Here is a 288,358-nt window from a genome sequence, read left to right on the forward strand (position 1 = left end):
CCTCGGATCTTCGACCCCTGCCCTCTTTGCCTCCGCCTACCTGGTGCTAAAAGTCTTCTCAAACTTTTTAAAAAAATAATAGTGCAGTGATCAGCATATCTGACTAGTAAGCAGGAGGTCCAGGTTCGAAGCCCAGTCGGTCACAAATATTCATCTGCCGTCTTAGCTGTATTTCAACACGCTGTGACAGTGTGGACGTCGGTCCCTCAATATTTAAGATGCAATTGTTTTTTGAGGCAATAGAGGTTATTTGCGAACATTTGTCTTGCCATCAGTGTAACGGGACTTCAACGGCATCCAACCCTCAGTCATTGCTTTGTGGCGGCGCTAACCCATGTCATATATATGCGAATCAGATTGTAGTTCATATTTAGTCAAATAACGAATGGTCAGTATACAAGTATGCCGGCCGTGGTGGCCGAGCGGTTCTAGGCGCTACAGCCTGGAACCTCGCGACCGCTGCGGTCGCGGGTTCGAATCCTGTCTCGGGCATGGATGTGTCTGATGTCATTAGGTTAGCTAGGTATAAGTAGTTCTAAGTTATAGTGGACTGATGACCTCAGAAGTTAAGTCCCATAGTGCTCAGAGCCATTTGAACCATTTATGAAGTATATAAGTATTTACGAACAGTAGAAGCAGGATTGCAGCGAACTGATCCCCTAACCAAGTGAAACATAGAGTACCTGTGTAATGAGTCATTCCAGCTGCATAGCTGAGGGTAAAATTTGTTAAGCAATTCATTGCAGAATTAATGTAATAGCCGCATGATGATCTCTGTAGTCATACTGTATCATTAGCAGCCCGCGAATGGAGTACTATGTTCGTTAAATCGGATTACTCCAGCTGAGGCCAAATAAAGAGAAGCGACAATGCCACAACACTATCTTTACTTAAGTAGGTAGTCAGCGCGAAATTATGTGGGCCACCATTAACGTTACTGTAAGCAGTATGACAGCATAACACCACCACAACTACTGACAACCTAAGCCATATCATCACGCAGTTGTAACTCGCAGTGATTACAAGTTACTGATGTTTGTCAAGAACAGCGGAATGCGCCTCTGAAGTTCCATTTGCATTACGTCTAGGACGGAGAGAATCCTAAATAACAGTAATAGGTCACCCAGCGAAGAGAAGAGTCCACGTATTGTCTCAAGTCCTTGCAGTTTTGATATTAATGCAGTTCCCGATAGTTTCACACTAACGGATTCTTTTGGCTATCGGAATACTCATATGTGAATTACAAAAGTGTAATTGCTAGAACGCTCAACTACCTTAATAACACCTCATTCTGGATTGAATACGACTCGGAAAGCGACGTTAATTTGACGTTTCCGTCATCTCCTGACGTCGTACTGAATGAAGTCTGAAGTGCACGCACAGTTGTGTTGCCTGCCGCATGGGTTCTGTGAAGTGTTGTGGTAGCTGGCAGTCATTGCTGAATACAGACATTTGCAAATATCCCCACTGCTTTAGGGGATATCGTCTTTGTTGCATTTTTTCCATACCGTAATTAGCACAACAACATAAGGCTTGTTCTGCTGAAGAACTTGGTGCCCACAAGTCCTTAAATAAGAATCTCCTAGCGGGAGTAATGCATGAAAGGAGACAGACTGTTGGACAAAAAAATGGACAGCACCCTGCTTTTTGCGTTTCCGATAGCGCCTACGATAAAAATCTGGTGTCATATTACGCTTCACAACCTTAAACTGTTTATTTTTTTACTTCATACTAAAGTAAAAGTTATGATATGAGAAGAGGAAATGACTGATATGCTTCTCAGGAACTTTAATTTTTCGTGTTTATTTTCTCACTTCATACTAAAACAAGGGCGTTAATATGAGAAGAGGAAATGAAATATACGCTTCCAAGACATAATATTTCCTTGTGTGCTACTACTGCATACATGAAAGCCCTGCCGTTAATTATTGTATGTTGGATAAATTTTGATAACACCTCACATTCCTTTGTGAGAAGGTTCCTATTTTCTTGCGATTCAAATACAGTGGTCATTTCATCACTGGTTAATATTCTGGTGACTAATGACATTATACCCGTTGCAATTGCTCCATGGCACCTGTGAGTAGAGTCTCACGTTGGTTACTATAAGAACACGCAGGCAGTGATATCCGCTCACTGCAGTCAGAGCCAAGGTGATTTCTTTTTGTTTATGGCGAAGCGTCTGCTGCAGTGTCCACGCTCAGCCAACATAAACAAATCGCGCGGCATTGGGCACTGCTAATCGCTGAACTTGTCGCGAGCCTCGACAACAAGAGCGCACTGTCTCTGCTAACGATACTATGGAGTTAATACATCTTACTTAACGTAATATGCAGGTCGTGGGATGGGTAAAAATTCAGTTTGTAACTTCCCATCGCATTAAAATACTTTACAGTCATATTTGATGCAATATTTATTGTTGGTTGTCTCTCTAATGTTAATAGTATTGATTCAGATTATGCGTGAACACGAAAACACACACACGCACACACACACACACACACACACACACACACACAAACAGTCATTGATTCCAGTGAGGGTGACAACTACTGTGTGTTGAACAACACATGCACCAGTCAATTCCTCAGTTGGCGTCGAGTGGGTGAGATTTTTCAATTACCTAGCATTGCAAGAATTGTAAGGAGGAGACTGAAAGCAAATGGACTTGTATCTAAAGAACTGCGACAAAGCAAAGCTTGACCGACTATCAGATAATTGTCCACATTCGTTTTGTGGACGAGTGTACTTTTAGTAACCAACCCACCCACGATCATCACGTAAGATTTCTCGAAGGCGTAGGGGCATTGATTTCATCAAGACGTCGACAGAGTAGCGTGATGGTTTACTTCCCACCATACGTTTTCTACATTCGTCCAAAAGTCGCTTGCATTTGTAGGTCCACATGGCAATGACCTTGTTACCTCTGCCCACATATTCTCTATCTGGTTGATGTTCGGTGATCGGGGAACAAACGACAACAGCTTTATCCTCTCTTGGCCCTGAAACCAATCTCGCGCTGCTTTGCTATGATGGATGGGGCTCTGCTCCTGTAAATAAACTGTTATCTCGTTCGTTCATATATTCATATTTAAATAACATATTAGTAATAAGCACATTGTATTATTATTTTCCACAGTGTTCAAGAATTCAGGCCCTGTGATAAATAAGTGATCTAGATTCAACTGTCCGATTAAGAATGTGGTTTACCCAGTCTATCAAATGATGAGAGTCGTATTCGGATATACACATTAAGCCTGACTGGCTGAATCCGATTAGAACGATCTGACATCGAAATGAAATTACAGAAATCGGATAATTTGAGCGTCTGTATTGCAACAATGCTGCGCACATAAATTCCTATGATGGAGTAACAGGTAGCAACTGCCTAAGAAAAAGTGAGAAATATGTCTACTAGCAGCAATGTAACGCAATTATAACCCATATTTATGTGACGGAAATACTGAATCGAACAATGCACTTCTATTTCAGTGGTGGGAAGATGCACCATATCGGATTTGCTGATGACTTCATGACAATAATAATAACAATAAAAATCCCATGGGGCCGATAGGGGAAACCCTCCCCCGTATGGGTGGTACCGAGGAAATCAAATACTTGGGGTGAACCAAGTACTAACACAATACTGAACGGCTACTCAATCCGTTGATCTCAAAATCCAGAGACGTCTGAGTGAAAACCACCGCTACTCTGGTCACCGTCTGTTAGCTCAATGAGGTCGGCTTCAACACCCTCTGGTTCTGTCCGGTCCTGGAATCACCCAGGCCAAACCAATGAAACACAAGCAAACATGAACTGTGCAAGCAAAGTCAACTATACCCCAGGTGGTACACAACCCGGCTGTCGACAGGCGGTAGTTGGAATTTCGGATTCTGGGCAGTCCACGTTAGCACGGCAGAGAATATTGAAGATCTCCTGTAAATTTCCCTACAAGCAGAAAACATGCATTTGAAAACTACACGCCGCGCGGGATTAGCCGAGCGGTCTGAGGCGCAGCAGTCATGGACTGTTCGGCTGGTCCCGGTGGAGGTTCGAATCCTCCCTCGGGCATGGGTGTGTGTGTTTAGGTTAAGTAGTGTGTAAGCTTAGGGACTGATGACCTTCGCAGTTAAGTCCCATAAGATTTCACACACATAAGAACATTTTTTTTAACTTAACATCGTTACATTGATCCAAATACGAAAACTAAATAATCTCACATAATAAATCGACCGACAAAAAATTCTCATCATTGCTCTTCAAAAACCACAACTTATTGACAATGAAACCTTGCATTACGGAAACCATTTCATCTTCAAGAGCAAAATACAACAAAAGGTAGCGAAAGGCGTACCAATCTACGGCATTGCTTTTCTCGAACACAGATCTATCAACAACTCTGTCAAAGAAATCACATCCATCAACAATCGACTTAGGACTATGCTCATTCAGAGCCCCAGTAAAAAATATACACTCATCAATGCACATGCCCCCACCAACATCGAAAATAAGAAAAACAGCAAAAATGTCGAAAAATTCTGGAACACACTCGAAAATACTATGAGCAAAATTCACCAAGATGACGTGAAAATACTAATGGGAGACTTCAACTCTCTATTTGGAACCGAAAAAACCTGTACAAAAATCATTGGTACAAATTCAACACACCGAAACGCTTAGACCAACGGCACACGTCTGACTGATATTTGCCAACAATTCAACCACAAAAGGATGTCTTCCCACTTTAGGAAAATACCATTTCTCAGGTAACATGCTTGGCTACCAGGTACAAGCTGCTGTCGTTCGCCTTTCTAGACTCGCTGAAAGCCAGATCTTTAATTCTTTTGTAGTAGAGCTACAAGCAGGCAAATACAAACTCAATAAGGGAATCGTGAGATAACGCTCGAGCAAAATTCGTCCTGCTACTTACAGTAACCCTTAGTGTCAGAGCGAAAACCTTACGGTACTGCCAATTTCATAATGCCACTTTTGTTTTCTGCCGACATATTTTTTGTTGTTGTTAACACATAATTTTATCTATGAAATGCCACATTTTCATAAGACTTGCGAATGATACAGGAAATGAAGTAAATACAGACCTTTCCGAAGTCAAAAGTCGGTAATATCCTACTAATTCGTGTTAAAATAGGATCAATCGTCTTACAGACACTTAATGCATCGCTACAGTCTGGAACCGCGCGACCACTACGGTTGCAGGTTCGAATCCTGCCTCGAGCATGGACGTGTGTGATGTCTTTAGGTTAGTTAGGTTTAACTGGTTCTAAGTTCTAGGGGACTGATGACCTCAGAAGTTAAGTCCCATAGTGCTCAGAGCCCTTTGAACCATTTTTGAACTTAATGCTTTATTAAGATAGACTGCTGGCGTGATGTTTCTGTAGTAAGCTGAATTTAATTTGTATTAGTAAAATGAATATTTTATTTGCATTTTCCATTACTTTTCTAAACGCAACAGTAATCATCAAAGAGAAAATAATCAGCAGCTGAATTTTCTTTCACGGTATCTAAAACAATCTGACAATCCTAAAGCTGTTTACAAATTCTACGCCCGTAGAAACCTACTTGTTTTAACGAGGTCGTTAAACCATAGTACTTTTAAGAGTATTTTCGTCAAGAAATGAATTGCCTTGACGGTTGATCGATCAAGAGCGGGGAAGGTAATATTTTACGAATACATTACGAGAGGGAAAGTGCTTGAGAGAGGACTTCCCTAACAATACAAGTGTCTGAGATACGACTTTCCTATCAATCTCCTGGATAGTTGTGTTTCTCAAATCAACAGAGTTATCATGCAGTAGCAAAGGTGATGTAGTTTTGTTGCTCGACTTTCTTACACTGCGACCGAAAGGTATCTCAATTGTTGACAACAAATTCCAGCTGTGTTGCACACACCCCTTGGGGCAGAATTTGTAGTCCAAAACACACTTTTGGAGCTATCAAATGTAAAACATTATGTTCACACTACTCTTGGCTCTAGTCTACGTCTTTTGGTGGGGCTCAGCCTTTCATTTCTTCTTAGGAAGTTAACGATAAAGGCATCATAACACGTCACCAGTAACAGTACTACAAAGGAATGCTCAATGTGCGACCTGATGACGTTCAATAATAGTCACTCCGTTGATTTTTGTTGTTTCGAATTAGAGCATGCGGTACTCCTACACCAGACTTCTGAACTTTGCCTGTTGAATGCAAATGTCACATGATTGTAAAATGGTAATCTCTCACATATATCAGTAGTCGAGACTTCCTTAATGTGGAAAATCATTCCTGCCAGAACGATCTTTGTTGAAACAAGAATATCTTTTTCTGGCGTATTTTTCCCAAAAGCACTCGCTCCAAACACAGTTCAAATCTTTCTAGCTGCCTCCTCTACATTCACCCCTCTGTTATACCAAAGTAAATATTGTGTTGCAGATGTTACACCTTTTTCCACTTGCGACTCAATTTTACAATGCTTAACTGTAGTTCATGATTTTCAGGTATGCAAAATCCAGTGCTTAACTGCAAGATACTAACTAGAACTTCAAATTCGAAAATGGCATTGATACATACACTGACAGCGTGGCGCCGTTTTCACATGGGCGGCGCCGGATTTCAGGCGGCGGGTGGCGTCTGGCCGGTGGCCGTTAGCTGCTGCAGTGCAAGGAAACACACGAGCGTAAGCTGTTATGATCGCGACGCAGCCACGAGCTGTCCTGCGGAATTGTTTCTGGAATACTTGTTACTGCGGGTAGGTAGAATGTTAAGCGAATTGTTTTCGGTGTTCAATCAGACTCATAACTTTAGACCGAAATGTGGTAAAAAAAAAAAAAAAAATACAGTCGGACGCGAACATGCGACTCTTAAGTTTAGACTGCACGACGATTACCGCAAGACCACAGGCTCTTTCCAACCATGTCATCTCGGAAGTAGACAACACTTCCTCCTAACACTTCCGCATTTTACAGTGTTGTCAGGTTGTGCAGATGGCCGGACTTAAAGTCGTCAGGGGCGGTCAGTTTTATTGGCCACCTTAAGTGAACGACTCGGACGTAGTTTCTGTGGCGGCCGGCCGGCGGTCAGTTTTTTTTGTCTAAGATTGTACCTATTGTGTAGTTTTAATGGATTATTCGGTAATGGTGGTATGGAATTCCACAACTTGATTCTCTACTTAAAAAAAAGACGATCAGGACCCATAGTGTTTATAAATCTGTGGGAATCGCTGTCACCAGATTGAGCATACAGTGTACATTTATGTTTATTCTGCGAGAGAAAAGAGAGAATGTTATTTATTCTTTTTCATGTTTGTGGTCTTTGTTTTTTGAAAAACTTTGCTCCTTGTGTGGAACTGATTTAGCTTGATATAGCTATCCTGAAACAGTATTTGTAGAAATTAATTACATGGAAACTGAGGAGCGCTATAAAACTATGCATGCATCTTTACAGTTTCAGCATGGAAATCTATTACACGAAACAGTGATATTGGGATCTGTGTGGAATCTGATCTAATTGTGGATTACTCTACCCAGTGACTGACTCATTACTTCCTAGAGCCAGACTAGGAAACGTACTTATTTATGCACAAGCAGCTAAGACTGGCATTCCCAGGTGTATAGCGGTCGTATTCCCCCTGTTTTTTTAATTTGTTGCAAAATCGTCAATTTAAATGATTTATGTACTGTATACGACTGCTTCCAAGTTTTTTTAGCCAAGAAATTGTGAGCTACATAGGTGAGTAATGTAATTGATATTATGAACACCTTTGCAATGATGACAGTGAAAAATCAAGACTGCGATGTTGGAAAAACACAAACAGTAACTATGTTTACTGTTACCTTGCTGTAAATTTTCTGATGGCGCAAGTGAGACAAAATGAAATAAACAGTTATTGGACCAATGATCAGGTACTGTGTACTCCAATGTTTGCGCAAATCATGCCGGGAGATAGATATCTTCTGTTACTTAGAATGTTACATTTTGCTGATAACAGTAAGGACTCTGGAGATGACAAAATCTGGTAATTATGTTGAATTGTGGATCACTTAAGAAAAGTATTTCCAGGTGCTTTCTATCCTTTTAAAAATTTGTGCATTAACGAAAGTTTAGTTCTCTTCAAAGGTCGTGTCTTCTTCAAGCAGTACATTCCTTCCAAACGCCACAGATTTGGTGTAAATTTTTTTGTGTTACGTGATTGTGAAACTGGTTGTATTCTTGACTTTATTATTTATGTGGATGCAGCAACAGACGTAAAAAAGAAACTGACTTTGGTGTAAATGTTGGAATACTTGGAAGCATTGTTCTGACTTTACTTGAACGTTACCTTGGTAAAGGTCACACATTATATGTTGACAATTAGTACACTAGCCCAACGTTATTTTCTTATTTGCATGACTGAGTGACTAATGCCTGTGGAACTGTGACAACAAACCGCAAAGGCATGCCTGCGTTATCAAAAAAACTTAGAAAATGCGGGATCGAGTTTATGTCAACAGATAAACTTCTTGCTCTGAAGTGGCAGGACAAGCGGGAAGTGAGGATGCTTTCAACTCTTCATACAAGCGAAATTACAGCGACTGAAAAAATTGACAGAACCACGAATGAACCAAAAACAAAACCAGCTTGCATCGTAAGCTACACTGAAAATATGGGGGCCGTCGACAGGAGCGACACGATGCTAAGTTCAGTAGAACGTGTACGAAAAACTGTAAAATGGTATAAAAAAGTATTTTTTCGTTTGGTGGATCTGTCTCTGCTCAATGCGCATGCATTCTATAAAAGTCAAACGAGACGGAATATTTCAGTATCTGATTTTCAACAGAAACTTATCAAGGAGATCCTAGAGATTCACCACCAACTACAAACAGAGGGACGTCGTGGAAGGAGATCGGTTGATGGTGACAATCCCTTACGCCTAACCGAGCCCCACTTTATCTCGCTAATCCCAGGAACTTCAAAGAAGGTCGCCCAGAGATAGTGTATTGTATGTGCAAAACATGATAAACGAAGTGACACAAGATACATTTGTGTAAAATGTTATGTGCCGTTATGTTTGAATTTTTGTTTCAAGAGATATCACACTTTGAAGTATTACTAATGTAATATGTTTTGTATTTTTTTCTCCCAATAAAGTACCTTTTTTGAACGAAATAAAACCTCCTGAACAAAGATTTAAAAAAAGGAAACGATTTACACCGACAATACTGAATTTTGTGTCTCATTTTTATCTCAATAATAACGGTAGACTGCTACAGCCGTATATATGCGCACCGGGTGAAAATAACGCGCACAAGGCGGGAGCCGCTGAGAGTAAATGCGCAGTGAAAGGGTTAACGTCCAACACCTTACCACTAATGATGTTCTTGTATCAAGTATCTTATATAGAGTTTTACTTCTAAATAATTCGTTTTTGTTAATAAAACTATATGGGTAAACCCAGCATTTCGCAGATGTATTATGAGACATACAAGAGCTGTGTGATCTCTTCTCTTCTTCTCTGGCTATATAAATTAAAGTCGCCCTTTTGTGCTCTTCTATATGTGCAGGCCAATCTCAGGTACTGCTGTAGGGCTTATGATTTAGTTTTCATTAATAGAAATACTGTTTCGTGAGGAAGGTTTTTATCATAATTTATAAATATTTCGTAGAAATTGTCTTAATTATGACGAATTAAAGTTGAGTCGTGAAAACGATTCCATTGCCATCTAGCGAACAGGTGCCATTACTCAAGAGAGGAGCAGTCCCTGAGAGTGCAGCAAGCATGGTGGACACATATAGTTTTGGTGGTCTAGTGCGCCTGCACGGTAGCTCAGCGTGTTAAATATAATAAATAATAAAGAAAATAATAAAAAAAACTAGGTGAAGGGATCAACAACGAACTACAACGGCCGGCCGGAGTGGCAGAACGGTTCTAGGCGCTACAGTCTGGAGCCGCGCGACCGCTACGGTCGCAGGTTCGAATCCTGCCTCGGACATGGATGTGTGTGATGTCCTTAGGTTAGTTAGGTTTAAGTAGTTCTAAGCTCTAGGGGACTGATGACCTCAGATGTTAAGTCCCATGAAAGTGTCTTGCAAATGAGACGTTGTGGGATCGAACCGTGGCTAAGTCACTTTTTTTCACTCTGCCTTTTAACCTAGCGCTTGCGTGTGAATGATGTGAAGATTCGCTAGAAACGAAACGTATCTCGGATTCCGTGTAACCTGTAGCTCCTCTTTTCCTGGTTGGATAACTGGTTAGGGATATGCAAGTCCCCTAAGTGACATCCAATTGACTGGAATTGTTTCAGCATAACTGCACAGCGAAAAAAAACTCACGAATCCATACCTGTGGTTTTCCGTTCTTTAGCCTACAGTAAAACATTTTCTGAAAATCTGCTTCAACCTGCGATGCAGTGTTCCTCGTTTTATATACAGAAAGTTTTGCGGCAGTGCAGCAGACTCAACTTTCAGCTTTCTGCTCTCCAGAAGTCAAACATAGGTGCAAACACGATTCTTTGCATGCTGCGGGGATAGATATTATATTTTAACACTTTCAGATTATACAGAAGTCTGGTAAACGAATCTCTACTGGCGAAAAAGAGCTTTAGGCCTTTTAAATATTATAAACACATGGGTTCGATCTTCTTGAATGCGACTTAGAAATTTCTATAGAATGAATTAACAAGATTTCGAAATATTTTTACAGACGATTGAAGGACGCATTTCGTGACTTCATAGTCACGATGTGATGTGAGACATACAGTTCGAAATAATCTAACTTTTTAACCAATAGTTTTTCTACCATTGTTTGAGAAATAACAAGCGATTCCAAAACACACTGTGTTTCATTTTTAATCCTACAAGTAAAACGTTTTCTGAAAAAGTACTTCAGCAACTTTCCTTCATTTACATACAGTATGTTCTTGGAGCACCGCAACAGACGAATCAACTTTTATCTTTCAGCTTCCTTGAATCAAACTTAGATGTGAGTAAGATACCAGGGTAGATAAAGGTGCAGATAACTATCTAATCAGATATAGTCTCATATTACACATCCAGTATTGGGTCACACACTTGGGCTCCTTGCTTCCCCCACTCACTCTCCTCTGGGGAGAAACCGCAATAGATTCAGATCCAGTAAAACTCAACATAAAAAAAAAATTGTTTATATTACAATTATCAGCTCTCTTGCTAATGAAGTGGTAAATCATTAGTTTACAATAAAATGAAGCACATATTTACTAAAGCTAGGAATCATGCTAGTAAGAATTTATATTCTGTATCTTATGAATAATCCATTAAAATGTAATATGTATTATTATAACTATGTATCTGACTATTATCATTCTGAATGAGACTCCTTCTCATTGAATTTAATATATTATCCAATGTAATTTTATTTTATGATTTATTCAGTGTCATTTAATGTACTGTTATCTGACAAAATTCATTGTAATTATTTAAATTTCTGTTTTAAATAGTTATGTCATTATAACAAAACCTGTATAAGGCCCATGTGGAGCCCTGCTGTATGCACAGGTTTGCTTGAACTATCGACATGCATCTGTGCAATTCATGACACACACTGTGCCAAATTTGTACAGATGTACTCCAAAATAAATAAAACTGAAGATTAAAACAACGTGTGGCACAAATTAATGTGGGCAATATAACTCATTTGGTCAGTATTTGTAGTTCCTGGACGTCGATTTATTCTCGTTTTCTTTATCAACTGCAGCACGATCAACTCTTCAAAGCTGACAACCAGGTTAAGTATTTGATACAGTGTGTAGCCTGACAGTGGATGTGTAATATGAGGCTGGACGAAATAAGATAGTTATCTGCAACTGTACCTGTTCTGGTATCATACTCAAATGCATAGTTCTCAAACAATAGCAGGGAAACTATTGGTTAAAAAATTAGATTATTTCCAATTGTAAGTCTCACATCACAGCCTGCTGATGAAGTGGTTATGTTTCAAATGGCTCTGAGCACTGTGGGACTTAACTGCTGAGCTCATCAGTCCCCTAGAACTTGGAACTACTTAAACCTAACTAACCTAGGACAGCACACACACCCATGCCCGAGGCAGGATTCGAAACTGCGACTGTAGTGGTCACGCGGTTCCAGACTGTAGTGCCTAGAACCACTCGCTACTCCCGCTGGCGAAGTGGTTATATTTTCATTGTTGGATGTGTTTAACACTATCTTCAAAGCTCATTTTAGTAAAACAATCTTCAAAGTTGAATCTAGCAAAAGGGATATGTTTTGTAATTTCATAGTTACACTTTTATTTTAACTGGATTCTGTTCTTTACTTTTTTAACTACATTAGTTTTAAACTAGACATCATCAGTAACGGTTATAACTGAATTTTTTCTGACTTCAACTACTTTCAAATTACTCCTGTTTCAAATGTGTTATCGACAATAATGACATCAGAAATATATAAATTTTAAGAGAACAGAATGGTTTAAATATTCCCACCAAGTACAATGTCTACTTGATGCACAAGGAAACCATTGTGCAGACTTATTTCTTGACAACAGCTCCCAAAGTCTATTATTCCTAATATAGCACATATTTGGCTACTCTTAGTAGTGGTGAGGACATGTTAAAAGCTTTTCAATTAATTAATGTGAGTTTTAAATTGCTGGTAACAAACTTAAGAAGAAGGGTAAAGGTCCTAGTATTAAGTTGCTCACCCCTCCCCCCCCCCCCCTCAAGAGGTTTGTACAGCCAAAGGCTGGACGAAACTCATGAAGCCTGAACAAGTAACAGCAGGTACATGTAGTTTTACATTTTTATAAGTTGCAATTGAAAATGACAATATGAATTTACATAATCAGAATATCACTGGTATAAATGTTTCTGTGAAACTTTACTGAATGAACCGAAGATGGTGTGTATGCTTCAAACCTAGAACATAATTGCAAAAGACAAAGGTATACAAAACATTAAGCATTACATCAGTTGTGTTTTTCTTAACTAATTTTGGTGATCAGTATAAGTCTCAGTATTTCAAGACGAAATTAAAAATCTTTTACAATTTCAGTGCATCAATATGATACAAAATTTAAAACAAAGTAAATACTTAAGTATAATTACTAGTACTGTTCTGTGTATTCATTTTTACAGGTAATAATGAAATTCATTTCTAAACAAGAAGTAATAAGCTTTACAAAACTAATATTACATATGCACTTCTAAACACATACCACTGTAGTTTAGGTGGTAATAAATACAAATAAATTATTTATAGAAATATAGTTTAAATATTATAACACAAGTAATTATCATTTACATATTGGTGTCAGAGGCAGTCCAATTTCTACAACTAAAGAATGTCTTATTGTTTTCTTTTTCTTTGGCATCTGAGAAGGTAGGAGGCAGAAATTTTAAGTTTCAAAAATGTGTCTGGTCATTTATAAGACAGTTAAGTGTTTTACTCATAGTTGCTAGTATTTTATTCTCTCTCTGTATATTGCCAAGAATCATAGCACATCACATAGTAATAGTAATCTTTCACAGTCCCAGGGAAAACTCAACTTCAAAATCACTTACCTTTTTATATTGCAACAATCAACTCTCTTGCTAATGAAGTGTCTAAGTCATTAGTTTACACATTTGTGAAGAATATTTCTCGTTTACAAAATGGCTCATAAGCAACCAAAAAAACAAGCAAACACACACATACACACAAACACACACACACACACACACACACACACACACAGATATATATATTTACTTATGAATTGGCCAGCTATGGACTACATACAACTTAAGACTTACAGTGTTTCTTTTTCTTCCTTTCTTCCCAGTACTTCTTAAATTTCTCTCTAACTACTTGTCTCTACTCATCTACCCACACTCTCTTGGGTCAAGATTATGGTGCATATTTTGTTGGCATTTTTCTTTACAGGTTCTATCCATCCACAGGTTTTTTTTTTCATTTTACTAATGTAACCAAAAGTTTTCTTTGTAAATTGTGTTTCCTCCATTGTTTTTAAACGTCCATAAAATTTTATCCATCTCTTCCTCATTGTATCTCTGATCTTTTCAGTATTTTTGTGTAAATCTTCATTTCTCCTTTTAATTCAAGTATTGTTTTTCTCACGACCTAGAATTTTTCTTCGTCTTTCTCTCTCTCTTTTTATACTTCTCTTAATTTGCCTTTCTTATTCAGTGTCAGGCACTCTGATCCATATGTTGCTTGTGTCCTAATAACTGAGTTATAATGTCTAATCTTCACTTGCATAGATATTAATTTCTTATTGTAATAGTATTGTGTTAATTTATATGTAAATTCTAACTTTCTTATTCTTTGTTTATTTGTTGTGTTGTCCAGTCCATTGGCTTGGAGCCACTCTGCCAGTTTTTTAATTTATCAACTCTTTCAATTTTTCCATATTCTATTTTCATAAACTTTTCTGTATTATGTTTATGTTCTATATACTCGGTTTTTTCATAGGATATTTTTAGCCTAGTCTGTTCAGCAATCTCGTGTAACAGATCAATCATAACTGTTGCATCTGTTCATATACATATACTTCAACAGGTATTTTGTGTCATTGGAGCCTAATATTTCCTTATTCAAAAGTGATACTGTTGCTATGTCAAATCTTTATTTTAAAATGCAACAACTTTTTCCTATCTTGTGCAAAATTGAAACATCTCCCTATTTCTCTCATTATGATTATTATTTTTATCAGAAACAGCTACAATCAAATGAAACTTTATTTCATTCAATATTGAACTTACATCACAGTTACTAGCTCAATCAACACTCGTGAAAACATTTAAAGTTTTTCCTTTTCCACTTAATGTTTGTAGACTTTCTTGGTGCAATGAAAATTGATACTTTTAAAAAATACGTGTGCAAATTATGTTGCAATTCCTCTATCTAATAGTTTCATTCTTTACTCATAATTGTTTAAAGTTACTAAATACAAATATCTTCCCTGGTATGATAACAATTTTTTCAGTGCAGTGTGGCAAGTAATTTCTTATTAAATTCTATACATCTTTATAGGAAATCATGAATGTATATGTTCATGTGTGTAATAATTCTTCACTCTCTCATGACAGTAAAAATATCTCAAGCTATAATAATAATAATCATAATGTGAACAAAAATATGTGTGCATGGTTCCACCTATCACCTCACATAATTATTAGTACAAAGTTTCTTCTTTTTGTCAAGCAATTGTGTCTTCAGCATTACAATGTTCATAGCATAATCTAAGTAAAATCTCATCACTTCAGCATATTGTTGCTTTTGACATCAGTATTATTAATTCTTTGTAGCTGATCATAGTAAGAAAATAAGTACATCATCGCATTTTATATTTCATCTACTGACAGCTGTTTGGACAATATATACAGCAATGTGTAAGACATAATATTCCTGTTTATGTGGTTACGTCAGAATTGCAATTTATATATACAGGATGGCCCATCTGAAGTTTTGGATGAATTACATCGAAAACTATACATCGGATAAAAATTGCGAGTAAGACAAGTTCGTAAACTCAAATGATACTACATGTGATCCCCAGCGCCCACCCACTTGGGTGGTGCCGTGGGAAACTGTTAAATCTTAAACGGAAACCTCCATTCTTATAGCATATTCGGATTCTCCATAAAAAAATAATCAAGTTTTGTCTGAAACATTTTTTAAACCATTGACAGATGGCGCTGCAATCGAGAAAAATTAAAATTGGGGAAGTACTCCAATTTATTTAGAGTGATCCGAAAAGGACGCATCCAGTCGATACAAAATGTGCACCAACTCTTTCAGTACGCAACATTAAGCTATTTACTTTTACAAAATGTGTCTTACCCGCCATAGTTTTTGATGGAGGGAGGCGGAATGGTATTAAAATCTCGTTATTCAACTCTTAACAATTTCATTACTCCCCGACTGTGGCGCTACCATGGCCAAACTACGAACTATGGCTCAGTATAAATGTCGGTGCAATGCGATCAGATATCATTTCACTTTCAGATTGTGAACCATAAATATCAACTGACGAAAGTAAATTATTCTTTTGTGAAACATGGCTCACTATCCTCCTACAGAGATTGTTGATATGACGTTAGTTTTAGGTGAATGCCATAATAATTATGTTGCAGCTGCGCAATTGTATGCGGCTCGTTTCCCAAACTGACGACATCCAAGCGAAAACATTATTCAAAATTGCACTCAACGATCTCGAAATGGATACATGCACAGTCCACCTCGTCATCGCGAATTCAATGAAAATGACGCTCGTAACCTTAATGTTTTCGTCTGTGTTCAGCTGGATCCTGAAATGAGTAGTTGTATGATTCAGAGACAAATGGGAATACCGAAATCAACTGTTTTGAGGATTTTGAAGGCACATAAATATCATGCATATAATATCACACTGACACAGGCATTAACGCAGAAAGATATGCAAGTATGTGTGCATATATGCCAATGTGCCTTGGAAATGATAAAAGGTGACAATGATTTTTTTAGATATGTTATGTTCACCAATGAAGCCACATGCAAAAATAATGGCGTATTAAATCGTCACGATTGTCATTATTGGTCCCCTGTCAATCCATACTTGCACAGACCTGTTGACAATCAACAGAAGTGGTCGTTATTGTCTGGTGTGGAATTTTAAATGGTTACTTGATAGGACCGTATTTTTTTGACCGAAATGTTACTGGGGAATCTTATTTACAACTTCTCCCTGATGATTTGTTGGTGCTAATAGAAGATGTTGATTTAGAAACTAGGCAATGAATGTGGTTCCAACAGGATGGAGCATCTCCCCATTATCCTAAAATGTCATTCCCCCCAGTCTCATCTTGTTCCCAATTTCCCTTAAGGTGTCCATATGTTCTTCCCAAGTTTTACTCAACAATAAAATACCATTTACATATATATAGCCAATTTTTCCAACAGTTCCCTTCCCAAAACAAAAAATAATCCCTTGATAAGTACTGGTGCAGAAAAATTTAAAACAAATGATACAACACAATACTAAAAGCTTTCACATCATATAAAAATGCTCTATAATTTCTGGGGTCAATTCTAGTCTAATCTGGTCGGAACTGGATGTTAAATCAAGACTAGTCATAAACTTTACATTTTCAAATTTATTTAGCAAGTCATCAATATTCTCTGGATGGTCCTTCAAGGTACTTATTTAAATGTCTACAGTCTAAAACAACTCTTATTCCTATGTCACATTAGATAGCACCACTAAAAGTTTGTTGACTTTTTTTGACTTCTACTTCCCTTTATTATCTTACACTTTTCATTTTTTGCAACTCTCTTTCTGCTTCCTTTCTTTTATGTATTGTTATGTCATAGGGTTTAATAAAAATGGATTATGAGATTTAAGTCTATACTTATAACATTTTACTCTTGCTGACTTAATATCAAAAATATCACTGTACTCCCAAAGAAAATTTTCTAGTTGCGCTCTGTACATTTTTATTAAAGCTAGGAAACATGCTAGGAAGAATTTACATTGTATATTTTACGAATAATCCACTACAATGTAATATGTATTCTTATAATTATGTGTCTGACTGTTTTTATTCTGAATGGGGTTGTTTGATACTGAATTTCATATATTATGTAATGTAGTTTATTTTACGATTTGTTCAGTGATATTTAATGTGTTGTTGTCTGTCAAAATTCATTGTAATTCTTTTATTTTGGTTTTTAACTAGCAAAACCTATATTAGGCCCATCTGGAATCAATGTTGTGTGACCAGTTTTGCTTGCAATATTGATGCGCCACCTGTGGCAATTGGTTACCATGTAATCGGTTCTAAATGTCGCACACTGTACCACCTTTGAGAGTTGTTCCCTAAGGTAATCAATGTCATTGTGGCATTAGGACATCTACAGACCAGGAGCTGTAGGTCACTGAATATTCCATACATTTTTCTCTGCTGTAGGACAGTGCTTCTAATTCTGTTTGCATAATTTTTCTGATTTACCATCTGTGCTTAGACAGTGCTCTCTTAGCAAACAACAAGAATGATTTTATGATTAACGGTGTTTCTGCAAGCATGCACAGACATGATGAAGGCTTTTAGTGGTGAAAACATGAGCAAACGTTTAACATGTCTGAGATGTATGTTGAAAGCAGGACATTATGATTTCCAGGATGGGTAACACATGACGGACGGGATGCTCATTAAGACCACTGAAAAGAATGCATTTGGTGTTAATCTGGGAGATTTTTGTAAACAGGTCCTGTTTGGACAAGAATTTCCATGCAGACAAGCTGAGACATCACGAAAACCCCCACAAAAAAAGCGACTATTAACTATTTGTGTGGCATTTTATGATTTCCAGGAAGGGTTAATACGTAATGGATGGGCTGTCGCATTAGGATCGCTAGGAAGAATGCATCCTGTTTATTCTGCGATATTTTCGTGAACAGTTTCTGAAAGCAATGCATAAGATTTATGTAGCACGTCCAGGGAGATACTTGGCTGTTATTTATATAGGCATGCGACATCAGTATAACACTGACAACCTTTTAGCTGGACCTGCGAGCGTGCAAGCATCTCGCTCGGAAATTAGGACGGGACTGGACCCGCAGGTATGAAGGCGATGCGTCGGCACGCCATCCATGGTGGGTAGGTAAACATATGCACGGCCAGAGGGGTCTCACGTGTGGGACGGGCTGGACCGGCGTGCGCGCCCAACACATCTGATCATCGTTCTGCCTTGGACCTCTGCGGGGAACACATTGCTGGTACTTCGCGGTTGAATTTCTTAACAATAGTTCAAAAGCGTTTTTACATGCAATGAGTGTTTGCTCACTGTTTTATTTGGCTGTTTAAGCGTTGTGAGTATGTTTGCAGAGCGTAATACATGCGTCATTTTCATAATTTTACGCGTAGTGAACTTTTTGTACATCGTTGTACTGGATTAATTTGTGAACTTGTCTGTATGCTGTGCAATGCATTATTTCGACAGTTTACAAGTAGTGAGTCTGTTTGCAGAGCGTTCTACATGCATTCCTTTGACAATATACGAGTTCTTCGCATGTTTGTACATCAGTGCACTGCATTATTTCGCTAATTAATGTGTAGTTTGCAGGTCTGTAGGCTATTTATCGTGGTCCCAAGCATGTCAGGGAGAGTGTTTTGTATCAGCATAATAAATAAACTACATGAAATCTGTCCCTATATAAATTGTTCCAATTTCCCACTGAAAATAAATAAAATACACTCCTTCCTCTCCAGCAGGTGGACGCAGACTGAGCCCTCTTATCGCCATTTTTCCCCAGACCGCCATCGTGAATTATGTCATGAGAGAGGAGAGGGGGAGAGACGACAGCGCCCTTTGGTGGCGGTACTGTGTACTCGGTCAGTTGGACTCTAGACCTCATAGTCAACACACTGGATATAGCTACTGCCTATTACAACACAAATTGTTTGAATATACAATGCATGCATAATAAAAAGTGCATCGTATTCAGCAGCTCACCACAGAATGAATCCTTTTCCCGCCAATTCCGAGGAAGAGGTGGTTGTTGTATTACTTAGATTAGTGGAGGTAGCCCAGTTGACTTATTTTCTAGCAAAAATTTGGACTTCTCGCAATGACGACATTGCGATGTTGCCATATCTATAGTCGCCAACTTGGATCCGCCATATTGAATAAATCTGGCAACAATGCAACATGGTGTGACACAAACTTTGTCCTATTACTTTCATTCCAAGAAAAATATTCAGATGAATGATTCTTCATAAAACGAGGGAGGCTTCACTTGTGAAGCAGAACGTGTAATTTGAGTCAGGATATTATTGCCTACGGAGGAAGAGCAGATATTAAGGAAAATTTGGCTGACATAAAGCTTAAATCAAACGTGCACTCTGGAACCACTTAAAGAAATGGACTGTTACTTTGTATCAAATTCTTCAAACAGGGTCAAATTGTAGCAATAGCAAAATTAGCAATGTGCTGTCATACCGTTAAACATTATCATATCTTTGACATCAGTGAAATATACTTTCACGCTAAGCTCCAAAAATTTTAATGTTTCCGAAGCCTCAAAAATATGTGACGTTGGGCATAACAAAATCAACAGCAATTCTGAAATATTTGTTAGCGAACAACACTGTCAAACTGTCGTTAACGCACTTTGCGGGAAAACGGAAATTTTTTATCTGGAGAGGTGTGAAGCACTCGGGTGCTGGACTTTGGTTTGGTGAGAAGTCTGATGGTCGAAGCTCTGGCATGTGTGGTTAGGGCTTGGGTCCCGTTCTAAGACTAACTTCAGTTGTAAGTAGTTAGACTGGAGAGCTGTGGTGAAATTCTTACTGTACCGACAGCGTGACTTCAAACATCTCAGACTACTCATTGCCGAGGGCACACTTATTCGTTTTTGGTTTACCAGTCTCGACGTTTGGTGTCCTTGTGTGCTCTGTTGTATAAGTGAGCCAGATTCGTCCTTAGTAAGACCAGTGAACGGGTGTTTCCCACACTGAAATCTACTGTGATTTCAGGGCTCTGGTAGAGAGTAAATTACGAACCGTCCACCTGATCGCTAGACCATGAGATTTTTGCATTTCTTTCGCGGCCACGATCGATTCAAAGGTGACGCCTTACGTCTCGCCTCCGCCGTCCACATCTCGCCAGCTGCAAGTTACATTGCTGCACGAAGCAAGCAGGATAACGTACTGCTTCTCTGGCCTTGTCAGGGCGTACAGATCTCAATCACCACTTGCTCTCAGCTGCACCTATATAAACTTCTGTAGATTATCGATAAAAGTCTGCTCCGCGTCAGTACAATTCAGATTGCATTACCCACATTTTTAGAGCCAGAGTAGTTGACTCACACTTGCCACCCAGGAACCTTGTCCATTGTGGTCTTAAACCACTCGTTAGTTGTTTACAATATTCAATCAATTCAATCATAACTTGTTTAGCATAATTTATGTCTGTCTTTGTTTTGGGAAATTAAATGTTGTCAGTAAACTAAATTTTGCATACATTTTCAATCTTTTTATGTAGTCAGCCCCACGGGTTAACTTTCATTGTGGCGTCCCATGCCAGGATTACTTTCAATTAAAAGCAGCATTTGCTCCAATCTTTCACTTTTTAGAGCTTGAGAGGAGTAGTCCACTTTACCCCAATTTCTCCTTCCCAAATTACGTCAATTTTTAGTCAGAAAACACTGTAGCTCAAATCACTACATTTGTGGAAAGCTGGCTTCAGCCGGACATCACTTCACCGAAATTTTTACAAAGGACTTAACCGTGTTCAGAAAGAATAGATTAAATACAGTTGGTGGTGGAGTGTTTATAGCTGTCGTAAGTTGTTTACCTTCTCGTGAAAATGAGGTAGATAGTTCGTTTGAGTTATTATGGGTGGGGGTACACGTGACAACCGAAATAAATTAATAATTGGTTCCTTTATCAAGCCCCCAACTGAGGTGATACAGTTGCTGAGCAATTCAAAGAAAACTTCATTCCCATTTCAGAGTTTTACCATACTTATACAACTATAGTTGGCGGGGGTTAAATCTACCCATGATATGTTGGCGAAAATAAAACGTTTAAAGTCGCTGGTAGACATAAAACTTGTCCAAAATCTTTCTGAATGCGTTCTCAGAAAATTATTTTGAATAATTTGTTCAAGAGCCTACTCGAAGTGTAAATGATTGCGAAAACATACTCTGTCTCTTAGCAGCAAATAATCCTGAGCAAACAGGAAGCATCACGGTGGATACATGGACTGGTGACGACAAGGTTGTTATAGCGAGACTGAATAGTGTATCATCCAATCCCACCAAAAATAAACGCAAAATACATCTATTTAAAAAAGTAGATACAAATTTTCTTGATGCCTTTCTAAGAGACAGTCTCCACTCTTTCCAGTCTGATTATTTAACCAGATTTGGTTTAAATTCCAATAAATAATATCGATGGCAGATGAGAGAAGTATACCAAATAAATTAATAAGAGATGGTACTGATACCCCACGGTACACAAACCAGGTCAGAACACTGTTGCATTTAGGTTTTTCGTCATTTCTGTAAACCGCTTCAGGCAAATGCCAGGATGATTTCTTTTACAGGGCATGGCCGAGTTCCTTCCCCATCCTTCTCTAATTCGATGGAACCGATGACCTCGCTGTTTGGTTCCGTCCCCCTAAATCAATCAACCAACCAACCGACACTGCTGCAGAAGCTACGAAAAAAGCATACCAAATTTAAAAGAGAGCAAAGTTTTACGGAAGCTCGAAATTTAGCGCGAACTTCAATGCGAGAAGCTTATAGTAGGTTCCACAACGAAACTCTGTCTTGAAAACTGGCAGAAAATCCAAAGAGACGCTGGTCATATATAAAGCGCACCAGTGGAAAGACACAATCAATACATTTACTGTGCGATAACAATAGTGATGCTAGTGATGACAGTGCCACTAAAACAGAGTTACTAAACACGCTTTTCTGAAACTCCTTCACCAAAGAAGACGAAGTAAATATTCCACAATTCGAATCTAGGACAACTGCCAGCACGAGCAACTTAGAGAGAGACATCCTCGGTGTAGTCATCATCATTGGGTTGTCTGTGTTGCGGCAGGTTTTGACTGTATAGCCCTCCACGCTTCTCTGCCTTCTGCATTCCCCTTCGTTCTTTGGTACCCTCCTTGTGGCCTGCTGACATCATCCAGCATCTGAGATCTTCTTCTGCCCTTCCCTCTCTTTCCCAGAACGAAACCTTCAATTGCCTCTACTGGAAGGCAATCTCTTCTTAAATTGTGGCCTATCCAGGTTAGTTTGCTGTTCTTCACCATCAGCAGCATCCTCTGTTCTTCTCCAGCTCTCTTCAGTACTTCTTCATTCCTGACTTTATCAGTTGAGCTGATCTTCTCCATTCTAGGCCATATCCACATTTGACAAGCTTCAATTCACCTCTCATCCTGCTTTCTCGAAGTCCACGTTTCTGCTCCATACAAGGCCACGCTCTATATTAAGCACTTAACCAGTCGCTTCCTTAATTCCTTGTTTAAACAACTAGTTAGGAGTCTTCTCTGCTTTTGAAATGCCTCTTTCGCTAGAGCCAGTCTCACTTTGATATTTTGTTGGAGATCCATGTCTTCTTTAATCCAGCTTCCCAAATACTTGAATGCTCTTACCTGTTCTATGATTTCTGATCCCAACATGATTTTCACTTTTGTTTTCTTTAGGCTTATGACCAAGCTTTTGGCTTTCTTTTACTAATTTTCATACCATACGCTGCACAGGCTTCATTCAGGTCATTTAGCATTTGAGTCAGCGTATCTTTATTTTCTGTGAGGATCGCCATGTCATCTGCAAATTTTATGCATTCAATTTTTCGCCCACCTATCCTGACGCCTCTTGTCCCATCCACCAGTGATTCAGTTCTGCTGTAGCACTCTTCAATCTCATAGTCACTGTGTTGGCTAGATGGCAAGTAGACCTGTATAAGAACTATATCTTTCTTGTGGCCTTTCAACCTCAGCATTAATAATGTGATGTTTATTTATTCCACCTTCATTATCATAATTTTTACCTTCTTCTTTACCGTGATAGCTACTCCATGCATTCCATTCTTTTCCTTGCTTGAATAAAATGGTTTGTAGTCATCACTCTGTAACGCACCATTGCCTGCCCATCTCACCTCGCACATTCCAAGAATATCTATATTGTTGTACTTCATCTCTTTTACGCTTTTTCCAGTTTGCCATATTGTAAGAGAGTGCGAACGTTCCATGTACCAATCCTTAGGTTTTCCTCTTTTCTTTTCTTTATCTTCACATTTTCAATTACCCTTAATCTACTCCCCTCCCATAGATCCGATTGAGGGGATGTTTTACCTCTAGAATCATTATTTTGCACATAGAAGAGGCGTCAAGCGCGCCTTGGGAATAGTAATGTGGAAGCTTCACATTGTTTTCCACATATGATACCAGCCGCCCACTTTTGGGTCAGTTGCTATTTGCAGTCGCTCGCCCTGAGTCAGACACTGCATCTGCCTGTTGGTTCGCAGGACGTATCTGATTTCCCTCCTACCACCCATATCTGGGAGGCGTCACCCGATCCACCACCTGGGGACGCGCCCTCTAGGGGTTTCAGGCTATCCCAGCTTAAATGCCTTAATAAATGCGAGGCCTCCGATTCAGATTGTATACCAGTCTGATTCCTTTCAGAGTTCGCTGATGCAATCGCTTCATCCTTAGTGATACACAACCGTTTGCTCTTCGAAAGATCGGTATTTAAAGAGTGGAAAGTTGCACAAGTCACACCAATACCCAAATAAGAAACAGGAGTAATCCGCTGAATCGGAGATCTGTATCACTAACGTCGATTCGCAGTAGGATTTTGGAACATATATTGTGTTCGAACATTATGAGTTATCTCGAAGGGAACGATTTACTGAAAACCAGTACGAATTCAGAAAATATCGTTCTTGAAAAACACATCCAGCTCTTTATTCTCACGAAGTAATGAGTACTATTGACAAGGGATGTCAAATTAATTTCATATTTTTAGATTCCCAGAACACTTTCCACACCATGCCTCACAAACGACATGCAGTCAAACTGATTGCCTGTGGAGTATCGTCTCAGTTGTATGACTGGGTCCATAATCTCCTATTAGAAAGGTCACAGATCGTAATAAATGACTAGCCGAGTAAAACAGAAGTAATACCTGGCGCTTTCCAAGGAAGGCCCTTTGCTGTACGATTTAGGAGACAATCTGAGCTGCCCTCATAGATTATTTGCAGGAGATGCTGTCAAATACAGCCTTACAAAGTAAGCAGATTATCAAAACAAATTGCAAAACGATTTAGACAAAATATCTGGATGTCGAGAAAAGTAGTTGGGCTCTTGATAACGAAAAGTGTGAAGTTTTCCACAGAAGTAGTGAAAGCAATCCGCTAAATTGCGGTTACATGGTAAATCACACAAATCTAAAAGCTCTAAACACAACCAAAAACTTGGAAGAAACTGACTTCAGTAAGAACAGCCAGAAAGCCTGGAAACTTCTCAGACGCCTTAATAATGATCCTGATTGCCCATCAACTATTATTAAATGGGAAATCGTATAACCGAAACATCAATCCTAAGTCTAATAAAATGGGTGCTTCTGTTACCGACTTGTCTAGATCTTTCTGCTCAGAAAAGCTGCGGAGGACGATTAGTAAGTGTAAAACAGGAAAGGCTGCTGGGTTGGATAAAATTAGGAATGAGCAAATAAAACGTTTTGGTCCTGCAACACTAAAAAGGATTCTAGATCTTTTTAACAACTGCTTATGCTCTGGTAGGATCCCCAAAGTCTGGCGGAAAGCTCATGTCATCGTTATCCTTAAACCCGGTAAAGAGAACAGTGAGCCTAAGAACTACTGTGCCATATCACTTCTTTACCATTTGTATAAAATCTTGGAGAGAATGATTCGGAACCGCTTGACAGAAGCAATCGACTCCGCATTCATACCTCAACAGGCTGGTTTTAGACCGGGTAAAATCTGCACATCACAGATCCTCAGTCTCACTCAGTACATGGAAGACGGTTTTGAATCATGCATGGTAACTGGTGTGGCTTTTGTTGACCTGCCTGCTGCGTACGACACTGTGAACCATAAACTACTCCTTAAAAAGTTTTATGACATCATTAGACTACTTTAACCATCTTAATAGCCAACTTCCTTAGCAACAGGAGATTTTTCGTGGAATTTCAAGGACGGTGCAGTAGATTGAAACTACAGAGGAACAGGCTACCCCAGGGCAGTGTTCTGGCCCCTATACTCTTTAATATGCGTACGAATGATGAACCAATCCCGCTGTACACCAGGAGTTTTCTGTATGCAGATGATCTCGCATTGGCCACCCAGGGAAAGGATTTCCATGATGTGGAAAATAAGCTGTCAGATGCACTGGAAGAACAAGGACGGTACTACAAAAATAATAAATTAAGGCCTAACCCTACGAAAACGAAAGTCTGTCTGTGCTTTCCACCTAAAAAATCAGTCAGGCCAACGAACAACTAAATATTTCATGGAATGGCACTCAACTTGAACATTCATTTTCCCCAAACTATCTTGGGGGACCTCAGATCGGACCCTAACGTTCAAAACACATTGTCAAAACACCAAAATGAAAGTGTCTGCAAGAAATAATATCATACAAAAACTAAGGGGATCTAACTGGGGTGCACAGCCAGTCACTATTCAGACTTCGGCTTTATCATTGTGCTTCTCCGTGGGCGAATATGCAGCACCTGTCTGGCATAACTCCTGCCATGTTAGGCACGTGGACACTGCTCTGAATGAAACGTGCCGCATAATCACTGGTTGCCTGAGACCCACTAAAGTGGAGCAGCTCTATCATCTAGCAGGTATAGCTCTGCCCAACATCAGGTGTGAAGCAGCTGCTCAAGCAGAAGGATGTAGACCCTTGACATCTGACACTCGCCCATTATTTGGCCATTCGCCAGCACTGTCTCGCTTGAAGTTCAGAAACAGTTTTGTGAGGGCCTATATAAACAGCAACAACAACACAGACCAAAGGCTAGACATGTGGAGAAAAAGAGTAGAGACTGCTCCTCTAGGCTGGAGACAACCTAAAGAAGAACTACCTTCCGGTGTTAATGAGAGCTGATGTACCTGGAAGTCCCTCGGCAGATTAAGAACTGGTGCTGGGCTGTGTAAAGAAACTCATGAAAAATGGGGATACGCCAGAGGACCCTAAACTTGTGTGTGGAGAGCAGCAGACGATGTCTCACCTGCACAACAGCTGTCTGTGCCCATCATCATGCACTGAAGAAAAGTTGAAGATGGCCAGTTCTAACGCATTGGACGTTGCCCGTTACTGGGCAAAGACAATTTAATTCAATGTCTGTTAGTCTATAGTTAACTGTATTTATGAATGTTCATTTATGTACAATTACTTCTAACTGTATGGTAATTTTAATGCTTTGAATGTAGTTCACTTTTGGGCAAAAGCAAGTTAATTATGGATTTCTTTGTCCTTTTTCATGTTTACATGTCAATGTCCATTGTCTACTTACATGTTTTATAACCGATAATTTCTGTTAATTCCCTTGTAATTGATGCCTTTGACACGAATAAAAAAACTTCAATTCCAAGTTCATTTTTTATGTAGAGTTTATAAGTTTGTTGCCCATTTTTGTTGTATGGTTTTACGTGAACTGTCATCAGACGTGAGTACATTCATAACAAAAAAACTGTTTCCAGAACTACATCAATGAGCGAATATGAACATTGCTTTCTCTCACAAGTACTTTGTCATTTATTGTGTTATTTTCGGATCGACACATCATTTGAGATGGTTTGCACTATTCAGTACTTTGAAAATTTAACTTCTGCTCCCCCATCCAGTCAAAGGTCACTGGGAAACAAAGGAATACCAGAATAGAGCCTTTGACTACCCCTTTTTCAATTTCACCTTAAAATGTTTGTGATAACAGCAAGTTAAACATAATTTATGAGATGCAATGTTAGTTTTGCATAAAGTAGTGTCCATAGTGAAATTCGAGCTACTGCTTATGTTTCACTTCGTATTACAGTTCGTAATACACTCGCCAAAGGTTCATATTATACATTTAGCTTTAAATCAGTTTTTCATACAATGTTTCAAAATAACGAAAGGTCATAATAGAGGTAAACTTATAACATTCTGTATTATACACATGTGGCCTCATTAAGTTCATTTATGTGAAAAAGATAAACATATTTTGATGTAAGTCGTTTCTTGTGACCGCTGTGGAAGATGTCGCACGTTACCGCCCTGCTTCGTGTCAGGAACACGCCGTTATCAGGTAGATAGCGCCCGGCTGGAACAAGAGTCGGGCGTCGTTCTCTTAGGTCCCAGCGCTGAGCCTGCGTGTCTGTAAGATCCTCTGCCCATCTCTGTCGGCGCCTCCTCATCTTCGGTTGTTCGGCTTGGCTGGACAGCTCCTCAGCAGTTACATGAAATTAATCCACAGCAGCATTACATTTTCATTCATTAGCAGAGAGTTTGGCAGCGGGGAGAAGTCGCTAAATGGTTAGTTTTTATTGTCAAGTGCAGAGTCATTTCTGTAGTGATTTATCATTTCATTTTGTAGGATCACTCTTGTTACACTTAATGTGACACAGCCTAGACAGTTCGTAATAGAGTTTGCATCCACCTGTCGATTATGAACAACTATGGCTATGTCACTAATAAGTACTTGGTGAGTGTCTATTAATCGGTGGCTGATCGTTGATACATGCCATTCTAATAACATTCCTTATGGCGTCTGTTGCGCATCCTTTGTATAGAGTCCAATACACATACGAAATTCAAATTGCTAATTGCACACACTTAGTATTCACACTAAAAATATTGAGTGTGGTATGTTGCCTTTTATGTCACTGTTCACGTAGGTTGTATCTGTTTCAAATTTGGTTCACACTTTTTAGTGTCCACACTATGCAAATGTTACTGCACATTCTCATAACATTTTCACTATAAACCTTTAAGCTCATACTGAAGTTATTGTTCAAAGTGATTTGTTACCTACAAATCGTTCAATAACCACACATGCGCTTCATTATTGTTCATAAACAGTCACAATTTTGTTCCTTCATTGTTTAACAGCTTGTTTACGAGTCCATAATAAAAGGTATTTACATTTTCAGTTGTACTTGTGTACAGATTGTCTTTATTTGCATCGACATTTTCATATATAGCTATATCCTGAGTATGAACACATTATATACATATTTATGATGGCTATACAGCCTTCTACGTCAAATTTTTCTCTCAAAGGGATCCTTATGACCTTCTGTGCAGATTGTGGTCTGTCATTAGAATAGTATTTACATTTTATATAATAAAAGAGATATCCTCTCGTAAATTTATTTCTCATCTACTTAGGACAGCAGTAAATGTGCTCTTCAAACAAAAACAACACACAAATATCGGTTCCAAAAATTTGGAAGAAACAGATCCAACAAATGCTTCAAATAAGAAGCAGGAACGCTACGAAACAATGAATTAGACTCTTATTATATTAGTGGCTTATACAACCTCTAAGAGCATACACCATAGCTTCTGGTGCCTCAAAACTCTGTTCTTATTACTTTATGGAACTGTTTTTCTATTGTAAGGTTTATTTCTAGCTTAACTTTTACTTTTTATGGATGAATCTATTACGTTATGGAAAAACATTAAAACATCATAAGATTCTATTCCCTGTATATAATATACTGACAGGTTTCTCTTTTAAACAAAATTATTCACTGACATCGTTTAGCGAAATAAATATTCAAGAATTTACATACATACTAGACATAAATACCACACACATGTTATTGTTGTTGTTATGGTCTTCAGTCCAGAGACTGGTTTGATGCAGCTCTCCATGTTACTCTATCCTGTGCAAGCTTCTTCATCTCCCAGTACCTACTGGAACCTACATCCTTCTGAATCTGTTTAGTGTATTCATCTCTTGGTCACCCTCTACGATTTTTACCCTCCACACTGCCCTCCAATACTAAATTGGTGATCCCTTGATGCCTCAGAATATTTCCTACCAGCCGATCCCTTCTTCTAGTCAAGTTGTACCACAAATTTCTCTTCTCTCCAATTCTATTCAATACCTCTTCATCAGTTATGTGATCCACCCATCTAATCTTCAGCATTCTTCTGTAGCACCACATTTCGAAAGCTTCTATTCTCTTTTTGTCTAAACTATTTATCTTCCACATTTCACTTCCATACACGGCTACACTCCATACAAATCTATACTCGATGTTAACTAATTTCTCTTCTTCAGAAACGCTTTCCTTGCCATTGCCCGTCTACATTTTATATCCTCTCTACTTCGACCATCATCAGTTACGTTGCTCCCCAGATAACAAAACTCATTTACTACTTTAACTGTCTCATTTCCTAATCTAATACCCTCAGCATCACCTGACTTAATTCGACTGCATTCCATTATCCTCGTTTTGCTTTTGTTGATGTTCATCTTATATCCTCCTTTCAAGGCACTGTCCATTCCGTTCAGCTGCTCCTCCAGGTCCTTTGCTGTCTCTGAGAGAATTACAATGTCATCGGCGAACCTCAAAATTTTTATTTCTTCTCCAGGGATTTTAATTCCTACTCCGAATTTTTCTTTTGTTTCCTTTACTGCTTGCTCAATATATAGATTGAATAACATCAGGGAGAGGCTACAACCCTGTCTCACTGCCTTCCCAACCACTGCTTCCCTTTCATGCCTCTCGACTCTTATGTAACTGCCATCTGGTTTCTGTACAAATTGTAAATAGCCTTTTGCTCTCTATATTTTAAAACTGTCACCTTCAGAATTTGAATGAGAGTATTCCAGTAAACATTGTAAAAACCTTTTTCTAAGTCTACAAATGCTAGAAATGTAGGTTTGCCTTTTCTTAATCTATTTTCTAAGATGAGTCGTAGGGTCAGTATTGCCTCACGTGTTCCAACATTTCTATGGAATCCAAACTGATCTTCCCCAAGGTCGGCTTCTACCAGATTTTCCATTCGTCTGTAAAGAATTCTCGTTAGTGTTTTGCAGCTGTGGCTTATTAAACTGATAGTTCGGTAATTATCACATCTGTCAACAACGGCTTCTGCTTTCTTTGGGATTGGAATTATTATATTCTTCTTGAAGTCTGAGGGTATTTCGCCTGTCTCATACATCTTGCTCACCAGATGATAGAGTTTTGTCAGGCCTGGCTCTCCCAAGGCTGTCAGTAGTTCTAACTGAATGTTGTCTACTCCCGGGGCCTTGTTTCGACTTAGGTCTTTCAGTGCTCTGTCAAACTCTTCATGTAGTACCATATCTCCCATTTCATCTTCATCTACATCCTCTTCCATTTCCATAATATTGTCCTCAAGAAATTCCCCCTTGTGTAGACCCTCTATATACTCCTTCCACCTTTCTGATTTCCCTTCTTTGTTTAGAACTGGTTTTCCATCTGTGCTCTTGATATTCATGCAAGTGGTTCTCTTTTCTCCAAAGGTCTCTTTAACTTCCCTTTAGGCAGTATCTACGTTACCCCTAGTGATATATGCCTCTACATCCTTGCGTTTGTCCTCTAGCCATCCCTGCTTAGCCATTTTGCACTTCCTGTTGATCTCATTTTTGGGTCGTTTGTATTTCTTTTTGCCTGCTTCATTAACTTAATATTTGTATTTTCTCCTTTCATCAATGAAATTCAGGATCTCTTCTGTTACCCAAGGATTTCTGATAGCCCTCGTCTTTTTACCTACTTGATCCTCTGCTGCCTTCACTGTTTCATCTCTCAAAGCTACCCATTATTCTTCTACTGTATTTCTTTCCCTCTTCTTTGTCAATCGTTCCCTAAAGCTCTCCATGAAACTCTCTACAACCTCTGGTTTAGTCAGTTTATCCAGGTGCCATCTCCTTAAATTCCCACCTTTTTGCAGTTCCTTTAGTTTTAATCTACAATTCATAACCAACAGGTTGTGGTCAGAGTCCACATCTGCCCCTGGAAATGTCTTACAATTTAAAACCTGGTTCCTAAATCTCTGTCTTACCATTGTATAATATATCTGAAACCTTTCAGTATCCCCAGGCTTCTTCCATGTATACAACCTTCTTTTATGATTCTTGATCCAAGTGTTAGCTATGATTAAGTTGTTCTACAAGGTGGTTTCCTCTTTCATTCCTTACCCACATTCGATATTCACCTACTACGTTTCCTTCTCTCCTCTTTCTACTAACGAATTCCACTCACCCATGACTATTGAATTTTCGTCTGCCTTCACTATCTGAATATTTTTTTTATCTCATCATACATTTCATCAATATCTTCGTCATCAGCGGAGCTAGTTGGCATATAAATTTGTACTACTGTGGTAGGCATGGGCTTCATATCTATCTTGGTCACAATAATGCGTTCACTATTCTGTTTGTAGTAGCTTACCCGCACTCCTATTTTTTTATTTATTATTAAACCTACTCCTGCATTACCTCTATTTGATTTTGTATTTATAACCCTGTATTCACCTGACCAAAAGCCTTGTTCCTCCTGCCACCAAACTTCACTAATTCCCAATATATCTCGCTTTAACCTATCAATTTCCCTTTTTAAATTTTCTAATCTACCTGCCTGATTAAGGAATGTGACATTCAACACTGCGACCTGTAGAACGCCAGTTTTCTTTCTCCTGATTACAACGTCCTCCTGAGTAGTCCCTGCCCCGAGATCCGAATGGGGGACTATTTTACCTCTGGAATATTTTACCCAAGAGGCGTTCACAGTACCAGAACAGCAAGGCCAGTTTGATTAGTGTTACAAGGCCAGATCAGTCAATCATCCAGACTGTTGCCCCTGCAACTACTGAAAAGGCTGCTGCCCCTCTTCAGGAACCACACATTTGTCTGGCCTCTCAACAGAGACCCCTCTGTTGTGGTCACATCTACAGTATGGCTATCTGTATCATTGAGGCATGATAGCCTCCCCACCAAGGGCAAGGTCCATGGTTCATGTGAGGGGGTGGGGGGGAGACCACTTATATAAGAAATGAAACACACTTGTGACTACTATATACAAATACTAACCTACTATTTACAAATAGTTCTCATTGGACACATTTTTTTTTAGATCCTTGTAAGGGTGGAGACCTTTTATTTTGCCAGTTTCCACATCAGCCAGTAGGCAGCTGCTTCCATGTGGAGTACGATATCTTATATGGTCTGACATAAATTAATTGCCACTGTTTGTTTCTCTTGTCTAACATTGAAGACTTGGTGTGTGTTTTCAGTAAAACAAATTATCCTTGTAGTAATTGTGTGTTATGCTTACTTACTTCCTTATTGTATTTCATTTTTCTAGTTTGGATACATTGTGTCAAGTTATCAAATACATCCTTTACTATCTCCTCTTTAGTTTTTAGTAATTGAGGTAGTTTAGGTAGTTGTACTGACCATTTGTAAAATCTCCTATACATGAAGTTGGTACACAGACAAACACACCATCTACCTGAATCCTTTACTATCTCCTCTTTAGTTTTTACTAATTGAGGTAGTTTAGGTAAATGCACTGACCATTCATAAAATCTCCTGTACGTGTATTTGGCACACACACACACACACACACACACACACACACACACACACACACACACACACACACACACACACACACACACACACACGCACGCACACACACGCACACACCATCTACCTGAAATTATATTTTTCATGTCAAATAAAATGTTATTTTCCACCTTGAATTGTTTATATTGTTCACAAGTGGGTTCTGATTTAAAGTTAATTTTATGTTACCCATGTCTGGGTCTGGTTCCTGCAAGTTTTTGATGTTTCTGCACATTTTTAGGAATTTCTGCTTACATGTTTATTCCTTAATTAACAGAACTTCACATTCCAGCGATTGACCCTTCAATTCTGTTAATTCTGGTAAGCCTCTGGGTAATCTAGATAATGTGTCTGCGACTATGTTATCCTTTCCCTTAACATATATTATTTGAAACTGGCATTCTTGCACTGCTGAAGCGCATGTGGCTGATGTGGCATGCAACAATTTACATGTTAATAAAAAGCTCAATACCTGATGGTCGCAAAGGACTAATTTGTCTTACATTGGTGTTGTGGTGGAATTTCCTCACAACACACTACAGATAAGGCTTCTGATTCTATCCCTGTATATGTCTGTTCTCAACTAGAAAGGACCCTGCTTGCAAAACCGATTACTCGCATCTCCTGTGTATCACTCATTTCTTCTATTTAAAACAACATCCCCCTAACCCACAAATGGTTCAAATGACTCTAAGCACTATGGGACTTAACACCTAATCCACAAGAGGATGCGTCTGTGGCAAGGCAAAAATCATTGTCCATGTTGAGGTGATACAAGGTTTCTGTATTTAACAACACTTGCCTCATTATCTCAAATTCTTGTCGGCACTCTGTTGACCAAACCCACGGTGTGTATTTCCATATCAGGTTTCATAGTGCATCGCTATTCATTTCTTGATCTGGCATAAATCGCCAGAATAATAAAACTAAGCGAATGAGAGCTTTTTAGTATGAGGTTGAAGAAATTCCTCTCCTGCAATCATTTTCTTTGGGTCAGGTACTATCCCAGTTGATGAAATAACGTGACATAAGAACTTGGATTTTTTCTAAGTTGGCAGTGATGCCAGCGTCAGTAATTTGTTTTTCTCAACACTTTTGTTAATGTGTCCATGCGTTCTTCCTTGAGTAGGTCTGAGTAGGAATATCATCCACATACAGTGTTAGTTTATATAAAAGCTCTGTACCCAGTACTGAGTCTAATGCAGTTATACATACTCCTGGGCTAATGTTCAACCCAAATGGCAACACTCAGACTTTACAGCTCCTACCACTGAAAATGACAGCAGCATATTTCTTTGAACATTCTGATAATGGGATCTGCCAATACGATGCTGAAGGTCCAGTGAGATTTAATATTTCACACTCGTCCAGGTTTTCTGGTCTAGTATGCACTGGACCTATGATTTTATTAATATCAAGAGAGTCTAAAATAAGCCTAATTTTGCCCCCTGGCTTAGATACAGCGACTAGAGGATTCCTATATGATGATAATGATGGTTCAATTTGCTCTGTGGTTAAATATTCAGGTTCCTTGAATTTGGAGCTAATCATTTGCAGCTTGGCAGTTAATTCCTGTTCTGTGTCTGAGTAACAATATTATCATTCATGCAGTTCATGTGTGATACGCAATACCATCAGCCATTCATGTTTTACTTGAATCCTCTGGCAATATTTACCATGGATTTCTTTTGTCTGAACCATTTCCAGGGCTACTCTCCTATCCCTATTCTCAGTCCCCAGTTGGGGGATCAATTTTTGCTTTCCTCTGCCACAAGACCTTTTACCACAAGAAAAGAGTATATAATTGCTTCTTCTCTTATTTTAATCTCCACCTGTACTTGGTGGTTTATAAGTTGTGACTGGATGCCAACAGCACTGGTCACTTTACAGTTGCTAACTGGAAATGTCGGTATTTTGTTACCTTGGCTTATCTTTTTGAAGAATCGCATATCCATAACATTCACTTAGGCTCCAGTATCAATAATTAATTATTGCATTTATGGTGTTCTGTGCCGACACCCTCCTTGTAGTGCAACATACTGTGTAACTGCTGGCGCTCTCACTCCATCTCACAGCCAACAATGGAGAGCAAATTATGGCTGTCTCTAGTTTGTTCGAAGCGAGGGTCACTAAAGCTTCATCCTTCTCAATTAGTTTAAGTTGCCTATTGTAGAGATGCCAGGGGTTACCAAATTTGTTATGAAAGTCAGTAAATTACTCAACGGACACTATTTTTCAGTACAGATATTTCGTTCATTCCAAGCAAGTGTCGATTCGTGATGTCGCTGTCCAGACATGAGTTGACTGTAATCTGAATCTGTTATAGCAAACTCATGATTTCTCTCAAGCGATAAATATTTAATGGGTTATGAAATACAAGTTCTTGAAGTTTATTCAGAATTGGAAATGTTTAATTAGTAATTATATGCCATAACTTATTTGTTTAATATAAAGGTGTTTTGAACTTTGCATGCATAAAAAAAGTGTGAATTTATGTGCAGCTTTTACTCTGAAACGAGTTATCACTTAGAGTGCTAAAAGTGCGCGTATATAGTTCGCTGACCTATGTGGTGAATTTTATTTTGTGATTTTGACCCAAATGGAGAGTAAATGCAGTTTCATTTAAACTTTACATGAAATAGACACATCATGTTATTACAAAAGAGTCGTTTAGCCCACTAGGGAAAACTGTAAACTGTACACTCGATTTGAAATACGTTATACACCAGTGCGTGGTCGAACTTTCCAGTAAATCGCGTATAATAGTTGAAAATGCGTTTGGACTTAATTCATGAAATTGTAAATTGATTTTGAGACAGGTGCTGGTTTTGACAAAAAATGAACCGAATGTTTATTCAAAATATCGAAGTCCTCTTTTAATTGAGACACGTATCACCTTGTTGATTATGTTGCCTAGCAACACTGTAAAGCAGCTTAATTAATTCATTAGAATGATTTGTCGCAATAAGATTGAAGGCGTTACACTATTATGCTCTTACAACTTGAGTGCAAGTTCTTTATCGCGTTCTTTACCACGCTCTTCTAGTTTGAGTGCAACATGCCTATTGTGTTCTTCTTGTTTAAGTGCGAGTTGTCTGTCGCTTTCTGCTTGCTTGCGGGCAAGCTGTCTATTTTTCTCTTCTTGTTTAAGTGTAAGCACCCAGCCACGTTGCTCTAATTTGCTTAAAAACTCTGCAAATTGTTCTGGGATTGGTGAACATGATGATAGTTTATCAACTCTCTCAGTACAGGGTTTTGTTTCTACCTAGTAGGTGTTGTCTGCTCTAAACTTCCTAATGCTTGATTACTGGGTCCCATTTCATGTGCTGTTGGACTAGAGCCCCCTACTTCGGGCTGTATATTTGCCATAACAGTTGCTATAGCATTACTTTCGTCAGTATCTACATCATGAACATTTTCTCTTTGAAATACAGTTGAACTATCTATGCTTTCCATTTTCCCTTCTATTTTTACCAAAATTGACTATGTCAGCGTGTATACAAACTCACTAAAAACCCACTGTTACACACAACATTACAGCAACACTCAAAATGCACAATAAAACTGCTAAAATTATTTTCAGGCTTCGTTCTCGCGTAATTTCAATCGTTCATCAAATCACTATGCACCACAAGTCATCAAGTGTGCTTTCTTCACTGTATGAAACGTGAAAGCAAGAGTCATGCACTGTGGACCTGACCTGATTCTCTTTAACCAGTATTTCGTTTCCTGATTGAGTATAGAATTTTCCTCATGGTCGGATTTTACATTAATTTCTTCCATCATGGTAAATATTTGTTGCCTTATTTCACACATATACATGTAAGAGAAATTATGGTTGTAATTTATACATGGAATAGATTTATTCATACACATGTATACAATAATTGCGTCTACAAATAGACAGAATTTTTTTGTTTCCAACTTGTTATATAGTTGGGCCTCATGCTATAGGGAGCCAGTTTATGCCGCCTCTCCATTTATATACTAATGTTTCTATAAAGTGAGATTTGAAAACTGTTAATTGTTGTCACAGATTATCTTTAAAAATAGTAATGAAATAACTTCTGTCTATTTTGTTTGACCACAATAATGCAGTTAATAATGGATATCATTGCTTGCCAGCTAAGCTCAGTTATATTACATTTAGAATATTACGTACTACAATTTTTACGTAAGGTGGAGAGAGGTGTAAAGATTCGCATTTTCTTGCATAGAACTTTTTTAGCATCTGTAGTAATATTGGCAGGGAGTGAAATATTTTACTCTCATATTAGCTAATGCTTTCATTGACTTCCTATAACACAATTCTTTACCATCGACAAAAATGTTGTGTGTGTCTGTGTTAGTCCATGTCAAGTCTCAAGTTGGGCTTTAAGTCAAAATTCAATAAGAAAATGTTTAGAAATTGTACTGCTCAGCTTTTTTGTTGCAGGGTGTGCGCCTTTTGCATGGTTAGCTCAAATTCATATTTGCCACATAATGGCTGTGGTTGCAGCTCGTTTGTCATGATGCTCGAAAAGCTAAAAACGCTAAATGATGAAAAATCTTGATGAATTCGACATCGATTGGTTATTTACAGTACTTAAATAATTCCAACAAATGCTCTATAATCATATATTGAACTATTTAAGAATTTACACGTGCCTGATTACTCAGACAGATAGTTTGACCATGAACATCGAAAGCAAATGGAAGAGAGAGCGAAACCTGTAATAGAGCTCATTTAATTGTGGAAAATTAGATGATCTCAGATATTATTATTATGTCACTCTAATATACATATTTTTAACATATAGTTATTCTTTGATAATTACATTAATTACAAAAGTAATGATTAATAAATAAAATACATATTACATTTTCAACACACAATGATTCTTAGCATTTCGTGAATGTTTGTTAGAATAAGGTTTATGTTATTATTTATTAGTCATCGTTTGTATGGGCATGTTGTAGTTTCAAAGCTTGTTCAACTTTTACAGGGATGACAGAAAGATGGCATCAGTCCCTAAATGTAGCTCTCATGTGCCACAGTGGGAAATGGACAGAGGTACTTTAGGTCAGACAGTAGAGCATCATTACCAAAAATGCTGTATGGGGAGCCATTACACATCCAGCAAACTTCCTCACACCTGCACCACTGCCATCTGCATAGTTAGTACAGCAGGTCTCCGAGTGCATCGCCAAGTTCCATTGCCCACTTCCTTTGCACCACAGTGAACACTCCATTTTCTTCCATAATGATTTGGACGACTGTACTCATATCATGCTCTAGGCACATCTCATCAGATCGCCACTCAAACCATCATACACGGATCCCTTTTCCAGTGCTGCAGCAAGTAGACTAAACCATCGAGATTTTATAAAACAACAGAACCGCATAGATCCCTATGGAGTGGTTCAAGCCAGTATGGGTACTACCTTCATCACTGCAAGACAGCACACCGACACTACAAGCCTCACCACGCCCAGACACACCTCTGCAGGCATCACCTATGGTTACCACACGTCTCCATTAACCAGCAGCCATCAGCAAAAACGACACTACAGACAGCAGGCGGCACAAGAGCTGGCTGGCAAATAAAAGTTAATTTTCTGAATGAATTTTCACTCTTGAATGGAATGTGTGTTTTTATGAAGCTTGGTCACAGATGAAACATGTGTGATGAACTGGGACTCGAACCTAGGACCTTTCCTTTTGCCAGCAAGTGGTCTACTAACTGTGCTCTACTAAATGAGCTAGCTGAGCACTGCTCATAGCTCATCCTCAAAGTTTCACTTGCACCAGTACCTAATCTCCTACCTTCCAAATTTCACCTGCAAAAGTAGCACTCCTGGAAGAAAGGAAATCATGGGTACATAACTTAGCTACAGCCTTGAAGGATTGTTTCCACAAGGAATTTTCATTGTGCTGCGGAGTGTGCACTGATATGGAACCTTCTGGCCTATTAAGCACAGCCCATCACCACTCCTCACAGCTCTACTTCCGCCAGTATTTCATCTCATACCTTTCCAGTTTCACAGAATTTTTCCTGAGAAATTGGCACTAGCACAAATAGAGGACAACTTGTAAGTCGTACTTTGATAGCTCAGTTTGCAAAAGTGCTCTGCAATATATTGGGGAGGGGGGCGGGAAGAGGGAGAAGTCGTGTAGAAATAATCCATCCAGCTACCAAGAGTAGTGCGTCTTGTCTCTGGTACAAGGGTTAACTTTGAAATTACTCTCAGTGTTGAGTTACAAGTGTTCATTTATGAATGTGTACTTGTGTGCCACGAACACAAAATAATTCTGTATGCTTAAATTCAGTGTACATTATTCTATGTGGTATGTAAGCGTTACATACGAAGATATAGTCTTGTAAAATTAAGAGAATCTCTTCGAACACCCTGTATACATTATTTGAGCAAAAATATCCAGACATCTGTTGTCCACATTAGTACATTGTGTGTCCACTTTTCACCTTTATGAGGCTTTAACTGCTGAGAACACTTTCAGTGAGTAGTGTGAATTTTTGTGGAGGCAAGGCAGCCCATTATTCCTCAAGAGTAGCTGGGTAGGGAGTGAAGATATGTCATAATGTTATTTTCATGTCTTACATTCACTCAAATACGTCTTTAATTTGGTGTATAACTTGTATTGCACATCTTCGCAGTATTCACGTATAACTACTAAAACCATAATGCTTCTCCTCGCCAAGCGCTATTTTATGGAGAAGAATATAATATATGAAGTTCTACAACAGAAAAATATAATTGACGTTATTGGCTGTCTAATATGGCTTTTTATTTCACTAGATGTATTGTGGACATCTTTCGATCTGTTCTATGCAAATTCTTGTTGATTTCTTCAATTCCTTTTCCATTTACTACCACTGGAGCTTTCCTGTTATTTTTATTTATATCCTACATCCAGATATTGTCCAACTCTGTAGCTGGGTGGTCAATGGATCTGCCTGCCAAGCTGATGGCAGTCATCATCATATTATCCTATTGGTCTGATCTCTGAGTGTTTAGTTGGCTATAGCATCTATGAAAACGTACTTGTGTGAATTACGCTATGAATTTACAGTCTGGCATCATATTCTAGGGTAATTCATCGTTGAGTAGAAAAGTATTCATTGCTCAAAAACGTGTAGCCAGAATAATTGCTGGAGCCCACCCATGGTCATCCTGCAGACATGTATTTAAGGATCTGGGGATCCTCACAGTAACATCACAGTATATATATTCACTTAAGAAATTTGTTGTTAATAATCCAACCCAGTTCAAAAGTAATAGCAGTGTTCATAGCTATAACACCAGGAGAAAGGATTATCTTCACTATGCAGGGTTAAATCTGACTTTGGCACAGAAAGGGGTAAATTATGCTGCCACAAAAGTCTTTGGTCACCTACCAAACAGCATCAAAAGCCTGACAGATAGCCAACTAACATTTAAAAATAAATTAAAAGAATTTCTATATGACAACTCCTTCTACTCATTGGCTGAATTTTTAGATATAAATTAAGGGAAAAAAACAACTTAAACATTAGTGTCATGCAATATCTTGTGTAATGTAATATCTTGTACAGACATCTTTTCTTAACCTGACACGTTCCACATCATTACGAAGTGTCGTATTCATGATCTATGGAACAAGTATTGATCCAATCTAATCTCAGTGCATCTATACAAATGTCATCAGACAATGTTGCTGGTTCTCATGGTTCTTGTTGCAAATTGTGTCGGGGCAGCTAGATTACATAAAATGGCAAATGAATCAAGTATAACTCTAAAATAACTTTGCTCCAAAAATTTAAATAAGTGTCTTTACCTCATAGCCAGCTGATAGTCAAGAAGTTTATCACAGTGTCAAATGGTTTCATAGATCATTCAGAATAGCCCTGTATGTTAAAAGAATCATAATGAATTTTCCATGGTTGGTTGATTTAAGGGGGGAGAGGACCAAACTGCTTGGCAACTACTCCTTTATCCATACATGACCCGCAGAAACTGGACATTAAATTATATCCATTCACACTTAGCATTCCCATATAAATGGTGAAATGATGTTCAGAAACATATATTTCATGTACATGATATATAGGCAGCAGATCATCTAAACCAGTTGGAGGTTCATTGATTTTATTTCTTAATCCTCTAATATTAAGATGTAATAATGTTACTTTAATGTCTTTTATATTTTCACATATTTAGACTAAAATTTTATATTTACATCCTTTAAAACTAATAGCCTGAAATCAGAATCTGCACTACAACAAATGCCATTTTCACACCTGTGACTGCAGTGTCCCCCTTAAAAAATTTTGTATCAACCAAGTCAATTTCCATTTTTGATTCCATTTGGGACTTAGACCATAACCTTGTAAAACACCATCTGCTAACAGCACCAAGAGAAACTGAACCTATGTTCGACCCCACACCTAACAGAAGTAGTTGATGCAGCACACTGATCTAGTCATAGTTCATTGGGATATTTTCAGTAAATTGCAGTAATGTTGAGGTTGACTACTTTAAATTGCTCCACTGGCCTGAGCTCAGACTGCACTCATGACAAAAATTGCTTGTTTCACATGTACAATTTCCATTGTCAGTCAAGAATGTTAAATGTCAGCCACATAGTTGATTGTATATGCACGAAGTCGTCAACACTATGTTTTTCCTATGCATATCAGACATTTGCTAATGTGGATAGTTTGAGTTGTTTATTGATAAAAAGATTTATTCTAATGATGTCACGTTCAACCAAAATCAAAGAGCTTGCACATTCATTCACAAAAGAAAATCGATTACTTCTTTACCCAGGTAGAGCACAAGTGTTTGTGTTTACTGGGCTGTGCAACTGTATCAGTTGAGAAGAAAGGGAATGTCGAACATCATTTCAAAACTATTCACTCAGGGACTGAAAGGGATTTCCCACTGGATTCGGCTCTAAGGAAATAAAAGATAAGGCACCTAAAATCCAAAGATAATGCTCAACAGATGTTTTAAGCCATTAGGCGACAACAAAGCAGCAACTAAATAGTCATTCTGAGTTTCAAATATTATTAAGTAACCATACGAAGACAGTGAATTACACAAAAATATATTTTTAAATCTCCAGATTCATTATTATACAGGGTGAGTCACCTAACATTACCGCTGGATATATTTCGTAAACCACATCAAATACTGACGAATCGATTCCACAGACCGAACGTGAGGAGAGGGGCTAGTGTAATTGGTTAATGCAAACCATAAAAAAATGCACAGAAGTATGTTTTTTAACACAATCCTACGTTTTTTAAATGGAACCCCGTTAGTTTTGGTAGCACATCTGAACATATAAACAAATACGTAATCAGTGGAGTTTGTTGCATTGTAAAATGTTAATTACATCCGGAGATATTGTAACCTAAAGTTGACGCTTGAAACCTCCGACGTTCAGTTGCGTGTTGTAACAAACAGCTGCAACATACATCGCGTTTCTACAGAATGATCTGCCAACGTTGCTCGAAAATGTCCCACTGGAAACGCGTCCACGTATGTGGTATTAGCATGATGGTGCACCTGCACATTCCGCAATTAACACTAGGTTGACCCTTGACAGGATGTTCGACAGGCGTTTCATAGGACGTGGAGGACGCATAAATTGGCCAGCCCGTTCTCCTGATCTTACACCTCTGGACTTCTTTCTGTGGGGTACGTTAAAGGAGAAGGTGTACCGTGATGTGCCTACAACCCCAGAGGATATGAAACAACGTATTGTGGCAGCCTGCGGCGACATTACACCAGATGTACTGCGGCCTGTACGACATTCATTACGCCAGAGATAGCAATTGTGTGCAGCAAATGATGACCACCACATTGAACATCTATTGGTCTGACATCTCGGGACACACTCTATTCCACTCCATAATTGAAAACGGAAACCACGTGTGTACGTGTACCTCACCCCTCATGGCAATGTACATGTGCGTCAGTGAAAAAGACCAATAAAAAGGTGTTAGCATGTGGTCGTAAGGTGCTGTTCCAGTCTCTTCTGTACCTAAGGTCCATCACCGTTCCCTTTGGATCCCTACGTAATTCGGTGCTCTCCGATACACACGATCGAACAGCGGAGGAGTGGTACTCAAGCGTCAACTTTAGATTACAGTATCTCCGGATGTAATTAACATTTTACAATGTAACAAACGGCGCTGATTACGTATTTGTTTATATGATCAGATGTGCTAACAAAACTAACGTGGTTCTATTTAAAAAAAACGTAGGTTTGTGTTAAAAAAACATACTTCCGTGCATTTTTATGTGGTTTACACTAGCCCCTCTCCTCACGTTCAGTCTGTGGAATCGGTTCGTCAGTATTTGATGTGGTTTACGAAATATATCCAGCGGTAACGTTAGGTGACTCACCCTGTATAGTTTCAAAAAGTGAGATAATGTCCACTATTAAACTGGTATATCTTTCTGAAAGTATAGTAAGAAGAGGGTTGAGGTTATAAGTTCTGATGTTATTTCACAATGTAAAATTGATTTTAATCAGTGCAGCTATTTTCCCTACAACTTGTTGAATCAACTGATACAGTCGACACAGCTCAGTTGGCCATTTTTGGAAGAATGGCTTTTGATTATTTCGAAATAAGAGAGGAGCTGGTAAGGATTAAACCACTAACAGGATGCTCTGAAGGACGGGACATATTTTTAACAGTCAAAGATCTTATCAACTCTATAAATATTCCTGTAAAGAATGTTGGTGAGTTTATCAAGTGATATAGGGAATATCATAACCACAGTTCCTTTCTGAAATTTCTGTCTTACCATTGTGTAACGCATCACCAGTCCCTGTGTGGAAAGTTTTTAGATATGAACAATGTAATGGAAACAGCCATAACAATATTGAACAAAGCTAGAGCACATATAATTCAGAGACGTTTGTACAGAGAAATGAGTAATTAACTAAGTTGCCACCACTATGATGATGTACTGCTTCATATGGAAGTTCATTGGTTTAGTAGAGTCAAGAGTTTTACAACGTCTTAAAGAGTTGCTTCCTGCCTTAATAGAATTTTTGAAAGAATGAGGCGAATCCTGTGAACTAGAGGATCCAGTTTGGTTACAGGATTTTGCTTTTCTTGTGGCCATCACAGAAAATTTAGATATCTCTAACTTGCAATTTCAAGGTAGGTAAAAAGATATTAATGGAACAATTTCAGATGTTGATTCATTCTCTAAAAAGCTGAAACTGTGGGACAAATCTCATTCAAGGGGAATACAAAGACTATGCTTATTTGAAACAAAACGTTGACAAACAAGGCTCTTCAGCACTTCCTTACAACAACAAATAATACGCAGTAGTTCTTGCACGTTTCAGAAATCAGTTCAACAAACTGTTCCAAGATTTCGAAAGAATTTCAGCTGTTGCACAGTGTGTTAAGTCACCTTGTTTACAGATTGAAGGAGAAAAATTCTCTGCTTCTGTCACTAAGCAGTTTTATTTTCATGAAGACACTGCTCGAGAGGTTTTGGAACCGTTGATTTTCAGAATGATTTGGTTTTAAAGTCGCTTTCTTCAAGCTCTGATGATATCTGGGTTTTTGTTCCTAGAGAATAATATTAAATTTTGGTCCACATTGTTCATAAAGTGAAGGTAATGTACAGCTCACTAGAGGTAAGATAGATACTGCCTACAGGAAAATTAAAGAGACCCTTGGAGATAAGAGAACCACGTGTATGAACATCAAGAGCTCAGATGGAAACCCAGTTCTAAGCAAAGAAGGGAAAGCAGAAAGGTGGAAGGAGTATATAGAGGGTCTATACAAGGGCGATGTACTTGAGGACAATATTATGGAAATGGAAGAGGATGTAGATGAAGATGAAATGGGAGACAAGATACTGCGTGAAGAGTTTCACAGAGCACTGAAAGACCTGAGTCGAAACAAGGCCCCCGGAGTAGACAACATTCCATTGGAACTACTGACGGCCTTGGGAGAGCCAGTCCTGACAAAACTCTACCATCTGGTGAGCAAGATGTATGAAACAGGCGAAATACCCTCAGACTTCAAGAAGAATATAATAATTCCAATCCTAAGGAAAGCAGGTGTTGACAGATGTGAAAATTACCGAATAATCAGTTTAATAAGCCACAGCTGCAAAATACTAACACGAATTCTTTACAGACGAATAGAAAAACTAGTAGAAGCTGACCTCGGGGAAGATCAGTTTGAATTCCGTAGAAATACTGGAACACGTGAGGCAATTCTGACCTTACGACTTATCTTAGAAGAAGGATTAAGGAAAGGCAAACCTACGTTTCTAGCATTTGTAGACTTAGAGAAAGCTTTTGACAGTGTTGACTGGAATACTCTCTTTCAAATTCTAAAGGTGGCAGGGGTGAAATACAGGGAGCGAAAGGCTATTTACAATTTGTACAGAAACCAGATGGCAGTTATAAGAGTCGAGGGGCATGAAAGGGAAGCAGTGGTTGGGAAGGGAGTGAGACAGGGTTGTAGCCTCTCCCCGATGTTATTCAATCTGTATATTGAGCAAGCAGTAAGGGAAACAAAAGAAAAATTCGGGGTAGGTATTAAAATCCATGGAGAAGAAATAAAAATATTAAGGTTCGCCGATGACATTGTAATTCTGTCAGATACAGCAAAGGACTTGGAAGAGCAGTTGAATGGAATGGATAGCGTCTTGAAAGGAGGATATAAGTTGAACATCAACAAAAGCAAAACAAGGATAATGGAATGTAGTCGAATTAAGTCGAGTGATGCTGAGGAAATTAGATTAGTAAATGAGACACTTGAAGTAGTAAAGGAGTTTTGCTATTTGGGAGCAAAATAACTGATGATGGTCGAAGTAGAGAGGATATAAAATGTAGACTGGCAATGGCAAGGAAAGCGTTTCTGAAGAAGAGAAATTTGTTAACATTGAGTATAGATTTAAGTGTCAGGAAGCCATTTCTGTAAGTATTTGTATGGAGTGTAGCCATGTATGGAAGTGAAACATGGACGATAAATAGTTTGGACAAGAAGAGAATAGAAGCTTTCGAAATGTGGTGCTACAGAAGAATGCTGAAGATTAGATGGGTAGATCACATAACTAATGAGGAGGTATTGAATAGAATTGGGGTGAAGAGAAGTTTGTGGCACAACTTGACCAGAAGAAGGGATCGGTTGGTAGGACATGTTCTGAGGCATCAAGGGATCACCAATTTAGTATTGGAGGGCAGCGTGGAGGGTAAAAATCGTAGAGGGAGACCAAGAAGTGAATACACTAAGCAGATTCAGAACGATTTAGTTTGCAGTAGGTACTGGGAGATGAAGAAGCTGGCGCAGGATAGAGTAGCATGGAGAGCTGCATCAAACGAGTCTCAGGACCGAAGACAACAACAGCAACAACAATGTACAGCTTGAAATGTCTATGTGAGGTTCCTACTCTAGTATGAAATCTGTATACACAAATAGGCACAGAAACAGACTGACTGATGAACACTTGGAATACTGTACACAAATGGCAGCTGCTATTAAAAACTTATTGATGGCAAAAAAGACGGCCATCATTTTCATTGAAGAGAAAACTACCTGTTCTTACATTTGTAATTTATTAGAAACTACATGTGAGTTTCTTTCTTATGTAGAGTTCAATTTCAATTTCTTTTTCTTGTACACAGTTTCAGCAACATTTGTTTCCTGTTGACTGGAAATGTAAGTTCACATATTAGTTAGTTAGTTGGTTGCGTGTTCCATTGATCAATCACACGGTATGGTATCCATTATGATGAAGAACGCGTCAAATGCGCAAGAAATGCACATATGAAACAAAATTTTTTGTTTAAGATTAATATTTGTATTATTTACCTCATTCCCTTAAATGGCACAAAATGCATATACTGTATTTATAGATTTATTTATTGCTATTCAAGAAGTCATCTATGGTACGGAAGGAGTTGTCAAGGAGATATGATTTCAGTTTATTGTTGAAACTATTACAGCTGTCTGTCAGACACCTTATTTCATCTGGTAATTTGACGAAAATTTTTATAGCAGCATATTTTACCCCTTCTGTGCCAAAGATATGTTGAGCAAAGGATAGCATAAGTCTTTCTTTTTTCTGGTATTATAATCATAAATATCTTTGTTGTTTTTAAAAATGCTCCATGTTGTTGACAACAAATTTCATTAGTGAGTAGATGTATTGTGAGGCTGATGTAAGAATTCCCAATCTTTAAAAAAGATGCCTACAAGGCGTGCGACTATGAACCCCACACATTATTCTAACCACTTTCTTTTGAGCAGGGAATACTTTTTGTCTAAATGTTGAGTTACCCCAAATTATTATTCTGTATGACTTCAGAGAGTGAAAGTATACAAAGAATGCTAGCTTACTAATTTCTATATCCTCAAAATTGGCAATTATTCTGATCGCAAAAGTTACTGAACGTAGTCGATTTAGGAGATCCAAAATGTGAATTTTTCAATTAAGATTCTCATCTACATATACACCCAAAAACTTAGTATGCTCTACCCTGTCTACAGACTTCTGTTGATGTGTTATATTTATTGAAGGAACTGAATTTTTTGCAGCAGAAAATTGGATGTACTGTGTTTTTTCAAAGTTTAGAGCAAGCCCATTTGCAGAAAACCAATTAATGACTTTTCCAAAGACCTTATTTATATCATTGTCAACTGGGCTTTCTTTTACTGGATTAATAATGATGCTTGTATCATCAGCAAACAGTGTCAGTTCAGCTTCCTGTTTCAGATAGGAAGGGAGGTCGTTCACATATATCAAGAACAGAAGGGGACCCATGATTGAACCCTGTGGAACACCTAATGTAATTTCACCCCAGTTACATGAAGTGGCAGAATTATTTAAATCACTTGACCCATATAGGGAAACTTTTTGCTTCCTGTTCTGTAGGTATGACTTAAACCACTCATATGCTATTCCATTTATACCATAGAATTGGAATTTCTGTAACATAATGTCATGGTTCACACAATCAAATCCTTTGGACATGTCACAGAAAATTCCTATTGGTGACATTTTACTATTTAAAGACTATTATGTGGACAGTCAAATTGTATATTGCTGTCTCAGTGGAACAGCATTTTTGAAATTCGAACTGTGGTTTACTAGGTATCCCATTATTGTTGAGATGGCTAACCACTCTTGAGTACATTACTTTCTCGAAGATTTTTGAGAATGCTGCAAGCAAGGATACTGGCCGATAATTATTAACATCTGTGGTGTCCCCCTTTTTGTAGAGAGGTCTGTCAATGGCATATTTTGACCTGTCTGGGAAAATACCTTGAGTTAGTGATGCATTACATATGTGACTCAGAACATCAGCTGTAAAAATTGCTCCACATTGTTGTAATATCTTATTAGAGATGTCATCTACTCCAACAGAACATTTATTTTTCAGAGATTTAATAATTATACTTATTTCACAAGAGGTTGTTAGGTGAAACTAAATCTGACTAAATTTTTTCAAAACAGACTCTTCCATGCACTGACTAGCTTTTTCTTTTGAACTGTTCCCACCAATTTTTTCTCCTACACTTAAGAAATGATGGTTAAATACATTAGCTACTTGTGTACTGTTGGTTTGGATGGTCTCGTTATTTTTAACAGTTATACTACCTACCCCAGTGGTTGCTTTTCCTGTCTGCCTTCTAACAACATTCCATATTGATTTGATTTTATTGCCAGAGTTGCTAATTTCTTCTCTAACATACATAATTCTTGATTTCCTCACTACTTCTCTCAGTATGCTACAATAATTTTTATAGTGTAAAACTACTTCTGGATCTTTACTAGTTCTTGCTCTCTTATACAGTTTTCTTTTTCTTTCTGAAGACACTTTAACACCTGTAGTAATCCAAGGTTTCGTTGAAAAGTTTTTGGTGTTACACTTAGTAATTTTTTTAGGAAAGAATGTTCAAAGAGGGATATAAATTTATCAAGAAATATTTTGCAATTATCATTAGCATTTGGCTCATTATATTCACATCCCCAATTAACACTTCTTAAGCTTTCTCTGCAGTGCTGTATAGATACCGGGTTGAGCGACCTCACACTTTTACTTAATGGTTTCTGGACTGTACACCCTGTTAGGTTTTGTAAGTTAATCAGTTGTGCATCATGGTCTGACAATCCATTTACCACAGGGAAAGCACATGTTTGTATTACATCCTCTTTCTGTACAAATACATGATCTATTCTACATCTATATCTACATTTATACTACGCAAGTAACCCAACGGTGTGTGGCGGAGGGCACTTTACGTGCCACTGTCATTACCTCCCTTTCCTGTTCCAGTCGCGTATGGTTCACGGGAAGAACGACTGCCGGAAAGGCTCCGTGCACGCTCGAATCTCTTTAATTTTACATTCGTGATCTCCTTGGGAGGTATAAGTAGGGGGAAGCAATATATTCAATACCTCATCCAGAAACGCACCCTCTTGAAACCTGGACAACAAGCTACACCGCGATGCAGAGCGCCTCTCTTGCAAAGTCTGCCACTTGAGTTTGCTGAACATGTCTGTATCGTTATCACGCAGACCAAATAACCTTGTGACGAAACGCGCCGCTCTTCTTTGAATCTTCTCTATCTCCTCTGTCACCCCGACCTGGTACCGATCCCACACTGACGAACAATACTCAAGTATAGGTCGAACGAGTGTTTTGTAAGCCACCTCCTTTGTTGATGGACTACGTTTATTAAGGACACTCCCAAGGAATCTCAACCTGGCACCTGCCTTACCAACAATTAATTTTATGTGATCATTCCGCTTCAAATCCTTCTGTACACATACTAACAGATATTTTACAGAAGTAACTGCTACCAGTGTTTGTTCCACTATCATATAATCATACAATAAAGGATCCTTCTTTCTACGTATTCGCAATACATTACATTTATCTATGTTAAGGGACAGTTGCCACTCCCTGCACCAAGTGCCTATCCGCTGCAGATCCAGCATCATCCATGAAAGGACGCGTGGAAATTCCGACACTATCTGCTAGGTCATTTATATATACTGTGAAAAGTGATGATCCCATAACACTCCCCTGTGGCATGCCAGAGGTTTCTTTAATGTCTGTAGATGTCTCTTCATTGGGAACAACATGCTGTGTTCTGTTTGCTAAAAACTCTTCAGTCCAGCTAAAAACTCTTCAGTCCAGCCTCACAGCTTGTCTGATATCCTGTAGTCTCTTACTTAGTTTATCAGGCAATAGTGCGGAACTGTATCGAACGCCTTTAAGAAGTCAAGGAAAATAACATCTACGTGCTAGCCTGTATCTAATATTTTATGGGTCTCATGAACAAATAAAGTGAGTTGGGTCTCACACGATCGCTGTTTCCATGTTGATTCCTACAGAGTAGATTCTGGGTTTCCAGAAATGACATGATACGCGAGCAAAAAACATGTTCTAAAATTCTACAACAGATCGATGTCAGAGATATAGGCCTATAGTTTCGTGCATCTGTTCGATGACCCTTCTTGAAAACTGGAACTACCTGTGCTCCTTTCCCATCATTTGGAACTTTCCTTTCCTTTAGAGACTTGCAGTACATGGCTATTAGAGGGGGGGCAAGGTCTTTCGCGTGGTGTAGAATCGAATTGGTATCCCATCAGGTCCAGTGGACTTTCCTCTGTTGAGTGATTTCAGTTGCTTTTCTATTCCTTGGATACTTATTTGGATGTCAGCCATTTTTTCGTTCGTGCGAGGATTTAGAGGAGGAACTGTAGTGCAGTCTTCCTCTGTGAAACTGCTTTGGAAAAAGGTGTTTAGTATTTCATCTTTACGCGTGTCATCCATTGTTTCAATGCCATTATTATCCCAGACTGTCTGAATATGTTGTTTCGATTCACTTACTGATTTAACGTAAGACTAGAACTTCCTAGGATTTTCTGTCAAGTTGGTACATAGAATTTTACTTTCAAATTCACTGAACGCTTCACGCATAGCCCTGCTTACACTAACTTTGACATCGTTTAGCTTCTGTTTGTCTGAGAGGTTTTGGCTGCGTTTATACTTGGAGTGAAGCTCTCTTTGCTTTCGCAGTAGTTTCCTAACTTTGTTGTTGTACCACGGTGGGTTTTTCCCGTCCCTCACAGTTTTACTCGGCACGTACCTATCTGAAACTCATTTTACGATTGCCTTGAACTTTTTCCATAAACACTCAACATTGTCAGTGTCGGAACAGAAATTTTCGTTTTGATCTGTTAGGTAGTCTGAAATCTGCCTCCTATCACTCTTGCGAAATAGATAAACCTCCCTCCCTTTTTTTGTATTCCTATTTACTTCCATTTCATGGATGCTGCAATGGCCTTATGATCACTGATTCCCTGTTCTGCACTTACAGAGTCGAAAAGTTCGGGTCTGTTTGTCATCAGTAGGTCCAAGATGTTATCTCCACGTGTCGGTCCTCTGTTTAATTGCTGAAGGTAATTTTCGGATAGTGCACTCAGTATAATGTCACTCGATGCTCTGTTCCTACCACCCGTCCTAAACATCTGAGTGTCCCAGTCTATATCTGGTAAATTGAAATCTCCACCTAAGACTATAGCATGCTGAGGAAATTTATGTGAAATGTATTCCAGATTTTCTCTCAGTTGTTCTGCCACTAATGCTGAGTCGGGAGGTCGGTAAACGGAACCAATTATTAACCTAGGTCGATAGTTGAGTATAACCTCCACCCATAATAATTCACAGGAAGTATCCACTTCTATTTTACTACAGGATAAAACTACTACTAACAGCGACAAACTCACCACCACCAGTTGTATGCAATCTATCCTTTCTAAACACCATCTGTGCCTTTATAAATATTTCGGCAGAATTTATCTCTGGCTTCAGCGAGCTTTCCATACCTATAATGATTTCAGCTTTGGTGCTTTCTATCAGCGCTTGAAGCTCCGGTACTTTACCAACGCAGCTTCAACAGTTTACAATTACAATACCGATTGCTGCTTGTTGAGTGGTACTTAAGTAAATAAATTAGTTAAATCAAAGTGAACTAGAAATTAGAATATAAATGGAAAACTTGGTTTAGTTTAGAGAGTTACATACTGGCATTCAGCGGGCAGAACAGAAGAGATAATGACCATGAAGTCAGCAAGTTCCACATAAGCGGGTGCTGTCGATTCAGCCATCAGGGCATCGCCCGACCGGCTCACGTGTTTCTCAGTTGTCGCATGTGAGCAAAGGCCCTCGCCTACATTCCAAGAGCCAATGACCGACGTGAAGAAGATTCTTCGAGAAGCTTTTCAACGTGACGAAAGAGGCAATGACCGGCTCACGTGTTTCTCAGTCGTCACATGCTATCAGAGGCCCCTGCCTACATTCCAAGAGCCAATGACCGAAGTCAAGAAGATTCTTCTAGAAGCTTTTCAACGTGACAGAAGAGGCAATGGCCGTGGAGTCGTTCACCTCCAGTGAACTGAAGTGAATAAATACACGAGACGCGGTGGGCCCGACAGATGAAGACAGATGAAGACGGGGACGAAGACGAAGACGGAGACAGGGACGGAGACGAAGACGAGAGACGAAGGAAGAAAAGAAGAGTAGCAGTAGTTTTCAGTCAGTTTCGGTGCTGAAGACCGTCATGCAAGAAGAGACTGCATCATGCACAGACGCACCAAGTCCGCCGCTGTAATGGAATAGCAAGCAGGAGCTGCGGCGCCAGAAGACAGAAGTTAAAAGGTATTTGAAGTCTGGTTTTTACATACTCGGGTGACTCGTGAGGACGGGAAGGAGACGGCCTCACATCAGTAGTCACCTGTGAGCTGGGATGAAGAGCTGACAGCCGAAGACTGGCAAGCGGGAGTCCGTGGTTCGAGTCCGCCACACTGGCCTTCTCCCGCCGCACCGCTCCGCTGGCCGACGCAGAACACACGCGGCCGCTTAGAGAAGAGAAACACTGGGACGCCACACCCAAGGTATCATCCGATGCACGACTTCGCTCGCAATAGTTAAACCGGCCACCTCGTGCTGCGCGTCTCCCGTCAGCTGGGCGAGACGGTGACACGAGAAACACAACGCAACGCGTAATCAGACGCCGCCGCCGCCGCCGCCGCCGCCGCCGCTGCCGCAGCAGAAGACTTCACAAACGACACAGCTGCCGCTCTCCGAACCAGAACATCCCGTAAGATACAGTTGTACAAATCTTCAATAAAAGTTATCTTATGTAAAAATTATGTTTCATTCGACCTCATACCCGAGCCAAGGAAGAACCCACCCTGCCCACATGTTGTTAAGAGAGAAAAGTTAATTTATTTAATATTTTCACCCTGACAGAATGCTTTAGAATGCTCATCCTGACAATTGACAGCATCCAAAGAGAAAACCCAGTTACATTGAGTGACAGAAGTGTCACATTTAGTAACACAACTGTTACATTTGGTGTCAAAAGCCGTTTTAGTTGTTACATTTGGTGTCAGAGAAAAAACCCTTGGCTCAATATGAGGTGTGAATGACAGTCACTAAAGGTCCCCAGTTAGTATTTTTTAATGTGTGAAGGGATAGAGGTTTGCATAGCAGTCGTAATATTTTCTTTATTTAGAAGTGTATTTTCTCTCATGATCTTAAGAGTTTGTCGGAAATATTTAAACATCTTTTAAATTCAGTATAGGAAGATTGTGTAACTAACAGTTTGTAAAATGATGACACGAAATTGTACAAAGTCAGAGTCAGCACCACAAGCGGTTTCTACTGATGAAGCTATTCAGAGCTTAGTTAATCAAATAGCACAGCTTAAAAATGATAATAATGCATTATTTAAACAGTTGAGTGAGGTTAGGCAAACCACTTTAATCCCTCCCACCCTAGATTCCTCAGCAGCAGCTTTAGTAAATCCTTTTTCAGGTAAACCTGGCGAGGACATAACAGCCTTTTTTGATGATTTAGTAGCAGCTGCAAAGTTAGGATCATGGTCAGATGAACAGCTCTTACAAATGACAAAGTTAAGATTGACAGGAGAGGCTAAAGCACACGTTTTATACCATGAAGAATTACGGAATGCTCCAACATTTGAGGAATTGAAGAAACGATTGCTTAAACGTTTTCAAAAACATAACAGCTGTAGATTTTATAGGGGACAGTTAAACACTATCACTCAGAGGCAAAACGAGTCGTTAGAAAGCTTTGTAGGTAGGCTTAGAAAAGTTAATATTAACACCTATCAGTTGACAACTAGTGATGAAGCAAATAAAGTTATTTTCAAGAGGCAGAAAATAGAGCTCTGGATACATTTTTACGTGGGTTACCTCCTGAAACGTCCTGTTGTGTCAGGGCAGAGTTTCCTAAAAATTTAGCAGAAGCTGTATCTGTGGCGACAGCTTTCGAAGAAATTGACATTGCCACCAGATACAAGGAGAAGCGAAATATATTTTCAGCAGGAGTACGATGTTTTAGGTGCGATCGACACGGACATATAGCAAAAAACTGCAGACAACCTCAATGCACTAATTGTCAAAGAATAGGTCACACATTCAAGGAATGCAGGTCTAAGAAAGTTTTTGGAAATAGAAATCAGTTAAACTCAAACGGGAATGTCGGAGCCGCCGCCAGGCGTTCCCAATAAAATTTCATGCCATTAAGGCGAATGTGAAGGCGTAATGCTGGTTATCCGCTACCATACAGGATAAAGAGGCAAGGATACTGGTGGATACAGGCGCAAACGTATCAATAGTAAGTAATGAATGTATTGGAGAAAAGAAATATGACCCTCCAAGGTATAGATTGAGTGGAGTAGGAGGAGGTACAGTTAAGTCATTAGGATGTACATCATTGATTTTCTATATTCACGGTGTACAATTTCAAGAAGATGTAGAAGTGGTAACAAAGGTAACTGACGGGTACGACGCGATCCTAGGGTTGGATTTCCTGAATAAACATCACGCTAAAATCGACCTCAGACAGCAAACTGTAGAACTTAGCGGGATAGTGTTTCAGCTAGGTGACACCGCTGCAAAGGGCCCTCTGCCGCAAGATTTCCCTAACCGGAAGGCGAAATCAACTATACTGCGCGCAACGTCCTTGAAGGTTGATTCGCGGGATCAGATACCATCTGGCTCAGGAAAACTTCACTGGATGACCGTTGACCACGAAGTACCTACAGATACAGTGTGTCTAATAGAGCCTTTAGAGGAAAATGAGGAATTAGATGTATCGCATTGTTTTGTACGTAGGAGTGTTGTACGGGTTCAAGACATTGAGGGAGAAAGTAAAGTACCGGTACATATTGACAATTTCGGAGTGGAGGACAAAGAGTTACATAAGGGAATATTAGTAGCTACAGTCAGTACTTTTGAAGAAGAAGATTTCATTTGGTCAGATATTAATGATGGTCAGAAACCAGACGCCTATAAAACCGCATTGCGCCAGAAGATTGAGCATTTGAAAGGAAAGGATAGAGACACGATAGAAGCAGTTTTAGTTGAGTTCCAAGATTTATTTAATGCAGAAGGTCCATTGCCAGCAACAGACATCACACAGCATAGGATCCCAACAGGAAATAGCCCCACAGTTTATAGGAAGCCTTATAGAGTTGCGCATCACTTACAGCCAGTACTGGATGAATTTATAGAACAGCATCTAAAAGATGGAATTATAGAATATTCTGATTCTCCTTATAATTCAAATATTGTAATTATTCCAAAGAAGTCTCCCGACGGTACGAAACGATATAGATTTTGTTGTGACTACAGACACCTTAACAAACAAACTATCTCAGATGTTTATCCTCTTCCAAACATTACAGATATCATTGACAGTTTGGGTAACAGTAAATACTTTTCAACAATCGATCTACATAGTGGATATCATCAATTGGAAGTTGCTCCTGAAGATAGGCATAAAACAGCATTTTCTACCCCTGGAGGCCACTGGCAATTTAAAAGAATGCCTTTCGGTTTGAAAAATGCACCAGCAACTTTTCAAAGACTACTCGATGCAGTATTGCGAGGACTCAAAACTCAGCAATGTTAAGTATATCTAGACGATATTATTATATTCTCCAGAGACATTAATGAACATGCTGTGCGTCTGTGTAATGTTTTTCAGAGACTTAGAAAAGCTAAATTAACATTAAGTATGGAAAAATGTACTTTTGCATTGACAGAGGTTACATACCTAGGGCATGTCATTAGTGAAAAAGGAATTATAACAGATCCTCGATTAATTTCGGCAGTTAAGGACTTCCCAACACCACAACGCGTTTAGGAGGTACAAAGTTTCATTGGTCTCGCATCGTATTACCGAAAATATGTTCAAAATTTTGCTGAAATTGCCCGACCCTTAACCCAATTGTTGAAAAAGGGTGCAAAATTTCATTGGTCTGAAGATTGTGAATCAGCATTTCAAACCCTTAAAGATAAGTTAACACACAGTCCAGTATTAGCCTACCCAGATTATAACAAAGAATTTATTTTATCCTGTGACGCAAGTGGTCATTCAGTAGGAGTTGTTTTGAGTCAAAATATTAATGGCGCGGAACACCCCATAGCCTACGCTTCGAGACAACTAACAACGGCAGAAAGAAATTATTCCACAATGGAGAAAGAATTGTTAAGTGTTATTTATGGTATCAAATACTTTAAATGCTACTTGTATGGTAGGAAGTTCAAGGTTATTACAGACCACGCAGCTTTAAAATGGTTGCTTGGATTAAAGGATCCATCTAGTCGTCTTACCCGTTGGGCCCTATGTCTTTCCGAAATGGATTTCGAAGTTATCCATAAACCAGGCAAAAAACACACGAATGCAGATTGCCTAAGTCGGAAAATAGCACTTTTGGAAGCAACAGGCCGAGATACTGAGGACTGGAGAAAGGCACAAGATGAGGATACAGAATGTAAAAAATACGCAACTCAAAAACAATTTTGCTTTGAAGATGGTGTATTATGCCGTAAAACAAAACTTGGACCGCGAATTGTTGTTCCCCAACACCTTAGACAAGAAATAATGGCAGAGGCCCACGATCATATCCTTGCAGGACACGGTGGACAGCAGACAACCGAAAGACGTGTAGCAGAGCGATTTTGGTGGCAAACCAGAAAGCAGGATGTTGCGCAGTACGTTCGTAATTGCATTGCGTGCACACAACGAGCTGAACTTTCTCGTTCAAAAATACCCTTACATAGGCTCCCCGAGGCTTCATGTCCATTTCAAATCTGCGGGATGGATCTCAACGGGCCATTTCATAAAACACCTGCTGGTAATAAGTATGTTCTTACAATCATCGATCACTTTTCACGCTATCTAGCTATGGTGAGTCTCCCAGATCAGCAAGCAAATACAGTTGCCCAAGCTTTAGTTAACAACTGGATACTTAAATTTGGAGTACCTGAAGCTATTATCACAGATCAGGGATCTAATTTTATGTCTGAATTAATGAAACAGCTATGCCACTTATTAAAAATACGCAAATTACGCACAACTCCGTTACACCCTCAGTGCAAAGGGCGCACAGAAAGAGTTCATCAGACAATTGGCAAGATGCTTAGTTATTATATTAACGAACAACATTCTAATTGGGATACGTATTTACCAATAATCGTGTCGGTATACAACGCCAAAACGCATGAAGCAACTGGCATGTCACCTTATGAAGTGGTCTATGGGAAAAAAATGCCATCCCCTTTTGATGTAATCAGGCAGAAAAACGAAAAAGTCGGAGAAACAGTAAGAGATTTCAGTCGAATGATGAAGGATGTATGGAAAAATGTTCAAAAATCTAATACAAAGGCTTTGGAACGACAGGAAAGATTAGGTAATACCCAAGCTAAATATCCAAATTACAAAATCGGTCAGTGGGTTATGCTTTCAACTCCTTATATAGCGAAAGGAAAAACGAAGAAATTTGTAACAAACTACAGAGGTCCTTATCAAATTATTGAGATCACGTCACCAGTCAACGTTAAATTGCAACTGCCCACCCGAACTACCATTGTCCATGCAAGTCGTTTAAAACCTTTTAAGGGCGCTCCAGATGTAATTCCTTCAACAATAGTGTCTGCTTTTCCGAAAGGTGGAGGAAGTTCCCGTAAAGGAAAAAGAGTGGCCACGCCAGCACAACATACAGACATGGCACCATACAATCTTCGTTCAAGGGTGCAAATGTCCTAGTTGAATCTTAGTAGACCGTAGTATACATATGTAAATAATTAATAAATGATAATGGTTTATTTTTTAAGAAAAAAAAGTTGAACATAGAAGCAGGTAGATCTTGTAGTTAACAATGTATTCCTTCTTTCCTTTGTTTTTGTTTTTACTAGGTTGGTAGGTTCATAACCATGTTGTTTGCTTTTTTCAGAAACCGCCATGCAAGCATTTCCTACACAAAACCTATCCTACCTCAATGACTCCCTTGACAGTTCCCTTCTAAAGTCATTAGATATGTTCATAAACTCACAGCAAGGCAAAATTGATGCCAATGTTATGATGCAACATGTCTTAAAATTAAAAGGTGAACGCAAAACTAAAATTATAATGCTAGGAACGGGTATATCTGGAACCTTTGTGTTGGTGTTTCTGCTTTGTACAGTTTTCTTGTATTTACGACGAAAAAATAAGACAAATAATAATATACCACTTCATCAAATCCCTGTTAACTGGATACCACACTCTTAACTGGTGTACTTCAGTAGTTACTTTTGAGCATTAGTGTATTAATTTTGTTTATTGTACTTCATTCTTTATTAAACAGTCTCTTGTTAAAATACACAATACTGTAGAATAGATATTCTTGCATTAGTATAGGGTAGATTAAACAGCTGTTGCTATGTAATTTTCTAAGTGCAAAATCTATTTTTTGTTTATTCATTGTCATCAAGATTTGTTACACTTATTACAACCATTTATGTAAGAACTATGTGATTCCTGACCGTACAGTGCTTTTGTAAAGTGATAAAGTATTTTCCACATACTTAATGTGAATCGTGTGTAATCTTCTAAGTCGAGAGTTTTCAGTGCTTGTGCTTTTTCCGTGTGAAGAGTGGAGGACTGTTGAGTGGTAAATTCGAGGGCGAATTTCTCCGAAGGGTGGAGGAATGTTGTGTGGTACTTAAGTAAATAAACAAGTGAAATCAAAGTGAACTATAAATTAGAATATAAATGGAAAACTTGGTTTAGTTTAGAGAGTTACATACTGGCATTCAGCGGGCAGAACAGAAGAGACAATGACCGTGAAGTCAGCAAGTTCCACATAAGCGGGCGCTGTCGATTCAGCCATCAGGGCATCGCCCGACCGGCTCACGTGTTTCTCAGTTGTCGCATGTGAGCAAAGGCCCTCGCCTACATTCCAAGAGCCAATGACCGACGTTAAGAAGATTCTTCGAGAAGCTTTTCAACGTGACGGAAGAGGCAATGACCGGCTCACGTGTTTCTCAGTCGTCACATGCGATCAGAGGCCCCCGCCTACATTCCAAGAGCCAATGACCGAGGTCAAGAAGATTCTTTGAGAAGCTTTTCAACGTGACAGAAGATGCAATGGCCGTGGAGTCGTTCACCTCCAGTGAACTGAAGTGAATAAATACGCGAGACGCGGTGGGCCCGACAGATGAAGACAGATGAAGACGGGGACGAAGATGAAGACGGAGACAGGGACGGAGACGAAGACGAGAGACGAAGGAAGAAAAGAAGAGTAGCAGTAGTTTTCAGTCAGTTTCGGTGCTGAAGACCGTCATGCAAGAAGAGACTGCATCATGCACAGACGCACCAAGTCCGCCGCTGTAATGGAATAGCAAGCAGGAGCTGCGGCGCCAGAAGACAGAAGTTAAAAGGTATTTGAAGTCTGGTTTTTACATACCCGGGTGACTCGTGAGGACGGGAAGGAGACGGCCTCACATCAGTAGTCACCTGTGAGCTGGGATGAAGAGCTGACAGCCGAAGACTGGCAAGCGAGAGTCCGTGGTTCGAGTCCGCCACACTGGCCTTCTCCCGCCGCACCGCTCCGCTGGCCGACACAGAACACACGCGGCCGCTTAGAGAAGAGAAACACTGGGACGCCACACCCAAGGTATCATCCGATGCACGACTTCGCTCGCAATAGTTAAACCGGCCACCTCGTGCTGCGCGTCTCCCGTCAGCTGGGCGAGACGGCGACACGAGATACACACCGCTACGCGTAATCAGACGCCGCCGCTGCCGCCGCCGCCGCCGCCGCCGCTGCCGCAGCAGAAGACTTCACAAACGACACAGCTGCCGCTCTCCGAACCAGAACATCCCGTAAGATACAGTTGTACAAATCTTCAATAAAAGTTATCTTATGTAAAAATTATGTTTCATTCGACCTCATACCCGAGCCAAGGAAGAACCCACCCTGCCCACATGTTGTTAAGAGAGAAAAGTTAATTTATTTAATATTTTCACCCTGACAGAATGCTTTAGAATGCTCATCCTGACAATTGACAGCATCCAGAGAGAAAACCGAGTTACATTGAGTGACAGAAGTGTCACATTTAGTAACACAACTGTTACATTTGGTGCCAAAAGCCGTTTTAGTTGTTACAGTCCCCGCATGTCCTGACTTTGCCCCGCACCCTTTGAGGCTGTTGCCCTTTCTGTACTTACCCGGGGCCATCTAAGCTAAAAAACCGCCCAGTCCACGCCACACAACTCCTGCTACCCATGTAGCCGCCTGCTGTGTGTAGTGGACTCCTGACCTATTGGGGCGGAACCCGAAACCACACCACCCTATGGTGCAAGTCGAGGAATCTGCAGCCCACACGGTCGCAGAAACGTCTCTGCCTCTGTTTCAGACTCTCCACTCAGCTCTGAACCAAAGTCCACAGTCAGTCCTGTCGACAATGCTGCAAATGGTGAGCTCTGCCTTCATCCCGTTAGCGAGACTGGCAGTCTTCACCAAATCAGATAACCACCGGAAGCCAGAGAAGATTTCCTCCGATCCACAGCGACACACATCATTGGTGCCGACATGAGCGACCACCTGCAGATGGGTGCACCCTGTACCCTTCATGGCATACAGAAGGACTCGTTCCACATCTGGAATGACTCCTCCCGGTATGCACACGGAGTGCACATTGGTTTTCTTCCCCTCCCTTGCAGCCATATCACTAAGGGCACCCATTACATGCCTGACGTTGGATCTCCCAACTCCCAGTAAGCCCACCCTCCAGGACTGCCCGGCTCTTGCAGACTGAGGGGCAACCTCTGGAACAGGACAAGCAGCCATGTCCGGCCGAAGATCAGTATCAGCCGAAGACAGAGCCTGAAACCAGTTCGTCAGACAAACTGGAGAGGCTTTCCATTCAGCCCTCCGGAATGTCTTTCGCTCCCTGCCACACCTTGAGACGAACTCCCACTCTACCACGGGTGAGGGGTCAGCCTCAATGTGGGAAGTATCCCAGGCAACCACAGGCGTAGTCTGTCGGGCGATGCGTGGGATGAGCTGGCCGTCCCCGACAAATCCCCATCCAGACCCCCACAGTGATGCCCATTGGCAACAGCTTCAAGCTGTGTGACTGAAGCCAACACTGCCTGAAGCTGGGAGTGAAGGGATGCCAACTCAGCCTCCATCCGAACACAGCAGTTGCAGTCCCTATCCATGCTAAATACTGCTACGCAAATAACGTCTGAACTAATCTACAGAGAGCACAAACAATTCGACATAAAATTCAAACGGTTATTAAATTACAAGACTGCCTAGTAAATGCAGTAATAATGCTACTTGCGCACTGCTGACACACTGCTCGGTGGCAGAAGGCTAACTTTACTGTCAGTAATGTAAAAGACTATTTGAAAGAAATGAACAAATGACAGACGACTATGCGACTTTACACGTCACAGATATTAAAATGCAAATCTGCCCCTGTTAATTACGAAACTACACAATGATTTGACGGATTTTAAGTAAACAAGTGCGCTTAGAACACTCAAATAAATTTTCAACTTGACTACTACACTTACATGAACGCTAAATAAGCCACTTGCTGCTACTTGCGCACAGCTGACACACTGCTCGGTGGCAGAAGGCTAACTGTACTGTCAGTAACGTACAAAGTCTATTTGGAAGAAACAAACAAATGACAGACGACTACGAGACTTTACACGTCACAGATTTTAAAACGCAAATCTGCCCCTACTAAATACGAAATTATTAGCGTGCTACTCTCCTGAGCTATAAATGTAGGGAAATTGATCACTGATTCAAAGTTATATGTTGTTAATAGCACTTCTAGTTCACTTTTCCTATCAGAATTACTTAGAAAGTTTACATTGAAATCACCACAGATTAAAAACTTCTTCCTTTTGTCTGACAGACAGCATAATAGGGAATCAAACTTTTTTATGAACATCTTCCAGTCTCCTAATGGGGACCTGTAGACTGTTGTTAATATCAACACTACATTATCTAGCAGAAGTTCACATGCACAAACCTCAAAGTGCTGATCAACACAAAACTTGCTTACTTCTACAGTTTTGCATGTATACCCTTGTTTCATGAAAATGGCAACATCTTCTTTATCCATCCTAGATCTACAAGTGTAAGATGCTAAATTATACCCACTTATACTGACACTATCAAGCAATAAAGAAATGTAAGATTTAAAAAAAAAAAGAAAGTTCTTGTTTCTGTCCTAGTTTTTCAAGCTTTCATTGGAGTTTAAAACAGTAGATTAGCTCACAAACTTCATAAGTTTGGTGACCATTGACCTAACCCCATATTGACTCTACCTACTGAGCTGATCAACAGAGACTGGTGACAGTGTCTAAAAACAGAAACGAACTCTAAATTTGTAGACATGTCTTAAGGCCCAACTAAACTTTTTATACAAAATCTTGTTTTGGCCCTTTAAGATGAGCCTATGCATGAGTACCAATCTTAACAGTTGGCATCATTCTCTTACAACATTTCAGCACACATTGCCTTACTCCTCGATTTTTAGATATATTTTTATATATCATCCACATCCTCTGTTTCACGATATTTTTTACCTTACATCTTTTTATTCTGATTCACTGTGTCATATTGGATTTTATGCCTTCTTGCCGAATATTTATATTTATACATTATCATATTTATTCTCATATTCGTAGTTCTATTTTGTATCGAGTTTACGTATCACACTTATGTAAGCAGCTCAGGTCGTCAGACCCTGTTTCCAACTCTTTTTTTTTGTTGTTGCCTGCTTTGGTTCCCTAACTCATTGCCTCCTAGGTCAGTTGCTTCTGATGCCACAGTCAACTGACTTCTGGGCATTCTGCACTAGTCACTGGTGTATTGTGCTCTCAGGTGGTCACTATGGTAGCTCGTCCTAAGTGTGAGTTCATTTACTTATTTATTTACATTATTAATGAGTTCATTTCCGTCCAAATCCCTCCCTCAATGTTATCCTCTTTGTTCCAGTACTATGCATTTGTTTGATGTGGGCGTAGCTCCTCCATGACTGACTGGCTCGACCACAGCCCATTTATGTTTTCATTATTATGTGAGTACACCACTTTTTAGAACTTTACCTTTCGTTTTGTATGTCAACCCATATCACTTGTACGCTAGTAGCCCCTTCTCTAGCTCACAGGTGGTGGCACCTGAAGATTAAGCTGGCTTCGAAACTGTCTTGAAATACATTAAGAAATTATTGGCAAACGAACCTACTCTCGATACTGTAACCCTGTTCTGTGTCAGTACAGGTTTCACTTTCAACCCTGTATCACAACATCATTATCCTTTCCAGAATCTTTGCACAAAGAACCTATGCCCCCTACCTCTTATTTGGAAGACATCTGTGACCTTTGGGTAACTTGTTTCCCAGTTCTTCCTGCAATCAGTCACTAATGAAATGCTAGTTAATTTCGTCCTTTTTCGTCTTCTAAATCATAGTGAAGATTGCATGAAAATGATGCCAAAGCACAGAAAACTATAAATGATACAGGTTTTATAATACCCGGACAAAGAAGAATTTGAAACGTTGCATTAATAAACGAGTTAGACATGTTCCTTAAAACTGGAGTTTTTAAATAGTGAAAGTCAACACTATTGAAGGAAAAAAATACAATATTGTGACGTTTTGTATCACTTAGAATAAAAATATGAGTTAAAGAATAAAGTAAAAACTCCTGTGTATGACCTTTTAAATTTTGTTTTATCTGTTTGTCTGTGAATATTTTCTCAATAAAACAAATACTGTTGTTTTGAAATTTTTGGGCTACACTTTCCCCACACTTTAAGTTCTCAGTTGATTAGAATAATCGCCAACTTTGAGGATACAGAAGTCAGTAAGGCAATATATTTTGCGTGCTTTCATTTAGTGATGTATTACAGGATAATATTCTTGAGTAACCTCTCACAAAAGAAAGTAATTAGAATCGTGTATGGGGTTCATGCTCACGTATCTTGCTGCCATCTCTTTAAACAGCTGTAAATACGAACAACACTCCCACAGTACCTTTATTCACTTACCAAATTTGTTATCAATAATCCATGTGGGTTTCAGAACAACGGAAATATTCATGAGTGCCACACTAGAAGGAATAATTATCTGCATTACCCTTTAGTGAATCTAACATTGCTACAGACAGGGATGAAATATGCAGCTATAAAGCATTTGACAATTTATCCATTGAAATAAAATATCTGATAGACGGAAGAAGTATTTTAAGTGTGGATAAAATACGTAATTTCTTAAGAGCTCCTTCTATACCACAAAGAAATTCTTGAATAGAAATAATTAGTCATGTATACATAATAAAATTGTAAATGGCTAGCTTATGCCATGTACACCCTAAATATGTCTGCATCCTTTCTTTAAAAGTTTGTTCAGCTGTCGCAATTCACATCGCAACATTTATCATGAATATGATATAAGGGACATACAACTAACTAACTATCTGGAAAATTTACTGTATAACCGCTGTCAAGAACATTTAATGGACTCTACTATCAATGCTAGCTTGTTAATTCTGAGAATATAGTCTGACATTTTATATCATAGATTGTAATACTCGCCGAATTTAAAATGCTATCATAATCTACTCATTAAGAGGTATAATGTTACGTTAAAAGTTTGAACATTAAGATAAGTATTCCATCTTGAAGCTGCACATTATTCTCGAGGCAACATAACTAATGAGACACATATGCCCATACCTTATTCATCCAGTAGTCGAGAATGAGAGCACTTAGTGACTTCCAACAAACCGTACACATTGCTTCAAACCTTTTCGAAGCTTTTTCCCTGTGACACCTCCAGAAAATGTGGCTTAGTACATTTTCACTGTTCATTCAGTAAAATGGCAGCATCAGTCATGACATTTTAATTTGTTCCTTCTTTACTACCCACCCTTATATCGTTTACAACATATAGTGTAAAAGAAATGATGTCATAAAAAATGATTTGTGATAAAGTAGCTTTTGCTTAAAATGCAGTGCACATTGCCTAGTTTATATTCATCCAGTGCTTCATAATGAGAGCTCTTAGCGACTTCTAAAAAACTTTAAGAAACATTCCAAACCTTTTGTAAACTTTTTCTCACTTACATGGTACTCAGATGTTTGAAGCTGTTTTATACATGGAAGTTAGGCTCTTTGGTGAATTGGGGTTTACTGGTTATAATAGAAAATAAAATCTAATGCATTTATGCTTCAACTTCAGTTTTCGATTTGTTTTGTTGCTATTATACATGAGCTGTCCTTAATGGCCTCAATTTCGTATTGATTTTCGGTATTTGTGGTTTTAATATATTTCTTAGAATTATCTAGTTTTACAACTGAGGTAGTCGGTATTTATTTGAAGGAGAGATTTTTTAAGTTAATATATTTACGCTGATTCTAGGAACAAGAGTAGTTAATATCTCTGACTATTCCCCTGACAACATTCATAATATTTGTGTACTGCAAAGAATGTGTTTTCAGGAACAATTCATTGTAAATAAGTATGCATTCTTGTATTCCCTGCATTCATTAGTTAATAATATAGTGCTAATGGGCAGACTACTAGAGGAGGCTAATTTCAATTTTCGCATTACACGCCATTTGTTAAATACTACTTTTGATGTAAACCACTAATGAACATACGCAAGTCCAAGATTGTGTACATACTTAGCATTCTTTTGTTTTTGTTGCTACTGTTGTATTGGTTCCGAAATTGCTTTTCCACTTCTTGTAAGTTGTTCTTTGAAACTAAGCAGCAATGGCTGAACTTCGAATAATGTGCTGGTATCAGACTTGATCTCTCCTAAATCTGTCATTACAAAACCACATGCAAATTTCGAGCCCAAGACAGTATCAATCACACATTGTAATGGCAGGACGACAAATTAAAATATTGTGCGGTGTTGAAGGTCCCAGAACTCCTACATAGTAGAAGGTATTTGACCTCTTGTTTCTATCCAAATGTCATTCAGTATTGAGTTTTCATAGCCTCTCCCCTTTTCTTGAACCATATATTCTGCATACTATGGCTTTTTGTGTATTTTTTAGGTGATTGTGACAATCATAATTTCTTAAAGTCTTCTGAAGGATGACCCAAAAACGTTGTGTTCGTTTCTGTCTGTTGACTCTAGTTTATAACTTATTTTATTCGTTCTTTCATGTGTCGAATAAGTGATGTGTATTTTACGCTGTAGAAGAATTTGTCTATTTCGTTTTTACGACATTTTATATGAAGATATTGACTCACAGTGCGATATTTGTACAGTTTCCTTTATTTAGACTGATTTAACTCACCTCCAGATTAATTGATTTCATTCTAGCACAATTGATATTCTCTGTACTAAGATACTGACTACATATCTCAGCCTAAATATCAGCGTTATTAAAAAAATCATTCTCACATTTTGAAGTTTAAAGTAACCCACAGAAATACAAATCGTATGCTTATGTGCGCAAAGTACGTCACATATCCTGTCAACCTGCTGCTAATAAGATACATACTTTTTGTCTAAATGATTCTGTTACCTGGTTGTATGTGCTGGTAACATTATATACTGCAGAAAATACTGAGTCAATATACACCCACTTATAACTACTTGCACATGTTTTGTAAAATATTTAGTAAGAACTAATTTTCGAGGGTCGTGTCATTGGCTTTATTTACGTCGGTCGAGAATGTCTCAGTGCACCGTTTGTACTTACAGGAATTGTATACTCCTCTCTTACTTCCCCATTCTTATTGCAAGCTAGCGCTTTGTTGGTTACATTCGGTTTTCGAATTTTTATGTCTATAATTGATAATCTCTGACGTTTGACGAAAGTTGCAGTGATGCGTCGATAATGACATTGACAAAAACGGGACTATCGATATATGCAAAGTTTCGCCGGGGAGGGTGAAGGATTAACTAAATTTGTTTTGGAAGGTTGTGCGAGAGTAGAGTGTTGTGACAATAGTTTTTGAATTGTGCTTTATAAACTGTATTTTCTTTAATGTGGTTTTACCCACTGAAGACCTTGCAGTTCTGCACGTTATGACATATTTAGCTACAGTTGTAGGTGTAGTGGTTTACTACAGCATTCAGTGTTGAATGTATTGCGTTAAGCCACGAAGAGAAGTTTTTCGAACGTTCCTTCACGTCTTCTAGTGTACGGTGGACAGAGTGAATCATCATGTCAAGTCATTGTATTAATAAGTTGTGACACTTTGGACGTCAAAGTATATTGTTGGCTTCATGAAAGCCTGTATAGGTGTTATCAGAATATCATGAGGACCACTCATTCTGAAGAAGGAAACAAAACATTACTTTACCCATTACATACTTCAAGAAGGAGAACTGTCTAGCAAACATTCCTATTGCAGAAGCTAACATGTGAGTATTAAGTGTTTGATAGAGGTCACTAATAACCGGGCCAGGGATAACAAACGCATGGATAAATAACTTACCTGATTTCAAAGTAAATAACACTTAATTGAATTTAGCGTATGAAAGTAACGTTAAAGTGAGATGGAGCTTTATACCCTTCCGCAATATCCATTCTTGGATGAGTTCGTAGTCATGGCGTGTATAACGCAGTCGGTAAGTAAACGCAAGGGCACACTGTTTAACAGTTCGGTAATTTGCGAAACATCAATGTAGACTGAAAGATTCATTCCAAAGATTTAAGGCGTTTGTTTTAAATAGTATCATAAACAGGAGTCGCGTCTTTCTGTGACATAGTGATTATTACTGAGCCTTCCGATACCAGACGTTGGCTCTTTGACTCCTGACGTCAGGCATGCAGAGAGAACACAAAACAGACTATTTATTTTGCTTTATTTTTTGTAATGTAGGTTCTGGTAACAAACTGTTCTGTAGCATACCAGTGTCTTGGCTTAGCTTGGGAGCTTATTCCACTATTCATATGGATAGCAATTTGTCCTTTCCTTATATAAGGTGTCCAGGTTCATGTGTGTAGCAATTTGCCCATTCCTTATGCAAGGTGTGTAGGCTCGAGGTATACAAAAGCACATTCTATATTTCAGTACCTATTAAGCCTTGTAAGTTTATTTTTCCAACATAGTACACAAGAGCTCAAACATTTTTATGCTTGTTGGTACAGTTCAATGTTGGGCTTGATTGTAGTTTGACAGGTATCAAAAAGGTACTCCACTTCTCGCCACATATTCATAAGCATTGCATGTGTCATGGTCTGTACTGCAGTATAGGTCTGTTGTCTTAAGTCTACCAGATCACAGAACCCTTGTTCTGTAAACAGTGCCCTTGATATACCTCCATTCACTAAATAAAATCGAGTGTCAGACCAGGATACCAAGAGGGCCAGGCAATAGGACCTCCTCCCCCCCCCCCCCCCACCCCCTCCCTTCTGATCCAGTGTTCAAGAAACGTCTTGTGGAGAAATCTGGTAACATCCTCATGAATGAGGGGGGGGGGGGGGTCCACCATTTTTCTGGAAAATGATGTCTGGAGGCATTTGTGGAACTGGCTAGTTTGCAAACATGTCAAGTGTCGACAGAAGCGTCCGATCCCACGCGTCGGCTTTGACTCGTGGCGTAAGGGTGTTGTCGTGTGTGACGTCATGACGGCGCGGAGTTTGGTTTGAGTGTGGCTGTCTCCAGTTCTGTTTTATCTTATTTTATTTACTTTTCGGATCTGTTCGTTCTATCTCGGGAGATTTTTTTTTTTTAATTTAAAAACACTTATTACTTATTTTAATTATCTGTTTCCTCCAATTTCTGTTTTAGTTTATTATATTTATCTTTCTGATCTGTTCGTTCTATCCCGTGAGATTTGTTTTTTAAAAAGACAAAAAACACTAATCAGCTACTGAAGCATCTTTATCTTCTATGGGTTGCAGGGGTTACGACCCCTGGGGAGGTGGGTGGGTATTCATGCATGGCTGTCTTCACTTACACGTTGTAGCTACGCAAGGCGTCTAAATTTGTTTACATTTAGTTTGCCCCCCACCCAGAACACCCCATTTCCCGCGCTTGTCCCGTTAGTGTCATTAGGCTTCTTGTGGAAAGTGTGTGTGTTTGTTTTTGTTTCCGCCATATTTGTGACGTCATGGGTCAAAGCAGACGGGCGGGATCGGATGCTTCCGTATTTCCCATGTCAAGGCAGGTATGCCCTACCACTAGTGTGCATGTGTCTCAGTGGTGCCCATGAAATCATGAGGATCAGATCTTGGAAGTATCCCTATCAGCTGTATGTTTACACAACAACATAAAATGTTGAGTTCTTTCGTTATAAGAATTTATTTGTGAATACATCTAGCCTGGACATCTTGTAATATGATCACAGTAATGGGTTTCAATTGTGTCCATTCAAAATTTGTGAATTCCAAATCATTTTCTGTTATGTGTACTACACCTGTAGAAATACATTTAGTTTCTTTAGTTTCCTGAGTAAGATAGACTATTTTTACTACAGTACCTACTTGTTCTGTCCTTGGACTGACACCTGTTGTCACATCACACACCATTCCTGTAAACAAATGATTAACACTTCTGCTGCTGATTTTTTTATCAGTAGGCTGATCAAATATGGCAGCACTTCAAAATCTCAATGATTTTTAGGGTGTCAAATGAATTATTTGCATGGTCTTGAAGAAATATTCTCAGTAAATATTATACCATTCTTTACAAAAAATTTATTTCAGTTTCTTAGAGATAATGTAGAAGACTAAGGGGCTTTAGTTTTTTTTCTGCTACAGACCTCAATGGTGGTGAAGTGGTTGTAGTCGTTAGTCCAGACATATCTGATTTACAGAATGAGATTTTCACTCTGCAGCGGAGTGTGTGCTGATATGAAACTTCCTGGCAGATTAAAACTGTGTGCAGGACAGAGACTCGAACTCGGGACCTTTGCCTTTTGCGGGCAACTGCTCTACCAACTGAGCTACCCAAGCACGACTCATGTCCCGTCCTCGCAGCTTTACTTCTGCCAGTACCTCGTCTCCTACCTTCCAAACTTTACAGAAGCTCTCCTGCGATCCTTGCAGAACTAGCACTCCTGAAAGAAAGGATATTGCAGAGACATGGCTTAGCCACAGCCTAGGGGATGTTTCTAGAATGAGATTTTTGCTCTGCAGCGGAGTGTGCGCTGATATGAAGGAAGTTTCATATTAGCGCACACTCTGCTGCAGAGTGTGCGCTTCTATTCTCTTCTTGTCCAAACTATTTATTGTCCACGTTTCACTTCCATACATGGCCACACTCCATAGATATACTTTCAGGAATGACTTCCTCACACTTAAATCTATACTCAATGTTAACAAATTTCTCTTCTTCAGAAACGCTTTCTTTGCCATTGCCAGTCTACATTTTATATCTCTCTACTTCAACCATCATCAGATATTTTGCTCCCCAAATAGCAAAACTCATTTACTACTTTAAGCGCCTCATTTGCTAATCTAATACCCTCAGCGTCACTTGATTTAATTCGACTACATTCCATTATCCTCATTTTGCTTTTGTTGATGTTCATCTTATATCCTCCTTTCAAGGCACTGTCCATTCCGTTTAGCTGCTCTTCCAGGTCCTTTGCTGTCTCTGACAGAATTACAATGTCATCGGTGAACCTCAAAGTTTTTATTTTTTCTCCATGGATTTTAATTCCAACTACGAATTTTTCTTTTGTTTCCTTTACTGCTTGCTCAATATGCAGATTGAATAACATCGGGGAGAGGCTACAACCCTGTCTCACTCCCTTCCCAACCACTGCTTCCCTTTCATGTCCCTCGACTCTTATAACTGCCATCTGGTTTCTGTACAAATTGTAAATAGCCTCTCGCTCCCTGTATTTTACCCCTGCCACCTTTGGAATTTGAAAGATAGTATTCCAGTCAACATTGTCAAAAGCTTTCTCTAAGTCTACAAATGCTAGAAATGTAGGTTTGCCTTTCCTTAATCTATCTTCTAAGGTAAGTCGTAGGGTCAGTATTGCCTCACATGTTCCAATATTACTACAGAATCCAAACTGATCTTCCCCGAGGTCAGCTTCTACCAGTTTTTCCATCCGTCTGTAAGGAATTCGCATTAGTATTTTGCAGCCGTGGCTTATTAAACTGAAAGTTCGGTAATTTTCACATCTGTCAACACCTGCTTTATTTGGAATTGTAATTATTATATTCTTCTTGAAGTCTGAGGGTATTTCGCCTGTCCATACATCTTGCTCACCAGATGGTGGAGTTTTGTCAGGACTGGCTCTCCCAAGGCTCAGTAGTTCTAATGGAATATTGTCTACTCCCGGGCTCTTGTTTCCACTTAGGTCTTTCAGTGCTCTGTGAAACTCTTCATGCAGTATCATATCTCCCATTTCATCTTCATCTACATCCTCTTCCATTTCCATAATATTGTCCTCAAGTACATCACCCTTGTATAGACCCTCTGTATACTCCTTTCACCTTTCTGCTTTCCCTTCTTTGCTTAGAACTGGGTTTCCAGCTGAGCTCTTGATATTCATACAAGTGGTTCTCCTTTCTCCAAAAGTATCTTTAATTTTCCTGTAGGCAGTATCTATCTTACCTGTAGTGAGATATGCCTCTACATCCTTACGTTTGTCGGGTCGACAGAAGCGTCCAATCACACACGTCGGCTTTGACCCGTGACGTAAGGATGTATTTTCAGGGTTTTCATTTGTGTGGTGTAATGGGCTCAGTTTGCTTTTGCTCATTTTCCAGAATTGTTCGAGTGTCAGCTGTGTTTGTAGCGGAATTCATTTCAGTGAGTTAACGATTTTGTGTGAAGGTTAATTTAGTGTTGTTCGCTGTACATCGTGTGGTAATTTTAGTAAAATTAATCGGTTGGTTTTTTTTTCTGGAATGGGTATGACGGATAAAATTAACAGTGCGTAGGTCAAGGGAAGTGTTCCATCTCAGTGTGTGGCTGTGTATGTTGATATTGGTATTGGGAGATGTTTTTGAGCTGTATTGGCCAAGGGAAGTGTTTGATCGTAATTTATTGGATCGGGAGCTGCTGTTGAGCTGTATATGTCAAGGGAAGTGTCCGATTCCAGATGATATTGTGTTTAATGGTATTTGGGGAATTTTGTGATGTCAGTTTTTTTTGTCGATTTGTGTGATTTTGTATGGGGGTGGGTGTCTAAATTTGTTTATATTTAGTTTGCCCCCACCCAAAAACGCCCCATTTCCCACATTTGTCCCGTTAGTGTCATTAGGTTTTTTGTGGAAAGTGTGTGTGTGTGTTTGTTTTTTGATGTATTTTCGTCCTCATAGTGTGTACGTACCAACTTTATATGCGCCATATTGGATTTGTGGTTTATGGTCGTTTCCGCCATATTTGTGACGTCATGGGTCAAAGCAGACGGGTGGGATCGGACGCTTCTGTATTTCCCATTTGTCCTCTAGCCATCCCTGCGTAGCCATTTTGCACTTCCTGTCGATCTCATTTTTGAGATGTTTGTATTCCTTTCTGCCTGCTTCATTTACTGCATTTCTATACTTTCTCCTTTCACCAATTAAATTCAATATATCTTCTGTTACCCAAGGATTTCTACTAGCCCTCATTGTTTTACCTAAGTGATCCTCTGCTGCCTTCACTATTTCATCCCTCAAAGCTATCCATTCTTCTTCTACTGTATTTCTTTCCCCCATACCTCTCAATTGTTCCCTAATGCTCTCCCGGAAACTGTCTACAACCTCTGGTTCTGTCAGTTTATCCAGCTCCCATCTCCTTAAATTCCCACCTTTATGCAGTTTCTTCAGTGAAAGTATGCAACATTAATTATTGTGCCATTAATAAATAACATGATGATCAGTCAAATAATACTTCACTCACACAAATATAGCTCACTTTGTATATGAAGGAAGACACACTTGCATTCACTCATGTGGAACTTGCTCACACATGGCCACTATCCTCTCCAGGCACTGTAGCCCAGCTGCTGGGGTGTGTAACAGTCTTGGTTGGGGTGGCTGTTAGGGTTACAGAAGAGGTGTGTAATGGAGAAGGGGAAGGATAGCAGACTAGAGGAGAAGGAAGATGATGTAGTGCTCCCTGTGGGAGTGTGTAGGTCATGGTTGAGACTGGATGGTGGTTTGTTAGGTGCGGCATCAGGAGACTATTCTGGGGTGGAAGGGGAGGGATAGAAGATAGGCAGAGAAAGATAAATGCCTATGCAGGGGATAGATGGTGTGTGCAAGGCTGAAGTGGGAGAAGGCAAGGGGATAGAGGTGGGAGGAGGACAGTGACTAACAAAGGGTGAACCCATAGGATGTATGAGAGTGAAGGATATGTTGCAGGGAAAGTTCCCACCAACACAGTTCAGAAAAGCTAGTGTTGGTGGGAAGAATCCACATTGACATGGGCTGTGAAGCAGCCAATTGAACTTGATCACACGGTGTTGTGTGGCATGCTCAGCAAGTGGGTGGGTCAGCAGTCTCTGGCCACAGTTCGCAGTGGCCATTCATATGGACAGCTTCTTAGTGGTTATGCACACACAGAATGCTGTGTAATGATTGCAGCGAAGTTGGCAGATTACATGGCTGCTTTCAAAGGTGGCTCTGTCGTTGAGAGGGTAGGAAATTCCTGTGACAGGATTAGAGTAGCTAGTAGTAGATGGATGTATGGGACAGGTTTTTAAACTAGGTCTTTTATAAGGACATGAGCAATAAGGCAAGGGGTAGGAAGCAAGGACAAAACAGGAATAGACAGGGATATTGCTTGGGTTGGGTGGGCAGTGGAATGCCACTGTGAGAGGAGTGGAGAGGACAGTTGTCATTTCAGGGCAGAGAGCATAACTCACTTGCTCCTGTCCTTTGTGTCCAGTCACTGGGTATCTGGAGAATTATAGCTGACATGTGAGAAAGGGACAAGATGGAGAGTGTAATTTCCATCTGCCAAGGCCTCAGTCAGAGCCTCAGCATTTATTCACTGCAGATGTGATGACCACTTGTAGCCGGACTGTTGGAAGGGACTTACCAATGTGGTATAGGTGGCAGATGTTGAAATGGAGTTGTTGTTGGTTGACAGGTTAGATGTGCTTGGGGGTACTGAATGAGCCGTATGTGAGGTGGAGACTGACACTGAGGGGGGTGGCTTGTTGGGTTTGAGGAGGACCAGGTGAACAAAATGGAAGAGAAGGTGTTGAGAATCTGAATGATTGTGCATAGGATGTTCTCACTCATAGTTTTGATCAAGATGATGTCACCAAAGAAACTGAAACAGGAAATTTTGGATTGTGGGTGGCTAGGAATAGGAAGGATTTCTCTATGTCGCATAATAGTATTTTGGTACAGCTTTGCACCATGCAACTGCCCATGGTTGTTCCACGGATTTGCTTGTCAGTGGTACCTTAAAAGGGAAGCAGTTACAGGTAAGGATATAGTTGGTCCTGGTGTCCAGGAAGTGTAATGGGAAGTGGCATCAACAGTAACAGGCAGGATGCTAGGTCTTTAAGATACAGGAATTGTGGAGAGGAGATAGATAAAATGATTAGTGTGTTTTTAATAGGGGGATAGGTCACTGGTAATAGGCTGAGGGTGTTGGCCCACAAGGGCCAAGATTCTCTCTGTGATGTTGCAGTATCCAGCCACAATGGGAGTCTTGAGTGGTTTGGTTTGTGTGTTTTAGGAGTCACATTCTTTGACAGGGTTTTGATCACCACTTGTCATGCTCTGAAGTTAGATACATCCTCCTCACAGTAATATCCCGCCACCCACCCTATACACACAAAATTTTTCTGATGAATTCTTCTTGGGTTATCAGCCGAGTGGTGGCGTCGTCTTGTCGCAATGTTTCAATGAGTTTCGTACCCACCATCTTCTGGCAAAGTGTGTGTGTGTGTGTGGGGGGGGGGGGGGGGGGGGAGTTGCACATGTGCATGCAATTGATTTCATTTGCTTTCTGAAGTTTCCTTGGTTCCAGTTCACGTAAATAAGATATTTACCCATGAATGAATGGACATTCAAGTATTCGTGATTAAATATGTTATTTGTGTGAATTGTAGCAACAGATGGACAGGCTGGAAATCAGAACGTCATATTCAGATCCAGTTTTACATTTGTGAACTACCACAACACCCAATATCATCTCGTCACTACAGAGGAAAAAAGCTAATTGCATATCACAGTGTGCACAGCAAAAGAACAGAACCAAAATGAGTCACAGTCCATGTTTACTGAGTGGAGAAAAATTGTTACGAAATTTTAACCCTCAATAGCTGATGCCAGTAGGAACCAAAATTATTAATATTGTGTAGGTCGACAACACACCATTTTTTAACTATGGAAACTATGCGCTCCGATTGGCTGTGGGATTGCCCTGTTGCTGTTTGTCGGTTGACGGGCAGTGCTATGGTTGTTGGTTCATGCATACAAACGTCCCTCACCCCCATCACTGCCCCAATGTGATATGCACACGTGTCGAATAGGTCTTGCTGTTTGTATCCACCTCATGTCGGAGGTATTCACACACAAGCTTTTCTTCAGAGCATGCACACGTCACCTGCGATTTAGTCATACAGTAAGCGTGGCAGCACAATATTCTTTTGAAGAACAACGAATTATGGTTTTGTTTATGGACTAGCCGGCAGTAATGCACATGAAGCTCGATGGTTGCATGAGGAACAGTATCCAGCAAGACACCACCTGCACCTGCAAATTTTTGCAGCAATTCACCAGTGACTTGGCGAAACAGGCTTGTTAGTGGGGTATCGTGGTGATGCCGGAAGACTTTGAACACAACGGGATCCTGCATTTGAAGAGGCTGTTCTTGAGCACTTCAAGGAAGCACCTATGACAAGTACTCGAGCGGTTGGACACGACATAGGGGTCACTCGTTGGTTAGTCTGGGAGGTTTTGAGGGATGACGGCCAGCATCTATTTAGTTTATACTCTGTTCAAGACCTAAATCCTGTGGCAGACTATGAACAGAGGCTAGTGTTTTGCTGGTGGTTTCTGTTATGTGTTGCAAGAGATCCCAACTTCCCTGCCATTGTGTTGTTTACCGACGAGTGCACCTTTCATCTGGATAGCCTTTACAACACTCGAAACGTTTATTCATGGGCAAGGGGAAATCCTCACATCACGTATGTCCACAGACACCAGGAACGATTTTCGCTCAACATTTTGGCAGGCATTGTGGGTGACCATCTAATTGGGCAGGTCCAACTTACCAGGGCAAATTACCTTCACTTTTTGCAAGAAACTCTACCCGGCCTGCTGGAAGATATGGACATACGGCTACACATGTGGTTACAGCATGATAGAGCGCCCGCACATAACAGTCATGCTGTGCATGGATATTCAAATGAACTCTTCAACGGCCAGGTAATTGGCAAAGGTGCTCGCAGGGCGTGGCCCCCAAGATCACCAGACTTCACGCCACAGGATTTTTTCCCTTGCGGATTCTTCAAGGTTCTAGTTCACCCACCCGGATGCAAACCACCTAGAAATGAAGAGGAATTAATGGATCGCGTTTATCGTGCCGCTAGTCACAACAGAGCAATGCCAGGAATCTTCGAAGTAGTTCGGCAAAACGCTGTTTGCATGTCAGAGGGTCGTCAGTTTGAGCACCTGCTTTAAGTAAACAATGACCTAACTACAAAAAAGGCCCTTTTCAGGGCCGACACAATTTGTAAAACACTTCCTGTATGCAAACTAACAGTTGTTGACGGCTTTGTTCCTGGTACGTTTTATCATGAAAGTACAATGGATGTGTCAGGACCCCAGCAGATTTGCCCCCAGAGTGGAAGGTTAGCGCACTACCACAGAGCGTGCGGGCCGCCTTGGGGCACATCGCGATCTCCGGCAGGCAAAGCATTTGTGGTCATGTGTTGCCTAGAGCATCCGGCAACAGGGCAATCCCACCGCCAATCGGAGTGCATTGTGCCAAGTTTCCGTAGTTTAAAAACTGTGCGTTGTGAACCTGTACAACATTAGTAATTTTGGTTCCTACTGGCATCAACCATCCAGGGTTAAAATTGGGTGGCACAGTTTTTCTCCACCCTGTATAAATGGTGCACAGTAAACATCGTTGTCATTAGAGAGAGAATACTAGCCAAAAATTTCATATAACTGAATTTCATATTGGGCGTGTAGTATCATACAGCATAATTCTCTTTCTGATGGCTCTTTGGATTCAAACATGACAGAATACACACATAAAAAAAAGTTTTGCGTCGCCTCGGTTCTGAGAGTTCTGGATCCTGTACAGAAAATTGGAATAGAGATCAACATAAACATCATTTCTGCCCTTTTTATTGCTCATGAAAACCACACATTGCATGTTGTACCACCATACAGTGAGAACTTCAGAGGTGGTGGCCCAGATTGATGCACACACCGGTACATCTAATACCCTGTAGCATGCCCTCTTGCATTGATGCATGCATGTTTATGTCTTGGCATACTACCCCCAAGTTCACCAAGGCACTATTGGTCCATATTTGTGTTCTCTCTCTAATTACCATGATGTTTATGGTGCACCATTTACATACATGGACTGTAATTCAGCATTCCAGGCAACTTGTTTGTATTTAATAAAAAAAAAAGACATTGAATATAATAGTTTTGGTTCTGTACTTTTGCTGCTGTATGCAGACTGTGACATGCAGTTAGAAGATGGATTGGTATGGGATGGTAGCTTATGCCCTCTGTAGTGAGGAGATGATGTTGGGTGTCGTGGATGTTCACAAACATAATATTGGATTTAACATATGACATTCTGATTTTTAGCCTGTCTATCTGCTTTTACAATTCTATGTAGCCAGTCATATTGCCTGAAATCTACTGATGAGTTACCTAAATCTACCAGTACCAGACAGCAGCCTGATATGTTGATGTTGTGCCATGTGATGCCATATTTGCCAAACAGAAATAGAACAGAACACTAAAAATATTTACTTTGCTTCTACATTATTTTTTTGGAATGTAGATTGTGATCCCAAACCTATCTGTAGTACACCTAAGGTGTAGCATAGGTTAGAAGATGGCAGTTCGTTGTGAGATAAGATGCTGAATCCAACAAATGTGAATACAAAACCTTAGTGGTGGTGATTTACTGATTATAATGTAGCCTGAGGTTGAGAATAACTGAGAAGGTGACAGCATGGTTGTGAGTTGGCAATACAACCTGATAACAGCTATAATTCTTGTGGAGTACATTCTACATATTTGATTTTGATGAGTAGCTTTGCCCGCTATCTATCAGCAGGTGCAGTATTTTATTTGTTGCTATGATCATGAAGCCTCTTGACAGGTGATTTACCTCATCTGAGATATTCAGTGTAGATATTTGACAGAATTACTCCAGTACCTTCATCTGTTTTCGACCAGTCAGTAAATCAGACCATGTCTCCTGAAAGCTGTCGTGGTTCATTCGTCCACTGCCCCTTTTTCAAATTGTTACATGTATGGTTTATTGAAGCAGTTGGAACTTATTGTATGGTCATGCGGCATTTTTCTGACCATTCTTATACCCTCACTGTATGAATGAATGCGAGATTCTGTCTATCCTAAAGGAATTCAGTTCTTTCCAGTTTTTAACTTGTGTGTCCATGCTGCTGCCTCCATTGTAATCCAAAGGTGTAATGGGGTCATGTCCAGTGTGGTGTCCATACCATCATCAGATGTGCTGCTTATTCTGCCAGTTATGGGTAAGCAGGCCAATCTGTGCACCGTGCTGAGCCCCTTAGCAGCCACCTTCTGTTCTAATTTATTCCACCATAATTTAGTCTTATAAATTATCATAGGTCTTATTATAGCAGTGTATATCTGGTACATACCCCTGGGGTTTGGATCGCAGTTTTTACCACAGGCCCATCTAGTGCTCGTAAGAGTACTTTCTGCCCTGGAACATGTGTTCTTCATATATGATAAATTTATGACAGTTTCACAACCAGGATTATCCCTGGATATTTCACTGCCCCTTCTACTGGTAGAGTATAATTGAAGAGCATGACATTCCAGTATGTGTGCTGAATTTGCTTCCTTGTAGATGGTACTACAACAGTTCCCTTGGGACCAACCCTTATAGCCTGCTTTTTGCACCAGTTTTCCACAGTGTTTTGAGCACATTGTGGCTGTGTTCCAACAACACTAGCAAATTTGCCAGGCAGTACTATGACGAAATCATCTATATATCCTTGGTAAAAGTAACCTGTAGTATTTAACTCTAATGAGTTCTTTCACCACTAGGTTCGACAGTAGTGGGGCAAGATCCCCCCCCCGCCCCCCCCCCTGTGGAAACCAGCTGGTGGTATTGATAACCATTTTCTCATTCATCATTTTGGCGTCTACCTTTCTCCTACTTAGCATCGTCTTAGTCCATCTGCATATGGTGATCCCAGTGCCATGCTCTTCTGTAGTTCTAACCATGGATTTGGAGGTTATATTGCTTAAAGCCCCCTTGATGTCCAGGAAGACGTAGAGAGGTACAAGGTATACAACTTTGCTTCTGCCGTTTTTCCCCTACATTTGAGGCTTTAATTAAACAAATTGGTTACACATGTATCATTCAGAGTATTTTCCACCCCTGGCCACTACTTTCTCCCATCTTTTGGGCAGTGTAAGAATCTCGCATCAAAAAAATTGTTCATCTTTTGAAGCAATCCACGAATCAATCCAATTTGTGACTTCTTCATGAGATCGGAAATGTTAGTCAACCAGGCTTTGCGTCATTGATCTAAACAGGTGATAGTCAGAGGGAGTAATGTTGGGAGAATACGGCAGGTGGGGTAGGGCTTCCCATTTTAACGTTTCCAAGTGTGCGTTGACCTCTTTCGTAATGTAGGGTCGAGCATTGTCGTGCAGCAAAATCACTTTATCATGCCTCTTGCTGTATTGTGGCCATTTGTCTTTTAATGCTCAACTCAGACGCATTAATTGCGTTCAATAACAAGTACCTGTGATTGTTTCACTTGATTTTAACACATTATAGTACACAATGCCGAACTGGTCTCACCAAATGCAGAGCATGATCTTGGTGCTGTGAATATTCGGTTTGGCCGTTGACATGGAGACATGGCCAGGATATCCCCACGATTTTTTGCATTTAGGGTTATCATAACCCAAGTTCCTTCTTTCTGAATCATGCCCATATCCTTGAGACATTTTGAAATGGCTTGCTGTGTCACTCCCACTAATTGTGCCAATTCTTCTTGAGTTTGACGCAAGTCTTCACTCAGCAATGTCTCCAATTCTGCATCTTTGAACACATTCTCTCTTCCACCACTATGCTGGTTTAAGATGTTAAAATCACCTTTCTTGAAGTGTTGAAACCACTCACGACATGTTCTTTCACTAATGGTGTCCTTAGCATACGTGCTTGAAAGCATTGGATGAGACTAAGCTGCTGTTTTCTTCATATTGAAACAAAACACTAACACCTCCCGCAAATGACGAGAATTAGGCTCGTAAACTGTCATTTTCAATCAAGAACAACTTTATGATGCAGACCCAAATCGACTAATGTTTGAATGAGCTATGTTGACCGAGGTCCAAGCTAACTGCCTGGCGTCTGCAATCTGTTTCTTTCAACTGCTACTTATCGTTGTCGTCACCTATCGGCAAATGGTGGAAGCAAAGTTGTACACCTTGTGTATCCTGAAAGTGTAGAGCTTTTACACCTTTCTAATAAGTTTGTGGTGTTTCGCATCACTTACCTGGTTGATATGCATGTTGGTTTACATGTAGAGGAACCTCAGGTAACCTCTTCCTGCCACAAGATGAAATATCAGGACTCGTGTCACAAGGCTGCATTGAATACGACACTTAGCTAAAAACTGTTTTTCCCTTTATGAATTAGGTTTGTTTATTTAATAATATTATGGACAAGTCACTTTCTTGTGTTCCCCACAAACACTTTTCTTGCACTTGGCACATAGTGATTCACTCTTTGAGTCTTTAAAAGGAACATTTTCCTGGCCTTTCTGACGTTGAAAGAGTTAGTGATTGTGCATTTTCAGGTATTTCTATTCCTAGGATGTTTCATATTTCTTCTCTTGATGTTTTACTAATGTGAGGGTTTGTTCCCCTATTCTTCATTTGTGGTGTAACCAATTCAAAAGAAAATTTATTCAAAAACTCGACCTGACAGATGTTGCTTTCATTTTTGTGTATCATATTTAGCTTTTAGATTACCTAGGCATTTACTGTGACTGCATCTAAAATGCCATAGAAGTATTGCACAGCCCAGCGATATTTCATTATTTTGACAGACTTTGCAAGATGTAACGTCTGGGAAACATTCAAACCCCCTTCAGTCAGATTATAGAATTCGACTAAGACAGGTTTTTGGGTGATTTGATCAATTTCGCCAGTGAAATGCACGAATGATAGGAGGACAGAAAGAAACGAGCATCTTCAGATCATCATACAGAAATTTTAAATAATTCATATTACAACCTTTGGGGTTTACCATGGATGGAGGAAGCTCTTTTTGGTTCTTCTGGAGGTACTGAGTAAAGTGAGTTTTCTTTCATTTAATTTTTCAATTAAGTCACAGGAGCATAACAAGTAGCCAGTCATCACATTTGTGTTGGTTCCTCTCAGTGGCTCAGTGTGATTTAAAACATACCGTGTTGGCAGGAGTAAGATACTTCCGTGTCTATTCTTTCTGCCAACATAAGGAATCCCATCACAAAAATAAATCATTGCAATTACCTTGGGGCCATACATATCTGATTTTAGGCTATATATGTATGAAAAGGGAGTCTGCCCCTAAAGCTCAAAAGGATCTCGTCAACAGTGACATATTCTGAAGGGCTGTACTATTCCAAACACATCCCAAAATTCCCCGAATGTCGCAGATTTATTGCTTTCTTTTCTATGACCCTTTGTACTTGTATGAAAATGTACTGTACTCCGTAGAAATTAAAATCTGTTTTTTTCATCATACACTGAAACAAAAGTGGGCTGTAAATGTGAGTGTTGGTTCCTCTCAGTGGCTCAGTGTGATTTAAAACATACCTTGTTGGCAGGAGTAAGATACTTCCGTGTCTATTCTTTCTGCCAACATAAGGAACCCCATCACAAAAATAAATCATTGCAATTACCTTGGGGCCATACATATCTGATTTTAGGCTATATATGTATGAAAAGGGAGTCTGCCCCTAAAGCTCAAAAGGATCTCATCAACAGTGACATATTCTGAAGGGCTGTACTATTCCAAACACATCCCAAAATTCCCCGAATGTCGCAGATTTATCGCTTTCTTTTCTATGACCCTTTGTACTTGTATGAAAATGTACTGTACTCCGTAGAAATTAAAATCTGTTTTTTTCATCATACACTGAAACAAAAGTGGGCTGTAAATGTGAGAAAACATGTCTGTTATGGTCAATCCAGAGTTTTTAGGACCCCAGACAGGAACAACAGACCTATAACAGCTTTGATCTCTGTTGAAACAATTTTCCTGGTGCACCATTGTGTTGACATGTACTTTTCTTTTCTGCTTTACAGTCAATTTCTTCATTGGGTTATTTCACCAATAGGTCAATTATTCCATCAGTGGTAAATAGCGGAAATAATTCACGCTCTTTGACAAGGCCTTTTACCCTCCTCCCTTTAGGTCCTGGAAGATGCATAATTGTTTTTCATTGAATGTGTGGAAACGTACAGCAGGCTTATCTTACCAAATAGTTTCGTAATCTCACCCAAATTCAATGTTTCCCATGTCATTAGTGGAAAAATTTTATCTGTAGAAAAATCTGACATAGTGCCATCGGAGAGTGAAGCAGTGTCTTCCATATTATCATCATCATCATCATTATTATTTTATAAGATTACATCAGTCATTTCACTACATGACTTGTGACACTTTTGCATTTGTTATCTGTATCTTCAGCTGTTTGCTGCAACAGTTCTTGACAAATTTCGTATTCTGTAGTAAACCATTGTTATTCTGCCATAGTAACCTTTAAAACAACAGTAAATAATCATGAAATAGTTCTTTAGGCTTTTCCTACATGATGAAAAAGTGGTAATGTAGGTCACACCAAAGTGTCATAACCGACACTGAGGTGTAGTGCTCCCTAATTGTTCCTAAATCATGGGACAAATTGAATGCCAATGATGTACCTTTCCAAGCTGGTGTCTTGTGAACTGCTACCTGATAGGATAATTCAAGGTTGCAGGCCCCCTAATACTAGCACTGTTTCCTGTGCCAATGAAAACAAGCAAGACATGTAGGATGTGACACAGCCGTTTAGGAAAGTAGATATGGTCAGTTACATGTGGCTCCTACGCCACATGCTGTTTTTTTGACATAATTACCCATTAGACTGGACCTGAGAGTTATATGAATTACATTTTCCCTTCATCTGTTCCTGAAGGTAGGTTCCCTACCCTGTTCAAGATTTCCAGGCTATTTTGTGGTAGACACTTGAGTAGATGCTCACCTCTGCTGTTGGTGTCAGTGCCTCCCCACGCCAGGTTTGGGGCATTGGCATCACAGCCAAACATCAGTTGTTCAGTCTGCTCTGAGCAGCTATCTATGAGTCTCCTCACTTCCTGGGAAGGAGGGGTAATGTCTTCCTAAGGAAGGTAAGCTGAGGCCAATCAAATTTCATTCTTGCTTCATTCCTCCTGTTTTTTCATCCTGATTGTCACAAAGTCCCTAGAACAGAAGTCCGCCATTGTTTTGAATGAAATTCCTTTCTTAACATAAATTTGTTTTCTGAAGTTCTTTAGATTCCTATCATAAATCAACTTACCTCCAGATACTTCCGAGGCCTGAAACACCACATTTATGTAGATAGGGTTCCTTGATCAGGGCTGTGTCCACCTCCTGTCTTCCCAGATGACGACTCAGGGTGCCAGTTGTCCCTTTACTGTGTTGCAGGTTTATCTCCCAACAGTTGCAGCCTCCAACTTTTCACATGTTCACTTCTGATGTCCTCGATTATTCTGATGGCAACCTGTGAGAATCGTAAGTACAGTTTTAGGTCCTATTCCTGCACTGCCACCGGGGATTTTTCACCAACATCCCCCATAAGGGTTTGGCCATCTGATACATCTTTTTAGTTGATTAACCTCCAATCCTATGTTGAGATCTTCTTGTTCTGTGCATTATTTTCTCAAACTGAGTCTTTGGAGGAGTATTCATAAGAAGTTTAGGTATTCAAATTGACACCTTTGAGATCTTAAAAAGCTCAGCCTGTGTCTTTACCAGCAGTTTCGCATCATTCCTCAGAGATATTGTGGGTACCATCTCCTTAATCCACTCCATTGTTCCCAACCCCTCACAGACAAAGGTAAGAGAATGTTTGTCCAGATAGACCTTCCTGAATTTGGGTCCTGGATTTGTCTCCCCCTCCCCCCAATCTCCTGGAAGAGAGTCATATGAACAAACTCCATCTGCTGTGAGGTGATGTTGACCATGGATGTCCGTGTTGGATAACCACCATCCTGAAAACTGAGGCTGCAGTACGAAAAGTCTATTTCCCTTTTTCCTGTCTCAGTTTTTTGTGGGTCTGTTTAGCCTGAGAAGTGATAGCATTAAACTTCTTCCTTGTCCTTGTGTTCCCTGTTGTAGAGGTAGAAGGGGTCTGATTACTCCCTCACTCTGAGATAGTTTTTTTTTCAGGTCTTAGTTTCAAGATATTTTAGTTCCTTTTACTTTTAGGAAGCCATTCTTTAGCTTCCTTTTCTTCTTGTTCTTTGAGGAGTTTCCTCCACTGAGCCCCAGACAAGGATTTGATCTTGACTTGATCCAAGTTCTCAGTGACAGTTTCCACTTCTAAAAATGTATTATTGCCCAGTACAGTTGCAGGAACAGCTTTCACCTGTTCCATCCCTGATGCTAGGGTGTATGACATCTCATCAAATCCCTCAGTTTTTTGTTTTGTTTTCTGTGTTGACCATTTTGGACACACAAGAATTAGGGATCAGTTTGGCTGGCACAAAGGGCTCCCATGCAGTGCAAGGCTAGCTACTGAGGGAGGTCGCCCAGTTTACCGGAGACTCTGTTAATGATACATCTTCCCGTGTGCCATGCATCACTCGACACACCTTGGGTTGGGTATCTGGGGGATTGGGGAATGACTGTGGGGCTGAATAGGAGAGAGATGGGGCTTTTTGGGGAAACTTCACCTGATTTATACATAGAGGCCTGTCCGGCATGGAAGACCCTGCCAATAGCTGTGCTATTGCCGACATAGTCCTCAGCTTATTCTGAACATGCAACCCCTCTCTGCCTGCAGTGACAGTGTTTCTATAAGGCATTGTCTCCTAGAGAGGGATATTGTCTGGGCCAAAGGCACTGAAATTTTATATCTTGCCTATCCTGCGTTGAACTTTCACTCTGATCGTCAGTAGGAGACTTGACACCATCACGATCATGTGCCATGTAGTTTACACATTTCATTGTGACACCATAATAGTTTCTCACTTGATTGGCCACCAGAGTTTACTTATGCTCTGCTGCCAATTATAAATGTATTAAGAATTTTACACCTAAAAGAAATGTATTTCTCTGTCACCATCAGACTAACACACTGATAGCAAACCAAGCTATGCCGATTAACTGATTCTACATAATTAATGTAGCAATCAAGACAGATGTTGAATGCTGAAAGAACTATGGAACTAATCATCCATTGTTTCCTTTCTAAATTTATTGATTGAAGAACCAATGGAAGCCTCAAAAAACTTGAAAATTGTGATCCAAGCATTGATTTACTTACTGTCAATACTTCAAACGTAGCCACATTTATCTGTGCGCTCTTCGATTTAATCTCTTCTGTGTAAGCAGTAGCAGCGTATGTTCAGATGTGAAAAAAGTAACATTGAAGACAACAGGATAAAGTTAATAATTTGATGTACAAATATGTAGGAAAGTCACATAGAATGTGAATAATTTAGGAGTAAAGGAGACCACTCACCAAAGAGCTGATGGGTTGAGTCCTCAGCAGCCACACACAAAAGAGAAAGAAAACTTGCTGTATGTGCTCTTCATGCCTAGGACACGGGGACTCTGGGCAACAGTTTACGTGCCAACCCTCATTGCTGTGGCATCTGTGGGAGAGCCCCCATTCTGAGTGGGTGGTACCACAGCAAAAGTTTTGCACATGAAGTGAATTAAATTTTCTTCCAGTGGTGGCTGAAAGGCCACTGAAGTCTCTTCAGATGGGGAAGATTATTGTAATGCAGAGAGATAAGGCGTCACTATGTTTCCTTCCCTGGCTATGCTGCTGGGAGGAGGGACAAGCCAGATGTCGTAGTGCAAAACAATTCACCCAGTACTTGGTATGTATTTGGATTGATGGGCATTTTTTCACCACAATGAAACCATTATCTTTTGTCAAAAACATTGATGACAGATTTTGGGAAAATATGAAATAATTCATTATTAATTAAAACTTTCTCTCCTGTCCAATTTATAGCTCTTGAGGCATGTGATCATCTAGGTGACATACCTGTGACCATTGCCCTGCATAAAGCTTTGAATGTGGTCTGAGGAATCATCTTCCACAGAGATCTTATGGGTCAAAACATATGAGGAGTTGTGGACTAATCTCCAGCAGTGAGGCGTACATTTTATCTGACATATACAATTACCCTAACATCATTACCATCACCTCCCCTACCTCTACCTTCCCCAAACCAGATCTCTTACCAGCCTCCTCAAGTGTGGTTCTGGTTCATGCTGTACCTTCTTCAGGAACCACTTTCTGCACCTGGTCTGTTCTTCTTCTTCAACCTCTACTGATGACAGGACTGCCTCTCGGGATCCCCCTCACTGGCAACCTGCAGACCAGAGGCCCGACACAAACAGTGGCTGAAGGAGCAACAGCCTGCAGGTCTCAGGGCTGTCCGCTCATCATCTACCCCTGCGCTCAATGCAGATAGCACCCTTGAACGAACCATTCCCACCAAAGGTAATGAAGGAAAATAAAAAGAAGAATGTGTGTCGGGACAAGGCTCCTCCAGTGATTCCAGAGATGCTAGATCCCCCGACATATTTGGATTTTGAGCTGATGTTTGTAGATGTCGTTCCATCCCCACTTGTGACCCTGCAGCTTTACTGGTCCTCCTGCCTTTGCACACCTAACCTGGCCACGAGTCATTTGATCATTGAGTGGAATCATAATGGTTACTACTGTCACTTGCCACAACTACAGCTTATTTCCACTTCTTCTGCAGTTTGCATTGCTCTCCAAGAAAGGCACTTCATTGATGACATTTCTCCAATGCATTGGGGTTATCCTGCTTTCTGCCGAAACCATGCTGGTCCCAAGAGAATGTCTGGAGGAGTTTGTACTTTGATTCGTACAGATATCATTAGTGAATAGCTCTTCCTACCTCATTGGAGGCAGTGGCAATGTGAGTGCAAATGACCTCAGCGATTACCATCTGCAGTTTTTACATACCTCCAGGCAGGCCACTTACTTCTGTTGAATGGACCACATTAATCTGACAGCTCGCCTCCCCCCCCCCCTCCCCCCCTCCTTTTTTCCTGCTTGGTGCCTTCAAAGCACGTTTCCTGTGAAAGAGTACAACTTTATCTGGTAGGGGCCTTCTAAATGACCAACTTCTCATGAATCATAATCTGTGCCTCCTCAGTGATGGTTCTCCTATGCACTTCAGTGCTGCCCATGGCGCCTTTACAGTTATCAATCTAATAGTCTCTTCCCTTAATATTGCAGCTTTGCTGCATTTGTCATTACATGACGACCATTTTGACAGTGACCACTTTCTGATGATCGTGTCGTTTCCTTGCCACTGCTGACAGACCAACTACCATGTTGGGCACTTCACGTAGCCAACATGTATGCCTCTGCTGTTACATCTGCTGCCTCTCTGTCAGATTATATTGATGAAGGTGTACGAGGAATCTCAGATGTTATCGTCCATGCTGCTGGAACTGCTATTCCCCTTTTTACAGGTACCCTTGTCGGCCAGTGCCACGGTGGACCATAAACACTGAAACAGCTATTCAGGATCGCCGATAAGCCCTGCAGTGATTCAACAATATCTTTCAGAGACCAACCTTATCACTTTCAGGCGATTTTTGTGTGGTGACGTATCCCTCTTCATCTCATGTATGGACCAAGCTCCGTTGTCTTATGGCCACCACCAATTAACAGCTGTTCTGGGTCTTGCCCTAGGGGTGGTCTTTGTACCATTTCATCCGTTCTTGAAGAATGCCTTGCGACCCACTTTGCGACTGCATTGGCGTCCTCTTCCTATTTGGCCACCCTTCTACTGTAGAAGTGACAAGTTGAAGACATCCCCTTACGTTTCACTCCCCATGAAGCTGAACCCCATAATGAGCCCTTCACTGAGTGAGAACTACTGCAGGCTGTTGCCTCATCCCAGGACACAGTCCCAGAGCCTGATTCAGTTCACAGTCAGATGATCCAATACATGAATGTTCCCCAGAAGCACATCTCTTCAGCATCTTCAGCCATACTTGGCTCCAAGGTGCCTCTTGCAATTTTGGGATATCATAGTTGTCCCAATTCTTAAGCTAGGCAAGAAACCATCATCTCTCAACAGTTACTGGCTGATTAACCTTACCAATGTAGTCTGTAAGTTGCTGTGTTCTTGAATCTTGGGGCGTTTTGCCCCCCCCCCCCCCCCATCCCCCCCCCCCCCCCCCCCCCAACAGTGTGGTTTCAAGGATTGACAGTCCACAACCAACTATGTGCTTAGGATGGACGCGTCAGTGTGACAGGCATTTTTCTAAATGCCAACACCTTATTGCAGTCTGTGTTGACTTGTGTAAGGTGTAGAACACCTCTTGGCATTATAAAGTTTTATTTATCCTCCATGACTGGGGCTTTTGAGCGACCCTACATATTTTTACTCAGCAGTTTTTATCCCACCAGTTGTTGGGGGTCCCGCAAGCCTCTGTGTTGAGTGTCACTCTTTTCCTCATCACCATCAATTGGTTAGTGATCGCTGTTGGGCTGCTGGTCAGCCCTATGTCGTATGTCGACCAATTTTGCTTCTGGTACATCTCCCACTCAGTAGCTTGTGCTGACTCCAGTGGGCCACTGCGTGGGCTCTTTCCCATGGTTTCCAAGCCTCTCCTGAAAAAACAATGGTCACATATTTCTCCCTTTATATCACAGTCCATCCTGACTTGGAACTCTGCTTAGCACCTGGATATTATAGCTCAGTCCCATTTCTTGGGCCTCCTTTTTGATAGAAAGCTGACTTGGCTGTCCTATATTCGTCACCTAAAGGCTAGATGCATGCAGAAGCTTAACACTTTCTGCTTCCTCGTCCACACATCTTGGGATGCAGATTGTTCTACTCTTATCCATGTTTACAGGACCCTGTTTTCGTCGCTACTCTACTTTGGTTGCCATATTTACAACTCGGCAGCTCCTTCAGCTTTGAAACTAACACCCCATTCAGGATCGTAGTGTGCATATAGGCCACTGGTGACTTTCCGCCTACTTCCATAGACAGTCTCCTTGCCTAAGTGGTGACCTTCCATCTTCAGATTTGATGGTACCAGCTCTTGGTCACCTATGCAACCACCATTTGACATCATTCACATATCCAATTCTCTTAGCATGCGATGGGTGTCATCGTCCCGATACACTCAAGTGGGATTACCAGTTGAAATGGGTCCCGTTTCCCTCTGCCAAGATCTCCATCTCTCCTCTCTGGATGTGCTCTCTGTATTTTCTCTTGTATTCCCCTTTCGATGGTGTCCAGCCACAGATTAGGACAGATCTCTTCCGAGGTTCTAAACTCTTGGTCACCTCTATGAAGTTGCGGCCCTTGTTATGTCCAGTTCGTCAAGAGTGCCATCTTTTACTTCAACAGCCATAAAAGTGTGTACCAGATGGGATATGCTTTTACACCTCCTGCCTACATGGAATGCCATTCGCAGCTGGGAACAAGTAATGTGTTTATGGCAGAGCTGACAGCAATTAGCAGAGCCCCCCCCCCCCCCCCCCATTTTATTAAACGGGTCTCCCTTGACTGTGTTGTTCTTAGTATTGGCTCAATGAGCAGTCTTCATGCTGAGAAAATTAAGTCCCCCCTTGTCCTGACTATGTTAAGGCAGGATGATGGAACTATGACACATAGACCATATCCATCGGAAACATTGTGCCAGGTCTCACTGCAGATAACTCCATATTTACCAAATCTATTAAATGGTGCCCTGAGGCTGGGACGGGGTTCTCTAGTCCGGGAAACAGCGAACACAGTAATTATTAAAAAAGTCACAGATAGGGATCCATCAGAAACAAAATCATACCAACCAATTTCATTGTTAAATACAATGGCTAAGGTCCATGAGATACTTCTATGTAACCGCCTCCAAGCTCACAGGAAACTCTATGGCCTTAATCAGTACCAATTTGGCTTTAGAAGGGGAAAATCTATTAATGATGTGATTAATTGGGCTTTCAAATTGTAGAAAAGACATTGCAGAAGTACACAGTTGTGATTCTTATTAACATTGCTGGCACCATTGATAATCTTTGGTGGCCAGCAATGTTTGCATGATTTCGAGAACTACAGGATCCCTGTAGTTTTTGAGACTATTGTAGGAACAGAGTGGCTGAGTGGCAAGACGGCAACCACAAGGTTGTAAAATGGATTACCGAAGAATGTCCACAAGGCACTATCTGCGGACTCATCTTCTGGAATATCACGATTGAACCACTCTTGAATTTAATCTAGGGAGATGGATGTTCAGAAGGGATTGTTGTTTATGCTGATGACCAGTTATTTGTGATATCAGCCAACACAAGAGCACGGTTGGTAAACAAGGCCAGTGGTATGCTACACACAGTACAACAATGGTGCATCAAAACAAATTATCCATAGCAGCACAAAAAAGTGTACATAATGCTTTAAGGATCATTACAAAGACACGTGACAATTAAAATAAACAACACTAACATAAAATGCGAAGCAGTAACTAGATATCTTGGGATACACATTGACAAACGACATAGCTTCAATGAACATGCATGACTAATCACAAAGGTGAAAGTATACTTCACAAACTAGTGACAGTAAATTCGACATGATACAGACTACCACTCACATACATAAGAATGTACCCTGTGCACTTTTTGAGTCGGTTAAGCTTTGCAGCTAGTAGGTGGACACATAGACTCGCTCTCGTCATGAACAGGATAATTGTTAGACAGGAACAGAGGAGTTTGTTACTTAGACTATCTGGAGCATCAGTCGATTGGCTGTATGTGGTGCTTTGAATATGTCTGATCAATATAACCATCAGATATTTCGCTGCAGCATACTGGCTGAAGACAAGTAGACCTGAGAGAGTGTTGCAGAACATGAGGCAGCCCATAGAAGACAGGTGCCAATGGGCGGACACTTGGCAAAAAGCATGGAACGAGAGTGATAAGGGCCGTCGAGTGTTCATTTATGCCCCATAGCAGGGAGCAGTTGTGGTTGCACCATGTCAACCCCAGCCAAGGCATGGTTCATTTCGTCACTGGACATGGCTCTTATCCCACGGACTTGCACCGCAGGTCACTTTCAGGAAGTGATCGTTGCACATGTGGGGAAATTGGTTCCCCAGAACACTTCCTTTTGAAATGCATTACATACAGGCACTAATGCAATAACATAATGGAAACAACACTATATCATCATCTCAAAAGCAGAATATGACATATACAGAAGGCGCAGAAGTGGAAGACAGGCCGACATAGATAGCTCGAGTAGCACATGTACTGACCGTCATACGAGTGACAGTGACAACACTGACATAACATTCTCACACAAAAAACACATAATGTAAAACACGTGAAACATGCACATCTACTCATATGAACATTAATCTTATTGTGAAATAATCTAATTAAAAGTAGGAGTAATTAGAATAGTCCATGGGTAGATATTGTTGTAGAATCCACATTACACCTGTACCCAGCATTGTTACAAATTAACACACAATTGTAAATGTAATAATATGAATGCAATATAAATTTAATATAAAGTAAGCAAACAAAAACAAAGATTGTAAATACATGATATAAACAGATTTTGTGTATTACACAATTATCCCTTTAGTGACCAGTGGGAACTATAGTTCCCACTTATTTGTTTTCACTGTAAGTTCAGTGGTAATCTGTGTTCCCACTTCTAATTTTGCTGCCATCTCTGTTAGAGTGTGCTAACTGCATGTAGATTGTCAATGGGAGCGCAAAAGCGGTTGTATTCCTATCTTGTCAGTCAATCAATGGAGAAGCGCAGATCCCCCCTGAAAACGAGCCACTGTTTCGACCGCTACAGCATTTTTTGTGTAGTGTGCTTTCCTTTTGGGTGTGAAGTGACTTGTGTTGTATTTATCTACTTTTATATTTACGAGGAAGATAGTATTCGCGTATACTTGCTGGATTTGTCTGAAAATTACATAAATATTACAAGGTAAGTTAGTGGAAACTATTCTTCCCACGGAACTTGTGTGAAGTGCAATGCATATGGCTGCGCAATCGGCATCATAGTTATTGTTTGTTTGTTATTGTTTAGAATGCCTGGACTGATGCCAGAAGAAGTTTTCAGAATTTTGTATGCGTTACCAGAAGATGTAGAAGATTCAGATATTGATGCTGACTCTGATGATGATTTTGAGTCACGAAATACTTCATAGATTTTGAACAAAAATGGTGATAACTAATTGTTTCAAATGAAGACAACTGTTTCAATTTGACAATAGACACTAGTGAAATTGGGAACATGTCTCCTTGTTAGGCAAGTGTATCTGATTTAACCCCAGAAACAGCTGCTGCAACATTTTCTTCTAGTGATAAAATGTGGAATGAGAATATTTCTTATTTTGAAAATCTTCCACTGAAATTAGAAGAAAGTGCAGAAAATATTGCAAATTTCTCAAAGTCTGATAAAGAAATAAAATGTTTCGAGTCTATATTTCCAGAAGAGCTGTTGCTTCATATTTGCAATCAGACGAACTTACATGCAAGGCAGGAAAGGTGTGTTGTGAAGTCAGGGAAGAAAACAACTAAAGTATCTTCCAGCTGGCAGGACATTACTGTTCCTGAGCTAAAAGCTTTTTTGGGAATGCATATTTTGATGGGTGTTCATCAACTTCCACAACTCGGAAGTTATTGGAGCAGTGATCCTATTCTTGGAGTAACTGCTATCTAACCACTCATGACAAAGCTTTGATACAAAAAAATTGTTGAGAACCTTCATTGCAGTGACAATAGCATATGTGTCAAAAAGGGAAAACCAGGTTATGACAAGTTACACAGAATTCTACCTATCATCAGTGCAATATCAAATAAGCTTTGTAAAGTGTACAAACCATCTTCTGTTTTAGCAGTTGACGAATGTATGGTGGCCTTCAGAGGACGGCCAACACTCAAACAATATATGCCAATGAAACCAGTGAAGTGTGGATATAAAGTGTGATGCGTGGCTGATGCTAGTACTGGGTACATCAATAAATTTTGATAACTACACTGGAAAAAGAAATACAAATGATAAGTCTGAATTTTCTTTGGGTGAAGAAGTTGTGCTTATTCTAACAAAGGCAATGGCTTGCAGCAAAACACGGGTAGCATTTGACAATTATTTTACAACAGTACGAATAATGGAAGAGCTACAGTCTCGTGGACTTTATGGCATTGGAACTGTTCGTTTCAAACAGGAAGGATTTGCCTGATATGCTGAAAAAAAATTCTAGACTTAGCAGAGGAGAATTCGAATTTGCTGTCAGGTCATGTGTTGCAGCAGTGAAGTGGCAGGATAGTAAACTTGTTTGTATACTATCAAATTACCACAATCCCAAACACATTACGACTGTTTTGAGAAGAAACAAAGATGGAAGCAGAAGTGAAGTATTCTGCCCACTGGCTGTGGCAGAGTATAATAAAATAATGGGAGGAGTGGATAGATTTGATCAGCTCAATGTTGTCAATTCCTACATTATGTGGAAGCTACAGAAGACAGAAGCAGACCAGCTAACATTTAGATTGCACTTGGCAAGGCAGCTTATCTCTCTGGCTTTTCAAGTTGTAAGCGAAGAGGAAGGCCCATTCATTTTGAAACATCAAAAAGAAGTGTGTCTGGAGTACCAGATGAAGTTCGTCTGGAGAAAGTTGGAACTTATTTGCCTACAACAGGTACAACAAACAGAAGATGCAGCCAATGTAGCACCAAGAACAAAGAAAGGAGAACAAAAGTAATGTGTAGCAACTGTTGTGTACCTTTGTGTGTAGCACCATGCTTCTCTAAACCTTAGTGAACTCAAAGGACAATATGAACGAATACAAATATAAATGAATATAATAGAGGGAAACATTCCACGTGGGAAAAAATATATCTAAAAACAAAGGTGATGTGACTTACCAAATGAAAGCACTGGCAGGTCGATAGACACACAAGCAAACACAAACATAAACACGAAATTCAAGCTTTCGCAACCAACTGCTGCTTCATCAGGAAAGAGGGAAGGAGAGGGAAAGACCAAAGGATGTGGGTTTTAAGGGAGAGGGTAAGGAGTCATTCCAATCCCGGGAGCGGAAAGACTTACCTTAGGGGGAAAAAAGGACAGGTATGCACTCGCGCACACACACACATATCCATCCGCACATACAGACACAAGTAGACATCTGTAAAGGCAAAGAGTTTGGGCAGAGGTGTCAGTCGAGGCGGAAGTACAGAGGCAAAGATGTTGTTGAAAGACAGGTGAGGTATGGGCGGTGGCAACTTGAAATTAGCAGAGATTGAGGCCTGGTGGATAACGAGAAGAGAGGATATACTGAAGGGCAAGTTCCCATCTCCGGAGTTCTGACAGGTTGGTGTTAGTGGGAAGTATCCAGATAACCCGGACGGTGTAACACTGTGCCAAGATGTGCTGGCCGTGCACCAAGGCATGTTTAGACACAGGGTGATCCTCATTACCAACAAACACTGTCTGCCTGTGTCCATTCATGCGAATGGACAGTTTGTTGCTGGTCATTCCCAATTTTTGGTCAGCCTTCAGATCACGGATAGTCTGGGCTTCAGCAGTGGTGATGTTGGGAGTAGGATTAAGGTTTTTTAAGAAGGATTGAGAGGCAAGGCTGGAAGTCAGAAATTCCTGGAAGGTTTGGAGAGGGTGATTTTGAGGAAGAGGAGGTGGGTCCCGCTGTGACGGAGGACGGAACTGTTCCAGGCAGGGTTCAATTTGGATAGTGTCTTGGGGAGTTGCATCATAAGGCTGACCGATCCATCGTCATTCTTCCGACGGACAAGGGTTCCACGACCGTGGTACTTGATTGTCGGGAGTATGTGGCTGAGGGACTGCGTCAGCTTTCAGACAAGACCACATACAAAGTTTGCCAAGGTAATCCCATTCCTGATGTCCAGGCAGAGCTTCAAGGAATCTTCAGAACCTTAGGCCACCTACAAAACCTTTCACCTGACTCCATCAGCCTCTTGACACCACCGACACCCCGCACCCCTACCTTCTACCTTCTTCCTAAAATTCACAAACCCAATCATCCCGGCTGCCCCATAGTAGCTGGTTACCAAGCCCCCACAGAACGTATCTCTGCCTACGTAGATCAACACCTTCAACCCATTACATGCAGTCTCCCATCCATCATCAAAGACACCAACCACTTTCTCGAATGCCTGGAATCCTTACCCAATCTGTTACCCCCGGAAACCATCCTTGTAACCATTGATGCCACTTCCTTATACACAAATATTCCGCATGTCCAGGGCCTCGCTGCGATGGAGCACTTCCTTTCACGCCGATCACCTACCACCCTACCTAAAACCTCTTTCCTCATTACCTTAGCCAGCTTCATCCTGACCCACAACTTCTTCACTTTTGAAGGCCAGACATACCAGCAATTAAAGGGAACAGCCATGGGTACCAGGATGGTCCCCTCGTACGCCAACCTATTCATGGGTCGCTTAGAGGAAGCCTTCTTGTTACCCAGGCCTGCCAACCCAAAGTTTGGTACAGATTTATTGATGACATCTTCATGATCTGGACTCACAGTGAAGAAGAACTCCAGAATTTCCTCTCCAACCTCAACTCCTTTGGTTCCATCAGATTCACCTGGTCCTACTCCAAATCCCGTGCCACTTTCCTTGACGTTGACCTCCATCTGTCCGATGGCCAGCTTCACACGTCCGTCCACATCAAACCAAGCAACAGTACCTCCATTATGACAGCTGCCACCCATTCCACATCAAACGGTCCCTTCCCTACAGCCTAGGTCTTCGTGGCAAACGAATCTGCTCCAGTCCGGAATCCCTGAACCATTACACCAACAACCTGAAAGCAGCTTTCGCATCCCGCAACTACCCTCCTGACCTGGTACAGAAGCAAATAATCAGAGCCACTTCCTCATCCCCTCAAACCGAGAACCTCCCACAGAAGATCCACAAAAGTGCCCCACTTTTGACAGGATACTTTCCGGGACTGGATCAGACTCTGAATGTGGCTCTCCAGCAGGGATACGACTTCCTCAAATCCTGCCCTGAAATGAGATCCATCCTTCATGAAATCCTCCCCACTCCACCAAGAGTGTCTTTCTGCCGTCCACATAACCTTCGTAACCTCTTAGTTCATCCCTATGAAATCCCCAAACCACCTTCCCTACCCTCTGGCTCCTACCCTTGTAACTGCTGCCGTTGTAAAACCTGTCCCATGCACCCTCCCACCACTACCTACTCCAGTCCTGTAACCCGGAAGGTGTACACGATCAAAGGCAGAGTCACATGTGAAAGCACCCACGTGATTTACCAACTGACCTGCCTACACTGTGAAGCTTTCTATGTGGGAATGACCAGCAACAAACTGTCCATTCGCATGAATGGACACAGGCAGACAGTGTTTGTTGGTAATAAGGATCACCCTGTGGCTAAACATGCCTTGGTGCACGGCCAGCACATCTTGGCACAGTGTTACACAGTCCGGGTTATCTGGATACTTCCCATTAACACCAACCTGTCAGAACTCCGGAGATGGGAACTTGCCCTTCAGTATATCCTCTCTTCTCGTTATCCGCCAGGCCTCAACCTCCGCCAATTTCAAGTTGCCACCGCCCATACCTCACCTGTCTTTCAACAACATCTTTGCCTCTGTACTTCCGCCTTGACTGACATCTCTGCCCAAACTCTTTGCCTTTACAGATGTCTGCTTGTGTCTGTGTATGTGCGGTTGGATATGTGTGTGTGTGCGAGTGTATACCTGTCCTTTTTTCCCCCTAAGGTAAGTCTTTCCGCTCCCGGGATTGGAATGACTCCTTACCCTCTCCCTCTCCTTCCCTCTTTCCTGATGAAGCAGCCGTTGGTTACGAAAGTTTGAATTTCGTGTGTTTGTTTGTGTGTCTATCGACCTGCCAGTGCTTTCATTTGGTAAGTCACATCATCTTTGTTTTTAGATATACAAATATAAATGTAATGTTTGACATGTTTTTTGTACTAAAAAATAAAGGATATACATTTTTTGAAATTAGCAAGTGAAGTTACTCCGGAGTTCGGTGGGAACAGTAGTTCCCACTAATTTTTTTGTACTCTCGGGCTAAACTCTCACTTTCAAGATTTAAACTATGATTTTATGAATGGTTTCCTAGCCCAATAAGGTATTCATAAAAAGTCTACAACTTCTGGAAATAATTTGGTCACTAAAGGGTTATACAAAATTAGAGGGTCCACTATCCACAAAGTCCAGTTTTATTCTACAAAAATGTCTTTACAAGAGTAATAATAGATTAGTGGTGGTTTGTTATATCTCCTTCAGCTATGTAGGAACAGTGTACAACTTAATTAGGTTACATTGAGGCAGGATATTGTTCCAAAGCCATGCAGAATTTGTTTACTAACTAACCTAGTGGAAGTAGCTGTTATGTAACTTAACAAGCATCAACTCACACAGCACTGTAACAAAAAAAAAATTATATCCACATTGAATGAACAAATTGAGTATTCCCGAAGAGAGATGTTCATGTGCATAATGCTAAAATGGGTAGACCACATGTGGACGCTAGATTTGAAGTTCAATACCAAGTTCCCTTCCTGAGGTGGTGGTGGTGAAGGGTTATCTATATCTACTTATTCCTGTTTCCTTTTATTCTCTTCTTAAATTATATCATAAATTTGTAATTGCCTACTTCCAAACTCATGCATTTTTCTTTAAAAAATAAGTTTAATTGCTGTAAGTACATAGAGGATAACATGAAAATGCAGACAAAAGAAATGCACGCAGCTCCATCTGTATGGAGTGCTGCATGGGCAACAATGCCCATGGCCACAACTGCTTAGCACAATTTTGCTGTGCAGTGGTGGCCATGGGTATTGGCTAAGAGGTCTGTGTGGAGCACTATAGCCCGCATAAAGTAATAATTTGCAGTCCCTAGTAGTCATAATGCAGCTTAAAAGTCTTCAAGTTATTGACTGATGTGGTTGTTGCCACCATTTGGTCTCCGCTATTTGTGATTATCTCAGTGAGCTTCATTGTGCTGCCTTCTCAGTTGCATTTCTTGCATCCCAACTCATGTGCATTTTTCAAGGAATGAACTGACCGACTGTTTGGCTGGAAGAGCACTTACTTGCTCCCTATTCGCTTCACTAATCCCAAGTGAGGATTTGCAGGTGTACATGAGATTTCTGTTCACCCAGAAATGGATTTACATTTGGTGTTCTACTGCCCCCATCTAATATATCCAGCACAATCGTGGAGACTACTGTAAGGAAGGAATCCACAGTCCTTTGTTGTCTTGGCATCAGTCATACCAAGTCAACCAATAGTTTTATTTTCTGTAACTAGCCACCCTGATATTGTGGTTTTGGAGCCTTGCAGACGATAGCTCATATCTTGGTGGAACACCCCTTTGTTTTTGGCCCCTCACGTCAAGTATGGACCTCAGGACGCATTGCCTCTAATATTGGGGGGTGATTCATGGATCGTTGACCTGGTTCTCGGTTTTCTCCAAGAAAGTGGATTTTATTCTCAGCTATAAGGTTTTATTTTACCTCCAGAGCAGGGGCAGGGTGATTGGGGATGGGGTATCTCCCGCTCTGTGCTAGCTCTGTGGGTTCCCTTAACCATTTCCTTGAGCAGGCTACTCTTTCATCCCTTTTACTCTGTTGTAATTGCTTTTAGATTTGGTTTGCATTCTTTCTGCTGCATACAGTTTTCTATTCTAGTTGTCACACTCTATTGAATAGTGGGTGCTCTTGCCTGTAATAGATTAGGTGTGGGACTGCTGTGGGTGAGACATTTCTTGTCGCATGCTGACCCCGGGGTGCTCACCTGCTGACTTCCTTATTTCCTTAATCTTCCTTCTGTTCTTGGCAGAACAAGAAATGCGTATTATGTTTTTAGCTTTTCCGCTTTTGCTGTTATGAATCTCCTGACTAGATCAGGAAAGGTTCTCAGCAGATGTCTCTATTTCTGGATGCATCATTCTCGTATCGGGGGACTGATGACCTTTTGTATGGTCACTTCCCACCCCCACTCCCTCCCCCTCAGTCAGTCAGTCAGTCAGTCAACCAACCAACCATCCTACCTCCGAATCACCTTAATCGTGTGCCACACCCTGCCGACTCTAGTACCTGTGCATCACGTGCCCAGCCTGTGCACCTGCCATCCCTCCTTCCCTCCCTCCCTCCCTCCCTCCCTCCCTCCACATTCCTAGCCAACAAACTTGCTGCCTCCCTGTGAATGGCTAGCTACCCCCCTTCCAGCTTCTCTCTCCCTCCCTCCCTCCCTCCCTCCCTCCCTCCCTCCCTCCCTCCCTCCCTCCCTCCCTCCCTCCCCTACCACTCCATCCAACATAAACCCCATCCCACCATACCCCACCTGCCGACATGCAATCCTGGCATTGTGTGTCCAACTGGCACACAATATAGGGTCACTGTGTGTGTGTGTGTGTGTGTGTGTGTGTGTGTGTGTGTGTGCGTGCGTGCGTGCGTGTGCAAAGTTTCCTTTCTCTTTTTGATGTGCCTGTCAATGTCTCAGTGCTTCTGCTATTCAGTAATTTGGTGTATGTTACTCATGGAATGGAATGACTGGACTTCAAATAATTTTGAATTTGTCAGAGTTATTTGAAATTTGTGCCTGCAGGATGTTCCGCTCTGGGATGCGTCGGAATGTTAGAATGCTTCTTGTCGGTGAAAGAGGTGTAGGAAAAACATCGCTTATCCTCTCACTCGTCAGTGAAGAATTTCCTGAAGACGTACCTAGCAAGGCGGAAGAAATTATAATCCCACCAGATGTTACACCTGAACAAGTACCTACACACATTGTAGATTATTCAGGTAAGTGGATTTAATTAAGGCAATATGATACTTGACAGGCCAGTTGGTCTCATTGGAGTTCATTCTCATGGGCTTTTATATATTGGCTTTGTGGTGTTCAAACATTAACATGTGATACATCTGTCTATTGCACATGAAAGCGTAGCTATGTCAGTTATTCTCAGACATTAACTTTAGCAGTATAAACTTAGATTTAAGGTTTTTATTTCTTTTGGATAATAATGTAGTATTTCAGAGTTTGGTGTGTAAAAATCTTGATACACATGTATTTGTATAACATCACTGTTTGATTTCCTCTGAAATGCATCACACACTACTGTGTAGTGTAGAAGAAGGGGAGGATGTATAACTTTATAATTTGGACTTGTTGTTTTGAGTGTCAGCCTTGCTGAGTGATTGCCTTCACAGGGTCTCAGATCAGATAAAGTTATTTCCTTTATTTTTCAGTCTTCTGTATTTTGGTGATACAGTAGTTGGAGTAACTTTTCTTTTTCTTCTTCACTTCTGAATGTAAAGTACCTATTCTTTCCCACTGGACTCGCATTCGGGAGGACGACGGTTCAATCCCGTCTCCGGCCATCCTGATTTAGGTTTTCTGTGATTTCCCTAAATCGTTTCAGGCAAATGCCGGGATGGTTCCTTTGAAAGGGCACGGCCGATTTCCTTCCCAATCCTTCCCTAATCCGAGCTTGCGCTCCGTCTCTAATGACCTCGTTGTCGACGGGACGTTGAACACTAACCACCACCACCACCACCACCACCACCACCACCTATTCTTTCCCTGTTCAGATGTTTTGTCTGCTGAAAGAATTTCGTAAAATCTCTTGAAGTTGAAATTCAACTACTCTTCAAATTTTTTACCTGTTGATCTTGTCTTACAGCATTGGCCATTAATGAACAACTTAAAAAAGAGAAATTGTTCTTTTAGGATTTTCTGGAACTTTGCAAACACAATAAAGTTTTACTTCAAACACTGTAATCAATCTGAGATCCTTTATTTTTGTCTTGAAAGCACATTTTCATCGAGCTTTGGCCGCCTACAACAAATGTGGTATCCTGAGAGCTCCATCAGTCATCTCTTTTCAGATGACCCCGCATTTCATGTTTCCTTACTCTGTCTCCCACAGTTTGAATAATAGGTTGCACTCAAAAAATCAGCAGAACCAAAACAATAGGTTTAGTGTTGAGCCAAAAAATTCCAGTAGTCTTACAAATGGAAAATGAAAATGTGGACGTTGTGGGAAACTTCTAGTACTCGGGTACTTTTTCTCTCTTCAGGTAATACCATACATCTCTTCAGGTAATACCATTCACCAAGTAGAATACAAAAAAGTTACATTTTACTTCGTATGTTTTTGATACTTCAGGATGAAAAATTTCCACAGATTTCCAGCTTTATGTTGTGTGAAATACATTTTGTTCCTATGGGGTATCATTGATTACTGAACCAGCAAAGAGCCATTTCCAGGTAACAGAAATGAAATTTCTCCATTCTTGCAAACAAAAGGAAAAAAATGAATGAAATAGAGATTTAGCATTTTCATTAAAAAAAGGTATAATTTTTATGTAGAGAAAGTGTTCCTGCAGTACCCCTTGAGTTTGTGTGATGGAAATGTTGCTGAGAAGGGACCAAGAGGAAGACCTCTTGATAATTGGGATGAGATCTTCAAGAATCTCAAAACTGGGAACCTCAGCTGGCATCGGTTATAAAAACAAGAATTGTGCTGTGACAAAGCATTGTAAAGGACATTCTTAACAGGCTCCTAGAATATAGAGGTGATGGTGTCACAAGCATATGAAAACTTTTCAAGCTAACAATACCAAGTACAGCCAGAGTATTAATTGGCACACTTAGAATTTGTTTTCAGCCAACAGCTTAACTTTCAATCTCACAAAAACTCATTTATACAGTTTAAAACTAATAATGACTATTACAAGATTCATAGACATATGTGTATCATTGATCATGTAATGGATGAAATTTAGTGAAACTTTTCAACCTCATCTGGCATATTTATTGTTCTGAAAAAAATTGGAAACACTGTCAGCAGTCAGTTACGTGCTTCAGTCCACAATCTTTTCACTTTTTTCCGATGTTCACTGGTGAAATACACTGAGTTGTTCTATTTAAGCTCCCACAGAAATGTTCGGGGTGTTCTCCCACAATGCTGCACAAGCCGTACTTGAGTTTGTGCACTATTACTATAAGTTGGTAGGTTGCTCCAGGAACCCTCTGTGGTAAAGACTCACCTTTTCAGTACCAGAGTAATCATCTTTGTTCATTGAACTAGAAGTATATGGCCGATTACATGGAGAATAGAGTTTCCTAATGACAGGATTCTGTGTGATATAGAACTAGAGACTGGTGTTGTGATTGGAGATATCAACTTACAAATGAATTTCCCTTAATTGCATAATGATAAAGTCTCGACATGTATCTGTGTGGGCATCAAATTTCATTTTATCGTTGTTCATCAAATAATTTGTAGAATTGTGATTTTTTTTTTCATTAGTGGGTTTATTTCCGTGAATGATGTGATTGTTGCTGGTCTTCCATAGGTAGCACACTTCTAAATAGTGCATAGTATTCACCCCCATGTAAAAGTTGCCTCATTCACATGAAATCCTATAAGCAACAACTTATGTAGGGCTCATTTGCTGTTTGCCAGACACAGAAGTGCCATGGTTTTAGCTGGGAGGCAAAAGACAGTTTTAAATTAGTGTTTTCTCTGTCACTATTCTAACTTTTGTATGCTCTTTGTAGCACATGACATTCTCCACTTTAGATTTTATTGCCATTTCCTAAATCAGTATAGTAGGAAATACTTTGTTGTTGTTGTTTCTAGAATGAATTTTCAGTCTGCAGTAGAGTATGCACTGATTTGAAACTCTCTAGTAGATTAAAACTGTGTGCCAAACCAGGACTTGACGGTGGGACCTTTGCTTTTGACAGACAAGTGCTCTTCTGACAGAGCTGTCCATGCACGATCCATGACCTGCCCTCACAGCCTTACTTCTGCCAGCTGTGATTTATAATTGAATAGTTCATTTCTTAGAGCACCTTGCGGAAAGCAGTGGTCTCAGGTTCAGGTCGAGGTCCAGCACATACTTTTAATATGTCAGGAAGTTGTTGTTGTGGTCTTCGCCCTAAATGTTGGTTTAATGCAGCTCTCCACGCTAATCTATCCTGTGCAACCCACTTCATCTGTACTTAGCTGGTGCTGCCGCTTAAATACATTTGAACCTGCTTGCTATAGTCAAGCCTTTGCCTATCTCTACAATTGCACCCCACACCCCGTCTTTCAGTACCAAATTGACTATTTCCTGATATCTCTGAATGTATCCTGTCAGTATCTCTCTGCTTTTAGACAAGTTGTGCCATAAATTTCCACATTTTGATTCAGTGCCTATTTATTAATTATCTGGTCTACCTGTCTCTGTTTCAGCATTCTTCTGCAGCACCACATTTAAAAGGCTTCTATTCTGTTCATTGCTCACATTTCACATTTGTGCAATGGCACGATCCAGACTAACACCTTCAGAATGAACTTCCTAATATATGAATTTATATTCGGTGTTAACAGTTTTCTCTTTTTCAGAAACGCTTTTTTTGCAGTCGCTACAATGCTGTTCATATACTCATTGTTAAGGCCACTGTAACTAATTTTGCTGCCCAAGTAGCAAAACCAATGTACTACTTTGAGTGTCTCTTTTCCTTATCTGATTCATTCAGCATTGTCTGATTTAATTTGTTACATTGCAATATCCTTGTTTACTTTTGTTGATACTCATGATATAATCTCTTTTTCAGTACACTGTCTGTTTTGACTGAAATTTCTCGTTTTGAGAATTGTGAACGACAAATCTACTTTTCTTGGTAAAAAATTTTCTAAGGCCAAGACCGAGTAAATACTTATTTATTTTCCCCAGCAAACAGTGTTGACAGTCTCTGCTATCTTCAAAAATTTTTATTGAAAGACGTGCACATTGTGAGTTGAAACCTCAAGCCAAGTTGTTGTGTTAGTAGATAAAATGTAGCACATTATGCAAACGTTTGACAAAAATAAAGCATTTACAATCAAAAAGCGCCTTGTGCATGTGAGCATGTCTATATATGTAACACTGACAGATGATTCTTAAATCTTAAAAAAAAAAACCACAATATACAATACAATGTGCACTACTGGCCATTAAAATTGCTACACCAAGAAGAAATGCCGATGATAAACGAGTATTCATTGGACAAATATATTATACTAGAACTGACATGTGATTACATTTTCACACAATTTGGGTGCATAGATCCTGAAAAATCAGTAACCAGAACAACCACCTCTGGCTGTAATAACGGCCTTGATATGCCTGGGCATTGAGTCAAACAGAGCTTGGATGGCGTGTACAGGTACAGCTGCCCATGCAGCTTCAACACGATACCACAGTTCATCAAGAGTAGTGACTGGCTTATTGTGACGAGCCAGTTGCTCGGCTACCATTGACCTGATGTTTTCAATTGGTGAGAGATCTGGAGAATGTGCTGGCCAGGGCAGCAGTCGAACATTTTCTGTATCCAGAAAGGCCCATACATGACCTGCAACATGTGGTCGTGCATTATCCTGCTGAAATGTAGGGTTTCGCAGGGATCGAATGAAGGGTAGAGCCACAGGTCGTAACACATCTGAAACGTAATGTCCACTGTTCAAAGTGCCGTCAATGCGAAGAAGAGGTGACTGAGACGTGTAACCAATGGCACCCAAGACCATCACGCCGGGTGATACGCCAGTATGGCGCTGACAAATACATGCTTCCAATGTGGGTTCACCGCAGTGTCGCCAAACATGGATGTGACCATCATGATGCTGTAAACAGAACCTGGATTCATCCAAAAAAATGACATTTTGCCATTCGTGCACCCAGGTTCGTCGTTGAGTACACCACGCAAGCGCTCCTGTCTGTGATGCAGCATCAAGGGTAACCACAGCCATGGTCTCTGAGCTGATAGTCCATGCTGCTGCAAACATCGTCGAACTGTTCGTGCAGATGGTTGTTGTCTTGCAAACGTCCCAATTTGTTGACTCAGGGATTGAGACGTGGCTGCACGATCCGTTACAGCCATGCGGATAAGATGCCTGTTATTTCGACTGCTGGTGATACAAGGCCGTTGGGATCCAGCATGGCGTTCCGTATTACGCTCGTGAACCCATCGATTCCATATTCTTCTGACAGTCATTGGATCTTGACCAGTGCAAGCAGCAATGTTGCGATACTTATAAACCACAATCGCGATAGGCTACAATCCAACCTTTATCAAAGTCTGAAACATGATGGTACGCATTTCTCCTCCTTACACGAGGCATCACAACAATGTTTCACCAGGCAACTCCAGCAACTGCTGTTTGTGTATGAGAAATCAGTTGGAAACTTTCCTCATGTCAGCATGTTGTAGGTGTCGCCGCCGGTGCCAACCTTGTGTGAATGCTGTGAAAAGCTAATCATTAGCATATCACAGCATCTTCTTCCTGTCGGTTAAATTTCACGTCTGTAGCACATCTTCGTAGTGTAGCAATTTTAATGGCCAGTAGTGTATAATACCACATATATTTACGTTAATTTGACTTGTTTCATTCATTGATGAACCACTGTAGATGGTGTATATGGTACAATTGAGTGGTTAGAAGTTGTATCATGTATGCTGTCCAAGGTAATTCATCAATGATTGAAACATTGTCAAGCTAATGTAAACTTATATGCTAGTGTACTGTATGCTGTGTTTTGTAAGCACTACACATACAGACATGGCCACGTGCACAAGTTGTTTTTTGATTGTAAACATTTTATTTTTGATAAAACTTTGCATAATGTGCTACATTTTATCTACTAAAATGACCACATGGCATAAGATGCAACTAACAATGAACACGACTTGTAGCAAAAATATTTGAAGCTCACAAGATGACAGCAAAGCCTGTTGAAACTGGTTGTCAAAAATAACTAAGTATTTATGTGATCTTGGCTATAGAAAGTTTTCTATTATCCATTTCGTTCAGTTGATCTTCAAAGTCCTCTGTGATCTCTGACAGAATTACGATATAATCAGCAAACTTCAAAGTTTTTATTTCATCTCCCAGAACTTTGCTTCGTTTCCAAATTTTTATTTTGTTTTGTATACTGCTTGCTCAATGTAAAGAGTGAATTACATCAGCATTAGTCTACAATCCTGTCATTCGTGCTTGTTCACTACCGCTTCCATTTAAAGCCCTTCAAGTCTTACAATTGCACTCTAGTTTCTGTGCAAGTTGTAGATAATCTTCTACTCCCTGTTATCTGCAGAATTTTAAAGTGTATTCCAGTCAACATTGTCGAAAGCATTCACTCAATCTGCAAATACTATGAATGTAGGTTTGCCTTTCTTGAGACAATCGTCTTAGGTAAAGCTTAGGGTGCCTCTGGCCTCCTTCATTCCTACATTTTTCTGGAACTCATCTGATCTTCTCTGAGGTCATTGTCTACCAATTTTTCCATTGTGAAAATAACTCAGTAATCTTATCAAGCAAATGGCTTGGTAATATTCACACTTGTCTGTACCTGCCTCCTGTAGAGTAGGAATTATGACATTCTAAAGATTTCCAGAAAAATGAAGTGAAATGATGATGATGATGATGATGATGATGATGATGATGATGATGATGAGGAGGAGGAGGATGACGACGACGACACACAAGAGTCAGTCCCGAGTGGAGAAAATCGCTGACTTGGTCTGGAATCGAAGCCGGGGATCAAGAGGCAGCAACGCTAACCACAAGACCATGAGCTGCTACAGTTTTCCATAAATAACTACAACCAGTCATGTTTAGTGTGGTTCAATTTTTATTACACTGTAGCCAGTTCAGAGATACATAGTGACTTTTCTTCATATGGTACGCAATTTCGCAATTTTCTTGATTGTGCAATTTGGGGGGGGAGGGGGGGGTGTAGAGTTATTAGTATCCATGGGTTTAATCCTGGTGTACACATTACTGTGGAAAAGATAATTTATGTTTTCCATTCATGTCACAACACAACCCAAACTTCGCCACAAGCATCAACTTCCATGTGTTTTAGAATATGTTACATCTTCTGAAAACTTTTCCTCATCATTGTCACAGTGTTCCTCATCCATAATGGATAAAACTTTTATTACATCTTTCTTGAAATCTGAACATTCTTTTATGTCTTCTGTACCATGTGGAATAGTTTTCTCACAGTATGTTATAAGGATATCAATAATACCGAAGGAATGTTGTCTCTTCCTGGTACCTTGTTTTGACTTGCGTCTTTCAGTGCTTTGTCAATTACATCATCCCTCCCATCTTATCTTCATCCATGTCATCATCTCTCCCCATAATATTGTCTTCATTCCACTTCCCTTGTATGACCCTTCTACATATCCCTTCCACCTTTCAGCATTTTCTTCTTTGCGTAGTACTGGTTTGCCATCTGAGCCCTTGTTATTCATACATCTGCTTTTCTTTTCTGCAGAGATCTCTTTAATTTTCGTATGTTCGACACCTATCATTGCCCTCATTATGCATACTTCTGCAGCTGTGCATTTGTCCCCTAACCATACCTACTTTGCCATGTTGCGCTTCCTGTCAGTCTAATTTTTAGATGTCTGTAATCCCATTTGCCTGCCTCACTTGAGGCATTTTTATATTTTCTCTTTTCATCATTTAAATTCAATATCTTGTACGCTATTCAGGGGTTTCTACTTGGCCTTGGTGATTGAATCCTGTGCTGCCTTCACTATTTCATCTCTCAAAGCTACCCATTTGTTTTCTCTTGGATTCCTTTTCCTGTTTCAGTCAATCAGTTTTCAGTTTATCCAGATTAATCTCCTTAATTTCTTACCTTCCTTCAATTTATTCGACTTTAATCTACAGATTGTAACCAATAAATTGTGGTCAGCATCAGCTCCTGGCAGTGTTTCTGAGTTTAAAATATTGTTTCTGAATCTATTTCTAATTATTATGTCATTTTTCTGAACTCTTCCATTGTCTTCATGTCCATTCCACAAACACTAATGTTAAATGGTCATTAAATCAGGTTTTAGGAATGATTAAATTGTGCTTTGTGCAAAATTGTACCAGGTGGCATCCCCTTTGATTCCTTTCCCCAGTTTATGTTCTCCCACAGTTTTTCCTTCTCCCCAGTTTTCTACTATTGCATTTCAGTCCACCCATTACAACTAAGTTCATCATCTTGGGTCTAATAGGCATATAAACTTGTCCTATCGCATTAAACAATGGAAACTCCAGGATGGAAAGTATCAATATTATGAAAAGAATAGTTGCTACTCACTATATAGCTGTGATGCTGATTCGCAGATAGGCACAACAAAAAGACTTTCAGAAAATGAGCTTTTCGCCAGCAGGACCTTCATCGGAAATAGACATCATACGCCTGCACATTCACGCAAATACAACTCACACATGCATGACCACAGTCTCTGGTTGCTGAGACCAGACTGCAGTTGTTGTACTATAGTATGCTTGTACTTGCAACTAACTTAAGCTTCCACATCCCATCTCTCCCTATATATTTGAAAGAATGTTGGCTGAGGAGGGGAGGGCATGAAAGATAGTGGGGACATTTTAGGCAGTTTGGAAGGTTAGGAAAGATTATTCAAATGTGGACTGACAAACAACATAACAGATGTTCATAGCGGCCCAAGAGCCTGGCTTGTTTGTTAACTCTCTGATGAGAAACTTTAACCCAATGCTCTGGTTTTAAATCAAGTCTTTTCGATGTAACAGTGTGCTACTCAGTGCTAGTATTATCCTTGCATCAGTATTATATTAAATTTCCTTTTTACTTTCCAGCTGCTGAACAGTCAGAAGAAATGTTAACTGATGAAATTCAACGCGCCCATGTCATATGTATTGTGTATTCCGTGGAGGATGAAATATCATTTGAGAAAATAACTACATATTGGCTACCACTCATAAGAGAATGTAATCCAGATCGTCGCTGCCCTGTGGTTCTTGTTGGAAACAAAGTTGATTTGGTAGACTATTCCACTATTGAAGTAAGTTGTTTACTTGAGAAATTTGCAGAATTAATTTTTTAATATTATTTGAGATTGTCACATTGAAGGGTGTGGTGGTCCACTGTTTGATTTTGTAGCATTTGTATTACTCTCTAATTGCAAAGCTTTTATTTTTATTTTTTATTTATTTATTTTTTTTAAATAGTCTTGATCAGTTATGATCAGCTTCAGCTCAGTTTGTGTTAGTAAAATGATATTTAAAAAATATATTTTTTAAACTTTTTCATCGATACTGGCTGTTCTGAAGATGATCATAATTCATTGAAATCCTGGTTATTAGAAACTGGTATAAATTCAATGAATTAGAATGTTAAAAATATTTGGATGTATCTGATATTAATCAAGTGATTTTCATTCTTGATGCGGAAACAGTGTCCATGATCAAGAACAAATAGTGCACTCATCAGTTATTATGAAAGTAATGTGAAAAATACATACTGGTTCTGTTTCCATTGTAAAACATGTATTTCACTTTTACAAAGTGAGTATTTAGAACATAGTTGTGTAGCTATTCACAGAAATTTTGAAGAAAGGCTTTTTGATTGGTCTTCTGTTTGTTATTCACCTTGGATATGAAGTCTTTTGCGATGGAGACCATGAATGAAAAGTTCTCGGTGAACTTGCCATGTCAAGTCTGGATAAAATCTCGAGCTTTCTTTATCATCATCCTCATCATGAGCTAAGTCTGATTGTCACAAAACTGGTAAGGTACCCACTTTTACGTCTAACCAGTGGTATCTGATTGGCTAGATTACGTTACAGTGACATCATGGAGATGGCAAATGCCAAGGTGGCATCCTCTGCGTTCATAGATTACATTCCTGGTTGCTGTCCAATGTTTCTTGGAGTGCCGCTACACATTTCAGACAGCAACCTATTTAAGCTTTCCTTTGTGATCCTTCTTTGTCAAGTACACACTTCCATGCATTGCTAAGTGAATAGCCAGTGTCTCGGTTGAAGCTGTTATTACATTATCTAATGTCCACTAGTTCCATGATCATAGTCCCAGTAGTTCAAAGCATGAGCCAGAATTCTCATGTCTTCAAATATAATCTTGTGTTTTATTCATATGGCTGCTTTTGGTCATTACTGATTATTTATTTAAAATTTGTGTGCTTTAGGTGGTGATGTTCAATACAGCATTTGCCATTTGTCTGCATAGGTGACAAAAATCCATGGTACACTCAGGTCATATTATCTTAAGCAGGTTGCAACATCACTTTTCCTGTATGCCCAGAAGACTGCTCTGATTCCTTGTCTGTTTAGGGGTCTGCCTATTTCACTAATTGTTGCAGTACAGAATGAAAACTGTGCTGTGTGTTGACCCTCCTGGTTTGGTTGAAAGGCATCATATCTCAGTTCTCTTGACAGTGTTGACCTAATCTCAGGGACAGAATATCCATTCCTTCTATGGCAATCTATAAAGACTATTACAGATTGCTGTGTTAAACATCGGTGTTGCTATTTCCGCAGGTAGCTGGCTATTGGTGCGCATGTCAGAATTCTGGAAGAAATGGAGAAACGGAGGAAGCTGCCAGATGGGAGAGCTGCGTTCAGAAGAGTAACCCTCTTTTCATTTATTTTGTTATTCATCATTCTTCTGACAGTTTTGATGCAGCCTGCCACAAATTCCTATCCCGTGCCAACCTCTTCACCTCAGAGTAACACTTACAAACGATGTCCTCAATTATTTACTGAATATATTCCATTCTCTGTCTTCCTCTACAGTTTTTACCCTCTACAGCTTTCTCTAGCACCATGGAGGTTATTCCCTGATGTCTTAGCAGATGTCCTCTCCCTTATTTTTGTCAGTGTTTTCCATATATTTTTCTCCTTGCCAATTCTGCAGAGAACCTCCTTATTCGTTACCTTATCAGTCCACATAGTTCAGCATTCTTCTGTAGCACCACATGTCAAAACCTTCAATTCTCTTCTGTTCCACTTCTCCCACAGTCCATGTATCACTGCAATACTGTGCTCTGAAAGCTCATTCTCAGAAATTTCTTCCTCAAACTAAAGCCTATGTTTTATACGAGTAGACTTGTCTTGGCCAGGAGTGCCTTTTTGCCAGTGCTAGTATGCTTTTTATGCCCTTCTTCTGCTGTCCATTATGAATTATTTCACTGCCTATGTAGCAGAATTCCTAACTTCATCTACTTTGTGATCACTATTCCTAATGTATGGTTTCTCACTGCTCATTGGTCTCATTTCTGCTTTTTCTCATTACTTTCATCTTTCTTTGATTTACTCTCAATCCATATTCTCTACTCATTAGACCGTTCATTCCATTCAACATATCGTGTAATTCTTCTTCACTTTCACGAATGATGGCAATGTCGTCAGTGAATCTTATCATTGATATCCTTTCACCTTGAATTTTAATTCCACTCTTGAACCCTTCTTCTATTTCCATCATTACTTCTTTGATGAATAAATTGAACAGTAGTGGCAGAAGACTAAATCCTTTCTTACACCCTTTTTAATAAGAGGACTTTGTTCTTTGTCATCTTGTCTTATGTTCTCTCTTGGTTCTTATTCGTACTGTATATTATCCATCTTTGCTTGTAGCTTACCCCTATTTTTCTCAGAATTTTGAACATCTTGCACCATTTGCCAAATGCATTTTCCAGGTTGGCAAATCCTTTGGACATGTTTTGATTTTTCTTCAAGTGTTGCTTCTATTATCAACTACAACATCAGTACTACCTCCCTGGTGCCTTTACTTTTCCTAAAGCCAAACTGATCGTCATCTAACATATTCTTCATTGTCTTTTCCATTCTTCTGTATACTATTCTTATCAGCAACTTGGATGCTAGAGCTGTTAAGCTAATTATGTGATAATTGTTGCATTTGTTGGCTCTTGAACTCTTTGGGATTGTGTGAATGATGTTTTTTCAGAAAGTTGAATGATATATCACCAGTCTCATACATTGTACACACCAACATGAATAGTCATTTTCTTGCCACTTTCCCACAAAGATTTTAGAAATTTTTATGAAATGTTATCTATTTGTTATGCCTTATTTAATATTAAATCTTCCAAAGCTCTTGTAAATTCTGACTCAAGTACTTGACCCCCTATCTCCTCCCTGTTGACTCCTATCTTCTTCTGTCACATCATCAGACAAGTCCTCCCCCTCATAAGAGGATTTCAATGTAATCTTTCCACCTATCTGCTCTCGCCTCTGAATTTAACAGAGGAATTCCCATTGCACACCTAATGTTACTACTCAAACTAATGGTAGGCAAACAAAATATGACAGACAGGCTGCAGACAAGACGACAGACCAAGATAAGGATGACAATGAAGTGCTACATGAAGCCATCATCACAACGATAACAAGAAGGCCAAGAGCAACAGAGAGATAAATCTGAGATGCAGCGAAAGAGAGTAACTGGATAACCAGCAAGGTGGCAATTAAACAGCCTAGCACAGCAAGGATAGATCCAGAAGTATCAAGCATGAGCACTAAACTGACCAGCTGTGTGCTGTACCTATATACCGGCCGCGTGAAAAGCCCTTGGTCACCACACTCATATGGCAAGATGGTGAAGCTCTTGCAATGCAAGCACAGCGCAGTGTGGCCATGGTGTCACCTAACAGCTATTTAAGTCAGTCTCCGCAGACAGGTATTCAACTTCTGCAGTGCCCGGTGCCAAATTTGCCCCTCCCACTGAAACAAATGCACACAGGTGGAAACAACCTAGACTGTGCATAAGGGGCATGAAGTAGGTATGAGGTTTGGTGAAGACTCAGTCCCTTTGACTGCCACTTGAGGGAATGGAGGGCGGTTCGCTGTGTCTGTAGTGACATCGCCGGAAGGTTCTGCTGATTCTTGTGGGTGCAGAAGGTAGCGCTGACATGTCCATGGGGAGTCATTGGCAGTTGCCAGTAGTGCCAACCCTTGGATTTCATGGTTACTGAAAAGCAGAGGGGGAAGGGTGACAGCAGGTGTGCCGCCTGTACTCAGGACTGGAGCTGGTTTTGGTGGCGGCACTCGAGCCTCTTCTGTGTTTTAACCAACATAAACTGTCACATCTGGGTCTCTACTATCATCACTGGCATCCAAATCACAGTACTCCCTTAGGAGTCCCTAGGAGAGAGTCCCACATGGCTGCACCAGGTGTGTAACACTAAGGTGGCCAAGAGTGGAGTACAGGAGGGGGCAGTGTCACAAGATGAAGCAGAATCCACCATTGCCACCTGTACAGCAGCTCAGCGGGACTACGACTGCCATTGAGCGTTGTGTGATAGGTGCTCAAAAACAGGGTGAACAACAAAGTAGGCTCAGAAGATTCAATAGCCTTCTTTGTTTGTTACTTAAAGGTCCGAACAAATCCTTCCACTTCAGCAGAGGGAGAATGGAACAGAGGGCTGAGAATGTTTTATGTCATTGGTCACAGAGAACTCTTTGAAATCAGAATCTGTGAATTGGGGCCCAGTATCAGAGACCATAGTAGGAGATAACCCTTTGACAGTCAAAACATGGGCCAGATTAATGATGGTGGTGTTGGTCGTGGTGAACACCATGCGTACCACATATGGGTACTTTGAGTAGGCATCTATGACGAGCAACCACACCGATCCCAAAAAGGTGCCTGTGAAAATCAAGGTGGATGCAGTGCCAAGAACGATGGGCTGTAGGCCAGGGAGAAAATGATTTGGGGGTGCCGACACACACCGTGCAGCCACAGACAATTCTCTCGATGTTGCTATTGATATCCAGACAATACACATATTGATGAGCCGATACCTTCATGCAGGACATCCCCAGTATCCCTGGTGCAATAAGCTCAGGGAATTATCATGCACTGCATCTCAGTCCTAGTATCCAAGAGAATGATTTCATCGACAACCTAGAGTCAGTGAGAAATGTGTTTCCAGGTATTGATCGTGGTTGCCAACCATTGGGTGAGATGGTAGGTCGGCCAGCCACGGGTCACGTACCAGAGGACTTGCTGCAGGGTGGGGTCACGGCGTGTGGCATGGGCAACATGTGGCCATTATAGGGAAACTGTCAAATGTTTGTTGTCATGCAGTATCAACGTGGAAGCAGAGGACCCCCTGTTGGTCGAAATCAGGATAGGCACGACAAGGCATCAGCTTTAGAATGTTGTGCATGGGCTTAAACTACATGGTATTATTAAATGGGGTCAAGAATTATGCCCATCACTGCAGGCATTGAGCCATTCGCTTCGGACGGCTGGATTGTGGGTCTGAATTAGTAACCAAGGGCTAGCTATCCTTAATGAGAACTTTGCCCTAAAAAAGTAGACAAGAAATTTAACATCAAACACTATTGTCAGTACCTCCTTTTCAATCTGTGAGTAGTTATACTGTGCAGGTGTAGCATCTTGGATGCATATACAGTTGGCTGTTTGGAGCCACGCTCATTATTGTGCGCGAGAACCACCCCTGTGACATAGGCAGATGGGTCAGCTGCCACAACCAACAGATGTTTGGGAAAGAAAGGCACAAGGCAAGTGATGCAAAGGGCAGAATTCGGCATGGTTTTTAGTTGGGTAAAACCCTCGTCATAGGCAGGGGTCCAGTTGTACTAGCTTTCTATGCAAGAGACAGGCACTGCACAATGTGGGCTGCTTGGGGTAGGAACTAGAGCAATAGTTGACTTTTCCCAAGAACACCAGCAGTTTGAGTAATTTCATTGGATGGGAAAGGGAACTGATGACAGCAACATTCCAGTCAGTTGGCCTGATTCTGTCTGTGGTGGGTCAATACCCCAAATATTCCACTTCTGGTTGAAAAAATTGACACTTCTCCACATGGCAATGCAGACAGATGTATGCACAGTTGTAAAGAGGGTGTACAGGTTCCCATAACGATGAGATCATCCAGATAATTCCTACAATGTGGAATCTGCTGTCTCTGTTGTTCCAGATACCATTAGAAAATTGTGGGGCCGAAGTAGTGCCAAATGAGTCATCATACTTGTATAATCTAAAGAGTGTGTGAATGACAAAAATGTTCTGAGATTCCTCATCTAAGGGCAACTGAAAGTAAGCAGTGGCTAGGGCAACCATTGTGTAGTATTCCCCATCAGCAAGTTTAGTCTGGAGGTCTTCTGTCTGGGGAATAAAATAAGTTTTGACCGGTGATTGAGCATTGATGGGAGCCTTGAAATCACCTCGTAATTGAAGAGAATCATCAGTCTTCCCGATTATGACAAGTGGGACGACCCATACACTAGTTTTCACAGGCTCAGTAACTCAAGCATCCGGGATACAATCAAACACTTACTTCAACGCCACACCACTTGAATGGGTTTGGCATGATAAAAATGAGATGTGGTGTCTGGCTGAAGGGTGAGGTGCACCTGCATATCTGAAGCACACCTCGGATCCAGCTTAAATAGAAATGCAGAAGTCAAGCAAATATTGTCCAGTTTCTGGAAAAGGACTGTGGTGGATACAATCTTAATTTTATTGGAGATAGGAAACTCAAAAGGTGTGTAGACATCAAGGCCAAAAATTTAAGCTCGACAACAAATAATGCAATGAGCTGCGTAACAAGATTGAAGGCTGCTGTGAACAAGAACTGCCCACAGAGAGTGACTAGAAGTGTCCCCATAGGTCATCAGACACCTCAGTGGCAGAGACAACTTGGGCCCAGACCTGAATAAATTCCCAGATGTTGACCTGAAAATGGATGTCCTCATTATAAATGTGGAGCATGAGAAATAACTTCCGCATTGTGACATTGCAATTGAGTGGTGGTGCTGGGGTTTACAAACATACATAATGACATTCTAGAGAACAAAGTTTCATGCTTTTATTGGACACAAATATTTTAACAGAAAACTCAGGAGCTGAACCCCCATTTAGCCTTAGAAGAGAATCGATAAAATAATTTTGCCGCACAATTTATTTATTTATTTTTAGTACAGCTTTTAAGAGCATTGAGCAGGGATCTCACCAGCAATTTACAAGAAAGATTAAAATTTACGCACTGAGTTCACCGTCCTGCATTCCAGAATAAATAATTCCGGAATAATAATACCCAACGACCACAGGTAATCCTTACACAATAGACAAGTCTAATATTACTCCGAACTGATAGCTCACACATTAGCATTATTTATATACAGCCCTCCTTCCAAAATGTGAACGACACCTTTTTCAAAACAATCAAATGAATAACAAGATACAGAGTACTCAACATAATGTATTTTACTACAATGAAGTCGCTTAATTGTGTGAGCAGTAAATGCACTTTTACAAGCTGTAACAACCATGTGATTCCACATAGGCTAACAGTTGCAAATGGCCATCTCGACCAACATCATCTTTTTTTTATGTGGCTGTTTAACGTCACTCAGTCCACAAATAGGCAAATGGCAGTAAACAGCAGTTCCAATGAAATTCTTCATGCCCACTCGATCCAATAATGGCTTGGAAACTCCGGATGACCAACCATGTGCCCCGACTAGTCCAACAAATCACCAAGGCAAAGAGTGCAGCCAAAATTCATCCACTGTCTGTTGCAGTGGAAGTTTTTGTCATCCCACTCCAGAAGTTTCTGTCACTCCAGCAGCACAGACATGACTGATCCCGGGAGCACCCTCTATGACGTTGCGACTGCCGGAGGCACCACTCAGCAGGAATTCCAAGGGGTGGCCATTGGTGCTGGAATCCAACTGCAACCCCCCCCGCCCCCCCTCTTAGGGTGCAGAATACTGAAACACGTACACTGGCATTAGTCACGTGGCCACGGCACTGTAGTACCATACTATTAAGACTCTTGAAAGTAATTTCACAAACACGGACATAAGATGAAAAAGTTTATTAAAAATCTTTGCAGTGAGTGACATTAAACAGACTAGCTATTACTGGGGACATCATCCTCATGGAAAAGTTTAATCTGAGAAATATGGACCCTAAAAATTCACTTGGTCTTTGGGTTTTCAATGAGCAAGATGACCAGTGTTACAGAGCAAGGGGTTCAGACACGGCTCAAAAATCCACAAATCTGGGTAAGAGTTTTCCCATCACCCTATATCTTATCGCGCCTCTTCCCAACTCACTGCTACAAAGTTTTTAACCCAAATCTTGTCACCTGGCTTACTGAGATTGGCCATTTTCCAACATTGTAGCGGCACTCTAACCTCTTATGTGCTACCTTAAGATTTCTCTTGCCACGTTTCCAATTCACCTGTATTTGTGCAGCATCAGCTTTCTCCCGCAGTAGGCCATCCAACAACCACAAATTAGATAAGGGAGAAGTGGGCTTGAACGTGAACACCAGGGCCATTGGGGTTTGCTTGTGAGCTTCATGTGCAGCTGTATTAAAAGTATACCCCAATCAGGGCAGTGAGCTGTCCCACTAGGTACTGTCTGCATTATGGAAGACGATAAGGGCCACCTGCAAATTTTGGTTTACTCTCTGCAAATGAGGGATTGGGGTAGTATGCCGTTCTAGTAATATGACTGATTCCAGCCTCAAAACAAAAATTGTGGTAGGCCACTGAAGTAAAGTTAGGAGCATTATCCGTAACTTGTATGATGCATAGCCCAAAGTTGCCAAATATTGACTAAAGGCATCCGAAGTAATCTGGGATGTCGTGCCATGCGTCAGGATGAACCAAAAAAATCGCAAAAATGCGCCTACGCTTACTAACATATAGCGGTTCCCATCTCATGACCATGGGAATGTCCCAACATAGTCTCCGTGCATCCTCTCTATAGGCCAATTTATTAAATCAGATGCCAGGAACCCTTAGGGGGTATTCAATGCTGGTTTCTTAATGGTGCATGTCTTACAACATGCCACCAGGGCCCTTATCTCTTTGTACATGGACTTCCAAATAAAATGCTCCCTAATCTTCTTTCTGGTCTTGAAAACACTGAGACGACTGCCCACCGGGTGTTCACGAAAGTACTGAAAAACCAGAGGTACCAAATTCTTGGGCAAGACAATTTTATGTCTGCTCCGTCGTACCGTGTCACACAGAATGTTCCCTCTCAGAGAGTGTAGCTTAATCGATTTCCCTTTCTCTTTAAAGAGAAGTGAACACCACTTAAGATCAGACAAATTATATGATCAGATTCATCTGATCCACCTACTTCCTCAACTGGGAACCGATCTTGCTCATCTCCGACCACACTGCTCACTGTCCACAACGATATTCTCTGTGCCTCGTATGTGCCTTACTCGGAACAGGAACGCCAAAATTCTCACTGCCCATCTAGCGATGCACCCAATACGCCTTGGTCATGCCAACATCCAGCTTAGGGCCTGGTTATTCATTTCCAATACGAATGGACGGTGTTAGAGATAGATTCTAATTATTCAAATGCAGATAACACTGCCAGTGCCTCAAACTCATACGTGGAGTACTTTGTTTCTAGCAGGGAGAGAGCACGTGAAGTGTACAGAGTAGCGCAGCACCCTCTGTCCTCCTCGTGCAAAAGGACAGCAGCGACACCTGACATTAAAGCATCAGTCAACACCATGAACTCCTTGTTAAAACCAGGAATTACCAATACTGGAGCGCTCAATAAAGTGGCTTTCTAACACCTCACTCGCAGCTTCTTGGGATGGGACCCACTCAAATTTTCTCCCTTTCTTCCTAAGATCATTTAAGGGAGCCACCAACTGGGTAAAGTTAGATATGCATTTCCTAAAAATAATTTAGCATCCCAATATAACATGCTACTCCTTTTGTATCCTTTGGAGGAAGAAATGAGCCAATGGCTTCCGTACAGCTTTTATCTGCCTCTACCCTCTAGCTGGAAACTAGGTGTCCTAAAATGGAAATTTCAGGTTGGGCAAACTTGACTTTGACCAGCTAAACAGTGAACCCAGCCTTCCTTAGACACTCCAAACCTCCCTAATATGCTCAAGATGTCATTTGATATTCTCACTAAAGATCACTAGGTCATCAAAGCAATGATAAATACATATAAATTTTAACCCGGCAAACACATGACCTAAAATTCTAGATAGGACTGTGGCACTTATGGAAAACCCGAACGCCACTCTGTTGTACTCATAAAGATTCCAGCCAGTAATGAAAGCTATCATGGGTAAAATAGGCTCTATTGGCTCGTATTTATCTCTGCTTAATTTCATAGGAGGTATCATTTAGATGCATAACTGTTGAGCCCAGGTACTTGAAATGTTCAACTCTCTCAAATGTATAATCGCCCATTGTTATTGCATTTGGAATAATTTCTCTGTGTGCTGTTCCAGCTGCCATACGTTTTGTTTTTTGTTCATTAATAATTAACCCCATGTTCCTACTAGCCTGTTCAAGAGCTGTAAATGTCTCTTCCATTGCTTTTTGGGTTCTTGCTATTATATCTGTCATTTGCATAGGCCAGTATCTGCACTGATTTATAGAAGATCGTTCCTGTATTCAGAAGGTGTGCATTTCTCATCACCTTTTCCAGGGCAGCATTAAAGAGAAGATATGCCAATGCATGACAACATTCCTCCTATTCTTACACTACCTTGCCGGCCGGAGTGGCCGTGCGGTTCTAGGCGCTACAGTCCGGAACCGAGAGACCGCTGCGGTCGCAGGTTCGAATCCTGCCTCGGGCATGGATGTGTGTGACGTCCTTAGGTTAGTTAGGTTTAATTAGTTCTAAGTTCTAGGCGACTGATGACCTCAGAAGTTAAGTCGCCTAGTGCTCAGAGCCATTTGAACCATTTTTACACTACCTTGTTTCGCTCATTGTCATCCTCACCAGCCTTACCAACTTTCTCGAGATTCCCAGTTCATCTAGAGCTTGATATAACTGCTCTCTATTTATGCTATCATGACTATAAAGAGGTGATGCGAGCCAACCCCATATTCGTTTGTTTTTCCAGGATTTGTCTTAAGGTGAATATTTGATCCATAGTTGACTTTCCAGGAAGGAATCCGCATTGGTATGGCCCCGTCTTCCTCTGTATGATCAGGAGTATTCTGTAGAATAGTATATTAGAGAATATTTAAAATCTCAAATTAAGTAGTGTGATCCCTCTCTAATTGCCACTCTCCATCTTATCTCCTTTCTTATATATGGGACATATGACACCATCTTTCCATTGTTGGGGCATTTTCTCCTCTTCCCATGTTCTGTTGACCATTTTCAGAAGGCTTTGTTCCAGTTCTCTGCCTCCTTGCTTAAACAATTCTGCTGAAATACCATCTGTCCCTGCCGCCTTGTTGTTTTTCAATTTCTTCATGGCAGTTTTCACTTCTTCTATATTTGATAGGGTAGTGTTGCTGTCTGGGTCCTCTTTACCATTCTTGTCAATTGGATTCTCTGGTATAGTTATTCTAGGGTTGAGGAGACTATCAAAATACCTGTGCCATCTTTTGCATATTCCCTTCTCTTCACTTATTATATTCCCTGTCTCATCTTTTATTAATCTTGTTTTACTAGCAAAAGGCTTCCGTGCCGCATTCACCTCTCTATAGAATTTTCTTATATAATTTTTGCTTCTCATGAGCTCCATTTTTTGGACACTTGCTTTCATCCATTCTCTCTTTTTTTCTTTGGTGAGTCCTCTTTTCAATCCTCCGTTTTTCTTTGTATTCTTCTACTATCCTCCTCGTACATTGTGATCGCAGTGTCCTTCTATATGCTTTGTTCTTCTCTTCAGTTACTATTTCGCATTCAGTATCAAACCATGATAGTCTTACTTATCTTGTCACAATTCCAAGTATCTCTCTCGCCGATGTCTCCACTGTCTTTTTTATAGCTTCCCACTGATCCTCGATATTGTTATATTCTCCAGCATTTTCCAGAATCAGAGCTATCTTCTCTTGATACTGTTCTCTAACTTCCACTGATTCTAAAGTTGTTATATTATATTTCTGTGTTAGATATCCTTGCCCTCACCCGTGCCCATACCAGAAAATGATCTGTATCTATGTTTGGGCCTCTGGGATTCCTCACGTCCAATAGGTCCGATTTGTGTCTCAAATCTATCAACACATAGTCGATCTGTTTTACTTTGTTTCCATCCTGTAAGTTCCATGTTCCCTTATGTATTTCTTTATGTGGGAACAGTGTTGATCCTATTACCATATTTATAGATTCTGTGAACAGCATAAGCCTTGTTCCGTTCTCATTACTTGTTGCGTGTTTGCTGTGGGGGCCAATTATCGGTCTATAAATCTGTTCTTTCCCCACCTGAGCATTTAAGTCTCCGGCTATTATTTTAATATTATTCCCTGGGTACTCATCATATACTCTTTCCAAAGATTCATGGAATACTTCTTCTTCTTCTTCTTCTTCTTCTTCTTCTTCTTCTTCTTCGGATTCTTCTGCTGGTGCATGGGCATTAATTATGGAGTAGTTAAAGAATTTCCACATTATCCTGAGTCAACACTCGGGATAAAGGGGAAATTCTGTAACTACTCCATAATTAATGCCCAATCTTGGACTAATGGGTGTAAACACTATTACCAAATGCTTTAATTGATGGTGTACAACAAATCCTGTCCCCAGCTCATGATTTCTTTCGCTGCAGCTATAGAATATAATCGCCTCTTTCTTCTCTAAAACTTCACTCCCTGTCCACCTAATTTCTTGTAGTGCTATTATATTTTGCTTCAGATTCATTATTTGATCCAGCATTACTTTCAGTGCTCCTGGTCGATATAGGGATCTCACATTCCAAGTAGCAGTATATAGATCTGATTTACGCCTTATATTTCTCTTCTTCCTTATTTTCCCTCTTTATTTACTTGTATTCCATCCTCTTTGACCTCTTCCATGCCAGGCCTGTCTTCCTTCATCCGTCCGACTTTACTTTGTAGAAGTTTCGCCACAATTGTTTTTTACAGAGCAGTGTCAACCCTGTGTCCAACCCCTACTGGGGGATGGGTGAGTTTTAATCAGGGTTTTCTTCCTTTAGCGTTTGGAGACCCAACTGCAAGGCAACAGTTATTGCTTTGCTAGTTTTGGTCTGCCCTGGGTATTTTATTTCCCCATTGTCCACCATATCTGGTGAACATTCCCAATCCTCCACCTGGGGAGGTGCCCAATGGGAGACTAGCAACTCCACACGGGTAAATGAAATAACGTATTTGTAAATTATAGATTGCAGCGATCAGTCGTCCTTTTTAAATTTTATTGTGCAGGTCTAGATTTCGGCTAAGAAGCTAGCCATTATCAATGCATTATTATTTTTGCTCAGTGCATGTAATTCCCTGTTGGTCGGGCTTCATCCACAGTTCATTGAATACTGACTGAGTATTCAGTAAACTGTGGATGAAGCCTGACCAACAGGGAATTACATGCATTGAGTGAAAATCATAGTACATTGAGAATGGCTAGCTTTTAGCCAAAATCTAGATCTGTACAATAAAATAAAAATAAAAAAAAATTAAAAAGGATGACTGATCGCTGCAATCTATAATTTACAAGTCAATAACAGTCACTGAGTGCAACAACTTTCTGAATGGAAGACAACCTGATGAAATAACGTATTTTGTTTGACAGGTGTGCTTTTAGATAAAAAAAATTACTGCTTAGCACTCACCATCAACACAGTCATATTCTGTTCCATGTTTTATAGCATAATGCCACTGCAAACTGAGTTTCTTGGTGTAGCTCAGTATTGTACGGCACACTAAATCGGCAAAAAGGAAAATTACACATTATCCCATGTAGCAATAGAAACAGGTGACATTAAAAATCTGCTAGTAGAGCAACTTACTTCATCTGTCACTTTTCATTGTACTGACAACTGGGACTGGCGGTCAAGATGACCTATTGCTCTAGTCTGTTGCCCTGTTTACCTTATTCAGCCTCACTCAGTAGCCCTAATCTACTTTTATCTGATAAAACAAAACAAAACAAATGAAATCCTCTTAATTTCTAGCATACTGTGCCAGAAAGTATGGGGGAATAGAAGTTAAAATTGTTTTAATGCTAGTTGTACAGTTCATTTACTGTGACATTGCAAAATGTGTGTGTATAATTCACATAATGACTATGTCGTGCCTCAGCTGAGTTGATGTTCCACTCATGTATTTTTCTTAATTAGTTCTTACTGTCTCTTTTTCCAGAGTGGTATCGGTGTTATGGATGAATTCCCAGAAATTGAAAGCTGTGTTGAGGTGAGTGCCTTTTTAATTATACATCTATTATTCAAATACAAATGAAAATAAAATCTTAAATTTGTGTCACAATTTCAATTAAGGGGAGACTTGACTGTGACTTAATAAGTGGAATTGCACAATGACCACACTATGGATTAAGAAGCTTTAATGTTTTGCTCTCAGATTTTATTTTTAATAAATCTTTTTGTATTAAACTATCTAGGCTTAAATCAAAGCATTGCATACATTTAGATCAACTTTCATCGTATAATAAAACCTGTTTAGGTCTGCTGCTATCTATACCAATAATATAATCATCATATCCATCTGTTTGAACCCTCAGATCTCCAAAATTATTAGATGAGTTTTCATGGGCAACGTATAGGCTCTGTTTCATCATAATGGGATCTTGGAAAAAACAGGTATCGTGATTTAAAGTTTTTGTCTAAAATGGTCTGGTCAGTTTAGTGGTTTGCATGTTTATTCATGAAGGTGTAGTGTACCAAAGAACCAATAGGAGGTGCTGTTTGTTTCATAGTACACCAAAGAACTGAAATATGGTGCCATTGGTTTTTCCTTTTTCTTTTTTTTCCCCCCACTCAGTGACAGATGTATTTTTGGAAGTTTATGTTGGTGCAGAATTACGTGCCATAATATTTACGAATAAAAACTAACAGCTATTTACTTGTCTAGGTTATATGGATTAACTGAGTGTGCTTTGTGTATTAAGAACTTGATGAGCAGTAATGCACTGCTTGCTGAACTCAGCTAGGCGCGTCGGCCCAGGATCGAATCTGCCCGGGGGATTAACGCTGAGGGCCAGTGTGCCGCCCATCCTGGATGTGGTTTTTAGGCAGTTTTCCACATCCCCCAGGTGAATCCCAGGCTGGTCCCCACATCCTGCCTCAAAGTTACACGACTTGCAGACATTTGTAACACATTTGCACTATTTCATGATTATTTACACTAGACGCAGACAGGTGGGGTACACTCATTCCGACCCGGGGGTTATGGGGTGGCGGCAGGAAGGGCATCTGGCCACCCCTTATAATTAACCATACCACATCCATACTTAACCCTGCCGACCCTGCGCATGATGCGAGACACAGGCAGTAGCAAAAGAAGAAGGAAAGAAGAAGATTAAAATCTTAATGATCTTGCTTTGCTTCTTTCAGTACGTTTTATCTATATTCTTTTCTAGGAAAAACGAATTTATTAAGTTTGCTTTGTGATTTGGGTGCCTAATGATTACATTTTAATTTCATTTTTGTTTATGAATAAAAATGTGTGGAAAATGTTAGAGTCTTCCTTAATACACCAGAAGAGCTAAAAGACTGAGGACTATGCGGTCTCAAGAATCTGAAGAAGATCGTGAGGCAAGACTTGCTGTGGCTCGAGAACTTCAGGTCTTAATTCGCCCTTTGGAATGTGCCACATTATCTTGCTCCTCAGAACACTTCACTCACAGAGGCTTGAAGTTACTACTTTCCAATGTATTATCATGGAAGCAGAAATTTTGATGGAAAGTAGTGCAGACAAGTGAGTTTTTGTGCTCCAGATCCAACTTATTTGTAACAATTTACGATTTCGCTAAATTGTGTACAATTCCTAGTGAGGTTATGTTATGCCGTGGCGATAAACAGAGCACAAGGCCAGAAGCTGTGTGTTACGGGCGTGGACCTTAGTTCGTTGCTTTTTGCACAGCCATTTCTACTTGGCTCATTCCTGTGTTAATGAAGAAAACAAGCTCTTCATTTGTGTACCCAATTATACTACTTCAAATGTTTTGTACAAAGAATATTGATAAAGTCAGAACTAAATTCTGAGCGTATGAAGTTTTGGGCTCAGCCATAAATAAATATCTGGGCAATGCCATGTTTCTCAGCTAATCATATAATAAACTTCTGTATGACAGAAGAACTGAATGAGGAGCTGCAGTGGGTAAAACATGGGATTCACATTTGGGAGGATGACATTCAAATTTCCATCTGGCCAGCCTGATTTGGTATTCTTTAGTTTCCCGAAATTGTTTAAGCAAATACCAGATTGGTTATACCACGAAGACATGGCCAATTTCCATCCTCTTCATTCCTCCTCTTGAGCACATGATGAAGTCATTTCCCTGCTTCAGACTTATTTTTTCATCTAGGATTTAATTTCATTTTCGATTAACTAATTTTAACCCCCATGGACAGTGTCAGACAACCTTGTTGTAAGAATAATCATAAAAGCTGTTAGCAGCTTCCAGAAAACAAGAATTAACAAAATGAATGCCTCAGTTATCTGGATCACACAAAAATACACGATATGACAAAAAAAAAAAGAAAAAAAATAGATGCACCATGAAGAAATTATCGAAACGGGCAAAAATTGATAGATGTGATATCGATGCACAGACAAATACATGGTTACAGTTTCAGAAAAATTTGATGATTTTTTCGAAAGAGCTTCACAAATTGAGCAAGTCGGTAACACGTTGGTCCACCTCTGGCCCTTATGCAAGCAGTTCTTTGGCTTGGCATTGATTGACAGAGTTGTTGCATGCCCTCCTTGGGGATATCATGCCAAATTCTGTCCAATTGGCACATTGGATTGTCAAAATTCGGAGCTGGTTGGAGGACCCTACCCTTAATGTTTTGAATATATTCAGCTGGGGAGCGATCTGGTGACCATGCTGGCCAAGGAAGGGTTTGGCAAGCACCTTTAAGGTGAGCAGTTGAAACTCTCACCATGTGCAGGTGGATGTTATCTTGCTGAAATGTAAGGTCAGAATGGCTTGCCATGAAGGGCAACAAAACGAGGCATAGAATATTGTTGATGTACTGCTGTGATGTAAGGATGCTGTGGATGACAACCAAAGGAATCGCACTACAAAATGAAGTGACACCAAGGAACATCATCACTCCTGGTTGTCGGGGTATATTGTGGGACAGTATTTCACTCTGTCAATCAGTGCAAAGCCAAATAACTGCTTGCATAAGGGCCAGAGGTGGACCAACACATTATTGACATGCTCAATTTGTGAAGCTCTTTCTCTTGAATAAATCATCCATTTTTTCTGAAATAATGATTGTTTTTTGTCTGTACTTGTACATCATTTTTTCTGATTTATGTCCCATTCGGATAATTCCCTTTCTTTCTTTCTTTCTTTCTACCTTCTTCTTCTTCTTCTTCTTAGAATGTACATTATGTGCTCCAATTTGTCAGCATATCTTGAGTCACATGGAATTTTGTAATAGGCTACATCGATGTGTAGTGGTATCCCTAATCAGAAACAGAAAAAGCATATTTGGTATGGGAACAATCAGTATATAAAACTGCACTTTAAGTGATCACACTAAAGTAAAGAAAATGCAAAACTGATACCATATTTCCTTTGAATGGTGTAATACTATACATTCACAGATGTTTGATCGATTGTTTTAATGAGAAAGTGCAACTGATGTGCAGGTCTAATCACCGCAGCAGCACATACTATATAGTGATTAGCTATCCGTATTAACTAATATAGTGTCACCTGAAATTGGAAGAAATCAGTTACTATTCAGAGAGAATAGTAAAATACTGTCAAATACAAATATTCCTGTAAATCAGGACCTGACACGAAGAAACAGCCTAAATTAAAGCCACCCCTGTGGTAAACGGGTGGAGAGGAAAGGGAAAGATCTTGGAGTGGAGGTGAAGTCAAGAATAGAAGCCTCATTGATGATCCAGATATATCAATAGCAAACTTTAAACTTTTGAGAAGAATATGGAATACCCCAAATTGTGTGAGGACAAATGTCAGAAGATGTAGGTGGATGATGACAACAGTGGGGCCTCTCGAATGACTCTCAGTGAGAGTGTGGACTTGACCAGTCAGTGGATAACAAATAAGAGACGTTTTCATGTTTCTTCTGGAGAAGCACCCAATTCATGTCCTTCACGGCAAACAAAATCACAGTGTTGAAGAGACAGATATTGTCCGCACGATTTACACGAGTATTTCATCAGTTTTCTTGTACTAGTTGTGAGGCAGGGTTTGCAAACTTCCTTCTTCCTTGATTGGTGTCGGCATTGTCGCCTCTCTCTCCAAAAAGACCTAAAGGTTGACGATTTTGCGGCAGAATTTCAATAAAGCGTGTAGCCAGGGTCTGAGGTAGAGTGGAAATCAGGCTTTGTTTTACCAATTGATCTTCCAATAGGTCCCATCCGAGCTGACGAAGAAACAGCCGTTGGCAGAGACTTTCGTTGCCATTTCCCATATAAATTATTTGGGAATTTATGCCAGCAACATTTAATATTGAATAAAATATGACCATGGGCCATCGTCGTGTACCCCTCTGAACGTTGTAAGCAGAGCACACTTTGTCAACCATATCAACTGCAATTTGGTGTTTGTTATAATAAGTTATTATAATAGGTTTTCTTTTATCTCCTGTGTTTAGTCCATTTCAGCATCATAATGCATTTTTTTGTTATTTTTATTTTGTGGGCCATAAGAAACGATCATACCTTCTTTTCTGGAAACAAATATGCTAGAATTAGCAGCTCTGCTTTTCACATCCTTCATTTCTTTCGGGATCTGCCATTTATTTTTTTCTCAGGGTTCCAACATCTGACAGCCAGTGCTTCTCTGACAAATCACGGAGCAGATTTACATCGCTGAACCAGTTGTGAGCACAGACATTGCGTCCTGAATTAGTGAGAGGGGTCACCAAATGTTCGACTGCGTCACTGCTTTTATTACTAACCTGAAAAGGGCCATCTGGCTGTCTGCCAGCATAGATCTCCATGTTGCTGGTGTAAAACAGTTTGGGCCCAACTGTAGCAAAAATTATTATTCCATATTTTGCCGGCTTAGACAGTATGTATTGGATAAAAGAGCAATATCCTCTGAAGGCCTCGAATTTCTTGTCAGTGGTGATGTTTAGGCCTACAATGTAACAAGATTGGCAGCTCTTCACAAACTTGTAAAATGAGTCTCAAATTGGTGCCGGGTGGTCCACTACTCTGCGTTCTCTAAGTGATTGTCTATCATAAATTCACAGAGCTTGTAACAGAAAATGAAACCTGTACTCGCTCATGGTCAATCAAAATATCTCTATTCCGAACCCCTTGGAATCCCACAAATCTTAAAGACTTTTCCTTCCCACCTTGTGCATTCCAGCTATGTATAGAAGTCCAATGAAGGCTTTTATCTCGACCATGTCCATTGGGTGAGTGTTTCGTTCTTTCTGGTAATTGCTTTGGATAATTTCAATGCATCAGTTCGTGTACTTAAGTCATTTCCGGCATTTCCTGGTCAAATAAGGATTCCCATGTTTTTGGAATTCTTCAATATTTTTTTGCTTACCCAGTGACACCAGGAACCCGTAAGTGGAGAATATTGTGTTTTTGGTTTTTCCTGTGGTTTTTATATGGTGTCTTTTTCCAATCGAATAATTCGATTATTTTCTTTCCTCTCTTCCTATAACAATGATACATGTCGCCATATTCCTCACCTGAACTTACGTCTGTGTCAGTCTGTTTGATATCTGAGTTGTCTCTTTCTTCTATGCTTTCTGAGGCATCAATATCAATCTCTTCATCTCCCATATCGAGAGTAGGAACCCTGGGTGCAGCATGTTCTCCCTCGTCGTCGCTGTCATCAAACAAAATTTGTTGAAAATGTGTAACTTCTGGATTGTGTGTATCATGAATTTCATTTGAGCCCGTATCCAGACGAACAACTGACCTGTAAACAATGTTAATATTCTATAGTCGCAAAACAAAATAAAAATAAAAGAGTAGTCAAGACCATTGTAAAGAAATGAGGAAGACTAGAATGTAAATGCTGGCACTGGATCGAAGAGATCCTGCACCAGTTTCTATTATATAAGTGCACAGTAATAATTTACACTTCACATACAGAATGCTTGAATGTAAAACACAAGAAGACATTACATTGAGGAAAATTTGATGAATCAAGAATACTTACGGGGATGGTATTTGTGCGATCCGCCGCTCCTCTGTAGCTAAGGTGTTGCTCTTGCGGGGGTAAACAACTATTGCCTGTCGTGAATGCCCAAGTCAGGGGGATGGATGAGATGGGGTAAATAACACCGCAGGTGGTGTGACATAGGCACAGAAACACTACCTAGTGGGTCTGTGCTATCCAGCACCAGCATCGGAGTGTTAAAAAATAAGTATTAGTGAGTAAAGTTTTATATTATGCAATGCTGAATGTGTGTCCTTTTATGTTTTAATCTCTTTTTTCAATATTTGCCTTTTAAATGCTGAACAAATAAATAAAATAAATGTTGCTGTTGTTGTGGTCTTCAGTCCTGAGACTGGTTTGATGCAGCTCTCCATGCTACTCTATCCTGTGCAAGCTTTTTCATCTCCCAGTACCTACTGCAACCTACATCCTTCTGAATCTGCTTAGTGTATTCATCTCTTGGTCTCCCTCTACGATTTTTACCCTCCACGCTGCACTCCAATACTAAATTGGTGATCCCTTGATGCCTCAGAACATGCCCTACCAACCGATCCCTTCTTCTGGTCAAGTTGTGCCACAAACTTCTCTTCTCCCCAATCCTATTCAATACTTCCTCATTAGTTATGTGATCTACCCATCTAATCTTCAGCATTCTTCTGTAGCACCACATTTTGAAAGCTTCTATTCTCTTCTTGTATTGTCTGGACAAGAAGAGAATAAAATAAATATTAACATAAAAATAAGTGAGAATGACTATATATATGAATATAATAGAGGGAAACATTCCACGTGGGAAAAATATATCTAAAAACAAAGATGCTGTAACTTACCAAACAAAAGCGTTGGTATGTTGATAGCGACAAAAAAAACACACACACACACACACACACACACACACACAAATTTCAAACTTTCGCAATCTACCAATCTACGGTTGCTTCATCAGGAAAGAGGGACGGAGAGGGAAAGATGAAAGGATGTGGGTTTTAAGGGAGAGGATAAAGAGTCATTCCAATCCCGGGAGCGGAAAGACTTACCTTAGGGGGGCAAAAAGGACAGGTATACACTCGCGCACACACACTCATCCATCTGCACATATACAGACACAGGCACCAAATTCATATTATTAAGGAAAAGACCTTGTTTCAGAAAGCGGCAAGCATCCAGCGCATGTTGGTCTATTGATTACTCATATGATTTTGAATGCATCCCTCTTGGTTTTTGAACATTTTTGGTCAAATTCTAAGTTGATTTCTTAATGAATCATAAGTTGATTTTTGAGTGTGTGCATAGTGTACGTGATGTCTCTGCCAGGGGAATCCCCGTCACATCTAGAAATAAACTTTTGTGCAAACAAAAGGGGACGGGTCTATACGAGCTGAGCGAATAAAGCCGAAAGGGTGAATGACAATCACTGTTTATGTGCTTGACTGGGTTCGCAAATCATCAGCGTTGTTATAATTACTAGCGAATTCCATAGATTCAGACTACCAGAGTGGAAATAAACGACTAACAGGAATAACAGGCAACAAAGATTACGTATTGTCTTCTCCGTGTATCCAAGAAAATGAAATTTTGACAGAAAATTTTTGGCCAGACTGCCACACTACTAAGGGCAGTTGAACAATCCACGCCTAGCAGCTGCTAAAGTTCTATTCTGGAAGTAGCGTGGAAAATGCGTTGTACGAACACGTAATAACGTGTAACCAGAGAATGAATGTGGGATAACTAAACCGGTGATTGTGGCTGGGTTAGTGAAGTTAACCAGAGAATAAAAGTAGACACTGGCAGGAATAGTTACAGAATTAGTGATGACAAGATTGTTTATTAAAATGAGGAATAAGAAGAAACAGGGACTCTCACAAATTACGGAAGAATATGATGATTGCAAATTTATATAAAAATTTCGTACTATTGCTTTTCGATCTCATGCTTCAGAACCTAGAGAGTATGAATGAAATGTGAAACTATTTTCTAACATAAAACTTTTTGCTTGTAGTAGGCCTAATAGGAATTTGATATTGGTACTTCATGAATTATATTCTGTCGTGTTATAAAAATGAACATTTGTGCCAAAACAGTCTCGTTTATTTGGTGTGTGTAACAACTGCTGCAATATTAGGCAGACCTATTTCGTTTTATCTAGCAGACAGTGACAAAATACACATAATCAGATATAGAAACAACACCAGTCTTGGATTCTGTTTGTATTAACAGCTTTTCTAGTATTAGACAATGACATTTCGTTTTTTCATGTAGCAAAACATTGCCGAACTTTGATGAGGTAATAGATTCTTTCCCAGAAAGGAAAGTACGCCATATAAAGCTGTGGCAAGATTAGAGAGGAAAAAAAAACTAGGACTTAAGGACTGAAGAAATGTGTACTGTCTTGCTTGTCTCTTGTCTTTACTCGTTTTATGTATCATATTTAATTTTATGCCACACAAAAGCAGCAAGTTATTAGCTAATAGGCAGTAAAGACTGCAAATTTTCTGAATTGTTCTTGTTCTGCCGGTTACAAATAATTCCATCCAGTATTAATTGAGAAATTTTTTTAAGAGGGGCAGGATGTCAAACCAACCATCTGGGAGCAGGAGAGGCACCACAGGACATTTTAATTTCCTCCAGCCTGAATATAGTTTGATGGCACCCTTTACAAAATACTACAAGTTTGAATTCCACAGAGCGAAATACAGAGACGTGCAATGGAAGAATGCTGTGCGAAGAGGCGTGGCACTGCACTTCGGCACACTTTAAGACCAAGTAACATGTCTTACGTTCCCTCGAACATATATGTTTTATGTATCAGACTCTTCAGAAAGATGTACGCTACAAATTGAAGATATTTTTGAGAAGTTGATTTTTTAAATTTTTGGCGTCCTACCTCAAATGCTCGAGGGAGGAGGAGCGCCACTATCTAATATTGTCCCGGTTCGGAAATATCGTAGATCCGGACCTGCTGCACAGAGCAGTCTGAGTTGTAGTGGGAAGGTGGCAGTCTCCACGTGACCCGTGTGACAGTCAAGCGTTAATTGCCTTGCAGAACAATGAAGTTATTTTTGTCGGTTTGTTAAAGAAATTGGACTTCTATTAATTTTTTTCTACTGAGGCCAATTTATTTAAAACAATGTGTTTAATTCCACACTATTTGCTAGTTCCACCTGTTCGCTGCATTTCAAGTTCACATTTTCATCTTCTAGCACATATGGTATTATGCCATAAAAAAGGACCAAACTTGAGATAATACGGTACTGGTTGGGGGGGGGGTTTATGGGCGCTCAACATCGAGGTCATCAGCGCGGTACTGGTACTCCAAGAAAATTTACATCTGAATCTGGACATACAAATGTACACTTTAAGCTGAATTATGCATTTTAGTATGGCTCACAAAATTCCGTTGCTCTTGGAGTATCCTCTGTCTTGTTTCTTTTATGACACAGTGTAAGATCTTCCAATGTTTTACACGTACAAACATACGGGCTTCCTGCGTCATCGTAGCTGTGCAAACGCGGTGACACCTGTCATCTGGTGCAACTGCTGAAACGAATCTATTTCTATGGTTGTTTGAAAAGCGTTATTGTCAAGTAAAGTAAATTTCCTTTTACACAAGATGAACTCTGTGCGTGACTGTCCGATAAGTTTCTTAAATCACAGAGCGTTTGACTCTCATTCAAAAATCAAAGCTTTGAGGACAACCATTTAGAATATTTTCCAGCTCAGAAGATCAGACATTTATGACGTTGTTAAAAATTTTACTGGCACATTTGTGTGATGTATCTTAAAGTGTAACACGTGCAAAAAAGATCAACATTATGTGTGAAAGCTTAGCTTCTCTTGCAGCTTATTAATCTTAGAGACCAATATTATAGGTGAAAGCTTTTCTTTTCTTGTAGCTACACTATGTATAGTGATTTAAACCATTAACTTTTCCTATTTGTATGTTCGTGCTGCTTAACAGTGATATTGCTATTGGCTGACTACATCACGTGTCCCATGCTCTGAATATCCGCTGTCATCGGTTGGCGAGATCGCTTGATATGAGCTACGACTAGCTTACAAAAGTGCATCGCAATCTTGATTTCAATCCTTCGGAAAGTAACATGCAGTGTTTGATGGGATTCGAATTTATACTTTCGTAATACGAAAATGTGCAGTGTACATGTTGCTGTGCATCAGACATCTTTCTGAAACGTGTTTTTTCCCCGAGTTTCGTTTTCTAAAGTGCTGGGAAATTCTACGCCGGTGTATAAAACCACAACCATTGAAAGGATTGATAAGTTTTACAGTTCCGAGGAAAAGTATACTGTTACTTAACACGGAAAAAGTATACTGTTACTTAACACGGAAAAAGTGTATTTTCATCCGGGATAAAGTGTATTTTTAACCGGAAAATCCGGGAATTTTTTTTTCTTGTCCACATGTACACCCTGAAATTTTATCAGTCAGAAATTGTATACTATAATTAGAACATGATAAAATAGTAGATACTACTTTATGGATGGTAAGCTCTGATGTGTATGGAGGTTCCCAAAGTCTGCTAAGAATCTTCGAGAAAGTGGAAATTTTATACTTGGAACAATTGATAAACTAACATATTACTTTAGTAAAAGTGTCCACTTTTGAAAACAGAAGAATTGGAGCTCATGTTATAACACTGGATCTGGAAAGAATTCATTTAAGATTAGAGCATTCTGGAACACAAAAATTTTGAATACTGATAGCTTTTGAAGTATTCAGTTTCCAGAAAAAGTAGAATGTTTTCCTAAAAGCAGATAATGAGGGCTTTCAAATAAGCTATGTTAACAATTTTGGGATGGGCCCAAATCTCATGTGGACTCTGGCTCATAACTGTAGATGTCATATCTGCAGAACTATGTGTTGTATACTGATAATTTTTCAGGTACACTCAGTAGTAAATGTGTCTACTGTCTAGAAAATTTGATGCAAATAGAGTTAGTAGTTAAGACTGTGAGACTCTGCTGCCTCGAAAGTATTAATCTTAAAACCAACAAGTTTTAGCAGGGTAGAATTTTGATGTGCAAATGGTTTACAGGTATCATAAATTATGAATGTTCTTTTTAAATAAAATGTTTCCATTTTTAAAAATGAACATTCGAGTTTGCAAAAATATTCTTTATTAATCAGTTTCGACTTATCCACAAATCATCTTCAGAATTTTTTGGCCTGCTATGGCTGGTGCCAGCAGCTGCTCAGATTTTTCGTCATACCACGATTGTACATGCTCTCCGTGGACTGTGTTGTCAAAATTTATGAAAATGTTTCCACATGAACTAAATATGCTATTGTCATCAGCTATTGGTAAAATATATTGTGACTAATAAAATCTATTGAAATACTGCTTGAATAAGAATTGTTAATTTTGTGTAATATGCATTACTAATGAAAATAGTTAAGAAATGGAAAAGCTGTAATATTAATCTCTGGAGTAGTATAAGAGCAAGTTGAATAATCCCATATTCTTCTGTTACACTTGCAATGCTCAATAAATGACCAAATGTATAACATCTCCAGTACCTAAGACATGAAGTGCATTGATAACCTTATACTGTCACATGCATTTGCATATGTCTTAAGAATGGAACCAAGCTAAGTACAATTATACAAATTTATTGAGTGTATTGGGGACTAGCTATGACTTGTTATAGGTATAAATCATAATGACACAGGCCTTCTCCTCCCCCCTTCATTCTATTTATCCTGTCTGTTGTGACCAGTTTTGCCAAGTGTAAAGGGGGGGGGGGGGGAGGGGGGGTGCGTGCGTAGGAGGGGGTGTGGTATATATCAGGTGCCTGTTCCCTGACATTTGGACCGATTTTAGGTTGTATTTTCTTTTTATCAGCTGAATATAAGCAGTTAATGGTTTTTATTGTGCAGTATGCAAAATGACCGCTGTGGATAGATATTCAAACACTGGTGTTCATCTTCATGTAGTTAATTACAGAACAATAAACTTATCCCTTTGTGGGCTGTTCCTTGATAATACTGATAATTGAACCCGTATTCTTCAAATGATAACCAGACTTGGTGCCCCTCTAGCTGCAGAGGCAGACGGCAGTAATCATGTGGAAATTATAAATAAACCATGACTTTTAAAATGCAAGCAGTTTGTTCTTCCATACAATTATCATTAGCAAGGTAATAGATGTAACTGATGATGCTAATATAATAATAAGTGTCCATATTTGTAGGCTTGACAGATGTTTGAACTATGAATATATGTGTACAGTATGTAAGTCACCATAACAGCAATGTGAATCTAGGTATGCTTTTTATTTAGCTATGTTTCTTCTCTAACTTGTTTTAGTGCTCGGCAAAGACCCTGAAGAATATCTCGGAGATGTTTTACTATGCACAGAAGGCCGTCCTGCATCCAACTGCTCCACTTTACACCGTGGAGCGCCAAGATGTGAGTGATAGAGCACGTAGTTAAGAACTTGATATTAACATCCTACTGTGTAAGAGTCAGTATTTTACACACACACACACACACACACACACACACACACACACACACACACACCCTAAGGAATATTGGTAGAATAAGAAAATGTATTTGGAGTCACAACTTTGTGAGTGACATGAGAAGGAAAGATGAACACAGAAGTTGATAGTAAGAGAGAAATGCATGAAGATTATTGCAGTGTCAGGGAAGGAACATAATTCACTAATAGAGAAGTACAAGCTGAAATAAAAATAGGCTTTTGTAGATTGCAATGAGGGCAAGAGAGAGGGAAAAAGTGATCATTAGAAAGTAACACATTGTAATAATGGAATAGTATGTTGAGATGGTTAACTGAGTAAGTAACAAAGAGTATGAGGTAGTTTTACAAGTTCGGATAAATGTAATTTTATTTTTATCTTCACTTTTGAAATGCTAGTTTTATCTCTCAAACAGTATTACACCGTAGCTATACAGTTGGTCCAGTGACTTTCCAGATTTTTTTATCCCTTCAGTAATGTAGGTCTTCTTGAAACTTTTCAAAATCCTCCCTTATTGAGGTGACCACTTTGTTCTTTATTTTTCTTCCCTTCAAGTAATATTTTCAGATTCACTGCTTTTTCAGTAGTTGCAGTGGCATCAGTCTGATCTGGTGGTGTAACATTAGTGAACATTGACTTGCTATACTGGTACTATGAACAGCTGAAGGGGAAACTAGAGCTGTTATTTTTCTGGAGGGCATGCAGCTCTACTGTATAGTTAAACGATGATGGCATCCTCTTGTGTAAAATACTCTAGAGCTAAAATAGTCTCCCATTTGAATATCCGGATGAGAACTGCTGAGGGGCAATGTCAGGAACATGAAAACAAAACTAACATTGTATGGGTTGTAGGGAAGGTAGGTTAGAGAATTTAAATAGGAAAATTATTTGAAATTTGTTATAAGAGACTGGAATTCACTAGTAGAAAAGGGAAGAGGAGGAAAAATGGTAGGAGAACATGGACTGAAGAAAGGGAAAAAGAGAGAGCCTCCCTAGTAGTATTTTGCACAGAGCATAGTTTAATCATCACTAACAGTTCATTTAAAAATTGTGAAAGGAGTTTGTATATGTGGAAGATACATGAGGACACTGCAAGTTTTCGGACTGATTACATAATGGTAAGAACAAGATTGTGAAGCTAGATTTTAAACTGCAAGTCATTTCCATGGACAGATGTGGACTCTTGATTATAATATGTTGGTTATGAACTGCCGATTAAAACAAAGGAAACTGCAAACAGGCAAGAAGTGAAGGATATGCGACCTGGGTAAACTGAAGGAACCTCAAGTTGTTTGGAGTTTTGGGAGCACTAGGCAACATTGGACTGAAACAGAGGAAAAAAACATTAGACCAACAGGGGAAAAGAATGCAATAGAAGATGAGTGAGTAGCATTGAGAGATGAAACAGGGAAGGCAGCAGAGGTTCATACAGGTAAAAAGACCAGGCATAGTACCAATCCCTTAAAAAAAAAATTACCATTTTCATTATTACATTGCAAAGCAAGACTGATTTTTTTGTCTATAAGACCGAACTGACCTTTAAAATCCTCGAAGATCATCGTATGAACTTTTCTTCTTCTTCTTCTTCTTCTTCTTCTTCTTCCTCTTTCTCTTTGTCATCATCATTGTCCTCTTCATATATAAGCAAGCTCTGTATTTCCGTGTCTGTTTCCCTTTCACAGACTTTTTCAGATGACTGCTGAACTGATCTACCACAAGAAGAGAACTCTTCTTCAGTAAAGCATCTTTCCTTCTCTCCCACACTTTGTTAATCCATAATTTCATACCAGCCTTGTCCATCTAACCTTTGTCATGTATGTGAACAACCTGGTAGTATTTTAGAAGGTTTTGGCATTGTTTGCACTTGAAAATGATATTGGATTATATTTAGTACCGTAAGGACATGTAAGGACAACAGTGTAGTCCACTTGTTTTTATAGTTACAGTTTTAGCACCTTTCATGGCAATAGTTCTGTTACCCTGCACATCAAATGTCAGAGGAGTTTCTTCCATATTTGCTATTAGGCTTAGTTCCTCACTGGTTTTCTTTCGATGTTGAATAATAAAGCGTTGGAGAGATAATATTTTCTGTTCATACACTTGTGGCATTTTGTGGGATATTTTTATTTTGATGTGCATGCTAAGTCCACGGTGCTTTGTAAACCTATAGCACCAATGAACTCCACCCTTATAGTCTGTTAAGTTCCACTGTAGTGTTAGCTTGCGAGCATGTATTTGAATCAGTTTTTTATTGATTCCAGTGCCATTTTGATGGTGTCCTTAAATCCATTTCAATATGTGATCTTCTAGTTTTGGCCATTTTGTTTTCAGTCCTCTATTTTTTTCAGCTCTTCTTTCCCAGCTCGTCAATCGTGAATGGCTTTTTCTGTTGGTGGAGGATCGAAATGCCGCTCAGTTGCACTGTTTTATGTTCTTGTGCATATGCCATTACTTTCAATTTATAGCCCACAACATATGAATATGTCTTATTTTTTCCATTATGAAAGTAGCTACTAACAAAAATATTGTACTGTGACCGATAACACAAATCACTTTCGAGTTCACTGGCACCGTGGACTGCAATGATGCATGATAGGCTAGACAGTGTTCTGGGTTTGTGACGGCATGGCAAAAGGGAGACAGTGTTAGCAAGCTTATGAATCCCCATAACTCATCTTTGTTGCATTAATGTACTGCTGCTGCCAGTTGAATCCAGTGTTGCCAGACAGAGATAGGTCTCCCATGGGATTGAATATATGGCCATTTTTAAGTCGGGTGGGCATTTTAAATCAAACACTGGACATTTTATATCAATTTCAAGTATAAAATGCACCTGAATTTGGAGGTAATTTTTCGAAGATAAAATTGCGTCTTATAGAAAGTGTCTGTGAGGCATCATGGAGCTGTCCACTCAATGTCATTGGCCTGCATGGCAGGCAAAAAAGTGGTCTGTCTCTATTACATGGCGGTAAAACCCCAGTCGGCTGCAGCACTTTCTCACGTCACACAAAATAAAAAAATAACAATAACCAATACCTTGGGGAAGAAAACATCAAATTTATAATAGTCCATTAAGAGCAGACTCCAACTTAAAACTTCTGGTATTTTCAAAACAAAGTGATCAAGATAGTACCTGTCTATCAGAGACTTGCCTCTGATGTACTACTGGCGGGCTGCACAGATATCAGGACACAAAGTGCAAATGATAGTTATCACAGTGTCATTTGGTCAAAAAAAAAAAAAAAAAAAAAAAAAAAAAAAAAAAAAAAAAAAAAAAAAACAACCTGGGAAAAAGATAATTTTGGGTCTAGTAAGGACTGTGTCTCAGTTCAGAATGACATTTTTGAAGATTGGAGAAAGCAGTAGTCCCAAAACACCTTCATCACCCTCTCAGAAGATGATTTGCTTATTTTGAGGTAAACAATGAATCAAGCAGTTCTCAAGATGCTACCTAGATACCTTGGTCTTGAAATTTGTCGAAGAAGAAGAAGAAGAAGCCTTACAGGAGCAGGAAGGGAAAACATATGATGTTGGTGAATTTTAATGGATTTATGCCTTGTACTAGTATTTATTCTTTAATAAAATTTTGAAAATGATTTTCCTGTAAGTTTCTTTTTTTAAGTTAAATGCCAACTTTTTTATACTAAGACCTGTTATCACCCTAGGCGCAGTGAAAGAAGATACAGAGTTAGTTGTTTGTTCCAGTAAGTTATAAACAGTGCTTTGACTCGCTGTTGACATCAGCTATCGATGCCCATTGGAGAGTGGCGCTGTAAATGACCTTGAGCCCACTCGAGGTAGCTCAAGCCACACTTGTTGTTCCTGGCCAGCCACTGCTGTGGTGGTTTGCCACCCGGGTGGCTCCAGTGCTGGATGCACTGCTGCAGTAAGTGAAGGTGGCACATGTGTTGGATTTTACTTAACACAATAGATTTGGGAGGTGCTCCATCCCCTCCTGCTCACCGCTGCCCTTCTTTATCAGTTGAACTGTCAAAACTGTTGCTGTGTAGTCATGTAGTATGATAGTCTTGGCCTGCTGCTCAGGTAGGCAGTGGTCAGTTTGCCAAAGTATCAGAAAGGTTGGTGTCCTGACCTGGGACAAAAGGGAGATCCCCGGGTCCCCCTATCTGCAACAGCAGCAGGCTGTGCTGCTGAACTCAGCAACAGGTGATTATGGCGAGGTAGCCATCTCACTTAGTAGCAACTGTTGTTGCTCATTAGCGTGCAGGAAATCTACACAAGACTTGTCCCGTATGTCACTTCCCTGTAATCAGGGAATCAAGTGTGAATGTCATGTACACCATCAATCCATCTGACAGACTGCCTTACGAGCTAAAATGCAAGGGTATTTATGGAGTAAAGTAGTGGCTAATGTTTACACGACATCACTTGCCGTGACCACATAGGTCTTGCTGTTCTGATGGTGTCAACGATTTTCACTCTGCCTTGCTTGTTAAACAGGTTTTTTATAGTACAGGCCTAGTCATAAAAGCTCTTGGTATGCATTGTTGCATTAGCAATAGCCATTCTTTCATTGCATAATAAAGGTGGTGTGACCCTTTATAAAGGTGATGTGATACTGTCTAGCTGCCTTGCCATATTACATTTCTGCCAAGGTCTGCTGCCTCATTTGCCAGAAGCAGCAGGTTGTTTTTTACCCTGACCCTCTCAATGGTGAAATGTTACCTTTCATGCCTGCTTCATGTTGGCACCGCCCTTCGCTCTGGGACTTTGAAGATTTTAACTGTTTGCTGTCTTGCACAAGATTGACATACAACATATCCCTCTCCTCTAAAAAAATTCGTCCTGAAGTTTAGAAAAATCAAAAAGGAAAAAATCTTAACCTGTAGTAAGAAAAACTTACTCCGCTTACAAAATTCTGTGTCACAATTTCTGTTTCTCTCTCTGGTACAACTCATTACACAGGGATCTCATATGGTTGTCTGATTGCATTATTTTGTGTCTTAGGAAAGGATAAACTGCACAAGTGGCTGCTAGTACTGTGGGTATGATAGTGGCTGGTACACTAATGGTAATCGTGTTCTGATTTCATTCGTGATGATGATGATGTTCCTGACCATGTCTTAACATTCGATCAGAACAATTTGCCCATTTTCTGCATCAGTTAATTTATTATGACCTTTAGAACCGTAGTGTCTACTGTATAATTTAGAAAAGAAATATTCTAAATTGGTAAAATGCTGAAGGAATTTTCTGGACAATACAGTGCTAGTTGTACACTAAGAATTACTGTAGTACCTGTGATTGTTGGTGGTAGATGAAGGTTTACTCCTGCTTTATTACATTCTGTTCTTTTGATTAATATACCACTAAGCTGCAATTCTACTCTTGCCATTCGTGTAAAAGTCTTGTTTTTGTAACAGTTCATTACCATCATTTGTGGCTTGTACCCACCAATAAATACAATGATTTCTGACGCACTGTAAATGTGTTTGTGGCTACATGACTTCCTTCTTACACTCTGATGTATTCATATTCCCCCAAAAATAGTGTACTTCACTTGATCATTTATGCATTTGAATTACTCATGCAAGACAAATAGTAATAATTTTGTTAATATGATTCCAAAGATCTTCTCCTGACAGAAATATGTGCATTTCCCGTTGTTTAGATGCAACTAATACTTCATTAACTGAGAATTTAATCCATCTGTCAATAAGACTCCATCCAATTAAATATGCATGTATCGTATAACATTCAAATTGTGACTTAAAGCTAGTCCCTGGCAACTGTACATTAATATATATGTGTTCTTTATCTGGGTAAACTTTTAACTATGGAAACATGATAGTAAAATGCTGTAATCCTCTTGTTTATGGAAATAACATGCTGCAGACCTGCAGGAAATTGCTTTTCTGCTTGCAGTAATTCTTGAAGAAACCTTTTTGGTGTTAACGGCATAGTGCTTCATTGTTTAAGCGTAGCATGGTGGACAACTTTTGAATCCTCCTGATTCTATTCTAGCACTACTTTAAACTGTCCACTAATTTTCTCTCCATACTTCGTTGCCGAATGTTTTTGGATGAGTGTGCATTATACATAAATTCTTAATCATGGTAACTATTATTAGCGTATTTCTGTAATTCAGTTGTTATTTTATTCATCATTTTACTTATATTTAACAATCTGTGCTCCATACCTGTAATTTGGATTGTATGCTGGTCCACTATTGTTTCTGTATGTCTTGCTACTTCTTGCACTTGACGTATTGTACTATTCAGATCTGAGATCATCATTATTTTCTGTGTCAAACACAGTTTTTAGTAGCTTACCACCCACACTCAGGTATCTTCTCTTGCTCCATCCTAGAGAATATGGGATTGTACCTGTTACTTGCTGCAGCTGTTTTCTCAGCTTATCATAGGAAAACTTAAGTTCATAATGTTCACTCCATATATTCTGTATTGTATAGCCCCACTTTGCTTCCTTTAGCACTTCTAAGAACATATCTTGCAAACCTCTCACTTCTTTCCTTAGCTCCCAGATGTCGAAGGTTAGTCTCAACGACCAGCTGCGATTCGTGACGACTACATCTGGCTGCTGCGCAAACAAAACCCCATTCTGAAAAGGTTGGTTGACACATTGTTCTGCTGTGAAGATGGCCAAAATCGCAGCACACATCGAACTCTGTCTAGACATGATCCTCGCCATCACCTAGAGGAAATCCTGTACATGTATTCCTATCCTCCCCCAAAAAAGGGGGGGGGGGCAGGAATACAACAAAAAGTACCTATTTTCTTAAGTACACTACATGAATCAATGAAAATAAAGCAAAAATCCTACTAGTACTCATGTATTTCTCCATCTCTGACTATGTATTCCTTGGTCTCAACTAATATGGCCTATTCTGTGCTATTTCTTTACCCTTTTGCTTTGTCATTCCAGTACATGGCGTTTGTGCGGATGCTTGTGGAAAGAAATTTGTATTTAATTCTACTGATATGAACTACAGAAGTTCATTCTGGTAATTGTAGTTTTACATTTACAGGCAATTTTACCTAAATCTCTTGGTCAATACCCTGAAACTTCATCAAAAACTTTATCTTAGGTTTCAGAGTGTAGGGGTTTGCAAGTAGTTCCACTGACCTGTCCAATACTGTGCTAAATTCCTCATACTTAATTTCAGACACTCTTGACGTTTTTGTGCTTTCTTGTTGAACAGTTTTACTTTTTGCCAGACTTCCTTTAGAGTTTTTACAAATAGCTTAACGTGTTCACCTTCTCTTCACACCTTTGGTTGAATTGTATCAAATGGCTATGGAATTTTGCAACCAAATACAACCTTGTAACTAAGGTGATAACTAGAGTTATGCGAAATTCACGTGCTGCAAATGCAAAGTTTTGAAAGTGAAAAAAATGATACTCCAACACTGCCTGAGTATAATCCACGATGATCTCAGTCAACTTCAAAGTGCAATAAAATGTGAAAACAACATATTTCAGTTAAATTTAATAAAATTAATAATTTCAGTGAAATTGCTAAAAGTTGAATATACAGGCACTAGACTTGTACTGTTTATAATATACAGGGTGTTTCAAAAATGACCGGTATATTTGAAACGGCAATAAAAACTAAACGAGCAGCGATAGAAATACACCATTTGTTGCAATATGCTTGGGACAACAGTACATTTTCAGGCAGACAAACTTTCGAAATTACAGTAGTTACAATTTTCAACAACAGATGGCGCTGCGGTCTGGGAAACTCTATAGTACGATATTTTCCAAATATCCACCATGCGTAGCAATAATATGGCGTAGTCTCTGAATGAAATTACCCGAAACCTTTGACAACGTGTCTGGCGGAATGGCTTCACATGCAGATGAGATGTACTGCTTCAGCTGTTCAATTGTTTCTGGATTCTGGCGGTACACCTGGTCTTTCAAGTGTCCCCACAGAAAGAAGTCACAGGGGTTCATGTCTGGCGAATAGGGAGGCCAATCCACGCCGCCTCCTGTATGTTTCGGATAGCCCAAAGCAATCACACGATCATCGAAATATTCATTCAGGAAATCTTGCATAAACCACGAGGTGTTCGCAGTGTCCTCTAAGGCAGTTTGTACTGCCACAAATTCACGAAGAATGTCCAGATAGCGTGATGCAGTAATCGTTTCGGATCTGAAAAATGGGCCAATGATTCCTTTGGAAGAAATGGCGGCCCAGACCAGTACTTTTTGAGGATGCAGGGACGATGGGACCGCAACATGGAGCTTTTCGGTTCCCCATATGCGCCAGTTCTGTTTATTGACGAAGCCGTCCAGGTAAAAATAAGCTTCGTCAGTAAACCAAATGCTGCCCACATGCATATCGCCGTCATCAATCCTGTGCACTATATCGTTAGCGAATGTCTCTCGTGCAGCAATGGTAGCGGCGCTGAGGGGTTGCCGCGTTTGAATTTTGTATGGATAGAGGTGTAAACTCTGGCGCATGAGACGATACATGGACGTTGGCGTCATTTGGACCGCAGCTGCAACACGGCGAAAGGAAACCCGAGGCCGCCGTTGGATCACCTGCTGCATTAGCTGCGCGTTGCCCTCTGTGGTTGCCGTACGCGGTCGCCCTACCTTTCCAGCACGTTCATCCGTCACGTTCCCAGTCCGTTGAAATTTTTCAAACAGATCCTTTATTGTATCGCTTTTTGGTCCTTTGGTTACATTAAACCTCCGTTGAAAACTTCGTCTTGTTGCAACAACACTGTGTTCTAGGCGGTGGAATTCCAACACCAGAAAAATCCTCTGTTCTAAGGAATAAACCATGTTGTCTACAGCACACTTGCATGTTGTGAACAGCACACGCTTACAGCAGAAAGACGACGTACAGAATGGCGCACCCACAGACTGCGTTGTCTTCTATATCTTTCACATCACTTGCAGCGCCATTTGTTGTTGAAAATTGTAACTACTGTAATTTCGAAAGTTTGTCCGCCTGAAAATGTACTGTTGTCCCAAGCATATTGCAACAAACGGTGTATTTCTATCGCTGCTCGTTTAGTTTTTATTGCCGTTTCAAATATACCGGTCATTTTTGAAACACCCTGTATCTATGACTGTATGTGATATCAGTACATAAAGATACAAAAGAGTGAAAATTACAATCATAAACAAACACTTGTTGCATAGCTATTTATGTGCAAGATATGACTTACTGCTAACCTGTAGAACACACACATTTATGCACTACAGGGTTACTATGAGTAGATAAAACAAGATACATAATTGAAAAGTGAACACTAAACCAAGGATGTTTTATTTATACCAGGATAGAATAATGAACCAATAAAAGTGAGGCAAGCAACAAACATCAAAGTTAAGATACATAAAAAAATCACCATCTGCAGCTTACAAAACTTTACTAGATGATTTCGAAGAGTACATTTTCTTGCTTTCTTGCATGTGAAAATATAGTCATGTAGACTTTTTGAATTTGATTCTTATGAGATTTTTTTCTTAACTTTTATTCGCTTTGTTCCCTACCCATATACGAGGGTGAGTCAGATGAAAACTTTAAATTTGTAATAACAAATCGAAATTTCGCGCCGTTATCCTATAAGTTGGTAAGCGTGCTACAGACAGCGTGCAGAATGACCTGCAGGTGGCAGCATAGTGCAGATGCACACATACTGTCGCAGTATCAGTATAAAGGTGCCTGCCCCACTTGTACCAGGGAAGAACAGTGTTCTGTTATTTGGTTTTTGAATAGTGATGGTGTGAAACCTATTGAAATTCATCAACGAATGAAGGTTCAGTACGGTGATGCATGTTTGTCACAGCAAGAAGTCTACGAATGGAGTAGGAAGAATGCAAATGATGTGACTTCAGTGGAAGATGCTCCTCGTCCAGGTCAGGCACAATGAGTTGTGACTCCACAGAGCGTTGCAGCAGTTGAAGCCATAGTGAAGGAAAACCACTGAGTGACACTTAATGACATTGCAGCATGTTTACAGATTAGTCATGGGTCAGCACACCATTTTGTACATGATGTGCTCCAGTATCACAAAGTGTCTGCAAGATGGGTGCCACGGCAGCTGACTTCTGAAATGAGAGAACGACTTGTTGATGCTTGTGAAGAACTTCTTCAGCACTTTGAATGAGAAGGTGATGGCTTCCTTGCAAGATTCGTTACTGGGGACGAAACCTGGGTTCACTTCCACCAACCGGAAACAAAGAGAGCAAGCAAGGAATGGCGCCATTCCTCATCACCAAAACCAAAGAAGTTTTGAACAGAACCATCAGCAGGGAAGGTTATGCTGACTCTCTTTTGGGGCGAAAAGGCGTCATTTTGGAGCATTACATGCCTAGAGGGATAACTGTCACCAGTGCATCACACACAGATCTCCTAAAAAATCATCTGTGGCCTGCAATCAAATCAAAGCGACGTGGATTGCTGTCAGCAGGTGTCCTTTTGCAACATGACAATGCAAGGCCCCACACTGCCCATATAACAGTTGCAACAATCACAGACCTGCATTTTGAGTGTCTTCCTCATCCACCATACTCACCAGACCTTGCCTCCCAGTGATTTCCATATGTTTGGACGCAATGGGAGGAAAGTGTTCTGATGAAGAGGTACGCCATGCGGTGCATGAGTAGTTGCGCGAGCTACCAAAAGAATTTTTTTCTAAAGGAATTTATGCACTTTGTATGTGCTGGAGGACTTGCAACGAGTGTGGGGGAGATTGTGTTGAAAAGTGATACAGCTTTGTACCACTTCTGCACAGTAAATAATATTTAAAAAAATATTTAAGGTTTTCATTTGACTCACCCTCGTAAATACAGCTCCTTGCACAAAACACGGAAATGTTGGTGAGGAAAGCAGCAAACAAACTTCTTGGGAATTATGGCTTGGCGTTGGGGACTCCCCAGTTGTGATAAATAGCAATCGGCAACTTTGTGCCATAGTGATATGCAGATGTTGGCTGCCAAGTGTGCAGTGTACTGTTAGCTGGTGCTGACTGCATTGTCATCTGGTTTTGTCACTGAGCTGTGATGTCGCTGCCTGTGTTTTGCAGCACTTTGTGTGTGTGTGTGTGTGTGTGTGTGTGTGTGTGTGTGTGTGTGTTTGAAAATGAGTGATGTTGTGGATGTTGGCCCACTGTGGAGTTATCTTCAGCTTCAGTTTGGAAAAGGAAGCCAGTTATCAGGAGCTCATGGAAACTCAAAACACAGGTTTGTGTTACCTGCTTCTTACCCCCACATCCCACCACTCCCCATAGCAAATTCTCTCTGCTCTCTCTCCTCCCCACACTCCCTGATAGCGGGATGCCAAGTTTTAGTTCACAAGTTTGGTTTGGCTGTTCTTTGGCTGTTTTTTTTATGTGAAACCCAGCTGAGAGGAGGAAGGACAAATTAGAAAAACACATTAAAAGTGCTAGTCACAAGGCAAAAAGAGTGTCTTCTTTGGCTGCAGGAACTTCATTTAAAACGCAAGCTGCTATTGGTGAGCTGCTAGATGACGCAAATAAATAAATAAATAAATAAATAAACAAACAAAAATTTAAAAAAAAATTGAAGAATGAATCTGTGCTACAATATATAAGGTGTACAACTTTGTTTCTGCTGTTTGCCTATAAGTGGCGACAATGGTAAGTAGCGATAGAAAGAAACAGATCACAGACATCGGGCAGTTAGCTTGGACCTCGGTCAGCATAACCTCATTCAAACATAAGTACATTTGCGCTGCATCATAAAGTTATTCTTGATTGAAAATGTCAGTTTACGAACCTAATTCTCTTCATTTGCGGGAGACGTTATTGTTTTGTTTCAATATGAAGAAAACAGCGGCTTAGTCTCATCAAATGCTCTCAAGTACATATGCGAAGGATGCTATTAGTGAAAGAACGTGTTGTGAGTGGTTTCAACTCTTCAAGAACAGTGATTTTAACTTGGTAGGCCGGCATAGTGGTGGAAGAGAGAATGTTTTCGAAGATGCAGAATTGGAGACATTTCCGAGTGAAGACTTGCGTCAAACTCAAGAAGAATTGGCATGATTAGTGGGAGTGACAAAGCAAGCCATTTCAAAACGTCTCAAGGCTATGGACCTGATTCAGAAAGAAGATACTTGCGTCCCGAGTGAGCTGAAACCAAGAGACATTGAACGGCGTTTGTGTGTTTGTGAACAGTTGCTTCAGAGGCAAAAACGGAAGGGATTTCTGCATCGCATTGGTTCATTATGATAACAATATGTTACCTCGGATGGAGAGTCGTCATCAGATGTAGAACTAACTTCAGATGTGCCCCAGTGAAGTGTGGTGGGACCCTTGCTGTTCACACTGTATATTTATGACCTTGCAGACAATATTAATAATAAAATGAGGCTTTTTGCAGATGATGCAATTATCTGTAATGAAGTACTATCTGAGAGAAGCTGTATAAATATTCAGTCAGATCTGGATAAGATTTGAAAGCCGTGCAAAGATGGGCAGCTTCCTTTAAATGTTCAGAAGTGTAAAATCGTGCGCCTCACAAAACGAAATCCTATGGCTATAATATATCCTGACTGTAATATATCCTATGACTATAATATCAGTGAGTCACTTTTGCGATTTGCCAACTCGTACAAATACCTGGGTGTGACACTTCGTAGGGATGTGAAATGCAAGTATCACCTAGGCCCAGTCATGAGTAAAGCAGATAGTAGACTTCGGTTTATTGGTAGAATACTGGAGAAGTGCAATCAGTCTACAAAGGATATTGCTTACAAATCAATCATGTGACATGTTCTAGAATATTGCTCAAGTGTGTGGGACCCATACCAAATAGGACTAACAGGGGATATTGAATGTATACAGAGAAGGGCAGCATGAATGATCACATGTTTGTTCAGTCTGTGGGAGAGTGCCACAGAAATACTGAAGGAACTGAACTGGAAGATTCTTGAAGATGGGCGTAAACTATCCTGAGAAAGTCTACTAGCAAAGTTTCAAGGCTTTAAACAATGATTCTAGGACTACACTACAATCCCCTACGTATCACTCACATAGGGATCATGAGGATAAGATTAGGATAATTACTACATGACAGAGGCATTCAGTCAGTCAGTCATTCTTACTACACTCTGTATGTGAATGGAGTGAATGGAACTGGGTGTACACTTTGGTGTGCACCTTACAGTGGTTTGCGGAGTGTAGATGTAGATGTAGAATTTGGAAGAGCTGCTTTATCTGCAATTTGGGCATCTGTCAGTAGTGTGTATGCAGAGAGAAACTTCTCAACATACAATTTAGTTGTAAGTGACAGGTGGTCATTGAAGCCAGACACCATTGAACAACTTCAGTGATTGCATTCAGTAGATAAACATTTGTGTGTAGGCCTATAACGTGTGTTAGAATGAAAACTAACACTATGGTGTTGTGTTACATAAACAATCAGTTTCCTGGTTTTTTTAGAAAACTGAATAGTGAAACAGGAAAAAAGTCAAACTATAAGATAAGAATTTTGGATGTATATGCTGTTTAGGGTCGCTTTAATGCATACACACTGAGAAATATAAATGCTAAATTCGAATTTCAAAATGCTAAATTTTCAAAGTTTAAGTGCTAATTTCATGTAGATCTAGTGATAACCCTGTTCCTGTAAGAGTTTTTGAATTTCAAGGACTAACTCCAAAATCTAAATGTGTGTCCCAGTCCAGGAGTTGAGAATTCTCGTAATGGCTTGGCATCTTTGATATAGTCATATGAAATCTTTCCGTGCGATCATTTGCCTGTGGGTAGAATGGACTTGTACGTAATTTCTTAACAGATACAAGTGCTTAATGAGATTAGACATGAAATTTGTCCCTTGTTCCTAATCATTTGCAATACCCTGAATTTAAGTATCCAGTGATTTACCATAGCATGAGCTACTGTCCCTGGTTTCTGATCTAGTATTGCTGTTGTTACTGAATACCTTGAGAAGTGAGCAATAATTGTTAATATACACTTTTCCCCCGATTGTCTCCTCTGAAGTGGTTCCAAAATATTGGCTCCTATCATTTTAAATGGGTAGCAGGGCTCCAGTAGTGTTTGTAATTGTAACTTTTGATGGCATAAATCGGCACATTCCGTACGTGGAATACAGGTATTGACTGACCTACTGTTGAACATTGGCATGCCTGGTTCTCTAAGAACCTTTCTGCTGCTCTTCTACCCATTGTTCTCTTACTCTCATGACCTGATAACATATGATCATGTGCTTGCTGTAATATTTCTGTCTGCAAAGCTGCTTAACAACACATGGTTGAGCAAAACAATATCCCATGTTGTATGACAAACTGTGGCTGTTTGCAATACACCTGAAACTCTTTTATTATTTGCTTCCACTTCCTTTGATCTTTGAGATACAAGACAGAGACACACAATTCCCTAATCTTCTTACTAAGTGCGTTAGCATTTGTGTATTTAATACCAGTTTGTGGATTACATCACCAAAAGATGATTTTTCAAAAATACGATGAAAAATAATGTTAAAAATTCAAAACTAAAAAAACCAATGAAGTTTTGACTTCAAAGCTTGGATATTGCTACATCTTTACGTGACATGCTGATTTAACGACAAAGTAGAAGAAATTTTTTTGGGCGGAATCAACCCTTAAACGAAACATAATCAAATTAGGTGGTGGTGGGTAGTGTTTAACGTCCTGTCGACAACGAGGTCATTAGAGACGGAGTGCAAGCTCGGGTTAGGGAAGGATTGGGAAGGAAATCGGCCGTGCCCTTTCGAAGGAACCATCCCGGCATTTGCCTGAAACGATTTAGGGAAATCACGGAAAACCTAAATCAGGATAGCCGGAGACGGGATTGAACCGTCGTCCTCCCGAATGCGAGTCCAGTGTGCTAACCACTGCGCCACCTCGCTCGGTCTAATCAAATTAGGTATTACCTGCAATTTCATGAGCAGCAGGAGTATGAGTGCTAGTGTCAAAAATTTCATTACATTTCACTAAGTGTTATTGGCAGTAGGTATAGGGAAAATTGTAGTTTTTTGACAAAGTGTAGACTTTTGTTTTCATTATTAGCAGCATATCAGAATATATTTTAGATTCCTTCATCCATATTTTAAGTGAACACTGCAACTTTGTCGTTGTGTACATTAATGGGTGGAAACTGAGGGATTCTATTGTCTACTCAGCTGCAGTCTCTGAATATGTCATCAAGATTTTTATACCAGAGTGATTTACAGCCCGTAATACTACGTGATATGCGATTGTAAGGCCATTGAAACAGATGAGATGACACTATGCCAAGAAATTCTTCGTCTGCTCCATTTTCCTGAGTACATTAAGCTGATACCGTGTTTGTATACAGAAGAAAAACAATTACAGAACATACAGGATTCCCTCCTCCTTTCCTTAGAGGTGGGGTACCTGAGTGTTTAAGAATTCAAGGAAGTGAGCTAGTTGATTTGGGAGCACCAGTTCGTGGCTGATATATATCTACAGAGTAGAAAGTTAAAAGTTATCTTTTTCTGTGTTTTCGTTGTAGTATATTTATTGCATTTCATGTGTGTGTTTGTGTCCAAGAGGTTTAATATCTCTTTTTTTGTAAATGTAAATTCATTCACTCTACAGTGCAGTTTAGAAAAACAAGTCAGTCAGGCCGCAGATGTTGCCTGATATATATTTACGGAGCGGCAAGTTAAGTGTTTTTCTTTATCTGTGTTTTCCTCATAGTATATCTACTAAATTTCATGCGTATTTGTTTTGTTTCTGTTTATGAGGTTTAAACTCACATTTTTGAAAGGATGAATTCATTCTTTGTGTAGCACAATAGTTGCTCCTGAACAGCCAGCTACATAGCTCATTAATGCATCAGCATCCATTGGTGACACATCAGGAGGATAGCAGGTTGCGTATCTAGGATTCTATCTGCTTTTCTAGTCTACTTCTTCAGTTAGCCTTGCTAGGATGGTTAGGATGTGTGAATGCTATGTGTGAATCTGGGAGGAGCTGGCTGCAGCTGAAAGTGCTTTTGGCTATGATCAATCACCTTCAGGCTGCTGCCTTGGGGTGTAGTGGTGGAGAAGGTGCTGACACATCAGATGGGACACCTCAGGTGTTGCTTGTTTTGCCCATGGGCTCTGCTTCTGAGGCATCTTGTAGTGTACATGACATGGTGGATCAGCCCTCACAGCAAGGTGAGTGATGGTGGTAATACGTTCGCATCATTCAAGGCAGAGGGCCAATGTGAAGACTGGCCGCCAGGCCTTGCCCATTCACCATGTGAATGGACAGGTGGCCGCTCCTGCAGCAGGGTCCAAGCAGGCACTCGGAGGAGCAGGGGGATTTCGTAGTTATTGGGAGCTGCAATGTTAGGCGCATTATGGAGCCCCATAGGTAAATAGCATTCTGGGCTGGAAAGAAAGCCAATGTGCACTCTGTATGTCTGCTGGGAGGCTCATCTGAGATGAGGAGGTGGTCTTGTGTGCAGCTATTGAGTGTACAGTGTGCAGTTGTCTGCAAGTTGTGGCTCATGTTGGCACCATCAGTGTGTGTCACATTGGTTCTGAGGTCATTTCAGTTCCTACAGGCAACTGGAGGAGGTGGTGAAGACTGCTGGCCTTGCGTGCAGGGTGCAAGCTGAGCTTGCTATTTGCAGCATTGTTCCCAGAGTTGATCAGGGTCGTATGGTTTGGAGCCAAGTGGAGGGTCTCAACCAAAGGCTTCGTCTACTCTGTGATGGTCTTGGCTGCAGATTCCTAGATCTTTGTTTCCGTGTGGGTATTTGTAGGGCTCTCCTCGATAGGCCAGGGATGCATTACACAACGGAAGCAGCTACTCTCACAGCAGAGTATTTGTGGAGTGCATATGATGGTTTTTTAGACTAGGTAGTTTGGGATGCCCTGATGAACACTTGTCAGTCAGTACGCAGCATGGTAAGTCAGATGGCATTCAGAGTAAAGACACTTCGACTGTAAAAATTTTGTCAGTAAACTGTTGAAATATTAATAATAAAGTTCTCAGATTTAGTGCCCTTGAGGAAAGTTCTTATGCTCAGATTATTCTTGGCACTGAGAGCTGGCTGAAACTCGAAATGAAAAGCTCTGAGATATTTAGCAAGTTGTGGAATGTGTATTGGAAAGAAAGATTAGAGGCCATAGGAAGGGGAGCATTCATTGCAGTTGACAAAATATTGTCTCTATTGAGATCAAAGTTGAGTGTGACAGTGAAGTTATTAGGTCATGTATAACAGGTGTAGATGATGTTTTTACCGACCACCTGACTCCACTGCTACAGTTATATAGTCACTCAAAGAAAGTCAGAGGTCAGCAACGTGGAAGTACCAGATCATCCAACACTAGTTGGAGGCGACTTTAACCTGTGGAATGTAGACTGGGAAGTCTGTGGATTCATTACGGGGTTATAGAATGACAGTCATGTGAAATACTTTTGAACACATTTTCTGAAAACTGTCTTGAGCAGCTGCACGAAATCCAAATATCTTAGGTCTTGTATATACTTATAGGCCGGACCATATCGGCAATGTCAATATATAAATGGGGGATTAGTGATTGTGATGTCATTACAGCAACTATGGTTATGAAACTTAATAAATTAGTCAAGAAAGCTAGGAGAGTGCTTCTGCTAGATAGAGCAGGTAAACAGTTGTTAGCATCTCACTTAGACAGTGAATTGACATCACTTAGTTCCAGGAAGATGAACATAGAGGAATTATGGGCAAAATTTAAGCTGATTGTAAATTGTGGTCTGGGGAGTTTATGCCTAGTAAATGGATAAAGGCTGGAAAAGGTCCACCATGGTTTAATAATGAAATTCGAAAGATGCTGAGGAAGCAGAGGTTGTTGCACTCTTGGTTCAAAAGAGTGTGTACAAAAGATGACAAGCAAAAGTTAGTAGAGGCTCATGCGTGTATGAAAAAAATCTATGCACGACGCATACAATAACTACCACTGTCACTCATTAGCAGAGGATCTGGCAGCGAACCAGAGCAAAGTTTGGTCCTATGTAAAATCACTAAGTGGGTATGAGGCTTCCATTCAGCCCTTGTCCGGTCTGGTGTGGTAGTTAAAGACAGCAAAACGAAAGGCTAAGTTTTAAATTTCACGTTCAAGAAGTCATTCACACAGGAGAATCATACAAACATACCATCATTTGACCATCGGTCAGACTGCCGTATGGATGACATGGTAATAAGAATCCCTGGCATAGATAAACAACTGAAAATTTGAAAGCAAATAAATCACAAGGTCCAGATGGATCTCAATTCAGTTTTACGATGAGTACTCTACAGTCTTGGCTCCTTACCTAACTTACATTTATCGTGAATCTCTCACCCAGTACAAAGTTCCAAGTGACTGGAAAAAAGCATAGGTGACTTGAGTGTATAAGAAGCGTAAAAGACTGGACCTGCAAAATTACGGTCCACTATCCCTAACTTATGTTTGCTGCAGAATCCTTGAACATATTCTCAGTTTGAATACAATAAACTTCTTGAGACTGAGAAGCTCCTGTTCACAAATCAGCATGGTTTTAGAAAGCATCACTCGTGCGAAACTCAGCTTCCCCCTTTTCTCACATGGTATACTGTGGACTATGGATGAAGGGCAACAGGCAGATTCCATATTTCTAGATTTCCAGAAAGTATTTGACACGGTGCCCCATTGCAGGCTGTTAACTAAGGCAGTTGGCTCAACGGCTTCTTAAGTAATTGAACCCGGTATGTTGTCCTTGATGGCGAATGTTCATCGGAGACAAGGGTATTGTCAGAGGTGCCCCAGGGAAATACGATGGGACTGTTGTTGTTCTCTGTATACATAAATTATTTGGCGAACAGGGTGGGCAGCAGTCTGCGGTTGTTTGCTGATGATGCTGTTGTGCACTGTAATGTTTCGACGTTGAGTGACTATAGGAAGATACAAGATGACTTAGACAAAATTTACAGTTGGTGTGATAAATGGAAGTTAATACAGATGAGTAGGAAGAACAAACCTTTAATATTCAGTTTCTATTATTAGTGTCCTGCTTGACACAGTCAAGTCTTTTAAATATCTGGACATAATGAGCAGAATTATATGAAGTGGAACAAGCATGTGAGAGCTGTGATAAAGGAGGCAAATGGCCGACTTCGGTTTATTGGGAGAATTGTAGGAAAAAGTGGTTCACCTGTAAAGGAGATCACATATAGAATGCTGCTGTGACCTATTATTGAGTACTGTTCAAGTGTTTAGAGTCGGATTGGTGGAAAACATTGAAGCAATTCAGAGGCAGGTGCTAGATTTGTTAGTGGTAGGTTCAGACAACACGTAAGTGTTACAGAGATGCTTCGAGAATTCAGATGAGAATCCCTGGAGGAAAGGTGATGTTCATTTTTGAGAAACACTATTGAGAAAATTTAGAGAACCAGCATTTGAAGTGGCTGCCTTACGATTCTACTGTCGTCAACCTATATTGTGCATATGGACCATGATGATAAGATTCAAGAAATTAGGTCTTGTACAGCGACATATAGATAGTCATTTTCCCTAACTCATTTGCAGGTGGAACAGGAAATGGAATCGCTAGTAGTGGTACGGTGTACTGTCCACAACATGCTGTACAGTGTCTTGTGAAGTACCTATGTAGATGCAGATGTAGAAAATGCCTGTAATAGAAACATAGTGACATAATGTGTGATCAGCCTTGGTCCCATCAGCTTGCTTTCAAGGTACAGGATCATGCATCCTGGGGAGGAAGTGTGGCAGGAAGAGAGGGTTGAAAAGTTAGAATTATTGTAGCTGACTTTCTGGCTGTGGCTTAGTTCTTTCTTGCAGCTACTATGGTGAGGTGAACTCATCCTATATAAATTGTTTGCCATGTTGTTCAAGGTTTGTCTGAGGACTTGCTGTTTATTTCTTTATTTTGGCAGATGACCTTATGTCTCTAAGCTGTTCAGGAACTTTTAAAATTTCTTTTGAAATTCTTGTCTCGCTATAACCCCTATTTCCCCTCTTCCCCCACCACCCAAGCCTTCTAATTATAATTATCTGAACTCATCAAAACAATTCCTTTGGATATCCATTGAATTAATCTATAATGATTATATTATAATCATGTATATGCTTTAATTACCATGTTCCCTTGTGCCCCATTCCACAATACAACAGCAGTCATCGTCCTGAAAATGAAGTACAAGCAAGATACACACCAGGGTAGCTGCAGAATTGTCCATATTTGTCTAAGCGCTCAACTTAGGTAACGTGTCATTTGTACCATTATTAACAAGTGGTTTCACCCAGTCTTTTCAGTAACAGCTAACAAAGCATTGTCCATATCTCTGTCCTAAGCTCCCCAACAAATATTCTGTGTGCACAGTGGCTTTGTTTTCTGATCTTACAGCTGTTTGCGGAACTTTGAGAAGGTGAACCATGCTAGTGAGAAAAACTTACAGCAATGGGTAGCATCTCATGTCTGTCATTAAGATATAATTAGGTAACTATGGGACTAATATCCATATTTGCTGTGCACCCTGAGATTATAAACTTGATACAGTTCACCATTCACCCTTTGGTGAGGATGAACTGGACAGGCCAGGTACTGTGGAAAACACTGTCATGTCAAGGAATAAGTTAACGCCAGAGGCTTCAAGTGTACAGTGAAGTGATAAAAAGTCATGGGATACCTCTTAATATTCTGTCAGACCTCCTCTTGCAGGGCGTAGTGCAGCAACCTGACATGGCATGGACTTGACAAGTCATTGAAGTACCTTGCAAAAATACTGAGCCATGCTGCTGCTATAGGTGTCCATAATTGCAAAAGTGTAGCTGGTGCAGGATTTTGTGCACAATCTGACACCTCTCTATTATGTCCCATAAATGTTCAATGGGATTCATGTCAGGCGGCATGGGCAGTCAAATCATTTACTTGAATTGTCCAGAACATTCTTCAAAACAATCGTGAATAATTGTGACCCAATGACGTGGTGCATTGTCATCCCATCATTGTTTTGGAATATGGATGGCTGCAAATAGTCTCCGAGTAGCTGAACATAACCATTTCCAGTCAGTGATAGGTTCCACTCCATGTAAATACAGCCCACACCATTGTGGAGCCACCACCAGCTTGCCCAGTGCCTTGTCGACAACTTGAGTCCGTAGCTTCGTGGGTTCTGCACGGCACTCGAAGTCTAGCATCAGCACCAACTGAAATCAGGACTCATCTGACCAGACCACAGTTCTCCAGTTGTTTAGGGCTAAACTGATATTCTGACGAGCCCAGGAGAGGCGCTGCAGGCAACGCCATGCTGTTAACAAAGGCACTTGTGTCGGTTGTTTGCTGCCATAGCTCATTAACACTAGTTTTCACTGTGCTGTCATAATAGATAAGTTCATGGTATTCCCACATTAGTTTCTACAGTTATTTCATGCAGTGTTGCTTGTCTTTTTGCACCGACAACACTACACAAACACTGCTGCTCTTGGTTGTTAAATAAAGGTCTTTGGCGCCTGTGTTGTCCGTGGTGGGAGGTAATGCCTGAAATGTGGTATTCTCAGTGCATTCTTGACACTGTGGATCTTAGAGTATTGAATTCCCTAATGATTTCTGAAATGGAATGTCCCATGTATTTAGCTCCAGCTGCCTTTCTGCATTCAAAGCCAGTGGCTATAATCACGTTGGGAATCTTTTAACATGAATCATCCCGAGTAAAAATGACAGCTCCGCCAATGCACCTTGTGTGCTCGATTCTATCACCATCTGTATATGTGCTTTTTGCTATCCCATGATTTTTATCACCTCAGTGTACAACAGCCTTTGCCACAGTGCTGCCACTGCGCAGGACAGCAAGCTAAAGCATGTGAACCATGTCTAACAAAGGCCTTTTCTAGCCGATGCCAGTGATCAATCAACCCTCAAAATCCTCGCATAATGGACACAGTCCACATCCTCATCTCACCAAATACAACTATATAACAATACAAAAGAAAGTAGTAACCTGTATACAATCAGAAAGGTACAGTGAGACAGTTTTGACAATATATTGGGCTACAAAACAAGTGCTTTAGGCATTACAAGCTTCTTTACATAGAATACAAACTACAGACGATGAATATGGGAGAAAAAAATTAGCACTGGTGCCTTGTAGTTCACCATGCACAGTGATTAAACTCTTACAAGCAAGTAAAATGCAAGCTACTAGCTAAACACAGAATACAACTGACTTTCTACAGGCAGGTGATAGAAAATTTGTATGACTCCTATGAGTGGCATTTATTTGTAAATGTTTGGATAAATCCATAATGTTTCCAAGCTAAGGACCAATATACTCTGTATGTAATCTGCTTTATCTGCATATGATAGAGGAAAGGAAATAAAGAGGAAGCTGCCTGCTAGAGTTCTGTACAAAGCATAATTTAATCATCGCTAACACTTGGCTTAAGAATCACAAAAGAAGGTTGATATGTTGAAGAGACCTGGAGACACCAGAAAGTTTCAGATTGTTTATAAAATGGTAAGACAGAGATATTGGAACCAGATTCTAAATTTTAAGACATTTCCAAGGACAGATGTGGGTGCAGACAATAATTTGTTGTTTATGAACTGTAGATTAAAACTGAGGAAATTGCAAAAAGGTAGGATAGGTAGGTTGTTCTAACCGAACCAAACCTAACCTAAGGAGAGCTTGAGAGGGAGCATTAGGTATTGATTGAACAGTGGAAAGGGATGCGATAAAGACAAGTTTGGTAATTTGTAAAGAGTAAATAGTGAATGTATCAGAGGATCAGATAGATAAAAGGATAAGGTTGTCCACGGATAACAGATATTGAATTTAGTTGATGAAAGGAGAAAAATATAAAAATGCAGCAAATGAAACAGGAGAAAGGGAATACAAATGTCTAAAAAATGAGGTTATTAGGAAGTGCAAAATAGGTAAACAGGGATGGTTAGAGGACAGATGTAGGGATTTAGAAGCCTATATCGGTAGGGGAAAGATAGATACTGCCTATAAGAAAATTAAAGAGACCTTTCGAGAAGAGAGAAGCACCTGTTTGAATATTAAAGAGCTCAGACGGATAATCACTCCTAAGCAAAGAAGGGAAAGGTGGAAGGAGTATATAGAGAGTTTATACAAGGGAGATGAACTTGAAAGCAGTGTCATAGAAATGAAAGAGAACATAGATGAGGATCAGAGGGGAGATATGATACTGCGAGAAGAATTTGGTAGAGCAGTTTGAAGACCTAAATCAAAACAATTCCCTGGGAGTAAATGACATTCAGTCAGAACTACTGATAGCCTTGGGAGAGCCAGCCATGGCAAAACTCTTTATCTGGTGTGCAAGTTGTATGAGACAAGCAGACTTCAAGAATATAGTAATTCCAATTCCAAAGAAAGAAGGTACTGACAGATGTGAATATTACTGAACTACCAGTGTAATAAATCATGTTCGCAAAATACTAATGCACATCCTTTACAGAAGAATGGGAAACTAGTAGGAGCCAATTTTGGGGAAAATCATTTTGGACCCCAGTGAAATGTAGGAACACATTTTAGAAGATAGGTTAAGGAAAGGCAAGACTACATTCACAGCATTTATAGACTTAGAGAAAGCTTTTGACAGTCTTGACTGAAATATTCCCTTCGAAATTCTGAAGGTAACAGGATAAAATACAGAGAGCAAATGGCTATGTACAACTTGTACAGAAACCAGATGGCAGTTAACAAGGATCAAGGGGCATGGAAAGGAAGCTGTGGTTGTGAGGGGAGTGAGACAGGGTTGTAGCGTATCTCCAATGTTATTCAATCTATACGTTGAGCAAACAGGAAAGGAACCAAAGAAAAATTTTGTGTAGCAATTAAAGTTCAGGAAGAAGACACTGTAGTAGGCCATTTTCCTGTGTTAAACATATGTTTTAGGAGAGTTAGCATAAGTTATGAATGTTTTTCGTACTTTTTGTACTAACAGTTTAGCTATTTAATGATGGAAAATGCATGTACACCTTTTAAGTAATAATAGAAAGGAATTTTTTGAAGGCTTATTGTGGAAACCTTCTGAATGTTGATGCACTTATGATCCCTTCTTCAAAAACAACTTAGATGTTCTGGAAATAAGAAGCGTGAAAACTTCATTTCATGGTGACTGGAATAGCAGTAGTGTGACATAACAATAACTCACAGAATTTTATAAAAACTGAGGAAATCTGGAACTAGATTATTTGCTTGGACCACGAGTCTTTCCATGGAAACACGTGAAATGCTGTACAATAAAAAATAGTGGCAACTATCTTTAATAACTCGTTTGGGAAGAATAATGTGCTCAGAAATTGTCAAAGGGTTTCTCAGATGCTTCAGAATGAGAGCTACATCAGGTATGAAATGGTTTCTTAACATCATCCTTGTGATTCATCCTAAACTGATTAAGTGTAAAATGAAGCTAACAAATAAAAATATTTATTAGAGTGTAATATGCTATAGAAATTAAATCTCCGAAATAACTGTATTGTGAGGAAAGGAAAGTAAATGTAAAGAAGATAGTAGTATGAAAAATGGGAGGGGGGGGGGGGGGGGAGAAGGAACCTCGTTCTTGATGAGGTTCGGCCTTGCGAGTCCAACAAGCTATCTATTAACGCTAGAAGCAACAGCGTGGTCATACAGAGTGTTTACTTACATCAAAATGATCCTCACAGAAATAAATACATAAAGAGACCACTATCTCATTTGGATATTTATGAGCTAAAGTTGCAACAACATTTTACACATCCTTTCATTCTTTGGAACAGTGAAAAACAAATTTTCTGTGGTTTTGATAGCTGTATTTGTACAGTGTCATACTACTCACCATTTGTAACCCTTTATGCGAAACATGAATTGCAGAATAACAAGATATCACTGTGAGTGTCCTTTACGATACTACAGGCAGGATCCAAACCAGTGATGTCACAGGCTTCACATGACTCAAATGGAGTATTTTAGCAAGTTTTCAAATAATTTGAGTATCATTTCCATTTTGTTTTAAATGCTGAAATTCATGAGGGGCAAAAGCATGTCATAACCATAAAACAGCATAACTGACCACTTAAGATGATTTCTGCAAAATGGTGAAAATACCCTATTCTGTCAGAGACAGCAAAGGACTTGGAAGAGCAGTTGGACAGTATCTTGAAAGGAGGATATAAGATAAACATTAACAAAAGCAAAACAAGGATAATTGAATGTAGTCACATTAAATTAGGTGATGCTGTTGTTAGATCAGGAAATGAGACACTTAATGTAGTTGATGATTTTTGTTATTTGGGAAGCAAAATAACTGTTGATACAGAGAGGACATAAAGTGTAGACTGGCAATGGAAAGGAAAGCATTTCTGAAGAAAAATTTGTTAACATTCAATATAAATGTAAGTGTTAGGAAGTCTTTTCTGAAAGTATTTGTGTGGATTGTAGCCATGTATGGAAGTGAAACATGGAGGATAAACAGTTTAGACAAGAAAATAGAAGCAGCTTTTGAAATGTTGTGCTACAGAAGAATGAAAATCACCTAACTAAAGTGGAGGTACTGAATAGAATTGGGGAGAAAAGAAATTGTGACACAATCTGACCAGAAGAAGGATTCTGTTGGTAGGACACATTCTGAAACATCAAGGTATCACCAATTAAGTGTTGGGGGGAAGTGGCAGTGTAGGGGGAGGGGGGGTAAAAAGGGGGGGGGGCGGATAAAAATCATAGAGGGAGACTAAGAGATGAATACAGTAAGCAGAGTCATAAGGATGCATGTTGCCGTCCGAGATGAAGAGGCTTGCACGGGATAGAGTAACATGGAGAGCTGCATCAAACCAGTCTTCAGGCAGATGATGACCCCCAACAAATAACATCTGCAAATGAATGTATAAACCTCTATATAATTTTTCTTGCCAAGAGACCGGTTATCATAATATTTAATAACAATGAAACCCATACTAATGTCTTATGATGCAGGTGTCTTAACATTAATTCAGTTGCTAGTATTTACTTAAAACAATTCATTCCTTTTTTTTAAAAAAGGGAAAGTGAGTTTCATCTGTCTCTTTTGTAAGGAGTTACTATCTTTTGTAAGGACTTAACTAATTTGAGATGAAAGTTCCCGGTTGCTCACTCCATTGGTTTTCAGAAATCTAAAAATTTAATTTCACTGTAGACTGAGATGCATTCCATTCAGTTTTGCCATTGGGGCACTTTGTCATGGATTGAACATTGGCTACTATTCAATTAACATTATGTAAAATGTGTCCAACAGTATATTCTCATATGTACATAATTTGCAACAAACATCTGTACAGTTAATATTTGTAAGTCTTCTCGAAACTGGAGGATGCACTGTCTTATACTCCTTTTTCTCTCTAAGCTATTTTTTTAAGTAGCCACCAAGAGAAGCTATTTGTGATGGTATAAACTTTATTTAATTGTGTATCTTTTCTTTGCAGCTCACAGAAGAATGTAAGGCAGCACTAACAAGAATTTTTAAGGTACATATTTCAAATAATTGGGTTTAACATTACATAAAATCATGTAGCTTTCTGTTAATTTGGTGCTTTCATTTTTTAATGCTTAGTTCTTCAATCGCAGATCTGTGACGTGGACAATGACGAGTTACTAAATGATGAGGAGCTGAATTTTTTCCAAAAACGGTGTTTCAATGCCCCATTGCAGCCACAGGCATTAGAAGATGTAAAATCTGTCTTAAGACGCAATTTATCAAATGGAGTTTCAGGAAATGCAATCACAAAAAATGGTAAATTTATGATATCTAAGGTCTACTTAAGATAAATGAAATTCCATTTATGTGATATGCAGATACTCGTTAAAAATATTTATTTCATGTGCTAAGTATATCTTGATGTCCTTGAATACATTTTGTATAAAAAAATTCTATCACTCTTTTAGGTTTTCTGTTTCTTCATTGCCTCTTTATTCAGAGGGGAAGAAATGAAACAACTTGGACTGTGCTACGCAAATTTGGATATAATGATAATCTTCAAATAGCGCAAGAATTCTTGCATCCACCGTAAGTTGATCGCATTTTCTATGTCTTTTCCCCTTTCCTCCCCCTTGAGCAGCTCTACTTTTCCCTTTTGAATCATCACCCAAAACATCTAGCCCCCTCAACACCCCACCCCCTCCCTCTCCCCCCTCTCTCTTCCCCCTCCCTGTCCCCCCTCCCTCTCCCCCTCCCTGTCCCCCCTCCCTCTCCCCCTCCCTCTCCCCCTCCCTCTCCCCCTCCCTCTCCCCCTCCCTCTCCCCCTCCCTCTCCCCCTCCCTCTCCCCCTCCCTCTCCCCCTCCCTCTCCCCCTCCCTCTACCCCTCCCTCTCCCCCCCTCCCTCTCCCCCCTCCCTCTCCTCCCTCCCTCTCCCCCTCCCCCTCCCTCTCCTCCTCCCTCTCCCTCTCCCCCTCCCCATATGTCTCTCCCTCCCTCCCCCTGTCCATATGTCTCTCCTCATATGTCTCCCCCTCCCCTTCCCTCTACATCTACCCCTCCCCCTCCTCCTCCCTCTCATAATCACTTTGATATAAGGAAGATGATAAGAGACATTAAAGTCACATAGACATGTCACTTGGACTCTTAAGTGTTGTAGGATGGACCATGGATTGCAGCTCAGTGAGTCATTAATGTTCATTGCTTATGTTCACTTTTATAAGCATGTGAGACATGATGCCTTATAGCACTGTAAATTGTTGCTAGCTTAAAACTGTTGTCGCAACCAGAGTACCAACAGTTGTTGTAGTTTACCATAATATAATTTTATGAGTGCAGCCATATTTTCATGCAATGGGATATATTCATAAAAGTCGGGTCAAGGGTGTTTATGAGCAGCTACTTTCAGATAAACTTTCTACACCTGTGTGGGGAATAAGCCATGCCTCCATCTTGAAGGGATGCCATCGTATGTCCATGTTCTGTGTGTCCAGGAAATCAGGGGTGGATAGCGGAAAAGGAAAAAAGTATAAAGACTTGGTGCGATGGAGGATGTGTGCTGTTTAGTGCTGGAAAGGGAACAGAGAAGAGGCTAGATGGGAGAGGACAGTGACTAATGAAGGTTGAGGCCAGGAGGGATATGGGAACGTAGGGTATATTGCAAGAAAGTCCCCATCTGAGCAGTTCAGAAAAGCTAGTGTTGGTGGGAAGGATCCATATGGTATATGCAGTGAAACAATCACCAAAATGAAGGATGTCATGTTTGGCAGCGTGCTCAGCAACAGGGTGGTCCACTTGTTTCTTGGCCACAATTTGTCGGTGGCCATTCATGTGGACAGACAGCTTGTTGGTTGTCATACCTACATAGAATGCAGTACAGTGGTTGCAGCTTAGCTTGTTGATCACATGACTGGTTTCACAGGTAGCCCTGCCTTTGATGGGATAGGTGATGTTTGTGACTGGACTGGAGTAGATGGTGGTGGGAGGATGTATAGGACAAGTCTTGCCTCTGGGTCTGTTGAAGGGTATGAACCATGAGGTAAGGGGTTGGGAACAGGGGTTGTGTAGGGATGGACAAGTATATTGTGCAAGTTCAGTGGAAGGCGGAATACCACTGTGGGAGTGGTGGGAAGGCTAAGGGGCAGGATATTTCTCATGTCAGGGCACAGGTAGTCAAAAACCTTGATGGAGAATGTAATTCAGTTACTCCAGTCCAGGGTGGTACTGAGTTACGGGGGGAATGCTCCTCTGTGGCTGGACGGTGGGACTTGGTGCGGTGGTGGGAGACTGTAAAGATAAGGCATGGGAGATTTGTTTTTGTACAAGGTTGGGAGAGTAATTGCGGTTTCTGAAGGCTTCAATGAGGCCCTCAGAATATTTCCAGAGGGACTGCTCGTCACTGCAAATGCGATGACCACGGTTGGCTACGCTGTATCGAAGGGATTTCTTGTTATGGAACGGGTGATGACTATCAAAGTGGAGGTATTGCTGGTGGTTAGTAGGTTTGATATTGACAGAGTTACTGATGTAGCCATCTGTGGAGGTGGATGGCAAGGTATAGGAAGGTGACTTGTTGGGTTGAAGAGGATCAGGTGGAGCATATGGGGGAGAAGTTGTAGAGGTTCTGGAGGAATGTAGATAGGGTGTCCTCACTCTCGATCCAAATCGCAAAGATGTCATCAATGAATCTGAACCAGGTCAGACATTTAGGATTTTGGGTGTTTAGAAAAGATTCCTTTAAATGACCCATGAATGGGTTAGCATAGGTTGGTACCATGTGGTTGCCCATAGCTGTACCCCAGATTTCTTCGTAGGTAATGCCTTCAAAGGAGAAGTAATTGTGGGTGAGGATATAGCTGGTCATGGTGGCTAGGAAGGAGGTTGTTGGTTTGGAATCCATCGGGTGGAATCCATCGGGTGTTGCGAAAGATGGTGTTCAATAACAGTAAGGCCATGGGCATTAGGGATGTTAGTGTAAAGGGATGAGCAGGGCACCGTGTGGTAAAGGGACAGGAACTGTGGAGAGTCAGTGGAGGAAATGGTTGGTATCTTTTATGAAGAAGGGTAGGTTCTGGATAACGGGTTTAAGGTGTTGGTATACGAGAGCAGAGATTCTGTCAGTGGGGGCACAGTAACTGGCCACAATGGGGCGTCCTGGATGGTTGGGTTTATGGACTTAAGGAGTCATGTAGTAGGTAGGACTGCGGGGAGTGGTAGGGATGAGCAGAGAGATGGACTCTGGGGAGAGGTTGTGGGATGAGCCTAAGGATTTGAGGAGTGACTGAGATCGTGCTGGATTCCTGGAATGGGGTCACTGTGGCCAGGTTTGTAGATGGATGTATCTGACAGCTGCCAGAGTGCTTCTGCCAGATAATCTTTGCGGTTCAAAACAACAGTGGTGGATCCTTTATCCGCAGATAGGGTTACAAGATTGGGATAAGTTTTTAAGTGATGGACTGCGGTTCTTTTTGTGAATGTAAGGTTAGTTTGCATGTTGAGGGATTTGGGGAATGACAGTGAGGGAAGGTTCGAGGTTTAGAAATTCTGGAAAGTTAACAGGGGGTGATTTGTGGGTAGTGGCAGTGGGTCATGGTTGGATGGAACAGTGAACTGAGTGAGGCAGGGTTCAACATTGATCTTTGGTTGAGTCTGATTGGTAGGGTTGGTGGCGAAAAAGTGTGTCCACTGTAGGGACTGGGAGAAGGAGAGAAGGTCTTTAATAAGTCCTGCGTGATTGAATTCGGGAGTGGGGCAATAAGTGAGGCCTTTGGAAAACACTGATATTTCTTCGGGGGATAAGGCTTCTGGAGGAAAGGTTGATGACTGTGTTTCAGGTCAGTTCAGGTTCTGGATTCTGTTCGGTGGTGGAAGGGAGTTTTGGAGGGTGGGGTAAATGTAGTAGGTTGTAATCTTACTCTCACACACATCACCATTAAATTCATTGTCTTTGTATCTTCATATTTTCAAAAGCTTTGAGAGGTGTATGATATACAAAATATTAATTTTTTGCTTATGTTCATTATCTCGTTGTTACTGTCGATGGCACAAAGTATTGTCTAGGGGTAAATTCTTGCAACTGAAATTTCGATTTCTTAGGTTCTTGATGACTAAATAACTGATGAAAATTTTTCTGTATTATTCTTGAATTTTATTCTTTGTCACTTCTTCCAACATGACACTGTTTTTACATTTTCCACAATAAAAAAACCAGTAATTAATTGTTGTTGACAAATTTAGAAAAAGTCTACTTCCAGTCTACTTTTATTCTGCAGTACTCAGAATTTCCAAAGAGTTTATAAACTTTCTCGACTGGAGAGGAATCTTCACTAAAATATATCATTATTTTGTAAATTAATCTAGAAATAAATTTAAAAATTAGCATTGGATTGTGCAATTAATAATATGAATTTTAAGTATTCCAGAAATTTTGTAATTTCAATTATTTTTAAAAGAAGAGTAATTTTAGCTGTTGGTACATATTGATTGTAACACATTAATTTCTTTTTTATGCAGTTTAGCCTGAAACGTAATACGTCGTGTACAAAACATATCAATTCTTTTAGTGAAAAAGCTGAAATCTCTCTCTCTCTCTCTCTCTCTCTCTCTCTCTCTCTCTCTCTCTATGTATATATATATATATATATATATATATATATAAACAAAGATGACGTGACTTACCATACGAAAGCGCTGGCAGGTCGATAGAAACACAAACAGACACATGCATACACACAAAATTCAAGCTTTCGCAACAAACTGTTGCCTCATCAGGAAAGAGGGAAGGAGAGGGAAAGACGAAAGGAAGTGGGTTTTAAGGGAGAGGGTAAGGAGTCATTCTAATCCCGGGAGCGGAAAGACTTACCTTAGGGGGGAAAAAAGGACGGGTATACACTCGCGCGCACACACACACACACACACACACACACACACACACACACACACACACACACACACACATACAGACACAAGCAGACATATTTAAAGACAAAGAGTTTGGGCAGAGATGTCAGTCGAGGCGGAAGTGCAGAGGCAAAGATGATGTTGAATGACAGATGAGGTATGAGTGGCGGCAACTTGAAATTAGCGGAGATTGAGGCCTGGTGGGTAACGGGAAGAGAGGATATATTGAAGAGCAAGTTCCCATCTCCGGAGTTCAGATAGGTTGGTGTTGGTGGGAAGTATCCAGATAACCCGGACGGTGTAACACTGTGCCAAGATGTGCTGGCCGTGCACCAAGGCATGTTTAGCCACAGGGTGATCCTCATTACCAACAAACACTGTCTGCCTGTGTCCATTCATGCGAATGGACAGTTTGTTGCTGGTCATTCCCACATAGAATGCATCACAGTGTAGGCAGGTCAGTTGGTAAATCACGTGGGTGCTTTCACATGTGGCTCTGCCTTTGATTGTGTACACCTTCCGGGTTACAGGACTGGAGTAGGTGGTGGTGGGAGGGTGCATGGGACAGGTTTTACACCGGGGGCGGTTACAAGGATAGGAGCCAGAGGGTAGGGAAGGTGTTTTGGGGATTTCATAGGGATGAACTAACAGGTTACGAAGGTTAGGTGGACGGCGGAAAGACACTCTTGGTGGAGTGGGGAGGATTTCATGAAGGATGGATCTCATTTCAGGGCAGGATTTGAGGAAGTCGTATCCCTGCTGGAGAGCCACATTCAGAGTCTGGTCCAGTCCCGGAAAGTATCCTGTCACAAGTGGGGCACTTTTGTGGTTCTTCTGTGGGGGATTCTGGGTTTGAGGGGATGAGGAAGTGGCTCTGGTTATTTGCTTCTGTACCAGGTCGGGAGGGTAGTTGTGGGATGCGAAAGCTGTTGTCAGGTTGTTGGTGTAATGGTTCAGGGATTCCGGACTGTAGCAGATTCATTTGCCATGAAGACCTAGGCTGTAGGGAAGGGACCGTTTGATGTGGAATAGGTTGCAGCTGTCATAATGGAGGTACTGTTGCTTGTTGGTGGGTTTGATGTGGACGGACGTGTGAAGCTGGCCGTTTGACAGGTGGAGGTCAACGTCAAGGAAAGTGGCATGGGATTTGGAGTAGGACCAGGTGAATCCGATGGAACCAGAGCCACTTCCTCATCCCCTCAATCCCAGAATCCCCCACAGAAGAACCACAAAAGTGCCCCACTTGTGACAGGATACTTTCTGGGACTGGACCAGACTCTGAATGTGGCTCTCCAGCAGGGATACGACTTCCTCAAATCCTGCCCTGAAATGAGATCCATCCTTCATGAAATCCTCCCCACTCCGCCAAGAGTGTCTTTCCGCCGTCCACCTAACCTTCGTAACCTGTTAGTTCATCCCTATGAAATCCCCAAACCACCTTCCCTACCCTCTGGCTCCTATCCTTGTAACCACCCCCGGTGTAAAACCTGTCCCATGCAACCTCCAACCACCACCTACTCCAGTCCTGTAACCCGGAAGGTGTACACAATCAAAGGCAGAGCCACATGTGAAAGCACCCACGTGATTTACCAACTGACCTGCCTACACTGTGATGCATTCTATGTGGGAATGACCAGCAACAAACTGTCCATTCGCATGAATGGACACAGGCAGACAGTGTTTGTTGGTAATGTGGATCACCCTGTGGCTAAACATGCCTTGGTGCACGGCCAGCACATCTTGGCACAGTGTTACACCGTCCGGGTTATCTGGATACTTCCCACCAACACCAACCTATCTGAACTCCGGAGATGGGAACTTGCTCTTCAATATATCCTCTCTTCCCGTTACCCACCAGGCCTCAATCTCCGCTAATTTCAAGTTGCCGCCACTCATACCTCATCTGTCATTCAACATCATCTTTGCCTCTGCACTTCCGCCTCAACTGACATCTCTGCCCAAACTCTTTGTCTTTAAATATGTCTCCTTGTGTCTGTATATGTTTGGATGGATATGTGTGTGTGTGTGTGTGCGTGTGTGCGTGTGAGTGTATAACCGTCCTTTTTTCCCCCCTAAGGTAAGTCTTTCCGCTCCTGGGATTGGAAAGACTCCTTACCCTCTCCCTTAAAACCCACTTCCTTTCGTCTTTCCCTCTCCTTCCCTCTTTCCTGATGAGGCAACAGTTTGTTGTGAAAGCTTGAATTTTGTGTGTATGTATGTGTCTGTGTTTCTATCGACCTGCCAGCGCTTTCGTATGGTAAGTCACGTCATCTTTGTTTTTAAGTATATTTTTCCCGTGTGGAATGGTTCCCTCTATTGGGAAACATTCCACGTGGAAAAAATATATCTAAAAACAAAGATGATGTGACTTACCAAACGAAAGTGCTGGCAGGTCGATAGACACACAAACATACACACAAAATTCTAGCTTTCTCAACCAACGGTTGCTTCATCAGGAAAGAGGGAAGGAAAGGGAAAGACGAATGGATGTGGGTTTTAAGGGAGAGGGTAAATGTCTGCTTGTGTCTGTGTATGTGCGGATGGATATGTGTGTGTGTGCAAGTGTATACCTGTCCTTTTCTCCCCCTAAGGTAAGTCTTTCCGCTCCCGGGATTGGCATGACTCCTTACCCTCTCCCTTAAAACCCACATCCTTTCGTCTTTCCCTCTCCTTCCCTCTTTCCTGATGAAGCAACCGTTTGTTGCGAAATCTTGAATTTTGTGTGTATGTTTGTGTTTTTTTGTGTGTCTATCGACCTGCCAGCGCTTTTGTTTGGTAAGTCTCATCATCTTTGTTTATATATAAACAAAGATTCTGTAACTTACTAAACGAAAGCGTTGGTACGTTGATAGAAACAATAACAAACACAAACACAAACACACACACACACACACACACACACACACACACACACACACACACAAATTTCAAGCTTTCGCAACCCGTGGTTGCTTCATCAGGAAAGAGGGAAGGAGAGGGAAAGACGAAAGGATGTGGGTTTTAAGGGAGAGGGTAAGGAGTCATTCCAATCCCAGGAGTGGAAAGACTTACGTTAGGGGGAAAAAAGGACAGACACACACACACACACACACACACACACACACACACACACACATGTACGAAGGTTAGGTGGATGGCGGAAAGATGGAAAGACACTCTCCTTCATGAAATCCTCCCTGCTCCACCAAGAGCGTCTTCTGCCATCCACCTAACCTTTGTAACCTCTTAGTTCATTCCTATGAAATCCTCAAACCACCATCCCTACCCTCTGGCTCCTACCCTTGTAACTGCCCCCGGTGTAAGACCTGCCCCATGCACCCTCCCACCACCACCTACTCCAGTCCTGTAACCAGGAAGTTGTACACGATCAAAGGCAGACATGTTTACACTGTGAAGCGTTCTATGTGGGAATGACCAGCAACAAACTGTCCATTCGCATGAACGGACACAGGCAGACTGTGTTTGTTGATAATGAGGATCACTCTGTGGCTAAACATGCCTTGGTGCACTGCCAGCACATCTTGGCACAGTGTTACACCGTCTGGGTTATCTGGATACTTCCCACTGACACCAACCTACCAGAACTCCGGAGATGGGAACTTTCCATTCAATATGTTCTCTCCTCCCGTTACCCACCAGGCGTCAACCTCTGCTAATTTCAATTTGCTGCCCCTCGTACCTCACCTGTCATTCAACAACATCTTTGCCTCTGTACATCCGCCTCGACTGACATCTCTGCCCAACCTCTTTGCATATTCATATGTGTGCCTGTGTCTGTATATGTGCGGATGGATGTGTGTGTGTGTGTGTGTGTGTGTGTGTGTGTGTGTGTGTGTGTGGGCGCGCGCGCGCGGTTGTATATCTGTCCTTTTTCCCCCCCTGAGGTAAGTCTTTCCACTCCCGGGATTGGAATGACTCCTTACCCTCTCCCTTAAAACCCACATCCTTTCGTCTTTTCCTCTCCTTCCCTCTTTCCTGATGAGGCAACCTTGGGTTGCGAAAGCCTGAAATTTGTGTGTGTGTGTGTGTGTGTTTTTTTTTATTGTCTCCTATCAACATACCGACGCTTTCGTTTGGTAAGTTTTATATATATGGGGGGGGGGGGGGGGGTGTATGTTAGAGGAGGGTAATGTTAGAGGAGGGTGACTCGTTATAAGGTTTGTCAGCTATGAGGAGGTGTGGAGGAGGTTTGAAGATTGTTGTAGAGGGGTTGGACAGTTGTACTTCAAGGCAGGAGTAGGAAGTGAGCAGGATAGAGAGCTTTTTGAGGTAGTGTTGTGCATGTTGCTCTAGTTCCTGGAGGGCAAGAGTTTCGATGTGTGTTATGGGTTTCAGCTATTTTGGATTGCATAGCAGGAGAATTTTGTGTGTGGAGAGAAGGTTTGGGCTTGGTTGATATTGTTTTACAGGACTATGTTGGTGTGGGTTAATGATTGGCCTAATCTGAATAGGTGGAGGCCATTCTGGCAGCCGGAGATGGGTAATTTGCTTGTAAGGCCATTTGGGGGGATTCCATGAGCCGAGCAACAACAAAGGAACAGTATGTGGGGCTGGGTTCTGGCTAGAGATAAGGAAACTTCTCTGTATTGATGCAGATGGAAGGAGCAAGGATCCGTGGTGGTGGAAAAAATGTGAAAAATTACACCCAAAAAAAATCACAAAAATACACCAAATATGAGTGAAAAATCATGAGAAGGATGAAATGGAGGCGAGAGGGGGAAAAAAGATGGAATTTGAGGGAGTCAATGATAGCAAAAGGTGAAAACTGACTAAAGTTGGTGAGAAGTCACAGTGAGATCAAAAAAAGATATAAATAATAAATATGTATTTTACTGTGGGTGGCAGGTTTGAGGCCGGATAAGTATGAAGAAGGGGGCTGGCAGATGTGCCTGGATGAGGTTGAATTAGTGGGTGCGGTTTGGGATGGAACAGAGAAAGAGTGTGGAGTGAGGAGGGGTTCATAGGATGAGATCCAAGATCGTGTGGCACCAGAAAGGTGCAGCAAATAACATGCAAAAATACAGGAGAGTGGTGCAGGGAGAGTGATCAGTTAGAAGGTATGGATTAATGATATCAGTGGGAGTGATGTGTGACATAAGATGCTGCACTAACAATCAATGTGGTCTTGTAGCCATCTGTTCCATACGGCCGAGATGGTTGATACAGTGTGGCTTGTAGGTAGTGCCAACAATCAAGTGGACCACACTGTTGCTGAGCACGCTGTCAAACATGACATCCTTCATTTCAGTGATTGCAACACAGCCTGTGCTATGCGGATCCTTCCCACCAACACCAGCTTTTCTGAATTGCGCAGGTGGGAACTTTCCGTGCAATATATCCTACGTTCCTGTAACCCTCCTGGGCTCAACCTTCGTTAGTGACTGTCCTCTCCCAACCGACCCCTTCTCTGTTCCCTTTCCAGCACGATACAGCCCACATCCTCCATTGCACCCAGTCTTTTTACTTCTCTCCTTTTCCGCTATCTCTCCCCCCCCCCCCCCCCCCCCCACCTCCCCACTGCCCTCCACCTAACCTTTCAGCTGCACATAGCAGCCCTACCCTCTTTCCATCTCGTCCCTGCGTGCTCCCCAACAGCACATCACTGTCCGCCACCCCCACCCTACTACTCCTCCCCTTCCCCGCCCCAGCCTCCTCCTCTGAGACAGCAGTCATGTGTGTGTGAGTTGCATTTGTGTGAGTATGTATGTGTGTGTTTGTCATCTATATTTTGACGAAGCCCTTACTGGCTGAATGCTATATTTGTGACTGTCATTTTGTTGTGCCTATCTGCGACTCAACATCTTATGTAATTAATGATTACAAGATATCATGAAAATAAATGTATTGAAAATGAACAACAAATTACATTAAACATTGAAACTTGAGCCCCTCCACAAAATTAAACAAGAGATCTTGAAGGGCAGTCATTTCAGAAATCAGCATCGCAGTTTCTTGTAGCACAGCTGAAATGGAGACTACTGAAGTAACATTTATTCCATGTTTGAGTTCCCTCAATTCATATTCAACAGCGTGTAATGATTTTAATTTCCCCTTTCAACTGAATAACATTTTTCACTAATTTTTCACTTCAGTGTGTTTGCATAAACTTCGGTTAAGAAAATCTAATTCTTAGGCTTCATTACAATCACATTTATGGCTCAAGAGTGACCGATAAGTGGGAAATTTCACTAATCCTCTCCACAGTAGATATACCCAAGTGATTTATAACAATTTAATTCCTTTGTTATGGGCTGACGCAGCACAGCAGACAGCTATTGTACTTGACTGCCCTGAATATACATCTGGAAATGTTGTTGCTACTATTTGACATTTTTACTTTTTACATTCAGACTTTGAATATTCATCTTTGGTAAAGCCTATTTTGCATAACTATTGGAGCCAATGGCAGTATCAGAGGTGCATTTTTAGACAGAAGCTCAAACGTTTGTGTGTGAAACGTGAAGCTGCTTTAAATCTCAAATAATCTTCTTTCACAGTGTCTTTATCTCTGCTCACAGTAGTCTAAAACACAAGTGTTTCTTAACAGTAAACTCTCATTCATACATATTGGCATATGTTATATGACACAGATTTGTCATGGTTTGAGAGAGGTCAGCAGTGCATAAAACTTGGAGGAGAGCTCTTTCAGGAGAGCTCCAGATAAGTTTTTGGAATATTTGGAATTTAAATTATTTCATTTACTTGTTTGGAGTTGCTGCTTCATATTTCATTTGTTGCGTGATTACTTAATGTTTGATTTTCAAGTGAATGAAAAGTTTTTATCAGCTAAAAGTGTTGTATGCTAAAGCTTATACTTTCAGTTTTATTTTATCAGTCTTCGAGTGCACAGTGGCTGTACTACGGAACTGAGTCACAAGGGTCAACAGTTTCTTTCCACATTATTCAATCATCATGACAAGGACAAAGATGGAGCCCTTTCACCCAAAGAATCTGAAAGTCTCTTTTCAGCGTGTCCTGTTCCCCTTTGGGGCAATGACATGTGCAACACTGTTATAACAAATTCTCAGGTCAGTGCTATAAAATTATTTCTTTTTTCTCTTTTTTCAGCCATAGAAATAATATGACTTTTCCCTCTTTATTGTTAATCCTTTGTCTGTTGACAGTAAAGCAAGGATTATCATCAGAAAAAAAAACTTATTGTTCAGATTTTCAAAACCAAACATATTATATTTAGCTTTACCATATTACCCACATTTCTGACTAAATATGTTGTGCTGTGTGTACAATTAGCTATAGCTCTGTGTTACTTTTTCTTTGTAACTTTTGAAAAAGTGGAGGTTTAATAACGATCAAAGTTATGACATTGTATGTGTTGCTGTCAGGCTTACTGCACTGGTATCCAAAATTAAAGCAATTAATGGAAATTTTGCAACGTTGCATTTATTTTGCCACAAAACAGTACAAACTAGTGGTAATAAGTAGAAACAGTGTAAAGAATACAGAACATAAACAGCTGCAATATGCATAAAGCTAGACAAAACTGTTCTTCATTTGTTCCAACTTAACAGATTTGCACTCATATTCCAACAACTGGCTAATGTGCTCAGTATCCGTGCGACCATCTGTGGTAGCAGCACAGGCCTGACGACGACGGGGTATGCTGTGAATGATTCCATCACTCTCATGATGAGGCAATAACACCCATTCTTCCTGTAGAGGTGCTCACATGTCTTGGAGGGTGGTTGGTGGATGCTTATGTGATGCAACCCATTTCTCTAATGCGTCTCCAACATGTTCTATGGGATTCAGATCGGGAGAGTGAGCAGGCCACCTCATGCATGCAATTTTTTCCATTTCCAAGAATACATCAATCACCCGTGCTCTATGAGGTCGAGCATTATCATCCATCAGTGCGAAGACTGGGCCCGCAGCACCTTCCAACAACTGAACATGAGATCCCAAGATCTCGTCACGATACTTGACAGCTCCAGATGAAATCCATCGAGAATCATTCTCAAGACCAAATTGGGAGTCATCTGTAAAAAGAACATTGGCCCACTGTAGGATATCCAGGCAGCATGTTGACAACTCCACTGTACATGTTCTCTTATGTGAAGACACGTCAGAAGTACACATATAGCAGGTCTCTGGCAATAAAGGCCACTCTGCTGAAGACTTTTGTACTGTTTGCCTCTTATAAAACATGCCCAGTGGATGCTGCGATGTCAGATTCCAGTTGCCGTGCAGTACTAAGGCAGTACCGTCGTGCCCTTACAGCCAAAAATGGTCTTCCCTTCCTGATTTCACATGTAGTGGTCCCTGTCCAGGTCTTAGGGATACAGTTTCGGTCTCTATAAACTGTTGCCACATCTGAGAAATAAGAGCGATTCAACATCGGGCTACATCAGTTTCCTACTGTCCAACTTCCATTCTTCACATGGCCCTCCACTGCAGAGCGTCTGTTAGGCTTCCTCTCTATACCATACTGCACTGTCTTTGACTGTGTATGCAGTGATTGTGGATGTGGGACTACCTGCCAAACACTACCCCCTTTGATAGATGCCCCGACATCATCGTTGGCGTGGTTGTCTGTTAACTGGAATGCCATCTTCCGTCAGAACACAAGCATATGAATATCTGTCGGCAGTTTGCATGAGTCTATCATGAATTATACACAGTATGGGGAAATTGCAGTTTGTCACTTTAATTTTGGACAAAAGTGTATTCATATATATGTTTATATATATATAAAGATTCCATGACTTACCAAACGGGAAAGCGCTGGTAGATAGGCACAATAAAAAAAAAACACACACACACACACACACAGAATTTCAAGCTTTCGCAACCAATGGTTGCCTCGTCAGGAAAGAGGGAAGGAGAGGGAAAGATGAAAGGATGTGGGTTTTAAGGGAGAGGGTAAGGAGTCATTCCAATCCCGGGAGCGGGGAAAGACTTACCTTGGGGGAAAAAAGGACAGGTATACACTCGCGCACACACACACGTGCTCCCAGGATTGGAATGACTTCTTACCCTCTCCCTTAAAACCCACATCCTTTCATCTTTCCCTCTCCTTCCCTCTTTCCTGACGAAGCAACCGTTGGTTGCGAAAGCTTGAAATTTTGTGTGTGTGTTTGTGTGTGTGTGTGTGTGTTTTTTTTTTTTTTTTTTTTTTTTTTTTATTGTGCCTATCTACCAGCACTTTCCCGTTTGGTAAGTCATGGAATCTTTGTTTTTAATATATTTTATTATATTTTTCCCATGTGGAATGTTTCTTTCTATTTTATGTATATATATATAAAGGATGCCAAACTTTTCAAAATTATGGCTGCAGCTATGCATCATATTCCCTTTCAATATGCAATGGACTTACATTGTAAAAACTATCCCATTCACGAGGTGACCTTTGTTTACTGTATTGCAACCATAGCAGTAAGTGATCATTATCGTCACACTTAAAAGGTGATGTGAAGAACAGACTGAGCAGCCTATAGCCTACTTCTACTATAACAGGCCTAATATCTATCTGCAAGGACTATATGATGATAACCTTGTGTACTTAGTATGTAACATTAACACTTCAGAAACGTTAACATGTTTATATCTTTGTTGGAAATAGTTTTGAAGACTTATCTCACATACTTTATTCTTAATTTAGTGCCATTACAGAACCTTCATGTTTCTTAATGTATATTTCTCCAAGAAATTTACTGTAATGGCACATAACATCATGAACGTGTCAGTTTATAAGTCAGTTCCAAACAGTCAAAAATCCAGGTTGGAATATATACAGTTCTGCAAAGGATAGATTGCTCTCTCCGTAAAGATGACATGTTGAGCTGCAGAAAGGTGGACAAAGCCTTCATCAGAAAAGAAAAACAAAAACTGCTATCTCTGGCCAGAGCAGCCAGAGATAGGACTCTTGTGTCTGAGGTGTGCTTGCTTATGTGAATGAAGGCTTTGGCCAAAACCTTAGTATGTAACAGTCTTTTCACCATACCTGTCTGCAACTTAATGTGTTGTCTTTATGGTAGCAATCTATATTTTCTATAATCGTTAATTTCAAATTTCTGTTGGAGCATTAGCTTTTGTCATTTTTGTTTTGTTTACTTTCTTAAAACTGCTGCAAAATCTCCTCACAATCTCCAGCCATATGTTTTTATGAAGTATAGATAGAAATTAATCAGCTGTTGTTGAGCTTCTTTTTCTTCTGTCTTCTTTAACCACAGAGCCCAGCTGACATTTTCTCCTAATCCATGTTTGTTCTTGTTTTCTCAAACCCTTTCCTTCCTTTGGCTGATGAAGGAGTCTGTGGCACCTGAAGGTAGCTTTCTTAGTCACTTTGTTTGTGGTAGTCACTGCCACTGGGTAGACAAGCTTCTTTCTATTCACATTTAAGTGAAGTTTCCTTTTGATGGTCATCAGTAGTACATTTCCTGACAATAAACTAAGTTTATGTGATTCTACATCACAGTTAATAATTTCGAATTTTCTTACAGGGTTGGATTACCTTGCAAGGTTACATGTGTCAGTGGACATTGATCACATTGCTTGATGTGCAAAAAACATTTGAATACTTGGCTTATCTTGGATACAACATTATTGAAAATGAAAGCCAGCTGTCTGCTGTAATAGGTAAGCAATATATTATTATTATTATTATTTTACACGTCTAGTTTTGTAGGACATAATTGAGGAACAAATCTCCAAGGTCATGAAATGTGTCAGTACATGAAATTACAACACAAGTAATAACGGATAAAACAAAATGTTTATGAACCTAAAAAAGTACAAGCCATAAGTTTGTGTAAATGCTGTCAACAATATAACACAGGAATCAGCTTAATTTTTCAAGTTCAAGGAACTCTTCGACATACAAAGAGTGACCTATGAGGAAACTCTTCAGCTTTGATTTGAAAGTGCATGGATTACTGTTAAGTTTTTTGAATTCCTGCAGTAGCTTATTGAAAATGGATTCTGCACAAGAGTCAAGAAAGTGCGATCCAAAAGCAGATTGGATTTCTGCTTAGTATTAACTGAGTGAAAATTGCTAATTCTTGGGAATATGATGATATTGTTAACAAGAAATGACAGTAAAGAATATTAAGAGCCCATGTCAGAATACCCAGACTAGTGAACAGGGGTCAACAAGAGGTTCATGAACTTACGCCACTTATTGCAAGAACCATCCATTTCTGTGAAAAATATCCTTTGAGAATGGCAAGAGTTACCCCAAAATATAACACCATATATCATAAGTGAACGAAAATAGGCAAAGTAAACTACTTTTCATGTTGAACTATCGTTTACTTCAGACACCATTTGAATAGTAAAAATGGCAGCATTAAGTCTTTGAACATGATCCTGAATGGGGCCTTTCCATGACAGTTTACTATCCATCTGAACACCAAGAAATTTGAACCATTCAGTTTCACTAATCATATGCCCTTTCTGTGAAATTAAAACTTTAGATTTTGTTGAATTGTGTGTTAGAAAATGTAAAAACTGAGTCTTTCCATGAATTAGCGTTAATCTATTTTCTACAAGCCATGAACTTATGTCATGAACTGAGCTGTTTGAAATAGTGCCAATGCCACGCACAACATCCTTTACTACCAAGCTAGTGCCATCAGAAAAACAAAAATATTTTAGAATCACCTGTGATACTAGAGGGCGTATAAGTTATATAAATAAGGAACAAGAGTCACCCCACCACTGATCCCTGCAGCGTTCTACAATTGTCCATGTTCCACTCAGACCCTACATAATATCACAGTTATTCTCAACACTGTGGATAATGACCTTTTGCTGCCTGTTGTAAAAGTAAGAGGTGAACCAGTTGTGAGCTACTCACTGTGTTCTATAATGGTCTAACTTCTGGAGCAATATTTTGTGATCAACACAATCAAATGCCTTATTTAAATAAAAAAGATGTGTAGTGTTCGAAACCTTTTGTTTAATCCATCCAGTACTTCGCAGAGAAAAGAAAATATAGCATTTTCAGTTGTTAAACTACTTCTAAAACAGAATTGTATATTTGATAGCAAATGATGTGAAAGAAAATGATCAGTTATTCTTACATATACAGCTCTTTCAGTAACTTTAGCAAATGCTGATGGCATAGAAATAGGTCTAAAATTGTCTACATTATCCCTTTGTCCCGTTTTATAAGGAGGCTTTACTACTGAGTACTTAAATCGTTCAGAAAACTGATCATTCTTAAAGGAATATAGCTACGTACAGGGCTAACATGTGCAGCACAGTACTTTAATGTTCTACTAGGTACTCCATCATGTCCGCGAGAGTTCCTAGTCTTCAGTGATTTAATTATTGACTCAATCTCCCACTTATCACTATCACAGAGGAGTATTTCCGACTTCAGTCTCAGAAAGGCATTTTCCACTGCACTCTGGTTGGAAAAAAACACAATCTGCATCAGATAATATGATTTTAGGTGCTCTTCCAATATCCTTTTTCTAGCACAGTCACATACAAAATTAATATTGAACTCACCACATATAACATTTAGAAACTAAGTTTTTATTTAATTCACCAGCAATGCTCAGAAAGTGATTGTTAAATGATGTACATATATCTGACTTACCAGTAACACAGTAACAGAAATATTTTTATTTTGAAATGACTTTATATCGTCGACCTTGTGATACTAACCAGACACTTCCTTCACAACTGACCATATCCTATGAATTAGCTGTTCTATTTGCATACCACATACTTTTTGCCTTCCTAATGACATTTTTAAGCACCTTACAATACTGTTTGTAATGGGCTACTGTAACTCGATTGTGACTATTTCTAACATATTGATATAATTTCCATTTTGTTCTACATGATATCCTTATCCCATTAATCAGCTACCCAGGCTGCCTTTTATTGCGAGTACCCTGTTTAGAACATTATTAAGAAAGCAGCTTTCAAAGAGCATGAGAAATGTGTAAGCAAAGCATTATATTTGTCATCTATGTTATTGGCACTATAAACATCCTGCCCCTCTTGTTTCTTAACAATGTCTCAAAAAACTCTCTATTGCCATTGGATTAGCTTTTCTACATATTTTGTAATTATATATAAAATTTGTTTGAGTACTAAAACTTTTTAGCGTTAAAATTTGTGCATCATGGTCTGAAAGGCCATTCACCCTTTTACTAACAGAACGACAGTCTAATAATGAAGAATGAATAAAATTATTGTCTACGGTTGTGCTACTGTTCCGCTGCACTCTGGTTGGCAAACAACACAATCTGCATCAGATAATATGAATTTAGGTGCCCTTCCAATATCCTTTTTCTAGCACAGTCACGTACAAAATTAAAATTGAAGTCACCACAAATAACTAATTTTTGGTACGTCCTATAAAGTGAACCAAGAATCATCTCTAGCTGGAGCAGAAATGCTGTGAAGTCAGAGTCATTATCGGTGTTTTTGGAACGTCTGCAGCTATCATTCATTATTTAAATAATGAAATGCTGCTTCAGTTGATATTTTTTCATGCTTAGCACAGTGCGTTTTGAGAATTTTTTCTTGATATCAAGTGCAAATATTTACATAAGTTTTTTGTGTTGTGTTTGCATATGTGTTGTTCTGCATCTCTTGAACTGTAGTAGTCTTTTTGAAGTTATCCAGTACTGTGCTTCCTCAGTTATGAAGAAAACAACACACATGCGAACTATCACTTGTGTTGGTTTTTTTTGTTACATGACAAAAATGTATACATAAATATTGCACTTAACAATCAGAATAAATCCTTGAAACACGTTTTTCTCAGCATGAGAGTATACATAATTCATGTAGTGTTTTAACCAAAAACATTTGAGCAATGCAAACTGAATAAAGGTGTCAACTAGAGCTACAAGCAGCCAAAAGACAAAACACACTAAATATGGTTCAACAAAGGTGTGACTGATTACGACAATCACAAAACTGCGCATGCGCTGTAGAGAATGTAGTTACTCCTGTCGGCCACCATGCAGAGTAAAGTTTGGCAGCGGCAGGAGATTCAGCATGAATTGTTCCAACTTTTATATGTTTACCAGTTTAAATCTGCTAAGTAGAGCACCCTGGTGTCAAGAAACTTAACCACATAATGTTTGTAAACACTACTTGATGGCCAACATCATGCCAGCTCATTTTACATCAGTTTTTTTTTTCCAAAAACATTTTTTGATAAAGCATAAACTACGGAAAAATTATAAATATGTTGACGCAAAATTGAGTGTGAATTAACATTGTAAACGGTGGGAAAACATTAACTCTGGGAACGTAAAAGAGAGGTTATACTGTTCAGGAATTTTCCAACAAATGATACCACCACCACCTGCTATGCTGTCGCCTATAAGCTTTGCCAGCCTCCCCTTTCCATATCTATTGAGGTCCAGGCCATGCCTAGTGAAACCCGATCTGTTCACACACTCAATTGGCACCACTGCAGTGTGAGCCATGGACTTCGCCCTCAGTGCCTTCTCCAGCCCTATGTTAACACACCTAACAGAAGCATTAAGATGAGGCTGATCATGACCCTGAAACAGTTGCACGAAGTGCACAATAGTGCCTCCAGTTTGAGTAGCTATCTTTACCAGGTCACCCTACATAACTCCCCTATGTTGTTAGTCACCAGAGCAAACCCTGCACTAGGCTTCACAATGCTGGTGACCTGGTACTCACTCCCCAACACTTCCTGCAACTGCTGGTCCACACCTATGCCGTGCGAGCTACCTAACAGCAGAACCTTTGTCTTTCTGTTAGAATTTGTAACTGATTTAGGCTTCCTAACTACCGAGGACTGTTGCATGTTTCCTACACCTACAGCTACAGGAGGCTCCTCTCCACTAAGCTCTGACAGTTAGTCAAATCTATTGGTTGTACACAAAGTAAAATTGTCTGAATATCTCCTCCTCAAAGCTGCCGTCTTAACAACTGCTAGTTCCCATTCCCGAGCACCCTTCACGCTCCTCATCCTACCTAATTCTTCCTCTGCCTTCTGTAACTGCACCAGAGGGACACATATCTTACCCTCCTGCTCCTCTATCAGCTTATTTCTGCTACAAATTCTGCATTTCCAGGAGAGGATCCCATTAGAATACCCACTGGCTTCCCCACTGCACTGCCCCCCATGAAAATACTTTGAACAAATCTCACACCATAACCCACTTCTCTCAAACGTACGACAGAGCCCACACTTCTGACTCTTGGTAAAATATTAACAGCTACTGAAAACACTAAAAGTAAACAATGGTATAGAACTATTTAAAGAACGAATAATACTGATCTTGAGTTTCACTCTCTACTAAGAAAGCAACTACTTTTATTAATACTACTAAACCACAATTAATACCAATACCACAAAAACTTCACACAATTTCTTATCTAAAACCGAAATCCAAGTGACCACTGGAACACTCAACAAAATTAGATACAGTGAACGAAAGTTTTACCGAAATATTTCACTACAAACAATAAGAAACATCAGCAGAAAACTACCATACTAAATTCAATAAATGACTTCAGCGCACAAACAATTCTATACACTCAGTAGGCGAAAGTTTCTGAAAGTTTTTTAAACTGTTATTTCACAAAAAACAGCATGAGACACCATTGAAAACTATTAAATTTAATAACTGAATAATAGTGCACAAACAACTTTGTCAGAACTTACGAATCTCTACAGTTGCAACTGCACTTCGCAAAATGTAAACACACTGCTAATGTCTGGATGAATTGAAAACTGCTAAATTTAATATTCGTATACAGTGTACAAACAACTTTGTCAGTACTTAGCCTTACAACTGTTACAGCTGCAACTGCACACTGAGAAATGTAAACATAATGCTGTGACTTGGATGAATGTCATAAGGACACTCACAAATAACAGACCACTCAAATCAACAACACAGAGAGAAAGATTGAGATGAATGAAAATTCACTAATAAGTTACTTTTAAATCTAATTTTAACACAAATAATCTTTAAAACTTTATAAAATATTGGCGAGTGATTTGAACAGCAGTCCAACACGTGACACCAAACCAAAGTAGGTGTTATCTTTTTTCTCCTGCCCTTTTATGTCAACATGTGTTTGTTTGGGGGGGGGGGGGGGGGGGTCAGTCGGTGTGTGTGTGTGTGTGTGTGTGTGTGTGTGTGTGTGTGTGGGCGCGCGCATGAGTTCATGCGTGCGCGCTGGCTGTGGCTCTCGCTCTCTGTTGTACTCATTGAGATTTCTACCATTGCACACTAACACACTGTAGTGTCACAGTTGTGGTGAGTGGGCATCGTAGAAAGAAAAGCCACTTGGAGGTAACAGATTGTCTTTAGATTGGACATAGCATTAGCTCTCTACTGGGAGGGGAATACTGTTCAGTATCTTTTTTTACAATAGCAGTTATTTATATGTGCATCTGTCATAAATGGTATTTAATTACAACTTGATTCAAATCGTCATTGGTGTTACAATATTTGAGAACATAGACAGTTATTTAGGTATTACTATGTAACAAGATTAGTTGTTGCTGCTAATCAAAAGATGTTTCTACTCAAGAACAGCTGTAGTAGTAAGAAATGGTAAAAGTGAAAGGAGGTGAATTGTGTGGCAGAGTTGCAGGTTAGTTAATTGTTCACCACCTCACTGTGAAGGCAAGAAGAATGTCAAGTTCATAATAGAAAGTAATAGTCCTATGTAGCACAACCACTGTTGTAAAAGGTTGTATACCATGAAGTTGGAAAAAAATGTATATTAATATGAGATGAAAATTTTTGAGAAAAGGATTGATTTGGTGGAAGTGTGAAAGCAGGTGTGGAGACCTACCTTGGGATAACTGCCTCAAGCAGAACTTTTGTCTTTTGAACAAGGAGCAAGAGATACATAGTGGCATTAGCTGTTGGCCTCTCCCCATGATTGCTGCATCAGGCATTGCTCTTAGCAGATACGTTTCAAATTGTAATCTGATCATACAGGTTAGGCTTTCTGTACTGCACAGTTGGATCTATTGAGAAGACTGTCTTCAGTTTCCTGTGTCAGTCTCTCCACTCTGAGCTTGTTCTGTATCTATAAAGAACAGTGTCCATGGGACAATACTCTCTAATCTTCCTTTCTTTTCAGACAATGCTCAGTGGCAAGATGGTAATGAATCCCATTACAGTAATCACTTCTTAAAATATAATCACCTGAAGAAGAGCACACTCTAAAGCAAACTACCAGATGTGGTGGCACAGTGGTAAGATACTGGATTCATACCCAGAGTTAGTTTTTCCATGTCTGCCCGAAATGCCTTAAAACAAATGCCAGGATGATGTCTTTGAAAGGACATGGCCAACTTCCTTCCCTACTCTGAGCCTGTTTTCTATCTCTAATGACATCGACCTGAAGGGGAATTTAACCCTTAATCTTCCTTCCTTTTTTTCTTCAAAAGCAAGTTGCATATATGGGCATTCAGTGTGGCTAATTGGGTACTGTAAAGCCCTGTCTTTCATTTTCACAACATGCAGAGCACAGCAGACCAGATTACTAATGTGATTCACTAAACCAAAGCATTCATTCCAAAGTGTTTTGGCCATGCTAGAAGGCAATATATCGCATGGATTTGGAACTGTTAACTGTAGGATTGGCCAGATATCAAGGGTGGCTTCCAGTGCAAATACCTGCTTTGAAAACTACACTAGAATAAAAGATCAGATGTTAATTAAATAAAATAAGAGAGAGTTATGCCAAGAGTTCATGCAAACAATCAGTTGTTCCACAGTAACTACTGTAGTATTAGAGAGTGTAGTGAAGGAAGTTCAGTGCCATTTACCGCTAATTGAGGGAGAAATGCACATGATAGATTTCGTGCTTAGTTCTTGTCCAGTCTGAGCTTAATTGCGCCCCCCTGAGGATCTTAAAGTCTACTGTACCTTAAACACTCATATACTAGCCTTTGTTTGCTAATATCTTGATGTTAACGGGACACAAAGCAGCAACCTTGCTTCATGAGGGCAGTGTACTACTGTTTCAGTATCTTGGCTCAGGAAGAGCCAGATCTTATATCAGCAGGAGACTGTAAGAGAAGATCTTGCGTTTCCAACCAGGACTCAAATATTTAGTTGGGGGGATCCAGAGAGTATCTCACCAAACATTGAGGGACAGTGATAAAGTCAGAACCAAATTTTGGAGACGTGAGCTTCAAATCACTGTCTGGCCACCCAGCTTAAGTTATTTCATAGTTTTCTTAAACCTCTTGAGTGGTATGTGTGATTTTCATGAAAAAGCCATAGCAGATTGTGTGCTCCGAGTCTTGTCTGATCAATGACTGTGGTCCATCTCTGCTGACATCATCCTTGATGGGACATTAAGTCCTGATATTTTTGCTTCTTTGACAGAGTACGTTAATTATGGCCAGTGATACAAAGCCAGTGTCGGACAAGAATATCTTATTGAGTTGGATACATAGCTGTATTGCAATACATGTAAAACAAGAATGCTGACAAAAGTGTTAAAGGATGCCTGCAGGATGTACACCATGTAAAGATGGGGCTTACCTTTGCTATCGAGTAGGAACACCTTGTCAAGCCCAGAGAATTGATTGTACCTGCAAAATAATAAATTGTGGGTTGATATACTAACTTCCCAGCATTTCTAGATACAATTGATTCCTCAGATCTTAAGAAATTTCACTAACGCAAGTATAACATATACATGGGGGAGGGCAATAGTGGTATACACTGTCCATCCAGAAAGTTCCAAGATTATTTTATTTTATTTTATAAGCAGTGCCAGTGCAGTAACTGTGATGGCAGCTCCAACTAACAACTGTACACAACAGAAGTGCATTTGACCAGTCAATTATGAGCAGGCAATGTTAAGTAGTGGATGTCATCACTCTTGTGTTGCAATTTGCAGTGGAGCAACATCTCAAAGTAAAGTGTTCCAGACATTCTCCAGAACGTTTTGAAGAAGAGAAAAGTGGTGTGCAAAGTTTGTCCAACACACCTTGACTCTCTATGTAGTGAAATGTGAGAGTTTATGGAATAGCATTTTCCACTGTTATCCTCTTAGGCTGGCAAAAGATGTTTGTGGGAGCTGAAAACATATTTTAATATCTCTTAAGTAACGTACTGCAGATATGAAGGAAGAAAGATGAGCACAGTTTATTAACGAGACGTGATGAGAAACGAGTGGTTGTACTTGCAATAGGGAAGTTTGTGGTGGTTTGCCTTCATTATTTCTTTGTTGTCCTCAGTGTCGATGTACTGGCTAAAAAAAAAAAAAAAAAATGGGTCTGGAAGTGCAGTACTGTCTACAGTAAATGATGTAGCCTACAGGTGCACATTTGCATTTCTCAGTTGTTTACTTTCACTTTTCACAACCCTCCATATACACATTTAAGTGTCAGTTAGGCAATGCACTGCTATCAGGTTCCTTGGAGGTGGTTCTCCTCCACCACAGTACATGAAAAAATTATACAAAATACCCTACTTTGGTACATTTACTTTTACTTCTGACTTGAGTCTAAGAAAAAAAAAGTTTAACGTTAATGGCAAATGACAGTCATTACTTTGTAAATAGATATATTACACAGTTCTCATAACATTACAATAATTAGCACTAAAATTGAATATAGTATGAAAGAGGAGGACTAAAAAAATTTTAAATCAAGTGCACATTACACTACAAAACATTACTCTAAGTCGTAACTGTCTGAAACCGGTTAAACTTGAAAGACTTTTCTTTCCCATTTGCAAAATAGCAAAAACTCAAGATTTGCAGTAGCATAGCATCATTAGGTTGTGAAGAAGGAAAAGAGTCACCATCAGATAACTTAATTACTATTCAAATCAAGATTAAGGGGATGGAAGTTGTACCAAATCATTGCCCTATTTCTGTACTCAACTCTGAGCACTATTCTCGTTCAACCAGAAACTTAAATCCTCACAAAATCACAAAATGTTACCAAATAGTTGACCTGTCAGAATATTCAAATCACTCTAGCATCACAGTTATCAGTTAATCAGCAAAATTACTTTTCTTAATACCAGTATTACCACTTTAAGCTCATAATTCCTCAGATCACAAACATCAGTTTTTAGATAACCTATAGATCCAATGATGCAGCATTATATGACTTGTAAATATTGCTCTTTCTGTTAATCTCTCATTCCAGCTGCAGTATCATGAATTGCACAATATAAACAGTACCCAATGTTGCCTAGTTCACAATTAGATCATCAATACAGTTACACCATATTTGTTTGTATACCGTTATCTTTTGCATTAAACATGTCTGTCAGCACCATTATTTCACTTACATTTCATACCTTTTTAGCCAGTGGCGTGTGCATTCTCAAAAAATATTCCTACTGCAGAGACAGGTTCCCTAACCATTAAGACCCTAACATTACTCATTATTTTAGTATTTCATTATCTAATATATAAACACCTGCTCTGCTTATGTAATGCAAAATTGATTCTACAGAGAAACACTCCACAGTACCAGATCCTTAGGCTAAGCCAAACTTACTGCCCACAAAATAATCACTTAGAAAAACTGTTACTTGCTTGACAGTCTAGCGTGATGGGCGATGTACATACAAATATTGCGTATTCTTTCCACACATTACTCCAGGCAACTATGTTTGAAGTTTTAAGTCCTTAATATTAGAAATGGCTGTACCATGACACAGATAGTTAGTTACCTCAATATACTGATGGCATTGAACACAAATGCTTCTATTATACCACAATTAATATTAAGATCTTGTATTCAAGATGATAGTTACTGCACATTGCTACCGCTGCTACACCCATGAGCTGATTACTTCAGATGTTAATTATCCTCCACATACCACCTTTCATTTTCAGTTTACCTTACCTCTTTGTCTGACAGAAATTCTTTAACCACGGTTCCAATTTACTTTCTTCCATCCTCTTATGATTACATTACTTATCACTAACACAACATAAAACATATATAACATAGGGACACTGGAGAAACCTTTTCTAAAATATTCCTATACTAAAGCATCCTATTGTATAATAATTCTGATTCACTTACAAATTACAGATAGGATAGGAGAAGAGTTTGACTGCCTCAGGAAACATGAAAAATGAGACAGACAGCTGGAGTAAGCATTTACATCACATAATGAATCCAACACAGAATGTTGAACCCCCTACTTGCTAATTGCACAAGGAATTAGTCCCAAATATTACACCAATGCTGAGATTTTTGATCACCAAGAAATTGCACTCCAACAGCTGTCCTGCTAATTTCACAGTTAATATTACCTCTTGTTTCACACTCTTTGATAGCTTAACAATAGCACCAACAATTTTTATTCCAGAAACGTGCATCACTACTATACCATCTGTGTTCTTAATAGATCCAAAAAATGCCTGTGAAATGCCATTCAAATCAACACTGCCCAATAAACACTTAACGTGTTTACCTTGTACACTTGCTGTTATTACAGGGTGCCACACTTCCTTTTTACTTACCATATGATCTCCTTCACACAACAAATCCTCATTAATCATTTCCCTGGAAAAACTGTCATCCTGCTTATCAAAATGATTATCAGACAAAGTCAAATGACAGATAGCATGGTCCTCTTCCTCATTACCACTCTCAGACTCTTAACTCTTCACTAGGCCTAATATTATTCTCCTTTATTCTTCCTTTACTTACCACTTGGCCATCATGATCAATTATGAATTCAATTACCTCGTCCTCATCACTACTGGATTTGTCACTGCTATCATCATTACAACTACTGTCAGAATCAGATCCACTGTCACTTTCACTGTCTTCAAATACTTTGCTAATTGGTTGATCCTTGTCTCCAGTATTAGACCACAAAGCAAAACACCTGAATTCCTTATGTTCCCTTAAAAATCTACTATCCATTTTGACAATTTGGCCATCCTGAGCAAAAGCAACACACTTTGTTTCATCACTTAATTTTATTATAGCAAGTCCCTCCTCTCCTTTTATGGGATAAACATTGCTACCCACACCATCATTCAACATCTCACTAGAATTAGAAATTACACTCGTCTTACTACTATCATTTACATTACCCTTACCTGTGATTACAGCACATTTACATAAAAGTGGTTCTTCACCACTACCTTCTCGAGTGCAAGCCAAAACTGGAGCATTAGGTAGTTTAAATGGTTTGATCCAGAAATAAAGTCATCTCCTCCCTTTCTTTTACTTGGATTTCTCCTAGCATTTTCATGCCCATTATGGCAATCCTCCACCCAACCATTCCTTGAATTTCTACTATAATTAGTCCTGTTCGTCCTATTTACCTGAAATTCTCTCCCAAGTTGATTATTGTCATCAAAATTCCTCCTATGATCTTCCACTGAGGCCTTGACCCTCTCCATTTTATCATCACAATTCAAGGAATCACTACATCTACATCCATATCCATACTGCGCAAGGCACCCGACGGTGTGTGGTGGAGGGTACTTCGAGTACCTCTATCAGTTCTCCCTTCTATTCCAGTGTCGTATTGTTCATGGAAAGAAAGATTGTCGGTATGCCCCTGTGTGAGCTCTAATCTCTCTGATTTTATCCTCATGGTATCTTCGCGAGATATACATAGGAGGGAGCAATATACTGCTTGGCTCCTCGGTGAAGGTATGTTCTCGAAACTTCAACAAAAGCCCACACCGAGCTACTGAGCATCTCTCTTGCAGGGTCTTCGCCTGGAGTTTATCTATCATCTCTGTAACGCTTTCACAATTACTAAATGATCCTGTAACGAAGCACGCTGCTGCTGCACTGGTGAGCAATATTCAAACAGTGGGTGAACAAGTGTACTGTAACCTACTTCCTTTGTTTTCAGATTGCATTTCTTTAAGATTCTTCCAATGAATCTCGTCTGGCATCTGCTTTATCGACAATCAACTTTATATGATCATTCCATTGTAAATCACTCCTAATGCCTACTCCCAGATAATTTATGGAATTAACTGCTTCCAGTCGCTGATCTGCTATATTGTAGCTAAATGATAAAGGACCTTTCTTTCTATGCATTCGCAGCACATTACACTTGTCTACATTGAGATTCAATTGCCATTCCCTGCACCATGCGTCAATTCGTTGCGGATCCTCCTGCATTTCAGTACAATTTTCCATTGTTACTACCTCTCGATATACTACAGCATCATCCGCAAAAAGCCTCAGTGAACTTCCAATGTTATCCACAAGGTTATTTATGTATATCGTGAATAGCAACGGTCCTACGACACTCTCCTGCTGGCACATCTGAGATCACTCTTACTTCGGATGACTTCTCTCCATTGAGAATGACATGCTGCGTTCTGTTATCTAGGAACTCTTCAATCCAATCACACAATTGGTCTGATAGTCCATATGCTCTTACTTTGCTCATTAAATGACTGTGGGGAACTGTATCGAATGCCTTGCGGAAGTCAAGAAACACGGCATCTACCTGGGAATCCGAATCCGTGTCTATGGCCCTCTGAGTATTGTGGATGAATAGCGCGAGCTGGGTTTCACACAATCGTCTTTTTCGAAACCCATGCAGATTCCTACAGAGTAGATTTCTAGTTTCCAGAAAAGTCATTATACTCAAACGTAATACGTGTTCCAAATTTCTACAACTGATCGACATTAGAGATATAGGTCTATAGTTCTACACATCTGTTTGACGTCCCTTCTTGAAAACAGGGATGACCTGTGCCCTTTTCCAGTCCTTTGGAACGCTGCGCCCTTCTAGAGACCTACAGTACACCGCTGCAAGAAGGGGGGCAAGTTCCTTCACGTACTCTGCGTAAAATTGAACTGGTATCCTATCAGGTCCAACGGCCTTTCCTCTTTTGAGCGATTTTAGTTGTTTTTCTATCCCTCTGTCATCTATTTCGATATCTATCATTTTGTCATCTGCGCCACAATCTAGAGAAGGAACTACAGTGCAGTCTTCCTCTGTGAAACAGCTTTGGAAAAAGACATTTAGTATTTCGGCCTTTAAACTGTCATCCTCTGTTTCAGTACCATTTTGGTCACAGAGTGTCTGGACATTTTGTTTTGATCCACCTACTGCTTTGACATAAGACCAAAATTTCTTAGGATTTTCTGCCAAGTCAGTACATAGAACTTTACTTTCGAATTCATTGAACGCCTCTCGCATAGCCCCCTCACACTACATTTCGCTTCACCTAATTTTTGTTTGTCTGCAAGCCTTTGACTGTGTTTATGTTTGCTGTGAAGTTCCCTTTGCTTCCACAGCAGTTTTCTAACGTGGTTGTTGTAGCAAGGTGGCTATTTTCCATCTCTTATGATCTTGCTTGGCACATACTCATCTTATGTATATTGTACGATGGTTTTGAACTTTGTCCACTGATCCTCAACACTATCTGTACTTGAGACAAAACTTTTGTGTTGAGCCATCAAGTACTCTGAAATCTGCTTTTTGTCACTTTTGCTAAACAGAATATATCTCCCTACCTTTTTTAATATTTCTATTTACGGCTGAAATCATTGATGCAGTAACCGCTTTATGACCGCTGATTCCCTGTTCTGCGTTAACTGTTTCAAATAGTTCGGGTCTGTTTGTCACCAGAAGGTCTAATATGTTATCGCCACGAGTCAGTTCTCTGTTTAACTGCTCAAGGTAGTTTTCAGATAATGCACTTTAAAAAATTTCACTGGATTCTTTGTTCCTGTCATGTTTAAGTCTCCCATTCTATATCTGGCAAATTAAAATCTCCACCCAGAACTAGAACATGGTTGGGAAATCTATTCGAAATATTTTCCAAATTTTCCTTCAACTGCTCTGCCACAACAGCTCCTGAGCCAGGGGGCCTATAGGTACATCCAGTTACCATGTTTGAGCCTGCTTTAACCATGACCCTCACCCGAATTATTTCGCATTTCGAATCTCCGTCAATTTCCTTTGATGCTATTGCACTTTTTATCGCTATAAACACGCCTCCCCCTTCACTGTCCAGCCTGTCTCTGTGGTATACATTCCAATCTGAGTTTAGAATTTCATTACTGTTTACATCTGGTTTCAACCAACTTTCTGTCCCTAGTACTATGTGGGCACTGTGACCATTTATTAATGAGAGCAGTTCTGGGAGCTTTTCTGTAGACGCTCCTGCAGTTTACTATTACCACATTACCATTGTTATTCCCTGTTGCATTTTGCCTACTACTACCTTGTCGCGTCTGAGGAGGCGTCTTGTCTGGCCTAGGGAGGGAATTCTCTAAACTAAAAAAACACACATGTGCACTCCACACGTACTCCGCTACCCTTGTAGCTGCTTCCTGCATGTAGTGCATGCCTGACCTATTCAGGGGGATGCTACATTTCTCCTCCCGATAGCGGAGGTTGAGAAATTTGCACCCCAGATCTCTGCAGAATCGTCTGAGCTTCTGGTTTAAGCCTTCCACTCGGCTGCAAACCAGAGGACCGAGATCAGTTCTGGGAACGATACCACAAATAGCTCAGATTCCACCCCACAAGCGAGGCTTTCCGCCCTCACCAACTCCGCCATCCGCCTGTATGAACTGAGGATGACCTCTGAACCCAGACGGCAGGAGTCATTGGTGCCGACATGAGCAACAATTTGCAGTCGGGTGCACCCAGTGCTCTCTATTGCCACTGGCAGGGCCGCCTCCACGTCTCGGATGAGACCCCCGGCAAGCAGACAGAGTGAACACTGGCCTTCTTCCCCGACCTTTCCGCTATTTCCCTAAGGGGCTCCATCATATGCCTAACGTTGGAGCGCCCAATCACTAATAAACCCCCCCCCCCCCCCCCCCCCCCCCATGTGCCTGCTCGGACCTTGCTGAAGGAGTGGCCACATGTTGTCCACTCACAGGCAGAGCGGGCGATGCCACATGGCCAGCCTCCACATTGACCCTCCGCCTCGTGCGCCGCGAACACTGCTGAACCTGCCACTGCCCTTGGGGAGAGGGTGGCCCAACTGTGCCCGGTACCCGCGAAGATGTCTCGACAGCAGGGACCGTGGGTGAAGCATGTAACACCTGGGGTATACCATGCGACCCACCGGACTCCCCACTGCCGTTACACCCAAGGCAGCAGCCTGAAGACGACAGACTGCGGCCATCAACACTTTCAGCTGTTCGCGAACAGTGGCCAGCTCCTCCTGCGTCCGTACACATCAGTCACACATCCTATCCATCCTAAGAAATCAACAATTTACTGTAGAGAGTTAATCAACTTTTAACTAGACTGCTAATTCACTAAAGGCGGCTGATAGCTGACTAAACTGTGGTTAGTAGACACTTCTTGTTGAAAACAATGACAATAAGCACTACCTGTCTCTGGACTGTATTCAAAACGAACTAAGACTACTGGCACTACAGCTGACTAAAAGGACTCTCTCTGACTGTATTCAAAACAAACACGAAATCTATGGAACACTATTACTAATACTCGAAAATTAAAGCTTCCTAAAAGCAAAAACACGCGGAAGAAGAAGTGACAAGTAAGAAAAATACAGTTAATACTTAAATTAACGTAGCTCGCTGCACAGCAGATGTGAAGCAGATGGCAGTTACGATGACACTAACATTGCCCCTAGGGGCAAGTAGAAGCAGATCTCTAACTTTCTGAGGCAACTTAGTTTCTAAACCCATAATTATTGATTCACTACCTAGCTCTTTGTCCAAATATTTCAGTTTGTTTATGCAAAGCTGACAGAGAGCCTTCACAGTACCCTTCCTAGAGTCAAATCTCTCTCCTCCCCAAAATTCACTCAAAATTCTCTGCTTTTTCTCTTTGGACTAATATTTGCCTAAAGATTCTTTCTCAAAGCTTTGCTACGAAGTAAAACCATCAGTTGCCTGAGTTGCCCATCTATAAGCATCACCTTTCAAAAAACCTCTCACAGATGACATTTTCTCATTGTCATTCCATGTTTCTGGTAAATTATTAAATTCGCTAATGAAATCCATTGGATGCACTTCCCCACATGGTTCAAAATTATTAAATTTCTTACAACTAACAAATGAAGAACTGTTTGGGACACAACATACTCTATGCTTTTGATTTTGTACCTCTTCCATCTTTCTCCATTTCATCCAATTTGGAATCTTCATTTTTATTTACTTTTACCAGTTTTTTCTCTACCACTACTGCACACTTGGTTTTTACCTCTGTTTCTAAATCATTTTTAATCTGATTGATTTGATTCTCAAGTTTAACCCTGTTTTCAGCACAAAAGTTCCTGGCAACTTTGACTTCATGTTTACATTGTTTTTCAGATGCCTCCACCCTCCTACTATACTCATCACAAAGTTTCTTTCTCTCTTCTACACGTTTACTACTCATTAATGTTAATTTCTCATTAGTATTCTGCTCCTCCGTATTTAATTCTGAAAAGCTAGAGCTAACTACCTTAATTTCCTTTTTAATTTCTTTTGTCAGTTCATCTTTTAGGCTTGTCATGTCAATTTTAATTCTACTAATTTATACTTTCGTACTCATATTACTCAAGCAACTCAAACTACTCATAATTTGCCTTAACATCCCTTCCAAATTTCCATCTGCCATAAACTATTGCCCTTGCTGACTTTCGCTACTAGATTCCTCCTCCTTAACCTTAATGATCTCACCCACTTCAGTACTGTTTTTGTCCATTTCGCTCACATCACCACACAATGTAGATGATGCTTTCATCATTCCATCTAGAGTAGGTTTTTTTGTCCCCATCATTCAAAGTTACATTCATGTTTGATTTATAATTACTGTCGTCTACAGACCCAGTCTGCTGTTGTCCCTTGTCTCCCATCACACTGTCTTGTTTGTTAAGGTCACTCTTTATGTAGCACTTGATACAAAATAGCTTTTACAATAAATTACCTTGTTTTTAATCACTCATCTGGTGCTGGTTTACTGTGATTGTCATCTCAGCGAGGCATCTTGTTTATCTCGGTCAGCTGTGTGCACCTGTGTTGTGCTTGGCTGCTCCTGTACTCAGTGGCTGCTTCCATAGAACCTGCTTGCTGATTCGCTGCTGTCCTACGGTGGCCATGAAACCCCAGCACTGAGTGGCTGTAGCATCTCTTCCATTTAAAATTGTACTGTAAACCACTCAAGTTCACACTTCACTTTCAAAGTTCGTGAGTTCTAGTTTATTGTACCCACGTACAATAGACCTCACATCAGGGCACCAAATGTGGTGGTTCACCTTCTTTATTTCTTCGTTTGTTGTCCTCGGTGTTGACATACTGGCTGAAAACAAATAGGGGGCTGGAAGAGCAGTACTGTTTGCTGTAAATGATGTAGCCACAACTACCCCCCCACCCCCCCCCCCCCACCCCCCTACACATTTAATATGGCCAGTGCACTATTGTTTAACTTTCGAAAAGCCTCATTAATAGTTTTGAGGCGAACATCCACGTGCTGCTACAATAGTTAACTATTGAACATCTATGAGCACTAAAAACCTAACCACTAAGTTCACAGTTCTTGAAGAATAGGAAGGTACATATGGAGCAGACAGTGTCATTGTTTTAACGCATGACCTAATTGTGTAACACTTATTTCACAGTTAAGTTGAAGCATTGTTCTTGTTTTAACCAACACAGGCTTTTCGTCTGAAACTCAGCCATGGACTGACTGTCTCGGGACCAAAAATTGGGGCCCTTTTATATCCTCACAATAATAGGTACTGAAACTACACATTGCTTGAAGTTAAATTTAAATTCATTAAATTAACTGAATACATCGAAAAATTGTTTCTTTTTAACAGTTTCTTCTCCTTCAATGGCTAAGCCGAATTATTTGTTTAAATCATGAAATTAACATATATAGTTACGCAAACAATACTTTGACAAAACTGTTAATTACTTTGGAATTAATTAAGGGCTGGCTTTGCTAACATGTTTTTGAATGGAGCCAAATAGATCACTTAAGAATAGAATTAGTTGTTCCTCCAAATGTTTGTAATTAGTACAGAATTTATATTTGTTTATAAGTCAACAATAGAATTTACGTTGCGAAACAGTTACTGATTTCACCCTGTAACAAAAGATACTAAGTGGGAATAGTCAAAATACATTATAAAATCAATTACATACATAAAACTAAGCAGAAAATTAGATCTTGTGTTATATTCTTTAAAACTGAGGGCCAGTCTTTCTCTTTTATGAAAATGCGGATTATATTCACGTATGTTAGTGGTAATTAGTGAAGAAACGAATATAAGGAGGCAGATGGCAAAACAGGGGAAGTAGAATTATCAGAGCTTGCTTTGTCAGAAGTTGTTTACACTTTGCCGTCACAGCTTGAGGTGCTGTGAACTCGAGAGAAGAGGTGGTCTGGATGTTAATGTTTTTGCACCGGAACAGAACAAGCTTGTTAAAATAATCTTGGACTGACTTACTGTCTCACCAACTATGTATCATACGATGAAGTATCATGTAGAGCCTAGCTATGAGCTTATTGTAATAATTGATCTGTTCACTCTGTGTTGTAATGAGTTATGAAAATAGTAGAATACAGCAGAGTTCTATAAGTCTAGGTTATGTGATTTCATATCAAGTTGCTAGAAAGTATGAGCTCTCTTACAGCCCTCAACCATCTGCAGATGGAGACAAAGTTAAGTGGTCAAAATTTTTGGCTCCACTTAGCAGGACTACAGCATCAAGAAAATACAAAAAGCTGACTGTCAGGATATAAGAAGGTAAGTTTTATTACTAACAGCTCTGCCAGAAGAACCCTCTATTAAAACAATTCATTTGTACCCTAAGTGAAGGACATGGATGAGAGGTGCTAAAATAAGAGAGCTTCAACAGAAAATAAGAAGAAATTTTATGAAATCGCAGAAAAATGTGCAATGCTACGTACAGCAACTGAGATAAACAATGAAGAAGATACAGGCGAACACACACTGTAGTGTTGTCTAATATAATTGCTATACTCAAGAAGAAGTTATTTTGCGATTTAATGAAAATCATATATTTGTGAATTACCGGAACTTTGGACATAAAGAAAATCAGTTTACCGTACTAAACCAGCCACCAACCAAGACTATTTATGTAGTTGAGTAACCTCTCAGCTTGTAACTCGGGGGAAATGTTGTGGTGATGAAATGTAAGATTTCTGTTTGCTGTTCTTGAGCCTATGAGTACAACTGCCATTTCCGACACCATTGGTAGCTGTCAGACTGTGCAACAGCAGTGCCATTACGCGTTGCTTGCTGCAGGTGGTTAGCTGACTATGCATCGGCTACACAGTGTCTCATCAAGACATCACTGATTTTGTAGTGAGTCATTTTGTAACAGTTTGCCAAAATGTCATACTGTGATGCTGTTAATACATTTTTATAGGTAGAGAAATGTTGTTGAGTGAAATTATTGCTAATTAGATCATACATGCAGCCGGAATAGCAATACGTCAGAAATGTTAAAGAAGGTAGAGGAAATGTTTAACAGCCTGTAAACCGAAGGGAAAGAATAAAAAGTAGCATCCGTACCCAGGGACAGACATTGAAAGAGGTATCCACAAAAGTCAACAAAGTCAACAAGATTTCTAGTGTGGAAGCTACTTTAGCAAAATTGCCTAAGGATTTACAGTTGGAAATAAATAACTATTGTGAAATAATTAGAAAGGAAATTATTAAAATATTCAAAGAAGTAGATGGTAATGCAAGAAATACTGGTGGGAGTAGTCACTCAAGAATTAGAAGATACACACAATCAAATCGCAGAAACACAGGGCCGAGTAAATGCATTAGAACAGAAGAGAAAACTGATAACATCACTAACGATCAAAAGGCTTTGACTCATTGGGAATAAAGATTAAAGGAAATTGTTGAAGTAAAAGTACAAGGAAAGGTAGAATCAGCTAGTGCTGCACTTAATTCCATGGACCACACAATAGTTAGCTAAGAGGAAATTCACAAGCAGCAGAAAAGTTAGATACAAGTAATACAGGGACAGCAAGTGACTGGTTAGAAGACTTCCAATTAGGAAAAGGCATGAACATGGCGAAACAGTTTCCTAAGCTCAAGCCTGATGGGGAAGTGCATCCTACTCATTATAGTATATTGTTAATTTTTGCTTGTTGACCATGTAACTACGACTGGATCAAACACAATTTTCATGGCATATGCATTTCACCTTTATTCTGTGTATGGCATCTTCAGTGGCCTGGAATATGTACACATTTTTGCTGTTTAGTTTACATTCTGGAACAATGTATGTATAGATTATAAATAGTTTTGGTGGTTGGTTTGTCTATGGCATAGTAATAGTTTAAATTCTACTTACAGGTTCCGTGGATGATTTTCTACATGTTGTATTTTAGTTCTTTGTACATGTTGTATTTTAGTTCCGGTTTTGGCGTTGTTCTTCTTCTTATAATTGCCATTTGAGTTTTTGTTTTCCACTCTTTGCAGTAGTAGGAACTGTGAATGCTTGTTTTGATGTTGTGTTTTGGTTTGTGTCTTCGACTGCTGAGATACCTGTGATCTGTGTGTGTGTGTGTGTGTGTGTGTGTGTGTGTGTGTGGGCGCGCGCGCACACTTGCGACCAGAAGGCAGGAGGGTGAGAGACAGAGTAAAGTACGTATTTGTTTTAATTTCGCTGCATGTGTCAGAGTGATAATTTTTATCTTGTCACTTCTTTTATTAAGTGTGGTAGGGAGTCTGTATCGATCTGTGTTTCCTCATTTATTACATGTTTGTTTCCAGCAGTGGCTTTCTGGATGTGGAAGTTTTCTTGCATTTGTGTAAAATATTTGTCGTGGTTGTTTATTCTCATTATTTTCATATCTTGTTCCGTGTTTCTAGGATGATGGCTATGGTGTTTTAAGCGTTCTGCAAATGTGGAATGCCACTTCCAACACGTTCCAAGAGCATTTTTTTTTCTTTTTCATGTAGTTCTGTCTCTGTCTGGTTAATGAATGCGGGTGGAACGTATATTGGTGTTCTCATGATTTCACATTCCAAATGTAAATGTATTTTTTGTCTTTTTTAATGTTAGTGTTATTATTTTCTGTTTATGCTTGTGTTCTAAATGTTTCACTGCTGTGTATGTGTTGTGTTAATTTTTTTCTATCATTTCCGTGAGAACTGCGGGGTTTCCTATGCTCTGTGCTAATTCTAGGTGAATCTCATAGTGTGTCATGTTTAAGTAATATTGTTTCGAATATAGCACCTTAATTTCATTTAGTAACCAGTATCATTCTGCAGTTGATTGTGCAACTGTAGAAATGTTTTTAACCTTTACATTAATATAACTTGGAAAAAGGGTTGGAAACATTGCACCAACAGCAAATTAAACAACCAGTACATGGAAAATCTCATAGTAGAAACAGAACACACCCTCACACATGAAGAACAACAAAATAATTGTGAAATAAACATAAGACTGACAAGAGAATTAGTAAAAAAGGTAATGAAGGGTAATAAAACAAAGATGTAAGACACATAATAGGAATAACCAAACAGAAACAGCTACTATGAAAACGTTAAAACAATAGACAATAACTTTGTAATAGCAAGAGCAGACAAGAGAAATTTAACAGTACTTATGGACAAAGAATACTACACCACAAAAACCAAGGAATATGTAAATGCCAACACCATGCAGAAACTGATGGCAGACCCAACTGCACGATTTCAAGCAAACCTGAAATGAACACTGAAAAACATTGAACATGTACACACAGATAAACAGAAATACTACTAACACATGAACACCTGCAAGCAGCCAACTAAAAATACATAAAGATGTACACCTATGATATCCATTATTAACTTGAGGAAAGCCCCAACATACCACATAGCCAAACATCTGCAAAAGTTAACCACAAAATGCTATAAAACAGAAAACAACAGAACAGTGGTAAACACTGGAAACCTAATGGAACACATCCAGAACATACAGGTACCACACCCAGCATCACTGATTTTATTCGACATAGAAAACATGTGTACCTCCATCCATGTCACAGAAACAAAGAAATCATAGACCAAATCTCACATCCCACAACAACCTCACTACAGAAACAATAACAGAAATATCAAATTTGCTCAGACTGGCAACTGAACAAAACTACTTCCAGTTTGAGAATGAATATTATCTGCAAAGTGATGGACTGCCCATGGGATCCACAACATCAGGAACATTAACAAACATTTTTATCGGTCAGCTAGAAAATCAGATATTTGAAAAGATAACCACTAATGATAGATATAAATCATGTATTGATACAGATCTTCAGAGAACCAACAGCTATAGACACAGTAATACATTCCTTCTCTAATCATCCCTATAACCAGAAACTTGCTGTGTTAAGACATTTTGTTGTATAGATTAAATTGGATCCCACTCAACAAGAGAAACTATGAAAAGGAAATGAGTACAGTCAGACAAATAGCTAGGAACAAGGGGTCTGACATACATGTAGTACACAGACTCAATCAGAAAATAAAATCACAAATACAAAACAAACAAGACATTTTCAGAATACAAGGTAACTCACAAGGTTCAAACTCATGAACACACTCAAAACAGACACACAATGACAACATCACGTAGAAAAGAAGCAGATGAACTTACACACATAAATTAACACTAAGGGTGCAAAAATACTAAAGAAACAGGGCTTCCAAATAGTATATGAAACTGTGCAAACTCTCCAATCAAACTTAAGCCAACCAACAACCAAGAGGGATAAATTCCAGGGATAAGGAACATACAAACTGTCAAAAGTTGTGATGCATTATACATAGGCATGACATGCAGGAATTTTAAAACACGATACAAAGAACACATCAGGTGTTGGAACTATGAAACAAACCATTCCACATTTGCAAAACACTTTAAACACCATATACATTATCCTACAAGCAGGGAACAAGAAATGAAAATAATGAGAATAAACAAACATGACAAAAACGTTATACAAATGCAAGAAAATTTTCATATTCAGAAAGCCATTGCTCAAAACAAATATGTGATAAATGAGCAAACACACACCGGTACAGACTCCCTACTACACTTAATAAAAGAAATAATAATAAGATAAAAAATTATCCCGGTCTCTCTCTCTCTCTCTCTCTCTCTCTCTCTCTCTCTCTCTCTCTCTCTCTCTCTCTCTCACACACACACACACACACACACACACACATCATTTCACGTTCACATACATATACATGCATACACAATCAGACCAACGATATTTTAAAAAAATTTCACTTGAAAGTTGACAATAATGTTCAATCTTCGGCGATGACATCCGACAGTCGGCAGCACAAACCAAAATGTAGCATCAAAGTAAGTGTTCAGTTCGTAGTGCTGTGAAGTGTGGAAAACAAAAACTCAAATGGCGGTTATAAGAAGAACAACAGTGCCAAACCCAGAACTAAAACACAACTTGTAGAAAATCATCCACAGAACCTGTAAGTAGAATTTAAAATATTACTATACCATAAAAAAACCAACCACCGGAACTGTTATAACCTATATATACATTGTTCCAAAATGTAAACCAAATAGTAACAAAATGTACATATTCCAGGCCACTGAAGATGCCTTGCAGAGAATGAAGGGGAAACACGTATGGTACAAAAATTGTGTTTCATTCAGTTGTAGTTAAATGGTCAACAAGTAAAAATTAACAATATACAGTAAGGAAGACAGGACTACAAAAGTTGAAGATACACCCTACTTATTTTCTAAGGGGATTTTCCAGCCATTAACAAAGAAATGATGGATTTTAAGAAAATAGATTTTGTACTTAGTTGTCTGGTAGGGGATGCTGCAGAATGGGGAACAGGCTATTGAGAGGAATTCATATATTGGGACATTTCCAAGAAAAAATTAAAATGAAATATTGGTCAACTATTATGCAAGAGAAACTAATGCTACAATTTTTAGATCTTAAATATTCTAATAGCTCATGGGATAGTTATAAGAAATATATGGAGTTTACCTAGATCTAAATATTTAGACAGTCCGACAGAAGATTTTAATACATTATGCAAGAAAGGAAATCTGGTGCAGAGGAAGGATGACTGTTGACTATTTATTGACCTGCATGAAAGGATTACACACTTTAAATAAAGAATGTAATGCAGATGTTCAAGGAGATAATAGGGGAAATACAAATTCAGAAAATAAACTTTTTGCCAATAATTTTGAAAGAAAGTGGGAAGAATTTGTCATAAGTAACAGAGGTAATAACTAAAATAATTTACAAGGGAGAAAAAGAATTATGAGGAAGGATCGGAAAGTAATGGGCTATATATATTTTTCCCCCCGGTTATTGCAGCTGGAATGTTGAAATTTCACGATGATATAATTTGAAGTTTGCACTGCTGAGGGTATTTTTGTTTTCATGTGCAACTCTATCAAGAGAAGCCTGAACTACAAAACAAACATGGCGCATGTTACTGTCCTCAGCTTGTGGAGAGCAGTGAAGTGTAGGTCGATATTTGTGGGCCAAAGGGCATAAACTGGGTGAAATTCACAGGGACGTGTGGCGTGTGTGTGGGATGATTATGAACCATAGCAATGTCTCCATGTGGCGTGCATTCTTTCATTGCAACCCCGCAGATTGTCAGAGCCATTGAAGCAGCAAGTTTAAACAACCAGCATGTGTAACTGCGCACCTTATCTCAGCAGTCCCATGGTGCAGGGTATAGTACTGTTCATGACATGTTGAAATTTCAAAGAACTGTGACTGATGCTCGAACAACAGGGAACTGACATGTACCGAGACTAGAAAAAAAGTATCTCATTGATAATGGCTAGGCACTATCTAACCGAAATCTGGATTTGCCAAATAAAACATACAAAAAAAAAGATGACTGATTGCTACGCTCTAAAATTTATAAATTATTAAATAAAGTTGGTGCTCGCTGGGTGCCTTAGAACCTGACAGACAACCACAACTTAATGTTTTATGCTGCGAGTTGAAATCAAGAGACACGAATTGACTTGATGTACTGTGATGTAATGGAGAGTGAATACACCACAACGTGATGGTGCCATGACAGCCAATGTGAATTGGCCTTTACTTTCCGATCTTCCCCAATAATACACAATCTTAACTGGTGGTATCAAGAATAGATGATAATAATAACACTAATCATTTTACATGTGAAAAACAGGCCTCTGGGTAGTTTTTGAAATGTGCCCCTTCTATGCTTTCAACATTTATGAATTGGTTCAAACTTTACGTGAAGGTAGACAATTCAATAAAGTCAAAACGATTTTGTGTGTGTGGTTTTTTTTTTTTTTTTTTAAAAAAATCCAGTAATCTTTATCCATTGCCAGGATATAATAGTCTAAATTTGAGCTTTAGGTAGCACATAAATTTCATTCTTACGTGCATTGAATGTGCGGAAATGGTTCACATGTAGTAGGTGAATATGGATTGGGGCTAAGAAATGAAAGAGGAAGCCGCCTGGTAGAATTTTGCACAGAGCACAACTTAATCATAGCTAACACATGGTTTAAGAATCATGAAAGAAGATTGTATACATGGAAGAACCCTGGAGATACTAAAAGGTATCAGATAGATTATATAATGGTAAGACAGAGATTTAGGAACCAGGTTTTAAATTGTAAGACTTTTCCAGGGACGGATCTGGATTCTGACCACAATCTATTGGTTATGAACTGTAGATTAAAACTGAAGAAACTGCAAAAAGGTGGGAATTTAAGGAGATGGAACCTGGATAAACTGACTAAACCAGAGGTTGTACAGCGTTTCAAGGAAAGCATAAAGGAACAATTGACAAGAATGGGGGAAAGAAATACAGTAGAAGAAGAATGGATAGCTTTGAGGGATGAAGTAGTGCAGGCAGCAGAGGATCAAGTAGGTAAAAAGACGAGGGCTACTAGAAATCCTTGGGTAACAGAAGAAATATTGAATTTAATTGATGAAAGGAGAAAATATAAAAATGCAGTAAATGAAGCAGCCAAAAAGGAATACAAACGTCTGAAAAATGAGATCGACAGGAAGTGCAAAATGGCTAAGCAGGGATGGTTACAGGACAAATGTAAGGATGTAGATGCTTGTCTCACTAGGGGTAAGAAAGATACTGCCTACAGGAAAACTAAACAGACCTTTGGAGAAAAGAGAACCACTTGTATGAATATCAAGAGCTCAGATGGAAACCCAGTTCTAAGCAAAGAAGGGAAAGCAGAAAGGTGGAAGGAGTATATAGAGGGTCTATACAAGGGCGATGTACTTGAGGACAATATTATGGAAATGGAAGAGGATGTAGATGAAGAGGAAATGGGAGATACGATACTGCATGAAGAGTTTGACAGAGCACTGAAAGACCTGAGTCGAAACAAGGCCCCCGGAGTAGACAACATTCCATTGGAACTACTGACGGCCTTGGGAGAACCAGTCCTGACAAAATTCTACCATCTGGTGAGCAAGATGTATGAAACAGGCGAAATACCCTCAGACTTCAAGAAGGATATAATAATTCCAATCCCAAAGAAAGCAGGTGTTGACAGATGTGAAAATTACCGAACAATCAGTTTAATAAGCCACAGCTGCAAAATACTAATGCGAATTCTTTACAGACGAATGGAAAAACTAGTAGAAGCCGACCTCGGGGAAGATCAATTTGGATTCCGTAGAAATTCTGGAACGCGTGAGGCAATACTGACCTTACGACTTATCTTAGAAGAAAGAATAAGGAAAGGCAAACCTACGTTTCTAGCATTTGTAGACTTAGAGAAAGCTTTTGACAATGTTAACTGGAATACTCTCTTTCAAATTCTAAAGGTGGCAGGGGTAAAATACAGGGAGCGAAAGGCTATTTACAATTTGTACAGAAACCAGATGGCAGTTACAAGAGTCGAGGGACATGAAAGGGAAGCAGTGGTTGGGAAGGGAGTAAGACAGGGTTGTAGCCTCTCCCCGATGTTATTCAATCTGTGTATTGAGCAAGCAGTAAAGGAAACAAAAGAAAAATTCGGAGTAGGTATTAAAATCCATGGAGAAGAAGTAAAAACTTTGAGGTTCGCCGATGACATTGTAATTCTGTCAGAGACAGCAAAGGACTTGGAAGAGCAGTTGAACGGAATGGACAGTGTCTTGAAAGGAGGATATAAGGTGAACATCAACAAAAGCAAAACGAGGATAATGGAATGTAGTCGGATTAAGTCGAGTGATGCTGAGGGATTTAGATTAGGAAATGAGACACTTAAAATAGTAAAGGAGTTTCGCTATTTGGGGAGCAAAATAACTGTGATGATGGTCAAAGTAGAGAGGATATAAAATGTAGAGTGGCAATGGCAAGGAAAGCGTTTCTGAAGAAGAGAAATTTGTTAACATCGAGTATAGATTTAAGTGTCAGGAAGTCATTTCTGAAAGTATTTTTATGGAGTGTAGCCATGTATGGAAGTGAAACATGGACGATAAATAGTTTGGACAAGAAGAGAATAGAAGCTTTTGAAATGTGGTGCTACAGAAGAATGCTGAAGATTAGATGGGTAGATCACATAACTAATGAGGAAGTATTGAATAGGATTGGGGAGAAGTTTGTGGCACAACTTGACCAGAAGAAGGGATCGGTTGGTAGGACATGTTCTGAGGCATCAAGGGATCACCAATTTAGTATTGGAGGGCAGTGTGGAGGGTAAAAATCGTTGAGGGAGACCAAGAGATGAATACACTAAGCAGATTCAGAAGGATGTAGGTTGCAGTAGGTACTGGGAGATGAAGAAGCTTGCACAGGATAGAGTAGCATGGAGAGCTGCATCAAACCAGTCTCAGGACTGAAGACCACAACAACAACAACAACAACAACAACACAAATAATTCTCACATACATTAAGACTTTGACTTGATAGTAGGTTCAAACACACGTTTAAGATTCAAAAGGGTGATAAGTGAGTCTCACATAGAGCCAAGCTTTAACTTGTTAGAGTTTCGAGACTTGCGTTCTACATGGTGCTGTGTACTTCACATTTTTCCGTGGATAACCTCCAACTGTGCAATGGAATGAAGACATTGAAAATTTGTGCCAAGCTGGCACTCAAACCCGTATTTCATGCTTGTCACTAGCACTTACCATAACCGTTTCAGCACACTTCACAGCCAGACCCAAACTTCCATATGTCATTAACCTGCATTCGTGCACGTACTGTAAGTCCTGTACAGGGTAGATATTTTAATCAAAACTCGCTATCCCGGTGTCGATGTACAAGGAAGTATTCTTGAAACTTTTTGGACAGACGGGGTAGATGTCATCCACCCAATATCATATAAGAAATACTTCTTTTAATAGAAAATGCCGTTTTGTAGTGATTCACTTCTGTCCGTCTTGGTTTACAGTGTGCTGTAAGTCCATAACCAACTTAACAATACATTACTAAAAGACTTTGATTCATACATACTTTGTACTTCTTTTTCTTCATTGCTTATGTTAAAATATTTTGCCTCTGTGCAGTCTAAAATAATCAAATGCTAAATTGCGCTGTTCAGAAAAATCTGTGAAAGAACTGTAGTTTCTGCTTTGTTTTAGGGTAATAAGAAATTTATTTTTTATCCATTTAAGAGTTAGTATTGTGAATCCGTGGATTAAGTTAGCAGAAATTACAGCTCATTTCTATGTACATTATAATATTCAAAGTTACTAACCATGGACAAATGATTTGTGCAGCGAGAAGTATTACGCTTAGAGGAGTTTATCAAAGCTATTTCTGTTGGTGTTGTCTTTCGTGTGTTCGGAGATACTAGGATGATGGAGAAGTCTTTCTCACAAAGATGTAGGGTAATGGATAAAACTATGGGTATTTAGAAAGTTCATCAATAGCAAATAACCCACAAGTACGCACTATAGGTGTGAGAACATAAACCGACTAACATGGACAGTAGAGTCCAGCGTACTCTGAGTATTGTCCAACCTAATGTTGTTATTTTCCTTACATGTTTGCATGACAGTTTAGTCTCTTTCCTACCTAATTGTAAAATCATTTAAGAATTAAGTGAATTGAACAAGAACATATACAGTCTTGTGAAACATTATATCACATTATTCGAAACAGTTGTTATCTTTGTAAATGAAACCAATTTTCCATTTTCTTCTTCCTCCTTAATAGTCATGTTAATGAACAAAACTTCCAATATTGGGCTGGAGACAGTGCTAGATTAATGTGTCAAGCAATGGAAAGTACTGGAAAAAGGTAGATTGCTAGTCACTGTAAAGATGACACATTGAGTTGCAGTCAGGCACTACAACAGGAGCCTTAGGCCAAAGCCTTCTTCAGAAAGAAGGGAAACAGACAAGCAAGCACACATTACGCACACATAACTATTATTTCCAGCTGTCAGAATGAACTGCGTTGAATGGCAGCAACAATCTGATATGGGGTGGGGAAAGGGGAGGGATAACAGGGTATGGGTAGGGGGAGAGAAGTAAGCACTGTGTGGCAGAGCATGAAGAAATAGACTAGATGGTTGTGGGACAAGACTGCCAGGTGCAACATTGGGAGCTGCGTGGGGGGGAAGAGGCAAAGTGGAGAATGGAAAAGGAGAAGAGCAGAGAAGGGGAAAAGACTGGTGGGTGCATTGGCAGAGAGTGCTGCACAAAGAGGGTGAGGGGACTTGAATTGGGAAGAGGTGATAGGACAGAGGGGGCAGAAATTGTTGGGTGGAGAATGTGGGGACAATAGGGTAACATAAATTGAGTCTGGGATAATTTTGAAAGTGGAAAGTGTTTTGTAAGGATGCTTCGCATCTGCACAGTTCAGAAAAGCTGGTGGTGGAAGGGAGGAGCCAGGTGATCCGGGTTGTGAAACAGCGATTGAAATCAAGCATACTATGTTCAGCTGCATGTTCTACATGGACACTCTGCAATTCACATTTAAGTGCCTGGCAGAGGGTTCATTGAACCACCTTCACAATTCCCTATTATTCCAATCTTGTATAGCGCACAGAAAGCACGAACATCTATATCTTTCCGTACGAGCTCTGATTACACTTATTTTATTGTGGTGATCGTTTCCCCTATGTAGGTCAGTGTCAACAAAATATTTTCGTTTGTGATTGCAATTTTCTGAGAAGATTCTATCGCAACGAAAAACGCTTTCCTTTTAATGATGTCCACCCCAAATTCTGTATCATTTCTGTGACACTCTCTCCCATATTTCGCTATAATAGAAAATGTGCTGCCCTTCTTTGAACTTTTTCGATGTACTCCACCAGTCCTGTCTGGTAAGGATCCCACACTGCACAGCAGTATTCTAAAAGATAACAAAATATGTGGTGTAGGCAGTCTCATAATTGAAATACCTAGGTATTTAGTTGAATTCACGGCTTTTAGATTAGACTGATTTATCATGTAACCGAAGTTTAACAAATTCCTTCTAGCACTCACGTGGATGACCCCACACTTTTCGCTATTTAGGGTCAACTGTCTATTTTCGTTCCATTCAGATATCTTTTCTAAGTCATTCTGCAATTTGTTTTGATCTTCTGATGACTTTATTAGTTGATAAACGACAGCGTCATCTGCAAACAACCTAAGACGGGTGCTTAGATTGTCTCCCAAATTGTTTATATAGACAAGGAACAGCAAAGGGACTATAACACTACCTTGAGGAATGCCAGAAATCACTTCTGTTTTACTCGATGACTTTCCATCAGTTACTACGAACTGTGACCTCTCTGTCAGGAAATCACAAATTCAGTCACATAACTGAGGCAATATTCCATAAGCAAGCAATTTCTCTACAAGCCAGAAATCCAGAAATATAGAATCAATCTGAAATCCCTTCTCAATAGCACTCAGCACTTCATGTGAATAAAGAGCTAGTTTTGTTTCACAAGAACGTTGGTAGTCAAACCAGTATAAAAAGCTGTGCATTGTTTGCAGCATAGCTGGTATATGACATGGCTGCTTTCACAGGCGGTGTAAGATAAGCCTGTCACAGGACTGGAATAGGAATTGTTGCGTGAGTGGATTGGGCAGGTCTTGCACCTGGATATTCCACAAGGATATGATTCCTGTGGCAAGATGATGAGATTGGGAGTGACATAGTGAGGGACTAGGATGTTATGGAGGTTGGGTAGACAATGGACCGCCGCCTTAGGAGGGGTGGTATTAGGTGACAAAGCAGGCGCTCTTTTGTATTTGATTTTTGAGGGTGGTGTGAGGATTGGGATTTTGTAGGGATATGGTATGGGAAATCTGTTTGAGGGCTAGGTGGAGGGAGGGGGGGGGGGGGGGGAATTGCCTGTCTGTGGAGGCCTTTGTGAAACCTTATATATACTGGGCAAGGCAGTTCTTGTCACTGCAGGTACATCATCTCAGTTTGCCTAGACTGTATAAAAGGGATTTTTGTACATGGAAGGGATGGCAGCTGTCAAAAAGCAGGTACAGTTGGTGGGTTAAATGTGGACATAGTTGTGGTTAGAGCCATCTGGTAGACATTAAACCAGACTACCATCTGGAAGTCAACATCCAGGTAGGTGGCATGCTGGGTTGCGGAAGATCAGGTGACATGGCTGGGAGAGAATGTGTTGAGATTGGTGAAGGAATGAGGATATGATGTTTTGGCCCTGAGTCCAGATCATGAATATACTGTCTGTGAACTGGAACCAAACCAAGGTTTTGGTGCTTTTGGAGGCTAGGAAACTGTGCAGTGATTGCAGCAAAACTGGTATATGACATGGTTGCTTTCACATGTGTCCCAGGCACACCTGTCAAAAGCAACCCATTGGTAAAAGTAGCCATGTCATATACCAGCTCTGTTGCAATCATTGCACAGCTTCTTATATTTGCATGACCACTAAGCAACTGTTCACCAAGGTGAATGGCCACCACCATCACTGTGACCAAGAGTGAAGTGGACCACCCGGTAGTGTAACATCCAGCTGAACATAACACACTTGATTTCAATGGTTAAATCAAACAATGGGAAATCCAGAATGGAATAATGACATGCATCAGCCATGTGTTTTTGTTGTGCCTTTGATTTCAGTGGCTGCTCCACAACTTGGGCCATATGGATCCTCCTCTCCACCACCAGGTTTTCTGACCTGCACAGACTAGATGTATCGTTGAACACATTCTCCAGTCCCAGAATAATGCCAGCTGCAACCTACATAACCCATTGTTCCCGTACCCTCCACCCAGCAATTTCTGCCCCATTTTTCGCATCGTCTCCTCCCAGTTCAAGTCCCCTCACCCTCATTTTGCACCACTCATTGGCAACAAACCCACCAGTCTTTTCCCCTTCTCTGCTCTTCACATTTTTCCCCAGCCTCCCGACACTGCACCTGGCAGTCTAATCCTGCCACTGTCTAGTCCCTGCAAGCTCCACCATGCAGCACTCTCTTCTTTGTCCCCACTCGTACTCCGCTTTGCCTCTCCCTTCCCTGCCTCACTCTGGACTGCTGCTTTCTGGACCAAACAGCTGACGATAAAGGTCATATGTCATGGTTGCTTGAGTGTTTCCGTTCTGAAGAAGGCTTTGGCCAAAAGCTCAACGTGTAACAGTTTTTTTGTTGTGCCTCTTTGCAACTCAAGAATTCATCTTTATGGTGAGTAGCAACCTATCCTTTTTTAGAGCAATGTGTGAAATATTTGTTTATGGTGTTTATATTACAGGAATTTCTATTCACATAGCTCTTTTGTTGGAAATTCAGTTGCATAACATCTGATTTCAACAGGATGGCACCTCAGCACATATAGTTCATTAGAGTATGGTTACATAATGCACACTTTCCCTTTGAGAAACAATTTCAAATGACATCCCATCCTAATAATACCAGGCTTGCTGCCCTTCATTACTTCTTTCGAATCTATTCAGTGAAAAAATAATTCTTGTTCGGCTTGGTCACATCAACATATGAACATTATAAAATCATATATTTGAGAAAAGTTCAGATCATTGCTCTGCCACTTACAGACACACACACACAGAGAGAGAGAGAGAGAGAGAGAGAGAGAGAGAGAGAGAGAGAGAGATATGTATTCCAAAAGTGGTTATAGTAATGTATTCCAATGCAGCTCCCCTCTTGCAAGTATTATAATTATGTATTGCAGCATTTAAGCTCTCCTCTCTTTCTCTTGTTTTCAGTTACAAGAGAGAAACGTCTAGATCTACTGAAGAAGCAATCTGGACGCAATGTGTACCAGTGTCACGTAATCGGTCCGAAAGGATCAGGGAAATCGATGTTTTGCCGAAGCTTTATAGGACAAACAGTTGAGGTAAGAAAATAGTAGATTATATTTTAAATGTTTAGTGACATTTAATTTAGATCTATCTGATTACATCTTTATTTACAGACAGTTACTGAGACAGCGTTGCTTGATAATCCACAATGCACAATAAACACTGTGCAGGTATATGGGCAAGAGAAGTACTTAATGCTGCGTGATATTGATGTGCGGAATGTTTCTGAACCATTAACACCATCGGAAGTACAATGTGATGTAGCCTGCCTTGTTTATGATGTCAGTGATCCAAAGTCCTTTGAATACATTGCCCGATTATTTTTGGTAAGTTACCAGCACGTAAAATACAACTGTAACATTTTGAAGGAAAATTTAACTTGGCTCATGGTTTGATATTTTGTTATTCAGAAATATTTCATCGATACAAAGATCCCAGTTCTGATAGTTGCTAACAAAAGTGATTTGGAGGAGGTACATCAAGATTATTTACTACAGCCCTCCAGCTTCTGCAGTCGATATAAATTACCGCCTCCCCATCCATTCACAGCATCAAAGAAAATTAAACGAGACATCTATGTTAAACTGGCAACAATGGCAGCATTTCCGTAAGTTTTACACACATTTTATTGTACATGTAAAATTGCGGCTAGCTTCCAAAATCGAGCTCATTAAAATTAGAAAATATATTCACAATATAGAACCAAATACTTGAAGTAAGGAAGCATAATATCTGTAGTTTGCACATGATTTGTTGATAGAACACTACCACAGAATGATTCTGGAGTATGGTACCATCTTGTGACATTATTGATTGTGAGAAAATCTAAATTCAGTGACTTTGCTTTATTTAAATTTTGAATTTTTATTCACATAAGAAGACACATTTTTGAAATATGAACATTGATGCAAATCATAAGCAGTGTAACTGGGACTTGCACAAAAATTGAAGTTGTGTAGAGAACAACAGAAAAATGTGGGCACTGATTTGTGTGAATTTTAATAGTTAGATGAATTTATAAGATTCATTGATGTCAGTTCTGATCAGCTTTATAGGAACTATTCAAAACAGTGTAGGAAGTTCGTCCCCCACCCCTCAAATCTTAGGACTTCTGTATCTTGCTTCAAAAGTAAATGAGATATATCTATATTGCTAAATAGTTAGTTGCAGGGTGTCTGTCTAACAGCCTACAGGGACATCAAATATTTCATGTACAAGATTTCATATAATTACTGGCAAAATATAAAATGGTAAAGGCTCTCATAATACACTCATTTAGAGGTATAATCTTAAAGTAAAAGTTTAATACAGTAAGTAAAGTATTTAAGTCAGAAAGTGTGTATGTGTTTTAAGGTAGCATACATAACTCATTATGTTCAAGTTAGCCAGATTAATGAAATGCCCTATTCCAACAATGTTAAATTTAGTGACTTGGCTTCCCTGTATTTCAGGAACCACTGTAACCATTGGCATGAAACTTTTACAGGACATTAAACTGTATGTTCTGAGTCTACTGAAATACAATAATTGCATTTCATCCACAGCTTTGGGAAATACAACTTTTTCATTACATGATTAAAATTTTGTGTACTTTTTTGTACGTTATCATTTTAATTGTCCATAACATTATGAAAATTTGAATACTCTACTCGAAGTGGTTTGTGAGATTTAGGGAAAAATACAACAGAAAATGTAAATTTTCAGGAACAGCTTCTAAAGTTTCAAAAGACTGTAACTCACTTAATGTATGCTTAATTTTTTATTTTTAGTCACTCGGAAGCACCCTTCACCATACTGTATATCATCCTCTTGATCTTTTTCCAAGTTTTTCCTTCTTTCTGGACTCCTTAGTGGCCAACTATGCTGTACTCTGCTTTATCAATGCAAACGATGTCCATCCGTTCAGGTTCTGTGATGCAGTTTGCTCCAGGATTAATTCCCATATGCTGTAGCACTTTCACACTACGAATGTTGCCATCATTAAAAGCAATAACAGCATCACTGACGCCCCCCACTTGAGTGTCTTCATATCAACAAAAACATTTATTGAATGACTCATTGGGATTTTGAGTCTGACCATGCAGACACTTCTTCAGTAATTTGGTATTTGCCAGGTCTCTGCAAATAGGTTTTATGATATCCATGACTGCTGCTTGGATGGAATGTTTATGGCTGTATGAACTCTTTGATTACTGACCATTGCGGTAATTGCACCATGAATCAGGTCCAGGAGGGCAAAAATGGTTTACTGCTTTTTCATCAGTTGCCAATCTGTGGAAGAAGATAGCCCATACTGCCTGCTTCATTTTCAACAAATCCTCAGTGTTATTTCTAATGGCCACCCATAATACTGCTGTAGTTCATCAATCATTTTGTCTGTCAACCTGCTTCTTATGGTTTCACCATCAGAAACTTTCTTGTCTCTCAAACTTTGTTTCAACTTCCTCAACCTGGTGCCCATCCTCTTCTGGACACGACCAAGTTTGGAAGCTAGGAGACGAGATACTGGCAGAAGTAAAGCTGTGAGTACCGGGCATGAGTCGTGCTTCGGTAGCTCAGATGGTAGAGCACTTGCCCGCGAAAGGCAAAGGTCCCGAGTTCGAGTCTCAGTTGGGCACACAGTTTTAATCTGCCAGGAAGTTTCAGATTCCACAGCAGCTCCAATAAATCCTGCATACTTGTCGATTTTACAAGGTGGGCGTGGTATATTCATCACAGCACACATTGTTTCTGCTGCAGTGTGTGCTTTGCCAACAGCTCTTAATCCATAAAACCACCTAACATTTACTTCAAAATAATTATCTTTACACTTATCAGAATTCCAAAATGAATGAGTATATTTACAACTGGCACAATTAATGATAAGTTTCCTGGCTAGTTCATTTGATACCTCACTGTCTTCATGTAAACTAATTGGCCCTCCACATATTTTACAACACACACATTCGCCTAACACCCTTTTTAGGATGTGTAAATCTATCAGAATATAACCTAACCTACCATTTACATCACTTTTGTTTTGAGAAAACTGTATATCACAATAATCTTCGTAGCACTAATGGGTGTTTCTCTAGATACTGATGAGTTTGCCTGTATTTCACTGCCTGTAACTTCACACGCCAGATGTTGAACACAATGTTTCCTTTATTCACAAATCTATTACCATGAAACCCACGTTTTGTAAAAACACTTCGTTTTGGCGTCATACTTAACTTTTTGAGAGATTTACCAATCTATTTGTTACTTTCCACAGGAAAATGTTAGCACTTCGACATACAACGCATGTTCATACTATGAAATGACATGATACTGTTTTTGACAGTGCTACCACTACAAACATGTAATTTAACTTTAATAACACATCAATCCACAGCCTTATATATAAAAAAATTACTGATTTTATTAGATCGTGAAGTAATGCACGTAAAAGTTGTAACATTTCCAACGGGTGTAGATTATATTTTAAAAAATAAAATAAAGTATTTCTCATGTGAGTTTATAAGCAGTATATATATCATTTTATTTGGGAAATTGCAAATTTTATAATGAGATAAAAATCCGAAAATGTGAAAAAAAAATTTTTTTTCCGTTCTAACTCCCCGAATTTCAGCCAGTATTTGAGAATGAGAGGAGTCAGTGAATTCCAACAAATATCAGACAGTTTCAATCTTTTTCTTGCTGAGTCTCGCCACACAATAATTAAAGGAAAAAAGTGTATCGCCTACCACATTTTTCTATTCATGCTGTGGAACATAGGCAGCAGGCATGAAGTTTAAATTTATTACTTTTTTACCACTATGTATATTTGCATATACTGTTGTGTGTCCCTGCAGAAGTATATCTTGCAAAACACACAATTCAGGAGATATTGCAAAGTCATAAACTTCGAGAGGCATGAAAAATTAGGAATTTGTACCTTCAGCTGTAAATGTTTTACTTGCTTAATGTCATATACTTGACACATTAATGCATTTTTAAAGTAGTCAGACATTTGTGGCTGTTTTATTCATGAGAGTTTCATTCTTTAAAGAATTATGTTTGGTTACTGGTAGATAAGAAAACTACAATATTTCACATTGTCATTAAATGACATTTATCTGGTTTCAAAATAGACATTTATTGAATATATATGGCAAACAATACCATTAATGGATATTTGAACCTCAATCTTAGCAAACCTTGTCACTTGGCTTTGATAGCCTTAATGTAGTAGCATTTTATGTATGTGAATGTAGACTGCCAAAGTGTATACTGCTGACGAATTCTTGGATTTACATCTTCTAGCAAATATGATGAAAGTGCCACTCTTTGAAATGTAGCAGAATTTCGACACATCCGTGCAGATGGAGGCCCGAGAAGATCTTGTTAACTGTATGTAGTTTGGAAGATTGCTCTATTAGGCCATGTCACGTAATTTAAACTGGTTGTGGTTTCTAGGGTCAGACAAAACGAGTACCTTTCCATTGACAGTGTAGTGTAATTTTTACAGTAAATCCTGTATCTAGACCAAGTGCCTGTTAAATTTGCATCAGAAAAACTAAGAATTACATGAGAATGTAAGGAACTGGTATGCAGGTACTTTTCTTTGCGTGAAACATGAAAGAAGAAGTGAATATTGGGGTGTGAAAGAGAGAAAAAGAAAGATACAGGAACTACTTCTGCAGCAAATTACACTGCATAGAAAATAGGTGTTCAGGAAAGGTCATTAGCTGAGGACTATGAAGCTGTAGAAAACAGTGAAGAGTGACAGGAAGAACTGGGATACAGAACACAGCTATCAGGGTAGTGTGCTCAAGCAATTATGCTTGCGTGTCATGCAGTCAATCTGATGTACATTTTGTATAATTTTTTCCTCATAATTTTAGGCATATATCAGCATACTTACACTCACAGTCATTTGTTCGACAGATTCTGGCAGCTTCAAACTGTATACCGGGTTAGAATTTCAAACTAGACCAATGCCTTAAGGGACAAAACAGAGCTCTTTCAGCATACCTCATGGTGTGACTACAAGCTGCCTGCACCTCTTTGTACTTCTCAAACTTACCAGAGGCTGTCTTAGACCTCATAATGGACATACGAGGTCTGTTCAAAAAATTCCAGAACATTTATAGTTCAACGCCAGTGGTGTACTGGAGCAAAATTGGTTGCCATCCCTGCATATGCCAGTGTTTAATGTATAACTGCCAGAAGTTTCGTTGTTGTATGTCTGTTAGTTATTGTTCACTGTTACATTGAGTAGAATGTTGTGTTGCACAGTTTTTGAATTTCGAGATGGCGGAGTTAGAGGAGCAGTGTCTGCATTAAATTTTGCGTGAAACTCGAGAAAACCTGTACAGAGACACACCAAATGATGCAGGAAGCAGTTAATGAGTGCTTAAACCATACTTGGTGTTACGAATGGTTCACGCAGTTTAGAAATGGCCACGCAGAAGTTGGTGGTGATCCTTGTTCAGGGCGCCCTTTGAAATCTACCCACGATGCTCGTGTCAGAAGTTTCAACAAAATTGTGCATGTCAATCGAAGACAGACTGACTGAGAGATAGCATAAGAATGTAACATTTCAGTTGGATCATGTCATGAAATCTTGTCACAGCATCTTGGAATACATTGTATTGCCACTAGGTTCGTCCCACGCCTCGTGGATCAAGACCAGAAAAACCTTCATCTCCCAATCTGTGAAGAGATTTTGGATCACACAGATGACAACTAGATGTACCTTAAGGGAATCATTACTGGTGATGAGACATGGGTCTACAGTTATGGTGTAAAGACTTAAGGTACAATCTTCACAATGGGTCAGAAAAGGTTCTCCAAGACCAAAGAAAGTTCATCAGGTCAAATGCCAGAGCTATGCTGATTGTTTTCTTTGACTTTGAAGGATTAATTAATCGTGAATTCTTGCCACAGGGACAAACCATTAATCAATGGTACTATTGGGATGTGTTGGCGATGCCTGCGAGAAAATTTTAGATGACAAAGGCCTGAAATGTGGCAAGATAATTCGTGGCTCTTGCAACATAATGCACTCACACATTCATCCCTGTTGGTGTGTGATATCACTCAAAAATACGAAATCACTATGCACTACGGTGACTCATCCTCCATACTCTCCAGACCTGGCCGCTGCAGACTTATTCTTATTTCCAAAGTTGAAATCCTTGTTGAAAGGGATTAGATTTGCAATGATAGATGAGATAAAAGAAAATTCACAGATGGCACTTCACACAATCTAGCAAGAGGCATACCAAGACTGCTTCCAGAAGCGGAAATGGCATTAGGAGCTGTGTATCAATTGTGGAGGAGAGTATTACGAAGGAGACCATGCTCAATAAGTAAAAGGTAAGTGTAGAGAAAGTTTTTGGACAAAGTTTGGAATTTTTTGGGCGGACCTCGTATACCCGTGTATGAAAATGTATAATGAAGATGGGTTTTGCCATGATCTCTTTCTGGAATAAATCTTACACTTTAGCTCTGATCTCTTACCAGATATACTGCCCAGCAAAACAGTGAAGCATTCAAAAAGGGAGGAGAAGACAAATGAAACTTCTTGGGATGAGTGGGCATGTGGTGGTGTTTCAGTGACAAAAAAATCGTGTAATAGTAATATACCAGTCCACTTGTCATATGATGTTGCACCCCCTCTTGTCTGGATCACTTCCTTTGGTTGGGAGAAGTGTCATAAAGCCATTGTATCCTCTTCTGAGGTAAGCTGGCCCACAGCTGTGGTAACTGGCCCTGGATACTGGCACTGGGATTGAGTTGACATCAGAGTTGACCCCCCACAAGTTCTAACAAGAAGAGAGCTGGGGGTCTTGCTGGCCACGTGAATACCTGAACATCATGCAGAAAATTCATAAAGACATGTTCCATGTTTGGCCAAGCACTACCCTGTTGAAAAATAGCAGCATGATACTGTCACATGTGACATCAGAGTAACACAAGAGGATACATAATATCCATGTCATATCATTGTGACACCGAAGTTCTCTCAATCACTAATAACAATGACCTGAAGTCATACGCAATGCTGCCGCACACTGTGACACTAGGCATAACACTGTTGTGCCTCTCCAAAACATAGAAGGAATGGGACCTCTCCCCAAGTTGCTGCTTTACTTGCAAACTAAGATCATTCAGGGTAGTGCAGAACTGTGATTCTTTGCTGAATTCAATGCAGTATCATTCATCAGCAGTCCATGCTTCCCGGCCACTATACCATTTCAAACTCTGCCATTTGTGTTATGGTGTTAATGGCGGCCTATGCATGGGGCAGTAATTCTCTTGTCTAGCTGCTGGTGGTCTTCAACCAATAATGTAGGATGACACAGAATGTTGCAGGGAGTCCGTTACTTGTTCTTGGATGGCAGGTGGAAATGTGAAGGAGATACAATGTGCTTGGTGCACAATATGGCATCCCACCCTTGCAGTGCTCAGACATGTTTGACCTGAAGTGTGACGATGAGTTAGCTTGCTTTCTTCTCGTGCAATCCAACATTGGACCACTATTACATCCAAAAGCCCCACAAATCTGGATATTGCATAATTCGATCAGATGGCCAAATGGAGATCTACGGTTAGGTCCTTTTCAAATCTTGTCGGGTGTTGATAACACTGTACTACACAAGTACTTGGTGTCTCCGTGTTCTTCACAGTGATCACACAACATCTGATGCTGTTCACATCCCTTACATATATGCTGACAGGCCTGTTAATGATGTTAAAGAGGAATGACAGTAGTACACTCTGGTGGCCACTCTACCTGTTGCAGAGAATTGCAATTTTTCGTTTGCATATCTGCTGATGGCGCTTACAAATATGAAGTTACAGTGACATCGAACCACTTCTTCTGGTGCTTCACTTTTTTGTCATGCAGTGTATTATCAAAGTCATAGCCGTGAGGTTGTTCGAACAGTAGGCAGTTTTGGATTAAGGACATAAAGGATAACATTGACAGTAATCTGTTTTATACAGGCAGGATCAAAACAAGTTTTAAAATCTAGAATGTTCATGGTGATTCATCTAAGCTCTTCACCTCAGATATTTCCTGATCATTTAAGAGATCATAATTCTCATGAGCTGTTCACCTCAGACATTTCCTGATCATTTAAAAGATCATAATTCTGGTTTTACCCAATTGAATTGTGAAACCCAATTGAATTGTGAAAAAGCCCTTACTAAAAGAGAGAATTTCAGTGTCATTTCATTCTTCAAAATCCAATTAGTAGTTTTGGAGTAATTACAATATTAAGAACTTAGGATTTGTGTGTTTTGAACATGAAACCAATAGCTGTCTTACGTGAAAGTTCGTGTTGTACGAAACTTATCGTGTCCAGCTGATGGGACGCTCAGGCATGGCTGTGTGTCATTGAACCAGCACATCAACTGGAAACTGAATGATGTGGTACCTAAGGGTGATTTATCAGTTAACTGCAGAAAAGAGTCTTGGAAAAAAGGTGCAAGTTAAATATTCAGTGCATCTTTGAAAGGGGGATTTGAGGTACAAAAATTATTAAATAATAACTATGTGTCATGAATGTAATGTTAAGATACACCAGGATTGACACAAGTTCTGGAAATCGGGAAATATCAGGAAATTTCAAATGTGTCAGGGAAATACCAGGGAAATTGGAAGAAAACACTGTAAAAATCTCATTTTTGTCTCAGTAGATGAAATGGTTCATTTGCTGAGATGTAATGCATTGTTGCTGGGTGGGTGCAGCCGAGTACGTGTGCTGCTTCCCTAGTCCCTCATTGTTACCATTTCTCCCCTTCGTACTATTCTCCTCAGCTTGCAGTCAGTGCTTCCACCATTTCTTGCTGCTAACCTAGCAGCTGCCAACAAGAGGCATGGAGGTGTGAAGAGTGGTTTGTATGAATCTGATTCTCAGAGACTGGTGATGCAGCGGCTGGAGACGGCTGTCACGTGTGCATGATATGTGTGTGAGTGATTTATGTGAAACTGCGTGTGCTCTCATTTTCTGACAAAGGCTCTGGCTGCAAATTTAGTTGTGATAGTGTGATTGTCTTACCTACGTGCCTGTCTGTGGCTCAGTGATCATCTTCCTGGTGAGTTGTTACCTATCCTCATTAGTATTGATTCTCAGTGTATTCGCGCAAGTTATCTGTTGCATGGATTGATCACCACGGTCTCATTTTATCAACATGTTGTTTGTGACACTTGAATAGCTGGCCACATGAGTGGACTTCAACGATGGGCCAAAACCGCAGGCCATTTCTGCGTGTATCTCTTACAGATCGGGCCTGCCAATCTGAAACCCATTGTTTCCTGCTAATGTACAGGCTCTGCCTGTCGGATCTAGCCTCATCGATCTCCCCACAGGCTGGGTCTGTTCGTGTGTGGCATAATGCGATGGATTTCGTGGTTTATCAATGGACCCAGGCCTTTGGTGCCGCTCAGGAAGCCAGAGGCCATGGGTGATGAATTTCATCTCACTGTCTCACCGCAAGTACACTGTACAGTGCAGTGTTTGATAGACATTTTATTTATTCTAGTACATTTTGGCATTTTGAAAGTAGTTCATATATTAGAAAGTATGGATGATAAGCAGAAGAAAATTGTGGCACACACTTTCGGTTTGTACATAATGTACTTACATATTTCTCGAAAGAAAAATCACCCAATACCTGTAAAATGGAATGATTGTGAGCCATTGATGGCCGGAAGGCCCAGTTCAGGTAAGTTTGGCCACCGGGTTGCAAGTCTTCGTTCAGGTGATGCCACATTGGGCAACTTGCAAGTCAGTGATCATGAAATGATGGTGAGAACAACACAACACCCAGTTCATGAGCGGAGAAATCTACAACCTGGCTGGGAACCCAGGCCCGCTGCGTGTTAAGCAAACACATTACCACTCAGCTAAGCAGGCGGACACACAATACCCCTAAAATAATAGACATAACACACTGAGTAATAACCAACATTTTATTGGCGGTCACGTATAGTGTTGGGTTACACAACTCTTCCCCGCCTTATACACTTCTTTCAAGAGGCCTACTTTTTTCTGAGATTATTTCTGAAATCAGTGAAGGCATTTAAAATATTTCTTGTGACTCCAAGGAAATGCGTATTTTTGTCACCAAATGTGTTTCGTTTTATAGAAATAAACTAACATCAGTGGTCTTAATGAAAAACGTGTACCATTTGGTTTGCTTTCTCCATCTAAAACCAGTTCATTACAAAAGACGTTTATGTTAGTACTTAAGATTTTTGCTCACAGATATAGAAATACAGAAGCCCCTACATTTTTTGTCAATCTAAGTCTTTATCCACACTTGAGATCTCAAAATTTGTCAGGTAAAAATGCTAAAACTTGTCTGGAAATCAGGGAAATATCAGGGAATTTCACTTGGGAAAACTTGTGCCAACCCTGTACGTACCCACATTGCAAAATCTTGTGAGCTGTAGAAATGAATTGCCAAAGAATGTGGTCATAAATACTCACTTAAAATTGCATTTATGTTATCAAAGTGTTTGAAATACAAACAGTAGGTAAGAAACAAGTCTGTAATGTACACAGCAAGTGAAGTAGACATTCTGGCAGCTGTTTATATTTATAATCCATTTGTTAGCTCCAGAGAAAATGCAAGTGCCTCTGGAATAAATCAGTACAGCAATACATATTTGCAGTCACTGATGCAAGGACTTCTGGACAGACTGAAGAGACTCCTTCAATATCACTACACATGTTGCAACAATGATTTTTTAAAAGTTTTCTCGGCTCATAGGAACTTGTGCTTAGGCTTAGTCTTTGAGTTCAGCCCATGAAAAAAAAGTCTACTGGCATCAAATCAGGCAAACATGCTAGCCAACTTACAATGCTTTCACATTGTATACAGCAACAAGGAAAGAGTTTAGTGCGCACCCTCATAGCCACAGGTTAGTAGTAAGTGGGGCGTCCATTGGGCCATTTCAAGTGGTGTGTCCTCTGAGAGCTGGTAGTAATTTGCTAAGAAATGGTATATATCCTTTATCCATTAAAGTTTCTTCAATGAAATAAGGACCAATCACATATTCTCCAACAATCCCTTACCACATGCTCACACTACACTGCGTCTGACGTTCAACTTGTCTCATCCAGTGCGAATTCTCAGCAGCCCAGTAATGCATATTTCTTTCATTCATTTTCCGTTATTTGTAAAGGTGTGATTGGTGAAGAGATTTCTTTGAAAGAAGACCCTATGGTCCTAATGACCCATCAGAACCTAGTGATAAAATTTGATGCGTCCTTCTGCAGACCCACTTGCTACTAGTGAAGTGACACGTGATAGAGATGGAAGCTGTTTGTGTGCAAAATGCACAGGCTAATAAGTCGAAACCCACATGCAAGCAAAAAGTTTATTTTGTGGAGGGTAGTTAAGCTGATGTTCACCGACAAGAATTCTTGTAGTGACCATATAAATCAAGAGATTGAAAAAGCTGTTTAATCGTAAGGTTCAAAGGAAGGTACAGACAATGTTCTCTTTATCCGCAAAGTAACTTAAGTGTCAAGAACATTTAATGTCTATAACATACCAATAAAGGGTCAATTTTTAAAGGAGCTGTCAAAATTATTAATAATATTTTCATTGAGCCTTTTTGTCCATCAGTCTGTGTGCATCTGTTTGTCAGAATGTTACTCAAGATTGGCCAGTTTTTTAGTTTTAATCATGTGTAAAAAAATAAAAAAGAATTCAGTGTTATGTATTTTTACCCGACAAGGGTTTGGGGGGGGGGGGGGGGGGGGGGGATAATAGCCATCCAAATCTCACCAAGGGGGAGTCAACATTTTAGAGGAAACCCCTTATGTAATTAATGAATGTCCCTTCAAGGAAATCCAGTTCGAGGTCCTGTATGCATTGCGAAATTCATGTTTCAAATGCAAGTTGAACATTTGTTATCTTCTTCAAACAAGGTGCCCCAATTGAGAAATGTCATTGGCACAATCAAAGCTGCAGCAGCCTTTTTTTGGCAAACACCAAAAACCTCGAACTCCACTGCTGTCAAAGTTACGTGCTTCTCTGAAGTCTTTGTATGAACACAGGTGGGTGTAGTGTGATGAAGCTGTTCATCAATTCACAAAGCTAAAAGGAAGGCTTCTTGTCACAGGGCTGTAATCACTGCAGGACATCTTTGTAGTCATCGGACCCAGATGTCTAACCATGTGGCTACTTTGGAATACCTTTATACATACCTGACAATGCGCTGGATGACATTGTGTAGATATTTCAATTTTTTAACTTTAGAACATTCAATGTAACCATTTTGTTGTCAGAAGAGGAGCTATACTAAAACAGTATGGGGCTCTCATCAACCTTTTCCAGTATCCTGGTAATTATGGACAACAACAGCGTTTGAGAATCCTGAAGCCATCTTGTGGCAACAGAAATGGATGAATGGTCACCCCATTGAGAAGTTTCTGTCACCACCTGTTGATACACTGCAGTCCTGCAGCAGAGATGTCTGCCAGCTTGTATGTGATTCCTTCATTTGTTATTGATGCTACCACATAGCAACGCTTCAGCTGAGATGTCATTTTCTTCTCCCTGTAGGCAAAATACTTCTATATGGTCAAGAATGGGCCATGGCTTGGCTTAGCTTAGCTGTGCTCTACATTCACAAAGATATTAATGCTTAATAATAACTGAGAGATTTGCCAAAAGTAAAAAAGGAACGCATCACATTAATCAGTAAGACAATCATTTGCTTGCCATTCTTCTAGAATTTAGGCAGAAGAAATTTCTGGTGTTTTTATTCAACAGTCTTTTATTCAAATCCTGAAGAATTACTATTTCTCAGATTAATAGTTTTATTACTAAAAATTTCTCCAACAGCCCTAAATGCCCTAAATTTGATATTGTTAATGAAAAGCACCATTAACAGTTTAATCAGGTAATGATGTACAAGAGCTTTAGATTATTTGAAAAATTTTTCACTGGACTCCTCATGGAGTTCATGCCGGATCCACACCTGCATAACAGATATAAGTACTTTATCCATCTGTTTTATACTTAAATAGTATTTTGTTGATATGTATTCCTGACATGTGTTTTAAAATTGCTTTGCACCAGAAACTACACAGTAATGAAAGCTATATTTCATCCAGATACAGCCCATTTTGTGAACTGTTAATATTCAGAGTTAAAGAAAGTGTATTTAAAAATATAATTCATGTATTTCATTTAGTTTAATTCCATATGTCATAAGCAGTGTGCTGTGCATCATAAAAGTATCCCACTGTACAGATTGTTAATGTCTGTTTACATTTTTTACATATTTTGATGAATATATGGAATTTTTAAATTTCTTTTGTTGGGGTAAATTATATTGGATCACTCTTAACAGTATTATTTCTAATACTTAATGTCTCTTTCAGTCGATTTCAGGCAGCTTGGATATTATTCTACAAGACAAGGTTTGTTTGGCTGTGTTGTTCCACCAGCGTAAATCTTTGTTATATTTTCTCATTATTTTCATTTCTTTAATTTCTGTTGCTATATTTATTAAATTTTTCAGCAACCTACGTCGCTTGGTTCATGTTCTTTTATTGCGATCACAACCCAGTGAATGGTTCAATCAATACTTCAGGTTATAATTTTATATTTGAATATTTGTGCACAACATTTTACGTATCTCAGCATTTACTAATGAATTTGAGAAGTAACATGGCATGCTCTCCTCTGCTTGTGTTGCATGCATAATAATTAAATCTCTAATTTTGTAGAATATGAAGACACAACAAGCATGTGTTGCTTGTTTGTAAATATAATAGAAATGTGCAGTATTGGCCACTGCTCAGAGAAAAATTAACATTTTTCCTTCTCTCTTCATATAAATTTATCTTGCATCTTTGTTAAATGCTTATTGCTTTAATATGTATTTGAACTTAGAAAGTTATACAGAGTAAATGCTTCCATTTGCAATGAGTTCTGCTTTGACTTTAGTGTTTGTAGTTCAGTGTTATGTCACCTATAGCCCTTTAGCAAATTTGTCTGTCAGATTTCTCATAGCTACCAAAAATTTGAATACTCTTCAGCTTATCCTCACATTTGGGGAGGGGGGGGGGGGGCTGCTGTTAATCTTCCTAGGAAGACATGAACCCAGATTTCATATGAATGTAATAGAAAGAGGATGAAGATGTTAGAATTTAACATACAACCTACAGAGGTCACAAGAGATGGACCTCAGTTAGATAAGGAGAGCAAGAATACAGCTTGCATCCACTGTAAGGGATTATACTAGCATTCTTCTTAAATGATTTTAGGATGTAGAGCACCAATATCACTGTAGTAGGACAGATTTTAACTCTTTTGTGAAAATGATAAGGAGAAGTCGTAGGTGGAATATGTCCTTTGGAAGAAATAAAGGTAACAACGTACCACATATTTTTGTAAGGTTTTGATATAATCAAGGACCAGTCACAAGTATGGTTTAAAAAGTTTATTTAAAACAAACTGTTACTGGTTTTGATGATGTATTCCAGGTATCCTTGCTTTCCTGCTGGGGCCTTGTTTTTTACCCAGTACTGGTTTTGTGCACAAAGATAAACAGCAAATTTTTTGTTCACAATTGGTAATCTTAGAAGTTTTTTAGCTTCACAGAGACATTCGTGAAATTATTTTAAAGTTAATATAATGTGAAGTGTGGTGAAAACTTGAACATTGTATACCTCTGTGTGACTATAATGCATAAAGGCCAAATTAAATTTACTCCATTTTTGCACCTGCACTTTGTGACCATTATGTTCTATGGCAGCACACACACTCAACATTTACATGAAATGTGGTCCAACTGACATAACAAAAACACTAGTTTCAATGATGTTAAGTAGTAAGGATGTTATGTTACAGATGCTGCATAAAGTAATGGGCACAGGAAAATGCATCTTACCTAGAACGAGGAAATTAATTTGAAACTCAAAAAGGGAAGTAAAATTATGCACAATAAATTCCAACATGGAATTCTGTTGAAAGGTTTATAGGTGTGAACTATCTAACCAGAATTTTGTGTTACATTGTGAAAAGATAAGGGATTTGTACATTGAAAAATGAATATCGAATCTAAAAGTCCATTGTATAATATAAATACTATTATGATTTTTTTTTAAATACTGGTTACTCAGTTATAACGTAAGAGATAGGTGTAATGTTAGTTTGATGAACATGGGCATTAGATAGCCAACAGTGTGTACATGTCAAAAGCACAATAAGATATATTTTTTGTTACAGTGATAAAACTAAGTTGTAACATCAAAATCTTATAGTTGTATTACAGCCACATTTCTCAAAAAGTTAACTTTTGCAAGATAACATATTCACCATGTAGCTGAAGCATCCATTGGTCAGTAGACATATGAACAAAACAGTGTCATTGTAAGCTTTTGGAAAATGTCCTCCTTCAGAGCTAACTATTGTAGGGAGCAGCTAAAGTGGCGGCTAGAGGGGTAAGTGTAGAAGGCACCCCCTAGACAATTTCTTCACACTACCCCATTCATGTTCTAGCTGCACACCTCAGTTACCACCATTTGGAAGCCTTCAGCCCGTACACATCAAACCAGTCACAGCAATGTTTATGCCATCGGACAATGCTGTCTCTATGCTTCATACATTATGTAGGTCTCACTTGAAAGTGATAAGATTCCTGAAATTAACACACAGCCCATTACGATAATGGTTTAGAATCAGAAGGGGCAATGGCTTGTTTTAAATAATTTATTATGGCAGCAAAATCATGTTATTGTTATTGGTATTGTGGTCTTCAGTCCAAAGACTGTTTTGATGCAGTTCTCCATGCTACCGTATCCTGTGCAAGCCTCTTCCTCTTCAGGTTACTACTGCAACCTACATCCTTCTGAATCTGCTTACTGTATTCGTCTATTGGTCTCCTTTTAAGATTTTACATTCCACATTTCCCTTTAGGACTAAACTCCTGACCCATGATGTCTCAGAATGTGTTCTATCAACCAATCCCTTCTTTTAGTCAGGTTGTTTATAAACTTCTTTGCACACCAATTCTATTCAGTTCCTTCTCATTACAGTAGTTATGTGATCTACATATCTAATTCTCAGCATTCTTCTGTAGCACCACATTCAAAATCTTCTGTTCTCTTCAAGTCTAAATTGTGTATTGCCCATGTTTCACTTCCGTATATGGCTACTATAGCTACTTTCAGAAAAGACTTCCTGATGCTTAACTCTTTACTCAATATCAACAAATTTCTTTTCATCAGAAATGCTTTTCTTGTCATTGCTAGTCTGAATTTTGTATCCTCTCTACTTTGGGAATGTCAGTTTTTTGCTGCTCTGATAGTAAAACTCATCTACTACTTTAAATGTCTCGTTTCCTAATATAATTCCCTCAGCATCACCTGATTTAATTCAATGACATTCCATTATCTACAGTTTGCTTTTGTCGATGTTCATCTTATTGGGGATAGGTTGCAATCCTGTTTCACTCCCTTCTCAACCACTGCATCCCTTTCATACCCCCCTTGACCCTTATAACTACCATATGGTTTCTGTTCAGGTTGTAAATATCCTTTCACTCCATGTACTTTACTTCATGCTACCTTCAGAAGTTCAAAGACAGTATTCCAGTCAACCTTCTCAAAGCTTTCTCTATGTCTACAAATGATATAAACATAAGTTTGCCTTTCCTTAATCTGTCTTCGAAGAGTAGTCCTAGGGCCAGTATTGCCTCATGTGTTCCTACATTTCTCCAGAATCCCTAGTGATCTTCTCCGAGATGGCTTCCACCAGTTTTTCCGTTCTTTTGTAAAGAATTTGTGTTAGTATTTCGCAACCACAACTTATTAAACTTATATTTCTGTAGTATTCACTCCTGTCAGAACCTACTTTCTTTGGAATTGGAATTATTATATTCTTCTTGAATTCTGAGAGTATTTTGCCTGTCTCATACAACTTGCTCACCAGATGGAAGAGTATTGTCATGGCCGGCTGTTCCAAGGCTATCAGTATCTCTAAGGAATGTTGTCTACTCCTGTAGCCTTGTTTAGACTTAGGTCTTTGAGTGCTCTGTCAAATTCTTCTCTGTGTCATCTTCCATTTCTGTTAATATTGCCTTCAAGTTCACCTCCCTTGTATAGACCCTCTATATACTTCTTCCACTTTTCAGCTGCCCCTTCTTTGCTTAAGACTGTTTTTCCATGTGAGCTCTTGATACTCATACAAGAACCGAGTGAGGTGGCGCAGTGGTTAGCACACTGGACTCGCATTCGGGAGGACGACGGTTCAATCCCGTCTCCAGCCATCCTGATTTAGGTTTTCCGTGATTTCCCTAAATCGTTTCAGGCAAATGCCGGGATGGTTCCTTTGAAAGGGCACGGCCGATTTCCTTCCCCATCCTTCCCCAACCCGAGCTTGCACTCCGTCTCTAATGACCTCGTTGTCGACGGGACATTAAACAACACTAACCTAACCTAACCTACTCATACAAGTGGTTCTCTTTTCTCCAAAGGCCTATTTAATTTTTCTGTAGGCAGTATAACAACACTAACCTAACCTAACCTACTCATACAAGTGGTTCTCTTTTCTCCAAAGGCCTATTTAATTTTCCTGTAGGCAGTATCTATCATTCCCCTAGTGATAAATGCCTCTACATTCTTATATTTGTCCTCTAACCACTCCTGTGTAGCCATTTTTTTCTTTCTGTCAATCTTATTTTGTAGACTTTGTAATCCCTTTTTCTTACTGCATTTTTATATTTTCTCCTTCCATCAGTTAAATTCAGTATCTCTTGTGTTACCCAAGGATTTCTGTGAGTCCTCATCCTTTTACCTACTCAGTCCTCTGCTGCCTTCACTATTTCATCTGTCAAAGCTACCCATTCTTCACCTGGTGTTTTCATTTTCCCTGTTCTTGTCAATCATTCCCTAATTCTACCTCTGAAACACTCAACAACCTCCGGTTCTTTCAGTTTATCCGGTCCCATCCCCTTAATTTCCTACCTTTTTTGCAATTTCTTCAGTTTTAATCTACAGTTCGCAACCAGTAAATTGTGGTCAGTTCACACCTGTCACTGGGAATATCTTATAATTTAAAATCTGGCTATGAAATCTCTTACCATTATAATCAATCTGAAACCTTCTGGTGTCTCCAGGTCTATTCCACATATATAGTCCTCTTTCATGATTCTTGAACCAAGCTGAGCTCATGATATCCATACAAGTGGTTCTCTTTTCTCCAAAGGCCTATTTAATTTTCAGTGATATTTCAATGATAAAATTATGCTCTGTGCAAAGTTCTAGCAGGTGGCTTCATCTTTCGTTTCTTGCCCCCAGTCAGTATTCACCAACTATGTTTTGAAAATACTGTAGTGAAACAGCAGCCTCTTCATATTAATGGATTCTCATGCGTTTTAGAAGGTAGGAGCCAAATACATTATTTCCACAAATGTGTTAAATTATAAAGCTATTTCCGTCTTGATAATTTAAACATTTAAGCACTCCTTAACTTTGCATTTTAGTTTTAACCTTGGTGCAAAGCAGAAAACATGGGTCTTCTGCTCCCCACAAGTAAAACTGATGAACATACTAGTAGGCAGTGTATGCCAGGCAATTAATCTGTCTTGTATTAATAATTTTTGGAGATGGGGGGGGGGGGGGGGGGGGAGAAAGTTAGATCAAAAGGGAGTGGAGAGAGGGAACAGCATTCACAACTTCGGTGAGGGAAAGCAACAACAAACACAACATTTAATGCAATTCATTGCTCTTTGATTGCCCTATTCTGGAGACTCACTATCCGAGGAGTCATTTGGAGCAGTGACAAAGCTTTCAGTGAACTTTCCTCAGATTCCTCCCTCCAGAAGGATGTTTCCTTGTGGAATTTCATCCGTGCGAACAAACTTAATCCAGTCTTCCGCTATCTCATCATCAGTTACTTCCTCAAGGAAATTCTGCACAACATTAATTCTGGATGGAAATTTGTGGATGTGGACTTTTCTTTCAGTAGGACTTAAACATTTTCTGTTGGATTGTATTAGCTGTGGTTTGTGGGGTTATATTAGCAGTGGTAAGGGGGCAGACTCGCAAGCACATGGTCCAGGTGTTGGTGGTGCCTGAATTTCTCCAACATTTCCGCTTTTGTATAGTGGTCTGAAACTGAAATACTTTCTTCTCGCCACTGTGCTATTTATTCCTTCTCTGTAGTTGAATTAGAAATTTTCTCTCTCTTTTTTTTTTTTTTTTTTTTTTTTTTTTTTTTTTTTTTTTTTTTTTTTTTTCCCCTTGAGTGATAACTGACATTATCCTTGACGATCACACAGCCCTCTTCTAAACTAGGTAATAAATCTAAAAACTAGTGTTTAGATAAATCACTGTTCATTTCTTTATGATAAATCACTGGATTTGCGATATGTGAATATTAGCTTTCCACTTTTGATAAAGCCATATTCATCCATCCCAAATGACAGAGATTAAGTCTGTTTCCTTTACCAGTCAATGCTTTTAACTAACCAGTGCCGTTTGAATCTTGCAAGATGTGCTTTCTGCAATGATTTTGAGTCAGCCAGATCTCATCAAGATAAGTAATAGGCCAATGGTGATTTTCTTTCCTGATATGTGTGTGTGTCTCACAATATTAGCCCTATCCGCTTCAGTATTGAATCTCTCCATCTGAATGTGCCTTCCATCATTGAATTTTCTTTACCTAAATCCCAAATGTTTCAGAATTTCACTAGAGTGGCGGGCACCTGTGCAAGCAATAAATCTTGTCATTTAAAGCATCTGCTACCTTTCGCCTTATACAATACTTGCTATGATCATAAAATTCTAATATAGCATAATGAACAATGTATATTTAGAAATCGTGCAAATCAGTGACAGTTCTTCTTCCACTAATACATTTTCTCAGAAACTGAAACTTCATTTCCTGGCCATAGGTGTCCATTGCCCATGCTTATGTAATTGTTCGCAATATGATTTGTAGGGATATACTACACGCCTGTGCTGCTGCAATCACTGGTGCCAATAAGATTTGATCTCTTCTGCCTTTGTCTTTAAGGTCATGAAGAAATTTGTATACCTTGTTTCACTCTTACTGTCTTATCAGTCATCTTAACTCACAAACACAATATTTCCTGATGCAAATCAATGTCCTCTTCACAAGTGTACACTTCCATTCAGCACACACATAAACAAATGTTGGATTGTGAGTGGCAACTTGTCGTGCCAGCAACTGCAAGCATGAAGTGCAATGTTTCCCACAAACTCTTGTCAATGGTAGGTATGCATTTGGTAGCCATTGCTTCTTACAATGCTACCTGGATGCACTCATGGTGGAAATGGCTCTGTGGCAACATTATGTGCTTCGAATCGCAGACCAAGCCAAAGGCTTCTCATTGGCACTTAGAAACGTAGGGAAGACAATTGGTGGGAGAACTGACATACTCCTCTCAGCCGTCACTCTTGCCCATTCCTAGTATAGAACAGAATATGCATACACCTCTGCTGGTACATTGTAATCAGGCAGGAAAATTTAACAATGCAGATGTATTTGTGCTAATTGGCTTTAAAGAAAAACATCATTCAAAAGCTTAGCAAAGTTTTCTGTCTTGTTGCTCACGTGTCTACCAACCACTCAAACTCTCAACTATATGGTGAGCTTTCGGTTTTTCTGCTTCCATTATTTATCTATTCTGCAGTTAGATTCTGGTCCTTCCTTTCCCAGAAAGAACGCGTTAATCATATTACCAGCTAAAAGAGTGACTTGAGAAAATTTTGCTCTGTTGTTCTTCCTGCCATAGTTCATTCTTCTGCTGGAAACTTTCCTTTCCAATTTAAGTCTTCTACAATTAAGGCAAACCAATGTAATGGCATTAAGATGAATGTTTTGCTCAAAACACAAAGTGTAGTACTATTGTTGGTCAGTAAAAAATACTGAACCTATATGAAAATTGTAAATATGCAGCAGGCAGCAGTAGTAATAGTACTAATAGGAGACGAACAATTAACATTTAATCTGTGCCAGTATACTTCCAGCCAGCTATCATCTATCATTCCACGTCACACATCTACCTTTTGTCCCATCTTGAAAAATATTATTTATCTTTCCTGTAGAAAACATTTTTGTTGAGACCGATGCAATAAATGTGGTGGTGCTTTTTCTGTAAGATTGTAGGAAAATTATGATAGATAACTGAAACAGTGTTATATGTTGACCATGTAGTAAATAGTTTCATGTTCACCAAGAGAAATTTGCACCTTAAAAAAATGGTTCTATGCAGTATGTACCCAAAGACTATGTCAAGTTCTAACTCTTAGATATTCAAAATGTAGAACATATCATGTCAGTTGTTGGTTCCTGAGAAGCTCATATTGTATCTGGAGGTGGATTTGAAATCTATGCAGATTGAATTTTGTAATGGAAATGCTTATAACTGTGTGACATTGGACTTGAGAGTGAGTTTACATTTGTTGTGTAAGTTTTATCTTTCTCTGATAATCATTCACTTGCTTTTTAAATTATTTCTTTTTCTATCTAGCTGTTTTTTTCTGGATTTAAGGGGAGGAGGGCTTGAAAGAACAGAAAGGCTTAGGAGGTAACTGGGTCATGGAGTGGGTGGTGAACTATTGTGGGCAACTGAGGGAAATACATATGACTTTCTCTGGTAGTTATGGAACACATTAATTAATCGGGGTAAAAATCACAAAAACTGGTTGTTATGAACATAAGGTAAGAAGGAGGGGGCTACAATCTCTTTATAGGAGAGGAGGTAAGGAATGAGGTAGAAAATGAAAAGATTAAAGGGTTAGAGCAACGGAGTGGAAAGGAGACATGAGTTCGGAGAGGAAGGACACTGCCAAGGATGAGGCTACCACAAGCTAGGTCAAGGGGACTGCACAGACAGAGGGTAGGGTAGAAGCTATTTCTCACCTGTGCTATTTAGGGAAGTTGCTGCTGAGGGGAGTAGTCATCTCTCAATCAGAAATCTGAGTAATCTGCTCCTACTTTGTAACCTTCTCTGGCTGATACCTCGTTGCTTGATAAGGAAGTAACTAACAGTTTCCAAAGTCAGGATAGGCTACGTATTGCTTCAGACCTAATCCTCATGAAGTTAAGTACTGATGAGCCATTCTGTTTTTCATTTTAATTTTATAGTTTTCTCAATTGAATTTACATTTAAAAAATATTTGTTGAATGTGTTGTGATTCGGAGATACGTTCAATGTGTTCAAAAACATTTGTAGTCATTCTAACGTTTAAACTGTTTCTTGCCCATGAAATAATAGTTATAAGATAACATGTTCCTCATAAGAAGGAAAAAAGTAGATTACTAAAGATAATCAATTACCTGCTTTCTTTTAGTTACTGCTAGACAATCCAGCCAACAGTTCTGCAATGCAAGAATGTCTTAAACTGTTTTCTAACAATGGAAACTCCAGATAGGAATATCAGCAATGTAGAACAAGACAGATTGCTTCATACTATAAAGAACACATGTTAATTTGCAGACAGGCACAAGATCAGCAAGTAGCAAATTCTGTTGTTCAAAATTGTTGACACGCACGTCCCCCATCTCCCCCTCACCACACACACACACACACACACACACACACACACACACACACACACACACACTCACACACACACACTCCAGCTCGAGGTGCTGGAGTTACCGGTCATGTGTGCTTGGTTATGTGTATGAATGGTGTGTGTTTGTCTTTTGCTGGTGAAGGCTGTGGCCGGAAGCTTTATGTAAGTGTGTTTCATTTGCGTCTGTCTGCAACTTAATGAGTCTTCTTTATGGTAAGTAGCAGTCTGTCTTTTCCTACATTGTTAAAATGTTTTCACATCTCTTTTCATAACATGCACTGAAGAGTCGACTCTCATTTGTATTGACAACTTTTTGAGATCTAATTGCCCCTCCCCCTTTTTGAAACATACTACTGATTACAATAATGACCAATATGTAGCAAATTTTGTTGCTTAAACAGTTCTTACACCACACACACACACACACACACACACACACAAATATGAATTTATGTACATGGTTAGCACAGAACAGTTACTGCTTTTATTCTTGGAATTTTGGTATTTTCATTAACTCAGCGCATTGTATACTCTTGGTCTTTGCCTGTCTTACAATCTCTTATTTCCAAACAGAATTGCCTGTAGGAAATCAGCTGCTTTGTTATTTAATACTGTGTGAACTAAAAGTTTCTTTGGGTGCCAAACTTTATTTTTAACATGGCACTCTGTCATAGCATGAATGTCAAGATTAATCATTTCACTTTGAGCTAACAATCGGTTTTTCTGAAATAACTGCAAGCAAAAATAGACATAAGCAATTTGTAATTATTTATAAGATAACTTTACTACTCAGTCTCCTAAAAGTATCTGATTTTTTTGCCATCTTAGTGTAAATTTCAAATGGTACTTGCGTTACTATTTATTATTATTGGAGCAGAAAATTAACCAAGCAGATTGATCCTCAAATAGCATTATGTTTCTTGTATTGTGGTAACTTCATCACACATTAATTATAGTAACTGAGTTAATGCAATGTATATTCCCTCAATGACTTTACAAAATATTCAAGATCACTGAATGCTACTTAATATACTTGTAACAAAAATAACTGTAATTAATTGTTATTTCTGGAGCATACCACTAACACCTGTTAATGACCTTGCAGGCATTTGAAACATTTGAATATATTCAACGGTGATTCAGCCGTTTGGTGGAAGGCAGGACTTGGGATTGCTGCAGCTACTGCTGTGGGACTGCTTGTCGTTAAAGTTCTCAAAGCTGAACGAAGATAGTCTTCCAGTTGCAGATACAATAATGGAGAAAATTCTCTTTGTGCAATAAATTTTCTATAATCATTATTTAACAGTAATTTATACTGTGCATATATTTTTGTACATTCATATTATAAATATGCTGGGCCAAATATGCAAAGGGGAAGAAAACACTACCTTTCAAGAGTACAAAGCTCATAATTATTGCACCTGTAAATTTGGTGTAAAGATTATCTGGCTGCTGCAATTGATTTTTAGTTTTTGTACATATTTAATACAAATATCAGAAGTCATCAATATTATTAACATGCTGTGTGTATTTTATTAAAATCATTAACATTTTCATGAGTAAATAATTTATGGCATGTGTGTATGACAAATATGTCAATTCATCATCATTGTGAATATGGTTTTTTGGACTTTTAGAAAGTAGCTATCAAACAAGTAAGTGCTCATTCACTTTAAGTGACTGAATACTGTTTTCAAGGCATATTGTGTTGTTTTTTGCTAAAAAGGTAAGTCATTTTCAGTTATAAGTGGATGCTGCAGTGTCCGTAAATGAGTATTATAAATGAAGAATCTAGCTACAGAACTTGGAGTCAAAGTGTATGAGTAAAATACTCACTGAAATTACAACAGTTGTAGTACAACTAACAAAAACACTGGAAAGTAGATACGGACCTCAGAAATAATGTAACCTGAGACTGGTATCATAGAATCTGTTGTGGTATACAGAATAATATGTGGATGATGAGTAATAATTAGCAGCAGAAAGGAAAACTTTGTCCCTGCCTTAGTTACATTGGATGCTGGTTCACTTTTTACTGTCCTTTCTTTATTCCGTGGCCTTTCTATCCAATAACAGTATTTGATGTTATCTGGTTTCTGTCTTTCAGAGAAGAGAGCCCATTTTCTCAAAATGTGAAAGACAATTTTTTCTGTGTAGTTCTTTTGCTAGTTACACCACAGCAGTTGTTTTTCTGAGTATAACTTTTCTTATCTGAGGTTTTGTTTGTTTATTTAATATGCTGATGGCAATATGAGTGCTATACTTTTTTTGTATATGTGATAAAACGACAAAATTCTAGAGATTTTCATTCTTCACACAATAGGGTAGATGACCCCTCTGAAGCACATGATCTTGACATACTGTGTACATTCAGTATAGGTAACTAAATGATAAATGTAACACGAGTGAAAAGTTCACTAGCCACTATTACTTGTGTTTGCATTCATGTGTAGTCTTACAGTTTTGTAAGATAGGTTTTAAATCAAACCAGACACTGAAATAGTTTAATTTTTTCTGTATTTCATAATTGTATGCATATACCACTGCATTACACACTGTACCTTGAGCTCTAAAAAGGAGTATAAGTCTACCTTGCTTGGAATTGAAACTTAAGCATACACTCAAATCCTCCTTTAAACATTTTATTTCTCAATGTATGATATGTATATATGCATCGGAGATGTGTAAAACAATAGGTGCTAAATTAATCCAGTAAAACTTTACCCTTGCTGATGATAGTATAGTACGCAATTAATGCTCAGAGGACTCATATTTTAATTATTATGCTCAAGTCACAGTTTTCTGGTATTTATGAGGGACATGCACATCTACAGCAGTTGTACTTAATATGTAGTTAATTTGTGTTTGGTGTAGTATTGAATGTAACAACAAAAGTAATACTGTTTTTCCCATACTAGTCACTTAATGAGAATGTTGTGTAGGTTATATTTATTTATAATTTATTATTTAAATTATTTGCATATATCTAGTAGTTTCAGTCTATAAAATTATGTTCATAATTTGTTGTTAAATTTTTATGGGTAAATTATTTTATATATAGTGGTTAAGAAAATATAAACTTGTGGCAAGAGGCAGAGACTGACTGACTTTCAATTCTTTCTTGTCTAGCAGCATAAAAGATACTGCAGCTCTTTCAGGTTAATTATGCATTTTAGTTACAATGGTGCTAGTGAAGAAATATGTTCATCCAGTGTGGAGTATTATAACAAATATCAATTCTAAGTGTTATTGTTAACAATACTGACAAGATAATCTAGTGATTTACGAACCTGTGCAACGACAGATGTTTATCTGTCAGCTAGGGGTCGTTATTTCAAGGGTCAGTTTACACGTATAGATAAGTGTCTGTTAACACAACTGACATTTATAGTATGTTTGCAATGTAAAAGTTAATGTACTGCGCAGTTATGGTGAAGACTGCATGAACATTTGTTCTAAGATTTTTGTTTATGAGGAAAGCATAGATAATAACAAAGGGATATGCGTAAGTAATGGTAAAAATCTGTCACGTATGGTATCCATGTAGTGAATCCATGTATGTCTCCATATTCTTCAAAAACCATTTCCCTATGGTGAGGTGATTAGTTGCTACAGTTTGGGAAGAAAAAAATTATAAAAGTTACTTGTGTAGCAGTGCAGTGAAAGCAGAGAATAAAATTGCTTACAAACCCATGTGTGTTGTTATGGTGTAATCAGTGAGAAGCGGGCATTTAGGAAACAGAAATGACAATGACTTGGTGACATTAATCATTACATTGCTGAATTCATTGAGGATGAATGGCATTTTGAGATGGGGATAAACGGTTAGAATAAGCAACATATCGGACAACAAAGGTGTTTTTTAGATACATATCTTAGAACTGCCAAGTTTTATGCGTAATGACATTATTGTTTTGTGTTTGGGGGGACATTCTCATGTACTTGACAGAGTGCTCATATCACGAGCATCAGATCACTGAGAAACCAGTCAACAAGGAAATAACTCATAATCATTATTGTATTTGTAGTCTTATTGACTTTTTGGTCATGTGAATGGGATTAACACATAAACTGTTTTTCTCTCTTCCCTTCCCCTAGTCCTTCTCCTTTCCTTTCCTTTGTCTTTTCAACATGTTTCTTTTTTCTGTGTACTTGTCAGTAACAGTTGATGTGGTTATGGAGGAGTAAACTTTGTGCAGGACCTTCTGCCTTCTTAATTTCAATTTCGATAGAAAGAGGGACTTCCACATTTGAAGTAGTGGCTAAGTTTCAATATCGCAGGCATCGGCTTTTCTGGTGTGTGACTCCAACCTTCCCCTTCCTTGTTTTTGTAGCATTTGACATGGCATCTGCTCCACAATGTGTTATTACCTGTTTTAATGACACAACAATGCTCTTGTAAAACAGTTAGTTGTGACAAACTGTTAGTTTGGTTATTACAAGGGCTATTCAGAAAGTAGGGAACGTTTTGACATTTAAAAAAAAGCTAAGTACAAGAAATACATTTTATTATATACATCTGAAAGAGCAACTGACGTACTACTTTTCCACATAGTCATCGAACACATTGAGGCACTTATCATAGTCGTGGACAAGTTTTCAAAGACGTTCTTCATAAAATTTTGCTGCCTGAGCAGCCATTGAGTCACGCCCGCCTGGAGTTCCACGTCGTCATCGGAGTGCTGCGTTGCAAGCCAGTTCTTCATCTTGGGAAATAAATGAAAATTGGTTGGTGCAAGATTGGGGCTGTAGGGCAGTTGAGGGAAATTTTCCCATTTGAATGAATAAGGAGTTCTTTAGTGTGGTTTGCCATGTGAGGTCGGGCATTGTCGTGCAAAAACAAGATTTTGGATGTTCCTCAGCATTTGTTCTGAACTGCTCTTCTAAGGCTGTGCAAAGTTTGACAGTACCGAGCAAAATTTATGGTTGCTCTACATTCGAGAAAATCAATAAGAAGCACACCTTGCCTATCCCAAAACACTGTCGCCGTCAACTTCCTTACCAACAAGATTTGCAAACATTTTCTTGGTTTTTAGGGGGCCTTGGGTGCCCCCACTCCATGGACTGTAATTTTGTCTCGCAGTTGACGTGTTTCACCCAAGTCTCATCACCGGTTACGATTAAGTCCTGTAATGAATCACCACGTATGTGGTGGGCCTCCAGAAATGATAACGTTGCCCCCATTCGCTGTTCTTTATGGTGCTCTGTTAGCATTTTTGGCACCCATCATGCATAAAATTTGTGGTAGCCTAGCTTTTAGTAACAATTTCAGACAACAAAGTCCGTGAAACTTGTGGAAAAGAAAGCGAAAGCTCCATTATTGTGAAGCGAGGGTTTTCACTAATCATTTCATCAACTTTAACGACAAGTTCATCAGTCACAATGCTCAGGTGTCCACTCTTCTCTTCATCATGAACGTTGGTTTGGCCATTATTAAACTGAAAGCACCATTTCCAGATGGAACTTTTGTTCATTACATTGTTTCCATACACTTCACACAGTTCACGATGAATTTCTATAGGTTTTAGGTTTTTTGCCAACAAAAACCATATCACAGACAGCACCTCACAACTGGTGGGATTTTCAATTGCAGCGTACTTTTCAAATTCGAATATAAAAAGAACCAGACGTGCAGAGATGTGTCCATTGTCACAGATGGATGCTGACTGAGCTGCCGAGCACGCACATACCAAAATATACGCAATCGGCGTGTGCCTAGCATGTTAGATGGAAACATTCCCTACTTTCTGAAAAGCCCTCGTATAAAGAGATAGCTTGGCTGGCCAATATGTCTCTGTAATCATCATATTTTTCTGAATTAAATTTTCCTTTTGACACAGTACTTATTATTCGTTACAGTCATAGGGGAAAACATATAGTGCTTCCCTCTCAATTAAAATATGCAAATTTTACAGGTTATGCATAAACTTGTGGAATGTAGATGTCGAAGGTGGTGTTGAAAAGAACAGATATTTCAAAGCATCTAATAATATTGTTGGGTAACTCTAAATGATGACATTGTTGGGTAGTTATATAATTCTGCACTTTAATTCTCACTGAAAGTGATTAATCATTGTATTCCTGTTGTGTGTTTGGATGGTGAAATAAATACACTCTAATGCAAAAAGAGAGAGACAAGGTGGAGGAATTATCCAAATGGGACAAAAATCAGTAGATGGTATACATATTTACAGGCAAACGAATGATCACAATATCAGAAAAATTGGGTGATTTGTTCAAGAGAAAAAGCTTCACAAATTGAGCAAGTCAGCGATGCAGTGGTCCATCTCTTGCCCTTATGCAAGGAGTTATTCAGCTTGGTATTGATTGATACAGTTGTTGGATGTCCTCCTGAAGGATATTGTGCCACATTCTGCCCAATTGGCACATTCAATCATCAGAATCCCGAAATGGTTAGAGGCCATACCCATAATGCTCCAAATGTTTTCAGTTGGGTAGAGTGTCAGCAACCTTGCTGATCTGGGTAGGTTTTGATGAGCACGAAGATAAATTGTAGAGACCCTTGCCACGGATGGGCAGGCATTATCTTGCTGGAATGTGAGCCCAGGATGACTTGCAATGAAGGGCAACCATAGGGGCATAGAATGTTGTCAACATACTGCTGTGCTGTAAGGTTTCTGCAGATGACAGACTAAAGGAGTCTTGACATGAAAAGAAATACCACCCCAGGTTGTTGGGCTGTATGGCGGACAACAGTTGGGTTGGTGTTCCACCACTGTCCAGGGTGTCTCCAGGCATGCCTTTGCTGGTTGTCGGGGCTCAGTTCAAAGTGCAACTCATCACTGAAGACAATTTTATTCCAGTCAAGGAGATTCCAGGCTGAAGACATGTCTGGAGACACCCTGCACAGCAGTGGAATACCAGCCATACAGTGCAACAGTCAGGAGTGATGGTGTGGGGGGGCTATTTCATTTCGTTGCAGGATCCCTTTGGCTGTTATCTGCAGCATCCGTACAGCACTGTGGTATGTTGTTGATTTTCTACATCGTGTTTTGTTGCCCTTCACGACAAGCCACCCTGAGCTTAAATTCCAGCAAAGTAATGCCTGCTCATGCACGGCGAGAGTTTCTACTGCTTGTCTTTGTGCTTGCCGAACCCTACCTTGGCTAGCAAGGTTTCTAAATATCTCCCCAGTTGAGAACGTTTGGAGTATCATGGGAAGGGCCCACCAACAAGATCATTGAACCTATATAACTCCTTATAAATCAGTGCCAAGCCAAACAAATGCTTGCGTAAGGGCTAGAGGTTGATCAATGTGCTAATGACTTCCTGAGTTTGTGACCCTCTTTCTCTTAAATAAGTTGTCCAATTTTTCTGAATTACAATCCTTCGTTTGTCTGTACATGTACATCAGTCCCACTGATTTTCATCCAATTCAGATAAGTCCTTTGTGGTGCATAATTTTGTTTGTCTTTGTAACTGTATCATGTGAATGACTAATGTAACTGTTTATTCACTGTTGTGTCAAGTATTTTTTATATAGTAATTGTGGGATATGCTATCACATTGCCTCCTGCAGTCAAAAAAATTAGGAATTTTGTTCGGCAGGCAGAACACAAAAGCCACACTATGCCTTGCCATCACTTATAGAATATTCTGTTCTTAATTTCTTTCATGCTGAAAAGTATTTCCATTGCCAAGCACTACCAGATATCACAGGTTCATCATATGTAAGCACTAATTAAACTATGTTTAACACTACTTACATTATGATCGCCTTGGGTTAAAACAGCTCCATGGAGATTTCACTCAATCTAATTTACTTGACTTCTTTGAGTTTGTTACACATTTGGCCTGGAAACTGTAATGCAGACTGGGTGCAAAGTAGACAAGTACAAGTATTTACTGAGAAATATATATATCTGAATGTAACATTATAAGCCTCTTCGTTTTGCCTTTGTATTGGGTTGCTTGCAACAGACCAAGAGCTGGTTGTACATGATTTGTTAACAATGTATAATTATTGTTAACATCAATAACTATTGTATTAGTTATTTACTGTTTGTGTTGGCTGACCTGGTATTTGTCATCGTACAAAACGAGATCCATTTTTCAACACTCAGTTCTTTCTAGAACTTTTTTTTTTTTTTACATAACTTGACTTCTGAGACAGCGATTTGTTTATGTGAAAAAAATCATGCTGTGGTAAAGATTTTATGATAGTTGTAGGACACTTATACCGGATAGGTTAACCAATTTGAAAGAAAGCTGTGACAGGCAAACAGGACTATGCCTAATAATACACCGTACCATTCAGAACAACCTTGGAGTTTATTACAGCTTTGTTTTTACTACTTGTAGATTACACTGAATCATGGCTTATTAATATGCACCCCTTGATATTTCAAGGTGCTATTACTGCTGAAATCCTATTTTACATACTGTTTACAACAATTGTAGTTAAGGAAAGCCAAACACTCATGTACAGATGATCAGTGGATTTTACGTAGGCACATGCAACCAAATCAGAAACTCGAATTAGCTTTTGAAAATTCAGTGTTTCTGCTTGTCTAAGAAGTAGTACACTGTGCGTGTGTGTGTGTGTGTGTGTGTGTGTGTGTGAGGGGGGGGGGGGGGAACTACTTAGACTAGAAACAAACGTGAAAGCTAGTGTGATTTTCTGATCTTTTACATGTGTCTGTTCATCAGATATCTGCAAGTGAATTTTGGGGTTTTCTCATTTTTGTTTGCAGTTGCTGTCCCAGAATGCCAATTCATGTAATATTTATGTACACATGACTATTTTCCACTGAACTTGCTGCTGTTAAACATTCACACAGAGCCCAGAAAAATTTGTTTGGGAAATTTGAAAAGGCCTCCAGAGAAGCATTCTTCTGTTTTTACTTTTATTTAATCCAGTGTAAATTCATATCCTGATTAATTGTCACACTAAGGAATAGAGCTATTGACACATTCAATATTACTAGAAAATTCATGTCCTACGGTAGTATTTGTGATAATGACAATCAGTTAAATGTATGCAGGAAGAGCTGTGAAAATAAGAATACTATCTGAACGCACTTGCATCAAAGACAGACATTTTGAACAGTGGCAAATGTAAGCGAATGCATTTCATTCCTTTTAAAGTTAGACAAGGAAGGAACCAGAGAAAATAGCAGAGCATAAGTGAAAATGACTTTCAGCCTACGAGAACAGTGCCAGCCTTGAAAGTAATAATTTGTTGCTTAAAAATTAGTAACATATGTCTAATTAGCCTGTAGGAACATTGTAAGTATTTTTCTCACTGCAATGATGGACCTTAATAACAGTTAGATTTGTAATATTGTGAGAAACACTGCTTCTCACTGTATTGTCATGCAGTTTGTGGCCTGTCAGTGTAAGAGTTCTACTTACCTTCTGCCATTCATCAAAATGATCATGGTGTTATCAGTATTGTTGTTGACTGCGATGCTGCTGTCATATTTATTACTTTGTATACTCTCTAATTTGTTGTGCTGCTTATTTGTACTTCCTAAAACCTATAAATACAGGATATTGTTTACTTGTTTATGTAATTTTGTCTTCTTCATTAATGTGTTGTGTGATTTAAGTAAATCATTGTTTTTTTTAAGTTTTTTGTGGTGTTCTATGCATTTAAATGTCTTTCTTTTATATGATTTCCACTGTAATTGTTACAGCCTTGATCTTTTGAAATGTATTCTTGAGTGTCATGCATGTTTTTACTAGTAAGAAAAAAAGGCCACAGTCTGTTTCACTTAATGCATTTATTCCAGTTTTAATTTCTATTGATTGAGATTTATATGTATAATCTCAGGCTCTACTTTAAAATTTTTTCAGCTCTGCTTTGTTCCCTCAAATATAAACGTACTTTAGTCACATCTCTAATGTCTTTAAATATGTCTGTGTTTGTGATGGTTTTTGAAGGGGAATTTGGCATTGTCATTAACATTGCTGGGTGGTTTCATTTATCCTGGTAAATCTGTTGAATGAAGTCTAAACAAAGTAATATACAGATTTGCCTAAACTGTACCTGTGTGTTCATTTATCACAATATGATTATTTTAAAAAATAAATTAAGGCTTAATCAGATTCAACAGAGTTTATTTTACCCCCTTACCCCTCCCTCCAATCTCCATACCCCTTCGTAACGTCCCATGTGTTGCCACTAGAATTTCTCTGCCCCACAGTCTCATTCCTTTCTTCTGTCAGTAATTCCAAAATTTATTTGTTGTTATTTTAGTTATTTTTTTAATTTTTCCAATTCACGTATTGTAACCACTTTCCCAAAGGACAACACTACAAGTGGTCATAGAGGGTAGTGAAGTCTGTAAATTCATATGAAGTCGAAAACATGCAAGTAATGATGTGGCTTGGGAGGGTTTTTGAAGCATGTCAAGTTTGCAGAGGAACAATATGTAATTATGTAGTACATCACATGCTGATGATGAAACAGAGAGAATATTTGAGGAATTGATGAATCAATGGGAAGGTATGGACAGAATATAAATATCTAATTGAAAATTTGTCACTGTTCACCAGAGATCTGTGAAGAGCGAACAAGCTGGAGAAAAAGGATTGGAAATAGCTGAGAATGCATGTTTTAGCTGTCGGAGAAACAACCCCCAAAAGTTAAGTCAGTTACCATTCTTTTCTATGTCTCCCTGCTGCTCCTTGTATTAAGTGAGAAAATAATAAAATATGTGAAAGGTGTGGGGGTCGCTCATGTGTAAGAGTAGTGGACAGCATGCAGAAATTCGGGGAATAAGTAAAAAGGAGGCTCATATGAATATCAATGGTGCATGAATGAAGTTGAAATATTCTGAGGCCTCAATCATTGCATTAAGTAAAAGAATTAAGCTAGGTCAGTAAAAGAGGAGTGAAATATTAACAAAGAAGTAAATAATTAAAACTTGATGGCCCTTATAAGGACGATAAAGGTGTGAATGCCTTATAAAATTATATCAATGGATGAGGATAAATACAAGTATGTGAAACTAGCAGTATAGAACTTTTGGAAATTAGAATAGATAATAGGACAAAAATTTAAAAATAAAGCTTTCAAAAAAATTGGTACTAGTTGTAAGAATATTAAAAGTTATTTCAGGATAGTAAAAAGTGTAGTGTAAGTCATAAAACAACAAGTAATGGAAAATGTGTGATAGGAGACGTCAAAACTCTTTATGGTGAAGAATTGCCCCATAGTCTGATAAAGACATCTACATCTCTCCTCTGCAAACCATCATTAAGTGCATGCCAGAGGATACATCCCATTGTTCCAGTTATTATGGTTTCTTCCTATTCCATTCACATCTGGAGCATGGTAAGAATGATTGAATGCCTCTGTGCATGCTGTAATTATTCTGAACTTATACTCACAGTCCTCATGTGAGCAGTACATAGGGACTTTAGTATATTCCTAGTTTTAAACTTGGTTCTTTCTTTGGATAGTTTGTGTCTGTCTTCAAGAGTCTGCCAGTTCATTTTCTTCAGCATCTGTATGACACCATCTCATGGATCAAAAAATCTGTGACCATTTGTGCTTACCTTTTCTGTATACATTCAATATCCCCTATTAGATATATTTGGTACAGGTCCCACACACTTGAGCAATATTCTAGAATGGGTTTGATGAGAGATTTGTAAGCAATCTCCTTTGTAGACTGATTACACTTCCCCAGTCTTCTACCAAAAAACTGAAGTCTACCACTTGCTTTACCCACAACTGAGCATGTGTAATTATTCCATTTCGTATCCCTACACGTGTTACACCTGGATATGAGTTATACGATTCCAACAGTGACTGACTGATATAGTCACAAGATACTATGTTTTTTCGTTCTGTGAAGTGCATAATTTTACACTTCCCAGATTGAAACAAGATGTCAATCTTTGCATCACTTTGAACTCTTACCAATATCTGACTGAATATTTATCCAGCTTCCTTCAGACAGTACTTCTTCATAGATAACTGCATCATCTGAAAAAGTCTGAGGTTACTATTAATACTGTCTGCAAGGTCATTAATGTACAACATGAGCAGCAGGGGTCCCAACACACTTCTGGGTCACACCTGAAGTTACTTCTACATCTGACGATGACTTGTCATCCAAGATAACATGCTGTGTCCTCCCTATCAAAAAGTCCTAAATCCAGTCAAAAATTTCGTTTGATATCCCATATGATCAAACTTTTTACAGTAAACATAGGTATGGTATTGAGTCAAATGCTCTTTTGAAAAAAGGAAATACTACATTAGTGTGATTGCTTTGATCCAAAGCTTTCAGTATGTCGTGTGAAAAGAGTGCGAGATGGGTTTCAGATGATCGATGACTTCAGGATCTGTGCTGGTTGGCATGGAGGAGGTCATTCTGTTCAAGATACCTCATTATGTTTGAGCTAAGAATATGTTCTAAGAGTATACAACAAATTTATGTCAAATGTATTGGAGGGTCATTTTATTTATCACTTCTGCTGTCCTTCTCGTAGACAGTGTGTCATTTTCTTTCTTCCAACTACTGGGAATTTTTTTTTTCCCCCTCAAGGGATTTATGATAGATTATAGTTAGAAGAGGGGCTAACTCAACCACAAATTCCGTATAGAATCTAATAGAGATTCCATTGGTTCTGGAGCTTTGTTGAATTTAACAATTTCAGCTGTTTCTCAATACCACTGACATTAATACTTACTTCATTCATCTTTTCAGTTGTACAAGGATTACATTGTGCAAATTCTCCTTGGTTTTCCTTTGTAAAGGAACATTTGAAAACAGTTAAGCATACCAGCTTTTGCTTAGCTACCCCCAATTTCAATTCGTGCCTCATTTGGTAGGAACTGGACTCTTAACTTTGATGCCACTAACAGCTTTTACTTTCGACCACAGTTTCTTTGTGTTTTGTCATAGATCGTTTGACAATATTCTGCTATGGTTGTTATTGAAGGCTTCACATACCACTATCATGACTCCCAAATGCTTTTTATTCAGCATATCTCTGTCTATAGTCCTGTGCTTTGTTTGTTTTACACCAGTTATGCAGCAGTCTCTGTTTCTTTAGAATTTCCTTACAAGGACTGTATACCACGGAGATCCCGCCCATTATGAACTGTTCTATTGGGTACATACATATCCAGTGCATGGTCAACTATTCTTTTAAACTTGAACCATAGTTCCTCTACATGCTCCTGTCCTGTGCTGAAAGTTTCAAGTTCCTCATTGAGATATGACACTACAGATTTGCTTTCTTTAGTTGTACTTTGGTAATCATGGTTGCCACAACTGTGTCATGCTCACTGATACCAGTTTCGATGTGGACACCCTCAGAGGGGTCATGTCTATTTGTTGCTATTAGACACAATACATTTCCATCATTAGTGAGGTTCAAAACTATAATGTTCCACAGGATGTCATCACGCCCACCATATTGTAGCTGGAGTGTGCGCAGGCTGTGCAGTCATTTATCATGACTTGGGGGCAATTTCTTAGCCTCTTGTGGACAAAAATTGATCGTAAACCATAAGCGTCTTCTAGAAATGATGGAGTGTGGAGGGGTCTGCCACAGTGGGAGAGAGAAGGGTCATCATTAGGGATGTTTGAGGCATGTGGATGCACCTCCAGTCCTTACGTCAAAGTTGTAATATTGGAGGTCCACATCAGAAGGGCTGGGGATGGGGAAGATTGTTGTCATCCTTAGTCATGATTAGTTTCAAGCGATGATTACAGTATGATTGGATAACTTACATACAGTCAAACTGAGGTTTTCTCTAAAGAGAAGAAAATTAATGAAGTTAGTATATAAGAGCACTGAATACTTGCACAAAGAAAATGGAAGAAAACCTCAAAATTCAGAAAATTAATAAATATATTGTCATTAACTCCTAGATACTAATTGGATTCTGCCATTGTAAATGCATGTTATATACACTTTTAGTACATAGTAGCCTCTTCTATTAATATAGTCTCATAAATGTAACATATCCTTTGACACATGAAAACTGAACAGTAACATCTTTTAAAGCAATGTTTTCTGCTGATTAAAATGTTTGTTTATAAATATTTGAACATCGGTGGAGTATTATTAATACCTTTCTTGATAGCATAATCAGGCAAATACTAATTGTTATTAGATTTTTACTATCTATGATTCTGTACATCCTGGCTCATCCCACATCTGTGAAAAGTCTCCTCCTTGATGGTATCTGTGGCTATCACTCAGTAAGTAATTTGTTGTGCAGTGTACATCGTAAATTAACTGATACCATTGTACACTCTATGAAAAAATAGCAGCTCGTGACATAATCATTAGCAAAGCATGAAATACATGGTCCACAAGATCGATGTTGCTACAAAAGAAAATATAACATGATTTTTTATATCAACACTATATTGAAATTGGATCATTTCTTGGATCTGGTCATATCATATTCAGCCATTGTCATTGTCACTATTATACTCCAATCAGATACAGAGCATGTTATACACAACTTGAGAAGCAAGCAAAAAATGCCAGAATATAGATCATGATTTAAGCTTGCAGATAAAAACACATTTGTGGTTGCTACACTTGACATGTTGGACAGAGTCAACCATGTCAATCGATGACACCACAGAGACCCCTCTCCTGTTAATGGCGGAGCACCACGTAGCCAATAGATAGTCTTCTAGAAATGATGGAGTGTGGAGGGGTCTGCCACAGTGGGAGTGAGGAGGGTCATCATTAGGGATGTTTGAGGCATGTTGTTGCACCTCCAGTCCTTACGTCAAAGTTGTAATATTGGAGGTCCACATCAGAAGGGCTGGGGATGGGGAATATTGTTGTCACCCTATGCTGTTAACATCCAAACAGGTTTGAGCTGGTGTAGAGATACTGTTGTAGGTTTGTCTTTCACTAGAATTGAGACTGTTTGTTGCCCCCATCGGAGTACTTTTTGCAGCCCAGCATATTGTAGCTGGAGTGTGCGCAGGCTGTGCAGTCATTTATCATGACTTGGGGGCAATTGCTTAGCCTCTTGTGGACAAAAATTGATAGTAAACCATAAGCGTGTGATGGTAGTTCTGAGGCGCCAATGGTGAGGAAGGTGAGAGAAAGTCTGCTGGGAGTTCGAGGCATTCACTGTACAGCATCTCCACTAGTGATGACTTCAGGTCATCTTTTTAAGCAGCCTGCGTACCTTGGTGGACCTAGGGTAAAGCATCTGTCCATTGGGTGTCATGGCACATTAAAGCAGCCTTCAACATCAACTGTCATCTTTCTACTAATGCATTGTCCTGTGGTTGGTAGACCATTGTGTGAAATTGTTGCACATTGCATAATGTGCACAACTCAGCAAAAAGAAGGGTTTCGAATTGCCAATCCTGTTCAGTTGTTATAGATAAGGGGCAACCAAAATGGGAAATCCAGGTGTTCATGAAAGTTGATGCCATTGATTTACCTATAATATCCTGTAGAGAGAGGGCTTCTACCCAAAAGGTTGTGCAGTCAGTGGTTGATAGAATGTATTTTTAACCTTTGGACTCTGGTAATGCCCCCTCTCAGTCCAGGTGAACAAGCTGGAACTGACCTTTCAGTACAGTGAAAGTGACTTTTGGGGGGAATGCATGCCATACAGTCTTGGTATGCTGCCAAGGAACACAGGCACGCACCCATTTCCTGCAGTCTGCTTCGGCCGTGGCCAAATAAAATATTCTGTAATGAGCCTCATGGTGGGGTGAACCACAGGGTGTGAAAGATGTGAAGGCTGTCAAAAATTGGTTTCCTAAATGTGGTAAACATCAGTAGGCACAGTCTGCCTTGTGATGTGTCACACCATTGTTTAACTTCAGAGTTTGGTTTTCTTATTTGTTCAAGCCATAGGCCTGTTTTGGGGTCATCTACAAGTTCACGTTAATGATCATCTTGTTCTTGTACGTTTACCAGATTCTCATAGTTGATAATGTCTGATGGCATGGATGCAGGATATGTAATTCGCCACCACATTTTCACCCCATTCATGTGGAGTATGTCTGCTGAGAACTGTGCGATAAAGCCAAAATGTTGGAAATGGTGAGATGATATGAGGTTCATTCACATGTAATCTGGTCAGTGCATCTACCTTTGTCTTACATTTAAGGTGACACCATGTAACTGCGGGCATGGTGGCGCCATCTATTGGTAGAGAGACTGTTGCGTGCACTCCGTTTGATGTTGCCTAGTGCCAGTGTGGTTTCACGGTGAAGAGAAGGTGGTAACACAAGTTATTGGCCACTACCGAACATGCAGGCGAGAAGCAGGAACAGTGAGGAGTGATTCGATTTTTGGCAGCAGAGGGAGTTGGAGACCGTGAAATGTATCAGTGGATGAAGGCTGTATATGGTGAGTGCAGTCTGTCATTCAAGTATTGTGGAATGGCGATTTCTTGAGAGACGCGAATCACTGGAAGACAATGCTCGTCCAGGACAGACTCATCATGTCATCATTCTGGAAATGGTTGTGGAAGTGAATGCTTTAGTCTTGGACAACTGCAGAATCGCCGTGGACAAGAGCCATTAGTTACTGGGTATTAGCACAGGCACCACCCACACCATAATGCACCAACACCTGAACTTTCGAAAAATCTGTGAGCAGTGGGTTCCCCACAAACTGACCATCGAACAGCGCAATACATGAATGGTGCTGCCTGTGAGTCATCCGCAACATTATCATGAGGAGGAATATGGCTTTCTGTCGCATATTGTCACAGGTGACGGAACATGGTGTCACCATTTAGAACCGGAAAGCAAGCATTGGAGCAAGCAGAGGAAACATGTAACTTCACCACCTCCAAAGAAATCAAAGGCCATGCACACCAGTTGTGGTAAGGTCATGATGTTCTTTTTTGACCACAAGGGCCCATTGCTTGTCGAGTTCCTGGAACAGGGAACCACCATCAATGCCCAGCGTTATCAAGCCACTTTGCAGAACCTTAGACGAGCCATCGAGTTGAAATCCCAAGGCATGTTGCCCAGTGGCATTATACTCCGCATGATAATGCTCGCCCACACACAACCAATGAGGTGAAGATGACTTTGCAACAGTTTCAGTGGGAAATGCTGGAACATTTACCATACAGTCCCAAACTTTCATGTGTTTGGATCTCTAAAACAAACTATTTGCGGACATCGGTTCACAATGGATGACGAAGTGTGTGACTGGGTCCAGGCCTGGATCCGACAGCAGCCTACTAGCTTCTTCAAGGATGGAACTGTCTGGCTAGTGTCGCATTGGGATAAATGCGCCAACAGTTTTGGTGTATACGACTACGAACTACTTTTTGAGTATATGTATTGTGTATAACTACATTTTAAAGTTAATAAAATCATTACTGTTACTTTACACTAGTGACCGGGTTTCATTTGAATGTCCCTTATATATCCTAAATATGGTTACTAATGAAGTGTATCAAGGAGTAGTGGTCAGTGAAAAGTATCAGAGGGTAACCCTCAGTGTCCTTCCTTGAAACATGAGGGCATGCTGAAAAGTAATGCCTCCGAATTTTCAATGTAACTCTTAAATCTTTTTAAAGAAAACAAATTTGATTAACATTGTGTGTCTTTATCCTTCATGTCTGCATATGAATTTCTCAACATAGTCACCCTCACGACAAAGATCTCTTTTTTCGCAGTGAGAGACCAGTTTGTTGATACCTCACGTGTGCTTGCACTGCTTCATCACTATCAAATTAAAGTCCATGAAGGTCTAATTATGCTGAAGGAGAGGTGTTCCATATGTGGACGAACTCTTCGAATTCAAAACTTGATTATAGAAATCTGTTTCTCATGCACAACATATTACACACCCCCAAGTCACATGCTACAGTTCAGAGACCTGTACCAGCAGAGGGCTGCAAATATGTGGACATGAATTATAAAAATGTACAATGTGAACAACATTGGTTTTATTGTAAAAGCCTTAACGACTTTTTACATAAAAAATCTGAGGCATAACTTTTCAGCGCGCATTTGTATTTTACTGTTTTGTAAAGCACAAGTAGTTCGTAGTCGTATACTGACCACAACATTTCGGCCCCTTTTAATTTATGTAAGAAAAATGTAAGGACTCGTGTACACCATTCGTTGTGGCGATGTCACTAGTGTCAACAACGACTGACAAGTGGGCCATTGGTGAGAGTAAGCCATGGTCACAGCCCTTCTGATGGATATGAAACCTTGAGACGTTTCTTCCAACTGTGAAACAGTTCGATTTCCTTTGATATTGTTATTGGAAAGGGTGGTGGTGAGGAGTGCTTGAATTTCGGCTGCCATCAGGATGTGAAACCAGTAGATATTGGTCATTCCTAGGGATCTGTGTAGGTCCTTAGGTAGTGGGCGTGGGAGTGAGCTGCACAAGTTTTGTCCTCTCTTCCATTGGCCTGACCCCTACTGACAAAATGGAATGTCCTACAAATGTTGTGCTCTGATGACATGACTTTCTCAGTATTTTTAACAATGTCTAGATGTTATAAGGTATGGAAAACCTGTTAGATGTGGTCATCTTACCCTTAGGGTGTAGGAGAAAAGATCAGTATGTTGTCCAGGAATGGGAAAAAATGAGAGTTTAAATAGGACTGAGTCAATGAATCTCTGCTGCATTTGAGCTGCAATTTTTAATCTGAATGGCATGAATTGATGTTCAGATAATGAGAAGGGGTTGATAATGGAAGTTTTAGCAATGACTTCAGTTACCTTTGGTATTTGCAATTATGCTTTTCAGCAATCTTTGTTACTGAAAGTTGTTGTGCCCAATAATGAGTGCACGAAGTCCTGAATATTAGGTACTGAATAACAATCAGGTATCATCTGAGTGTCGGCATGCCCTATAGTTCCTGCACATTTGCGTATTTGGAATGTACCATCTTCTTTGTGGGCCAAATGTATTGGTGAAGCTCAAGGGCTGTTTGAAGGATGCATAATGTCATTGTTAAGCAACTCATCTATTGCAGCTTTGATGATTTGTAATTTGTCAGGGGAGAGGCGGCGTGCATTGTGAGAGATAGGAGATCCCTCTGTTTCGATCCTGTGTGTTGCCCATTATGCTGTGGCAAGGTGGAAGTTGAGTAGTACCTGGAATGGGGAGGGGCGGGGGGGGGAGGGGTCAAAACTGGTTATCATAGTCACTTGCACAGACACTGGTTGCACTGTCACTTGTTTCACAAGCACTAACCTGTCAGTGCTTAGTGGCAACAGAAGGGAGGTGTTAGCTGATGGTGGGAGGCAATGTTGTCAAAGTCTCGAACAGATCAGTGCAATGCTGAATGGCGTCCACTGTTTCTTTGCAGCAGTGGTGTGATGTATGTCACCATTGGCATCAATGGAGTCTAAGGTGAGTAATACTGTGGTCAGTAACTCATAAAGGTTACTTTATTTGTTGTCGTCACAAGAACTGGCAGCGGATTTCTGCACTCCGGTACCACAGTCCTCCACCATATGTCCACAGGTTATATGTCCTGTGGCAGTAGTTGCTCCTCAGTGGTGATAGGTGAAGCTTGAAGAAACCTAAGTTGCAGTTTTGCATCTGCTAAATGGTTTTGTCGCTTGTGCAGTAACCTCTGAAAGGATGAATTTTCCTGTTATAAAGCAAGGTGTTCTTTCCTGTTATTGATGTACGCTTTATTGGTTGCTGTCAGTTGATTCTTGGTGGAGGAGCATAGCAGTTGGTGCCTGCATACTGATGAAAGGTAGAGGTCCTCATGTTGTGATGTTGTTGGTTGTCCGATCGTGCTACTGATGGTGATACCATTTGATCTGTAGACTAGTAGTACCCCTTCCCATAAATCCAGGCACAGATGGAAGTGGTGTAGAAAATTGGAATCAAACATAGGTCATTCACATTGGTGTGTGGGAATGTCCACATGAAGTTTCAGCCACTGTCAAAGTCAGTGTTGCAGTTGATGGTTCCGTAAGTTGCAATGATATATCCGTTTGTCAATTTTAGTGTAGGTGCAATGTCGAGGACATGAGAGGAGAAAAGTGGTGTTCGGAACCATACTGATTCTGGATCCCGAATCCACCAAGAAGTGTGGTTTGGTGTGATGATCATTGACAAAGATCTAGGAGTTGTTGCCAACAGTTGTGCGAGAAAAACTGATTTAGTTCACCAGGTATGGTGTGTGACGGCTGGATGGGGTGTGGGGTCACCAGTGTGGGAATCCTTGGTAGTCAGAGGTCTGTAGAATAATGTACTGACACTATGGCTAAGAATTCTACACTTCATTCACTATTATACACTAGTCAGAAACAGAGCATGTTACTGTGAAACTCACAACCCAAGAAAATAACTGCCAGAACAGAGATCATGATTTAAGGTTACAGGTATTAACATGTTTGTGGTTGGTACAGTCTATATTTTGGACGGAGTCAATCCTGATGATCAGTGCTGGCGCACACTGCAGTAATTGTGTGATTTGTGCCTAACTTTTAATTAACCACTAAGGGACATTTAGGATTTTCCTAAATCAAGAATCTCTAGGAACTTATTCAAGATAATATTTGCAAGGGGAGATTGGTTGTGGATGTTTAATTTTCTTGGATAAGGACAAATGATTTTATCTACAGTGAAAATTATTGAACAGTTGGCATTTATCTCCAGCACTTCCACTCGCCCTGCAACTTCTCTCACTAAGTTACTGACTACTCATGCTGTAAAGACAAACCCACATGAAACTTTCTTGAACATCCAAGTGAAGAAATGAAGTCTGAAACTAGGAAGTTATTACTACTCTAAAGTAGAACACTACATTTGCCACATACTGATAATCCTAATATCATTTCACAGGTTAGAAACAGAGCAAAGTGAATCAAACAAGAATACAATATGGCAGACTTTGATCAAAATTAGGTGGGAGACATTCGTTTCATTCCCGGCCTACTCATAAGTGTCACTTACTGCCACCACAAAACTGTGAGTGGCACCAGCTCCTTCCATATGTGAGTGGACCCTCAGAAATTGTGACATATTTACAGAAAGAACAGCTCATTTGCGACAATGAAGAATGTAAATCTCACTGCTGCTCGCTTCACTCACAGCAATTTAAGCTGTCCTCTTAGGTTCTTGCCTCACCACACTCTCAGAAATTGCAACGTATTTGGTAATAACAGCCAAATGTTTGTGATAAGTAAGAAGATGAATGTTATTGCTGCTTGTTTCACTCACAGCAATTTCATCTTAAGTTTTTAGTCAGACAGAAATCACAAAACGAGGAAAGTCACCCTGAGAGAACACACACTCTTATATGTAAATAACATCAGATATTGCATAACATACTTGTATTACATTAATAAGAATGTCGCAGAATCCATTACAGATGTCAAGTTGAAAAAGAAGATTAACATAAACAAGATGTGAATATATTTTTATTAAGTCAGTAACTCCACGTCTCTAACAACAAATCCATGGTGAATAAAGCAACTCTCAACAACAGTTAATTCATCTTAGGATCTTCTCAAGGCTTTTACCACTGATACGTCACTAACTGAAATTGAACTGTAAGAGATCATACCAACAGTGGCGTTTTTGTGATAAATCATCTATGAGCCACTGCCATGAAATGACGCACTGCCATACATGCAACTTATAATACAAACACAGTAAATGCTACAAAATCTAATGTGGCATCTCCAAAGTTCTTCATTTTGAGTGCTATCAAGTTTCATGGTCATGGTGAGTCATCTTATTTTGATAACAGTTCCTGTAAGCTTCTCTCAGGCCAAGACCACATTCTTAACTTCTATTGAAGATTTTTGATCGAAGCTATCTGTGTGGCCATGTCGGCTAAAGCCAGGTTTCCACAGACATAAGGATATGTAGAAACACCTTACTTGCTCACTGTCACGCAAATGTACAAATAAGTTACGAAAGTTACAAGGCATTTATCTTTCTTGCATGATGTTGCTTCCCCCACCATGTCCTTTGACGTAAATGGATCTGCTTTTGGTTTGCTCTGGTTCGTTTGGATGCACAGATCTTGAATCATTTGTTTGTGCACATGAAAATTTGGCATCATGCCAGAATAATGGGTTTCATCTTCAACTAAGTAAATAAAAACTTTCTAAAGTAGCAAAATATTTTTAAACCATATGATAGGGATCTCAATCTATCATTTATCAATTCCTTATAATCACTTATTGTAATAAAGTAACACACCCTCATTTGAAGTGATAACTGATTATAAAAACGTGTAACTGAGAGTGAGAACTTGGTGAGGTACATATTACTCCGAAAAAGTCAATATTGTAAAAGTATTTTTTATTTCAGTTTCATGACGGTAATTATTTGCTTTAGTCATTGAGTGTGGGTATTGTGTTGAAATGGAAATTTAATTGTGACTTCAGAAATTTAAAGCTACTCCTTATCCTAAAAATCCTATATAAATACAACAATGTTCTTGTTGGTGCAGCACTGAGTAATGACTGTTCTGCACAGTACTACAACGAAGATGTAGAAAATACTAATAGAAGCTGTGGAATGTTATTCAGCTACCTGCGGTTACATGCCATACTATTAGCCACCTTGTATTGGGAAGTCTTTCTGCAGTTGTTTTGAAAACAAGAGAGTTCATGCATTGCTTTCTAAGATAAACAATTGCTGAATTTCTTCGCAGAATCATGCCTGCTGTGTGCTCAAAGCATACATGTACACACATATCTTGAGAAATGGTTGGAGATTTCTGTACATTTTTACAATGTTCTGTAACTGTGCTGTGTTTTGTGTACATTGGCAAATTAGTTTACATGTGTAATAAAGCTTGTTTCATCCCAGTTCTCTATGGCACATACTTTGAGCTGTATGATATTCCAAAAATTTTGTGACGCTAGAGAAGCCTGACAAAGGTTTGCATCATACCTCGTAAACATTTCCAAAATATCATTTGCATAAGATCATAAGTTTTTGTTGTGACTGAAAACATGGTTGCTGGTTGGAATGAGTATCATAAAGTAAGTGGATTAGTCAGTTTCTGACAGTTGCTCCCTGGAAATTTTAAGTTTTCACAGTAGAAAATAAAAATTATAGATAGGTGGGCCAATAATGTCATGTGAACAGATAGTTACTAGTTTTAATTAAAACCTGAAATTACAGTAGGAGCCCACTGCATGCAAAGTAAAAAAATGCATAATGAGACACTCTTGGCACATTTTACATTGGTAGTCATTTTACAAAGTTTGGATTCTATGATGAACAACTGATAAAATAATTCATGTCAAATATAGTTTAGCTAGATCAACAACAACTTTGTTGTATTTTCAACTGGCTGGATGGGTTAGTTTATAATGTACCTGATCTGTAGGTCAGAGTTTACATATTTTATCCATGTAACACACAGTTTATTTCACTTATGTTGTTGTTGTTGTTGTTGTTGTGGTCTTCAGTCCTGAGACTGGTTTGATGCAGCTCTCCATGCTACTCTATCCTGTGCAAGCTTCTTCATCTCCCAGTTCTTACTGCAACCTACATCCTTCTGAATCTGCTTAGTGTATTCATCTCTTGGTCTCCCTCAACGATTTTTACCCTCCACACTGCCCTCCAATGCTAAATTTGAGACCCCTTGATGTCTCAGAACATGTCCTACCAACCGGTCCCTTCTTCTTGTCAAGTTGTGCCACAAACTCCTCTTCTCCCCAATTCTATTGAATACCTCCTCATTAGTTATGTGATCTACCCATCTAATCTTCAGCATCCTTCTGTAGCACCACATTTCAAAAGCTTCTATTCTCTTCTTGTCCAAACTATTTATCGTCCATGTTTCACTTCCATACATGGCTACACTCCAAACAAATACTTCCAGAAACAACTTCCTGACACTTAAATCTATACTCAATGTTAACAAATTTCTCGTCTTCAGAAACGCTTTCCTTGCCATTGCCAGTCTACATTTTATATCTTCTCTACTTCGACCATCATCAGTTATTTTGCTCCCCAAAGAGCAAAACTCCTTTACTACTTTAAGTGTCTCATTTCCAAATCTAATTCCCTCAGCATCACCCGACTTAATTCGACTACATTCCATTATCCTCGTTTTGGTTTTGTTGATGTTCATCTTATATCCTCCTTTCAGGACACTGTCCATTCCGTTCAACTGCTCTTCCAAGTCCTTTGCTGTCTCTGACAGAATTACAATGTCATCAGTGAACCTCAAAAGTTTTTATTTCTTCTCCATGGATTTTACTACCTACTCTGAATTTTTCTTTTGTTTCCTTTACTGCTTGCTCAATATACCGATTGAATAACATCGGGGAGAGGCTACAACCCTGTCTCACTCCCTTTGCAACCACTGCTTCCCTTTCATGCCCGTTGACTCTTATAATTGCCATTTGGTCACTGTACAAATTGTAAATAGCCCTTTGCTCCCTATATTTTACCCCTGCCTCCTTTAGAATTTGAAAGAGAAGATTCCAGTTAACATTGTCAAAAGCTTTCTCTAAGTCTACAAATGCTAGATATGTAGGTTTGCCTTTCCTTAATCTTTTGTCCAAGATAAGTTGTAACGTCAGTATTGCCTCACGTGTTCCAACATTTCTACGGAATCCAAACTGATCTTCCCAGAGGTCGGCTTCTACCAGTTTTTCCATTTGTCTGTAAAGAATTCGCGTGAGTATTTTGTGGCTGTGACTTATTAAACTGATAGTTCAGTAATTTTCACATCTGTCAACACCTGCTTTCTTTGGGGTTCGAATTATTATATTCTTCTTGAAGTGCGAGGGTATTTTGCCTGTCTCATAGGTCTTGCTCACCAGGTGGTTGAGTTTTGTCAGGACTGGCTCTCCCAAAGCCGTCAGTAGTTCTAATGGAATGTTGTCTACTCCGGGGCCTTGTTTCGACTCAGGTCTTTCAGTGCTCTGTCAAACTCTTCACGCAATATTGTATCTCCCATTTCATCTGCATCTACATCCTCTTCGTCTTCCATTTCCATAATATTGTCCTCAAGTACATTGCCCTTGTATAGACCCTCTGTATACTCCTTCCACCTTTCTGTTTTCCCTTCTTTGCTTAGAACTGGGATTCCATCTGAGCTCTTGATATTCATACAAGTGGCTCTCTTTTCTCCAAAAGTCTCTTTAATTTTCCTGTAGGCAGTATCTATCTTACCCCTAGTGAGATAAGCCTCTACATCCTTACATTTGTCCTCTAGCCATCCCTGCTTAGCCATTTTGCACTTCCTGTCGATCTAATTTTTGAGACGTTTGTATTCCTTTTTGCCTGCATCTTTTATTGCATTTTTATATTTTCTCCTTTCATCAATTAAATTCAATATTTCTTTTGTTACCCAAGGATTTCTACTAGCCCTCGTCTTTTAACTACTTGATCCTCTGCTGCCTTCACTACTTCATTTCTCAGAGCTACCCATTCTTCTTCTACTGTATTTCTTTCCCCCATTCTTGTCAATTGTTCCCTTATGCTCTCACTGACACTCTGTACAACCTCTGGTTTAGTCAGTTTATTCAGGTCCCGTCTCCTTAAATTCCCACCTTTTTGCAGTTTCATCAGTTTTAATCTACAGTTCATAACCAATAGATTGTGGTCAGAGTCCACATCTGCCCCTGGAAATGTCTTACAATTAAAAACCTGGTTCCTAAATCTCTGTCTTACCGTTATATAATCTATCTGATACCTTCTAGTATCTCCAGGATTCTTCCATGTATACAACCTTCTTTTATGATTCTTGAACCAAGTGTTAGCTATGATTAAGTTATGCTTTGTGCAGAATTCTACCAGACGGCTTTCTCTTTCATTTCTTACTCCCTATCCGTATTCACTTACTATATTTCTTTCTCTCCCTTTTCCTACTCTCGAATTCCAGTCACCCATGACTATTAAATTTTCGTCTCCCTTCACTACCTTATTCATTTCATCAATTTCTTCATCATATGCAGAGCTAGTTGGCATATAAACTTGTACTACTTTAGTAGGCATGGGCTTCATGTGTATCTTGGCCACAATAATGCGTTCACTATGCTGTTTGTAGTAGCACGCAAGCCTCCCACCAACGGCAAGGTCCGTGGTTCAGGGGGGGGAGGGGGAGGGGGGGGGGGAATTTCACTTATTTCAAATACAAATGTAACCATATGCTACATACAATTTATATAAAAGCAAGCCTTTTCGAGGACGTTTTCTCTCAGCTCAGTTCTCCAAAATTTGTAGGTTACACATATCCAACTGATTTTGGAATTTTTCTGTATTGAATGTTTCTTATCTATAGTGGAAGATGTATTAAACAACACAAAGACTAGTCCTAAATTGTTTTTCCAGAGCATGACTTCATATTCTGAATGTTACACAGTAGATCTCTGGGACTGCTGTATTTATATTTATGTTTTACAGTCATTGTTGAAAGATCATCAAATGTTCATCACATTATCAGGAGTAATTTTAGTTCTGGCTGCAACTGGTAAACATTGACATGGTGGAGGATTTTCTTTACTTTGGGATTTTCTTTACTTTGGTCATGGTGTTGCCTCTCTGTGGTATTCTATCACTTTGAGTACAAAGATTATTTACAAAATTAAGTACTAAATGGGTAAGGGAAACATTTACAGCACCTGTGACCTATCAAAATCCTGACTAACTCTACTGTTAAAAACAAAGCAGAACTATTGAGACAGAAATATTACTTTTTGATGTATGTTCATTGTATTGTAGATGGCATAGTACTGTTGATATCATAAAACTTCCAGAATGAAATTTTCACTCTGCACTGGCATGAAACTTCCTGGCAGGTTGAAACTGTGTGCTGGGCTGAGACTCAAACTCTGAACCTTTGGCTTTAGTGGGTGAGTGTTCTACCAACTAAACTACCCAAGCACAACTCATGACGTCCTGTCCTTACAGCCTTACTTCAGTAGAGTACTTGCCTGTGAAAGGCAAAGGTCCCAAGCTTGAGTCTCGGTCCGGCACACAGTTTTAATCTACCAGGAAGTTTCATATCAGTGCACACTCCACTGCAGAGTGAATATTTCATTCTGCAGACATCCCCTCAGCTGTGGCTAAGCCATGCGCCTGCAATATCCGTCCTTCCAGGAGTGCTAGTATTGCAAGTTTCACAGGAGAACTTCTGTGAAGTTTGTATGGTAGGAGATGAGGTACTGTTGGAAGTAAGGCTGTGAGGATGGGTCGTGAGTCGTGCTTGGGTACCTCAGTCGGTAAAGCACTTGCCTGTGAAAGGCAAAGGTCCAAAGTTTGAGTCTCGATCCAGTGCACAGTTTGAATCTGCCAGAAAGTTTCAGCATAAACCTTACTTTTTGAAAAAAAAATTAGAAATAGTGCTCTTTGGAATGTGATAAGTTTATTGCAGTATTTCCAGTTGCCAGATTTCACAGTTATAAAGATCCGTCCAAGAACCCTAAAGTCATAAGAATTGTGCCAAATGGTACGGTGATGATCTGTTTACACTCAAGAGTGCAAAGAAAATATTATTCATAGTGTCATATTTATTATTTAGAGGCACAGAATTGTCTTCTCTGTACACTGGAGGCTCATTCAGGCTGCTGGCATGTGGACTTTGTCAGCAGTAGCAGGCACATGTCCATCTGGCATAGTAGGCTGCATATTGGACAGCTCGTGTGACAGCTGTTATTGTCCTGGCCAGTAGGTGGCCCCCAATGTCATAGCCGGTGCAGCCCACACTGGATGATGATGGACAGCAGCTCCAAGAGTTGATCTCCGAAGTGCTCTCGTTGACGTTGTAGACGTGTGCCCAGGACTCGTGGTCCCCAGCCCAGCAAGACTTGTGGCTCCATCAATGATTGCAGCTGACTAGGTGTGCAGAGGGTTGATTGACATAGTCTTCCCCTCCACAGGACTTATGCAATTGAGATAATTGATTAACGAAAGATTAGTATTTATGCTGGCACGCCAGGTGTGCCCAGCTGCAGTGAAGGTAGTAATGACATCATGGATATTAATTTTCCTGTTTGTTCAGCTCTCCTGGTGGCTTCAGACTATTCATAACTTCATCTTTTGGATGCTCTTTTCTGCTGTGCCAGTGGCTGTATGTCTTGGAACATATGCTCTGCTGTAATTCTCAATTTCTGTGTTATTACCAGTTAATTGAGTGAGCATAGGAGACCGGGTTTAGGGTGTTGTGTTGCAAAGTTAATTTTTGGATAGGCTGCATCTCTAGTGGCTTCTTGGGTCAGTACAACATAGATTGTGTCCGCTTTAATGTGTTTGTACCAATGACGGTAGCTGGTAGATGAAATGTCAGCCTGCTATGTCACAAACCGTACAATTTATTAGTATTCCACAATTCTGTTCTAGTCATGCCCTTTGGTTTTCTGTGTTCATAATAATTTGCAATTACTATTTCTGGCAAAAAAACTGTGTAGACTGAGTGGGTACCTACCCTCTGGAAATGAGGAGGCAGCATTAAGACTTCCATTCGACATTCCCTCATTTCAGTTTGTCGTAAAAATAGCTGTTCCTTGCTTGTCTGTATGCCAGTCTGTATTATCCTACTCAGGCAGATTGTAATACAGGATGTTTATAAATTAGTTATACAAACATTACTTTAATTGTGAAATGGGTGAATAACTGACAGGTATGTTTGATACAGCACTGAATGCAGTACATCTAGTTCCCATGTTGCCACTCTTTGGCATGTGCATATGAATTATTCCAACAGTCATCATGGAGTCACATAATGTTGCAGAGTGAGTCCAAATCTGCTATTACAGTTCAGAGACAATTCAGGTCTAAATATTGCAATCCATCTCCTCAAAGTCAAACTTCTTTTCACCAAAACTGGCTGCGTATCACATAGGGCACATTGATGGTGTCGACAAGCAGTCTTTGATGCAGCCATTGATCAAGTTCAGCAGTCTTACATACGTATTTCAGGTGAATCAACGAGTTGTGCCAGCTTAGAATTGAATATGCCTAGTGTTGACCGTGTGGCAGAAATTATGAAAATGCCTGTTATTGAAACCCTGCTAATTGGAACTGTTGCAAGCTTTAAGAAAAAGTGACAAAGAAAAATGAGTTGTGTTTTGGGTAGAAATGTTTAACAAAATGCATACCGAAGGCGATTTTCTTAGTGAAATTGTGTTCAGTGATGAAGGCACCTTCCATACCTGTGCTAAAGTGATTCAGCATAATGTCTGGATATAGGGTGAGCAGAAACCATGTCATGTAATTGAACATGTACCCTATAGGTCATTCAACAGTATCAGAATGTAGCTCCCCCTTTGCTCCTAAACTATTAGCACTTCCTTGCACTGTAAGCTGTAACGAGATTTACAGTCCTTTCTGTTGTTGCCAAGTCAACTGTAACTGGTATATTGTACCCGGACATGCTTGAACATTATCTAATGCCTCAATTAAAACAGAAAATAGATATAGAATTTGTTTTCCAGCATGATGACACACCACCACACTATCATCATGAAGTTGTCGCATTCCTCCATAAGAATGTGCCAACTTGGATTGGACATGGTGGAACAATATCCTGCCCACCACATCACTTGGTTTAACCTCACTGGAATTCTGTGTATGGGGTTACATTAAAGACAGAATGTTTATTCCTTTGCTTCTGGGAAATGCCGATGAGTCCTGACAATGGAGAACACAAGCAGTTGCTACCTTACATCAAGACATGCCTGAAAGGATTTGGCATGAAACTTATTACAGATGAGACATTTATCATGCTACAAAATATTTGTGAATAAAACTCCAAGATATACTGCATTCAGCGCTGTGTCAAACACTTCTGTAAGTTACTAACCTTTTCACAATTATGGGGAGATACCGGTGAAATTCCAACAAGATCGTAAAAAAATAGTAGGGGGCTCAAAATTTGTTCTGTAGCATATCTTGGCATGCTGAATTAAGTGGGTAAATCAAATTTGTCAAGCAGAGTTTTTTTCATACTTTTGGAGTTTTGAATTTTGAAAAACTCATTATTTTTGCAACCCATATGTAGAGTTGTTGGTAAGTGCAGTTAGTTTTCTATCACTAGATAGATGCAGATAGTACATAAATTTAATTGAAACATTGATTTTGTAGGAATATTTCTATATATGTACATAACCTGTATGTACATCCATGATCATGTATGTATGTGTGTCTAATCTATAAATACAGCTGAAATCAATGTAACTACACTCCTGGAAATTGAAATAAGAACACCGTGAATTCATTGTCCCAGGAAGGGGAAACTTTATTGACACATTCCTGGGGTCAGATACATCACATGATCACACTGACAGAACCACAGGCACATAGACACAGGCAACAGAGCATGCACAATGTCGGCACTAGTACAGTGTATATCCACCTTTCGCAGCAATGCAGGCTGCTATTCTCCCACGGAGACGATCGTAGAGATGCTGGATGTAGTCCTGTGGAACGGCTTGCCATGCCATTTCCACCTGGCGCCTCAGTTGGACCAGCGTTCGTGCTGGACGTGCAGACCGCGTGAGACGACGCTTCATCCAGTCCCAAACATGCTCAATGGGGGACAGATCCGGAGATCTTGCTGGCCAGGGTAGTTGACTTACACCTTCTAGAGCACGTTGGGTGGCACGGGATACATGCGGACGTGCATTGTCCTGTTGGAACAGCAAGTTCCCTTGCCGGTCTAGGAATGGTAGAACGATGGGTTCGATGACGGTTTGGATGTACCGTGCACTATTCAGTGTCCCCTCGACGATCACCAGTGGTGTACGGCCAGTGTAGGAGATCGCTCCCCACACCATGATGCCGGGTGTTGGCCCTGTGTGCCTCGGTCGTATGCAGTCCTGATTGTGGCGCTCACCTACACGGCGCCAAACACGCATACGACCATCATTGGCACCAAGGCAGAAGCGACTCTCATCGCTGAAGACGACACGTCTCCATTCGTCCCTACATTCACGCCTGTCGCGACACCACTGGAGGCGGGCTGCACGATGTTGGGGCGTGAGCGGAAGTCGGCCTAACGGTGTGCGGGACCGTAGCCCAGCTTCATGGAGATGGTTGCGAATGGTCCTCGCCGATACCCCAGGAGCAACAGTGTCCCTAATTTGCTGGGAAGTGGCGGTGCGGTCCCCTACGGCACTGCGTAGGATCCTACGGTCTTGGCGTGCATCCGTGCGTCGCTGCGGTCCGGTCCCAGGTCGACGGGCATGTGCACCTTCCGCCGACCACTGGCGACAACATCGATGTACTGTGGAGACCTCACGCCCCACGTGTTGAGCAATTCGGCGGTACGTCCACCCGGCCTCCCGCATGCCCACTATACGCCCTCGCTCAAAGTCCGTCAACTGCACATACGGTTCACGTCCACGCTGTCGCGGCATGCTACCAGTGTTAAAGACTGCGATGGAGCTCCGTATGCCACGGCAAACTGGCTGACACTGACGGCGGCGGTGCACAAATGCTGCGCAGCTAGCGCCATTCGACGGCCAACACCGCGGTTCCTGGTGTGTCCGCTGTGCCATGCGTGTGATCATTGCTTGTACAGCCCTCTCGCAGTGTCCGGAGCAAGTATGGTGGGTCTGACACACCGGTGTCAATGTGTTCTTTTTTCCATTTCCAGGAGTGTATAATTCACATTCTTTTGCAATTTCCAGACATTTATGTTCGTGGCAGACTCAGTTGTGAACAGGAAAGTAAATATTTATAAAGGTTTCTGGTCCAGGATGGGTGGTGGCAGGGTTGAGATACTTAGAGTGAGCAGGTGATCAATACTCAAACACGGACCAGTTACTTTACACAGCTTTATTCATGTCACAATACATACATGTACCCTAGCAGTCAATGTCTCCTGCCGTCTACCAACTTTAACATGACGTGGAAACCAGGCAATTGATGACAGCACAATGGCTGGCGGCCAGTAAAGATCCACTTTTATACTGTGGGGCCAGCTATACCCGCGACCAATGATCCGCCCTTGCGGACGCAGTGGAGACAAGAATGTGCTTTCTGTGTTGGACGGTGAGTGTTCGCATGCACTAGTTCATTGTTTCCTTACACATTCTTTGACAGGATGGAATATGAGTAACTAGTAGTATCAAACGTACCTCAACATAAGAGACACTCGGTAAATTGTAGTGAGGTAGTGAAGAAGAGATGGAAAATGTGAAAAGCAAAGGAAACGAAAGTGTCGGTGACAGTAGTAAAAGTGTCTATGAAAATATATCATATGAGAAAAGCATATGTATTCAAGTGAAATTTGACAGTATTGATAGCAATAGCGTTCAGGAAAACAATGTTGCTAGTTCTAGCAATGAAAAAACACACTGAAGAATACGCAGATTACTCTGAGTATATTCTACTTGATTTTTCACTGTTATCATTATTATCCAAAATGAAGTGCATTAATTGCGACCAAAGTACATTGAATTTTCAGTTAGATCCAACATGTGGAGGGTTTTTGCATAGAATCACACTAAAATGTCCTTGTTGCAAATTGACTGGAAATGAGTCTTCCAAATCACACATTTATACGCTGAGACGGTGTTTCAAGCAAAATACGGGTGTGTAAAAAAGAATCATCTGATTAGGCATCTCCATATTTCTGAAACTAATAAACATATACAATGAATTTTTTTGATGAACAGGAAACTTAAAAAGGTTTTTTTTCATTCCTTTTCATAGGTTTTCAATATGTGCACCCCCCCCCCCCCTGCCCCCCGCCCCGCCCCTGAGATGCACGGCATACGTCAATGTGGTATTCAAACTGTTCCCACACTGCAGTGAGCATGTCTTGAGTTAGAGCTTCCACAGCAGCTGTTATGGATTTCTCAGTTCATTCATTGTTGTTGGTAATGGAGGCACATAAGCAAAGTCTTTTACACTGAAGAGCCAAAGAAACTGGTACACCCGCCTAATACTGCGTAGGGCCCCCATAAGCATGCAGAAGTGCCGCAACTTGATGTAGCATGGACCCGACTAATGTAGCGTGGACTCGTTTAATGTTTGAAGTAGTGCTGGAGGGAACACCATGAATCCTGCAGGGCTGTCTATTAATCCATAAGAGTACGAGAAGGTGGAGACCTCTTCTGAACAGCACGTTGCAAGGCATCCCGGATATGCTCAATAATGGTGACATCTGGGGAGTTTAGTGGCCAGCGGATGTGTTTAAACTTAGAAGAGTGTTCCTGGAGCCATCTGTAGCAATTCTGGATGTGTGAGGTGTCACATTGTCCTGCTGGAATTGCCCAAGCCCATCAGAATGCACAATGGACATGAATGGATGCAGGTGATCAGACAGAATGCTTATGTACGTGTCACCTGTCAGAGTTGTATCTAGACGTATCAGGGGTCCCATATCACTTCAGCTGCACATGCCTCACACTATTACAGAGCCTTCATGAGCATGAACAGTCCCCTGCTGACATGCAGGGTCCATGGATTCATGAGGTTGTCCCCATACCCGTACACATCCATCTGCTCAATACAATTTGAAACGAGTTTCGTCTGACCAGGTAACATGTTTCCAGTCATCAATAGTCCAATGTCGGTGTTGACAGGCCCAGGTGAGGCGTAAAGCTCCGAAAGTCCATATTGATGATGTTTCGTTGAATGGTTCGCACGCTGACACTTGTTAATGGCCCAGCAGTGAAATCTGCAGCAATTTGCAGAGGGGTTGCACTTCTGTCATGTTGAATGATTCTCTCCAGTCATCGTTGATTTCCTTCCTAAAGGATCTTTTTCCCACTGTAATCATGTCAGAGATTTGATGTTTTTCCGGATTCCTGATATTCATGGTACACTAGTGAAATGGTCATACGGGAAAATCCCCACTTCATCACTACCTCAGAGATGCTGTGTCCCATCATTTGTGTGCCGACTACAACACCACCTTCAGACTCACTTAAATTTTGATAACCTGTTTGTTTGTTTCCACATGTAAACATCTACGCAACACATGCATACGGACATCAGGGGCATGTTGAACTGTCGAGCTGCATGGCGAACGGATTTCTGCAGACTCCTTGTGAATCTATGGCAGATGCATTTGACTTATGTGTCAGACACTCAGGGACATCCCAATAATTTGCTTTTACACAAACAAACTGTTTCTCAGAGTTGTTCATGCCATCATCTAATGTTCTGTGCTGTCGGAGGATCCATGCCATACCTAGTACGAAAGTTACGCTGAACCATTGTTACTGACACACTTACTGTGCAGAACATAGAACACAAAACACTTTCTCTTGTCCCAACACCATGTTTACTAGAACTGAAGTGGACACATACTGCTGCTACCTACCGGGAACCATGTAAAACTCGAGGGTCTGCTCTTTCCAAAAACGTGTTGTTCACACACATATGTCAAATACCACAAAACTTATGATTTTCTAAAATTGGATGATTCTTTTTGATACACCCTGTTCAAGCAGAGCTTGTTTTGATGTAAATATGCATCTGTGCTTGGCTTTTATGTTTGCAGGAAGAGGATATTTGAGCACTCAAGATTTTGCAATGATTATGGACATGCAATCTTCCTCTTGTGATACTTGTCAGCAGTATGTGTGATGTTTAGGAACTGCTGTTGATGAATCAGTGAAAGCCATTTTTTATGAATGTAACAGTAAAAATTATGCATAAGAAGTTTGAACTGAACAGTGATCATGAGTTTATTGAAAGTGAGTCTGATGAAAAATCAAAACTGGATTTTGAGAACGAGCTTTTCAAGTGACCTTGAGGAAAATGTATGATTGCATACCAAAATTAGCTTATTGATATTAATTGTGAGCATAATTCGTCTGTGGATTCTGATTGTGAGCTTAGTGATGATAACATTGTGAAAATGATAAAATACTGCAAAGTTCAGATGACAAAATGGATTTAGGCATGAGTCACGATGGTTTGTGGCCAACCAGAGGTTTCCGATCAGAAGTTGATTTTGGCAGGGTATTGATTTGGTCACAGGATACATTATCGAGTTTGATATTGCAAGTTTTGTCAAACTTGTGTGGCTACAGCAACTCAGGCAGGTGAAGATTCATTGGAATTTCATTTTCGGTTGAAAGGGCATGCCAGTCAATGTTCCATGAATCGTTTGGGATCCTCTGGTTCAATGGAACCTACGATTGCTGAAAACATATGGAAACTATCCGATAGCTATTGATTTTGAAACACCAAAACACTTTCATATGATGGTTCGAAAACTTTCAGTCATGTCCCCTCATGAGTGTTTGTGGAGATAATCATGAAATACACAAGGAAGAATGTGTGAATCATGTCGCAAAAAGATAGTGTATGTCAGTATGTCTACACAAAATCTCTTGTGTATACATAGACATGTACACATATCTACTTCATGACTGTTTTATTTTCAATATTTATCACAAAATTCGGATAGGATACATTTACAACTCATATTTTTTGCAGGGTGTACACAGATGTAATGCAAATTGTGGAAGAATAAAGAAGCAGAAGAATTACGTTGGGTGGCAAGGGTTGTGGAGAAATGAAGGACACTACAATAAAGAAATATGTGCAGAATATTACAAAAAAGCAATATACAGAAATCAAGGTCATATAAAAGTATGTACAAACATACTTTTTGATATGATTGACACTTTACAGCTACAATAGTGTCAACAAATTTATTATTTACAGAATATGAAAGATGCAATATATGCGTCACTATATCACTGCTCTTCTACTGACAAAAATCCTCCTCATTATCACTGCCCCAAAGGAGAGCCATCATGGTGATTTTATGAGTCAGCATTGTCAAAAGAAATTGAGCCTGGATCTTCTGCTTCTAAAGCAAAAACACCTATAAACCAACTTTGTTTTGATAAAATACTGCCTCTTTATTCTTGCTTGACTGATGAATCACTATTAACATGGTGTGCCTGATGTCTAATACAAAATGCTAATGAGAGTTTACACAGCATAATATGGAATAGGTGTCCTAAAGACATGTATGTTTCTGCAAGGAGGGTAAAAGGAACAGCTTCTATCAAAGTATGTAAAAGTGAAAAATTTGAAAAAATACAAAGAATTTAATCGAAAGATTGATTTTGTAAAACATCCAAGAGAAGAAGCCTTATTCAAAAGAGATGGTGTAACCTACAATCGCGAGATGTTTTGATGTAATTGCTTGGTAATCTCACATATGCAGCGGCCATGTGTGTAATATGTAAATTGAAAATAAAGAATACAATTTGCAAATGTATCAAGTTGTATTTTATTTATCTTTTCCTTCATATGAACCAAACATTGTATAATGTCATAGTAATTCTATTTTATGCTAAATTCTTAAGCATTTTTGGCTCAGACTTTTTTTTTTTTTAATGCATTCCGTGATAACCAAGAACTTCAAAAATGGCTCTGAGCACTATGGGACTCAACATCTTAGGTCATAAGTCCCCTAGAAATTAGAACTACTTAAACCTAACTAACCTAAGGACATCACACACACCCATGCCCGAGGCAGGATTCGAACCTGCGACCGTAGCAGTCCTGCGGTTTCGGACTGCAGCGCCAGAACCGCACGGCCACCGCGACCGGCCCAAGAACTTCATGTATGGGTTTGAAAAAATAATTTTTTTTTTAACTCAGAAATTGAGAAATATGAAAAAAGTTTTGTTTAGCAAATTGGCTTTGCCCACCTAATTCTGCATGCCTAGACATGTTATGAAACAAACTTTCAGGCCCCTATGATTTTTTTAGGACCAGGTTGAAAGTTCACTGGTATCTCCCCTTAAAAGTTATTTTTGTGTATAACTAATTTATAACTACCCTGTGTTTTTCCTCTGACATTCCTATAGGTCATTCAACAATGTCAGAATGTAATGGTCCCTTTGCTCCAAAATTATTAGCACTTCCTTGGTTTGTAGCTGTATCCATTTCTCTGCCATTTCCCACTTCATTGGATAGGGGTGTAATGTAAATCATTCGTACCTCACGTTCATGCCTGCTACTGGGAATGAAATTAACAAATGTGACCTTGCACCATCAGTACTCATTTCAACTGTGGACATGTGGTACAATAGTGCCATACTTAATTTGGTTGGTTCCACTATGTGCCCTAACTCTAGTGTGAATTCCTTTCCCACTTTGCATAGTCTGGTTAACAATCACTGTGGTGGCAACTATGTAGAACTTAGTTGTCCATAGATGACGTGGTGTACTGCCACTTGTAATGTAGTTACTCCCATCCTTGCATCGTTCAGACTGTATTTTAATGCTCAAAACAACCTGGCCCCGGCCTTTCTTCTGTCCAGCTCAATTTGATTATGCACTGCTTTGAAGTCTCTGTTTAAAGTTCTTATCATATTTTGTGTACTTTGCACTAGTTCAGCAGTTAATTCTAATACTATCCTGGTATTATTCAGCACATGTTGCTCCATGTTTGACAGTTGGGTGGTATGCCATTCTACCGTAGCATCCACTACTCCTTGTATCTGCTCTATCGTGTTGTTCAAATTCTTGATGCTTTTGTTGTCATCTGTAGCAAACACCATTTTCAACAGCTTCACACTAGCATCAAACTGACACCACACTTGGGTCAGCTGTGCCCTTAGTTTTGCATATGAGAATTGTAAACCTTGTCATTCCCCTTGTACTTCAATTGTACTCCTTCCTTCTGCACCTCTTGATGCAGCTCCACAAATACATCCTGCAATTTATGCACTTCCTATTTTCCCATGCATTGAAAGTCAATCCAAGTACCAACCGACAGTTTGTCAGTAGGATGTCCAGTTGCCTGGAGAACAGTACTCCATACTAGAGGTTGGATATGTAATGCTGTTGCCACTCTCCTGATGACGTGCAGTATCAGTAGAAATACAACATTCCTCCTGGACCCTCATTCCGTTATGCCACCTGAGGGAAAGGAATCTTTATCACTTCCCCTTCCTCCTGTGAAAGATGAGGGCACTCAGACAACACTACAGGACCTTCACATACGCAAGAAGTGTTGAATCTACACCTCAATATAAGTTACAAACAAAGAATGAAAAGTACACAAAAACCTCAAAACACACTATAAATAGAACAAAAATTTCAATATGCCCCAGTAATTTAGATAAAAAAAACAATAAAATATAATAAAACAGTAACCTCTTAGCCTATCTATCAATACGGCTGAAGTGTATCAGGCTTGCTGGGCATAGTCAGTTCAGAAGTTATCTTTTCCTTCTACACTTTGCTACATTTTGTATTCTTCACTGTGCATGGTGAGGGTGTTTGCAACAAGGCATCCATAACTTCTTAGATTGCATAATGTGGCTTACATGAATAATCAAAGTTTTGTTGTCACTTGTATCTTAACATTGACAAGTGATGTCATTTTCACCACTTGGTACAGTCCGTGACACTGAGTCAGAATTTTTTTAAATTTTATTTTTTTTATTTTTTTACTTTGGCCTGGGCTTGTATGGATTTGTTGCAAATAACCACTGGCCAATCCTATATTGCAGCAGCTTCCTCATGCGTTGTCCTATCTGCTCCTGGCATTCTAAAGCTTTCATATTAGTGCGTTTCACGTCTTGCCAAACATCTCACAACCTTTCCACACTTCTTTTCACTGATTCAGTGTCAGTATGAAGTTTCAATTTCATCACTTTGAAAGGTGAAGGCATTTTTCTTCCACTTATTACCTCGTACAGCTAAAGACCAGTGACCTTGTGTATTTTAGAATTGTATGGAGCAGCCAAATAATTTATGTATACATCCCAGTTGTCATGATTACTACTGATATGAGAGCTCAACATCTTTGAAACTGTGCACTGAACTCCCATTGGCTCGGGGGTGAAAGGCGCATGTGCGCAAATTTCAAATATGGAGCAGTCAACACAACTGACATAAAATTAGTGCCCTGATCTTTGATTAGAGTATCCAGAATGCCAAATGTGAGCAACTATTGGTTCACCATTGCTTAGGAAACTATATTGCTTGTTATTCAAGGATTGCAATCATTGGCATAAACCATGAGAAATGGTCTATTTGGTCAATATGTACTTATTTCTTGCTGGTGTCATGTTAAATGTGCTTAAAATACCCATCCCTATCATTTGAAATGGTCGAGATGCTTCTGGTAGCCTTTTTAATGGAACAGCCCATTGTGCACATGGTACACAGTTTCAAACATATTATTCGACTTCTCGTTTCCTGTTCTCCACCAAAATTTTTCAGCAATCTGGTCAGCTGCTTTGTGCCCAACCTTAGCCTGCCAACAGATAGTCTTCTCCGTAATCAGCATTTTTGCGAGTAGGTAGGGTGGGGAAGGCTACAAGGCTACAGGCGTTGCAGGATGGGGGCGGGGAGATTCCAGGTTAGGATACTGCTGGTGGAAGTGTGTCTGTTTGCAATGGGCGCAAATGGGAGCCTCACAATACTCGGAGGTGTGGTGCACGTGGTATTGCAAGCATCTCTGGCAGCGAACGGACTGGGTAGGGGAATGGGAAGGGTCGACTTGATAACTCTTGTTGAAGAGTAGGACGCCCTCTTTGAGGAGAAGGTCTATGGAGGGGGCGTGCTTGGAAAATACCCACACGAGGCAAGTGGGGCTGGTAGGGTTGCAGATGGGGTGGGCGGCACAGATCTCGAGGTAAGGATGCGTTCGGAGCTCCGCCAACACCTCCTCCTCCGTAATCACCATGCTAAGCCGAATGATCACAGTGGTGAGGGTCGGTGGACAGTGTTGGGGTTGAGGTTGGCGGGAGGAAGAAGGGGAAGGAACAAGGGTGAGGGAGGCGCAAGGTCCAAAGTGTATAATTGGAATCTTGAAGTGGATGTCTGTGTGTAGGGTGGGGCTAGGAGAAGAAATGAGGACGAAGTCCCTACGAGGGCTGAGGAGGGAGATTTTATATGTCTTTTTTTCCTTTATTGTAAATCCCTTTGATACATAGGGGGGGGGGGGGGGCAGCAGATTGCAGATGCTGCTCTTTGGCCAATAGAATAACAGAAATTGTACAGGAAGACATGAATACAGATAGACATGAATGTTAGAAACAGGTGGTATACATAAGAATGTGACGGAGGCATTCGGTGGGAGGCACATGACACATACGCAAGTAAGGTCGACAGAGCACACAAGCGGCTCCACGGGTAGCAGGGGTTGTGTGGCGTGGACTGGGCGGTTTTTTAGGTTAGATGGCCTCGGGCAAGTACAGAAAGGGCAGCAGCCTCAAAGGGTGCGGGGCAAAGTCAGGACATGCGGGGGCCAAGCAGCAATCGGTATTGTAATTGTAAACTGTTGAAGCTGCATTGGTAAAGTACCAGAACTTCAAGTGCTCATAGAAAGCACCGAAGCTGAAATCGTTATCGGTACAGAAAGCTGGTTGAAGCCAGAGATAAATTCTGCCGAAATTTTTACAAAGGCACAGACGGTGTTTAGAAAGGATAGATTGCATGCAACTGGTGGTGGCGTGTTTGTCGCTGTTAGTAGTAGTTTATCCTGTAGTGAAGTAGAAGTGGATACTTTCTGTGAACTATTATGGGTGGAGGTTACACTCAACAACCGAGCTAGGTTAAGAGTTGACTCCTTTTACCGACCTCCTGACTCAGCAGCATTAGTGGCAGAACAACTGAGAGAAAATTTGGAATACATTTCACATAAATTTTCTCAGCATGTTATAGTCTTAGGTGGAGATTTCAATTTACCAGATATAGACTGGGACACTCAAATGTTTAGGACAGGTGGTAGGCACAGAGCATCGAGTGACATTATACTGAGTGCACTATCCGAAAATTACCTCGAGCAATTAAACAGAGAACCGACTCATGGAGATAACATCTTGGACCAACTGATAACAAACAGACCTGAACTTTTCGACTCTGTAAGTGCAGAACAGGGAATCAGTGATCACAAGGCCGTTGCAGCATCCCTTAATATGGAAGTTAATAGGAATATAAAAAAAGGGAGGAAGGTTTATCTGTTTAGCAAGAGTAATAGAAGGCAGATTTCAGACTACCTAACAGATCAAAACGAAAATTTCTGTTCCGACACTGACAATGCTGAGTGTTTATGGAAAAAGTTCAAGGCAATCGTAAAATGCATTTTAGACAGGTACGTGCCGAGTAAAACTGTGAGGGATGGGAAAAACCCACCGTGGTACAACAACAAAGTTAGGAAACTACTGCGAAAGCAAAGAGAGCTTCACTCCAAGTGTAAACGCAGCCAAAACCTCTCAGACAAACAGAAGCTAAAAGATGTCAAAGTTAGCGTAAGGAGGGCTATGCGTGAAGTGTTCGAAAGTAAAATTCTATGACCCGACTTGACAGAAAATCCTAGGAAGTTCTGGTCTGAGGTTAAATCAGTAAGTGGCTCGAAACAGCATATCCAGACACTCCGGGATGATGATGGCATTGAAACAGAGGATGACACACGTAAAGCTGAAATACTAAACACCTTTTTCCAAAGCTGTTTCACAGAGGAAGACTGCACTGCAGTCCTTCTCTAAATCCTCGCACAAACGAAAAAATGGCCGACATCGAAATAAGTGTCCAAGGAATAGAAAAGCAACTGGAATCACTCAACAGAGGAAAGTCCATTGGACCTGACGGGATACCAATTCGATTCTACACAGAGTACGCGAAAGAACTTGCCCCCCTTCTAACAGCCGTGTACCGCAAGTCTCTAGAGGAACGGAAGGTTCCAAATGATTGGAAAAGAGCACAGGTAGTCCCAGTCTTCAAGAAGGGTCATCGAGCAGATGCGCAAAACTATAGACCTATATCTCTGACGTCGATCTGTTGTAGAATTTTAGAACATGTTTTTTGCTTGCGTATCATGTCGTTTTTGGAAACCCAGAATCTACTCTGTAGGAATCAACATGGATTCCGGAAACAGCGATCGTGTGAGACCCAACTCACTTTATTTGTTCATGAGACCCAGAAAATATTAGATACAGGCTCCCAGGTAGATGCTATTTTCCTTGACTTCCGGAAGGCGTTCGATACAGTTCCGCACTGTCGCCTGATAAACAAAGTAAGAGCCTACAGAATATCAGACCAGCTGTGTGGCTAGATTGAAGAGTTTTTAGCAAACAGAACACAGCATGTTGTTATCAATGGGGAGACATCTACAGACGTTAAAGTAATCTCTGGCGTGCCACAGGGGAGTGTTATGGGACCATTGCTTTTCACAATATATGTAAATGACCTAGTAGATAGTGTCAGAAGTTCCATGCGGCTTTTCGTGGATAATGCTGTAGTATACAGAGAAGTTGCAGCATTAGAAAATTGTAGTGAAATGCAGGAACAGAAAGAAGGATCCTTTATTGTATGATTATATGATAGCGGAACAAACACTGGTAGCAGTTACTTCTGTAAAATATCTGGGAGTATGCGTGCGGGACGATTTGAAGTGGAATGATCATATAAAATTAATTGTTGGTAAGGCGGGTGACAGGTTGAGATTCATTGGGAGAGTCCTTAGAAAATGTAGTCCATCAACAAAGGAGGTGGCTTACAAAACACTCGTTCGATCTATACTTGAGTATTGCTCATCAGTGTGGGATCCGTACCAGATCGGGTTGACGGAGGAGATAGAGAAGATCCAAAGAAGAGCGGCGTGTTCCGTCACAGGGTTATTTGGTAACCGTGATAGCGTTACGGAGATGTTAAGCAAACTCAAGTGCCAGACTCTGCAAGAGAGGCGCTCTGCATCGCGGTGTAGCTTGCTCGCCAGGTTTCGAGAGGGAGCGTTTCTAGATGAGGTATCAGATATATTGCTTCCCCCTACTTATACCTCCCGAGGAGATCACGAATGTAAAATTAGAGAGATTAGAGCGCACACGGAGGCTTTCAGACAGTCGTTCTTCCCGCGAACCATATGCGACTGGAACAGAAAAGGGAGGTAATGACCGTGGCACGTAAAGTGCCCTCCACCACACACCGTTGGGTGGCTTGCGGAGTATAAATGTAGATGTAGAAATGAATGCACTCAGTTGTCCACCGAACGAAAGAGCACACCGAAGAGAATGCTGATGACAGTCACGATGAAAAACACTCTTGCACAAAACACTGGCGACGAGCTTCAGTGCTAATAACACTGTACACAAGGGGGGGGGGGGGGCTGCCACTGGGGGGAGGGGACAGGCAGGGGGGAGGAAGCCAGAGGGAGAAAGGGAGGATGAGGGGAGGGGAGAGGGTAGAGGGCGGGTGTGGAAGCTCGGGGAGGGAGGAGGGGGAGGGAGTGGGAAACTGGGAGAGAGGAGGGGGGCAGGGAGAGAGGAAGGTGAGGAAGGAGCCCTGGAGGAAAAGGGGGAAGGAAGAGAAGGGGAGAATTAGATCTGATAGGAGGGTTGTATGGAGGGAACAAGGACATCATCAGGAAGGGGGAGTTGGCGGAAGCCACCTTGGGCAAGGGTATGGAGGGTGTGAAGATGGAGAGCAGTTGGGATGCAATGGTACAGGTGCGGGTGGGGTGGGAAAGGATGGGACAGACAATCGGATGGGGAGGATCAAACTTGTGGGAGGTGTAAAGGATCCGTATCCATTTGTGGAAAAGGAAAAGGTGCAGGAACGGAATCAAGTCATAAAGGATTTGCATGGGGGATGGGAGATGGATGCGATAGGTGAGGCAGAGCACATGGCGTTCAAGGATTTGAAAGGACTTATAGTAGGTGGTAGGGGTGGATGTCTAGGCGGGGTGGGCATAACAAGGGATGGGGCGGATGAGGGACTTATAAGTGTGGAGGATAGTGGACGGGTTCAAACCCCATACCCCATGTGCAACTGGAGAGGACTTTGAGGAGGCGGGGATGAGTGTGTGCCTTGGCTTGGACTGTCCAGAGATGGGGGGGGGGGGGGGGGGGGGGGTCTAGGAAAGGTGGCGGTCGAGGGTGACACAAAGGTACTTGAGGGTGGGAGTGAGGGCAATGGGACAGCCGTAGATGGTGATGTAAAAATCCAGGAGACAGAAGGAAGGGGTGGTGTTGCCTGTGATAATTGCCTTGGTTTTGGAAGGATTGACCTAGAGCAGCCACTGGTTGCACCAAACAGTGAACAGGTCAAGATGGGATTGGAGAAGGCGTTGAAAGTTGGGGGCGAGGGCAAGGAAGGTGGTGTCATCAGCATATTGAAGGAGGTTGATGGGGGGTTGGGGCGACGGCATGTCCGCAGTATAGGGAAGGTAAAGAGGGGAGAGGACAGAACCTTGGAGCACACCAGCGGAGGGGTAGAAAGTATAGGAATCGGTGTTGTGGACGGTAACATAGGAAGGGCGATGAGAGAGGAAGGAGGTGATCAGATGTACGTAATTGATAGGAAGGGCGAAGGTTTGGAGCTTGAAGAGGAGACATGGGGTCGAGAGAGAGAAAGATAGTGGAGCGATTTTATATGTCTTTTTTTTCTTTTCTTTATTGTATTTCAATTCCCCATCTGGGTGGGCTGTCAGCAGCATATGCGCTGCTCTTCAGCTGAAAGATATAGATCACACAATAGAAGACATTAAAAATAACAAAGGAGAAAATACGGTGTACAGAGATATGAAAAAAAGGGGGAACATTATGAAGACAATAGACAAAAAGGGGTACTGTAAAATGGAGGTAAAAACCATAAAAAATTAGCACACGCAAGAAAACCACACACTGGGACAATTAAAGATTACAAGGCGAAACATGACCGGAGCATGAAGGTATCAAAGGACGGCATGGCACATAACAATCACTGAAAGTAACACCATGTACAAGTCCAGCACACAATTAAAATGACAGCTCTCAACACACAGGAGAACAGCACCAAACACAACACTGATGATGATTAGCAAACAGAGGATCTGCCTGGCGCATGGAGATGAGGGAGGAAGGAAGGAGAGTTGGAGGGGAGGAGATGGGGGAGACAGGTGGGGGGCACACCAAAGAAGGCCGGGGGGGGGAGGAGGATGTGGGAGGGAAAGAGTTGAGGATGGGGCGCGGGGACTCGGGGGGTGGGGGTGGGGAAGGAGGGGAAAGGAAAAGGGGGCCCCCTGGGACGGGGGGGAGGGGAACAAGGCCAGGTTACAATTGGAAGGAAGGGTATATGTCAATAAAATGATATGAAAATGTAATAAGTATTTTCTGTGTCCATTGTATAGAATATCGTTAATATAATCAAAAAATACCAAATTTTTAAATTTAAAATATTGTACGTCGTTTTCGTATGCTATGTCGACGATCAATTCATGTGCTTATAAGTTATGTAACGTTGGCGAAATGCCATGCCAGCTGTGTTTTGATTGAATGAGGCTGGTTCTATGGGAGTGTGCTGCTGATTTGGAAAGTGCTTGAGGTTGTGTGTGACATGTGGCCACCTCTGTGATTTTGGTTATGCTAAGTTAATATATTTTTTTAAAAAAGAGGTGGAGCCTCTCCACACCCATACCGGCTTGATGGCCAACTCCAAAGGTCAACTGCCATCTTTGCATAAGGGTTAGTTTTCACTAAAGTGAGGTGTTGCAGGATGTGGGTACTGCAATGTTTGCGTACGTCTGGTTAAGGTTAACCATTAATACGTGCTCATCTGGAGACAGAGTGGGTCGAAAGTCGAACTAAGGGTAGCGGTTTGAAGGGCAGAGGAAAAAAAGTGCCAAGGTAAGAGCCAAGGGAAATAAGCCTCTGCGATAGTCAGGTCGGGTGGTAAGAGCAGTAGCGGATGTCTTGCTGCCTGCGATTGGTCATGCAAGGGTAGGCTTTGTTAGTAGTGGGTATCATGCATGTCGATACCTTTGACGTTGTGCAGTGCTGTTGCTTGGTGGCTACTGCTGGGTGACGGTGTTGAACTCTCGGTCAGCGTAAGCAACCTGCAACAGCTATGTTTATCATCGTTTTGTGTCCGATAGGTCATATATCAGATTCACAGTGCAGGGTGATGTCGGCGATTTGTTTGTGCGTCAGTGGGTGAGCTCTTTGGTTTCCCTGCTGTAGCCTGTTGGTAAGCTTTAATAGCAGCTGATATCTCCAGCCAACGTTACTGATACGCAGGGGCTTTCCGACGTTTGTCGCTTTTTGCTGTATGTTAGCTTGCCATAGGTGGTTATGCCCTAGCTAGTGGTGTCTTTGGCCGCTTATGCTTCCACCTATGGTTGTGATCGTAGTTTCCAAGAGTAAGGATGAAAGGATTGTTCGAGTTCCTGTATAGTCGTGTGGCGAGTTTTTTGAATACTTCATTGAGGGTTTCAAGGCGGTATTCATTGTGAAGATCCACGGTGCGCGTGTATCGTGGAGCATTCCTAACAATTTGTACCACTTTGTTCTGTATGATCTGCAGGCGGCGCAGTCATGTAGGAGCTGCATATCCCCAGACAGGAGCTGCGTACTTCATCAGAGGTCTAATCAGTGTCATGTATATAGACCTCGACACCCTCCTATTCAGTGTGCTTTCCCTGTTGGGCATTAAGTAGAGTTGTTTGAGGCACAAGTGCGCTCTGTTGGCAACGTATTCGATGTGATCCCCCCATGTAAGTTTCCGGTCCAGTCAGACACCGAGATATCTCACTTTCTGTCGGAAACGTATTGGGCGTGTATGTAGTTTTATCTGTCTACTGTGTTGATATTTGCGCAGTAGTTTCAGTCTGCATGTAAACAGAACTGCTTCGCACTTGCCGACATTTACTTTAGTACGCCATCATTCCAACCTAGGCTCGGCAGTTCTGAGTGCCGTCTGTATTCGTGATTTAATGTTCGACGGTTTCCAATCTTGCACAAAGATGGCTGTGTCATCCGCAGACTGAACAAGATGGGCCATAGGGGGAAAGGTCCGCGTGCTTAGCTGGGTGGTAGCATGCTAGAAATGACAACGACATATAAATGTGTCAGTTCATTTTAAGTTGACATGGCTTAAAGCCACAAACATGTAAGTAACATGGTTATGCAATTGCATTTTTCATTCTGTATAATCGGCCGAATATCAAGATACACAACGATTTTGTTAAATAATTTATAAACATTCTATATTTTTCAGCTGCACTTGTCAATGGCCTAAGGCTGAAACTGCAATTGCGAAATAAAGAAAGTGACATAGTCACGGGCGTAAATATGATGTCTTTTATTACCTTCCATTACCCTTTGAGTATATTTCGGAGTTCTGCATAGTCTATTGTACACTGGAGCATTATTTCCAGTTGGTATCCTGTGCTGCATGACTGGCTTACTGGTATTGGACCACTCAGATTATAAATCTGTGAACTACAGTAACAAGGTTTCCATCACTTTCCTGTCAGTCCTCGTAAATGTTTTGCTTTTTCACATACTGCAGGTGTGTTGATGTTTTGGTTGTGGCGGAGGCCCTCACTTGACCTATCTGTGTTGTCTTCCTCTAAAACATCCAAATTAGCCACCAACAATTACTTCGTCCATGCCAAAATTATCAAGATTGACTGGAGCCATAAAGTTTCCATCCATGCCACTGATGTGTGCTATACTTCTACATATGAACAGTGTGACTTATCAAATTCTTCATTAATCTCCAGTAGCTCTACAATACGTACTAAACCCTAGAGTAAGTCTGTACCTATGTTAACCCAGATCAACGTCGCTGTACCTTGCAGTGTTGTATCATGTAAATTGGTCTTTAGTGCCTGTGTCCACAGTTTATTTTTGACCACCTTCACGACTGGTGAATCTTGTAACATTGTAACACTTGCTCTGTTGTTCCTAGAGGAAAAAATGTTCCACCAAATTCAGCTGTAGACTGCGCAAGGTCTATTTTTGTGTGATGTTTAACAAGAAAGTCGAATCCCAGGATCACATAGTACCCCTCCCCAACACATGACAACATTTCCATATGATCCCAAAAATGCTTAGTTCCCACACTGACACTAAGCAGAGTTGTCCCCGATGACCTCACATCATTAGCACATACTCAACGCAACCTATACCATGGAGACCTCGTCTCTTTCTGCCCAAGAGATGCAGACTGATGACTGATGCGAGCCCCTGTGTACAATAGAAATTTATGTTCCTTATCGCCACTTTTCCTAGTAAGCAGCACCTGTCATGCATACTTTATTGTAGTCTCATGCTCTACAGTGAATGCCGTCTGATAGATTAGGCACCCCCATTCCCGTTTAACGACCATTTATTCGGATGTTGCTTGTCCTGTGTTTTCTTCTGGCAGTCACACACCTTATTGCCCACCTCCCCAAGTTTATAACATTCAAGCTGACGACATTACTTCCTGATGGAGCCCGTAAGCCCGCATCTGTAACACTACACCTCAGAGGAGAAAACATTGCGGTACCTCGGCCTTAGTGTAGCAATGTTAATTTCTTCAAATTATGTGTCAATTCTAATAGCTGCAGATAAACATGATGAGTTCTCCATTCTGATCTTACTTGACACGACAGCAGAAATGTTGTTGTTGTTGTTGTTGTGGTCTTCAGTCCTGCTCTCCATGCTACTCTATCCTGTGCAAGGTTCTTCATCTCCCAGTACCTATTGCAACCTACATCCTTCTGAATCTGCTTAGTGTATTCTTCTCTTGGTCTCCGTCTATGATTTTTACCCTCCATGCTGCCCTCCAATACTAAATTGTTGATCCCTTGATGCTTCAAAATATGCCCTACCAACCAGTCCCTTCATCTAGTCAAGTTGTGCCACAAACTCCTCTTCTCCCCAATTCTATTCAATACCTCCTCATTATTTATGTGATCTACCCATCTAAGCTTCAGCAGTCTTCTGTAGCTCCACATTTCGAAACCTTCTATTCTCCTCTTGTCTAAACTATTTATCGTCCATGTTTCACTTCCATACATGGCTATACTCCATACAAAAACTTTCAGAAATGACTTCCTGACACTTAAATCTATACTCCATGTTACCAATTTCTCTTCTTCAGAAACGCTTTCTTTGCCATTGCCAGTCTACATTTTATATCCTCTCTATTTCGACCATCATCAGTTATTTTGCTTCCCAAATAGCAAAACTCATTTACTACTTTAAGCATCTCATTTCTTTATCTAATTCCCGCAGCATCTCCGGATTTAATTCGACTACATTCCATTATTCTCGTTTTGCTTTTGTTAATGTTCATCTTATATCCTCCTTTCAAGACACTGTCCATTCTGTTCAACTGCTCTTCCAGGTCCTTTGCTGTCTCTGACAGAATTACAATGTCATCGGCGAACCTCAAAGTTTTGTGTCCTTCAGTGCTTGCTCAATATACAGATTGAATAACATCGGGGATAGGCTACAACCCTGCCTCACACCCTTCCCAACCACTGCTTCCCTTTCATGTCCCTGGACTCTTATAACTGCCATCTGGTTTCTGTACAAATTGTAAACAGCCTTTCGCTCCCTGTAGTTTACCCCTGCCACCTTCAGAATTTGAAAGAGAGTATTCCACTCAACATTGTCAAAAGCTTTCTCTAAGTCTACAAATTCTAGAAACGTAGGTTTACCTTTCCTTAATCTATTTTCGTCGTAGGGTCAGTTTTGCCTCATGTGTTGCATCATTTCTACGGAATTCAAACTGAACTTCACCGAGATCGGCTTCTACCAGTTTTTCCATTCGTCTGTAAAGAATTCGTGTTAGTATTTTGCAGCCATGACTTATTAAACTGATAGTTCGGTAATTTTCACATCTGTCAACACCTGCTTTCTTTGGGATTGGAATTATTATATTCTTCTTGAAGTCTGAGGGTATTTCGCCTGTCTCATTGATCTTGCTCACTAGATGGTAGAATTTTGTTAGGCCTGGCTCTCCCAAGGCTGTCAGTAGTTCTAATGGAATGTTGTCTACTTCCAGGGCCTTGTTTCTACTCAGGTCTTTCAGTGCTCTGTCAAACTCTTCACGCAGTATCGTATCTCCCATTTCATCTTCATCTACATCCTCTTCCATTTCCATAATATTGTCCTCAAGTACATCGACCTTGTAAAGACCCCCTTTATACTCCTTCCACCTTTCTGCTTTCCCTTCTTTGCTTAGAACTGGATTTCCATCTGAGCTCTTAATATTCATACAAGTGGTTCTCTTTAATTTTCCTGTAGACAGTATCTATCTTACCCCTAGTGAGATAATCCTCTACATCCTTACATTTGCCCTGTAGCCATCCCTGCTTAGCCATTTTGCACTTCCTGTCGATCTCATTTTTGAGACGTTTGTATTCCTTTTTGCCTTCTTCATTTACTGCATTTTTATATTTTCTCCTTGCATCAATTAAATTCAATATTTCTTCTGTTACCCAAGGATTTCTACTAGCCCTCGTCTTTTTACCTGCTTTATCCTCTGCTGCCTTCACTATTCCATCTCTCAAAGCTACCCATTCTTCTTCTACTTTATTTCTTTCCCCCATTCTTGTCAATTGTTCCCTAATGCTCTCCCTGAAGCTCTCTACAACCTCTGATTCTTTCCGTTTATCCAGGTCCCATCTCCTCAAATTCCCACCTTTTCACAGTTTCTTCAGTTTTAATCTACAGTTCATAACCAATAGATTGTGGTCAGAGTCCACATCTGCCACTAGAAATGTCTTACATTTTAAAACCTGGTTCCTGAATCTCTGTCTTACCATTATATAATCTATCTGATACCTTCTAGTATCTCCAGGGTTCTTCCATGTATACAACCTTCTTTTATGATTCTTGATTTTGTACATTTGCGCATTCAGTTTCTTCATTCTGACAGAGAAAGTTTCAGCTGATTTGGCATGTTTCTGCGGCAGTCCACTGACTTTGTCTCTGAAAACCTTACGCTATTCTGCTTAAAATAGCACTGGATGAAAGCGTTAGCCAGCTCACCAAACATGGAGACCTTACTAAGAGCCTCATAGTTCGTAACATATTTATTCGCATCAACTACTAATCACTTCAAGGCTGTTTCCTCCAACTATTTTCCCAATTCGGCGGCAGACTTCATGTCAGCAATAAAATCAGATACATTCTTGGCTTCTTTAACTTAAAGTGGCGTTACAATGTCAGCTGCTGCAGAATAAACAGAAGGGCCAGATACATCCAATACAGTTTTGATCTCCCCTGAATCAGAACGTACTTGCCCACAAGCAGTTTCCATTCCTTTACCCTCCTACATAATGCTTCCCACCCTCCTAATCTTGGGCTGTAGTCTCCAGCAACACAGCTCTTTATTCCTTGAGGGCTTCCACCATTTCGTTCAAAGTGGCTGCCCATGTGTTTGGCATTTATGCAACCTCCACCTGCCATTATACAAGAAAACTAAGGAAACAGTACAACCAATACACTAATAAGAACAAAATTGGACTTAATCTTTACACTGTATCATGGCACTACTCTCTATTGTGACTAAATTTTGTACACATGCTACATGTAACTGACAACCTGGACAAATGATAAGTCATGCTCAGACAAATTACCATAAGGACATCTCACTCACTGCATGTAAACCTCTCTAGTATTCTCACCAAACAAAGACAAATCCACAGGTTCTTGAGGCCCTAACAAAAGACACTTTTAAAACACTGTGGAGGTTCATACAGCTCAACCTGGCTGCTACAAAAGACACAAGATAGAAGCCAACGAATATCATACCGAACTGCATTTCATAGCCATTGACCTCACGGTGGACCTGTGCAGCTGATGTCAGCTGCTGCTGCTGCTGCTGACGTATGAGTGCGGCACAGATGTCTCTACTGTTGGCTACCGTTTGTTGATGTCAGATATAGGAGTCCAACCAAGATACCTACAGTTGTTAGGTGTTTTGGCAAGATGCGATGATGAGGATCTGTTTACGCTCGAGAGTGCCAAGAAATACACTCTAAGACACAAAAAAAGACGCATCACGGAAGGATTATCTGAATGGGACAAAAACTGGTGGATGTGATGCACATATATTAAAAAACAAATGATTAAAATTTCAGAAAAATTTGGTAATTTATTCAAGAGAAACAGCTTCACATGTTGAGCAAGTCAATAATGTGTTGGTCCACCTCTGGCCCTTATGCAAGCAGTTATTCGGCTTTCCATTGACTGAAACAGTTACTAGATGTCATTCTGAGAGATACTGTGCCAAATTCTGTCTATTTGGCTCATTAGATCGTGAAAATCTTGAGTTGGTTGGAGGGCCCGCCCCTAGTGCCTCAAATGTTCTCAACTGAGAAAACATCCAGTGATCTTTTTAGGAAAGACAGGGTCTGCCAAGCATGAAGACAAGCAGTAGGAACAATCACCGTGTGCAGGCCGGTATTATCTTGCTGAAATGTGGGCTATGGATGGCTTGCCATGAAGGATAACAAAAGAGTGCATAAAAATCGTAGTCATACCACTGTGCTGTATGGATGCTGCGGATGACAACAAAAGGGGTCCTGCTATGAAAAGAAATGACTCCTGGTTGTCATGCCATTGGCAGATGGCAGTCAGGATGACATCCCAAACACATCTTTCTGGTTATTGGAGCCCAATTTGAAGTGTGACTCATCACGGAAAACAATTGTACTCCAGTCAATGAGATTCCAGGCTGAAGACATGTCCGGAAACATCCCATACAGCCGTGGGACACCAACTTGACTGTCGCGCATGATACTGCCTGAAAACAAGGAGTGATGGTCTAGAGTGGCATTTCTTTTCATATCAGGACCCCTTTGGTTGTCATCTGCAGCACCCTTACAGCACAGTGGTATGTTGATGATATTTGTTGCCCTTCATGGCAAGCCATCCTGCAATTGCATTTCAGCAAGATAATGCCCACCATATACAGCGAGAGTGGCTGCTGCTAGTCTTCATGCTTGCCAAACCCTACCTTGGCCACCAGCAAGATCGCTGGATCTCTCTCCAGTTGAGAACGTGTGGAGCACTATGCACAGGGCCCTCCAACCAGCTCGAGATTTTCATTATCCGATGTATCAATTTGACATCCAGCAACTCTGTCAGTCAATACTTAGACGAATAACGCTCGTAAAAAAGCCAGAGATGGACCAAACACATTATTGACATGCCCAATCTGTGAAGCTCTTTCTGTTGAATAAATCATCAAACTTTTCTGAAATTTTAATCATTTGTTTGTCTGTACACGTATATCACATCCATTGATTTCCATCCGATAGTTCCTTTGTGGGAGTCTTATACACAGTGACAAATTTTTTGTTCATAAATACAGCAGCTCTGTGAGTAGCTCTCTGAAGTGTACTCATTGACATCAAAGACCTGTGCCCAGGAAACTCGTCGTCTAGCTCAGCCTGAACTAGTTGTTGCCATGCAGAGTTCGACCTGTGGTCTCCATCTTCAGTTAGGAGACAGTGGCCAGCGGTGTCAGTGTTGGCTACTGGAATGAGGTGTGGAACAACAGTGGCTTCTCTTCACAATGGCACACGGCAAACAACTTCTTGGACATACTAGTCAGCCTCCAGTTGTCCAGCAGGTTCTATAGCTTCAGGAATGGGGTGGCTCGTCATCACGATGGTTGATGATGAACAACTTCCTGGCCCACTGGTAAAGCCTCCCGTAAGCTAGCAGGTTCTATGGCTGCAGGAATGGGGCAACAGACAACAACAGTGGCTCCTCCTCATTATGATGGATGGTGGAAGGCTTCATGGTCCACTGGTCAAGTCTCCAGTAAGTCAGCAGGTTGATGACGATCTTTGCACCCCACAAGTGATGACCCAGCAGTTGGCACCACAGCGTGCAGTGCCAGAGTCTCTCCAGCAAATCTTGCATCTCCATCGATGATCAGAGACAACTATGTGCAGAGAGAGTCAATTGACATAGCCTGCTGCCTCCACAGTACAGCTACAACAGAGATCATTTGTTAAGAATTGCGTAGTATTTATGCTGGGGTTTCCCATGCAATCTGCTGTGGTGGAGATAGCAATTACATAATGTGTACTAGTTTTTCCATTAGGTCAGCTCTTATGGTGACTTTAGACCTCAATAGAGACAATATTTTTGTTGACTGCAATGTACACTCCCCTCCAATGGCATCCAATCTGTCTTTCCGATATAAGTTCCATGAACTGTTAAATTATTTCCCATTGGTTACACGTCTCAGTCACCTCTTATTCGCATTGGCGGCACTTTGAACAGTGGACATTACATTTCAGATGTGTTACGACCTGTGGCTCTACCCTTCATTTGATCCCTGCGAAACCCTACATTTCAGCAGGATAATGCATGACTGCATGTTGTAGGTCCTGTACGGGCCTTTCTGGATAGAGAAAATGTTCAAGTTTCAGCCAGCTGTCAGTTAAATATTAATTTGAGTGTGACAAATTTCCTGGCAGGAACTTTGTTTCGAATACTTTGACAATTTACTGGTAAAATTATGACATTCGAAGTGTCTTTACGCTGATCGCAGCCTGAGTTCATTATCTGTTTGTTAATTGGCAAGTGAT

The 288,358-nt window shown here is 40.0% G+C and overlaps 1 protein-coding gene across 3 annotated transcripts; it reads left to right on the forward strand.

Moving 5' to 3' along the window:
• The first annotated feature begins 67,346 nt into the window (after nucleotides 1–67,346).
• Nucleotides 67,347–242,311, forward strand: LOC124614497 (mitochondrial Rho GTPase). 3 transcript variants are annotated; one of them, XM_047142948.1, is made up of 16 exons: nucleotides 67,347–67,847; nucleotides 100,478–100,671; nucleotides 109,527–109,732; nucleotides 123,782–123,832; nucleotides 136,099–136,200; nucleotides 162,661–162,702; nucleotides 162,803–162,968; nucleotides 163,121–163,241; nucleotides 174,386–174,578; nucleotides 178,011–178,146; nucleotides 211,568–211,698; nucleotides 211,777–211,989; nucleotides 212,074–212,270; nucleotides 225,040–225,078; nucleotides 225,180–225,251; nucleotides 235,319–242,311. In XM_047142948.1, coding segments are annotated over exons 1-16 (1,992 nt in total). In that variant the 5' UTR covers nucleotides 67,347–67,845; the 3' UTR covers nucleotides 235,446–242,311. The 3 variants fall into 3 exon arrangements, with proteins under 3 accessions (XP_046998904.1, XP_046998905.1, XP_046998906.1); XM_047142949.1 differs by lacking the exon at nucleotides 225,040–225,078; XM_047142950.1 differs by lacking the exons at nucleotides 225,040–225,078; nucleotides 225,180–225,251.
• The last annotated feature ends 46,047 nt before the right edge of the window (nucleotides 242,312–288,358 follow it).

Source organism: Schistocerca americana, chromosome 1, assembly GCF_021461395.2.
Source record: "Schistocerca americana isolate TAMUIC-IGC-003095 chromosome 1, iqSchAmer2.1, whole genome shotgun sequence".
NCBI classification, from domain to species: Eukaryota; Metazoa; Arthropoda; class Insecta; order Orthoptera; family Acrididae; genus Schistocerca; species Schistocerca americana.

Bases quoted from the DNA above. Each gene is read 5' to 3' on its own strand.
- LOC124614497 (XM_047142948.1), top strand. The intron at 109,733-123,781 runs GTAAGTTGTTTA...CTCTTTTTCCAG, and splicing joins TAGACTATTCCACTATTGAA to AGTGGTATCGGTGTTATGGA. The intron at 225,079-225,179 runs GTTTGTTTGGCT...TAAATTTTTCAG, and splicing joins ATATTATTCTACAAGACAAG to CAACCTACGTCGCTTGGTTC.